Source organism: Pungitius pungitius, chromosome 4, assembly GCF_949316345.1.
Source record: "Pungitius pungitius chromosome 4, fPunPun2.1, whole genome shotgun sequence".
In the NCBI taxonomy this organism is placed as follows: Eukaryota; Metazoa; Chordata; class Actinopteri; order Perciformes; family Gasterosteidae; genus Pungitius; species Pungitius pungitius.
Window position 1 is genome coordinate 22,213,626 of NC_084903.1, and position 228,342 is coordinate 22,441,967.

Genomic DNA, 228,342 nt, shown 5'->3' on the forward strand with positions numbered 1-228,342 from the left:
GTTACAGTAGTATTTGGTGTATTATCAGAATACGATTAGGGCTGTCAACAGATTATAGACAATTAACTAGTTAATCACACATTTTGAAAAACATTTATCTTGATTACAATATTTTTTTCTCTTATATTAACTGTTTACAGTTTAGTAATTTGTTGTTTCAACTCCATAATGAGCTTGACGTGTGTATATTATTTCATTGGAATGAGGGGCATATGAATCATATCATTTAATGTTAGATTCATGCTCATTGTGAAGGAAATGAATATATAACATATTGAAAAGCATTGAAGACGCACATTACATTACGTGTCATTTAGCTGACGCTTTTAAACAACAAAGTAGTTAGTTAGCTGCTGCGAGCACGGTTCTACTCAGTGTGTAAATAAAGTGATTCAATCGGGCCAAGTTATTTAGGGCACACGGAAACGTAAACAAAGTGGCGTTAATAGCGTGAAGAGGTGTCTTTTGACGCTGTAAAGCTACCGTAGTTAGCTTAGCTAAAAGACGTATGCTGGGTAAGACTGGAGAACGCACAAGGAAAACGTAATCACTCACCGTCAAAGGCGTTTCCACTTCGTTGAGTACATGTGCACGTAAGCCTCGGTGTGTAGTTAGCAAGCTGGCTGACTGGCTGCTCCATCCGGCAGCCGCTAGCTCCACTCGCTATCCCAGTTAGCTGTCCGTGCCGTCGAGCAGATATAACTAGCCCTTAAACAAAACGTACCTCACTGGCTGCACACATCCAAGAGGGAATGAGAACACTTTACTTCAGGAACTATTACTACTGTGAAAGCTACCTTAAAATGATGATCCCGTTGCTGAGTTTTACCGTAAATTAGGACTTCACACACATGGTGGATCTGTGACATGTGTCCGCGTAAAACATGTCCCCCCCGAAACTAACCACGTAAAATTAGTTCCTACCCAAAAAACGAAACAAATATGTCTGTGCACAAACCACACAACAAATAAACAAGTTCATGAAGATATGATACAAACGACACGAATTACATTCACCTCACCAAGGAAAGTAAACTAAATCCCTTTGTTCGTTAGTTCAGCTGAACACGCAGTTAAAAAGAAGAAGAAAAAAAACACTATGGCTCTAACGGGAAGCGAACCCGGATCAAAATATTGAAAGTCCTGTGTCTAACCAACGGAGCTACGTGTCGAGCCGTGATTACGAAATCGAAAAGTGACCTAAAAAAAGAAGATTCACACACATTGCGTCAGGTCAGGGAGGTCGATCTGTGGAGACAATATTTTGAAGCATTGTTCAATAAACACAATTTAAGTCACATCAGGAGTCTAATTAATTATGTTGGGGCGATGTACAAAGTGCAAGAACTGAATAAAGACCAGTCCGCCACCCGACTGCAAACGCCAGCTCACTGACGTCTCCCAGCAGCTCCACATACGGCAGCTGTGCCAGCCGTATGTGGCTGAAACGAGTGTGACACAGCTGCTCTAACGTGTACAGTTATTTAACCTCAGCAAGGAGAGTTACCTGAATCATTTTGTCCGTTAGATCAGCCGGACACGCGTTTAAAAAAAGAAGTAACAAAAAAAAAAGTATGATTTCGTCGGGACTCGATCTCACGACCATAGGATCGGGGGGCGGTCTCTTACCAGGAGAGCTAAACCCTCTGATGGCTTTGAGAATTCGAAAACTCACTCAAATAGGATTGGTCACTCTCCGCCAAAAATTCAGGTAATATTCACACTAAAAAAATTATAACTGCCTTCCTGTTTGTTTTAGAGAAAATTCCTCAGAGACTTTTTTAAGTCTCCCTTTAATACATTTGGTAAAAAATCAGCGGACTTGTCGGTCAAACAGGGTGCGGGCGGGGCTTCGTCAAAATCTTCCAGGGGGCGCAATGGAGGCAATTTTTCACTTTTGATCCAAAACTGCACATCAGGTCTGTAAAGGTCATCACGTAGGATACTCACAGAGGTTTTCAAGAGTTTTGGAGTGTGCCGAGGCTCAGAAGATGTGCTTGAACTTTCATGCGAATATGGCGACGTCACAGCCACAAAGTTGGTCCAAAACTCCCAATTCTCACTGTGAGCCATCGTCACAGTCTTACGTCTTATATTCCCAGATTTGAAGTTGATCAGATTAAAGGGCTGGGAAATGGACATGTAAATGTACAAACTTTGCATTGACCTAAGCCAATAGGTGGCGCTATACTTTTTCGAAAATCACTGCATGGCATTACTTAAAGGCTTACACAAGCATCATGAATATACATTTATAGCCAGAAATATCAATGTTCCTTGGAGTTATACCATTTTACATTTTGGAAAAAAATCGTCCAAAATTGTCCAAACTGCACGCAAGCTCACGCCCAGGTGGTTTTATGAAAACTCTTGATTTTAATAACTTTTGACCCCAAGGCTGTCAGGAACCAGTTGCCAGATTTTTAAATGGATCGGATTTAAACTCTCGGAGGAGTTCGTTCGTTTGTAAATGCAAAAATTGAAGGAAATGGCCAAAAATACACAGAATCACTACAGCGCCCCCTAATGTTCAAATATTCTGGGAAAATTTGGGGATGTTCTAGGACTCATTGTGAACATGTCCTCAAAATTTGGTGAAAATGGGGGTTGGAAAAAAAAAAGTTATAGGACTTTGAACTTTCAGGACACAAACCTACAAACTTCATTGGTCCATAACTTTATTGAAAAATGAGATATCAACATTCTTTCAATAACTTTTGATCGCATCGAGCCAACGATCATTTTGCCGAAGATTTCGTAAGAATCGGATCAAGCGTCTGGGAGGAGTTCGCAAAAACGTGTTTTTCACAAAATTCAAAATGGCGGCCATAAAACGGTAGGCGCATTTGCATACCATAATTTTTTTTGTGTACAGCACATCCAAGAGCACCTGTGTGAAAAGGTTCCAGGTCGATCGGTAAAAGTAAAAAAATCAATTAACATTGCGGCCACTTTGGGGGGCGCTAGAGAGTTCTTTTTTTTCTCCTCTAATTGCGGGACCCCAATCATACGTCAATTTTGCGCACTTCTGATGCGCGTGCAAAAATTCAAGAGTTTTTGAACATGATGAAGTCCCCAAAAGTGCGTTCGAAGTGGCGAAATAATAATAATAATAATTCTTGCAATTTCAATAGGGCTTTCGCCCGACTTTCAGTCGGCTCAGGCCCTAATTAAAGCTGCAAGCAGCGATGAACGGGCCTTCGCCTATTCTCGCACGTCGGGGTGGGGCGGCGGTCGGCCGGGCTCGCGGGTCAAAAAAGACTAAAGAGACTAAACAAATCATTCTCGGGGCTGCCATTCAAACCCGAATCTGCGGCCTCGCGAACGGAATCCACCGACGCCGGGCTGTTGCCCCGCTGCAAAAGACCTGCAGAGTAATCATTACGGGTCTCGGGCACGATGACCACGATAACAAAAAGATGCATTCCTGTAAAATAAAGGTAGAGTCTGAAGCGCAAGAATCACAGCAAACGCTCGTCTCGTTCTCCAGTTTGCGTCCGTATAATTGATTCAACACACGTACAGTTTACATCCAGTGCATTTTTCTTGTCCTGTATATCTTATAGACGCAGTCTCAATCAAGGTTAATTCACACCTTGGTTTAGTCGAGGTAGAAGGACGACAGCTAACCCCACCTCTTTTGCTCCATCAAGATATGTTAACTTTTTAACCAAACCCGCTGGATGACGAAGTGGCTGTCTTCCTGAAGAGAGCTTTGCTGAATGAAATAATTAATAATACATTGACTAAGATACACTCTTCCTCCAGGGCTTAATATATCGGTAAGTTCAGTTTGAATCAGTTAAGCCATGTAGAAACTTTGCATTGACCCAAGTCATTAAAATTAAAAAAGTTCCAAGCCATCCAGGCCTATATGTCGTCAAGACAATTGAGTAGTTGTCCAACAGAGTTATCCTTTTTTGTTTTAAGATAAAAACCATAGCTGTTATTACTGCCTAATATAGTTCCAATTGACCAACTACATGAGACATTTCCACACCATATTGACCGTGCAATCTCTTCTTCAAACTCCGTTTGAAAGAAGACCACTGGCTGAAAAACAAAAAATAAAAGAAATGGGACCGGACCAGCCACAAATTAACATCAGACAGCAGGTGAAAGACAAGGAAGCGTCGTACACTAGAGGCTTTTCGCGGACATGGTACACTAGGAAGCCGTGGCTAACCGGCTGTGGAGTAACTAACTCGCTGTTTTGCTTCCCTTGTTTGCTTTTTAAAACCGCAGCGACCGATCGAGTCTGGTGTGAAAACGGTGTTCAGGACATGAAACATTTCATCTCATCTGCTACTCCAAGCACTCACCATCTCATCTGCTCCTCCAAGCACTCAGCATCTTATCTGCTCCTCCAAGCACTCAGCATCTCCTCTGCTCCTCCAGGCACTCAGCATCTCCTCTGCTCCTCCAGAGATGCTGTTGTGTCCCTGGAGGAGCAGAGGAGATGCTGTTGTGTCTCTGGAGGAGCAGAGGAGATGCTGTTGTGTCCCTGGAGGAGCAGAGGAGATGCTGTTGTGTCTCTGGAGGAGCAGAGGAGATGCTGTTGTGTCCCTGGAGGTGCAGAGGAGATGCTGTTGTGTCCCTGGAGGAGCAGAGGAGATGCTGTTGTGTCTCTGGAGGAGTTTTATGTTTTTTTTGTGTGTCTGTCTTAGAGGTGGTTTGCTGTACGATTTATGTGAACACTGGAGACAATGTAAATAATTTTTATTGACTTGCTCACCATTACAATTGGTAATGCACAGTCTTCTTCATCTAGTGGTTACTCCATGTAATAACAGCGACTATTTGCCTCTTTGTGTATATTGAATATTGACGCAAATTACAGCAATTATAAGTTCACCTTGTATGACTTGGTTTCCTAATATGATGTGTATGACTTGGTATGACCTTGTCTTTGAAAGAACAATATTTGAAATCTACAAGGACATTCTAAATTCATAATAATTACATTAGATGCTATTTGTTTTTAAGTCGTTACTTTGGTGTTAATGTAATAAATAAACGGCAGAAATCTCCCTCAGCCCCCCCTACTTTTTCCATCACCAGCCGCCACTGCTTAACAGTAACCCGTAATATCACAAAACGTGTTTGCATCTCCACCCGTATGTTGCTTCCCAACGGAGCCACCAGCTCACTGTGATTACGCAATACAAAATGGCGGAGAGTGCGATCTTTGGGGACTATATTTTGCAGCATTGTTCAATAAACACAATTGAAGTCACATCAGGAGTCTAATTAATTAAGAAAGGGCGATGTACAAAGTGCAAAACATGAATAGCGGTTACTTTGAACAGAAATACATTACGTTAGAGCTGGCAAACGCCAGGTCACTCACGTCTCCCCCTCCAGCTCCACACATACGGCAGCTGTGCCCAGCAGCCGTATGTGGCTGAAACGAGTGTGACACAGCTGCTCTAAGTGTACAGTTATTTAAAAACCTCAGCAAGGAGAGTTACCTGAATCATTTTGTCCGTTAGATCAGCCGGACACGCGTTTAAAAAAAGAAGTAACAAAAAAAAAAGTATGATTTCGTCGGGACTCGATCTCACGACCATAGGATCGGGGGGCGGTCTCTTACCAGGAGAGCTAAACCCTCTGATGGCTTTGAGAATTCGAAAACTCACTGAAATAGGATTGGTCACTCTCCGCCAAAAATTCAGGTAATATTCACACTAAAAAAATTATAACTGCCTTCCTGTTTGTTTTAGAGAAAATTCCTCAGAGACTTTTTTAAGTCTCCCTTTAATACATTTGGTAAAAAATCAGCGGACTTGTCGGTCAAACAGGGTGCGGGCGGGGCTTCGTCAAAATCTTCCAGGGGGCGCAATGGAGGCAATTTTTCACTTTTGATCCAAAACTGCACATCAGGTCTGTAAAGGTCATCACGTAGGATACTCACAGAGGTTTTCAAGAGTTTTGGAGTGTGCCGAGGCTCAGAAGATGTGCTTGAACTTTCATGCGAATATGGCGACGTCACAGCCACAAAGTTGGTCCAAAACTCCCAATTCTCACTGTGAGCCATCGTCACAGTCTTACGTCTTATATTCCCAGATTTGAAGTTGATCAGATTAAAGGGCTGGGAAATGGACATGTAAATGTACAAACTTTGCATTGACCTAAGCCAATAGGTGGCGCTATACTTTTTCGAAAATCACTGCATGGCATTACTTAAAGGCCTACACAAGCATCATGAATATACATTTATAGCCAGAAATATCAATGTTCCTTGGAGTTATACCATTTTACATTTTGGAAAAAAATCGTCCAAAATTGTCCAAACTGCACGCAAGCTCACGCCCAGGTGGTTTTATGAAAACTCTTGATTTTAATAACTTTTGACCCCAAGGCTGTCAGGAACCAGTTGCCAAATTTTGAAATGGATCGGATTTAAACTCTCGGAGGAGTTCGTTCGTTTGTAAATGCAAAAATTGAAGGAAATGGCCAAAAATACACAGAATCACCACAGCGCCCCCTAATGTTCAAATATTCTGGGAAAATTTGGGGATGTTCTAGGACTCATTGTGAACATGTCCTCAAAATTTGGTGAAAATGACGGTTAGAAAAAAAAAAAGTTATAGGCCTTTGAACTTTCAGGACACAAACCTACAAACTTCATTGGTCCATAACTTTATTGAAAAATGAGATATCAACATTCTTTCAATAACTTTTGATCGCATCGAGCCAACGATCATTTTGCCGAAGATTTCGTAAGAATCGGACCAAGCGTCTGGGAGGAGTTCGCAAAAACGTGTTTTTCACAAAATTCAAAATGGCGGCCATAAAACGGTAGGCGCATTTGCATACCATAATTTTTTTTGTGTACAGCACATCCAAGAGAACCTGTGTGAAAAGGTTCCAAGTCGATCGGTAAAAGTAAAAAAAAAAATTAACATTGCGGCCACTTTGGGGGGCGCTAGAGAGTTCTTTTTTCTCTCCTCTAATTGCGGGACCCGAATCATACGTCAATTTTGCGCACTTCTGATGCGCGTGCAAAAATTCAAGAGTTTTTGAACATGATGAAGTCCCCGAAAGTGCGTTCGAAGTGGCGAAATAATAATAATAATAATAATAATAATAATTCTTGCAATTTCAATAGGGCTTTCGCCCGACTTTCAGTCGGCTCAGGCCCTAAAAAAGAAAAATTCTTGCAATTTCAATAGGGCTTTCGCCCGACTTGCAGTCGGCTCAGGCCCTAAAAAAGAATTTAAAAGAAAGTGTCTTTACTTTGAAATGCCCATCGTTAAAGTGCACCCAGTTTATATTCCAGTTTCTTTTCATCCCTTCACATCGTCCTGTGCCATCTGCAGAGGCTGAATGATTCCCTGCATGTGTAACGGTGATTGAAGGCCGCTGCATTGATCTCTGAGGCGGACCTCTGACCTCGTGTGTTAATACCACCACGCAGGACCGGTACCCACACAGTTCCTCACTCGTGCCTTTGGGCTAATTGTTTGTTTATTGTGATCATCGAATGTATAAATCCTCAATCATCCAGCCGTGACACCGTAGCCGGTAGTTAAAATGATTTGTACTTGAGAATCGCTGCGGGCTAAGCGCTAACATTAGCATGCCGACGTACTCGCAGTGACGACACCAATGTGGTCACGTGTGTGTGCCTGTGTCTTGAATGTAGAGGTTTGTTTTAAATTACGCTCGTTACCTCGGCTGAACCTGCCGGATTTTCTGCCTCTTCCCACGATCCATTTGCTTCAAGCGATCAAACGGGCCCATTAACCCTGAAGTCTGTGCCATTTACCAATCAAACTCGATTTTGAACAGCAATTTTGGTGTGTCACACACACATCCGCAGTGGTTTTCAGGCTTCGGTTTAATTGGACTGTGTAGCAAGATACAGCTAAAAAGAACTTTCAAGTTCGCAATTAACCGAGTGAACAACACGACTGACCAGACGCAATAACAGCATGTCGTCATTAGTTCTGATTCATCCAGCTTCCCCCTCCTTGACCATCAGTGGACACACGGCCTGGCAGGGAGTGCAAATATGTCTCGAGCAATCCCACAATAGTTGTTTAAAAAAAAGTGTATTCCTTTTATTTTGTCTTTTTTTTCACATCCATCCTTGAAATTTAACCAGATAAAATTAATTAGTACTAATAAGTACTTAACACAGGCTTCGAGAGGCATTTTTATGTTTTGCAGTCAATGCACTAGATTGTTATTTTAATTGAAATCCCAAGAGAATTGTATCTTAAAGTTGACTAGAATAGAGTCCGAAATACAGCTCCTTTCTCCCCTTTGTTATTTTCAATGCGCCCTCACCCTTTGTCGGAGACCGTGGTTTTTGATATATTAGCTCTGACACTTGGGTCATATTTTCATTAATTAAACATGGCTTGGAATAATTTCATACTGATAGAGACCCAGTTCACCCCAGACTTTACGCACACGAGACTTTGCCACGACACTTGATAAAATGATAAAAGCCTCAGTTGTGTGTCCAGACATGTTCTAAAAGGTTAGGGCCTCTTTAGCCTTTACTCATTTTAATCCATCGCGCATATGCAAAGTGTGTATGTCAGTGTGTGTTTTAGGTCCACTAGATTTGTGACATAAGGGGACACAGCCGATCATGTTTGCGTGCATGTTCTCTTTGAAGGCTCCAAACGAATAGGGATCAGCAATTACGCCCCCCTCCCCCAACAAATCTTTTTTTTTTTTTATATCTAATAAAAAAATTCTACCAAGCTGCTGAAACTCGGGGGTCCTAATAATGCCCAGGTGTGCCGGTCTATGTTAGTGAAGGAGGCTGATCCGCCAGGAGGCATCTCTGGGAGACGGACCTTCGGTTAGCAGGGCCACGGCAACTCAAAATCAGCCGCGGTGCCGGGCTTTCGATCCCAGGGGGCCGCCGCTCATCCTTTTAAAGCTCAGGTTTTTAGACCTGGGGGCAGCCGGCTGTGAATCCCAGCGTTGGAGATAGCCCCGAGGAATGTTAGGCGCTGAAGCTAAGCGCTAACCTGGAGGTCCTGTCCTGCTTTCTCTAGGGTTCAGTCGATATCTCTGTGGCACAATAAATACAAATTTTTTACATAACGTCATCATTGTAACCGAGTCCCGTTGTGTGTAGAATACTGGTTTGTATGTTTTTTAAATTGATATCCTGGCCACATCTGTCTCCCAGAGCGCTGTTGTGAAGCTATGTTTCGTTTGGTTGTTAAGACTATAAAGTTACCCCAGGTCACCATTCATTCCAGAATACAAAACTTTGATGTGATGTGCTTTTTTTTTTCCAGTGACATGCTTGTTTGGTGCAAATTAGTTTTACACACTTTCAGGCCTGTTTTAATTTCCTACAGAATGATGGGCAGTGCCCCCATGACCCGCTACACGACTTCTCATTTCCTGCTGATTCAAAAATGTTCAAACCGAAGTCTTGTCCATTCATCAGCTGACCATTGGCAGGTTAGGGCCACAATAATCAAAATAACAAATATATTAATAAAGAAGCATGTTTCACTTTTCTTCTGATGCGCGTCACAATTGATTTAATGGTTTTGATGTGATGGCCATACATTGTGCAGTAGGGCGTTACATTAGGAGACTTCTCAGGAACAAATCAGACCGCAGACTGCTGCCTCCATCTGTTTTTCTCTTTGCGTTTTATTGTGCATAACACAACCAACCTAAAAGTAACTTTAGAAGACGAGGGAATGGTCCAATGAATAACTTGGAAGGCTGCGATAACGACGTCGTTCCGCTGAGAGGCGGCCGAGCAGCAAGCGGTAATATCGATCACTTTTGTGAGGCTCTGACAAACGACCCATTCCCCCCCGTTCGGTTTGGAGCTCGTTGCCCGCGTGGAGACACGGGAAGGTATTCTCAGAGGAAGGGGGGATGGGGGGGGGGGGGTTTATGAACATTGCCTCCCTCCGTCCAATCACCTTTAAGCTTCCTCCGACCCGGTAACCTCTCAAGAGAACACCTGTGCAGCAGTGTTTGCTGAAACACGTCCCTGCAGTCCCTGCAGTCCCTGCACTCATTTCCCCCCCAAACTGATTTTTAAAAAACAGGACTTTTTATCATTTGCCATATTTTTAAATTTCCAGTGAGTCTTTCACCATCATAATATTTCTTGAAAACATATTTCATATCAACGCATCCCCTTCAAGAAATTGTGCAACACGCTCCTGTGGGTTGATAACTGAACTGAAGACTCCCGTGACATCAGAAGGAAGTCTGCTACCTGAAGTTGTAATGGAGCCTTTTCACATTTCTCCGTGGAGACGTTTCTTGCTTGCCGTCGGAAGGCAATTTCCCCGCTTCCCGTTCATTGATTTGTGGCCGCCCACGAGGCCGCTCGTCTTTCGTTCAAAAGGGAACGGCCGCTGGCGATATCACGACGAACTGATACTGTGTTTTTTTATATCAAATATCAACATCAAATGGATATTGGAGAGGGACTGATCTGTTTAACTTCCTAACCAAAGGATTGTATGTTGAAGTACATAATCTATCGATCTACTTTCTACCACGTGGAATAAAATGTGTGTAGTGCACAGAGACAAATCTCTACATCTGGGACCTTTGGGTTTGGGTGTTTAGCTGCAAAAACTACACCATAAAACAATCAGACGGCGTTTGTCCATGAAACCTGGGCATGGCATTTACAAAACCGTGTGAAATGTGTAGGTATAGCGTGAGGTGGGAGTCGGTGCTTTGTGTTCCCGGTGACTCCGAGCCATCCATCACTGTGAGGGAATGTGGTGGCGCATTGACATTTTATACGCTGCGAAAGGGGAGCAAAGCAGGCTGCTGTTCCCCGTGATTCATTCGTGGTGGTTTTTCCCATCGGGATCGAGGAGTTGGAGGAGGCCGGCGCTTTGTTTTGAATGTCAGCAGCTTAGACGGAAAGGGACGGCTGTGCCCACTGAGTTATGTACGGAGCGCCCCCGTGATCATGACGGATTGTCCACTGTGAGTGCACATTTGTGAACGCTAAGAGCACCTTTTAGTCTGAGGGCGTGCACTGAAAGTCGAGGAATTCTGAAAACACTGAAGGGTTTTAGTCTGTTCCATATGGAGGAGATGGATGAGAGACTGACTTTATTACTTTAAAAAACGGCCCAAGGCCACATTAAAGTCTCGTATGAAAGTGTATTCGGGACTTTTAGACAACCTCTCACGAACTCATGTTCTCACTCAGTGCATGCCAGGTAATAGATGATTTTCATTCCTTGCCGTTACGTTGCTGAACCATGACCACGACTTGGTGCAAACCCAGCAACCTTTTCTAAAACAAGAGCGAGTGCCGAATGCCACGAAGCAGATCCACCGGCGATATGTGTCACTGTTTAACAGACTGAACCCCCATGGCTTTGTGTGGATGGGTGATGTTAAACACCGGCATCAACGAACAAAGAAGTCTTCAGGTCCACCAGGCTGTTTCAGCTCAGCGCTGCTATCCGGCTGAAACAACAACAGCACATGTCACGCACTTTGCGCTTCACAAGACATTTTCACACAACATCTCCCTCGTTATGCTGCGTGCTCTCGGGAATGGGATCACGAGAGAGAGAGAGAGAGAGAGAGAGAGAAAACGGCGTCCTGGGCTGGAAAAGCAGTCCTCGTCTTGGAAGAAACTCCAAGGAGGAGTCAGTTCAAAGGCCTTCCTGCTGACTCAGCACAGCAGCGAAGGCTTCAGTGCCGCTTGTGTGCAGTCACTGTCCATTGGCACTTCTCACGTCGTCAAGACGCCCCCCCCCCCCCCCCCCGAGAACTACGACGCGGTCTTTTCAAATCTTCCCGTTTGTCGTCTTCACGGGCGTCTTACAGAACTCCGACAAATGTACCGGGAGCGCCGTGAAATCCTTTTTGATTCAAGTCACAAAAAGGAATGTTTTGTGTTGATTTTGGTGATCCCAAAAAACCCCACTTTATTTGTAGTTGAAAAGGTTTAATTGAATTTTTCCGTTTCAATGTTTTTTTTCTCAATTTGCATAATTATATGTATACGTAAACAGGGCTTCTGATTTGTTTTTGAACCGTTGTGGAGAATCCGATGTTGAAAAGATTTGGTTGAAAATGGATATTTATCATGTAAAGAACTTGCTCATCCTTGACACATTTTATTCAAAAGCTGTGAAAAGTTTACTTTCTTTTAAGAATAACAAAATTGAACATAGAAAACAAAGAGATACCATACTCATTCATTAAACATTTGATGATTTTTCATCTTAAAAACATCATTCCACAGACACGGAGCACATGCTAGTCTTAAATAGATCTACTCAGTGTAATTAAAAACCTGTCAATCATTGTACTTAAATAGAACTCATTTTGTACTGAAACACTGATAACATAGCGGAGGAAGTTCTGCAATCTTGATGGGTTTTAACTTATTGATATAAAACTTAATTAAACCTTGGACTCATGTTTGATATTCCCGTATTCACATCAAATTAATCCGTATATATATGTAACAGAAAACTAAAACACTGCAGTCCTGTCCCATATAACAAACGCCACCGTGCTAACCGCTATCCGCCGCCTCCGTTGTTAGTTTCGGCCATTTTGCTTCAGCTCGCGGGGCCGAAGTACATAAACAGCATCGTGAGAGGAGCAGCCGGAGGCAGTGTGCTGCTGTCAAACAAGCAACGGCCCTGTGGAATTACCCGCCATGGCTCACGCCGCTATCGTCCTCCTTTCAACCTCAGCTCTCAAGTTCTTGTTGTGTTCATTTGGCTTCTGAGTGATTGAGGGGGGGGGGGGCTAACTAATAATTAAGAATGTTGATTACTGTAATTTGTGATCATTACTCCTGTAATTTCGGCAATGTGCAGCAGAGCACAGAGGTCGGTCCACAAACAGAAACAATATCCCAATTTCTTTTGGTTTGGTTTTCCCAAGCTTTGTTTCTTGTGTAACCCATGTACAAAAAACATGCAGTGTTAATAGTTTGACTCAAATAAGTTTATTATAAGGTTAAACTACATACTTAATTTCTGTGATAAAATGTAATGCTCATGGGTAAGAAATGTTAAAAGTGCATCGGTGTTTCCTTTCTGGTAGAAACATGTGGTCTGTATGTGGTCACATGACTGGGCTGACGGGGGCGCGCGAGAGGAGAGAGTGGATGAGCGCGCGGGCGAGAGACAGGGAATTGGTGGGAAAAGGGTTTTGTAAAAAAAAGTGCATAGAAAAGGGTAATATTTCCATAATGTATAAATTATCAGCAAGATAATTTGTGGACTACCTGTGTGCGGAGTAGCCGGGAACTTCAACGCGAGGTTTGACACGCTGTGACTTAACGTTACTTCACTCGTTAATTCAGCGAGTGGCTAAAGTAGTTAGCAGCTAGCTAACCCAGCTACACGCCGTGGCTTCGTCTGGACTGTACGGAAACGCTTTGAGCTACCCGGTAATGATCCGAGTTGATTTGGATAACACCGGATAACCACCTGCTCCGTGAATGGTTGCCCCCGACCCGCATCGTGCCTCTGGACCCGTGGACAGGTCATCTCGGTTGGACTGCGTCATGTCAGAGGAAAGGTACCACCAGGTGTAACGTTACTCTGCATTTTGATCGTTACGTTTTTTGGTTTCTACGAACCCGAGCATCAAACCAGGCCTGCAACGTTTGGTTAATTTGCCTGCTTAGTTAAGTTTATAACTGGGGTGTGTATGTGTGTGCGTGAAAGGAAAAGTTATTTGATCTAATGTTGCATTCTGTTACACAAAGTTAAGAATACATTTATTTTCCTGTTTTTATTTTAATACTTTTCCTTAGATAAAAGAAAATACACTGGTATTTAAATTTAAGAGCTTTCTGGGTGTGTTTATTATTTGCAATGCTTTAAATGTGAGAACCTCCATTGAGAAGGTACATTAGTCTGACAGTCTGTTTAAATATATCTGAGGTACTAAGTTTCTTTATTGATCCAAGAATAATAATATAGAGTTAATTAGGAATAAGAACACAATGTAAAGAACTCTGGGGCCCTATCATACAGTTTGCCTATAGCTATCAAGAGCTGCAGCAGGTCGTCTGAGGAACCAGAAGACCCAGCTGCTAGGTTTTACCATAAGGCTTTGACCTATACTGCTTTCATTCAGGCCTTTTGCTCAACATGATTTGTACTCTCATTAAACAGGTTCATTTGACATCACGGCCTTCCGGTGGAGAGAAACTGAAAAAATGACCTGCGTTAAGATGTCTATTTGCATCTGTCATAGTGCTAGCCACGGTTTAAAGATGCAGGTTGAGTAGAGCTTAATCAGATCACCGGATTACAGTTCCTGGTTCATCTGAAATTATCTTTTTAATAGCTGTTTCTTTCTTGGAAAGCATCCCGTTACATGAGACACATTGCAGTAGTTGGGTTTAAAAATCTCCAAACGTTATTGATTTGATAGTCTTCTGTATTTACAGGCTTTCTTTAAGCATTAACCCTCCACACAGACACAAACCATGGAAGTGCCGTTTCTGCGACAGCTCAATAACGAGGTTTGTTCTAATGGAATCTATGCATGATCAGCAAACTGCAGGACATACAAAGCACAGATAGATACATCTTTTGACACCTGAAGCTTTGACATGTAGTTGTTGTTGTTAAGCCTTCTGTAGTTTTAGCGCTGGGACGAGCAATTGGCAGTAAATATGGCTACCGGTCTAACTCATTGTGGTGAAAGCACCACCTGTCATTCATCAGCTCGGAAACGGTGTGGTTGAACCAATCACACGGTGACTGAGTGTTGCACACAGTGTCATGTAAATCATTGTAACTCACCTTGCCGAACTGGAAGCAGTCAGCATTGCATCTGAAGCTTCATGACCACGATTCACACTCATTTTAATTTTATTTATGTCATTTGGCAGAGCCATGTAAATCTGGATAAACTATATTTACGAAGAGAACTACAGCTATCCACGGATATGCCGGGATTGCAACCAATCCTCATGATTACCTCATTAACCAGCCTTTAACCAACGGCTTTCCAACGTAAAACGGTTACCAGCCACCAAGTAAAATGCTAGTTGGAAACACATCACTTGGGGAAATAGTAAACTGCCCAATGAGATGATGAACGTAAATGACTTAATTTCACCATGTTTCAAACTCAAAAGAAGGCAAGAGACACCCTGCCACTTTGAATCCGTGTGAACAAGGCGTTTTTTTTTTTGCCATCTAGTCATGAGGTTGCAGATTGACACCAACTAAACACCCCCTCCGCTCACCCCTCTCGTTTTAAAACCATGGTAACGCCGTTCGCATCGTTCAATAGCGCGTCTGCACCACAATAACACTTCAGGAGCAAAGGAGTACTGGTGTGTGTGTGTGTGTGTGTGTGTGTGTGTGTGTGTGTGTGTAAGGAAAAGTTATTTGATCTAATGTTGCATTCTGTAACACAAAGTTAGAAGGAATCGCACTCACCTTATCGCCATTTCACAAGCCCGTGTGAAAGCTACAGCGTAGAAATGCGGCGTTGCAACACATGAGAAAAGATTACTTTAAGATAACGACGACTCGGCAACAACATGTGTTGTTATGATAATTATTCACTGAACTATATAAAATATGAATTCCATTTCTGCTATTGGAGCCACCGAAATCCCTCACGCTGTGAAAAAAACGCTATTTCTAATATTCAACATTAAATAAGGCATGACATTTTTTTTCACATTTCAGAAATTGACTATCAATGATAGTTTGAAGAAATGTACAATTGTAAAATCCCCCCTCACTCTACCCTGAAGGGTGTAGAAATGCTCACTTGGAGCCAGAGTCGACCAGCTCACAGACAGACCAGCTGTGTCTGTTTGCTGTGATGGAAGAGCGGCGCTCCCGAGCAGGCCGGTGTGCACTCCCGGCGCCGCGGACCCTGAATGGGAGGAACCAGCGGCCGCTCGCCCGCGAGGTGCCGACCCGGCAAGCCTGCACAGGCCGATAAGGCAGAGCCGCACAATACGAATGCTAATGTCAAACTGTAGGCTAGTACCAGGACGGGCGCCCCTGAGATTTGATTGAATTCCACCTGGAGATCCGACATGGCCAAATCAGATCCCTCACTGCTTATCTGTGAGAGCCTCGCCGCCGGCTACAATAGGAAGTGTGAAGCACAGGGTCCGAGTGCATGTGTCCTTCTTGGTCCACACGGAGGAACGGGCTGGTCCTCAGGGCCATTACTGGCCGTCCTCTATCTGTTCTTAATGCTTCTTTTGTGTCCCTCAAAGAGGAATGTCATTCTCTAAATGTTGTCCCTGCCGTCTGACTTTGCAAACATTTTGAAGGTCGCCTGAAGGTCAATGTGAATCAGTGTGGAGCCAAACAGATTCATCCTTGGGCTGATTTTATCGGCAGGTATTCAACACCAATTTTCAAGTAACGTTAAAATATGTTCAGAAATGACATTCTGAAAATGACATTCAAAATTTTTTATCCAGAAGAGAGAACTCGTTATAATAATAATACGGCGACTGAAAAGCAGGACGGGGATGTCTGCACTGGATTTAGGAGATCGAACCAATTACAGCAGAGTACATTTGTGTCATGGAGTTCATCCCATTGAAATGATGGACTTAATAACATCTGCTGTTCGAAAGTTCTGCCATTACTTTTTTTTGCTTGAACAGTAGAGGAAATTGTCAGCCATGTGACATGGGATGCGTGCCATTCATCAAAGATTATATATTTTTTTTTTGCAACAGACAGCAGGGAAATTGCAAGGAACAGAGATTGGAGATTAAAATGCCCCTCGGTTACTGTTTGAGGGAGGAGTAATCTATCTTAGAACTCCTGGTGGAATCCCTGTCCCGTACAATATTAGGTTCCCAAACAACTTAACTGTGTTTGTCAATTACGTTTCGAGGGAAAGGTATTTTATTCCTTACGGTTGCAGTTTTGAATTCTGCTACTCCATCATAGATATTGGGTGAGGTTTAGTAAAACATGGATTGATGGAATTAAAATAACTTGCTCCTGGGTGAAGTGCTGTGTTTGTTTGGTACATCAAAAAAAAAAAGCTTATGCGGGTGACTTTCCCTCAACACCAGTTCCGTAATGTCTTATGTGTTAGGAGGGTTATTATGACCAAAAAGGAGAGTTAAATTCCAAGTATCATATCGGGTATGAATAGATTTGGTACAACGTTCTGTGCAGGCACAGATGAGAGAGCACATGCAGTATAAAAGTTTGTGTCCAGATACCAAATGCTGCATCCTTTACAGCTGTCCTTAGAGTAACGCTAATGACTTGTCCTCACTCTCTGCTGCCTCAGGCTGAAGAATGTCACTTTCTTCTTGCATCTAGAAGAAAGTCGTGCTCTCATAACTCTTGCAAAAAGATTGACATTTGTGCCCAATATTAACATAAATACATTCATTTGTGTCTTGTTTGTATTAGCTGTAATGCGAAAGGTTAATGTTTATTGCTATAGTCTTAATCTTTAGTGTGCATCACTCTACGAATGGTGTGATTTCCTGTCAAGCAACGTGAACTTTTGTATCTTTGTCTTTGGATTGATAAAGTTTAAGTTTCTGTAATGTGAGTGGAAGAAGAGCAAGGGAGAATGTGCTATGAACAAAATATTACGTACATGAAGGTAGATCTCCACCTGTTTTAAAGCATTTAAAAGTGAAGTTGAAGACACTTTAAGACGGATCCTTTTACATATTATATGTAGCTATGTGAGAAAACTATGGACTAAAGACTACTGATAAGTAACAGAATCATTCTGCCACAGATATTCTGCCAGTTTGCCAAAACCGGAAGCATTTATTTGTGCTTTATTTGTGCTTCTGATACACACACAGACCAAAGGGCCGATGTCTCAGAGGCCTCGAAGCAGATTACAAGACAGTTAACACGTCCTGACGGCAAAGGGTCGGCTAATTTGTTTTGGCGGCCCCTGTGCGGTGCGCTCTCAGGTTATCAAAACAAAACGCTCGGTGTAGAAGATATTTCCTGGCCGACTGCTGCAGCCTCTGCAATCAGCCGAAGTGCAATTCATAACAATCAGCCCTTTATTACTATCGAAAGGGAAGGGAGAGCGTCGGCCTGTGTCTGCGCTAGTTTCCTGTGGTCGGCTCGCCAGGACCTCGTGTCACTGAGAGGTCGAGACGTTCTCATTAAAAGGGTTTGTTGTCTGGTCTCGCTGCAGCGTACGGACGGCGATGATGATGATGATGATGATCCGCACACGAGTTACTTTTAATGATGTCTTTCCCATTCGAACGCGGTATAATTTCAAGCTTTCATCCACTTTACCTTTTTTTTTGTTGTCCTTTTTGCAGAGTGTGACCACAGACTAGACGGTGCAACATATTGCTGCAGATATCAAAGGAGACGTGTATTCTCTCTTCCCAAATGTCCCGGGTTATTACGGCGTAATGCACAGAGTTTTTGCTCCCATGGTTGTTGCACCGTGTTGCAGCTTGTTTGTTTCGTACATCATTACTGCACACAGCCTGTACTTTGGCTCTGCTCAGTGGGAACCCTCGGGGGCGGTGGGTTTTAAACCCAACTTCTCCCTGTATGGATAATTATGCCCTCTGGTTGTTGTGCTTCAAGCCTCAATCACAGGGGCAGCTGAAATGGAAGAGAGACACATTTTGCCTCACAACGTCAACATAAATCCGCTTGTGTGTCCAGCGTGTCATGGTTCATCTTTCACTGAACAATTGAGGAATGAACACAAATATTTTGGGTGGTTTAAAGACGTTGTTATTAGTGCATGTAGTTGCTTGTTGCACGTTAATAAGTATTGTTTTGTCAGATTAATCTATTTGCGAACTGGTTGGCGATTCATTTACTACTAATAGCTACTAATCCATAAGGCAACTATTTGTGTTGCGGCTTGATTGTTTTGAATTCATTTTATTTTGTATAGCCCAAAATTGCAAATTCCAAATTGGCCTCAGAGGGTTTTACAGTCTGTACACATGCAACATCCTCTGTCCCAAAACCCTCACATCGGCACAGGAAAAACTCCCCTTGATGTGTAATGAGAATCAAATGCAAACAATCGTCCACACTAGAGCTGCAACTAACGATTATTTTAATAATCGATTCATCTGTCGATTATTTGTTCGATTAATCGATGAATCGGATAAAAAAATAAAAAATGTAAAAACATTAATTACCAACCCTTTATTGAAAAATAGAACTGACTGTGCACTTTCTAAATATGTTTTGTTTTAAACAGATTGCTCCTTGAACATCCCTAAGTAAGCAAATAAAATGGACTAACACAAAAAACATACACACATCGCATGATGTATACTTTACAGCCGCCAAATTAAATATATTAGGCACAAAATCATGAATCATTGCCGTGGTGCTCCCATGCCAGGTCATGTCGCTTTTGCATATCTTACAATCAGACATGTCAACCCTCCCGAATTTCAAAGCCCCTCCCGAAAATATCCCGGACCGACCTTTCTCCTGATTTCCACCCGGACAACAATATTGCTGCACCACCCGTCACTGGGCGCGCTGTTTCAGACCGAACAATAATAAAGGTTACACCTTGAAGTCGAGCGCGGCGATTAGAACCTAAAACTACTGGCGCTGCAACGCTCTGCTGGGCGGAGCTTTTCTTCTGTTCTGCTGCGCGAGCGCTCAACTTTTTTTTTCTCAGCTCTGCGCGGCGCGCGCAACTTTCTTTTAATATTTAAGCATAATAGTCGCGCGACACAACGAATTGATAATGAAATTCGTTGCCACCGCTTTTAATAATCGATTTTAATCGATTTCATCGATTCGTTGTTGCAGCCCTAGTCCACACAAATCATACTGCTGCCCCTCATCCCAACGGATTACAGATAACAGCCAATTCCCATTCAAATGTTTTCATGTGAGTCAATGTTTGCATTGAAGTGCAGCTGAATGTATGGAAACTGCGTCAGATACTTCACTGATACACGGTAGACCTCGACTGAACATGTAGATGGAATAAACTAATATCTACTATTAGACAAAACAAGAGCTTACCAAAACCTTCATCAGATAGACTGAAGCAATGTTGTGAAGATGGTCACAAACCCTACGCTATAATTCAGTTTTTGCATTGAAACCCCTCTTTCACAGTGAAGGTACTTTATGCTGAGACACTGAAATACACATCGGCTTTTCAAGGCCATAAAACTTCTTCTCGGGTTTCCGCCTCCGTGCACATGCGTCTTCCCACCTGCAGGCCGCTGTGAATCAGCCCTCCCCAGATCACTAATCCCAATGTAACCCTTGGCAATAAGGATGCCTTTTATTGCTCCATACCACAAAATGACCACAGTACATCAACGGGAGTTCAAAGGATTTTTGATCGATCCCAGTGAATCCGAGCTCACTCGGTCTAAGGCAAAGCTTACTGGTTTGTTTTTCCTTCCTGAAAAGAATGCTTTGACTCAGCAATTGGAGGACAGTGAGAAATAGACAATTCTTTTCAAGTCTTCAAAGGACAAGAGTGTTATTTTGACAATAAAAGTAGACTTGAAACTCATAACTCTTACTATTGTCAATGCTGGATTTTTTTCTTCTTCTTCTGGAAAGAATCAAACTGAAAAAGACAAAGTGGGGGCTTTATTCAGGCTGAATAAATGTAGGTACACAGTATTAATGTGTATTAATCACGGCATTGACTCAAAATGTGGATCCTTGAGTGCATTCATTCAGAAATTCAGAATGAGATCTGACTATGTCGCTGCAGTTGATTATTAATGTTTACCATGCACAGTGGCACGCTCACACTGATGACACAGGGAATCTCTCCATGCAATGACAGTACATATTCATTGGGTGAAAGGTTGTGCTCAGCGCCGCTTGATTGAAAAAAAAAATAAAATACACAATCTTGATGCACTTCAAAATAACAAGGGACATTTGAAATAATTATACGTTTACTCAAATGACAGATGGCTGTCTGAACCATGGACTAATTAAAAGTGACAAACTGATTCCCGTTTTCCAACAGCTACAATGACAACAAGACTTCCGGCTAACTTCTTGAGCTGCAAAAAGCTCCTACGGCAACGTGTTTGATTTGTGTTTGATTCCAGCAGCCCCAAGTTTGTAGTATAATGATTCATTTGTTTTTGTAAACAATTCCCACCTGCAACAAAATACTGACAAACCAAGAAAAAAAGATCAATAATAGCAGTGATCGTATCGGCTTCCCTTTTGCAGCTTTATCTTCTCTTTTTATGGTCCTCAGTTGGAGCTATCTGATAAGATAAAGTGCATCTCCGGCAAAATGATGACACAAATGTTATTTCCTTAAGGTCATCTCCGGCCTGTGGAGACAATGCTCTTTATTGGCTTTTTTTTTTTGGTGTTCTGCTCTCCGAATTGTTTGAACTCAGAATTATGCTGCAAAAAGGGAAATTGTAAGTATTTTGCTTCAACTCCAGTCTGCGTTTTTGGAACAATGAAGCTGGTCATCCCGAGGTCTGACGTATTGTTTACCCTGTAAACATACTCTGGTAAACTGGGGGCATATGGACATAGGAGGGGGGGCTAGCTCGTTATCTGTAAGCACTGTAGCATCACTAGAACAGCACAGCATCTGATGAATCGGTGTGAACGGCTGTCATGTGTATCCATGTGCTTTGCTACGCTGGGACTAGAGTGTGTGGACACAGCCTTCGGCTGTTGAATTATCGTATCTGCCAGCTGGCTAATTGACTAGCTAGCTTTCTCTCTCTCTCTCTCTCTCTCTCTCTTCACTGTGCTTTGAGTCACGGAACTTCGGTGGGATCGCTTTAGTCGTTACCCTTTCTGTTATCTTGCGCTATTTGCGAGAGCTCCTCCCTAATGTCATTCACAAGCTTATAGTTAAGTAAGAGTGCTGTAAAGGCACCTTTTTGCTGCAAAAATAAAAAAATATTTGAAGTCAAAGTGTCAAGATTTGGACCTATCCTTAAACAACACCTACACAGGCATTGGTTTTATTCAGATTGATAAGAACAATGAGCTGTATGGGGCCCTCAAGAGACTTAATTGTCATCAGTACTGTATGTTGGATTCTTAATGGAACAAATGATACCTTTAGAACATTGTGTCAGGGCTGGTGGGTGCAGGCAGAGGCAGGACTCAGACGCTGAGTTCAAGGCGAAAGAGTAACTCTTTGATAGATCCAAAATCCAAGAAATCAAAAAAAAAAAAAAAACATCAAGGGAGAAAACCAAAGACACGATGACGCTCGGCCGTTCAGACACCAACAACATGTAGAACGTGCAATGGCGCCCCAAGGGACAAGGAGCTGACAGGGCTTCAAGACACAGGGGGGGTGCAGGTGTTTGGACACAGGTGGAAACAATCATGGACACTGCAGACAATCACAGGGGAAGACGGGACGAAGCAGGAAGTGAAGTTACCCCAGGGACACACGAGACATGACGTGAACCCAAACCGTGACAATCTGAAAGCAGAATGTGTATGTTTGTATCATCCGGCCCCTCTCAGCCTTCACGGACTCTGAGGTTCGGGACGGGACACCGAATGGATGCCAAGCTTTACAACCCTTATCTCTCTCTGGCTCCGCTCTTCTTTTTAGGTCTCCTTCCAGATGTATTTTCTTTGGTGATCCTCCTGGAGCATTGAAAGGGGGGCAGCTGCAGAATATGATAAAATATTCCTGAATTTCAACAGTTTTTTGGGTTTGCTTGGAGAGGTCAATGCAGTATTTTGCTATAAAAGCACTGCATGCCGGTGGAAAGCGTAATTTACTCATATTTTTGTCTTTTACTGAAACTTGAGAACAACAATTGCAAAAATGTGCCCAGTATTAGGGGACAACGGCGTAACAGCAGACGAGAAACTAGCTCCAAGGGCAATTTTTGCAGCCTCAATGTAACGGTACATTAAGTAAAAGTGCTTGTTTTGTCCGCTGACAGGCTCGGATTGTGCTCATCAAGTGTCTGATATCACGGAAAAGGCCCCTACACAAAGAAATGAAACCTATTTCGTTGCCTTTTGATTGATTTGTTTTTGTCCAGCTCAGGGAGACGTGGCGTTGTGAAAGGTAAACATTGGGCAGCTCTTCACAGCGTTCTCCATCTACAGTCGGATAAGGTCACAACACCCACAGGGACACCAGCTGGTTTTCTCTGCTCTGACTGTTGCATCTCTCTCTCTTTGATTCGTAGAAGACCTTCATCTATATACCCTGGCTCAAATAAATAGCGGGGTGGCCGTCGAATTAAAGAAAAACAAACGCCCACCCCCCTCATCCTCGTTGTCGTCATTATTCAGCCATTACACTAAAACGGAGCGGTTTAGTTGAGATGTCACCTCTTGAGATTCCAGGACACGACTTCTCCTTGAGAACACTCGCCATAACAATCAGAGCCTGTCAGCAGCAAACGAAAGCAATTTCCGTGGACTTAAATGACGGCGTCAGCTCCCCCTGATGGGGTTAGCCAGTGAGCAGCGGCTGTCTACAGCGCTCGCGCCCCCATGCTGAAACCGGTGTCACTATTGGTAAAAAAGAAAGAAAGAAACATGGGAAAATATGGTCCAGGTTTTAAAGTTAGGGTTTAAATAATTGATGCAGGACTGATATGAACCGGCCGAACAAGAGTTATCTTCAGTCAGCAGTGTAAAAAAAATAAAAAGTCAGCTATCCTGACATGTTGTTGGTACAATATCTGTCCGGTGCAGCCTGCCAGAAGCCTTAAACCTGCTGTGTCAGTCAGTCTGAGGCCCAGCTTATGGTCGATCATCGAGCAGCCTTTAAATGACCAAACTGACATTGACGCCTGTCTAGTGTCGACGTTGCTGAGGTGTTGTGGCGTCACCAGTTCTGAATAACCATTCAGATAGATTCCTTGAGGACATCTGTGTAATAGATCAAGAAAACATTGCAACCCTAGATTCAGTCAGCACAATGGTGTGGATTGTCTTGTGTTTGTTTGAATTGAACTGCAGTTGTTGTCAAAATACTTTTTTAAGGTAAGGTGCCTTTCAACTAATTCAATGAGATCAGTTCATTTAGCTAGAATCACGTTAGCCTGGATGAACCCAACTGCATGGGCAGAATCTGAAATTTTTCAGGTTTTCTCGGTGCCAATGTCTCCAAAAAGCAAAGCACGCCAATGCGCGTGAGGCTTGCGTTGGGCCAGACGGTGATGTTGTGCTAACTTCGTTATGATAATATGTTGAACGTTACAGCCAGAACGGCTGCTCAAAGTGTCATAAACGCAAGGGCAGCCAACAGAGAAGCATCTGTACATATTACAAATGATGTCCGTGTGCATGAACCTGGTGCAGCCGGCCACTACATCTTTCTGTGCTGCAAGGACGACCAAATGAACGTCCTACAAAATCCTCACGGACATGGGCAGAAGATATTCGCACCATGCCCGCCTTTGCAGGCACTAATTTAGTGGCAGGACTTTTTCTAAAAGAATTACAACTAAAGAACCAAAGCTGCAGGTGCAGATTCACCTGGCCAATTAGCACAATTAACCCTATTCAACATAGTAGGCGCTAATGGCAGCTTTTATATCACTTTGTGGCGTCCTTTATCTTTTTTCCTTTGGCATACCCATCCAACATCTATGTACAGCTATTCTATTCTCATCCTATTGGCAGCGTCAACGTGTCATCCGAAGAGGGTGATAATGAGAGTAAATTTAAATCCCTCCATAGGTCTTCTAAAGAAAGCCTCGCACGAGCATGTTGAAGTATTCAGCAGCTAAAATGAATCTTACTGATTGAGTTGTTAATCACAGCGGCTCTGTTGCATGTTCAAAGAGATCTGGAAGTCTGCAGAGAGAAGAGCAGCCTTTTCGTATGTGAGTGAGCAGTTCAGTCTTTGTGCTTCAAGATGTACCACAATATAAACATGGCCTGTTTTGTCTTTCCTGTTAACATCCTTTCTTTACCAGCCGCCTGTTTCCGGTACTTTGCCAGTGTTTGTGTCTGTGGATGGGCTTTGACAGTTACAGCCGCCCAAGACGCCTTCACTCTCCAGATGTGTGGAAGGCCGGAGTGTGATTCTGTGTAGCTGAAGAGGGACAAAAACACATTTTGAGAGACCTGGGTAGCAAACGGGCGGAGAGGGCTATGTATGCTTTAGTGGAGTTTGGGCTGGGACAAGAGAGATGCACCAATGGTAGAGAAGTGACCCCTTGAATTTAAATCAAGAAACAAAGAAGGAAAAAGACAGTGAGTGCAAAGATGAGGTATTTCTTGGCTTTTAGTTTAATCAAAAACACCTCATCAGACAGGTTGTAACCAAGACATCATATTGTAGAAATGATCTCACCTATTGCAAAATGCAAAACTCTCCCTGTCAACAATTTAAATTATTTCACGGTGAAACAAAAGAAAGAAAAGCCACATTTTAATGCAGATGCTGTTTCAAATATATTTTTCATTTCCAAAAAGAGGACGACAATCTCCGCTGATGTCTGCATTTGAGTGGCGGCAAATCAGCGGCGTGACAGATGTCACCGTTGGGATGAATGCCCTCATGGCAGAGAGAGACATGCAGGGCTGGATGCCATGGCAACGCAGACAGAGCACTGTATGTGTGTGTGTGTGTGACCTGCTCACCAACCAAAACTCTCCCCAGATTAATTTAACCTCGTTTGGGCTCAGTTGATCTTCCCATCTGCACGGTCATCTCTTCACTGCATAAAGAGAACTGCAAAATAACTTTACACCTTGAATTTGGCCTACATTCTGGACTTTTTTCGCAATCCCCTCAACTGCCCCCCTCATATATCCTTATTTATTGGAAGTACACATGTGGTAGCTGCCTTTAGACATTTCCACATAGCCTGCACATTTTAGGATTTAATCTACAGTTCAATAATACGTTATGAAACTAATTACGACATCTCAAACAATTGGTTGAATATTGTCACTGTCCGACATCAGGACAGTCCTGTGACAAGGATCCCAGATATCTTCAATAAACAACTGCAACTCGTGTTGAAGGATTGGTTGAGCGACTCATTAACATTAAGGAGGGAGACCTGACAGAATAACATGCAGTTAAAATTTTGGTTTCTGGCTACAATCACATACTCCCCTGCGTCTAGTTGTCCACTCAAGTGACGTGCTCTTGGTGTCAGGACTTGGGTAGGCAGAGGCAGGCCTCAAATACAGTTTTAACAAAAAATTCTTTTTAATAAATTAAAAATCCAAAATTCCAATTCCAATCACAGGGGGAGACAGGACAAAGCAGGAAGTGAAGTTACCCCAGGGACACGAGAGGCATGAAACCTCAAAATACGACAAGACATGAACCCAAACCGTGACCCTTGGTTGTGGGTCACCAGTTAGTATTTTACAGTTTGTCAAGCGGTCCAAACACCTTCGGTCCTCGTCCTCTTAGTTTTGGATCAAGTCTCTTCATGCGAGCTGGGTTCTTTTTGAGTGTTAAACTTGAGCTTTTAGGCTCAGCAGGTTTTCACTCACCTCCGGTGAGAAGGTGGCGAATGCAATCCGGTATTTTTTAAAGTAGCTTTAACTGACTGAATCTTTGTTTTCGGGAGGACAAAGCTCTTTCTCTGCTGTCACGGCCAACGTGTTGAATACCTCTTATCTTCTTTTGTCCACAAAAGCAGCCGCCTGCTCTTTCTCGGGCTTCTCATCTGCGAGTAGCCACCATGAGGATAACCCACCCGACTCCCACAGAATCCACCGGGCATTTATCTTATTCCAATGTGGCCGTGCTTTTCTTTGTGTCCTGTGTGCTGCAATAATAAGTCCACAAAGGAGGGATTTGAGGTGCAGTGGATGGGTAACGTTATCTTGTTAACAACCCACCCCCCCCTCCCCCCCCCTCTTACTTTGCACTTTTTCAAGTGTGATATGAACGTTATTCACACCGCATTTTTCTTTCAGAAACATGCATCACATGTTTTCCAGAAATGTCCAGCTGCAGTGAGAGGGGTGCGACCCTCTGAGGATGAGCGGTATAGAAGATTAGTGACAGTGGCGTCGTGGTTGACCCCCGACACGCTCTAATGTTCCACAACTAAAAAAAAAAAGCTGTTTTTACATGCATTCATGTTGCTTTATCTCCGCCGTAATGCCTCACCTACGCCACTTCAGTGGTGTCCTACTAACACCAAAGTAGATGTTTCTGTGCCATCTGCTGCTACCAGCTGTAGGGCACAGGTTTTGATAAGGGACAAAACACCTCTCTGTTGGGAAATAACAAAGGGACATGATGGAGAAAGAGAGTGGAGGTGGACAGAGGGAGGACGCAGTCATCCTGAGAAATGAATTAGCCTCCTGCGAGTTTACAGCTCTGTGGCCTCTGGAGCACAATGACTCTCTCTCAGACACACGCTATTTATAAATAGGATGCATATTCAAAGGGAAAACAATAGGACATTTTAGGTTTTATTAAGGCGGTGTGTGCCTGTAAACCCTTTAAATCAAACCGTGATTCTACACGTATTTCAGCACAGCTTCGTTTCAGCGTTTCAAAGAAGTCCCCATTAAACACATCCACACATTGACAGCCGTTACTATTGCATCCATATGTATTCACAACAGGAGAAATGTGACAGGAAATCCTATTTCCCTCCGAGGATGATCATCTGCATCTGGTTCGCCTCGGGACCCAGAGAGGGACGTTTCCGAGGGAGGAGTGCATGATAAAATGTGATTGATGCTAAGATAAGGTCTTCTGTCGGTGTCTGATCACAGCGCTTATTATTCTGACTTTTAGCTGTCGTGCCTCTTTTAATCCCCAAATTAGGTTGCTGACGGCGCATGCAGTGCAGCCATGTGGCAAAAATATCTCTCTAATGTGCTTGTGCATACTATATTATATTTATTATCACACATATTCTAGACATGGAGCTCTTTGAAATATTATTGAATATGTATTTATAGTTGGTATCAGGTCTGCGTTGCGGTAAATACAAAACCTTTTAGTTTGAGATTGAAACTCAAACGTTCTCCTGCGGTCCTTGATTTTTTGGAATTAAGATGGAAGCACAAGTTGAACAAAATGCAATGAGTAAAACTTTAAGCAGTGCCGGTGGACATGTGCTTACCACTCGGGGCTGTAATATGTTTGGCTTTGTGCTGACATTTTAGAACTTTCAAAAGTACTCGCGAGTGTTGGCGGGATTCATTTGTAAGCTTTCTCCATTCAACAAACTGGAACCAGGTTCCGTTGTCGCTGTCTTGTGCCTATGTCTTATTCATATTTGTGTGGCAGCAAAGCTTTAAATCTTGAACCTCTTCTCAAAAGGGGCCAAAGCTCAGTGGTTTCTAGAGATTTCACTCTAATGGTCTATTAGTGAGACAAAGAGTTCACTTTATCGGTGCGCTTGTATGTGTCGAAACGCAGACCTCGTTTCCATTCTGAAGCTGTGCCCCCCTTTTTTTTTAGGCCGTCAAACCGCGCCCCGGTTTAGTCTGACGAGTATCGAGTAGCCGGCTCTCTTCAGTTCCTGCTCGTCGTGGCAGGAGACCGTCTTGGAGGTCAATTTGTTTACAAGGCGGGATGTAATTGCAAGGCTCGACCTCTCGGCTCAGCCCAGGAAATATCAAGGCTGTTTTTTTTTTTTTTTTTAGAACCACCGAAGGGGGCGGGGACAATTAGCCGCCATTGAAACTAGCAAACCGGCTAACTCCGGTGAGCACAGCGTGCTTCTCCTGCCGCAGATGCTTTTCTCTGATTAGCTCAACAGTGGCAATCAAAGGCATTTGATATATTTCTCGACTGCGTTCGTGTGATTCATTAAGGGTGTGAAAACAATTCACCGTGTGTTCACTTTACGTTCATTTGTCCCAGATTGCACAGACGTCTCGGCGCTTTGATCACCAAAGCATTTCATGAACCACACGATGAGCGTTGTGCTGAGAGTGGAAAATGGATCTAGCTCAACTGGGAGCAGCTTCTCCAATGTCGCTCATTGCTTCTCAAGAAGCAATTCTACCGATGGTTCATTGGTTCAAGGGTAAAAAGGGAAACGCAGCAACTGATGAATGGAGTATATCAAAGAGTTTGTTGCATTTTTGACCCATTTATACACTATCAGTTTACATTAGTTTTAATGGGTAGATCAAAATGATAAAATGTAGTACAATTCGTTGATCTGGGATGAAAAGTCAATTCCTTTTTTTTTTTTTTTTTAGATAATGCAAAACAAAAGACTTTCAGAACAAACTTCTCCTTCGCTCCTAAAATGAGCATGGCGGCTGAAAAAAAGCCACATTTTGTATTTAAATGATATTGCAATTGTTATTTGGTTTGCATCTCGTCCATTTGTACTTGATCAGCGAAAGCTAGTGTCTTCTGACAATAACATTGATATGGCCTCAGCCAGCATTCCACGAAAACCCTCCAGCGCCTTTTAGTCGCGTGCCGATACTTTGTCGGGGGAGTTAAGAGTTGGAAAGCTGCCGCAGCGTCAGGCTAAAGGGGTGTGTGAAGTATAGATGGCCTCTTTGGCTCTCTCTGACCCCTTTGTATGAATCAAAGTCATTATTTTCCATTCATCAGTAGATGTGAGGAGCCACGGCTGAATACTGGTGGCCTTGCAGTTGTGTAAATTATGAATACAGGCTAACTAATACATTTAAACTCCTCTGCATATTTCAAAAGCTTCCTTCATGTATTTAAAGTCCAATTAACATTCATGAGTCTACATGCAAAATAGTCCCTTTTTTGTGCAATAAGAACCAAACCAAAGCCATAAAATGGCCTTTTATAACATGAAGTAACAAAGTCGATGTTGTTGCATTTCATGTTCATTGTTGTTCGAAAACAGTCTCTCTGTTAATTGATTGTGTCCCCTGGTCGTTGTACTGTCTCACGTAGCAACCTCAGCTTTTAGATCTACCTGCTCCCGTTGTGTTGCTCCTGTCTGTTTATCCGAACTGCAGCCTCACACACAAACCTGAGAAATCAATGGACCCATGCAGCCACTCCGTGCCCTGGCTGCAGCAGGGAACCTGCCGCTCAAACATATTTTGCAGCAGTGGGCCATGTTCCTCCACTGATCTGATAGAACTGTACATTCCCTGGGCAAAGGGCAATGACAGGCAGCCAATAGCGGGCAGCAACAATTTATCCTTGCAACCCGGCGATTGATCAGCGAGGCTGGACCTGCGTCCGTTTCACATAATTAACCCGACGGTGGGATCTCTGGGCCGTCGAATCAGCGACACAAACTCTCTCAACTCGTAGAGCGTTCCATTGACGGCGGGTGGAGAAAGACGTTTTTGTTTGAGGAATTGACAACTTTCGTTTTATTCAATTGCCCACTCAATGAGGACACTTTTATCCAAACAACTTGGTAGGAGTTAATCACTTCATCCTCCGTATGGTTCACTTTACCCTAGAGTAAATAAGAATGTGTTTTAGATACAAATTTAAAACTTAATTTTAACTTAAACACCTCCTGAGCTTCACTGAGGTAACACATGTGTCCTTGAAAAATCACCATGTTCACAATCATCTGCTTTGATTTAATAGTGTCTCTGCAGATTGTCTATGCATCACCTTTTCTTCCATAATTGATTTACTTGTAAACAGCTTATTAGCGCAAAGATTGCTTTAGGACTCAATAAACTCATTAAAATGAAGCATGAATACTGATGAGGATTTTCCCTTTCACCTGCAAACTCTCATAACCCTCCTTTTATATCAGAGACAAACGAAAACAAAAACATTTTCAGCCTGCGTGGGGGCATGCCAAAGCATGTTAGCATCCATCTCAGTTGTTCAGCCCGTCTCTGGGCCCCTCTTTGTCCCCAAGCCCCACACACACACACACACACACACACACACCGCAGTATGCCAGTGGGCAGCGCCGGTGTGAGAATGCCATCTGTACTCACACCATCGGATCCACCCTGGCGGCCGTCCACGCCGTGCCCCGCTGCTTATTTATCACCGACTGGCACATGGCAACGATGGTAATTGATTTTTATTGAGGGCCCAGCCTTTCCGCCCCCACCACGCGGCAGCGCCCCCACCGCCTCACAACCACGGGATTCTTTCTTTTTCTCGGTGCGTCGAGGGGGGGGGACGGGCAGATGGCGTTGTAGATGACGGGGTGCGGGGAGAGTGCATCTACGCATCGCAGTGTCTGTTGTGTTGTGTGTTCAGTGTGCTGTGCATAGGGAGGGATTGTGTATAGCTGAAGGAGAAGAAGAAGAAGAAAGAGGGGGGGGTGATGGAGGAGCACAACCTGTTTATCGGCATCGCTGGTCGAGGCCGGAGGAACCTGGACTGTCAATAACACTCGATGCCTGCCGCCGGGGCCTCGCAGGGCTCGAGGACACTCAATCGGAGTCAGGTACACCGAGTGAAAGAGCGGCTCATCTGGCAATTAACTCTGAAACAAACTCCACTTTATTGGGACTTTATAAAAAACACTTACCCCAACAACAGTGGTCACGTTGAAAATAGCAGCCGTGAAGGCCTGGTGTCTTCCTCTCCGATGTACACTGCAGCAAAATCAACAGGTTCACATGTGTGATAGTCCAACCGAAGGAGACATAAGCATGCAATATGTCAAAACCGCAGGTAAAAAATGCAACATGTCGGAACAACCTTTAAATGATTTCACACTTAACTTTTTACCCCCCCCTCCCCCCCGCCCCAAGAAAAACTGTGACTGACAGTGACTTCACTTGAACTTAAAAAAAAAAAAATGGTGAGTGGGACGAGAAAATTTAAATTCCTGCACCTGTATCTGTCAAAGTTGCAGGCGCGAGAGGGCGCGAGCTAACGTGAACAAGATGCTAACTGCTATCTGAATGTCATCGCACTCGAGGAATAGATGGATCAGATCCGTAGCAGAACGTTTAATTGCTGGGGGGACTTTGGGGGATCTCTGCTGGTGTGCCACCGCTCGGATCTGACAGCAGATACCATCCTTTAAAGGCCACTTGAGCTGGGGGGGTTTGAGACAGAAAGGCGTTTTTATTAAAATAGTACACTGAAAAGACTCACATTTTAGTACAATATCACAAACGGGGCCTCAGAGGGCTGCACAGCATTCAGCATTCAATTCATTGTTTTGGATAAAGAAAAACTCCCCAAAAGATGTCGTCTCTTATAGAATAGACCAGCTTAATAAAATTACAATATAGTTTCATTTCTGTGACACTTGAAATGGGAAGCTGTGTCAAAGATGTCAAACCGCTTTCTACCATGTGACCTGAAGAAGGACGAACAGAAAAGCACGTATTCATCTACAGAAATGTACAACAATGTACACAATGTTTCCTAAACGTGTGTTGGAGTAGATTTGGTGGACAATAACACCAAAATGGTAGTTTTATCTTCTAACTTTAAAATAGAAGCTATTCAGATGCAGGAACATGTCTTAGCATACGTGCACAGTGTTTGCACAGGTTTTTGTATGCATGTGCGTATTCCCCCGCTTATTTATTTATTTATTTTGCAGTGGCATGTCGGTGCACAGCGAGCCGCGCGTGAGGGCGGGCCTGCAGGTGGGAGAGATCGATGAATATTTGCAAAGTGCCTGCCACACCGCTTCAGTCTTGGATTGTCTCCAGCAGCAAGAGCGAGAGAGGTCGTGACCCGACTTAGCATCGGCAAAACTTTAGCCCTTTCTTTTTTTTTTTTTCAACCCTCACGTCCAGCGAATGACATGATGGACGGAGAGAAAATGTGCAATCTGTTTGTACGCCTCGACTTGTTGTACAGACACAACCCTCGATCGACACCATGGCGCGTGTTCCACTTTACACTTCAGACGGTAAACGATTGCTGCGCGGTAGCTTTGTCCTCTCTTAACCTGCACAAGCAACGACTGCAGAGATGCCTGGTGCCGCGTCTTCATCCAACGTGACTCTTAATGGAGAAAAGCCTGCAGGTTTTTTCTTGCTCAGTAAAAGTTAATGTGCATTCAGCCAGTGGCTTATGTTGTATCAATGATCATTGTTTCCTTGAAATAGTTTGTTTTTCCCGCTGGTGATGAGTCTTTAGCTCAAATTCCCCATTGGGAAGAGACTATATTATTTTTGATTGCTCTGTGATTTCATTATCTCAAACTGCAATCCTTTAATTCCTTTAACAACATACAGTTGGCGATGGAGTCCAAGTCCCGTAACTCAATTAATTACGTGATATTTTCAAGACATATGGGGACAAGGCAGATATTTCTGGGACCAGTGTGATTGAGTTTGCATGAGACTTTGCAGGGGTAGCACTTGATTTCTCAATCTAATAGAAGCGCCGGGTCCTCGGGATATTTCTAGGTCAAGGACAGGAACCATTGGGGCATCCCCACCTCCCCAGTCCGTGGCTGGATCTTTGCCCCCCCAGATCTGTAGGGACCGAAGCCGCACGCAGACTCTAAAATAAGTCTGACGGGCTCGATCTGCGGCTGGTCCTCAGCTGGCCCACTTTAGGGGACACACACACACACACACGCACACGCACACACACAGACCCGCGATCAGCAGACAGCATCTAAACGCATTCGGAAGCCTTGCAGTGGTCGTTTATTTCTCTCCATCTTTAGGTCACTGTGACAAACACTGTTTGGGAATAGTTTCCTTCATTCATTTCGTTCATTTAAAATTTTTCTCAAGGTTTATTATTTGATTTCGGTTTTGACATTCTGATGCATACTTGCAATTACTTTTGGCTATTTGAAATGGGAAGGAACTCTATATTCTGATTATTTTTGCACACTTTATTAATACATTAAAAGAATAATTTAACAAGGCTACTTTGAAACAGGAGGCAGCTTCTTAGAATATGAAATATCCTCACAGGATTAAGTGTTCATTTCATTTCTATTTAATTCGATGGTTCTTTTCTATAAATAGGGCAAAGCTCGGGATTTGTTCTTAAAGTGCTTACGCCCCAAAAAATGTTAGGACTGTATTGGAATTATTTTACATTTTGAACATTTTACACTTTAAACAGTCAGAATATTAAAAAAGCATAAATACTCTGACAGGCAAGAGCAAGGTATCCAAGGAAAATGTATTTGTACAGTTTAACAACAAGGCAATTCAAACTGCTTCACATTTCCAACACAATGATACTATTTTCAAAATAAAAGTCCCAGACATACATAACCTTTGGCTTTGGCTACACCACAAAATACTCCCCCCCCCCCCCCCCCCCCCCAATCAGGTGATCGATGCATATGGCACCGTGAGCCCTATTGTTAGCAGGAGCCTCTGCAACAGCTCACGCTGGAAGTAATAAAGTATGTTCAGATTGAGATTCTCCGGGTTGGAAACTGAACAATGAGTGGTTTGCCTGAGAGGAAATCTGCTGCGGCTTTTCATCCTGTGAAGAAATTGATGAGAGAGAGAAAGACGGGAGGCGACTGTTAGATTGGAAAACTTTTTTTTTTTTTATTTCCTTTGTCATCTGTCGTATTGTTTCACATACACAGCATCTCACTCCCCACATCTAATAGAATGATGTTGAATGGTGTACGCCAAAAGATGGAATCCAAGTCACTGAATCTCACAAATGTTCTACATACACACTGCACCAGTAAAAAGTTTGGACTCACTTTCTCATTGAATGGAATGACAGAAGGTGCAGTATAAACCTTATACATGTGTGTGCATATACTCTTAACATGTCATACTACACGCATACACAAGAACAGCTGCTTGGGCCTTCTTGAATTTACAAAAGTATCACGTGGAAATCGACACACTTGAATCCTTCTGTTGTATTTACTTCTGAGCGTAACCACATTTTATTCTTCTGAACGCAGGGCCGTCTAAGTTCTGTCTAAGGTTAGCTCACTACTGCTTCTCTCTCTCTCTCTCTCTCTCTCTCTCTCTCTCTCTCTCTCGTTTGTGTGCGTTTTTCCTCTATTGAAAAGCCCTGCCGTAGTAACACGAGTCAATAAAAAGGCCGGGGAGGAGGTTTCGCCCGATGAAGAAGGATGGGCCAGTGTGCAGCGATTGTGTGACGATGGAGATGAGCTGGGAGAGTCCTCAGGGGACCACGCATATTTGTGCAGGCACGGTCTGCAAGCTAGATGTTTATTAAAAAATGTAATTAAGGTAAAACTTTTTTTGTCATGCATTTGTTGAAAAAAATAAATAAAATGAAACCTTGAAGGATGCATTCCCCCCCCCCCCCCCAAATCCATACACTTTCAAGGTTTTTCGAGGCCAGGGGGATTGAACAGCAGTCTTGAGCTTAGTAAGTGAGCAAAATTGTATTCGTATTGATGTGTTACTCTCACTATATGGGCTGAGGGGCGCTTTCAATAAGAGAGCGAGAGCATAAGGGAGAGTAAGGGAGAGGTGCATGACTGGCAGCCATGAGAATGTCATTAGGATTAGCTGTAAAAATGTAGGCCATCCTCCATTTTCCTGCTATGGACCAGCGAGCCGCACGGAGCACCTTATGTCTGCTGTAAAGGAAATATGCCACACAGAGAGAAGGAAACATCAAGCAGTTAACTGTTTTTTAAGAGGAATCCCTTTAAAAGTTTATTGCTTTCAGTGTGTTTTTATAGATTTTAATCATCATACATCTTTTAGAGGAAGACCGCTAAGGAAATAACCCGGATATGTGTCCTTGGTCTTTTAAGAGGTTCTTCATTCAATTCCAGGTTAACTGAACAATGATATAAAACATTTGCACTGCACTTTGGCAAGAAAAGTACCACAATAAGCCATAGAAGGCTGTGATTTATATTAATTTATTTATAATCATTGAACAACAGCTAACAGAGCCTCGAGCGTCTCATTGCTGTTAGAAAACTATGGTTTCATGGAATAGTCACCGCAAGGTGATTTGATGACAAACAATCACTTTTTTCACCACGCTATTTAAATCTCCAGCGACATTTAGCCTCAGAGTTGCCGGGCAACACACGGGGGCCTCTGAGATGGGGGGGAGGGCATTAATGGAGCACTTGTTGAACGTTCAATCTCGTTTGGACTCTTTTCTGCTGGCGCCGGTGCTTTTTAAAGAAAGAAAGAAAAACTGCTCGTTGCCAGAAGCAAGGTGAAGGCTCCGGCGTCTTCTCCTCTCGCTGTAGCTCTGGTGCCAGGAAGGCAGCTCACATTTAGGCCCCGCCCCCTGACATGGTTTCACCCGCCTCCCAGCAAGCGTTACAAGCTTTTAGTAAGGTTGGGCTTTGCAAATATTCTGTGCACATGTACCCCCATCGCTTTTTATTTTATTAATATACACTGATAAAATGATGGAAAAGGAAGTTGCTTTCTCAACAGCTAAGTCACCATATTTACCACTAGATCAGAGCCCTGAACCTCCTGCTGAAGGGTCTGTTTTTATGAGACAATGACAGAGACCACGAGCAAGTTCTTATTTACATCAAAAGCATGTGTTGCATTGCCTCCGATAATGTATTCAATGACGCAAACCTCTTTCAAGAAGTAAGCGATTGTTCTTCGTTCAGCTGCAGGCGTCGACCTTCTCGCAGCAGGGTGCCAACGACTCAAACCCCTCCCCCCCCGATGCCCATGTCACTCGCACGTGTTCCCGAATCAATTTCTGACTCTGAGCCCCAGAGACTGCTTCGCTGGAACGGCGTGTTACATAATGCTCCTCCGAGCGTTTCGGGGTGGAGCTCAGCGTTTTGTTTTCGTTCCATGATCAGTAACAGAGGCACAAGACTGGAGTAAAAAAAACAAAAAACGCCACTGCACGTGTTTCTTGTGCGGAGGCCGAGCGAATCCATCAAACTTTGGTAGACCCCAGCACTGTGTGACGCGGTGGGAGACACTGAAGTACAATATTGTGTGAGGCACAGACTACTGAGAGGAGCATTAGGATAAGTGGAAACAGTTGATGATAAGCCAACGGTATTCGTGTCTTAGGGGATACAAAGCATGATGCATCTTTAATCCCCCCCCCCCCCCCCCCCTCCAGTCCCCTGGGTAATTTGGGGACACCACTGACCCCTTACGTGACTTCGTTCTGTTTATATTCAGACTGCATTTCACAGTTTGCCGTAGGATGAGCTGGTCTCACTTTGTCCTCCACGCGGCTCTCAGACGGAGCTGCAGGGTTGCTGCCACATTTTGCATGTTATCCATTGAGATAACAGCACAAACGTGTGAGCATCTGTTAATCATCATGTGTGTTTTTGGCTGTCTGTGCTGCACGCGGCAGACAGTAATGCTCCGGGATTTTCCGTATGCTGGAGGAAGACGGCTTGAAAGAATCCAATTACATTTTTCACAATGGTTTCAGGAAAAGGCATAAGCCTGAAATGTTTCATCCGCCAGGAGGTCGCTTTGCGGCTTCATTGTGAAATCCGGCTCATTGAAGTGACCGCAACTGTGATGCACTTCACCAGTGGAGTCCTTCTGATTCGGAAGAATGGGACTAAGGTGTACATAGAGCAACGGTTCCAGTAAAGTCTGCCATTAAATAATCTGCAAGGAACCATCATTTGCACTCTTACTTTGTGATTACTGTATCTATAACTCAAATTATTATCATTATTATTATGACGTTAGTGTTGGTATAAAATGACTGATGTGGGCGGGATTCACTTTGCTCAGTTTGTAGCCTCTAACTGACAAACTTTCCTGCTCAAAAAGAGCCTGTTGGACACGGCAAATAAACTGCAATGGCTTTCTCATTTTCCAGCACTCTGCGTGAATGTTTTAAAAGTTTAAATGGCCCCCGGTGTGTAGATGTCTGTCCTAAACAAGCTAATATAAGCAAAGAAACTGCATTCGGTCGCCTCTCTTTTACACTGTTAACTGTAGTCCACGTTAAATCCTCCGCACTAGTTTTATTTGTTGGACAGGACTGTAATCTGACCACATGGTATCCGTACAGGCAGTCTGCATGCAGGTACACGCATGCATGTACCTGCAGCCCTACTGCCCTCAGACAGACGGCACAGCGGCCTTACGTGGCTCTGAATCCCTTTTGAGGGGTGGCCAGTGTTCTGGTGTCGTTCATGGTGACTCACACAGACACGTGGTGTCACGCCCTGCAGCGTATTTACACCTGTGCTCAGCGTACTGTGAGATGTCCACATGGTTACAGTGACACTCTGACGCTGCACACTGGACGCTCCACTGCCCGTGACCATCGGCTCAACCCGGTCACCACAGACGCTGGATCCGTTTGGATGTGTCGCATTACGTCAAAGAATTGGGTCTGCTTTAATGACGGGCTTTACATCTGTCGGATACTTACGCACATGGCATTTATTTTAATGGACATAGCAAAGATTTAAGGACACGTCCTCCTGATGTGTGATTTGATGGATTACACTGATTACATATTTGTGTCCCGTCGTTTGTGACATGCCCGGGTTCCTCCTTTACGGGTCCACTTACATGTGCATTACGTGCATATTCCTGGGGTTCATTTCAGTTATTTAGAATAGAGAAGGATTCCGTATCCTCCACGCCTTCCTGTCTTCTATCGTGGACCATTGGGACCGCAGCAGTTCAGTCCACATTCTGCCCTTTCTGTGGCGACTAGGCTGGTGTTGCAGTTAATTAAAAGTCTATTAAAATACCGCTAAGGGACCACTAGTTAAGTGCGTCTTCATTGTTTTCAAACAGCAGGCCAAACCTTCAAGAATCATGGACAAAGAGTTGCTAAACTACAGCGGTAGTTAGATTTTTTGGGGCCCATTAACTTAATAAAATGCTATCATTTTGTTTTTTCTTAACATGCGAATACAAGTTAACAATAAAATAAATAGGAACAAGTTTCTTGTTGCGAAACACTGCGGCTGTCTCCGCTATTTCAGAAATGGAATCAATGTAATTACTGGAATAATAGCAAGTGCAGCAAGACCAGCTGAGAGCACTTAGCATTGGCACCAAACCATAAATGACATTAAAAAATAATCACGCCTCCCTCTGCTGGAACCATTACAAACTGATGGGCAAATGGAGGTATTTCCCCAGAACGTGTTTTCAAGCATTCTTTTCTTGCCTAAGGACATATTCCAAGGGTCCCTGGGATGCTTTGTTTCTGCTCTTAACGGGGGAATCCCTGTCGTTTCCTGACTGCGTCGTACAGTGTGGAACCAGCTCTCCGATTTGTTACTAGGAGTGTGTAGGCTGAGGAGGAAGAAGGTCCCCGTCAGTCCTTTGTGATTCACAACCCTTCACCCGCTCGCCACAATACGGCTGCTTCATTTTGGCTTCTGCAAAAATGCAGGTCGGCAAAGAAAACCCATTTTAAGAAAAACCGATTAGTGGAAGCATGTTCTGCCTATTTCAAAGATATGTCACATTAAATGTACAACGATAATAATTGCTTTCTGCAAAGTACAGAAATCTCACTTTCCCTTATTTCTGCTTCTTTTCCTTTGATGATTTTAAACTGTAGAACTTGTTCTCATTCCAAAGGGCCTTTTATAGTAAGATGAAGAGGGGGGGAAAAGGCCCAGCTTGCTCACATGAAGGAGTGGTGTGGCTGCATAGTGCCATCAGAGGTCATTTAGTTTCAGACGGCTCTGTGGCCCCTGGGACCAGCTATCTGAGTCCTCCATTAATCTTTAACTCTAACGGAGGTCTCTCCCTCCCGCTGGTTGTACAGAGGAGGCTTTATCTGAAGAAAGCTCGACTCGTTCATCCTGCTGTGAAGAAGCGCTCGCTGCTCGGCCTTTTTAATTGTTGTATTGTTTGTTCGACGTCGCTCACCGTCAGGCTGTCGTTTGGTTTGTGGCGTTATTATGGTAATTTTGGGGGTTAAAAGTTTACAGATTACAGGAAATGGAGCCGGAGTCTGAGAGGCTATCCATCGATTCGCCTCAGTGCGTCTCTAATCCAAGCCACAAGGTTCCAGGAAAGTGCTGTCCGTGTCATTTACGGGCTCATTAGTAGTCAAGGCCGCTCACATTACCAGGAGCCAGGGGCCAGGATCGAATTGATCTCCAAAAACATTTTAAAATGATTCTTCGGGAAGGATGTCAACCTATATGTACAGTGACATGCATTTTATTCTGTGGGGGTAAGAGGTACGGTCGGTGGGGCCTGATAGCCAAGCTCTTTATTTATCCTTCACCTGTACGTTCCACTCCTCAGATGTGTGGATGGTTGAGTAAGATAAAAATATCCAGCTTAATCTATATTTAGACGATTAAAGCAAATTTTTTACATCAGATTATTAAATACCTCAAGCATCAAGCATATTTTCTTACAATGATTTTATTGGCTTTTGTTACTGGAGAAGATAATGTAAACCACACCGTTGATTGGATAATTGATTTGATCCACTTTCTCAAACTAAAGCCAAATTTAGGTTTAAACACAATAAGAAACGGAGATTTGCTGGAATTAAATGCATCAGTTATGAAAACTCACCCAACAACATCTTGGGATTTGAAGTACACTTTTTGTCCATGGTTTAATTAGCCTGAACTACATTGACCTCCACTCAGGTTTCTTATATAATACATCCACATTTTTTGTATTTGTAGGACATCTGTGTTCGCTTATTGGACAGGTTAGAAGCTGCTCCACCTTTTTTGTAATGGAACGGACACGCTTCACTTGGATTGGACATGGATGCCTCCATAAGGATTACAAATTTGTAATATCTGATTTTGCGCTAAACAAAATAAATTGAATTAAATAAGGAGGTATTCTAAATGGATCCAACTGGGAAGAGGCCCTGGGGCACACTCAAAATAATATCATCATTTATATATAGTGTCAGGCCTGATAATGCCTCAGGATACCCAAAATGAGCTGGAAGATGAGACTTTCTGCCATTGCCTTTCTGGATGGATGGATCTTTCCCTGCTAATACCCAGTAGGAAATAGATGGATGGATGGAGCCGTAGGCAGGAGTCAATACCGTCTTTCTCTCTGGCGAACTGCACGCAGATTGAGAGAAGGAAGCCAAATGGTAGATCTATATCTCGGTGTGAAGCAGAGTTTCCGCGTCGGGCCTCCCAACCGGACGAGTCCTAAATACCCAAATAATGAAATATGCTGTTTCTAAGAGCGTCGGCCAGACTGGTGGCAGGAATGAAGTCTCATCAGTGCACCGGTAGCTCGACCACATACCGTCTTCTCAATTGATTCATTACACTACATCACATGTCACTCAGCCGACGCTTTTATCCATAGCGACTTACATTGCATTATCACCCCCGCGTCACACGGTTGCACGTTTTGCTTGTACTCCATTGAGAAGCAATGTACTTTTCTTTCATCAGTCGGCTAATTGAAGCTCGAGCGCAAATCATTTCCTCGCTCATTATTATATTATTATTCACAGCTGTCAATCAGGATGTCCGCTGTTTAGATTAGCCATGGTGTTTTCTACCCAATGAGCACAACGAAACCCGCACACCGCTGGCCTATCAACTGTCTCTATTAATATGGTTGTCAATGAAGAGACCTTCAGTACATTCATGCTGCTAATTCATCAACACCATTCTCACGTTCTAATTCTGGGTCTGACCCGGTGGGGGGGGATTTATCTCCAAGCCATGGTGATAATTAGTAACTGGTAACTCTGTAACTCTGACGGGTCTGTCTTGTCTTGACGATGCTGTGTGACAACAAGGTAGTAAGAGTGCCAGCACCCTTGGGTATGATATTTTCCTCACACTATTTCCAAGTTTCTCAGTGTCCTTTACCTTCTCTAAAAAGTGATGTCGCGTCATAATGACCGACTGCATCAACTTTATTTTTGTCGCAGAGAGTGAACACAATGAAAAATCAGTCCGTATGTACAGAGATGGTAAAAATACAACCTGCAGTTAACCCTAAAATAGCATTCAACCTTGGCTTAAAAACATGACATATCACCCTTTGAGGCACCGCCGGGACAGAGGAAGGTGATGCTGAACTGTGGGTTAAAAAATAATTGTGCAGTTCTTTTCTTGTGTGCATCCAGGTTGTTCTTGTCTCAAATGCTGTTATTGTTTCAAATCCCCTCCGCCGTGGCAGCTTAATGCCACTTTCACTCCTTGCTAACTAGTTTTGAATCGTACATTATCCTAAAATATGTATGTCTTACTGTAGTTGTCTTACTTATCAACGGTGATTGGGTTAAAATGTCAGATCCTTGCTCGCCGCTGTTGTATATGATGAGCAGTGCTACACAAAGGTCCCATTTCTCTACGTGTTTCACTTCATTTCCACATCTCAGCAGCCTCTGCAAGGTGTGCGCTGTCTGATCTGAGGGGGGTTGGGGGGTCCATATGGCCCTCAGTGCCACTCACATGATCTAATGAGAGCAATTTTAGCATTCGGCACCCTGTAGCTAATTTGAGTCCATGGAAATGAAATGTCTGCACTGGGTATTTACTGTAAAGCACTTCTCCGTTTGTACTCTAATACCTCAGACCATCGAGACTCAATTAGCTTTAGCTGAGCTGCACTCGGGAGACGATAATCAGAACTCCATTCCAGTGCCTTCAAGTTATAGCTTTATAACAATATTTAAAACTGTGAGCCAAACATCCTGCTGGGTGCGTCTCGCTCTTCGCTGATCTCGTTAGCTTTGGCACCCAAATGATGAGCTCCAGCAGTGATGCAACTACGCTCAAGGAAGCTCAGCAGCGAGTGCGAGTTCTGGAAACCAGGGGTTTGGACCGGGATCCCCCCCCCCCCCCCCGGTTTGTTACACTGTGAGACGTGTTGGCGTGTGTGACTCAACACACATCCAAAAGCAGATCTCAAAAGGCGGAACGGTTTCGACGCAAAAAGGTGGAAGTGGAGTTTTCTTATGTTGACGTATTGAGTGTGATAATAAAGCATATGCTGCGTCGTCCCAGCTTCAGTTAAAGGTTACGAATGTGACGTTTCTAAACGTTGTCATGTGGCCCCCGAGCTGATTATACTCAAGTGGGAGGGAAAAGTTACCTACTGCTCAGAGCAATCTTCAAAGTCCTTTTCACGATAATGTCAAGATACAATATGTTGAACTGTGTGACTGTATCCAAGCCTCTTACTCAAGAGCCTCACGCCGTGGTTTGGAGTCATTCAGCACGTATGTATCCCTCTTTCTTCTTTGAAGCCACATGGCCGTCGTGCACGAAGGATGGATTCAACTAGTTGGGAAGTCCTGGGCCTTTTATGAGGATGATTGTTAACTTCACCACTGAAAACTACACTCTTTTTGTGTAAAAAGTAAAAAAAAAGCATATTTAATTTGTTTTCAAAGTCTTTGTTAGAAGTTTAATGGTATTATTTAGTACCCACATGGGCACATGGTATTAGCGAATAGCCGAATATAAGTACTTAGATTTATATGATGCAGAAAAATGCTGCATAAAAAGCAATCATCAACGGGTCTTCTGTCGATCCGACAGGGAAATCAAAGGCTTTCAACTCATTCTTTGCCTAAATAAAAGGACCATGTCTCTATTCATTCAATAAAGACTGCGTTTTACTGAGAGCATTCGATAAAGCAGAGAAATTTGTACCAACAATCAATACAGCTGTCCAGGCACGGTACAATAAAGTGGATTCTCTCCCTCTGACTTTGGATAGTTCATACGACTAAAACTAAAATGTTTCCAATAAATGAATTGTACCGAAAGACAATGTGCAATGAAAGAAAACGTTTCATCAATGTAACACTTCATTAGTGTCTTCACTGCAGATACATCCCAGGAGAGGCCCACATAACTGAATCTGAGTCAGGAGCAGCAGGACCACAATGCAATGGGCTTTTTCTTGCAATGTTCAGCAACTCTTGAAATCTGGAAGAAGAAATCTGCTTTTTTTTTTTTCCAGGTCGATCGCTCAGGCGGCTGAGAAGACATTTGGATGTTCAGGGAATGCTCGTGAAGACAAGAATGGTGAATCGCAGGTAATCTCAGGCTGCACAATCAAGGAAGGAGGGGAGACACCAACAAAATGCTATTCATTGCAGCACCAGCTGTGACTTCTATCAATCACTTATGTTATTCCTTATTTCTCTGCAATAGGGTCAAATGCTTTGACTTTTACCCACAAAACCCCAGTTAATGTATTGGTCGTCATTGTTGCCTTATTTTGATTGTCGACACTTTGTTAAAACTATTGTTCCTTCTAAGCCTAACCCGAGGAATTTTGCGGGCATCTTTACCACTTGTTTTAACTTACGTTAATCACATGTTTGATCACATGTTTAATCACATGTTTGAATTGTGTTTCCTTCTATTCACAATGGAGAAAGGGGTTTAGCTGTATCTGAACTATTTGCATTGAACGTCTTAACAATACAAAAGCAGAATGACCGAGGTTTACGGGACGTCAACACATGCCTTGACTATGGATCGCTGATATAATGCATTGTTGTTCTCGTCGTTGTTCGTTTTGGGTCTTTGGATCTTATATAAGGGTCCTTGTGCAGTTTGAGAGATCTGATATGAGTGATGCAGCCTCTCGTTGTCATTCCGGTCACACACACGCCGCCTTCTGTTTTCTCCGGGCGTGTTTACCTCTGCCTGAAGAATAAGTGTTGCTTCGTAAAGAGGAATCAAACTTTCAGGGACAGTTCATCATGTCCAGAGTGAAAAGCACGTCCTGGCCACAGCTTTTGTGAACGATGGTGCCCGTTTAATCCAATTCTTCAGATTGTAGCTGAAACGGAAAGGAAAGTCACCATTTCCTCTCCTGTTATTGAATGAAAACAGACACTTTTTAAAATGGTAGTGCAGAATATACACACAAGGACAAAAATGATCTTTTTTTTGTGCAAGAGTTGCAGCTCAATTGTTTTCATATGGAATCATATTCACTACTTTGCAGTTTGTGGTTTTTTTCCCCTTTTCCCTCCGAGGAAACACACGACATAAATCATGTTCCTGATAAAGCGACATTCGACGGGTCTCCAATGTGCAAACCAAACAAATCTAAAGCATTGATTCCCCCCAAGTACCATTAAAATGTCCCTCTGCATCTGCCCCCGTCTGTATAAGTGTCCCGCGGTGCGGAGTCATGACCTTCTCATAGTTTCCAGCCTTTTCCATTCGACCTATAAGAGCCAGACTGGACCTTAAACTCTGAAAGGAACAACACGAGCCGTTTACCGAAGCGGCGCCTGCATTGTATGCGACGTGGGGCGGGTTGTGAAAGGATGAAACCCCTCAGTCTGTGCAGGTGAACCATCACTTTGTACTTTTAGTAAATACGGACCTTACAAAGTACACACTGTAATGCATTACCCGTTCAACTTGGACTTGCTGTTGTGACATAAAGTGCAACTTTGGCCTTTCGCCACTCCCTCATGGCCTTGGATAAATACTTCACCAATCATTTCTAAAACCATGACCAAAAAAAACCTCCTGAGAAGATGGAGCTAGAGTTGGCGTGCTCTTTGTTTGTTCACGTGGATTCACCCCAGCATCTAGGATTTTGACTACTTCCTGTTCTGCAGGTTCCTGATGTCCAATAGAAAGAGAACCCTGTCCTCTTGTGCCATACCCTGTCTCGTTCAGCCGATTAGCCGACAAAGCTGCACAAGTGTCACTGACAAGTACAGAGCTGTGATTTTACTCAGGGGTGAATATTTAGTAACAGGTTCTCACAAACTGGTTTATTACACAGAACCATCAAGACAAGCCCTGATTGAAAAAATACCGTGTGATAGGATGCGCCGTCTTTGAAATCAACACTTTTAGCCGAAGCGGGTTGAGGGATGAGCAAAGACATGAATGCGGTTCTTTCTATAAATAAATCTGCATCGTTTCTGTGATAAAAGATAACACTGCTGCCTCTGCCCCCCCCCCCCCCCTGACGGTTGTTCAGAGCAAAGAGGCGCCTCTGCCACCACAACGGTGGCCGTCAGTCACTCTTCGCAGGATGCTGATGGGTTAGGACGCCGATGGTCTGGAAACAAACGCATTACTTTGAGCCTTTCCAGATGGATTTTCGTGTGGTCTCGTGCTCCTGTGAATGCGTTGGGAGAAAAATAGCAGGTGCTAGGAATTGAAAACAGGTCATCAAGTCTTACGCTTCTATTTAGACTACGTATCAGTCAGAAGCTGCATGGAGGTATATTTACACATGTACACGAACAACACAAGTGGTTCATCTTACTGGGTATCAGGCTGAGGTCTGTCAGCTTTTGGGTGGGACTCCTTTAACATGCACAGTAGATGTTTACATCAGCTGTAGCTTCCCTTTATGTGTACTTAACTGTATCAGACCCTTTTTTGTAATGCTGCTTCCTACCTGCCTGATTTCCTAATAATGTAGATTCTACCTAAACCCAAACCCTAAAATCCCCTTTCACAGACCAAATGGAGTGCACGTATTTTAGGAAACTTAGGCTTGTTTTTCCAAGAAAACGTCACTTACAGCGACTGAATCTTCATTGGAAACGAAATCCATCCTGTTTTCAACATCAAAAGTGCTTGGACCGTTTAACTGCTTTCATTGGTTAATCCATATTTTGCATCCTTCATCCCTATTTCTACATATTCAACTATTCTTACTTCTTCACTTGATTTTTCATACATTTTCAACTCCTGTCTAATTCCTGCTTGGTTTACACAGCAAAAATATTCCACATTTTTCAGATATTATTGCTTTTTGTTCAATTCTTAAAGCCACCAACGCAGTGTCGGCTTTTCAAAATTCCAGCAGTCACACCACAATTTTCCTCAGAGATGTCCTCTTCCAGTTCCTTGTAATCCCACTGTAATAAAAAAAAAAACACGTTAATACCAGGCTGTCGGGCAAATACGAACCAATGTAGTTAGGCATGAACATAAAGGTGTCCAACATGTACAACAGAAGCGCTGCCCCGAGAAACCCGAAACGTCGGCTCCCGTCTCCAGGCAGGACGTAAAGACCCTGCAGCAAACGAGCTCTCTGGGTGCTGTTTTGCGAGGTTGCATCTGTTTGTGTCCCGCGCGCCATTCTCAACCCCCCCCCCCCCACGATAAAAGCTGTGCTGTCTGCACCACTTCTGGTGACCTCGCGGCGCGTGAATGCGGGGCGACGGCTGCCATTGTAATATGTTGACAAGCGCAAATTGAAAAACAGCAGGGCCACACTGGAACCCTGCTATCTGGAGAACGGGTCTAAATTATAGAGCAGATCGGGGCTGGCATTCACGTTTCTGTGCTCTCCTCCGTGTTGCTCCTCTGTGCAGACGGCGTTACGTGTCAACAAATGTCCAATCAGTCCAACGCGGAGTCCAGGCAGCTCTGATTTCGTTGGTTTTCTCTCGTGTTTTTCCCCCCGTTCAATTTTAAGAGCTTGGTGAACACGGGGTGTGTGTGGAACTAGTATTTCTCCCAGGGTCCCTCGACCGTCATAGCGAAGCTCCTTGATGGGTTTTCTAGACGTTTTTGGAGCCGTCAGTTGAGGATGAGAAGGTTGTGACCCTGTAAGCGGAACCACAACAAACTCGGAAACTTAATATCGCAGCATCACGCTTCCTTTCCCCATTCGCCACAGGTCGTCCTCTGCAAAAAAGAAGAAGAAAGAAAACGCTCCTCAAACTCTTTAAAATTGACACCTAATGTTTTAATGTTCAGGCGGGAATAGTCTCGCTACTAGAGGCGGTCACATCAATGAAATGACACATGACAGAGGAAGAAGGAAGGAACGTTTTTAGAATCTGGCAGCAACAAGATTACGGCGAGTGCCAGATGGGTTCAGGTGAGCAGGGAACACAACTTCAGGTCCCTGAAATGTCTTCAATGCAGGAAAGAAACGGCATTAATGGACTCGGGGAGAAAATTAAACAGAGTTCTCCCGACAGATTTCCCCAGAGCTTCTTCAGAATTTTAGGTGAAGGTGGAGGAAGTTTCAGTTGTGCAAAGTTAATGTCTTTCAGATATCCAGTTGACAAATAAACATGATTTCGATCATCCTCATTAGTTCAGGCTACTTTTAACACCAGAAGCATGAAACGGTCTAAACTATGCGTAGATAAATATGCAACATAGAAAAATGCTGACACCTTTTTGTGTTACTCAACTTTTTCAAATTATTTTAACATCTATAGAGGTAATCCGATTTTATATTCATTATTTCTTTAGCAAGCACAATCGGTATCATGGGAGGCCTAAATCCGAGAAAATGTTTAATTCAGCCATTCCCACTTGCCTCCCATTCCTCTTTCACATGTAGGATTATTTAAATTGGCCACCCTGTATCTAAGTACATGTCTTCTTTAAAGGTTCATTTCAATCTGGCTGAGTCATATCTGCTGTGCTTTAGTAGATGACTCCACCGGTGACCTCGAAGGGACACACAATGCAGATGAACTAGACAACTGGAGGCTTAATTGGCTCCTCTTGCTTGATAATAGGCCCCCAAAGCAAGGAATTGTGTGGCCTCGCCGCTTCAATGATTCCGGGGCAGTGGTTTGAGAATGCTGCTACGGGTCTAATTTTAGAGCACGAAGCGGCGACGCCGGCGTATCGCCATCCATGGGCGTAGCGCGCGCTCGTAAAGGCGGAGCAGGCGGTGCTGTAACCCCGCCGGAGTCACTGAGCAGACGCTGCTTGTTGTCTCCCTTCGCCGCTTTGTGTTGTTAAAGCTGGGTAACCCAGACAACCTGACAACGTACACAAATTAGAGGCAGGCGGGAGCCCGTGATTAATGGATCTCAATAAGGACGCGGCCCCCGGAGGAGAGGGGGCCGGAGCATCCGTGCTTATAAATCCCAGGGATGCTCGGAGGAGGAGGGAGGAAGGGAGGGAGGTCCAATCACTGGTACGCCAGGTGAATGTCGGGGGAGGGCAAATAAATATTACTGTGAAACTTGATTACATCAAGACGTCATCACGTATTGTATTGCAAATGTGTCATTGTAAGAAAATGTGATTTTATTCTTGACTCATTATTTATGCAACTTTGTTGAATCAAAGATACATTTTTCAAGCTAAAATCGACAAAGTAATGAAATAAACACCTAAATGTCCTTGTCTTTGTTTTTACATCAAGTATCCTGACACGTTATTGAAGCAAAATGTCTTAATGCCTCAGAGGTGACATTGCATTTCCCCTGAGAAACAAAGAGAAGAACGTTGTCGTTACAGTAGTCCTGCAGACTACAGTGTCTCCATGCAGATCATATAATTGGTGTTGTACTTTGTCAGCTGCTGTGTTGTTAATAAAACCCCTGGGACTGAACATCCTTTAAATAATCTGTGACAAGTGAGAGCAGCCCACCTATCATCCCCCCAACATCCACTCAGACTGTCCTCCACAGAAAAGCCTTTTTTTCTCACCTCCGAAATTGAAAGTTTCTGCATCCTGAGCCAGGGGGGGGGGGGGGACCTCACAGACTGGTGGGTGAAGGCATTCTCAAATGTTCAGTCAGAAGTCCAGTTTAAAATACATCACCAACTAGCGTGGACGCGTCCTCCACTTGATGCCACGCGGGGACCAATTGGACGCATTCAGACAATGTAAACCGAGAAACCCCCCCCGCTATAGCGATGTGGACCGTTCCTCCCTCCCTCCCTCCGCATCCAGGCGAGGCGGGAGCGGCGCGCACAGCGCCAGACGGACCGGAGCGGGTGAACAGCGCGGTTACGCAGCGGAGCGCACGCCGGAGGAATCTGTACAGCGCAACTCTTACACAAATGGATATTTACGTGGCTTTGTTACACCTCTTCTTTTTTACCAAACCAGGTAGGAACACGCCGCGCGGCGGTCTGTTGGAACGATGTTATTCAGTGTTTTACCCCCAAAAGAGGACTTCTGCTGCGTGGGGACGCGCGCGCCTCTCTTTGCGTATTCACCGCTTCCTCAGTTTGCACCTTGCGTCGTTTGTTGAGTATCTCCGGACTGCGGTTAATTGCGTTGTTTCCAAACACACACACACACACACACACACGTTTAGTTGAGTTGATATTTGAGAAAAAAAAACACCGGCATACCGATGCGCTAAAAGAGAGGACACCTTTTTTTTCGTACAATATTGCGAATATTGCGCACGTTGGCCCCACACAGGTGTCGGCTGCGGGCAGATAAATAAACTACGCTACTATTACTCTGTGCAGGCTGTTAACATGTGTAACTTCCCTCATGATCTTCGATTTCTCCTCCGCAGCTCTGGCTTTCGGATCAGATCCGGACTACCAGATCGATATCATCAATGAACTTGACCTGGCAAATGCCACCTATGGAATTACCCAAGTGGCGGGGCTCCACAACGGCACCAAAGCCTTCCTGTTTCGAGGTAACGCACGCACGCGCCCACGCACGCACGCACGACAGTCTCTGCCCCTCGCTACAGTCGCGCCGCTCAAGTTCCCGAAAAGGTCTTTGTCTCCACTGTCGCGCGCTCCGCGTATAGTTGCCACGCGGCGCCACACCTTTTTTTTTGGCGTCACAGCGGCACTCCGGGGAGCCTCCTCTCATAATTAACTCCGCGTTTGATTGGCACCGAGCAGCAGATGCTCTTCTCCTTTGGACACACTCGAGCGCCCTCGTCCGTGGTCGGTGTTTTCCCCCAAACCACCGCTTCCAACGGCGTCCGATCCCAACAACCGGTGTTTAACGGGACATCGGGCGCGAGGAGGCCGACGGCCGCACAGCAGCAAATGGCTGGTTTCAGTCCATCAAAGCAACACAACAACAAACTCTGTGATCGTTGTAGGGCTGCGTGTAGGAACGGTTGAGGGTGTGTGTGTGTGTGTGTCAGAAGACAACTCGCTATTCGGATAGGACACTTTATTGGAGGAGTCACTTTAAGCAGAGGATGAGTGGCTAGAAAGAAGGAAGACTGATTATTTTATTGATTCGATTCTTGCTGTTGGGTTCTGTACTTTGTTTCCTGCAGCAACAGAACCCCTCCCCGGAAAATGGGAAATTATCATCATATTCCAAAGTTTTTCTGTAAGAAAAAATCTGTTAGTTTAATGTTCACATTAAATTGGAGAAATATGATCTCATCCTGACTTTTCCAACCCCGACGGAGATGCAGTGTTTGAGTCTTTTTTACTTTTCCGGCATGGAAATATTCAAATTCAAAAGATTCTGGCACAAACACCAGCAGCTTAAATCCCAAATAAGCAGCACAGGGTGCTGAATACAACCGGGATGATTGTGTGTGTGTGTGTGTGTGTGTGTGTGTGGATGTGGTTTTATTCCCCTGAGTGCTTGGCTCGATGCGCCACTGGCTCCGTGTGAATCAAGTTTAGGTAGCCTGGCCGACTGTCGATTTGAGGCTGTCCAAGATTCAGTGCTGGAGGCCTTGAGGGAGACACAGCCTCTCTTTTTACTTGACTCACTCACACACACACACACACAGCTGGTGTCCCCGTGGTTTCAAGACTCCCAAGGGCCGATGTGCAACAGCAGCCAGATAGTGTTGAAACGGGACTCTTAATCCTGCAGGAAACCCGGACCTGTGGGTGTTGGATCGGGGGGGGGGGGGCGTGTTGTGACCTATTTAACACTGCGCCCACCCTCATGATGCATTTCTGGCCTGTGACACAGAGCACCTGCAGCCAAAGCCGCAGCAAGTAGCGAGTTTTTTTAATTTTCTATTTGGACCCAACAATCAGTCCGTGATCACCGGCCCGAGTTGAAGCTGCGCTCGATTGGGTCAGTGATTATTCAAGAGGATTTGTGTGTGCTGTGCGCAATCACGTTGTGCGCCGAACTCAATGCCATATTTCGTCCGTGTTGATTGCAGACATTGTGGTGGAACATATTGTAATGTTGATCAAATGGCTTGGGGGGGGGGGGGAAATAAAGGGCCAGTGTTGTAATTAGTGCCCACCGCAATGGGAGGGAAAGAGAGGGATCTGGCGGCGCGTTGGTCTGGACTCTGGTGCCGGTCTCTCTCTCTCTCTCCGGTCTCGGGCAGATGGTTTGCTCTTCTCCTTCATTTGGACTTGGGGTAATGCACCAGCGCCATTAACGAAGGGTCCTTATCGGCACGTGTGCGACTTGAAAAGAAAGCGAGAAAACACTATAATCCCCACAGTGCGATTGCGGGGTAACAAAGCTCAGCTAATTGATACGACATATGTCGTAGTAGCCTGATTTTTGCTTTTTTGTTGTTGTCGTCGTGATGGCTTTAGATTGTGGGAATGCCTGTGATGTATTGTATGACGTTTATCTTTGTCTGGGAGCGGGCTGACCTAGTTTTTCATCCTGCGTTTGAACCCAGATTGTAAACCTCATTATTCCAAAACCCCCTCTGTTCCAACGGTGCTTTGGATTTCAAGCGATCCCGATATCGATGATTGGTTTGTAATTCGGTACCCCACTAGAGTGGGGGGGTGGGGGGGGGGGGTCACTTGGACCTGTTGATCGTCTTGTTTGGTCCAGAGTGAAATAACTTCGCAAAGAGGCAATGATCATACTTGGCTTTCCTCAGCCGACCGCTAGAATGATGCCCAGTTCTTTGGAATATTATTATTTCGTCAAATACCCCAAAAAACATAAACTGGCTTAGCATGAAATACAGAACTCTTAATTTATATTCAGTCAAACTGGATCAGAAAGGGGCACCCGTGCATTCGATGTGAGTCTTTTAGCCAATGCCAGGTTGAGGCAAAGGTTAAAAAGCGAGTGTTTGGTAGATCTGAAGGGGATTGTTGTTGTTATTGAATCTACAAAGGACAGTAGAGTTGATGTAGGAGTGATGTTGAAGTGCATGAGATCCATGTTTTTATCTTTGACCTTGCTTCTCAAATTGGTTATTGGGAGTTGAGAGATGTCAGCGGCATCGGCTGCAATCTGCAAGATTCAGTAATTGTGACATCGCTCTGTCTAAGACTCTAAGTGGGTCAGCTCTGATCATCTGGTCCATCCCCCCCCCCCCTTTAACAGGGGGCAATGTGTTTTTGGAGTGTAATGCGAAACGTGTGAAGTCCTTTGAACTGGGGTTGCTTGTTAATTGGTGCCACTACATGCTGCAACCAGTTTGGGTGTTTCATTTTCTATTTGGATGTGTTGGGGTTGACTTAATTTGAAATATTTTCTAAAAATTGTGTTTATGTACTGTGTGACGAACAAGGGTTTCTATGGTCTGGTGTTTTAGACCAAGCTGTAGTTGGAGCCGAGCCTAAAATGACCACTTTACATTGGATAAATCCTTTCCTTTTTAGGTATTTTTCCTTAAAGCCAATTCGGACAAATTTGACATTTTTATTTTATACCACTGTATGTATTTTCGGTTGGAGCATTTAATTTATCTATAGGTTTCAACTAGATAGCCATAAACTTTTGATGAACTTTCTTTGGCTAATTGTCACATGACCTTCTAATTGATTTTCACGTGGTATCGCCTAATTTATTTTGCATCGATTTGTCAGTTGAGATTACTACAATTTTATTTGACCATAAGATTCATATAGACCACAACATCTATTATAAAGGTTTATAATTTCCAGGTTATTTAAATCCTCTGAAGACTTCCAATAGATTGACAAACTGGTCTGTATAAATCCCACTGATCTTCACTGAATCTTTTAAACAGTGGAAATCAACACACCTCTTATCGGCCCAAATACCTTAACACACAACAACTCTGCAGTCTTCAGGTCTGGAATGGTCCTTAATTAACGTTTAATCGACATTCCTGTTGATTCCAGTCAAAACCTTTTCCCCCCGCTCATTTGAAGTGGAAATCCACACTTAAACGCCTCACTACAGCTGGTGCACGTTGCGTTTCTGAGTCCTTCTTTTGTATCTGTTGTCACCCCTGTGATGGGAACTGGCCATTGGGAAGCGTGTAAGAGTTAAACCAAGATGTATCCCAAAAATCTACAAGGGACTTTAATTGCATTTCCGCAATGCAACACGTCGACTGCACATGTCCAGATGTTTTGGTATCAGCCCTTTACAGCGAGAGATACTCTTAAAAACCACAGAGGGAGAAATGAGCTGTAAGAGTGAAACACAGAGGGAAAAGGCTCCAGAATGTAGTGTTCAGTTTAAAGAAGGGGGTGTCCATCCTTATCCATCCTTTATTCTCCCCTGATTGCTGTCACATTTGATCTCTTTACATACAAGAATCAGTTGAAAGTAAAAGCTTCACGTTCTCAAAAGCCATCCTAGGAAATCTAGATTTAAAGATGTACAGTAAGTAAATCCGTACATTTAGACTGTAAATACGGACACTTCACTAAATACATCAATGTTGCTTTCTTGTGATCCCGGTGTCATGTTAGACTCAAAAGACGTCTGGTTTGTTTACTCAATACACAGGAACCCAAATGTTTTACAGGAATATGTGTGTAAACCACAATTTGTTGTTATCACATTTAGGTTTTTGTGCTGATTAAACAAACGAGTCTTAACGTGTTGATTTAATAAGTGAGCGTAGGAAGTTATTTTATGGAGATTTATCCAAATTGTAATTAGCGCTGTTTGGATTTCTCTCACAAAATGTATAATGATGGTGCACAGCGAAAAAAAAGCACTGCAGACGTGTTCCAATCACATTGCCTATTAACTTAAATTTGTTTGAGTAGGATTAAACTACTGAATGCTGACTCTAAACTTTTTGCGCGTTTGTGCTCCCCTAGAAAATTTGGATTAGTTCCCCAGCTTGCCTTATTGTCACAATCAAAATGCAGTATTAGTTCATGTAATCTGTTTCCTATTCCACTGACTTTCTCTAACTCAAATATAATGTTTCCAATTATCATTTTAATTGACCCTTAGGAAATCTAAGCCCCCTGCTGCTCTGATTTTGAAGAATACTCTGATTGGAGAAGGATCTACAATATGTTCGGGGGGGGGGGGATTTATCCATGATGTTAAAAAGATAAAGATAGAGGCTGAAGCCTGCCGATCCCAATTTAAAAGTCAACCATCGTCAGCTGGCTACGGTAAAAAAGACAATTAAACGAAGGCCACACTGTTTCTACGAATACGCATTATATGTCATTATTCACTGCTACAATCATTAACACTGAAAACGGCATGTGCATATATTCAGTAGCCATTAGTAGCTAAAGGGATAACGGTAGATGAAATGTGCTAAATCCACAACACCAGGCTGACGAATGAAGAAAACCTGAAACAAAGTACAGGAGAGTCCTCGGATGAGCGGATGAAGCACGGCCTCCGTTGTGTCCACCTGGACCGCGGCGCTCTGATGCTGCCGCTGTGATTGGCCAGTCGGCAATCAGGAGACGGGAAAAGCCACGCGGTCCAGATTCCCGAGTCTAACACCCCGTCCCTGAACGCTGCTTTCATTAGGGACGCCATCCATGGAACTGTGACATGGAGCCGCCTCTGCAGACGGGTGACTCTACAGCTAGCTGCCCCGAAGGTGTTCCCTTCAAATCTGAAGTCCGGTTGATTTGGGAGCCTTTGGGATTTTCCATTACGCCACACTGAGCAGACTTGTAATCGCAGAGCTACAGATCAGTCTTAAAAATCATTTCAGCTGCCTTTTTCATTGGGCTATTTTAGAACACTTGATGTTGTAAGTGGGGGAAAAATAAAACGTCTTGTGTCAATCTAAAATAAGTGTCTGAATCACCGACTCTGAAATCACTCAATTTCTGCAATCGCTCACGGTTGAATAGAAAGAAAAAAAAAGACTGCTGGCACTTTATCAAAACAAACAAACACACATAGCGATCATCTAAAACCAGGACCAACAACTCAAAAAAATGTGAACTTAATTCAATTATTTCAAAATTACCTGCACAGTTATGATCACTTTAAAGTTCGAATGCAACAATAATGCAACGATAGCGTTATTACCGACAAACCTATTTTTTTCTCAGCTCGCTCTGGTACTGGGCTTTGTGGTAAAATTAGTTTAATTCTAGAGAGAAAATCATGGTTTTGACTTGAATTTATTAATTGAAATGTTGACTCATAAAGGACATTTTAATACATCCAAAACAGCTTATAAATTTAAGAATGACCACATTTTGACTAAAAGAAATTATCAATATTGATAGTAAAATAAAAAAAAATTCCGGGAGATTTAATGACTTAAATGGAATTTAAACTAATACGCATTTTTTTGTATAAAGGCACAGCATAAAGAATAGCTGCCAAAATCACAATTTTTGTCATTCCATCTTTTTACGTAAGAAGCAAACTCGATACTTATCAGCCAAAAAGTGTGTGAACTACCAGTCTGTTCTGTTATTTATACAAAAAAACGGTTTTCACCACCATCGATACATGCGGATATTAAAATTAATTGTGACGACCCGTCCTTCTGGACAACAGAAGTGTTTTCAATGCGCAGAAACGGTAACAAAGATTGGCTCTAATTGCAGATGCGGGAAAAAAAACGATTGACGCCTGAATCGATTGATTACAATGATTATCCTCCCTGAATCCACTGAAAAGAAGAGCTCCCAATCATCTGTAATGGTGTACGTTTCTCGTCTCTGTCGTCTCCCAACAATCGGAGCTCGGATCTGATGACTCGCTTCCATGTGTTATCGGGCTATGTCACCATCATTATCTATGATAATTGGCTTATGCATTCGAATTGTCAATTCTCAATCAACAGGTTCCCGATGAGTCAAATAAAAAAAAAAACAGGCTCCACTGTCTGCATGTGACTCCTCTTCAACCCCAACAGGCACTTAATCCATCACTGCCGATGGAGTTCACCATTCAGTTATATCGGCCCCCACATAGATTTCCTGACCGCTAATCAAAAGACAGCCGCCTTCCAAGTGTTTCAGCCTTTTTTAGCATTGCAGATTTACCGAGGAGGGAAGGAGGAGGTGTTACCGGCACAGGCCGATGACTGCGTGCAGGTTTCCTTCCCTCCTGCCATATCAGCGCTGCGCATGTTAACTCCTGTTTTCTTTGAAAAGTCCCAAAAAAAAAAAAAAAAAAAAATGGCAACCTTTTTGATGTGCTCCAGCGAAATGTTATCATGCTTGTGTCAGGCGATTGGGCAGGCGGAAAGCGTTTGACTCCACTCGAACGGATCTGCCTGCTCCCCTCCCCCCCCCCCCCCGCGGTGGGGAACGAGACCCTGAGCTGCGTGCGACGGACAAATGGGGGGGGGGGGGGGGGAAAGGAACGTGGCGAATTAAAGAGCCAGATCGGGCTCGCCGTTGCAGATGCTGCAGAGGAATTGGACGCTAGGTGGCTTAAGAGGGTTAAATGGGTCACCGAGCCTTTTGAAATCTTGATTGAGCACCAACGGAGCAGCCGCCCAGCGTGAGCCAAACACCGGGCTCCGCTTGTGGCTGCGAGTGGACCGGCTGGGGAAAACGGAGAAGGTCTCCATTGAAGTTGCGTTTTCTCTCTCTCTCTCTCTCCTGCGTCCATCTTATTATCCCTATTCATCCCTGCCCTTCCGACTGCGACCGAGTATTTGTCTGTCACAGATTTTTTTTCGCAGAGCGAGCCGGGGGCCCGAGAGGCTGTGGGCATTTCACGAGCCGCGCGCTTGACTCCTGAAGTCGACCTGCGCACGGTCCCGGCCCGCCGGGTCCAACGGAGGCCATCGGGCCTTTTTTTAAAATATTTTATGTATGAGCTCCCTTGCTGTCCTACTGCTGGAGGAGGCGAGACACTGGTCCCGCCTCACAGGAATTATTCCACCTGAATTATTCATCGCACATGAGGGCGATATCTTTTTAAAGGGACAGCCGTGGTCCCCGTTGCCCCCCCCCCCCCCCCCGACTGCTGTTTAATTAACGGCCTTGTAGAGGAACAAGTGCCGTCAGTTGGATGTGGGAAACACGATCTCACCTGGCACACCTGGACCTAAAATCCATATAATTGGCGCGGGGTATCACACTCTCCTGAGAGCGTGATTGATCGCAGGGACTTGCAGCAAAGGGTCTGTTTCTGCCGTTGAATCCCTACAGCGAAGCTGCCTTCTTCAGTTTCTGATCCAAACTGTGAGACTCACTCCCTCTTTTACCATCTGTTGAGATTTGTTTTTTTTGGGGGGGGGCATTATTAAGATGACTTCACACGCAGAGAAATGTCATCTGCAGTACGACGCGCTCGCTCTCCATGACTGGAAACCGGCACGCTAACCTCAGCGCGGGGCAATTAAACTCTGTCTATTTATCGCTGCCCAAAACTGTTTGTGGAAGGCACACAAGAATGGGCCTCCAGCACCTTCCTATCTCCATCAGAAGCCCGGTATAATTAGCCGAGCTTTGTCCTGCCTGGAGCCATTGTCTTTGTTTTGATGCTATCATAGTCGCGCTGTAATTGCATTCGCTCTCACTCCGATGGCTTTACAACCTATCAGAGATTGGAATTGAAATTTGCGCCGTAACGACTAATTATAGCTAATGGCGCCTTGGTAGCACTGGGATGTGGTGTAGGATGCGTTCTATGCTAGCAGCCACCACTTCACTACCTACAAAAACATTTATTTTTAGCTCGCAGCTAGCCATTTGGAGCTCGTTGCCGTGCCTCATGACAGAGAAGCAGCTTCTGGAAGGTACATTGTGTGCTGCTCACAACATAAAATATATATTGATATTAAATGGATCGTTAAGCCACTTAACGCACCGCTATGCTAAGCTAGCTGCTAGGCTGAGCTAGCTGGAAGAGCTGGAAGAGTTGCAGGTTGCAGGCAAGAGTTTGGTGTTTAAAATAACATTACGAATTAAAGAACCGTGTCTAAAATAAACGCTTTCAAAAGTGATTACTCATTACTTGTATGACGTAGTCCTCGGAAGAAAAGAAAACTTAAAAACAACATCGTAACAACAACGACAAGCTTCATTAATCGGCATTAAGGGATTTCAAATTGTGCGATTAATTAGTTCTTTAATTAGTTACGTCTTTTAATCTGTTGACAGCCCTAGTTAAGGATTAAGCAGCACTGGGCCCATCTCCCACAAAGTGGTCAAAGAATTTAAGAGATGAACCGTCGGCAACAACAAAATGGTTACCGGGACAACGCGGACTCTGCGCGGTTGCACTTTTCAGGTAATTCGGCATAGACGCAGCCGTGGGAGCTTCAAGGCAGCCGGTGTCACGGGCAACCTTTTTTAAACTGGAGCTAAAGCCGGAGACGTCCCGCAGGAAGAAAAAAAAAAAACCGCAGAGCGGCTGGCTGTTGCCATGTGAACGCCTCGCAAAAACCAAATCAAGCAGCTTCTCCTCTTTTCAAGTGCAAATTGAACTTCACATATCTCCGGAAGGCTGGGGAAAGTTTCAGCTAACGGTTACAAACGGGGGAGAAGGGGGAGGGGGGGGGCACCACTCGTACCTCTGCTGGCTTCCATTAGGCTGACGGGGAACACATTTGTTAGACGCTAGCTAACATTTGCTGCTTGTCAGACTGACGCCACAGCCTGCTGTTTAGAGTGGAGGGCTCCTCTGTGGGTTGGTGACTGGGTAAGAGTCGGTATTTGGTCCTGATATTGGTGTGAGATAATCGCTTGAGGTGTGGCCAATAAGGAAAAGGTTTTGAATGTCTGTAGTGTCATCGAGAAATAACCCAATATCCCTCTTAGGATCATTTAAATATTTTTGATGAACTAGTGCTTCATTGAAAGACTGACTTGTGGATGGTTCATTAACTGACTTGGCTTATGCTCATTTTTAAGTGGTAGGAACAAGGAACTAAGACCAGAAGGCAAGTTTCCATATTTGTTGGGCCTTTCTATTTGAACTCATGCAACTTGTGCTTCTGCATACTACTTTTTTTCCTTATTTATTGACCTACCAATAATACAAATACATTCTTAAAATCGTTTTAGCCATCCCAATGTATTGCTCAATGTTGAGCCTGTTATGGAAAATCTACATACTAGTTTCAAATCATTTGTGTGTAGAATTGGATAAACATCTTTCAGTTTTTTTTCAGTTTATCACAGTGACACAATCTGTTGTAACTCTTTGACAACGCGAGCCTTGATTCCTCTCTTCGAACGGCGGGGCAGATTTTTCCTTCTACGGCTCGTACATTTTGCTGCTCTCAAACGTTTATGTAAGTGTATATATATGTATGTGTGTATAGGGAGATCCATTGGGTGATAATGGAGTTGCAACTTTTGTGTTCAGTCATTACGGTGTCTTTTTGCTAATTAGAGGGAGAGAGAAAGGATGAGAAATGATTTTAATATATAAGTGTATTGTTCCCACCTGAACTTTGCAGCCCTCACTGGTGCAACCAAATAATTATTTTCACGCACACACTAGTATTCACTTGGATACACAGCGACATGGTGACGCTGTGGGTCATTATGAGCGCAGCACTAACAAAAAACTGCCACGTAGAGTAAAGAAACAGATTTGAAAAGCTTTGTGTTAAAAGTCCAAATCAAAATCATTTGGACTTTTTGCAGACTTTTCTCAGCAGTCTGCCGTCTACGGGTCATTTTCTTGGAAATTCATTCTCAGGACAAACAGTGAACACGGGATGAACAGATGTAAGTTATGACTATCTGTGGGGGGGGGTAAATACCCATATTGACGTTACATACACATATATAGATAATACATATCCGTAAATATACTGTATATTGTCCAATGAGAAGAATTCTTAGTTTCCAAAAAGGAAAATTGGTTTTCATCCTCAATCCATTCACTTTTTATTTATTATTATACCTTATTTTATATCCATAATATTTTGAACTAACCTCTATCAATCTGCAGAACATCAGGAACACGGCTCTCATTTTGGCATTTCGGCATATTTTGAATTATGAAAACTGATTCATAATGTAGATTTAATTTTGCTTGTAAAACATTTTTATTTTTACTAATGTTTCAGAAGTACTGTACGGACACTGTCATCAGTTTCAACCTCTTTTTACTTCCGATTTGTGTGACTTAAATGGAAGTTGGGTGGATGAAACGCATGAAATGGCAAATTAAATCTCCAATCATGTACATTTGTGGCTGAGTGCTCAGTTTTTGAGCACTTGTGGAGGACAAAGTGTTTGCTGTGTGCCTGGTTAGTAACGTGTGAAAGAAGGTCTGAGGCGCTATTAGCTGTTCAAAACCAACATAATTTGCTTTTTCTGTACCAGCGTGGACACGGCACTCTTACCCATTAGCTTTTGAATCTGTAGCACTAGTGAGGAGCAAAAGGAAAAAATAAAACCTCTCAAGGAAAGGATTAAAGGACGCCGCATTTATAAAATATGAAACGCTGACTGCGGCGCAGGGCGAGCCGTCATTTTGTTTTAGTCGAGGCAGAGCAAAGCGCAGTGAGAGACGTCCCGACACAAAGCTTTTCATGTCTCTCAGCTTCGTCTCTGAGAAGAGACCCGAGATGCTGGAAAAAAAAGGCAGAGGGGCTTCGACGGTAGCAGAGGAGGCGTATTCGGTCCTTTCATCCCTTAAAAATCAAAAAAATAAATAAAGAAGGGCTACTTGCGATGCAATATGAAAAGACACAGACACACACAATTGAAAATGTTTGGTTGTTTTCCTTCACTGTTCCGTGTCGCGTGATCAAAGTGGGACTCCCACTGATGACAGCATGAGATCTGCTGCATCTAAGCGTCCTCCCAAACCCACAGATGCTCACACGCCTTTCCCCCCCCCCCCTGCACATCAGACTGAAGTCTCAAGTTACAAAGGGGCAAGTATTTCAGCATTTTATTTATTTAAAAAAAAAAAAAAAAAAAATGTTTGCAGTCGTCAGCGGTGCATGAGCCCAGCAGGCAGGACGCCAATAATACTAATTTATTAATGGAACTCAGGCAAAAGATGGACGATGAAAACACACACATGTGGGAGCACTGTGGATGCGGCTCTTAGTCCGTACGTGCAATGCAGAGATATTCACACTACGTTGGGCTGACTTTGATAAGTCGGGTGTATCCAGGAGAGCTCATCATTCTAAAAGTCCTCCGTGGGACTAAAACATCTCTCAGACTGGTTTCATTTCTTTCTAATTCTAGGACCTCCTACGGGTCAGTGCGAAGAGGCAGAAAAGCCTTTTGCCAACATGATGGATGCTGGCGCGTAACCACCCCCGACGTGTGTTCATTATTATCGACTCGCGGTCCTTTTCTTACAGTAGCTCTGCATTGTGTGGATCTCCATTCCAGACGTTTAGATCGACTTGCAGTGATTTTAGCATATTGCTTTTATTAAACAGTACCGTCTCTCGGAGGGGGGGGGGGGGGGAATCCCACTTCGCCAGACCTCCTAATGTGGTCCGAGACTAGTTTTGCCCTGTTACCGCGGTCTTGAGTCCGTGAAAATAAATAAAAGAACGTGAAAACAAAAGGTCAGAGAGACTCTCAGATCTAGAACTATGAATAAAATATCATCTGCATATTTATAAAGCGCCGTGACATTTTTTTTTTTTGTCCAAACAACAGTTCGAGGCCAAACATTTGCATCGCGGTCACCAACTTGCCCCTATGGTTACACTTCTGGTATTTTAAACATAGGAATTACAAAATATGATATATACTATTGTACCTACTTCTCATGTTCCAAGTCTAGTTAGTTAAAAGGAAAAAACAACTAGAAAACAACTCAAATCTGACGGATAATGCATCAAATTCTGAAAATGTGACAAGCTACAGATGCTTTACATTTCCTGCCCAGCAACCGACCGAATGACTATCTGTCTGTCGATCAGCTGTTGATAAATCTCCTTCATTTTTTCAGCATTAGAACCCAAGTTAGTAAGTTTTAATACCTCCACGGAACACCAAACGCCGGCGGAGACGCGCGCGGAGGGGGAGAAACGTTTGTTTTAATAATTCATCGCTTCAGACTTCGTAATCAACACCGACACTGTTTTTTTTTGTTTGTTTTTTTGTCGCTTCGAACTCCCCTCCCACCCCCCCGGTAGCTGCCTGTCCTAATGCAGTCCCGTGTGAATAATCCCTCGCTGACACGTGTCGGGAACACACACACACACGCGGAGGCTGGTTTTGCATTTTCGTTGTGCGATGAGTTGCCTCCCTCCTGCTCTGCCGCCGCGTGGATTGATGCGCCGTTTGCTGGGATGAGGGGGGGCCGAGGGAACTGTTTGTTTGTTTGTTTGTTTCGCTCCTCTGTGTGGAGAAGCGCTGCGTTTTCTCCCCTGCAGGGCCCTAATGTTTTCAGATACCGGCTCACAGGGCTGCGCGGTAGCTAGCGCGCTACCTCAGGTTTAGATATCGTTCCACTTCCACAGTGTTGAGCGCTGCAAATTAGACCCTAAATATTTATCTTCAGAGATGTCTACGGATTTAAATATGCACCACTGTAATTCCACCTTTTTCCACTTTTGACCTGTTTGTGTTGCCAATTCATTTAGCGTTTGTTTCCACATTTCCGAATGGTTCCCTCAATTATTCAAATTTTAATCTCCATTTTTTTTCTATTTTCTTTCTGTTGTTTTCATTCAATTTAACTGATCATATTTCTATGATTATTGTACCGTGTTTCAGGATAGAGCAACTGAAACATTACAGGCTACTTCCTGTTTGCTTCAAAGTAAAAGCCTTCTAAAGTCACGTTGGCACCGAAACATGGCAAAGAAGGAATGGCCTTCATTGCAGCTCTGATTAACCACAGAGGATGGTTATGAGTTGTATTTCTTGGTGTTGGAGACACACACACACACACACGTAACACGTAGTATGTCATTGTTGAGTTTGCTGTGTTTCCACTGCTCGGCGTTGAGTTGTTTTCTGGGAGAGAAGCGCCCTTGGGTGACCTTTGGCTGTATAATCTCTCCGTGCGTCTCGTCCCTGTATCTCCCGGCTCCGCTCTGCATGCTGCCCACGCTGCGCCACTTTGTTTGCTCCGCCCCCCCCCACCCCCCACCTCTCTCTCTCTCTCTCTTTTTTTAAATTTTTTTTTTAAAAAGAGAAATAAATGCAGCAGGGCTCACGCCGAGGGAAGCGATGTGGCCGGGGCTGTCAGCTTGTGGCTGTGAGAGAATGATCAAGCAGGCCTGCGGTGAACATGACAACGTGATGATGAGGTTATTCGCAGATTTGTTTCCTTTTTTTTTTTTTCCCCCCACATTTAACAACGCGGCGGTTTAGAACCCTCAGCGGATGATTTATCACGAGTGTAAGGAGGGCCGAGCTAATGGACGCCGTTATCCTCACACTGGCATTGCATTTTTCAAGTATGCAGAGCGTGGCTAATTGAGATAAATCGGCGTGTGAGCAGAGCTCACGACTGGGCGCGGGGGGGGGGGGGGGGGCGCCGCCCCTCCCTCCCTCCCTCCCTCCCTCAGACCCAGCGATCGGCTGCTCGTCAGGCGGAGCGCTACGGGGGGGGGGGGCGGAGGTAATTAAGCTCGGGCCAAGTTGCCGTGGGCACAGCCCTTTCCTGGATCCCTGCAGGGGGGGGGGGGGGGGGGGGCCCGGGCCGCACAGTATCGCGCGGTCCCTCGGCGCGAGCCACGCTCCCAGCGCCGGGCCTGACCGGAGGCCTGACGGGTACTGATACCAGCACCGCAAAGCACTCTGCTAAATGAGCTCGCATCTCAATTCCACCTGTTTCCCTTGTGCGAGTGCGCCTTCTTTTATGTGGGGGTGTGCTTCAGCTCTAATGTGCACAAGCGCGAGTGGTTTGAGGCACAGATTAAGCCTGCAGTGTGCAACCTGCCCACAGCAGAGGAGGACTGTGTGGAGCGGTGGAGCGGTGGAGGGGGGGGGCAGATCTCAGAACACACACAAAAAATCCCTCGCAATATGAAAGGAGATTTCTAGTTGAGAAGCATACATTTTAGTTTGGACCAAATCTCTGTTTTATTTAAATGGTTTAAATGTGTTATTTTAATATCAATTTCAGCTGGAACTCAAAAATTGAAACCACAAACCAGATGCGGTTTGCACAGAAAGGCCTTTGTTATCTATATACTGTACATACAAGAGCATAATGTGTCTCAGTGCCGGCCGCCCTTTAGGTGTGATTAAACAGGAAATGTCATCTCAGTACGCTCTCTAGAAACTCTACCTGATGTTCTCCACATGTTGCTTGACAAACGGATGCAATGCATGTAGCTGGAGCCGGATTTTGTCTCTGGCGATGGTGGCGCGTGGAGCAGCGTGATGAGCCGCAAAGGTTGGCGGTTCGAAGCCCGGCTGCCCCATGTGTCCCTGAGCAAGACCCCTAACTCCCAATCGCTCCCCAGGCAGAATGTGAGCCATGGGTTAAAATGCAATGTAAGTCGCTTTGGATAAAAGCAGCTAGATGACATGTGATGTAATGTTTCTGGCTTAATATCGGATTGCCAGAGTTAGTCAGTAGCAATCCTCTCGAAGCCCCTCGGGATGCTGAACACAAGGCCTCGGGTTCGCCCATCTTGGCCAGTGATCACAAGTAACCATATTGCGCAAGAGTCATGAAGAGCAGTGAACTCCTGCTTTATGGATGAAGACTCTTCTGCATTGGCTTCACTCGGCCCACAATGATCACGTTTTGAAAGAGAGCAAATGCATTTATTTCCCAAAATATCTTCTTAAACAACGATATGATCATATTCTAACACCTAGCATTTTTCAGTTGTTTATTTAAATTTAAAACATCCTTCCTCCATTTCATACAGCAGCTCAAAATGAGCACGACAAATCCAGATTCAGTCCGCCCAAATTCCATCCCCTTTTGGTGCTAACCTCGTTTCATACCTCACACACACATGCTCTAGTTCATAACCGGCTTCACAGGATGACATGCATGTTTGTGTGTGTGTGTGTGTGTGTGTGTGTTAGAAACATTCAAATGATTGTGCCCATGCAGAAAATCAAATGGGAAGTTTATTACTCTGATCTAATATTCCTCCGGCTGGATTTTGTGTTGAGGCTTTTGCGTTATTGTTCTTCAACTGACAGCCAAAAGCTCCCCCCCCCCCCCCCCCCCCCCACAGATGGATGAGCTTCATTTCTTTGCATTCCGTCCTCATTCGCCGTAATCAAAGCGCACTCAGCCTGATGGCTTGTGATGGAGAGCTTTCCGCGCTGTTGAGCCCACGCGAGGCGAGCGATCCCTCTCAGCACGCGTCCTCGGCCTGGTTACACATGTGACGCGTCACACCAACAGCCTGGTTATTACCAGATGGAAGTAGCCGTTTTTTTAATGCATGTATACCTTTTTGGTTATCTACTTGCAAAAGGGAAGGGAAAAGTTGAACGGAACCATCAATGTTTTATCAATCCGCGTCCATGAATTTTTCAGCAGGCGGGGAGTTCTTCAAATGCGAGCCGAGTCAACTTGAGGGAGGCTCGCAGAGAGCTTGTCTGTGTTTGTGTGCTGCTTGACATGCACTCAAAGACTGCCTCACGTGCACGGAACTCTCTCCATCCTTTGTCTTTTTTTTTTTCTTTGAGCGCTTTTCACTTTCTGTGGCTTTTGCCAGTTTCTAAAGCGTATTGAACACTTCTTGCCATTTCGTTGCACTTTTCGTTTCGTTGTACTGATTTTCCTCGAACTACATTCTGCAGTATTTATATATATACCGTATTTTCGCGACTATAAGGCGCACTTAAAATCCTTTTATTTCTAAAAAAACGGCGCGTGCGCCTTGTAATCCGGAGCGCCGTATATATGGCTCAATTGGTTTATTCCATACTGGTTAACGAGGATCCATTGGAGGGAAAGTCTGGTGCCAGCAGCCGCGGTAATTCCAGCTCCAACAGCGTATTGTAACGGACTGTGTTTTCATGTTCTGGAGCGGCCTTGCACTTTACAGAGTTTTGGGATGGTCAGTGAAGGGCGCACAATGTGACGTCACTCATCTTAGTGCCACCTATGGGGACGCGGGAATTGTTGTTGTGTTGGAGAGCGATGGTGTGTTTTTGTTCGGCGTAGGCTACGGCCGACAGTAGCCTGTTTCTCGACAATAAAACCAGAAGATAAGCACATTGTCCAGAGATTCATTAGCGAGAGTCGCTACAGTATATTAAAGCTGGTAGTTGGATGTCGGGATCGCGCTGACGGTCCGCCGCGAGGCGCCACCGTCTGTTCCAGCGCTGCCTCTCGGTGCAAGATGCACCAAAGCATTTGCCAAGAATGTTTTCATTAACCAATAACGAAAGATATTGTTAATATCCACATTAACGTTTGATCAACGTTTCCATGGGAGTGAAGAGTTTTCAGAACGCTTAATAACGTTTGATTTAGCACAGCCCGATCTAGTGGATGCATAACGCAGCCCCAGTCAAACGTTTCACTGCAGTTACTTCTATGCGCCTTGTGATCCGGGGCGCTCTATATATGAAAATAGTTCTAAAATTGGCGATTTATTGAAGGTGCGCCTTGTAATTCAGTGCGCCGTATAGTCGCGAAAATACGGTAATATATATATAAATATTATATATAAAAAAAGTTATATATATATATATATAACTTTTTTTAGCATCTGTGCTTCTGGATTTCTTTGTCTGTTCCTGTTTGCATTTAGAATTTGAAGCGTTTCGTGTGGGTTTGGCTTCCGTCTCCACTCATGGCCTCCCGTCCTTTTATCTCCAGCCCAGCTGGACTGTTCTGCACTCCGGTCCCCCCGCTTTTTTTCAGTCTTCACTGCCGACCCGCCTTGAGCAGTGGAAAGGAGGCTAGCTCCTCAGGGACATGTCTGGATGTGTACTGGATGGATGGCTAGCTTCATGTGTGGATATTCAGATGACTTGGGGGCGGGGGGGGGGCTGCAAGAGGGGAAGTAAAGATGACCTTCTTGCAGGATCAGAGAGAGAACGTCATGAAAGCTCATACCATGCAATGGATGGAAATTAGGGAGGGTCTGGCATTTGTGTATTTTTTGTTGCGTTGCCAAGTAACCGTGCGTGATTGCCACTGCTCTGCATGAGCCACCATGCAGGGTGGAACATTTGCTCCCAACTCGTGGTGTTCATCTTCATTTAAAGAATGAATAACTGATAAGTAGGTCTACTGGCTGGACTTCTACCAGTTTTAGCAGTTTGAAGTGAGCGCCCTGGAGACTAATATGCAATGTGGCTATAATGATAACTGGTTCAGAGTGGTATTTTTGTAGGGACTTCGTGGTACAGCAGTGGGTTTGTTTGGCAAGAGACTTTTCACTACAGAGTTTTGACCCCTACTGAACGGCATGACACGGATTGGCGTGTCAGGGTTCATCACCAAATTAGCATAGCCTACTTAGCCGCCATATTAAGGCTAAAATGCCTTCTGAGGGACCCGAACACATCTGAAAATGGCTTTTTTTTTTACGGCGTTTAAATATATTTTAGTTAAGTTTAAGTTTTTATTGTGTTATTTTGTTTTTTAAAATCCAATCCTATTGTATATTTCAGAATTTTCTGATTTATTCATTTTTCCATGTGCTTTGTGCTTTACAGTGGATTTTATTATTATGTGTCTCAAACTATGGGCCATTAGATGGGGTGTAGTGTAGGTACTTGCTTCAACATATCAGGGCAGATGTACATATTACTGCATTATAATGAAGACGAGGCAAATGGGGAAAAGATGGCACCAGTTTGGGTTGGCGGGGGGGGGGGGCTTGATGGATCTGTCGGCGTCAGCACTCCCACTGACGGAAGAACCGCGGAGCTCGAGGGGGTTTGTGACGACCAATGAGAAGCAGCTTTTATCTCGTTATCAGTCCGTCTTTGTGCTTTAGTCAATTGTCTGCAGCCGATGCCAGAACACTTGGACCTTTTTAATGGTGTTCCCTGCCACCTCTGATCCGCTGCCAGTGGTGCTGAATGTGTCTTCATGCGGGGACCGTAACAATGTGACTACTGTCCAACAGGAACATCCTTTTTGATCGGGCGCCCGAGTCGGGTTGGTGTGTTTGTGTACCCGCTAAAGGCTCGCCGCGCCATTCGCTTTATCCAGATCAAGGCCCGTAAACTACACATCAACTGATTCTGATGGTATTTAAAGACTCCAACCCCAGGATTTCACTGCTTTGTTGCTTTACTTCTTTTAAACTACATTAAAAATAACAACTGTTGGATGCAGCCCAATTTCTTTTCTCTTTATATTCAAAATGTTGTGGTCTTTTTTGGTCCATCCTCAAAGGGGTTGTAGTAAAAAAAAAAAAAAAAAACAGAGCTTAGCAGTACCTTTTAGCCCTGCATGCTGCAGGGATCTCATGAACAGACCTGCCGTCCTCAGGACGATGTAGTTACTGATGCGCTCCGCCGGCTGTGACACGGGTCGTCCACGCCACGCCGGGCCGGGCCGGGCCGCGGCGCACGAGCCCGCGCGGCCTTTGGCGGGCTGCGTCCGCCGTGAGCGAAGTCTCTGCGGGCCGAGCTCCTCTTCTTCACTGCCAGTTAGAGCGGCCATCTGTGACGCTCGTCTGCTCGGGGTGGGGGGGGGGTGGGGGGGTTCTGATTAAAGTGATGAGCTGTAAAATCAAAGGGCGAGGGGCTCTGACAGCTGGCTTCTGCCTGCTGCAGTGATCTTCATCTTGTCTGCCGGGAGACAAACTTTCCTGCTCTACCTGGTTCCCCCTCCCACTGCTAGTAGGTCTCGTATCGTTATTGGTGGTGGTTCGGGTCCTTTGTGCTAAACTGACAGTCGGCACGCTGTAATCTTGGCCACGGCGTGTGTGAGGGAGCGTCTCATTTAATGATGTACGTTTTGGGTCGAAGCCCCTTTTGTCAAACAGCATTTTGGTCCTTTAGCTCCTGTTCCAGACGTCTGCGCTCAAGCAGACTGCACTTAAAGCCCGATTATGTTTGGAATATAAAATACTACTTATTTTCAAATGTCAAGTGAAATATTTGACTTTGCTCGACTAAGCATTGCATTTCGTCAGTGCTTAATGTGATCATGTGACGCCTGCACTTTGTGGAAACGAGCCGATGCAGATAAGCTGATTCAAGAAGTCACAATAGTTGCCCGTACAATTCCATGGCATTAATACCCAATGTGATAACATGGTAATAGACAATAAACCATTATATCAATACCAACACATACAAGTGTTTGCAGACAGTTCTTTTGTGAATATTTTATTAAGTATTTTGCCAAAATGCATTTGAATCATACTTTTACCAAGTTATTTTACCTCTTTAAAGTGATGAGGGTCTTGGCCTTGTTAATGTTAATGTGGTGTGATGTTGGGGGATCAGAAAACACCATACATTGGTTCGTGCATTGTGCAGAAATGAACAATATCTCTTTATTTAAGCCAGTTGATCCATTGATCCTCCAGCCCCTTGTTTACTCTGTTGTGCCGTTAATCGCTGCAGATGAAATGCAGTTCCACTCCTGTTCTCATTTGTGTCCTAATTCGCATGCACGTCTTTTAGTTTGTTTTCTGCCTGTTTGCAGACTCCTTACAGCGATTAGTTTGTATTGATAACAGCTGTGAAGGCCGTGAACTAGAGGAGAGAAACCTGCAGTTTAAATGGGATTGAGTTAATGTCGAAACAATGTGTTGACCTTGAAGCGAAACCACACAGCTATTTGTTTTCAGGTGGTTTAAAAAAAAAAAAACCCCCCCAAAAAACGGATTCCAAATCACATCATGAAAACAGCGTCTCTTTAAATGCAGCCGGCATGTTGGACACCGGAGGAAGAGGCGCTGCGTGGAATAGGCTCTGACAGCAGGGAGGCTTAGTGTGGAGGCGGGCGGGGGTCGCGGGGGGGTGGGGGGGTGTGCACCGTCTCCCTGGGGACTTTTAAAAGCCCTTCGCTGAGACGGGCTCCTCTCCACTTGACTGTCTGTCACGTACGGCCCGGCTGTGTGGATCCACACACAGACACGTGGTCGCTGTCAACGCCATCGCCTCCTCCTCCTCCTCCTCCCCCTCCTCCTCCGCACAGGAGGGCCGGCTCCCGTTGACAATCGTTTTTTTTCTTTCCACTATGGGGGTGGTTGTGGCGAGCTAGTTAGCGAGCTGCCGCGGTGCTGGAGTGAAAATGGAGGCTTTCTGTTTGTTCTTCAATAGCACCAACTGAATAAATGTGTGCTATTGTTGATGCAATAAAGGTATTAATTTCATAAAGGTTGCGGACCTGCACTAAAGGAAACCAAACCAGTGAGCGATGCTACTGCAGGTGTAAAGTCACGAATTGCCAATGAAGATGTGGACTTATTGTTGGTGCTGGATAAAGAGTAAAGTGACCTCCAAAATGTTCAAATATTTGTACTGAATGAATGCCACTACATTGCTTATGATTAAAATAATTAAAATAATTAATTACAAAAAATAAATACATTGTATATACACTTATTGTTTCTAGTGTTACTCTTTTAAAGCAGTCTGACCACATTATATGGATTAACTAAGGGCAAACGCTTTAGAGCGACATAATGTTCTTCCCCGTGTAAACACGCACACATGTTTTAAAATGAAATGTCTAAATATAAATTTGCATCAGCACAGCGAGTTGGCATCCAGAGATCACTTCTACCCCGAACACTTTCAAAGTGTGAAGGTGAGCGACCACGTGCGGTTAGATGGCCTAATGCGATGTGATGGTGCACTCGGCACCACGTCGCCTGTGAAAAGCTCTGCACAAGCTCATGATTTCCTTCAATTTGACTTTATTCCTTCAGATGCCGGGAGAGCAGTTCACGCCCCGGCTCACATCACGGAGAGAGTGGTGCAGCTGTTCAGGAGGAGAAGTGAGTTTACCTTCTTGGCCTCCATCCAGCAGAAGTCCTCCACGTCAGGAGTCATATTCTCCATCCACGAGTCAGAACACAGGTAATCCGTCTGTAATCCTCTGCATTTTTGGCCTGCGGCTCCTTTTTTTTCTCTCTCTCCAGTACGACCATACATCCTTACCACGCTCACTGCACGCTCCGATTTCAAAAAAATTAAAATCCCATCTCACTCACGAAGCCGTTTGCGGATGGCTGCTGATGAGGTGGAGTGGAGCAAAGATCGGCGTGAGATTACTTCACCGCCGCTTTAAGTCGGCTCCGGCTGGAATAATGCGGCGTATCCTCCTGCACGCTCGGGGGTAGCAAGATAACCTTCCACGCGTTGTGTGTGTCAGACGAGTGCGAGAGAACTGAGCAATGAGAGTTTTATCTCAAAGCGCTTCGCCAACAGGCATCCCTGATACCTCGACCCCCCCCCCCCCCCCCGTAACCGAGCTGCAACCAGAGCTGCACCTCTTATTCCTCTTCTCCCTGTGAGGAACAATTTGAACGTTGGTTATCTCTCCTTGGCGGGTTTTCCAGGAGCCTTATTGGATGTGTTGCATCGGGAGGCTGCAGAATGTGATGGCTGCAGGACATGAGCTCACCCCTGGACCCCCCCCCCCTGCAACTGTGAATTGTTTTTAGACGGCGGGCAGCATTGATTTTTCTCCACTCGGCTGAAAGTAGAGGCCTCCGGTTCTGTGGAACACCCGTTTCGGAGGGAGCCGCCTTGGTGGGCAGTCGAGAGAAAGCAAAGTCATGCACGGTGGCAGTGATGGAGGTGGTCGGGAAGGGAAAGTTTAGACCTCCAGGTTCCAAACCTGGTAAAAGGCTTATTCTAAGGGCTCGACAGACATTAACTTAAAATCTGTCTTCCTGTCTGGTATTCTTGTGAAATACAGGATTCCATCTAGTCCGACCTCATCAGAAAAAGAGAGACCCTGTAAAGTCCAATGATAGAATTATCCGTCAATATTGCTTGAATTGTAAGGGGCACAAGATCAAAAAGGATGAATCCACTGCTCTAAAATGTGTTTAAAAGAAGCATCTGGTTACTCAAAAGCTTTGTTATAATAAATGGAAGTCCCATTGGAACAGAAGTTAGAGATTCTTTAGCTTCCTTACTGAGTATTTCCAGTTAAACCGAATATTTGAGCAGTGTTCAAGATGGATTTAAATCCAACCTTTTGAAAACACAACATATATATTATATGTATTTTTCTGTATGTATAAGTCTTCATGCTTCGAAGTGCATTTGGCAGACAATGCATGCTTTTATTTTCTTGTCTGCTGCATACGAGGTGGACTGGTGGAGTGTTTTTGTTCTCGCTGCTTTCATCCAGGCAAAGAATCTTTTCTACACCTGTGTGCACGGGCTCATTCCTCTTCGAGAGCCTCCTGTCTAATCCACTCCTGAAGAGAAATGTGTTGGCCCCTGCTGTGCTTTTAAGGTGACCCCGTGTTGCCTTTCACTCCCCCTTTCTCCCTCCATCCCTCCCACAGTCCCTCTCGTATTACCCGCACACATAATTGCCAGGGCGGCCCGAACGGAGCAGACTGGCTGCACGCTCCTCGTCCCTCAGGCCCAATGACACGCACTGCGTAGCATACGTAGCTCAGAAGAGTGCTCTGGCTAAGCAAATATTGCATGGCGGGGCACTTGGGCCGGCTCAAACACACTGGGCTGTCGTGACGCTGTGCTGAAGTCATTCTGCGATCTGCGCGGTGTTCAGAGGGCTCCTGTGTGCTGTTGATTGATCCGATTCCCCAAATGATGAGGCCCGTTTCTGCACTTAATGTAGGTACTACTTAATGTGACACGTTAAAACAAAGAGGGGCCTGGTGAATTGGGATTCCGTGAGTACCGAGCCCAATTTTAGGACATGCGATCCAATTTTTGCATTTGGGAGAATTGTCCTAACTGGCCAAACGCCGTGCAGTTAACTTTTGTTGGATTTTTTCTCATTTGTCCTTTTCTAGTTTTCTATTAATTCCCGTCGCTCGTTTACCAAATTCACACAACGCAAGATTGCTAATTTATGAGGTGGAAATGAGGAGTAATCTTCATGATTGACTGTTTATTACACGCTCACACTTACAGGTGATTTAGACAGAATATTATTATTTAACTACTAGGGGGTGTTCCCAGAAGAATAATTCTTGTCGATCCAGATTTGCTGAGAAATTTAAATGAGCGCGTGCTGGATCCTGTCAGTATATGCAACATAATTGTGAATGACTACAATGTGATTGTAGTGAAGGACAATTACTGGTCACATCACATGATCACCCCGGCCCGGTGGTGTGTAAACATGCACACGGGCTTTTAATGTCCGCTGTGGGTGAGCTTGGCACAGGAAGGGGCCATCACAGGCACGCTTTAAAATGAATGAATCCATTTAAAAAGGTCATGTTTTGTTGTCGTTGAGGTGGCAGATGTTTCAAATGTGGATATCTCAACATCTCTATGAGCCTGAAGCAGGCTCATTACTCAAACTAAAATAGAATAAATCAAGTCTGACACTTGATTCTCAAAGGTCTTCGTCCATTTCTTTCAACTATTGAATATTTTTGTTGATGAAGTAGTTACTGGGATGCACTTCTAAGCTGAGCTAAGCCAATCCGAAGTTGTTCTTAGACGAGCTGTTGTGCGAGTCCCAACACTGCGGGTGTAATTAAATTTGTCCAGATGGAGCCTCGACAGCAGACCCGCCGCCCCATTGTGACCGAGGGTTTGTTCTGAACCTCTCAATCCCCTCCGAAAGCCTTTGTTAGAGCTCTGCCGGTCCTTTCCTATTATGACACAGCCCCCCCCCCCCCCCCCGGCTCCACCACTCCGCTACATCCAATCATACATTCCTTCTCTCCCTTTTTAACTTCGCCCCGTCTCTCTCGGCGACAATCAAACCGTCCTCCCTTCCCTCCCACCTCCTCTGCCGCCGCTGCTTTTCGCGATCCGATAATATCCTTCCTCCTCTCATCCTGCGCTCTCCTCATCCTCAAAGTGAAAACATCTTGAATGAAAGCATTTCTGGGTACCCGCGGAAAGGAAAATGTTCTTTCTCCTCCTTGTGCCTGGGCACCGGGGAGCGGGGGGGGGGGGGGGGGGGGGGTTTATTGATGCTCCAGTAAGCTGAATAGAACAAAAGAAGCCTTTTTCTACCTACGCGGCATTTCTTCTTCTTCTTTGTGGGTCCTGGTGACGCTCTCATTGTCAGCAGCTTGCAGTTGCTCTGTGATGAACTAACTCAAAGGTCTCTCTCTCTCTCCCGCCCTCCCTCTCTCTCCCTCCATCCCCGCCGCTCTTCCCACCTGAACGCCTCAGAGGCTCCGGCCTCCAGGTTCCCCTCTTTCACGGAAACGTGCCGAGCTGAAGTCAACAGACGTTGCGAGCTGCCGACACAAAGAGGCCGAGGAGAGGGACTTGTTAAACTAGACTAGAAAAGTTTGTGGATGCGATACAAGTGTATCTTCAGCGCCAGGCGTGTCTGCAACAAAGACTGATTTAACGTGCATTCAAACGATGGATGCAAACACTCAAAGTAGTCTTGTCACTTTTTTCATCATTTTGCCCAAAAAACTAAATCCAAAGCGGCTAAAATGCGTCAGCGGTGCGTGTACTTGTCGTTCCGTCAGCTGTGAGACAACAAAACGCAGCGGAGCAAACTGTGAGGTTCAATTAAATAATATCTTAATAAAAGTTATTTTTTGCTTTTAAATAGAACTGGATGAATCTAATCTAATACATTTTTGTTTTGAAATGTAAATGACTGTATTCAAATTCTAAACATATTGAGTAGTTGGTCTTATTTCTGTTCCCTTAATATAAATGTGAGTTGCTACGTTAGCCGAAACATTGTTTTTGTGCTTCGCCACGGTCTCAGGACATGATGTCATCACTGGTTCAAAGCATTTAAGAGTCCAAATTTAAAGGCTCTGGTCTCTGGTAGCACCACAAAATAGAAAAATAATATTCTGAATTCATCCAGACGTCTGGGTCCCTCTACGAGTTTATCATTTTGTAGGGCTTTCAAATTACGTGTTGTCATTTGTTTGTTGACGTGAAACGTATCGATTCACGAGAGCTTTGAGAAAGGACATTGACATTCCGTGTGTCGGCTGATTCATTTGAAGTCTACAAAATGAGTAAAAAGAAACCCTCCCCCGGGCCACAGAAGCTGTGCGGTAGACGCCCGTAGGAAGGATCCCTCAAGGAAAAATAACTCACACACACAGCCCCACCAAGGCTCAAAAAGCCACTCACCGTGCCTCACACCCCCAGGACGCCCGCACCGTTTGTTGTTGGTTTGAATGACAGGACCCTCCTGAGCCCGCCCCCTCCTGGGAGGCCGACAGAATTCAGACAGCCTCGGCTGCCCTGTTCCCCCACGAAGGATGAAACGGCAAAGCATCGTCCAGCATTGGGATCAGTAAACACCACTGGCTGTCGGATACCTCGAGTATAAGAAAATGATGAGGAACCACTTGTCACCTGTGCAGCTTCTTCTTGGGCCGCTCTCCGTGTGGGCGGTGGACGACGGGACCCTTTGACCCCGGTGGTCACGCCGCTCGAGCTTTCAGCGGCGATTTCAATCAAAACTGGAACGATTTTCAAAAGGGGAAGATAGGTTGGAAAAAATACCAGCGTTACCTCTTTGTAGAGAGCATTCCTTTTCAAAGTAGCTTTTCCATCGGTTCAAGAGCCTCTTATCAGGAAAGTTATTTCTCCAGTAAACCTTTTTTTTTTTTTTGTTAGGTTCCTCTTCAAAGGAATGGACAAAATTGGCAAGACATCTATTTGAACCTTTTAGGCGCCATGTTGCTAGTAGCTTTTCCAGCTTGACCCATCATATTAAGGTGTGTCTGTCTACATTCGCCTCATGCTATGATGCAGAACCCAGGGCAGATGAATGACAGTGAAGTTTAATATGAAGACTTGACCTTAGAAAATAAAAAAAGTCTTTCCTTGCGCTCGCTTTTCTTTGAAGATGGTTGTTTGGTTTTAGTAGAAACAAGACTGAGATGAAGCTGCGTTGCAGGTCAGGGGCCCTCTCCTCTGAAGTCCACCTTCTCACCCCAATTGCAACGTAATGGACCATCAAAGCCCCAAAGGCTCCTCGCGGGGCCGCGGTTCTTGGTCCGAAATGTGGAGGGCGCGAGCGGCGTGTCCTCCTCAGCCCTCGGCGTCCCATCATCCACCGTCTGCTGCACACTGTTTACTCGCAATCATTTGGTTAAATGATCCATTACATTCGGAGTCTTCTTCTGTCGCTGAACCCATTTTAATCACGCAGGAGTCTCCCCGCAACTCTGCCAGCCCATATTTTCACTTTGCCTGGAGGTGCTGACTTGATTTCCAGCTTTCTGTGGCCCTCGTGCTCACGTTCCAACGGTCTGTTGGATCCACGCAATAGGAAAAAAAATAAAAGAGCTTTGCAAAAAGCCGGCGATAAAAGCATCCGCAATGATAAGAAAGCCTTTAAAATAGTGATAAAGTTAATTGTTTTTACAGAGACACTAAAGGTTACATAACTCTTTCTATCAGGCAACACAGTTACAAACGGACTGCCTGCCAATACATTCCCCTTCATTAAAAATGTTGGGGGGGGGGGGGGGGGTCAATAGCTACCACTAAGTGCTTCATAAAGTAACCGCTCCTGTAAAGTGGACTGAATGCTTTCTAGGATTATTTCAGTCAAATGAGGATGACTGTGTGTCCCCCCCCCCCCCCCCCCCCCAAGGAGTCTAATCTGGAGAGCTCTCGCGTTCACTTCCCTCCTCGCTCGATGGAAATGACTCCTCTCCAGCTGTCTTTGTCTCCTTTAGACGAGGGGGGGGGGTGCTGTAGGAGTGTCTCTCTCTCTCTCTCTCTCTCTCTCTCTCTCTCTGTCACAAGTGCGAGTCTGCTCGAAGCAATGAAATCGCAATTTAACGTCGTAGAAAAACACTTCTCTGTGTTGCTTGTTAATGTGGTGTGTGATAATTGTTTTCGGGATAACTAAGCCCTCTCTGCGCGGGGGGCTGATGGGCATTAGTCATTAGCTCCGTGGAGAGGTTTGAACCTCACTTCCCAAAAATTCTTCCTCTCTCATTCTCTTGGTTACAGCAGTTGGTTTCTAGATATTTGAGCAAGATGATGATGTTCGAGAAGCCTTAACATCTATCTATATATCTATATATCATATATATACATATATATATATACATATATATGTATATATATATTATATATTCATTCTAAGATATTGATATGCATGGAGGCGACAGCAGCGTGTAGCAAAGAGGCGGCGTATAATAATTCAAACAACAAAGGGGAAATGCTGTCCCCTCAATGCTAATGTAAACCCTGGTTGGATAAGGATTCACAATTGGATATGAAGATGAAATCTGATGCGTAGCTTCAGTGTTAAAACTGATAAAATAATTGCTGTCTGTGGTTCTGGGCTGTGGCAATCATTTAGAAAAATAATAGCTCGCAGCAACGTATGGAAAAAAAGAACTGTGAACTTAGTTCAAATATTTTGAAGTTTGATCTATGAACTGAACTAGTTCATTTTAAAATTTGTGAACTGAACTTTGAACTAGTTCATGGAGAAAGTGAACTTTCCCAACACTGGGTGGAACCTTCCTCCCCGGACTCGCCTCATGTCGTTGAGCTGCAAGGCAAAGAGAGGCCTGCACTTCCACTGTGCATGCGGTATTATATCTGAAGTGTGTTGTTTTTGTGCCCATTATGGGGGATAAATGGCCCCAGAAGAACTGTCTGGGAGGGTAGAAAGGAGTAGCAGCTACTCTGGAGAAGAGGAAGCAGAAGTGCTGCTGCTGCGTAACCAGCGAGGAGCACGAACGTCTTTATTCGCTTCCCTTCGGTTGGACAAGCTGTCGGGCATCTTCTCACACACGGCTGTTTGATGAAACATCGACTCACTGTCATTTGTGCCCACTGTGCTGTGGTTTGATTTAGCTGTTTTTAGGGGTCAGGATGAGAGCGGCCTTTTTAATAAATGTCGAATCATCGCTGTGTTCGGCTACAAAAGGATTCTTTGTTGATTCAATTATATTTTCATTTTTATTTTGGGACAAAATGTTTTCGTCCTACAACCGTGAAGTCTGAAATTTGGGCTTTATAGTCCATCCATTTGGCTCCAATTTAGGTAAAATGTGTTAATAGCATAGTATTAACAATCATAATGGTTTTAATGTGGATAAAAATGGACCTTTTCTAGCGCAACTGTGTGTCTAAATATATCACTTTACCCATTGTGTCCTTCAGAGGATGAAACATTTCAGAGACTTTAGTGCCAGTCTGACACTAGTCTATAAGACGAGCTGATTGGTTGTAAGGTAACACTTTGTCTTTAGCAGAAGGCGTGTTACAGGTCGAATGATGAATTTCCTTTCTCCATGTGAATAACTAATTATTAACTGTAAATGAAAATACTAGAATGAGCCGTTTCCGAGTCAGCAGATTTTCATTTTCATTTTTTCTCCATTTCTCAATGAAACTGTTCTTTCCAAGATCACAGTCAGTATTGTGCTCCTTTTAGATAGATATCATTTCTAGTCAGGACTTTGAGCACGGCTTTGCACCCGATCTGATTTCCTCCCATAAACAAGACTTTATGCTGAAACATGTTCTACGTCAACCATTTCCCTCTCCCGCTGACCTCCTCCTCCTCCTCCTCCTCCTCCCCCCCAGTTACTTCGAGCTGGAGAGCAGCGGCGTGAGGGAGGAGATCCGCTACCACTACCGCTTCAAAGGCAAGCCGCGCTCCGAGTCCTTCCCCTACCGCCTCGCCGACGGCCAGTGGCACAAGATCGCCCTCACCATCAGCGCCACGCACCTGCTGCTGCACGTCGACTGCAACAGGTAACACACACACACACACACACACCTGGCAATGTAGCAGAAGCAGAAAAGACCCCGAGGGGGCCGCGGGCCGAGCTCACGCTGTTTCCCCAATCAAGTGGAAGGTAACGATGACATAATCGCCCCCGGGTCGATCGGGCAGTTGAAGGGGCCTTTTTGAAGGGATCGCTCGGTCACTGCTGATCCATATAAAACCTGCACTTGAGCTGTGGCGATTGCTCTTGACCCCCCCCCCCCCCCGAGAGCCAGGGAGCCGTCGCTTGTTGTTGTCGGCGCGCGTGAAACCAGCAGAGTAGAGACAGAGATAGAGCTGTATTATTCATAGAGACGGGGGGGGGCGCATTGTGTCGTATTGATTCTTCCCAGACGCCCATTATTCCCATCAGGCTGCTGGTTTGTCGATTAATTACCGTTGCAGTGACTGCAGCAAAGATAAAAGAGAGCATCTGGGAGAGAAGATCAAGACGTAATTGTACTGAAATTAGAATCAAAAACTTTTGACTCGCTTACAGTGCTTGGGGGGGGGGGGGGGGCAGAGATAATTAAGACCTGGTTAGATGGGATGGGTTTTGGTCACATGAAATCAGGCTGATGGTAAACGGGAGATCATTTCAGGGGGCGGGAGCCGGAGTTTCAGATGAGGCGGAGAAAAGATGCATACGTTTGCATTGAAACTGCTTTTACAAACATTCTTACAACAGTAATTACATGAAATGGAACACCGTTTCCACGGCAACATACCGCCATGATTGTGTCGTCCTGGAGGCCCTGGTATTTGTTTTTCCCGCGCCCCCCCAGAAGGGGTCCAGGGTCTACCGTCTCTCCATCATCTCCCTGTGAGCCAAACTGAAGTGGAGATGATTTTAGACCGCTATAAAACACATTATTATTGTTTTGTAAAGATGAATCTAAAGAAGATCTTCATGCAGAGCCACCCCCCGTGAAGCTGTTTTTAGTCCGAAGCTCAAAGCGCGTCGGGTAAACGAACACGTCACCGTGGTTACCGGGCGCCTCCCGCGGCGGATGCAAAAAAAGCTCCACCGGCTCATCTGCAGCAGCTCTCAGCTCTAATCACATGTTCCCCCCCCCCCCCCCCCCCTCCCGGTGCGTGTCACCTTGACCTGCAGCAGCGCCAGCCTGACACGCCTGCCTTCAAAGTAGCAATCACGGCTCATGATACCCGCCACCCGGGGAAACCACACGGCACTCTAAGGCGGCCGCGACCCCTCCTGCTCCCGGGCGTTATCTCCCAACCCGCGGCGAGGCTCTCCAGTGGGGGGGGGGGGAAACTGTTGTGTTTGTTCGAGCAAAAAACTCATTTAAATTCTAGCCGCAGCAGTGAGTCAGGGTCTGGTATTTTGAGAAGGAGGAAGAAGAAGAAGATGAAAGGGGAGAAAGACAATGACAGAGGGGAGACAAATCAGAAGCACAATGGAGCTGTCTGGACCGTAGTCATCGTTAAACCTCTAATCCACGCAGCACAATAACAAGTCACCCTCTGACAGCTTTATCTTTATTTGAGTGCAAAGGCTTACAAAGGGATATGATTCAAAACACTGCCGAATGTATTTTTTTTTTTTTCCTTTTTGTTGTGCAATTATGAAACTCACCAGACAACAGCTACCATGGCAACGCCGTTTGACCTTTCATAGACGGAGAATTAGCATTAGAGCCGCGCGGCGCTGCTAACACCGCGTTGCTTTCATGCACCCGGGGCTCAACTTCTGGGGAAAAAAAAATCACTCGCTCGCAAAGTCACCAGAGGAAGTTTGACTGGGACCCGTGTGGAAAGTTTGATTTGTTTTCACTCACAGGGAGAAAGAATTTTGTCCGAATGACGATAATAATCATGATATTAATATTGGCATCAAAAACTCTGGACCTGCAGAGCAACAGAAGACGGAAGAAAAACATTGTTTTCATCATTTGATCGTTCACTACAAGGGCAGCGATCTCTGCAACCTCTCGACTCAGTGTTTGTTGTTTACAGGAACCACCCCCCAAGCATTAAAGCAAACTATATCTACTCTCATATTGACTTTTCAAGTATAACAGAAGAAAATGTGTGTGTTTTTCATCATTAGTTCTCAAGCGATAAATCCTGAAAAAACAACACAATGAGCGGAATTTGTCCAGAATTAGCAATTAGATTTAGGATCCTGATGATTATAGAAGGATTAGTTACAAAGGCAGCTGCATGTTTTCCCTACTTTAATGTCTCTCCAACAAATTTAGACAACATCAGTCTACTTTTTTCCCTTCGATGATCTCCTACCAGGTAAATTCGGCTTCATTGACAACTGTAGGACGAAGCTTAAAAAAAAAAAAGTCTTTATCCCACCCGTTCATCGCGCTCCTCTTTCTCAAAGAAAATTGATGGCTCCATTATCGTTTACATTTGCAGCAGTTCAATTTTTGCACTAAACAGCACTTCATTGATTTCAAGGCTCATTAAATAGCTGTAGCTGTGGAAGGTGCAGCGCACCCTCACGTCTCCGTGTGGACTTTCAGCGCCTTCCTTCGGCCTTGGCAGCTCTTGCTTTATTTCAATGCTCACGTCACACTGAATCTGTGAAATAAATAAAAAAATAAATGCCGCAGGCTACATGCTCGAGTCAGAGTTGGGGAGTGGGTTTAGGGGTAAACAGGCGTCCTTCCTCAATGGCATGAAAACAGAACGCAGTGAGCAATCCCGACCCGACTACTCAAGGTCGATGCCAAAACGATCATCTCCACCTCCCCGCGAAAATGCAGTGGGAGTCATCATTAACGCTTTTTTTGGAGACCAATCAATCAAATGCTCAGTTTGTATTTTACACCACGCGGCCTTCGAGGAAACCGAATTGCTCGTCTCTTCACTATTCTTTACTGCCCATGTATTAAATCCAATTGATCTTTGGGAAGTTTTTTTTCTATATTCTTCATAAAGTGAGAATGTTTTTGTCATCAAATATATGTGGCAAAGAGTGATAAACGGATTTTTCTAAGCAATTTGACACACTAATTGAAATAGTCAAAAGTTTTTTCTTTCTTCCCCATTTTGATAAATCGTTAAAGGAAGCATTTCCATTTTTCCCCCTTGAAGCTACAAACAGGAATTGGCAACGTTATCCTCTCTTTGGCTGATGTGATCCATTTCTCACAAGAAAGCAAGTGGCCCGGCTTTCTGCAGGGCATCGGTTTAGAAGTTATCTGCCACTGGGTCTGACAGCACCACGCGAGTCTCTGAGTGAAGGACTCTCACCGCTCTCCTCCTCCTCCCGGGATCCATCGCAGGGACACGCCAGAGGCGAAGCCGTGTGGGACAAATGGACGCGGTTACTTTGTACAGAGGAAAGGCCGGTCGCAGTGTAGCAAAGGGACAATAAACCCAACAAGCAGCGTATTGATCCTGTTTAAAGATACATATCTGTTATGTGGTTGGTTTGCTCTCTCTGACTTTTCAGAGACATGTTGATTACTAAGTAAAATAAATAGTAATCAATAGATTTCATGAAAGCAAATGTTCTTTTGTATTGTGAAATAGCAAAGACAAACTGGGGGAAGGATATTTGCTTTTATTCGTTAGCAACAATCAACAATAAAAAAGTTCTACACTTTTAGCATAGAATTGACTCAATGCAACTACAACTACTGTCACCTGATTCATTTACTCTTGGATACCTCATTTGAATTTAGTTTAATTCTTTAACTTTTATGTATGTCTTTGATTGCTTTAACATCCACATTTGGCCCCTTAAGGTTCGGTTAAGGTTTAATGAAAATAATAGTGAAATCAGTTCTGCTCACATGCTGCTACCTGGAGGTCAAGGGTCAGAGGTGTAACGTCTAAATGTTTTAGATCCCATCGTCCTGTCAGGTGACAAGGGTGCAGGTTGAAGGGAGGCAGGACTCAAGCGCAGGATCTTCCAAAACAAGTGCTCTTTATTCTAGAAAACCAAAACCGAGGAAAAACGTGCACCAACGAGAACTTGACATCAGACAATGACGCGACAAGGGACAACAGGCACACGGGGCTTAAATACACAAGGGAGGTGCAGGTGATTGGACACAGGTGGAAACACTCAGGCAATCACAGGACAAGGCAGGAAGTGAAGTTAACCCAAGACCACAAGGAACATGAAACTTCAGACTAAAACAGGAAGAGAGACCAAACCGTGACACGTCCTTCCTCTCAGTTTTAGAAAATCTCCCGATTCTCCTTGCAGAGATGTTCGAGATGAGGTCAAAGCGTGTTGCCATCTCGTCCTTTAAGTCACAGAAGTCACCAAAGCCTCCGCTGCGTCCTGTTAACGACTAAGTGAAAGCCTCCGGTGCCCCGATCCGCCGCTACATGCTTTTGCACTTTGTGTGCTGTGTTAAGTGGATCTTGTGGATCTTGTGGAAACCTGTAGCTTTCTCTAAAGGACAGCCTCACGAGGCTGTGTTTATCACACTGCCATCAAATCAAATGTCTGCACTGGGCGTTGTCACCGAAAATGTTCACAAAAGGGACAAAATGAAGCCAAAACCAGAGACTGTAAAACCTGGATCCAAACCAACAAAATAGTTGTGGATTAATTTATTCATAGTTTCAACTATTTTGTGAGTATTCTCTAACTCACTGACTGTGTATCTGACTCGAGATGAGGACCCTTAGGACAAACTGGAGATCTGCATTCTTCATAGTCACAGAGATTTAGTGGAGCTCCAACACTCGAATAAACCCAGCTCTTTCCTGGAAAGACACCCACAGAGGTGATGATTCAACACATTAGTTTATACATTCCATTGAGTGGAGCCCCCCCCCCCCCCTCCATCCTGACGACGTAACTCTCCTTCTGTCGTCCCACTGTTCTTCCTCTTGACCTTCACCAGCCTCCTCGATCTGGTGTGTTGATGCTAGACGAACTGGCTCAGTCTGGTCAGCTGACCCCGTCTCGCTGGCCCTCCCGTTCTCTCCTCCTGACGTCCACACACACACACACACACACACACACACACACACGAGGCCTTTGTCCCACAGCTGGTGTCTTCACACTATCTTGTCCCAAACCTTTTTGCCATCCACCGTGTCACGTTGACTCCTGTCTTCCCACATCCTGCCTAGATGGCGTCTCACTGTATCATCTATCCTGTTAGCTTCTCCCTTTCCTCTGTTGAACTGAAACCCATCTACATGGCTATATTAATATAGCTACACCCCTACTTAACAGATTTTTCTAAAACTGAATTTAACAGGAATATATGTTGGACAATAATGTTCCATTTTGTTGGATTACGCAAGTGATGCGGAGGCAGAGTGGAAGCCATCGATGTTTACTACGATCGCTTGCATACATATATTTACATACACTTCCCGTGATGCAATGCGGCCTCCCACTACAGGGGTTCGCGAGGGACATAATACATAACAAATAAGAAACATTTTCCCTCAACAAAAATCGACTTGCTTGAGAGTTGCCTCTTTTGGGGACTAGAACGATCTGTGTGCCACACACTGTCTGCTATTGGAGACCTTATGCAGTCGACTTGTATTGTGACACTTGACTTATCTCCACTCACTTGAGACTCGGCTCTTGACCCGTCTCCCCCCCCCCCTCAAAAAAAAGGAGAAAAAAGACCTCTGCCCACCTAATGCAGAAAGATGAAATCAATACAAACTGGAGCACGTTCATGTACACCCGTGTCCCGTTATTCAGTGGTGACCCGTAGAGGGAACGTTGCACTGATGAGTCCAGATGTTAGCGCTGCCTGACCGCAGTCCCTCAGCTTCTGCTCTTCTCGTCCTGGCCTCCCACAACACGGCTCATCCAATGATCATCCAAAAATACTCCCATTAGTCGATAGAATTAAAATCAAATTATTCAAAAGTAACTCGCCGCACATTTAGAAATACATTCATTGCGATTAATCACAATTATAAGCGGCCCTTTTGTTTTCTGGGGTCTTTGTTTGTTTTCTTCCGACACACTGGAAGACACAAAGTTGCGTTAACTGCGTTTAATTGTTTTACTGCATTAATCACGGTCACATTAATCTTATAGATTAACGCGTTAATGTTGACAGCCCTAATAATTACGTTTGTTCCTTATTGATAAATGCGTTTTGCCTCATCAGCTCTGCTGCGATTATTCTTGTGTACAAAGTTTTTATTCTTTCTAATTAATTACATCACTGTTGATATGAACAAATGTATCTGGATCATACGTCTCGCACAGCCATCTTCCCTGTTTCTGGTCCTTAACATTATTAAATCAGGAGTCCATGGGATGGTGGAGAAACACCTTGAAAAAAGGTCGCCAGCTGAAGGAGATGTTTTATGTGGGGACACATAATTGGCCTTAAATTTAATTGATCCATCTTGCCGTGAGGTGACAGCGGTATTAATTAAGTCGGGTGAGGAAGGAACATTAAGCTTGAAAGCTCTTTAAAGTCAACCAACTACGTAATGTAATTACTATATTAGATATATTAGGAATTTTAATTATTAACTAAAGCCAAAAATATCACCCAGCCAGTGAGCCACACAGGACTCTGGTGAGTTCCTCATGGGGAGCGCTACTTGTCTCTGAGAACTTCCAGAATGACAAACTCCATTCTTGGTACATTTACTTCTCCACCTTGAATCCATAAATCCACCTTTTAGGATTAGTTTTTTTTTTTTGCTTGAGTTGTGTGGACCTGAAAAGATGAATTTTCTTCTTTGCTTCCACGGCATTTTGATTAAGCAAACATTAAGCAATATGTATGGAATACAAAATGTCATTGCATTCCGATGTGTGGAGCGGCAGAAACGTGACTTTCTCAGCCCTGTACCCCCACCTACTATTTTCCAATGCGTTTCATTGGAACCACCTGATAAAGTCCTTTGTCTTCAACGTGCACACACACGCACACACACGCACACACACACACACACACACAACACACACACACACACACACGCGCGCGCACACATGGGATTTCACCCACAGTGCTGCCACGTTCCACCCCGGACAAGGTCGCACGCTGGCGTACCTGTAGTATGTCATTTCAATCTCCAAATGTTCCTAATTGAATTAGTGGCAGAGGCCCAGAACACCTCGTCCACCACCCCGAGTCAGCTCTTTGTCTCGGACCTGAATAGCTAATCGCACTAATGACATTGGCTCCGCCTGTCACCTGCCCCCACGTGAAGGTCATTCCACGCGCAGGCCCGGCTGGCGTTTCCCCTCGAGGGGCTACTCGCCCTCGGCGCCTCCTCAGCCCCCCCCAGGTGTGATCTTGAGACGCACTCATGAAAGTCAACCTTCACGCAGGGTTAGGTTGAAAGTAACCGGTTCCCTATCGTTGCCTCGAAATGGGGCCGGAGACAAAAGCAACCCCCCCCCCGCGCAGCCGCCCTTATTCCCCCCCTTTCAGTTCTCTGCCTGCCAGGCTTCTCTCTCCCCCCCCCCAGAGGACTACCAGGAATATGTTTTTCACCGAGACCTCAAATCTGCAGCCCCGAGAGCACCCACAGTACAGAAATAGCTCCCGTCAGTGCCTCGGCATGGCAGTGGGTCTGGAATAGATGTATTTTGTCCTGGGGGGGGGGGTTAATGCTGGAGGAAAGGTTACAGGGTCATTACAATAAAATCCTCTTCCTGGGCTTTTTAAATGTGCTCAGCAAGCTGTGAAATGTGCTAATTAGAAGCTGCATGAAGGGCCACTGTCCTGACAGTCCATAAAACATACATGCAATGAAAAGGGCTCATCCTCTGGGGACATTGTAAATCTGTGAGACGTTTCTCGCTTTTTTTTCTAGTCCGGGTCGTCATGGAGACGGCGGCATCCAGTCGCTCGGCTCATCCACAGGTCATGCTTTTAGACGGATTAGTCCACAGCCACGTTACCTGTGACAGAAATATCCAGCAGGGATGATGCATTCATACAAAAAACGTATTACATGCAGTTACTGAACCACAGAAGGCATATGGGGGGGGGTTATTGTCTCTAACAAGCTAAGTGTTTGCTCAGGTCTACAGCTAAATGCTAAATGTTGCTATTAATCCGCCCCCCCCCCCCCCATCGCTGACCCGCTGTTTGGTTACAACTATTGCAAGTGAGCTCAATTCAAATTCAGTACACGAGAGGGTCTTGGTAATTCGACGCTGCCTGTTGCACGATGACTGATGGAGGCCAGCGGACACTTGATTCATTTCACCCGTAATCGAGGAGCAGATGCTCGGACAGCATGAGGACGCAGTGATAAAGGTGTGTTTCCGTGGCCCGCATTAAACAGATGCCCGATGTCTGATCTACATTATTCATCCGCTTTGGCCCATAAATCCATACAGGGATATCAAATGTACTTTCTCTGCATCAACGAGAGGCTTTTGCGGCTGAAAGATGGAGCACTTATGGGTTTCTTTAGGAATTAACTGCCACAAGTCATCCTTTTTTTGTTATTCTTATTTTCTTTTGAGCCTCAACATTTTTACAAATCACATTTCATTCGGTCTGTGTTACAGTTGTTGCATTAAAAACCTCTTTTAAACATTTCATCTCTTGCCTCTTTCGCCGTTTCTCTTTCTCTGTCTCACGGTGGTTGCGTTGACTAATGTCCCGATTAAGTTCCAAACTGCTGACTATTAGTGTTGATTGTAAAATGTTGTGAAATGGACACAAACGGGGAGTCAAGTTTTCCTGAACGCCTTCTGTGTGAAGATGTTATTCCGGATCTTTTACCTTTCTTGGTTCGCTGGGAGCAGCTCACATTGCGGGTGGATTACTGAACAATGAGGGAAAACGTGCACACACAAACAATAACTCAGAAAAGACAACATAACAACACCTGCAAAGAGACACAAAATGATCGCAAACGAGTGCAGAAAAGGTCAAAGAAGCCCTCGAGCACTGCTGAAATGTTACCATGTTTATTCAATTATTCAATTTCATTCTCCCTGTTTCTGACTTGGATTGTGTTTCCCTTTTCATTCATGCTGCACTTTATGAATTATTCTCTCCCCTTGTGCTCATTTTTTTTTTTTTTTTTACAGTTGTACAACGCTGTTAATGCCAGGTAGTGGACTGATGACTCAATGAGACATGCACTCATCTGAAATACATTAGCCCCCCCCCCCCCCCCCCCCCACTTTAAAGCCCCTGCATTATGAAGATCAACATTATGTATTCTAAATGATGTCTCGTGCGTGCTGACGTCTCACAGTGGAAACGCTGCCGGTTTAATAACACACTTGGCTAATGAAGGAGGGGAGCCATCGGGGGCCCCGCCGCCGCCTCAAAGATCTCCTAATGATGAGGCTCCCACTGCTTCTGTGTCCAGCAGCCATGAAATGACATCCTGCTTGGCTCATTAGTGAGGCCAGCGAGGTGGAGGGAACGTTCCTTTTCACTTCTCTCACCTGCCGCAGCAGCTCCCACGGCCCGGTCGACAACTATCATAAAGACGAGAACAGGGCGGTTGCACTTGAGTGGAACGCTGAAGCAGCTAAACCCACTGCACTTTTGTGTCCTTTTTTCCTACTCGATGGACGACGCTTCATAGCGGGGCGGGGCTTTTCGCGGCAGAAAAAGCGCCCGCGTCCCCTTTCATGTGTTTCATTTCAGACGATGGCGGTATGCGTGGGGGCGGGTTTGAGTCACGGCGGGAAGGAATAGAAACGCTGGGACCAACGGAGCAGTTCAGGTGCGGGCGTTTTGTTAATTTCCTGTGAAGTGTTCAGCGTTGTTCAGGCGAGCGGCGAGCGGCCATCATTTCATCAGAGAGGAGCGCGCCGCACGCGCCGTGATAAATAGGGTCGAGATCAGGTTAATAATGCCGCATTATGCTCCATGTCACCCCCCCCCCCCCCCCGACACCTTCAACTCTGTCCTTGGCGAGCGTTTGGCCCGAGCGGCGGTCGGTGTTCTCTGACCAGAGGGGGTCTTTTGTCACATGTGCACAATGAAAATGTCTCTTATCTCTGGCGGAAATAACCGCGTCGGTGGCTGCGGTTCCCGGTTTCAGCAGCTCATTCAGGTCCCTCCGTGTAATTAGTCTTCCTGCCTCAGCCGGGCCTAATGAAGGGACATTTTAAATGTCAATGGAAGTGGTGGAGCCTTTCTTACCCCAATTTATTCTCTGTAAGTGCTCCAGATGTGAGTTAATCAGCGCACACACACACACACACACACACACACACACACACACACACACACAAGGACCTGACCGTCCGACTCGGCTGCCGCCACAGCGCTGATGGGACTGTTGATTCCCATTATTTTCCGTCAGGTTGCCCTTTCACCCGACATCGATTTTAAAGGGAGAAGTGGTAATTACTATTTGAATGAATCTGGCGCCTGTTAGCTTGGAAATGTTTCCACGGACAGTATGTTCTGATTTTAGTTTGATTCCTTTTGGCGCTGTTGATAGAACGAACGAGATGGGGAGACAGATTGTGGGATGGAACTCTGCGACTAGATGGCGTGTCTGGACTGGCTGATTATGAACTACCAATTCACCTAAATGGACCCTCGATTTGCTGGAAATTGGCCAATTCCATGTGCAGCCCATTGATTTTTTTTCCCCTATCAATCGGCACTACAGATACCCTGTGGTTGTGAGCCTTGTACAAAAGTACAATACACCTGGCTGCAGGATGACCTGCCACAAAGAGCCCCAGCGGTGTCAAAGTGGGGGGGGGGGGGGGGGGGGGGGGGGGGGGCGGGGCAATGACGTTAAGTTCCTGCTCTGCCTTAGCGAGTCGGTAAGAGAAGCTGCTGCCTGAGCCTCCGTCGTCCTGCCGCTCAAGTGTTTGACTTTGGTTTCAGGCTGCTCACTGCAGCCTCGTGTCAGGACACACACACACACACATTCACAAGCTTCTACTACACAACTTCCTTTTATCTGCAGCTACTCTAGTTGTGTCTTATCAGTAAAGGACCTGAAGTTATTACAGGTGTCTGAGTTGGAGAGGAAGCAGGATACAGTTCTTTGGGGAATTGGGTGACGAAAGCCACATCCTCATCTACATGATGTTGGTAGAACCGGTCCTATCCCCTTCACCAAGCTGGGGGTAAAGGAATTTGGGTCATTTTATCCATTAAACATGATAAATCTGCCATCTTATTAGGATGTGCTCTAGTTTCAGGCAATAGTTTCCTCGCCTTTTTCCGTGGAGGTGCTCTAGTTATTCTCCATTAGTTTGACTTTTGGGGGCTTGTTTTGCATCCCGAGGTGCCAAGTGGTTTTGAAACACACATATTTTGGTTTCAATATTGCCCACATTCCATCCAGAAGGGGTTGCATTTCGACTGAGAGGAGACTAAAACCAGATTAAACAACAACTGAGAACCGACTTAAATGGGCGTCCCTCCGTCTCGCAGCACGGAGACGGAGGGACCACTGTGGTTGGCAGAGCTGGAACGGTTCCATTCCTCTGTAGCATGAGACAGACTGACAGATGCCCTTTTGGAAGTAGATGCCGCAGAGGCGCAGTGACAGCTGTCTGAATATACAGCAGTGCTGCCACTGAAGTCAGGCTAAGAAAGAACTCCGGCACAGCACTATCCCCTCAACCAAATATATCCTCCTCATGTTATATAAGGTGACTTCATTTTCATTTGGATATTTTGTTTGGTTATTCACATAGCCTCTGCATCTGTGTAGATCCGATGTAATCTCGTGGTAAAGCTTCATTGATATTTTTGCCGTTTGCATCAGCCTATTTTTGCAAGAACGGGCCCTAATTATATCCTGGAGCTTGAAATGCATGAACTTTTGCTCGGCGTTACATTAGAACGTCAAGAGCGAGCATCCAGCTGTAAATTGGTCTTTGGATCAACCTCCCCAAACGTTTTGAATCTGACAGAAACCTGGCTGTTAAATATAGGCTCCATTGTTATTTTTTGATTCAAACATCTCTGTAACGACAGCGAGGACTTAATGAGCTGAGGGTGAAGATTTTCACAGTTTTAAACCACTTATCGTCTGTATTAAACCTACATTTTTCATGCAGATTAAATGCCCCATTCGAATAAATATTTAACCTCAAAGCACCTTTAAAGGTCCGGGGTGAGGAAAATAAAAAAGACCGAGTGCACTGTGTTTGTCACATGACGAATGCAACTAAAAAGAAATGCAAAAGACTTCCTCATTTTGCGCTGTTTCTCAGAGCTCATGATATTTCAACCAGTCCTCATTGTCACGTGCAGACCTTTTGCTTCGGTTTTTAAAGAAAAACAATGAAAGGCCTCTGGTCGAAGTAAACCGGCTATTGGAGTTGTGAATTTGAACAAAAGCCCTTTATGTTGGTGTGCATGCACAAGAAAAGCTTATTTAGGAATCACATGCTAACATTTGTAATGACATAAGGACAGAGAAATAGTCATACAAAAGGCATATTTCACCTGAAAATCTTGACAACGATCAAAACCCAGAATTGCACTTCCTGGGACTGGCTCTGAGGGTGTGATGTGATCTGATGACTCTATACTGCAGAGAGGTGTCGCCGAGGCAGGTGGTCATGCACCGGCATCCCCGCCAACTAAATGTGAAGGTGGATGGAAGCTGTGGATGGAGCTTTTTTTTTCGGGTCACGCAGCCTAGTTACAGGTTTCTCTTGACTTTATTTATCTACTTTAATTGTAGCTGTATGTGGGTAGGCACATATTTATTGCAGCATAGCAAAAGCAAACACAGTTTGCAATAATTAGGAAAAGTGCTGACCAGCGGCTTGCTCTGTGCAGAGGGCGAAGATTCACATTTAAATGAGCCGAAATGTATAATATCCAATCTCAGTAAACCGGCTGTAGCTGAGCATCGGACCAATTATTATGACCACATAATAATTAGTAAAGCAAAAATCTGTGTTCACAAAGGAAAGAATGTATCATGTTCGTTATAATGCATTCTGTTAACGCTTTATCCACTTTATTTCCGTCCACATTTGAACTAGTTGGCCAAGACCACCAGCCATTTTGTGATGGGACCCGCTGATCAGCACCATGGACAGCAGCCGAATCCCAACAACAGTTCAAAGTTAGACATTCAGAGCCCATGAAACGTTTTCTCATTTTGTTGTAGAAAATATTACGGTAACCGTCAGACCATTAACATGCGTGTATAGACGCGACCAAAATGCATTGTGGGTACTTTGTCATCGGGTGACATTCTGAAACCGGTTTTCTTCCGATCGTTTTATTTTCAGTTCACATAGATGTGCCACCCTTTAAAAAGACTGCCAGCCAGACACAAAGATAAAAAATAAACAAAAGCAAGACGTATTCAGCACAAACATACATCATCATCCTTCACCTTGACCCTTCAGAAAACAAACTCAAATACCGCAGCTTTACCCGTGCTGATGGGCATCAAACGTTCACACTCTCTGTACCGTACAAACAAACATGGCCTACGTGTGTTGACGTCACAAGGAGCCCCGAACAAGCTGCTGTTTTGTACGCGTTGTTGTGCAGGCAGGCTAACAAACGCCACACCATGAGCAGCAGCGGATAGCCGCTTCTGACCTTTCACAATAAAAGCTCTTCGTTCAGTGCTATATCGCATAGCCAATATGTTTTCAATCGGAGTTAAATGTATTCCAGTGGGTTTAATTTAAATTAAGCGCCACGGAACCCAATCCCAGTAACACCAACCTCAACATTTGACACCATGAAGGGCTTTCTTTTTTTTTTTTTTTTTAAACCACCAATAATCTCCATCCCGCCTTCCATGACGTCACAAAAGCTCAGCCTCTGCTTTTGGGACAGGGTAATAAATGATCCAAAAGGGGACATTGTTTTCAGAATTCTGTCTTCCTCTCTCTGGTATTGGACGGACGGAGACGTGACAGGACACGTCTCAAGCTCAACGAGTGGAAAATTGTGGCCGACAGATATTGGCAGAGCAAATAATGGAGGCAGTGATTGAGATTATTTTCTTGAAGGGTCGCCGTGAAGGCTGCCAAAGAGCTAGAAGTTGCGTCTCTCTTTCCAAGACCGAAGCTGTCGGTTTTCGAAACGTTCTGACTCGTAATCCTTAAGTTAGATGGACGTGGCTTTTGATGGCATTAGTGGCTTTCTTCACCGTTTTCTTTAAGTCGTTTTAATATATTTTCTCTTCTCGCTGGCTTAAAGACAAACTTGGGAAAATGGACAGCCAGTAGAGCTTAAAACCCTGACAGCCCACCATTCAATGTAGTCTGTTCAATCCAGTCAGTAAATGAGGTACTGTGGCAGCTTATTGAAGTGGACTGTCAACACAAATATGTGTTGTGTAGTAAGATGTGTAAGAACGTCTCAACTATGAGGTGCTTTCACCGCTCCATCCCTCCGTAATGAAGCAGTTTCCACATCTCGAGGCTCTCTTTTTCTTTTTCGCCGCCGCCTCGATTCACACAAATGATGCACCTGCCTTTCGTCTTTCTTCTGTACCGAGATGCGGGTCTCTCTCTTCTCGCTCAGAGGAGCAGTGTAAAAGTGGAGCGGCGCTGTCCCATTTTACTGGTTAGGGATGAAGTAATGAGCCTGGTTAATGTGCCTCCACCGTACCCTCTCGTATTCCCCCCCTGCAAGACTCTCCATGTCCAACAAGCTTTTACTGATGTTCCTCCTGCTGTGCGGGAGATGGCTGCCGAGGGATTTGGCAAAGCCGAGTGCCGCTGTTAATCCCACTTTAAAGTTATAATCCTCAAGATTTCGGGTTGACTTGGTAAGGCCTTTGGTTACAGGTAGACCGCAGATGTAGTTTAATATGACAGCTGCTGGAAATCTGGGGGCGACTCTGCCTGTTTAAATATGTTGTGTTAATTAGGCATTGTGCCATAACTCATTGCATCAGATCATCGTACAATGATGGACTCTTGCCGAGGATCTTTGATGCCATTTGTTGGGGTGCAAAGGCCTTTTCGGTTTCGCGGCGGCACTAATCCGGGCGAAGCTTCCAAAATAAGATCCAAATGAATGCTTTTAATGTGAACGCGCAGCAGTGGGACATGTTTAGTTTGCACAAGTGGTAAGATAATACAACTCCCAACACGGCGGCGTGGGAGAGTGAAAAGTTAACAGTCCGGCTGATTAAATGACGGCTGAATGCAGGCGGGCGCATCCCTGAGAATGCAATGTGTGCTGTGCTCTTGTGTTGTAAACTGTAGCTGCTGCTCCAACCGAATCCTGCACCTCGGCAATGGAGGAGCTCTGTTAATCGTTGCGTACGACGTGTTGACTGGTGAATGTCCTCAGTAATTAGTCGGTGTCACTCCCCCCCCCCCCCCCCCCCCCCGCCCCGATGTTCCCCGTGTGAAACTCCCACACAGGTCCTCCTCACCGCTGCTGACAAGTGGGGGGAAGGTGAGGGAAGCAAAGACAGCGAGGTAAGGGGGGGGGGTTAGACAAAATAGAGTATAATCACATGACCTCTGCATAGTCTACCGCAGTGACAGCTAGCACCGCAGGTGGGGAGTCAGACAGCCACAGCGGGAGCAGCGTGCTGCACTGCAGCACGGAACGAACACATGGCGACATTTTAAGAAGGAAGAAAACGCTGCCATTTAGATCACGTAGATTGTAGCAATAAAAGAACGTTGTTTTGAACGCCCGTGCGTCTTAATGACAGATCTGTGGTTAGTTATGAGTGGCTGAGGCCTTGTTCATTTCTTCTCTAATAAACTTATAAATAGACTCCCTGAGACGATGAATGCTGCTGCGGTTTTGTACTCGATTCATTCTGCGACTGCAGGAAAGTTTCTTTTTTTAATATTATTAAAGGTAGAAGCTCAGTGCATATTGATTGTATCTCAGGTCTCCAATTGCCATTTGTGAAACTGTTAAATAAAACTGCATGCCAGGAGCCCTTTCTATGCCATTCCCCTTTAGAGCTTTCATATTAGTTATTCTTGACATGTACACAAAGTCGGATTATTTCCAAACCCTGCAGGTTGACCAGAAACTCCTCAAGGTGTCCCAGGTGTGGCTTCGCTGTGGCCTTTGACCTGTGGCCTTGGCCGGAGAAGAGCTCCTTTCACTAGCTGAAATGTAGCTCATGCAGCACAAGGGCTGTCAAGGTCTCCCAATGGAGTCCATTTTCTTGCCAAGTGTCCAACGTAAAGCAGTCGTTATAGTCATAATTCAATAAATGTCTCTCCTCCAGTTTGAGCTGCACAACGTTTTATGGCGATTGGGGGGGATTTCCCCCTGCTGCTTGACCATGAAGCCACCTGAGAAATCAGCCTGCTCCTCCAGTAGCTCTAATGCCGCGAGACGCAGGAGGACGACTCGTCTCCGACCTTCTGCCGCCGACGCGAGGGGTGGGAGGAGAAACCCCCCCCGCCATCCTCACAGAGCTCACAGCACCAGTCGGGCCCACCACATTGGGGAAAATAATCGAATTCTCCCGAATAACGCAGAGGCCAAAAGCCTGTTTTGTGTCCTTCTGGAGTCGGGGGGGCGCGCTAATCCAGCTCGCTTCCCGGCTCCAGAGAGGGCCGCGGGGCGAGTCCGCCTGTCACGCTCGAGGGGAGCAGGCCGAGGGAGGGAGGGGGAGGGCGGGCTGGATCAGTGGTACCGCCGGACCGAGACGCACTGAGCGAGAGAAGCGCCGTCCTAACCCGAGCGCTCCCTTCTGATTTGTCGTTGGCAGGATTTACGAGCGGGTTATAGACCCCCCCCAGATGGAGCTCACGGCGGGCAGCGGCGTGTGGCTGGGCCAGCACGGCCACAAGCACGGGCTGTTCAAGGTAAGACTGACACACACACACAGTAGTGGGGGCAGGGGGGGCCCAGCAAACGGGGGTGGCGCCGATTAAAAGATAAAACAGATGATAAACATTATGAAGTGTGAAGAAGAAACATTTTTTATGTCAATGTATCGTTTTTTTGTTTCTACCCTTTGGATTTAATCCAAGTTGAAAACACACTCTATATGTATATATATATATGTATGGATGATTTTTTTTTTTTTATTCATCTAATTACCGGCAATTTTGATGTTATGGAGGTTATTTGGATGGTTGGAAGTTGGGGGGGGTCACACCGAGCTTTGCAACCACCTTGAGAGTAAATGACACCTTTTATCTCGTAAACAGAAGCAAAAATAACAAGTCGTGGCTTGATGAGTTGTGTGCCGCGACTATTTTCGGTCATATTGTGCAGCGACCTGAGGATCACACACACACAAAGAGAAAACCGATATGGACAGAGACAAAACCTTGTTAAACCTCCTCCTCTATTCCCATGAGTCCTTCCCACCTGCTTCCCGTCTACCTGCTGAAGACGAGGCGATAAGTGGAGACTCCTTCGCCGTGACAAAAGCCCGAGAAGAGTGCGCGGCGCGTTGGATAATGAGATGAAAGAATAAAGAGGCGAAAGAAGTACCACTGCAGATGGAGATAGGAGCTGTAATCCATCCCATTCAGGCCTCGGGAGTGCGGGTAATGCTACAATGCGCTAACTAGGCCTTTAAATAAAACACATTGAGCCTTCGCAGTGGCTTGAGACGCCCCTCGCCCTCGTCCCGGGAGCCTCTCTCCGCCTTGAGGAGCCGCCGTAATGAATTATCACCATTCTAGGATCCATTGTGCCGAGGACGCGGACTCCTCGGGGGGGTTAGGGGGGGGTTGCCTGAGCTTTTGTTTCCTGCGCCGTGGGATGGTAATGAATCTACTGCGGACAATGAAGGAAGAGCTCCGATGCGTTACGTAAGGCGGCGTGATGAACGGCGAGCCCGACGTGCACGTGAGCCACTTCGCGGCTCGGATCTCTTGCTCAATCTGCCTCTCTGCGGACGACCCTTTTTGTTTCCCCCCGACCGTCTGAATCCGTTGTAATTTAGTTTCCACTTCAGAGTGGTTCCATCCTCCACATCTCCTCCAAACCTTCATCAGCAGCGATACTCTGCAGTGGGGATAATAACCTCATTTCTAAAAGCAGAAGTAGGGAGAACGCCGTCTGAACGGGGGAAAAAAAGGAGACATCTGCATATTAAAGCATTCATTTCAAATGATGTGTTGATGTGTGAGAGGCTTTTTTATAGTGGTACTCAGCTATGATTTAATACATCAACCAGACGGAGAAGGGCTGTTAGCTCTTAGTCGTATTAAATATATGTTTGTTGTTTGAATCTGGATTTATCAATTAAATACGACTAAATGATTCTTTGGTTCCTTCAGAACAACGTCGGCCATCATTAGCTGGTTGATTGTAGTCTGAATTGATCTCATTGCTTTAAGTCTCTATCCTTGTTCACTTAGGGAGTATTGTGTAGTAGTGCATTTTCTACCCAACAGGCACAGCAATATGTCCACTGGAGTAAGAGTGTGTAGCTTGTGGGTGCGTTTGTGTATTTGGACACTGTGGTGAGTGGGTGAGAACTGACTTGGACTTTTGTAGAAGTCCGACGTCTGCTCGGCTTCAGCGCCGAAGAAAACATACAAAATATGCTAAATAAAGCCCACTAAAATATTGATGCAAAGGAAAACGTCAAAGTCCTGCATCCCCTGCACAGAACTGGCAGCTGTTGAGACAAAAATAATGGGAGAAAAGTTTCCATACGCCGCTTGGCAATTGATTTTTTCTTTTCTTTAGCCTGTTTTAATTTGAACTCATAAAGAATGTACCGAAGGTTCCAACTTCATCCAACTTGGAAAAAAGCTCAACGGCTCATAATGTGCATTATTGATCAGGAAATGTATTTGTTTTCTTTTACTTTGTGCCGACTAACCAATAACAGCTTTAAAAATCAGTGGTCCATTGAAGCCAATACAGTCTGCGTGTTGACTTTTTTTTGTCACCATATTGTGACAATTCCTCCCCAACCAAGTTCCAAGTACGTCGCACGCTGCACGGAATGGCTGTGGATTGCGTGGTAATGGCTCGTCTCCCTCAAATGGCCCACGGAGATGTGAAAAAAGTCAATATTTGATCCCGGTCATCGGAGTGAGAGCGTTGCTGCCGCTGGCTTCTGCTCCCGGGGGAGGAAGCGCAGGTGGAGGTTCAGTCCTCAGATCCGGCTGCACCAGGGAAAGGTCACGTTGTGCATGATCAAATTCCAGAAAATACATAAAGCTTTATGCGAGATAATGAACTTTTGTCAATGTTGCCTGAAGGCAAAGCAAAGCAAACCAAATAAACCGACCAAATAAGCCCGGCCCATTATTAGTGTAATCGACAAGCTGAGAGGGAACTATGACTGAGATTCACACTTGTGTGAGGAGCCTATTTGGATGGATTCATCCCCTCGTCCCACCTCAAGTCTTTATTTCAGAATGAAAACACATATGTCCACACATCCATTTGGAATTGAACTTGAACTATCTTGACACACACACACACACACATCAGGTGAACAGCGTGGGGGCCCCTCAACAGGCTGCTGCGTGTCTGAGTGAAGGAAACTCACACCTTGGACGGACAATAAAAAAAAAAGCAAGAGACAGTTGAGACCATTTCATAACCAGTTAAAAGTTAAACTTTAAACAATACATCAATGAGCGAAAGATCATTAGCATTCTTCTGAAGTCGTTCTAATGAAAGTACATATATAATGTCGTTTAGCTCTTGTCTCTTTGGGGTGCGCAGCAGGCAGTGAGGACACACTGGATTCATCCTAATCAATGCGGCGAGGCTGAACTAACCAGCAAATCCCCGAGCTGAGGTAAAACGGGCCTTCATCATCTCTGCGGAGCTGCACAAGCGTCATCCCTTCTAGGGACTACCTTCGGATTAATTGTGGCCCATTCATCTCATTGTTGCTATAAAATTATTGATTAGTCCAGATTTAAAGCTGAAAGTCAGCACTTTTTTTCTCCTTCATCTCAAACCCAATGTACAAAGAAACATAACAATAGAACATGCGTCACTGTGCCGACTGTGCTGTGCAGGGCTGGACATTTATTCCGGAAAAAAAGTGCCGTGTGTGTGTGTGTGTGTGTGTGTGTGAGAGAGTGAGAGACAGAGGTCTTCAGATCGAAATAACCTACTGATCACTGCCGGGGTTGTGTGTGGAGCCCTGTGACAGGCATCTGTGTTCTACACCCTCATTTTCATTCTGAGTGACACTGGCAATCTCTTCTTCACCATCCAACCACTCTGTGTGTGTGTGTGTGTGTGTGTGTGTGTGTGCCTGTTTGTTCTCAATCTGTGCTCCAAGCCTGTTCTGTTCAAGCCCACCCCCACCACCCCCCCCCCATGCCTCTGTTTGAAATGGAGGCAGGTGTTGCTTGCATCCAGACCAGCCAGATGCACTGTAAATGGATTTTGTGCAGACGGAGGAGTTGGGGAGCTGTGCTTTTGGTGGTGAATTCTAATGTCCTCCCAGCAGGAGCCACTTTGAAGGACTGGTGAAATGATCTCGCCCCCCCCCCCCCCCCCCTCACCCTTTCTCCATGTTTTTTCTGAGATTGTTGTCTGTGGTCACGATGAAGGCCTCTATTTAGCAGCGCAGCACCGTGGAGGCTGTCACTCAGAGTGATTGATGAAGGAGGCGACTCGGCACGCTAAAGGCCAGTCTGTGTGCGCTATGCACATTTTCTCCAGTGCCAATTGCTTTTCATTTCCAACCTTTGCAGATTTTAAAGGATTTAATTGTTACTTGCGTTTATATGCTCTCCTAAAACAAAGCCCATGGTACCACATCCCACTTGGCGAAGCTTGCGTTTGAAACTTTAATATTTGGTCGCTGTATGCTGACTGCATTACAAGTGGTGTGCCCGAAGAAAAACAACCAGTCAGAGCCCAAGAGACTCTCGGAGCAGCTGTCAATCACCGCTTATTATGCTTTTCCAATTAGACAAATTGGAACACACCTTCCTGTGCCGTAGAACTAAAGATTTTGTGACCTGTTGTGCTCTGTTTACGTTACAAAACCCCTTTGAAAACATTTGAAGTGGGAAATACAGTCAAATATGGTTGACACCTTTTAGATCAGCACCGTGTGACATTTTCATTAGCAGTGTTTGTCAGCTCCACTGTAATTGGTTGTTTCCCTTACAGAGATTGAAGAATCTTTGAGATGGAAACCCAAAAGGAACCTGCTGCTGTCTCACACAATGCTGTCAAAATATAATGACAGTGTGAGCCAATATGATTTTCTTTGACATCCTGTGGTATGTAACTCTTCCCTCTCTCTGTCGTTTCAGGGCGTCATCCAAGACGTGAGGTTGATTTTTGCTCCGAACGGCTACATTTCACAGTGTCCTAACCTCAACCGCAGTGAGTACCCTGATTACACGGTAGTGCACAACACAACACCTCCCATTCCTGTGTGCTGTTATTAAATTGGACTGCAAAGAGCTGCTGCGTGTCAGCTGGTGGTGACCTCCTCCCCTTGCTGATCACAGACAAAGCCCCCCCCCCCCCACCCACCCCCTTTGTTTTATCATCCTCTATTCCAGTTATCTTTATTTGGCCGATTCCGCGAGGCCTCCCGTGTCCCTGCCTGTGTTTCTCCATCTGTTTACTGTCAAACAGATCGAGGGCCCCGCCGTCTCTGTTGCCAATCAATAAGGGCTGTGATCACACCGTGTCTCTTTATTATTGATTCCAACGCCAGCCACACGCCTAAGACAAAGGGTAAACCCGCGTTTGTGAGGGTTCCCTTTGGTCAGCTGGTGGCTGACGTGAGCCGTTTCCAGCTACGCGTAGCGAGGCCGGTACTGTACTTCATTTGCTTATCTCCTCTCTAAATGCTTCCCTCTTGCTCTTCCTCCTCTCTGTCATCCCTGTTTTGGTGCTTTTCCTTTCCCCCCCCCGGAGCCTGTCCGACCTGCAGCGATTTCCTGAGCCTGGTGCAAGGCATCATGGACCTGCAGGAGCTACTGGCCAAGATGACCCTGAAGGTAAGAACAAGGAATGACCACCAGCAGCAGCAGCTCCGCAGACTCGGCACAATCCATGAGACTTATCGTCACAAATGTTCACAGATAAGAAATAAAAATAAACTCCCTAATGAATGTATCTTGTTGAAAGATCCATTAACTTTCCAAATTGTAGCTGACAAGCAAATATATAAATAAAAGATAACGTCCTTCTCCGCCGTGGTTGCAGGCAACTGCATCCTTAAATTTAATTGATGTCTTCATTGTAGTGCATTGTTCTTTTTCCTCAGTACCTCATTTAATTTCAACAAAAGGGCGCCTAAGAAACATTATTGTTATCGTTGGAAAACAAAAGCAAAATGAACACTTTAACCAGTCAAAAAATGATTATCCTGTCTGTTGTTATTGTGAGCGCGAAAAAGGGGATAAAAAAGAACCCTGGAAAAGGAGAAAAAATATCGATGTGCACGTAAGAGGGAATCAACAAACAGACAATTACAGGGTCCCAGAAGTCTTCTTCTTATTTTTTTCACGTGGTTTTGTTTATGCGATCCCTCAGGATTAGAGTGGGGAAAACCGCTTCCACTCAGCATCGTAACACACGTCGAGATGAATGAATCGCAGCTCCTTGAGATTGACAGCTGAGGGGGGGAGCGGAGCTCGGAAACGGCTGTGGAGGCTCCGCCGCGCGCGCATCCGGCTTCGCGGCGCCAGTGACCTAAAACCATATTTTGTATTTTTTGCAATGGAGTCGCCTGCACCGTCTGTAGTTAAGCCCTCCGAGCGTGACGTGATGAAACGCACTCAAAGTTAGTTTCTTACGTTGGTACAGAACAGAAATGGTCATTAACTCGGTGCGTTGCAGGCAGCCACAAGCCGGTTGAAGCTGCTGCGTTCTGCAAGAGGACAGAGCTCCGTCCACCCAGAAGCTTTTCTCCTCATCACTCCGTCCCGGTCAGCAGCTTGAGTTTCCTCAGTTGCAATTGTTTAAAAAAGGCCTTGAGTGTTTTGCTGTTTGGAGGTTTGGGAGATTTGGGAGATTTCTGTGTAAGAAAGGAAAGAAGCATTGAGGGAAGGATGGGAGATTATACGCTTAATGAGCTTGTGTCGTTTGAAGTACAAACCTTGCTTGAGTTTGAAGGTCATTCGCTCTTCAACGATGACGAGATGATCCACACAGTGATTTAGGAGAAACAGCTGGAACCTTTGCACAGAACATTGTGATTTTGGCATATTGTGCAAGTTCTGTTCTTGCTGTTTTTACTAAATATCGATTGCCATTTACCGATGCATTGAGCTGCTCGTACGCGTCAACTATCAGCGGAGCTGCACTTCTGTTTGCCTTTCCATTAGTGTGACTGTTATTGCTGCAGTAAGCGCCTGCTACGATGCTGCCTGCTCTAATAAACATCTAATCCTGGTCTTGTGATTACGCGTCGACGCCATTCAACATTTGATCACATCGGATACGGGATGAAGACGTTTTATTTATTGAGATGCGCCTACATAAAGGTCATCCATTCCAAATGATTGTGTTGCAAAGCAGCGATGTCTTCATTACTGCCAGGCCAAGCGAATCAGCATGTTCTCCATAACGTGCCCCCCCCCCTTGGTGCTCCAAAGTGGAAAGGTGTCAGTAAATGGCGACTGCATGGGCACAACAGGAGGCTAACAGGTGGCGTGCTTTCGGCGGGGGGAGCCACGGGGGACGCAACATCTGCATAACCGCGTGTGTGATTGACTGCGCGCATGAGTGACTGCCATCCGGGGGGAGCGAGAGTGGAGCAAGGACACCTTGGCGGGCGGGCGGGCCGTAGAATAACTTTGGGTTTAAATAAGGGTGAAATGAAGAACATTACCCCACCGCTGTGTCCATGCATTCCTCCTGCACCTGAACACACCTCCCACCTGACCTCATTCTGTCCTCCCCCCCCCCCCCGCTGCGTCCCGTATGAGCGGTCATCTCCAGGGTCACGCTCCACAGAGATTTTAAAAGGTTGGATCACCAAAATTACAGAACGAATCTCACTTAACCCCTTACTGCCGGGTAGCCGTCTCTTAAACGATGTCGCGAGAGATCCGTCAATATTATGGGTCAACTGAACGCCTGTATACCATCATGTCATCATCATCATCATCTTCATATACTGTGGATTTATTTAAGCACCTTATTCATACTAGAAATCTTGGGCCCCGTGAAAACAAATCTCGCCAACAAAGTAAACTCCCAAGTCCTGTTCCCGGCTCCCTGTTTATCCTTAAGCTATAAGCCATTTGCTTAGAATGGCTTGTTGCTCGGTAAAAGATTCTGCTCCATTGTTGCTGTGCTGGATTTTCCCTGTGTGTGAGCCATGAAAATCAGGTTTTCAGTCCATCCAGTAATAGCACTGCGTGTGTGCTGTTTAAATGTTATGTTAAATGGTTATTGTTGCAGAAGAGCTGGTTTTTACTTCCTGGCGTGTCGAATCCAAAGCAGCTCCCCCGCAGAGAGGCCCGGTTCTGTGTGTACTGTGTTTGAGGTTTCGAACAACTGCAGTTAGTTTGGATAGTTTAGTTTTGTGCCGTTTTACCCGGATATACAGTACGTTGCTTTAACAGAATTAACAAAGCTATCAAAATAAATTAGATCCATGGTTCTGCGTGGGCCACTTGAATTTAGGGTATAAAGTGTATATAAAACTTACTGTAAATCAATCTCTTATGGAATCCAATCCTAAAATTGAACAAAAATCCCATTTCCATCGAGAAACACTTGCCTCTCTTTAATGAAGAAACGCTCTTCTGCTCTGAAACAAGCAGAGTCTCCTGGGACCTGCTGACATGGAGACAATCGGATCTGCAGCCTCACTCCTGGAGGCCTCCAGACCCTGCCCACTGTCCCTTCAAGTGCCCCCGGCACATCTTCACAGCACACGTGCATGGCTGCAGCACCCTGCCTCAAAGACTGCACTATCTACTATTAACTAACTACAAAGTAAAGCCGGCAGATTTTCGTCCCCAGAGTGCCGTTAACCCCACGTGCAAAGAGAAGAGAGGTGCAGGTTGCAACATAATTCACACGCTCACCGTCACGCTGCATGTAGAAAAGATGGATTGATCTGCAGGATGGAGCCTTGAGAAGCACAGTCAGGACACAGAGGTGTCAGCGTGCTTTCGTTTTCATTGTCCTCAATAAAGCCACGTGGGACACTTCCTCCAGACATGCATGCAAACAAAGCGCACATTAAAAAGGTGAATCCTCCACCTCCTTCCTTTTCTTGGTATTGCTCTCGTGTCTCTCTGGCCCATTAGCCGCCGCCGACTCCTCCGCTGCGTGATAGCGTCGTGCCAATTGATGCTCGCGTTGCACGGGAGTCGCATTCTCCTCCGTGGTGCCTCCAGGCAGCCTCTCAGCCTTTTGGAAGTGCATTTCAAACATTTTGTTTTAGGGGGTGGGGGGGATTTGACAGGACACATCTCTACCACTCACAGCTCACGCAGATCTCCAGAAACCAGCAGCTTCACATGCAGTTAAAAGCCGGAGTGACATCCAGCAATTTTCTTTTTTTTATCATTGTTGTTTTTTCTGTACTGAAAAGCCTCAATCATTTCTTGGAGTCGGCTACTCCTGACTCCGTGGGCCCGGTGCAGGTCTCCGAGGGAGGGTGGAGAAAGAGCGGCAGAGCAAACCTCGAGTGTCTCGAGTGGACTTGCAATTTCAGACTTGACCCGCGCTGCTCAGATCAATTGGACCTTCGAATTCCCCCGACCCGATTGTATATATAGAGAGATTAGCTTACATGTGAACTGTGTAGGAACGTGCACTCAAGGCCAAGAAAGAAGGAGCAGAAGAAGAAGCTTTAGCTTTAGTGGTCGGTTCTGCACGTTAAAACAGGAGCTATTTTTAGCACCTGTAACAGACGCTGATGATTTTAAACAGGAATAAAACAAATATCATATTTTATATATTTTTAATAAGTTTATGTGGTTATAATGAATGAATGTTGAACTGAATGTAAAAATGAACCTTTGCATGTTGGATCATTAAAATGCCATTAAAATGTATCTCCTTTGATCAATGGACTCCTCTAGGTTGAGTTAAACATTTGGAGAAACAGGGCGACCCACCCAGGCCTTCTTCTCCTAGAAATGACTAGAAGAAGGACTCGACACACTGAATAGTATAGGAACAGAATTTTTTGGAAATACGGTTGTTAAATCCTTATTTGAGATGTGCGGCCCTGCCTGTGACACTTTAGTCAGTCAAGGACGCGTCACATTTCGGTCCAAATGACAACCGCGCAGAGTGTTGGGCATGAAGTAAGAAATAAAGAGACGGAGGGGCGGATCCGTGTGTGAATAAAAGGGGAGTGAGGCATGATCGTGTCTGTCATTTCTCAGTACATTACAGCCTGAGGGCTGCAGCGTGAGCTGCATGATGATCACTTCTCTTTCTGTGCCCGTTTAATGAGCAACTCCCAGCGGAGCGGCCCTCGCTGAAAACCGACCTGAGTAGATTGGGGGGGGGGGGGTGGGTTAGGGTTTAACCTGCACGCACACTGAGACTTTTGATTTGGGTTTTTGTGACTTCCCGATTCCGTCCCCGTCTTCAGCTGAACTACGCGGAGTCTCGGCTGACCCAGTTGGAGGGCTGTCACTGCGAGAGGACCTGCAGCGCCAACAGCGTGGTCTACCGGGACAAGGAGCTGTGGGCCGAGCCGCAGAACTGCAGGAACTGCGCGTGCAAGGTGAGTGTCACCTTCAACCCCCGGCAATCGAAGAGAGCGAAACGCCTGCTTTTCAAAATAATCTCCCGTCATAGGTCGGGTCAAGTTGATTCTTTTAGTCAAGTTGATTCTCAGGGCCGTCTTTGTAACCTGAGCGCCATATGACGCCCTCGACCCCTCGATTAAAAAAACAAGACTAGACAAAAAAACGTTTTCATCAAGAAAAATCGAACAAACCGACAGGAAGGAGGAGGAAGGGACATGTCATTATTCATCGCTGTTGGAGAATGGCTCATTTGCTTCTTGGAACTCTTACCTTACTATTAACAGTAGATGGACCACAGGAAATCAGGCAAAAACAATAACCCAATTGTATCAGACTTCAGAGCCCTGGTTTTTTAGTTTTCTAGAAGAAGTCACATTTATTTTTATTCAACAAAGGTTGGTATAATCTCCTCAAAAGCAAGGCTGATAACAAACATGCCGACTGTCGTATGAAACCAAGAGAAACAGAGGACAGGGTTCAGAACCACACAAGGTACTTTCAGCATCACAGATTGTTAGCACATCACATCGGGATCTTCTTTCCTTTTGGAAAGTCCCTTAAAGTCTCTCAGCACTTGCTGAACTTGTCATCTCGTCCGACCTCCCTCGCTGCCAGCCCCAGCACCGTGTCTCCCTGCGTCCTGCCCGCCCACTAACAAGCAACCCCCTCCCCCCTCCATACATACACACACAAACACACACAAACGGCCTAATAAGCCTCCTTGCCTGCACTCATACATACTGCAGGAGCCAGAGTTTGAAATGCGTTGAATCAGGCCATCCCCGGCTCGGGGGAATTAGACTTGCTGCATCATTGCCCATCAAGCACAGGGTGGCGTTTAGTCGGTCCGGTTTCCTCCCGTGGACATGCCATTAACTGATAACCGCGGCGTGCGGGGGGGGGAGGGAGCGTTTTTGATGAGGAGGGCCGGAATAAGTACCCGCTATCTGCAGAGCGCCCGGATCCAGCATCCGCCATCCAGCGCTCGACGACTTGCCAACTGATTCTTTTCACGTTACGATCTTTAAAAAACGATAGCATTCTTGAAGGTGGGCTTTTAAACAGTTTGGGGCTATTTTGCATGCCTCTTGATCCAAAAGCCTCTCGGGGGTTGAGCTGTAATGTGACTGGTGTTGATTAGCGCACACACCTATTGCACCTCATGTGTTATATATGTTAACTTCTGCCGCCAGGTAGAAAGTGTTATCGTGTGTCGGTGAATCGAGACATGAAAAGAGCCGCGTGCGAGGTGTTGATTATTTTTTCTTGGTTCATGCTGAGCGTTGGGTTTGTGCATCCGGTGTCTCCCTTTACAGAACGGTGTGGTGGAGTGTCGCAGGATCTTCTGTCCGCCAGCGAACTGCTCGGAGGACTGGCTGCCCGTGCACGTCGACGGGACCTGCTGCAAGAAATGCCGACGTGAGTAGCGACGCCGCTCGGATCGAGCGGGGGGGGGGGGGCCAAAGCGTTCACGACCGAACCTGTGAAAAGGCACAAAAATACACAATCAATCGAATAGTCAAATCGACAACTTCTCATTGGTTTTTCTCCCAAGCAGTGAAAATTAAACACTGCTCTTTTGTTCACATTTTCTATCCAAAACCAGCAAACAGCTTTTGCGTTAAATTAATCTCTATCATCATCTTTCACCAACACAATGTCTGATGCTTAACATATCAATCTATAATTGGCAACAACCAGAACTTTTAGTGGATAATCGGGCCAGTTGTCACTTCCTTCATGTTTTTTGATAGAAGACGAAACAATATTTGTACACCCACAAATGTTTGAGGACAGCGATCAATGGATATTAAGATAAAGGCAGGTTGTTTGCATAGCTTGTTTCCTTTCTGCCATTTCAAAGTTTCCACTGCAACCAGAGCCACAGTAGATACAAAGAATAAAAGCAAAATAAACCATCTGTGGGAGCAGAGATCACAAGTTGGCTTTCATGGAAGCTGAAATGGAAGCTCTATTTCCAGTAGAAGGCACACAGAGGTCTGGCAGCGGCTCACAGACCCAAAGAGAACCGCTTCTCTCTCTTTCCATACTGCAAAAACACTGAATCCCTCAAGGATAGTTCATCTTTTGAATAATTCCAGCCCCTCCTCGCTCCGTCTTCCTCCTCTTCCTCCCTCACGAACATCAGAGCTTTGGCGCAGACGGATGAGCGAGCGGCGGTCCACAACGGCGGCCGGGCGCTCTGCGGGGCGGCCCTGCACCCTGGGGGTGTGAAGGAAAGCGGGACTTCCTATACCGCCCGCTACGTTTCCTATTCCTGCTCCATCGCCGCGCAGATATGCAGAGGGCTCTCCTCTGTTGTATTCGTAATGCGCTGTCGCGTCTCCTCTGTTGTATTCTTAACGCGCTGTTACGTCTCCTCAGTTTTATTCTTAATGCGCTGTTACGTCTCCTCTGTTGTATTTCTAATGCGCTGTTACGTCTCCTCTGTTGTATTTCTAATGCGCTGTTACGTCTCCTCTGTTGTATTTCTAATGCGCTGTTACGTCTCCTCTGTTGTATTTCTAATGCGCTGTTACGTCTCCTCTGTTGTATTCTTAACGCGCTGTTACGTCTCCTCTGTTGTATTTCTAATGCGCTGTTACGTCTCCTCTGTTGTATTCTTAACGCGCTGTTACGTCTCCTCTGTTGTATTTCTAATGCGCTGTTACGTCTCCTCTGTTGTATTCTTAAAGCGCTGTCACGTCTCCTCTGTTGTATTCTTAATGCGCTGTTGCGTCTCCTCTGTTGTATTCTTAACGCGCTGTTACGTCTCCTCTGTTGTATTCCTAATGCGCTGTTACGTCTCCTCTGTTGTATTCTTAACGCGCTGTTACGTCTCCTCTGTTGTATTCTTAACGCGCTGTTACGTCTCCTCTGTTGTATTCCTAATGCGCTGTTACGTCTCCTCTGTTGTATTCTTAACGCGCTGTTACGTCTCCTCTGTTGTATTCTTAACGCGCTGTTACGTCTCCTCTGTTGTATTCTTAACGCGCTGTTACGTCTCCTCTGTTGTATTTCTAATGCGCTGTTACGTCTCCTCTGTTGTATTCTTAACGCGCTGTTACGTCTCCTCTGTTGTATTCTTAACGCGCTGTTACGTCTCCTCTGTTGTATTCCTAATGCGCTGTTACGTCTCCTCTGTTGTATTCTTAAAGCGCTGTTACGTCTCCTCTGTTGTATTCTTAAAGCGCTGTTACGTCTCCTCTGTTGTATTCTTAATGCGCTGTTACGTCTCCTGCGCTTGTGCACGCGAGCCACGGGCCAACTTTTTTTTCTGACAGAAGGAACGTTGAGCTGACTATCGTCTCAGTGGTTATTATCTTTGTAGGTACCATACTTACCTATGTTGCTAAGGCGGTTATGTTCTTTTTTTTCCGCAGCAAAATGCACCTACAGGGGGCATACCTTTTCTGAAGGCCAGCGCTTTTTATCCCGGAGCTGCAGGGAATGCAAGGTAAGGTTTGACATCGAAGGCCGGGTATTTGGCCTGCACCCTGCAATCAGACGCACCACGCAGCACTTCCCTTTCATCGTAAATGTGTAGTGATTATTTGTGGCGGACCGCTCTGTGTGTTATTCAATTCGCCAGCGGGCCGAAATGAGTTTTTCCTCCGTCCCCCAATCTGCTCAATCTACCACCCCCCCCCCCCCCCCCCCCCCCTAGCCAGGTAATTAGGACGTAGAATATGAAACACACCAACACAAAGGCCTGATTTGAGCAGAAGCTTCATTAACGTGTGGCTCATAATTAGAGTCGTTATTCCAATTCACCATTGAGCGGAGGTTTAGCTTTCCCACTGGGGAGGCATTTATCTTTAAGGGAGACAATTTGTATGTAATTGTTTACCAAGATTCACCCTTTTTACGAGCCCACAGGCAATTCAAAACATCAGTAATTTGAGCAAATACAGCCAACCTCCAGTCTTTGAAGCCAGCTCCGTGACCGGAGGGGAAGTCAGGGGTCTCTCTGGTCGCAGCTTTGATGGTATTTATCAGCATGTGTGTATTTCCATGTCATTTCTTCAGGATGTAGTGGGGAAAACATCAACGAATATACGCTTTGACGTATGGAGGGAATAGGAGAGAGGAATGAGATTTTGATTATATAGCCTAACAAATCCTAAAGGGGCTCCGTCATCTGTACAACACACAACGCACAATATGCTGTGCCATGTGGACGGATTAGTGGCACCCAGTAGCTCAAATTGTCACTAGAAGCAATGCTGGGCTGCCTGACATGATAGAATATGAATGTTCATGAATATGAAAGTTGGTAAATATTTCATTTTGAAAAAATGTGTTTGTAAAGGCAAGTTGACAAGTTGACAGCATGTTGTTTTCGGTTCATCCGTCCGTACTTTGTTCACTCCTCAACATCCTCGCCACAAATGTAATGGACTCAAGGTTGACCATTGAGTCCATTTGATGGTGAAAGGTCAAGTTTACTGTGACCTCACGTCCATCACATTATTGTGAAGTTCATATTGTGGGAACTGCAGAGAATGAAAAAACGTAAAACTGACGCGAACACTAAGAAAATGTTATCTCCAAGTTATCAAACCTCCTTGTGACTTCACAAATTGAGTCATTCTTAAAATGTCACACAATTGCTAGGATGAATTGATGAGGATGAGGTCAAGACCTTTTGTACAGACACAGGTGTAAACTCAATTTGGTCCGGTTGGTGGAGGTGAATAACTGTGGGAAAGTTAATTACAGTAGGTTTTAAATCATTATCAATAGAATAACCTTGAACAGTGATGGGCATTTTTAAGTATATTTCTTTTCCGTTCTTTGGTCGCCCCATGTCTCATCTGTCTGCTGTTTGGTGCAGGACATCTAGCGCACGTTGGGTTTAATGAAGAAAGAAGGTGTTAAAACTGCAGAAATCGTCCTCGATCATAGTCGATCTTGAAGTCTTTCAAACCAAATCAATGAGTTAGTTGTTCTTTCTTATAAAAGGCTCCCAGTGCAAGGTTGAACAAATGAAAAGATGACACACGGAAACGGATCACATGGTTCCTAGAATAGCCCGGCATTGAAGGAGGGTTTGAGTCAATATTTCCCGACCTTGAGATGACTGATCCAACAGAGCAGAAAGACTGCCTGCTATTTGTTTTAAAGGCAGCAGGGGAAGAGGACACAGTGTTCCATCTCTCTTTGTTTTCCAACCTTCAGTGGGGCCTCTCCTCATCTCACCTGCTATCTGTATTCATGCCCTCCTTTTGAGTGCAAAGCCTTCGCATCCCACCGGCAGCCTCATACAGATATCTCACACTGTTCTCTTTGTTTCACATCTGAAAGCATCTTTTTAATTTCCCGTGATGGTTCGATACATTTCAAAATGCGTCTCCCTCTTTTGTTATCTTAAAGGGGTCGTTTTATAAAAATTCCACTTCGATAGTTAATGTGGCTGTCTGGCATGTCTACCATCCGCCAAACGCTGGCAAAAAAACTGCGTGCATGTCTTAAAATCTTAAGGTTATATAATATCGAAACTGGCATTATATAGCTGTATCCGCAGGCCTCCATGAGAAGTCAGAGAGCTGAATATAAGAGGAGAAAACCTACATCAGCAAAACATTTGAAAAGAACCCTTTTAAATATCTAGGATTAAAAATATCATTTGTATTATGAATCATAATTATTACATTAATCGTATAGTTTATGAGTTATGAGCTGTACAATTATTGCCTCCTGTAAGCAATAATAGCATATAGCAAAATGTTAACTTAGTCCCTCTCAAAACTTTAACCGTTATGTATCCAAAGAGGTTATTATTCTTGGGAAATTGACCGAGGGCACAAGGAGATCTGCTGCTGTGTCCTTCACAATGACACCCTAAAGTCAATTCGGATTACATCCAACATGAGCGCCCGGACCCCCGGGGGCGGAACATTATTTATTTTTTTAAAAAGGATACCAGAATAAATAGGTTATATCAATGAGCTGTGGAGAGAAGTTTTTATTGTGTCATTTCTGTGTGATTGTTGTTGTTTAATGCACACACACCGTCACCCATTCCACCCCCAGTAATCGCAATGCTTTGCTTCCGCCTTGTCCTTCCAGAGCGGCCTGACGGTGAAAGTCACAGAGACCTGCCCCGAGCTCAACTGCACCGCCGCCGAGCAGATCTTACCGGACGGCCGCTGCTGCAACGTGTGCAGAGGTTTGTCTTCCTTCTGTCTTTTGGACGGGGCACCAATCCTGCTGCCGATAGAAAGCACAACTCACTCACTCACCGGGTTAAAGGTCGTGAAAGGAACCCGGGTTCTCATTTAGGTGATAAAGGTGAGGAGCGAGCCCTCAGACCCGCTGTCTTTGGAGGAGAGGAGAGAAGGTAAGGAGGGTGTAGGACACGACAGGAGAGGAAGACGACGACGAGGAGAGAGAGGATACGACTAAAAGCTCACATGTTGACAGGTGAGGAGAAGCAATGAGAAAGAGAAGAGAGCGGAGCGAGAATTAGACTGCTGGATGATGTATAGAGGAGAGGAGCAGTTACAGTGTCTCTTCCATACGGCCCCCCCTCTCTGTGTCACATGTACACAGCAAATTTCAGAGATTCGAATTGAATTTTAACTCTAAGCTGGTGTTTATATTGTCCCAATCTTGTCAGTGTTAAATCAACACTCAACGAAGTGTTAACAATTTAACTCATAATAAGTGTCAAAATAAATCTGCTCAGTGTTGAATACAACGTCATTTAGCTGATGCTTTTAGCAAAAGAAATTTATGTTACATTTTTAACACATGGTGTTTATATTTTAGCCCACGGAGCCATTCAGGGTTTGGTGTATTGCTCAGGGACACTTTGACATGGAACATGGGGAAGCAGGGGATTGAACCAACAACTCTGGTTCCTGGCGCACCCTCACCAATCCATGCACCGTATTACATGGAGTTGAGCCTGATGCCAAGAAGTGTGACACTGTACAGTTAGATTTCAATCCTATCAAAGAGTTCATTTAACTCTACTAAGTGTTGCAAATGAAGCTGATCTTGACACTGGAAAATGACTCCAGCTCTTTCCTACAATTGACCCTGTAAGACTTGAATCTTTTTGCAATGTGATTTCAACTCTGCACTTCAACACTTTTGCACACACTCAGAGCGGGTCATTATTTCCATCATCTCATCTCAAGGCCTCTCCAGCACTCTGATATTTACTTGTGCGTCTCTGTCCTCGGGTCAACTGGCAAACGGATCTCCACACGGTTGTTTATGCCCTTCGGTTTTCACTGAAATGTGGAAAAAAAAACAAAATATTTGACAGAATTTTCCAGTGTTTCCTCGTCCTGCTGCATGTGCACCCGGTGGGGCGGGGGCGATGCTGCAGGTGGTGGAGGAAGCAGAAAACAGACACAGCTGCTCCCCCCCCCCCTTCTCAGGGCGCGTCCATGTGTGTCTTTGATTACAGGACACGGCGGGCTCGTCCTTACAGAGCAGCAGACATTGGCCTCTTCCGCCTGCTCCGGCTACCGCACAGACGGCTTGTCCATCTGCCGCGTCACATGTCTGCACATGTGCAGACACAAAAGCGTTTAACACCGGGTTAAAGTGTCAATCCCTCGCCGCAGCTGATTAGGGTTCTATTCCCAGCAGCGCCATGTGCTCGGATAGATAATAATGTTAACGGGGGGGGGAGGGGGGGCAGTGAGGGATTGTGATCTTGTCGCTGCCATAGTGTCTCCTTCACTGCTGATTCCCGTCAAAAGAAAACGCTTTCCCGTGTGACCTTGAAATTGCGGCTTTGGAAAAGCCCGGTGTGGGGGGGGGGGCGGCTCGCTTTATTTTGGCGGGTGGCAGCTGTGCTCATCCTGGATTCCAAATGGCCACGGTTAACCTCTCAAACCACGAGAGTGAATTAGCTCCATCGCACTCACACCAAGTAGCTAACTAAGCAATTTATTTGTCTCAAGATGGTTGTCCTCTAACAGGAAGCGGGTTTTTTTTGGGGGGGGGGGGGGGGGTGTCCGTCTGTGAGTCCTCTTCAGGGAGCTGACGGAGCCGCGTTGGGAACGTCGCGTATGTTCCCTTACGGAAGCGGAGTTTCTACAAGCACCGCTGCAGAGTTGCGTTGGCTGGATTGATGTTTTGTGCGTGCTTTTATTTTGTATTGTTAGTGTGCGTACATGCTGTCCTGAGAGGCGGTCCGTTTTTTTCATTTTTTTTTTTTTTTTTTCACTATTGCACCAAAAATGCACTGCAGTCATAAACCTCTCCTCGTACAGTCCATAGCAAACAGAGGCCTTCTTTTTGCCTTCTCTTTCAGGTTACGACTTCTGCGAAGAGGGACTCGTTTGTGGCGAAAACTCTGACTGTAAAAACCGGAATACCAAAGCGGAGTGTGAATGCAAGGCCGGCTACGCCTCCATCCACGGGGACTCGACTTACTGCGAAGGTAGGGCCGGCGTTCTATGACCCAAAACATAATATCCAGTAACTCAGGATGTGGCTTCAGGGACGGCTGCCGTGAGGATTTCACCGAGGCCGTCGTTCTTATTCATTTTCTTTACTGGTTTGGCTCTTTATTGATCATTTGAATCTTGTATCTAAACAATTATCTAAGTGATTAAGCTTTCATTCTTATAATCAAACTCTGCACGGCGTTACGCGCAGCAGGCGATGATGGACGGCCGCTGTCCAATAGTCCAAAACCGAGCCTTTCTGCAGATCGATGTTGTGCTTGTTGGCTTGTATGTTTTGATAAATCGTTGGTGCGACCTCCCTTACTTGTCACGGGGGTTGGGGCTCAGCATCTAATGGAGTCAAATGAAGCCACTCCTCTGAGCTTTTTCTTCCTTCTGCCATGGGGCGTGTCTCAAGCTGTACTGAGGGGGAGTCGGGATGTGTGTGTGTGTGTGTGTGTTCTTCAGAGGAAAGCGTCCCCCCAGCTTGCATTGTGTCAGCTTTTAATGCGTTCTTTTCTTTCAAGAGCACGTCCGTATTGGTCGTGGTCCACAGACTGAGATCTCTAATGACCTGACATCGACACACAACAAAGCGTACGGCCGTGATGGTGACTGATGAGGGAGAGCGAGGTTGGGCAATTTTAAGAAAAGATCTTTTGAACACCGATGTTGCAGATGTAAACATTTGACCAATTCTTCAGGTTGATTGAGAGCCCTGAAAGGGCCAAAGGATCTCTGGAAAATCTATAAGAAATGATTTGACACTTGTTGCAATGTTGCAAAGATCTCTCTTAAATGCGTAGTTAGTGTCAATCAGTGGCTGATTCATTGCTTAAACTGCACATCAGTGTTTAAAGACAGAGACAGACAGGCGCTGTTGCAAATGGTCTGCGATGCAGATGTTGCATAGTTGCCCTGTACAACCTGAAAAGCATTGAGCATTTACATGGTGATACACAATATATGCATTGAAAATGCGTTGTCCGGGTGGACTGTGCTGCAGGGCGCCGTTATTGCATGGGGGGGGGGGGTGGTTGGGCTGCTTATTAACGGTCGCAGCAGCTTGAATCCATGAAATCTTTTCTGTCTATATTGCACATTGAGTCTTTAAGACATGAGAAGGAGCACCATGGGGGGGGGTGTCCAGCGGGGGTAATTTGCACACTGAGGTAAGGGTAAAGGGTAACTTCCATTTCAGCAACTTAAATTTGTTCATTAAATTACCCTCGAACCTCTGGTTCAAGGAGCTTTGCATTTTTTGTCCATTTAACTTTCCTCTTGGCAATTTTCCAAAGGCTGCCATTGACTTTTAGATTCCAGGCCATTCATTTCAGTTAATTATTTAGAGACTTGTCAGTAATTCAGTTTCATCTAATAATAATGCGGTTGTGAGTTTTCTTGTTCAGCTCTCGCCTCTGATAGCTGATGAACATATTTAAGCATAACCTTTACCAATAAAGACAACGTTGTTGTTGTTGTTGTTGGGAAATAAAACCCAAAAGACAATCAATGACTACGCAACAATACAAATGTGAATCATTCGCTGAGGCTTCAGTCAAACTTTAGCTTTCATTTCATATAGATCAGCCACTGTTACTAGCAGCGTCTTATTTCACAAATCTGCAGGGTCACTTTTACCAAGTAGCTATGACTGGAAGGCCCCAACAAGGATCATCATTTGTTTTAAGCACAATGAATTCATGGTTTGGCCTTTAATCATGTTGCACAAACTTTGCCATTTATTTAATTCTCTTAGCATAATTTTCACACAAAACTTTGAACTAGATTACGTTGAATTCTGTCATACCAAAACTCCAAAAGATGATAAAAGATAAGTAAATGAGAGTTCATCTTCTAAGCCATCCCGCGTGCTTTTTCAGCTAGCTAGCTAGCTAGTTAGCCTGTTAGCCAGCAAACAATAATAGGCACATTTTAAATAGCAATAGAACGCCGTAATATAAAGAACAGCCAAAGGTCTGCCACCACTTCCTATAGCAAATATACACTAATGTTCACATGCTCACATTTTAATCAATGAACTTGCATTGATGACATAGACATTCACTCGACAGAGCTCCACTGTATTTTAAGTCTTAAGTTCGGATCAAAACCTGTCCTGGTGCGTGTTGGTGTCTGCGTGCTGACTGCTGACTGCTCGGTGCTCCATGTCTTTGGGACGCAGCCTAAACTCACTAAACGCTCCCGAGAGCCGGGTAGTCACAAGCCATCCAGCCTGGCTGCCTGCGTGTTTGATCTGAACACTAAAGAGGTTTATCCATAGATCCACTCCATTCTCTCCCCCCCCCCCCCCCCCCCCCCCCCCCCCACCGTACGAGCCGGGGCCGGGACGAGCTGATTGTTAGAACAACTATGTAAATTGGGGAGCCACGGCTCGACTGGCTGTGGAGGCATTATCCATGTTTGGAGGTGGCTCCCTTAAGGCAGCTCTAACTTCTATTGTGATTGGATTAGCTGTAATCCTGCTGTACAGTACGGTGATATTCAATATAACACGTCTTACGTAGCACGCTCCTTTGTTTTTATTTGAGTAATAGACAAAGCCCGTCAGTCTGTGATGCATGTGTTACAGAACAATTGAATTGCTCCTCTTGCACTTTATAAACAGGAGATTATGTCTGGCTGTGGCTCTAAACCGCCACTAAACGTGAGCATTAGATCCACATAAATGTGCTTATGTGCAGCTGAATGATGGAGGATGAGATTGTTTACTTGTGATCAGAGAGGTGTTTGAGGAGGGACCATGAGGTTTAAAGAGAGACTTTTTAGTTCACTCATTCACTCTTTTCATGGGGCTCTCCTTTTCTTTTTTTATGACTAAGTCAAAAAGGTTGTTGGACTAATGTTTAATTCCCTGAAGGCCCATTTTGCTCATTCTTACAGCATGTCTTAGCTCTTTGGATGATGCAGCAAGTGTAATGTTTGTTCAGGTCAAGCTGCAGACTTCACCTGAGCTTCACCTTTTACTAAATCTGCACAATAGATAGTATTTCAAAAAAACACTGACTAACAAACATCCATCGAATGGATTCCTTTTTTTTTATTTCATGAAGATTTGGCCATTTATCCACTAGTGAGGAGAGTTGCTTCCTGCGGCACGTGGACGGTGCTGCAGCATATTCCCCCCCCCCCGTCTGCTGCACGCCTGGTTTGTACACCCAGAGAGAAAATGTTAATATTTAAAGCCATCTGCCTAATTTCCGAAAAAAAGGGGAAAGGGGCCCGCGTGGGCAGAATTATGCACACATGTAGAATCCGAAACGTAAGCACACACTAATGATGTTCTTTGCCTCACCAGCATGCCCGGGAAGGCCTTGTTGTTATTTACTCCATTAAAGACGAATCACTGCATAAGAGCTGACGTCTTTCTCGAGGGGTCCTAGGAGATCGGTCCGCCAATGAATCCTCACCTCGCATACTCGACGTTACGGGAGTACTGGTTCTACGGCGCATTGGTCTTGTCGGCACTCAGTCGCTCAAACGGGGCCCACCACTGGCCTGCTGGCTCTGCAAAAGCACAAAACTACGTGAGACTATTGCGTGTCTCTGTTTGCGCTGAAGGCACTCAGCAGGTTCAAAGGCCGTCCGTGCAGTGGCTCACAAAGTACTGCACAAATTTACAAAAAAGAACCTTCAGCTTTTCCTCCTTACTGTATTCTCTTGATTCAGATATTTCTGTAAATCAATACATAGTATTATACCTGCATAAGGCTTTTTGCCCAGCTGACACAACGGGAAACATCCTTGTAGAGATTAGATCATAATGTTTTTTCCTTTCCATCGTGTTGGAATTTGGGAGAGATGTGTTGCGTCTACCCGAGTGCCATGTTTCCATCCCCTGTGACATTTACCAATAAAGACAAATGCCAGATATTTGTGTGCATTAGTGGTGGGGGGGGGGTGGTCCATTGGGGCTATTCATAAACTTAGGTTCTCTCGTACACTGAAATTAGACCCTAACCTTTTTAACCTGCATGCACAAGAGATTGTTTAACTTCCAATAATATTACAGCATCTTTGATGCTGTTTGAAAGTTCATCTATTAGTACTTATTTAAAGAGGACTATCAATAGCTTGGGGATCAAGTATGAGCAATCGTAAAAGTCCACTGAGACCGGAATGCTGTGAAAGCGCTGGTGTCGCACAGGAAGTCAGGCGCTCCTCCCAAACCTAGTGTCAAAGCTCCAATTACCGCTGATGGAAACAACTGACATTCTCCGACGGGTTCTTCAGCTCGACGTGTCACACCAGCTGACGTTGCTGTTACTTCTCACATTCGTGCTAATGGTCGTTTAACTTCGGCTTATTATCCTCAGCTTGGGCTGACACTGTCAGTGACACTGTCAGGGTCCCCGAAAGATCTACTGTGTCACCTGGCACCAGAAGACACACACACACGCACACACACACACACACAATAGAAGTGCTGTTGTTGTTTCGGCTGACATCAGGTTGAGCAACAAAGCCGAGGCAGTTGACGTTGAGTCGTTGCATCAGCATCAGGACAAACAACATAATCCCCGGTTTCCTAGCTGAGTGCTACAGGGAGCGACCCTCCTCCTCCCAAATGGCCGTTGTTACCATAGAGGCTGCTCTTTGTATCTCTTTGCATGGCGGGTAAAACCCCAGTGTGGGTCTAAAGTGCATCTCGGTGGTGCATATCTTTCTTTCATTGCACACGTTCTTTCCTCTCAAAAAGACTAAAATGATCTCCCACTCTGCCCAAAAGCTTTCTTTTTTTTTTCTTTTCCTCTCACAGCCTCTCCAGAGCTTCTTCGGTGCACTCCTTTTTCTCCTCGGTGTCTCAAATTAACGGCTCCGCCACCGCGGCGCGTCTTTGGAGATGTTTATAGGCGAGCGCATTAGGGAGAAGTCCCAGCAGTTAAAGAGGACGGCTCGGGTCGAGTCAAGTATTTTGCAGTGATGAAGCGCGTTTCCATAGAAATAGTTCTCAGGAGGTTGTTGTGGAGAATTCTCCTGCCTTTGAGGGACCCTCTTGGGTCAACTCCACCGTCATTAACGGCAGCGTCAGCTCCCGCTGCGCTCGTTAATTCTTCTCCGACTCAAACACTGACTCCACCTCGTTTGACATGTAAAGGTGGAGGTTTTTGCGCGTAATGAACTTTCATTTTGACTCCTGTCACAGTTCCCATTGCCGTCGAGCACCGCTTAGGGCCGCGTTCTTCTGCAGTTTTATTTATCCCCCAGAACAGATTTTTTTTTTTTTTTTTTTTCCTGCTATGGGTAACAAGATTAGTACCCAGTGTGAGGCTGACACATGAGACCTAAGGAGCTATTTCTGTTTGTTCAGCTCGCTTTTATTTAGCTCCGGAGCAGCCGAATTCCCTGGTTTGAGGGACTGACCCTCTGATGTGTCCCCTTGGCTAACAGGCTCTCGGGAGGCCCTTCATAATGTCACTGATCTCCAGTCTATCTCCACTGACAACACAGCAGTTTCCATTTTTTCTTTCACTTCTCTCTCTCTCTCTCTCTCTCTCTCGTTCTTCCCGCTCACTGCTGTTACGCGATGACTTTGGTGCAAACGCTACAGAAGTAAAGTGTGTTTGCAGCCAGCGATGAAGCGATTAGTTCATTTCATTCTCTCTAGCAGCGGGGGTGATGCCAGCGGACCGTTACACCCAGAGGACATCGTCCCAATTTGCAGCACATTTTCTAGCTGACTAGCCAGCCCTCTGCTAACGCTCTAGCTAGCTTCGCTAATTCCAGCTAGCTTTTAATCGTACATCTGGGGATAGGGAGGGAAAAAAAACTGTGTATATACCGCCATGGATGATGGTATTTGGGAAGAAATGACCCTTTTAATGAGGCTTGGTACTGTACTTGTTTTGGTTTTCCTTTCAGTTATTCCTTTACTTCCGATCGGATGCTTCAGTTGCCGGTTCAGTGAAAGCCTCCCATCCCGTTTTGTCCCAAGCTGAGATGTTCCTGGCCGATAACGTGGTATCCATAACCCATACACCCCAGTGCCTGATGAACTGGGATTAAGCAGGTTATTTGTGGGGGGATTTTACGCTGTCTGTGTTGCTGTGACAGAAGGGGGGTCTTGCAGGGTGTGTTTAAAGATGAGAAGATATGCGCTGGGCCTTCCGGCTCCTGGCGATGCAGCCCGGTGCACGGACTGACCGACAGACACGCCCGGTGCTGGTGGTTGGCTGCAGCTACAAAGAGACAGACAGACAGATTCCTGGGATTGCAAGCTTGCAGGAATCATGTCCTCGGAGGTTGGAACTGAGCTAATCGTGGGCAGAGCCACCCATGCAGGTCTTCCACAGCAGGATGGAAGGCCTACGTGCGTGCGTGTGTGTGTGTGTGTGTGTGTGTGTGTGTGTGTGTGTGTGTGAGAGTGTGTTGTCCTGGGTTTTTTAGATAAGCTCAGGGCGGCACAATGTGTCTCCACCTAGGGTGCAGCACCTACGCCAATGCTACAGCTAATCCGCTGAAGCCAAATGCTTCTGCTTACTTCTCCCTGCTGCGTCTGGTCACAAATAACACCTCCAGGATTCAGGGAAACACACACACACACACACAATTTGTGGCAACGGTTTTGCTCATTTTGTATCAGAGGTCACCTCAATGTCAAGTCACTACTGAATGTTCTCATGCTGCACCAATGCGAGATCATATTGCGCGCGCTTAAATGAAAGTGACACATTGATTGGGAGCAGGTGAGATGATCCTCGTTTGTCCTGATTCAACCTGGACCTCCGTCTCTTACGGCCCCAAACGTCTCCCTCACACGGTGGCTTTAAAGATTAATAGGCTGCGTTTTGTACTTTGTGTTCAAACAAGACCTCATCGCTCCGGCCCAGTTCTGCAGGGAGGGGGGGGGGGGGGGGGGGGATCAGCGGACAGGCAGCGGGTAAGGTATATAAAGAGCTAAACCTCTGCCATCAACCTGCTGTACGCTGCTAACCCTCCTTCAAAGTGTCTTCTTTCTGTTACAAAGACAGCAGGAACGGGCTAAAAATAACAACAACCCTGATAATGGAAGAGAGAACAGTGCTGGAAAGTAGAAGCTGTTGTGCCGCTCTGTGAGGAGAGCCGCGCTGTGTGCGGCGGGGGGGTGGGGGGGGGGATTGAATGGGCCCACAGTGTAACACTGGCAGAGGGCTGCCGGAGTCACAGTGGGTGAGCACTCTGGTAAAAGGTCAGCGAGAGAACTGTAATGAATCGCAGTCACTTGGCTGAGTGACAGCCTGTGTGTGTGTGTGTGTGGTTGTGTGTGTACTGTCGCACGGCTGTGTCCTCACAGTGCCCCCCCCCCACGTCCCACTTCCCATCTGCGCCGCACTGACTGCGAGCGTTCCCACGCGGCCAACGCTGTCCCCCTCGCCATCGCTCCGTTACCTCGCCTCATTCCTCATACCGTTTTTTTTTATTTATTCATTTCATTTTCATCCCCCCCCCCGATTATTCCCCATTCAACATCGCGAACATCTTCTAAGCTGCTGGATTGCTGCTCGGCGCCGTCTATGGGCTCAAACATTCGGCCCCCACTGGAATCCAGGCTGAAAGCTCCCGAGCCCTAAAAGATAAAGGACCGATTTCCTCCAAGCGGCCCAACGGGAGGGAATGCAGATTACCTGAAGGCGCCGCTTCATTCAAGACGTTTTTGCTATTCAGTATTTGTCCTCGGATCTGGCTGTCCACGTTAACATTTTCTCAATCGGATCGCACAACTCCGTTGTACCGTGACGGTTATTGAAGAACAGCTTTCGGGGTGCTCATTGAAAGCACAATAGTGTGGTGTTTCTGTGGCTCGGTGGTTTTAGCGGCTCGTCCTCTGGTGATTTCTTCATTTTAGCTGCGTTGGCAGCTCCCGTCTCGACCGGTGATGGGATTCCTTTGACAGATTTCACGGACACGCATGGTCTCTGTCCCTCGTCACCTCCTTTTTAATGACCCGGCCCGTGAGGGCGTTAACTTTTCGAGGACTGAAGTAAAGTGCACTTCCTCTCCCTGATGAGACGTTTCGATACTCTGTGTGTGCGCGCTGTTATTCCAACGGTGGATTTGTAGGATCATCGTGCACCTGTACGGTCTGCCTGGAGGATGTTGCACTTAAATGACCAACAGCAACGTAGATGTGTGCGGCGAGATCACTGGCATTTTACTCATACACAATCGGGCACCAATGGGACCAAGAAGTCCACCCGTTCTACATTATTTCGACCTTGTAGGAGCTTCTGCATGGGCCCGGTCTTGCATTTCAACCAGTGACAGATTATCTCATCAAAACAAACACTGGGTAGATTTTTGGATTTTGGGCCTCTGACATCTCCCAAGCAAACTTTAGAAAAAAAATTACAATTTGGCTGCGTTGAACCAGTTACAAGGAGATAACCCCCCCCCCCCCCCCCCCCCAATCTGAGACACAGGAACCAATGAACTTCGATAATCAAAAGAAAACATCACTTAGGGTCTTCTGCTGTGGTTTTCTGGGTTTCTAGTGAGGAGACGTCCCCGATCTGTTCATTACACATTACAGCAGACACAGCAGGGACTAATGATCGTGTTCACCGGGGTGGTAACGACACCATTAGAACTGCGAGGACATCAGTCATATCCACTTAGTTCACACGGTGTCCTTTCACAGGCACACACACACACACACACACACACACCGAAGTGAATGAGACAGAACTAAATTAGTAGAGTTCCTGAAAAGGATCCACTTCTCCTGTAACCGAATTTGGAGGATGTGATTAAAACGTATCTACGGCTTGAAGTGGAAACGAGGGTTTTGTTCTGCCAGTGGACCCGAGTGACGAATGGACCCATGTTTTTGCTTCCGTCGGCCCGTTTTACTGGAGGAGCGACGAGGTGGTTTGTACACCGACGCTCATAAATTCACCCCGAAGTCTAGCTTTGTTCGCTGGATTGATTTTGGCCGTCAGAGTGCCGTCAAGGATGTTCTTCCCCCCCCCCCCCCCCGCTCGCTGCGCTCCACAAAGCGCCACAGCGCAGAGTGGTTTATGACCCGAAAAAGCGCTCTGCCAGGCCGCCTCGCCGTCGCACCGCATTCTAACCCGCTGACAATTAAAGCCGCCAACACCCCTCCGTGGTTACTGTGACGGCTCTAATTTAACGGCCCATTGGAACCACGATGAGCTGTGACTTGGTTGAGGAAGCAGCCGCGGCGCCGTCCACACGCGGATAGACTCCATCTAATTGAGTGTAATTGCAGCCAGCGTCCCCTTTATCCCTCACGAAGCCTCAATCTCAACGCAACACCAGTGCAGAGATTTTTTTTTTTAAGTGACTCCCATCAATTCACACGAGTAGAACATCTGAAAAATGTGTGGATTTTTGAAGGTGTTTTTTTTGGGGGGCGGGGGGGGGGGTTCAGTTTCAGTTTGCATTGCAGCCGTCTTTCCAGCTACTGGAGCTGCAAAATTACATTTTTTTGTAAAGAGATGAGACCTGAGGTAACTGAGGCGTGGCGGACTGTGAAAGCATGATACACTCCACCTGTCAATCACGCAAACGTACCTCAGAAGGCTCCTATGGATCTTATGGGGGTCTGAGGGTCTTTTTGAAGTGTGCAGCTCTCTCCACGGCATGTTAATGTCCTCATTTCAATGTGGAGCATTACACACCAGCTGGAAGTGCACTCGCTGAAATGCTACTGAACTAAAGTTTCTCCAGCGTTTAGATGTCTGAAGAAAAAACATTTTTCTTTTCAAAGTTGTATAACATTATTCAATGAACAGCGTTTCTAATTCACACTCAAGTGAAGTTCACAGAATGAATGTTTGGTTGACCTCGTCAGATATTATGTTTTTTGCGTCCTTTGCCATCATCAGCAGCTTAGGAAAATAAAAAATATGTCATTCACATTCCCTTTTGAAACATTGCAAACATTACGGCCTCAATGTCATCGCTGACTTCAGCTTATTTCACCTGCGTCACACTTTAAAGGAGGGTTCAACAGCAACAGAGGGGGGGGGGGGGGGGGGCTTCATTTAGGGCTTTGCTCCCAGCTGTATTAGGGATGCTGGAAGTACAAAAAGCACCGGGACTCTCTGTTATCTGCTTGTGCAAAAGAAAAGAAAAACAAATTTCAATTTGAGAGGTGAAAAGCATGTTGTGCACCAGGCCAAAGTTAGGCGTATAATCCCTATTTTCTGATATGTGCACACATAAAATGGGTTCATCACTTGTAATTGTTTCAGCACGGGTTTGTTTGTTTTGTAGCTCAGTAATAAACCTTTGAGAAGCTGTAAAAAAAAAGTCATTCAAATAATGTTCTGCTACTATTGGAAAAAGAGTATCTTGACTAAAATCTCTTCATGAACACTTATCATCATAAAAACGCATACTTAATAGCATATTTTATGGGGAGGAAAGCTTTAAGGGATAGAATTCAGTTTAAATGCGATGCCTGTTTATTGTCATATTTGGACATCAGGTTCCTACCAGAATGTTTTTTTTTCTCATTCAATGTACAATGTATGTATGGTTAATTAATGCTGCTTAATTATGCTCATCTTTACTTTTTTTTTTTCTTTGAAAATCATGATGTAAAGAAGACATGATGGTCTATTTATGTGAATGCAGCGGAGAACATTGGACTGCTAATCTTAAAACTCAGTTGTTACCAAGCTGTCTTCATGCATTTCTAACCTTTCCGGTTGCCTAGCGAGGGATGGCAGAGGAATGGAAAGCACCACAAGCGCTTTTTCAACTCTTGTTTACCACCGTGGGACAAATTAATGAACAAATGTGCTCCCCCGGTCTTCAGCTGGTTTTGATAGTGAGTCCAAAATGAGCCCGGTGTAAAGAGAGGTTAATCGTTTAATGGGAGGAGAAGAAACCGTGTGTCTACAATTAGCTGGCTTGAAATGTCTTCTTTGGGGAGACGCCCAGTACATTTGATCACATGATTGGCAGATACTTTTTCATACAAAGAGTTGTCTGGGGGTCCGATCAGTAACCTAGGTGTGACTGGGGATTGAACCGGCAACCGTTCGCCCCTTTTTCTGAACTCGACTGTCATTTTGGCGGCTGAACGACCTAAAGTTTCGCCCCTTTCCTCGATGCCAGAGGGGGTCGCAGCGGGGGGTGGACAGGAACCGTTTATCTGATCTTCTTCGCACTCGGCGTGCGGGAAACCCCAAAGTGAGTGCTTTGTGGAATTTGGTGCAATTTGGGCACTTTCAATTAATGAACTTTCAATAAACAAGGAGCGGGCCTCCGGGGGGGGTTTAGCAGACAGCTGCTCATTGATCGCTGGTCACTTTCCTGCAGTCAACACGAGCGAATAGAACAACCACTCGGTTTGGTTTTCATCACAAAACTCTAATAGGACGTAAATGGCTCCTGCAGGCTTAATACTTTTAATCCGTGCCGGGCTCAATGGTTGCGTGCGTGTGATAAAACAAGCAACCATTAGGACTGTGGCAAAGGTTCCTTCACTCATTAAAAGCTTTAGAGGCATTTTCTTTAGTATGTTTCATCCTTTCCTAGGAAAAATACAGACAGCATAAAAAGTGACGACTAAATAATATGATTATATACACGTATAGTATACTGAAAGTCCTGCATTATAAAGTTTCATTTGAAGTACGAGATAAGCATTGACACAATGTAATCTAATCGTATTTACATTGTTAAGCTGGTGCTTTTATTTTGAATAGAATTCTGGATAGTTTAATGAATACTCTTTATTTTTCTGACTAAGATGAATCTGGAACCAAACCAGTAAACAGCTCTCTGTGATCAGCAGGGAGTTGACTCCAAGCACCATTAGCATAAGGAGTGGGCACGTGGGGTTGTCGGGGCATGTGCTTCCTGTCTGAAGGGGGGGGTCAGTGAGCGGTGGGGTCAGTGCGCGGGGCTGACACACCGCGAATAACGGGGCGAAAGGATCGGGCCTCATTTTGATCTACTGTGAGGCTCCACAGTACAATGTGCCAAGACAATTTCCATGTATGTACAACATATTATGGCAATAAACGTTTCCTGATTCCTGATTCCCACATGTTGGGACTTCAGGTTTTGTAGGTCAAACAGTAAGGTTACAACCTGGGTTAGGGATTAATTTATTTATTTAGCTTAAGGAGCTAATACATATATACAGATACATGAATTTATTTATAATTGAATGGGACACAATTGACATCTGTGTGTCAGTCATTTGTATACGTATATCTATATATTTATATTTATATATACCGTCCTGTTCCTCATCAAGAAGTTTGGAGGGTGGTTGGGAGAACGCAGCATATCCCAGCATGCACTGGGCAGAAGAAAGCGATCAAACTCTTTGAACCATTAACGGCTGTGTGAGAACACCCTGCGGTATTGGAAATGAATCCCTGTATTTTTAAAATGCAGTGAATGGATGGATATCTACACTCCAGCAGAGACATCCCGGGTTGTCTCACCTTCCTGGAAATAATTAATCTCCCGTGAAATGGAAAGTAAAGTTTGCCTTCGCTTTATGGACTGAGGTGTGAGATGTAGCGCGGCGGCACAATTGCTCCCAATTTAACGTTCGGCGGGAAACCAAACAACGCGTGCGGTTGTGATTGGCAGCGGGTTAAACGGTCCATTATCAGCAGTCACAGGATATGTAATCACAGAGGGAACCAGCCCCCCCCCCCCCCCCCCCCCCCCTCCCTTCGCTCTGTCCGCTAAGCCCCTTGTGAAGGGATGCTATCGCGCTCTCCCATCACGGGCCCACGCGGCGCCCTAGCTGTCACTGGGCCGTCCGACGCGCCCGCTCACCCTGGCGTTTTCCTCTTTTCGTGCATCGGCTTCTCACTCGCTCTTATTTTTTCGGTGTTGTTGAAGGGGAAATACCTTCTGGAGGCTCGGGTTCATGCACCGGGGGTCGATGTGTGCGTCCTGGCTCTGGCTCAGATTGTGAGAAGCTCTGCTTATACGTGATTCATCATCATAATCACATCACCTCTTCAACCTTTAGCTGCCGTTTCCTGCTAAATAATGCAGCTGTTGCACCTGACCCGTGGTCCGTCTCAAAATATTCCATCATGGTCCCGATGCTCACTACTGGGGCCATTTTTTTTCTAGTCAATTGTTTAAAAGGGGTCACATTTAGAAAAGGGCTGTTTTTCAATGCCGTCCTTGCAGCAAGCCGCTCTCGTTAAAGCTTTGATGTTTGAGTGAATGAGGCTTGTGTCTCCAAGCTGCCCATTGGTCAGCCGCGTGGGCAGGAGCTCTCGCTCTGATAAAAGCAGGTGTGATCAGACGGCTGCTGAGTGACCATCCCCACTGAAGACCAGAGACGGCGGCGTTGGCCACTGCGAGGAGGCTCCCAATCGCTTTAATAGCCCCGGTCCCTCGGCGTGGGCGAGATGAAAGGAGGAGGAGCCCAAAGCATGCGGCAAATGTTCATCACGTGAGGCGATTCAGCAAAGGGTTTTGTTGGCTTTCATCGCACTCAATTTGTGACAAAGTTGTTAACGCGGGTAAAGGACCAGTTCACCTTGTAAAAGTAAAAAAACCGCAGAGAGAGATTCACTCATGGAAAAAGGGGTCCCTGATGACATCAATGCGGTGATTAAAGTTGAGTTCATAAGATGTTCTATGATACAAAATCTTAAAGGAATTAAGCCACTGCCGGGAAAAAAAGCAGCCTCTGCCTTTGTTTACAGCCTCTGTCACAAACTGGTCATGCATTATTCAGCCTGTCGCAGCCGGGATTTCAAATTCAGACAAGTTTAAGGTCCCGTTTCACTGGCGCCGTGTCCCAAGTTACCGCAAGTGGGCCTCATTGTTTATTCATACTTAAAATCGCTGGCAATCCCGGTGTCCTCCGGGCCAGGAGAAAGAAGTGGACGCTAGTCTTAGTCAACGTGGGTCGAGTGTTTCACCAAAGGTTAACCCAATAATGGTATTAAGGGTTAAACAATGCTTCCTGCTGCAAAGAAAGTCCTTTGAGTGGTGGTCTGAATCATGCATGTTGTGGAAGTCTCCCCGTGTGCTGCTCTTTGAAGCCTGTTGACCCGTGTGTGTGTGTGTGTGTGTGTGTGTGTGTGTGTGTGTGTGTGTGTGTGTGTGTGTGCGCGCACGCCTGTCAGAGAGGTTGATGATTGAACACAATTGTCACCTGTCATCTTTGGGGAGTCCCGTGGGGGGTCTGAGCTGTGGATGGAATCTCTGTTCATGTTTAATAGAGTGGTTGAATGATTCTGGCCGTCCAGCTTCTCGGGGGGGAGGGGGTGAAAATCCTTTTCGTTTTATAAAGGTCATGTGACTTGGATGAAACGCTCCAGATTGAGTCGGCAGTGTTGAAGATTGTGCCGGGGAGAGATTCATTTGATTAAAACGTTCATACGGGTGAGCATGAACATGTTGGATGAGACAAACCATTCTGGTTCAGAACATCCAATCCAATGTGATAATGTCCTCTGGTCCTACTTCTTCATATCAATGAGAGATGAGGCTAATGAATACTGTACATGAGGTATTTACTAGTGTACCAGGAGACCTTTGTGTTGTGTCAGGGGAACATTGAGGTTATCAGTATCATTATTCAAAATTAAATCAACGTTGGCAAAATGTAACTGAAGCACTCCATGGAAGACCCGCCAAGTGTGAAGTGAAGATCGGACGGACGAGAGCGTCTTCAGACCAGCAAAGAACACTCGGCCACACAGACGGAGATTCCTCGCTGCATATAAAAGGAATCCTTTGTGGTCGGGCCAATCGGGACCAGAGGGAATTAGAGCATGTGGGAGTTAGACTTTGAAGAGAGCCGGGTTGGATTCTGTATTACGGGTTGGCCATTAGCAGGTGCCATAGCAACCAGCAAATCTTCATGGGTTTCTATGAGGCCACATTTATATTCCATCATTAATGTAAAAATTCAAAAGGTGCTAAAAGCGAAATTGACAGCGTTTCTTCCGCCTTTAAACGGCTCCCCGCATGGCATCGGCGTAACGGAACTAACAGAGACTGCTGTCAAGGGGCAGCGGGAATATGGAGGTCCATTCTTCTGCGATGACGCCACTGGCTGGCGAGACACTATAACAATGAGAGCAAGGCGGGACATCCTGCTGTGAGCCAGTGGGGCTACGCGATGCTTAATCGTTGCACCCGAATTCACCCAACAGATTGGTTTTAGAACCTCAAAGCGAATGGAGGGACAGGTGGACTGGGATTGTTGCCCTCTTCTTTTTTCGACCACTGTGTAAACACCTGACAGGAAGCGGTCCACCTGGACCTAAGGAATGAGGCGCCCAAAGAGCTGTTCTTCAGCACCCCTTCACATCCTCTCCTCCCCCCCACCCCCCAACCCCCCTCCCTGCACAGCGCACGGCCGATGTTTACTGAGATGAATGAATGATTCAGACCACTGCAGCAGAGTGTGCAGCAGCCGGCGCCCTCTGAGCCCTCGCCGCCGGCCCGCCTCCCTGCGCCTTCCGTCGGATTCCCCCCATTCGCTACTCACCTAAAGCGAGGAGGCCGTCGCGCCTCCTCCTCTGATCCCGCTGTGCCTCCCCCGTCCTGTCCTGACGCCTACCAGCCCCGTCCTGTTATTAACAAGGTAACTCATTTAGCGTTTAATTATTTAGGTGTTTATACTGTTTCGGCCCTGCTGCATCACTAATTGACGTTCCGGGGATACATGGAAGTTTTATTTGGATCATTATCGGTTCTCGCTGTTTCACTTTTCACTACGTTAGGGACAAACCAAGAGAAGTTGTTGCTCTTTTGTCTGCTGGAGAGCCCGATTACTTGGCCACGTGCTACTTTAGCTTGTTCAAGGTCATGAGCACAGTAAATACAAAAGACGCACAATGAATTCAAATCTCATTCCTCCCCTCTCGTCCCAGGAGCGGATGGATGCTTGACGGATCCCCTGGTTTGCATGTTTGTTTTGTCGGGTGGAGCCATTTGAACCTCACCTGCTGCGCGCGAGCGTTCTCACGTCGCCGCCGAACACCTCACCGAACACCTCGCTGAAAATATCGAGTGTGAGAAGCCGGCGGCGAAGTAGGGCGAGAGTGTTGGTTTCACATCTCTCCACGACGCTGGTTTGACAGCATGAGCTCAAGAGCTCCCCGCCTCTGATTGGCTGTGTTTCTAGCTGCTTGCTGGTTGGTTCAGGTGCATGACCATGTGTCAGGGTGAACCCTCAAATGCGGCTTTTTGATTTAACTGTAAATGTGGCATTTAAGTTACACCGAAACCAGCCATACATTAAATTACACATTCTGACTGGATGACATATAGCCAGCGGGGGGGTCATCAGAGGAATCGTAAGAAAAGCAACATCTCATTTCATGCCTTGATTTGATTGCTGACCATAATCTTTTCTTTTTTGTACGAGCATGAAAGCGTTCAGTTTCCTTCTACCCCATCGGTTTTGTAAAAATGTAAAAATGTCACCTCGCAGTGGGAGCGAGAGAGCGATAGAGACGCTGCCCGTCCCCCCCCCCCTCCCCCTCGCAGACACGCAGCTCATTTAAATGTCCAGGCCCACTCCTTTTCTTATTTCCCTACGTCCTCCAGGCCCAAATGGAGATTCAAACTCAAGCGAGAACCTGGCGGCGCTCAGTCGCACCGAGAAGCTTCCCCCCTCGACACGCCGATGTAGCTGATGACGCCTTGAGCCTTTCAAGCCTTCAAGGTTTTACCTACACAAAGAGAGGCGACTTTTACATGCGGATGACCTTCTGGTGACCTTTTTCTTTCTTTCATACGTCCTCGGGCAATGTGGATGACATGTCAGGTGGTTCTGAGGGACACAAGTAGCTTTTCACAGGTAAAGCTACACGTGCCCCCAAAACGGACGAGGAGACAGCGAGGCCTAAAAAAAAAAAAAAAAAAAAACCCGGCTCGTTATGTTTGGTTTCTCCAGGAACTCCCAATTTAATTACTGCAACCCAGAACATCTTTACGACCTTTAATTATGAAGATGTTTTGATTACTGTAAGACGACAGCGGAGAAGACACCAATAATAATTTACCGGGATTATTGTGATGGGTTTGTTGTATACTGATTGGTGCTTAGAGTAAGTATGTCTGGGCTTCACCGGGCACATTGTTGGCAGCAAAAGAAGCACATTGGTGAGCAGAGAGCGTTGAGTCAATGGTCTTTAAATAGCGGTAATCACTAATGTTACTCACATGGAGCCATTTTACAAAGCTGCTTGAGCTTTTCCTACATCGTCGCTTACACCTGAGAAATGTCCGACGGTGATAATGAGGTAGGAAGTACTTTCTGTATGAAACACTCGAGGTTGTATTGCGCACTATTCTCCTGTTGCAGTGAAATACCAATCGCTCCCGTGGAAACTCTGGTTTCACATCCCTTTCGTAACGAGTGGCCATCTTTCTCTTGTGAGGCACGTACTGCAGTTTCTGTTTTGTACGATTCTGACGTTGGGTCCGTCGATAAAGGTGAGCTGAGCCACATATTTCACATGCATTTCCAGGCTAAAACGCTGTCCTGGAAGTGGAGGATAATCAGTACCAGCACTATTTGTCGTTTTCTGTAAACTGGAAGTTGTGAGGGATGTGAGTGGCACACTGCAGCGGTGCCCCAGGCGCAGCCAGGGGACGGCATACATTTATCTTTGCCCCCCCACCCCCCCCCCCCCCATACGTGCATGTCATTGTCTTCAGTTAAAAGAAGGAACAAATGTGGTCTGTCCTTGTTATTCATGCATCACATCACAGCGTTTGTTTGCTCTCTCCCTTTAGTTTTTGGTTCTGTTCTGTTGTTCCCTCTACAGACTGCGTGCTGTTACCTCCGTGTCATTATCCTCGCAACGACAACGTGAAGTTACAGTTGTTGGCTGAGGTTGTTGTTGTTGTTGTTTTGGCCGGGCAGAAGGCTGCAGGTAAAAGCAGAAGCAACGTCTTTGAAAGGAGTTTGTCTTTGATCCTCTTGGATGTTCTGGTGCTCTGACTCGCTCGGAGGGCTCGACGTGGGACGGGTGCCAGTTTCGTGACCCACTAACGGCATGCGGAATCATCATCCGCGGGAAGGATACAGATGGTGGAGGGGAACCCTCTCTGTTCGGCTGAGGGGGGGCACACGCTGCTATTTCAATTAGCGACTTTTATCAGTGAGCTACATGACAAATGTTCACCTGCACCTGATTGTATGAAGTTAATGATAAAAATTACGTGATTGAGGTCAAAGTCCCCGCTTCCCTCTCACAGCGCTCTGAGCGGTGGCGACCCAAACAACTACGACCCGACTGATTGGCCCCCCGAATATTTCCAGTAAAATCAGCAAAGCCAATTGGATCACAGAAGGACACCAGCGGTCTTCATCTTCGCTGCATTTAGCGTTTGAGCATTTTCACGCGACGCAGTGACAAAGGAGCCAAACAGACGTCCAAACGCCGTCGTGTCCGCGGTGCTTGGCAGGACGTGTTGACAAGTCCGTCCCCCCCACCCCTGCATAATGGGCCGTTAAGAGGGTTAAGGTAATTTCCTGTATTTCTGTGGGAGGCGGCTGTGACGGCACACGGCCCCTTTTATGAAATTCCTATTAATGTAATCGGAGTTTAGCAGCTTGTTTACTCCACTGCTCTTCTGTGGGAAGGATGCGCGGCTCTGAGAGGCAGCGGGGAGTTAAAACGAGACCCCGGACACGGTGGTGACTGGTGGGGGGGGGGGGGGCTTTGAGGGAGGATGGAGAGATTGATGAGATTGCGTAACCTCGAGAGGAGAGGAGTCGAGGGCGGTGCGGTCTAAAGGTGGCGGCATCCATTAGAGTCAGTCGGCGGGAGGCTGCCGTCGGAGCGTTTCATCTGGAAACAATGGAGCTGCTCCAAATGAGGAACCCTCTGTGATCAATAATGTGTCTGCTTGGCTTGGGCCTCGCAGGGGAGGGCTCCCCCTCAACTGGGAGGTGGATATTCCCCTGAGATATTGCAACCAAAAAAAACCCTGTTCTATTATGGTAAGAGACACGCTCACTAAATGTAGAGGCTGGACCCGTTTCAGGGAAAAGACCTGAAAGGGTTAGTACGCTAAAGCTAAAGCTATGGGTTAGTAAGTTAGAGGAGATGAGATAAAATTAGAAATAAAAATAAAGTGCACCAGCTAAACAAAGTTACGAGTGACAAGTGAAAGTGACAAAGTTTATATTTGTTAAATAAATAAGCCCTGCTAATTAGTGTGTTTTTTTATTAACATCAAATGGGAAGATTGTAACTTTTGGATTGAAATGACATCAAGTTCACAAACTTTCCCTCCCGTGATTTGCAAAGTGCAATCAAACTTCCATCTTTTATTGACACATCTGGGGTTTACTTGGATTACCTCGGATTGCTGGGTCTGTCTTCAGACATAAACCACTGCATGCCGGTCACCTCGTTTCCGCCTAGCGGGTCCCCAGAGACTTTCCCTCCCGTCCTCCGAGGCCTCGCTAGGTTTGTGTTGTACATCACTTAAAGAATGGGTGTTCGCATGTGAGCCTTATCGTGATATCTGACCCGGGGCTTTCTTCTGCAGGAGAGACTCTGCAGAAGGTTTTATTCTCCCGACGCCAGGAGGAAGAGGGATTTAACTCAGGAACTGTACTATTTCTTTTTACTCGTACTCTGCTCCAGTCTGTTCGGTCGCACACACACACACACACACACACACAATGCACGACGCTCATCCCTCGTCTTCATCCACGTGGGTCGCGTGATGTCTGCAGCGGGTTCCCGGGGCCCTTCCCTCCCCTCCCCCCCTCCCCTCCCCCTCTCTCTCCCCCCTGACCGCGTGCCTTTCTCAGTTGCTCTATAAGATATTTATAAGCATTTTGATAGTTTTCTTCCACTCCCCTGTCATCCGAGGTGAACGCCGTCGTGTCGGATCAGTCCAGCGGGCCGCGGCGTCCCCTCTGACGCTGTTTGGAGCCACGCGGGGTTCGCTCTGAATTAATAACGGGACTCGTGGCGATTAAACCCAAAGCCTCTCGCATAGCCTCCCTGTGGCCGTAGCTGGGCGTGGGATGGGAACAGCGAGGCACTAATTGGTTCCTCGGCAGCTGTAGCTGAAACCCTGTGCGCACCGCGAAGGATAAATAAACACAAACATGAATGAATTAATAAATACATTTGAAACAACAAAATAACATGTTGGAGATGTGGCTTGAAACTACAGAAATGGGTGCTGTAGTACACGTAATAACCCATTATGTAAGAGGGATGACAGTGTGATGAGATTATACCTCATCCTTTTTGGGGGATAATGACTGAGTATATAATGTATATTTAATGGAACCATGTGAGAGTTGCTATTCTTCTAGCTGTAGCCTTTACACTATTGAAGCAGTGAAGCAAATCTAAAGGGTTTTAATTTATATGCACTCACATCTATTTAATAAGGGTTCAATGCAAACCTCAGAATCCCATCTGTCAACTGTTTTAACTTCACAAGAACTTTCATCAAAGCAGCTGAACTCCAGCTGGGCGAAAACTTTAAGATCACCGACCAAGCATTTCCACCTAAATATTTTTATTTTGTATTGTTAATGAGAATAGAGTGTATATATTCAGCCATTGGCCATTTTACTGTGAAAAGGGGAATATAATCCATCAGTTTGCAATTTAAGTAATCAGTTATTATTATTAAAAAGCTTTTCAAACATGCAATCCGTAACGAGAACATCTGGGTGAAAGGAAAGTTGTGCGTGAAAATGAACCCTCAGCTGCTGAGGAGATAGTGTAAGAAACAAATTTAAGAAAGAAAAAGGAAAAAATCCCAATATGTTGCTTGGAACTGTCATGGAAAGTTAAAATAAAGGTCAAAATGTTAGATATTATGTTAATTATATTTATATTTATTATGTTAAATATTAGGTTGAGGAATGTACTGAAAAATGGCCAAATATGTTATGTCGAAAAAATATTACGGGAAAAAATAGTCCGAAAATATAAGAACAAAAAAGGTTTTGGGGAAACAATTTCTTGGGAAAAAAAGTTGAAAAATATTACGAAAAATATCTTTGTGAATCTCAATAAGATGATGGCTGAATTCTCTGTAACGCGTTACGAGCCTTACAGAAATGATGGTGGCCAGCTACCTCGCAAAATTATTCATTTTCATTGATAGACTTAACGTGACACATGTATTTTTAGTTGTAATGCAGTCCCTCTAGACTACAGTGAGAGACGCATCACATCCTTTTGGAAAAGGCCAAAGAAAGAAGGAAAAAGCACCTTGATGAGACGTCTGAAGGGGAGATGAGGGAAACCTGCATTAGGGGGCAGTTCTCATCAAATGATGGACTCCGTGATGCACTTCTTACTTTTTGACTAGACGCAGATTGAAAACATCACAGCTTTTCTCATTTCTGAATGTGAACCAGCAGTCTGCTGAAAATAAACGACATAACAATAAAATCCCACGCTGCAAGTTTGTAAAGATGTCAACACTTTGCACTTCAGTTTCATCAAGCAACTGTTCATGTACCAACACAACTGCATGTTGTGAACCCTCTGCTTTTCTCCATTTTCCTGTGACTGTCACACACAGACACAAACACACACACACACACACACACACACACACAGAGCTGGTGAAGATAGAAAATGGGTTTTGCCGGTGACAATAAGAGATGAATGGAGATGTGCTCAGAGTAAATGAGGTGATTTCCATGATGAAATAGAGCGATAAAAAGGAAGAGGAAAAATCCTCTCTGTCTCTCTCAGGCCCTCCTCCGCTTTGTTGGAAGCCCATTCATCATGACATCATAGTGATGGAGAACACACACACACACACACACACACGAGAGAGAGACAAAGAGGAAAGCAGGTTGAAGTTCTGCCCGGTGTTGTTGAAGTCAAGTGGGTGGTGTCCCTCTGGAGTGTTGATCACCCTCAGGGGGGAGACCTCTGATCTGCTGAGGATTGAAAGTAAGCCAGCGAGGAGCGACGTAGTGGGCGAAGTAGTCGGAAGCAAGAGGCAAAGCCGGCGGTGCTGTCTGAAGGTCATCTTTTCCCCATGCGGGAGAGCGGGGGGCGGGAGGCCGGAGAGCTCCGGGCTCGGTGGGCGGAGCGGGGGCCACGGGTTTTCCTCGATGGCTGCTGGCCGGGTCGGTAGATAGTCGCTGTCCGACGGGTTTGAAAGATGTTCGACCTCACAGAGTCATAAATTACACAACGTCAGACCAAAACATCGGGTCAAACCAAATGAGCAACTTCTAGGCGCCCCCTTCTCTCTGTAATGGATCTTTTTAGCACCGCTAGGCTAAGCTAAGCTAGCTGCTAGGCTACTTCAAAGCGAGCAACACTCCATAATGTGTGGACCGCAGATCCTACGAGGCATGAGCCGCCGCCGCCCGGCACAGGGACACGCTGTTAGTTGTGTAAGACATATGTGTCCCCCCCCCCCCCCCCCCCCCCCCCCATGTCGTCGCTTCTCGAGCCTGTGGCTGGTTATTTCTCTACCATCAGCGCATCGATGGGTTCGGGGTATCGCAGAGGCCCCGGTGCTCGAGGGGGGAGCCTGGAGACGTCGGGCCGTTTAAATTGCCGGTGGTTGTTTCCTGCCGAGCGACGCTGGCATGTGGTTAGCGGCGTTTGGCAGGTTTGTGGAGATGGATGTCACACAGCTGTCGCGCTCTTCCTCTGATCGAGCACGACTCGGTGAAGAGACGCTGGCGTCGTGTGGACGTTTTTTTATTTCTTAAAGAATTTCAACAGCTTGTGTTTTACCTGCGGGGTATTTGCCCGCATTGATGTGATTTTCTCTTTCATGATGTGGTCCTTGTCCCCCACATCACTAAACATCTTGTTCAGTTGACATTAGATTGTAAGAAAACTTGAAATTTGTTTTTTAGATGCCACAGATTAGGGCTTAAAGAGGAAATGGCAATAGGGCGGGGGGGGGTTTAAATCACACATTTACTACTTTGACAAAACTACTGCGGCATAACGACATCGTTGACAAGCAGTTGAGTTACTTTTCACTGTCTAATGTCTCCCATAAATCTCCTTTTTGTTCTCCATGACTTGTTGCCCATGACATGTAACGTGTCCCGAGCCGGTGCTGCAGTGGACGTGACTCTTTGTTTCAAAGACGAGAGTCAAGAGTGGACGCCCCCCCCCCCCCCCCCCCCCCCCCCCCCCCCCTCCGTGAATACTGGAGGTGAAAGAGATGAACAACAACAGCGGGACGATGACACTTTAAGTTAATCACTGCATTTTAGGGATCAGAGACTCCTGGAAAAGGTCATTCTGCTGCTGCTCCTCGGGTCCTCTCTCACTCCCCCCCCCTCTCTCTCGTCTGTGTCTTCCTGCGTCCCCTTCACGCTGCCCTCCCCTCCCCCCCGCTGTCCACACACCGACGGCACTTCCTTCCCTTAATATTAAAAGAGACTTGTCAAGTCCTATCATTAATCTCTGTCTGCCCCCCTGAGCTCGGTGCCCTTGTGGAAAGGTCTTTGAATACACAGTCTTGTGCACACGCACACACACGCACACACCCCCCCCCCCCCACCCCCTCTCTCTCTCTTGCTCTCAGGTAAAATCCTACAGTGTACAACTTGTGGAACATAAAAAAAAGATTAGGGAAAAAGCTGACCTGGTGTCTGCTGCTCGGCTGAGTGCCCCCACCCCCCCCCCCCCGGCACAGAGACCAGCCCCTCCCATCGGGGGGCGACAAGAGTTCAGCGGTGGGGCGGAGGACAGAGGACAGCGAGAGGACAGGCGCAGCTGAAATAAGGAGTTTACAGGACAGAAGAAGGGAGGACGGTGTTCACACGTTTTAATAATAATAGTAATAACACTTTTAATACAATAATACAGTAGTCTATTCAAAATGAATTATTATTGAAATATCCTTTATGAATAGTTAATTCAACTTTAATGGACAAACTAACTATAGAATGGTAATTATTGATGTATTAGTAATGCAAATGTACATCTTATATAATAGACAACAAAAGAAGTTCTGAAAATATATTTGACGACCCGAACAAAATGTCCTGCGTCCCACATGAGGGTCCCGGGCCGGTCTTTGGGAATGATTGTGCTATTATGTGGACCACGGGGGGGGGGGGGTCAGCTATGATTTGGGCTGGACGATGGACGTGACGGGGATCCACTTTGCAACCTTGGAGACGACCCGTGACGCTCCGTGTCCTCAAAATGTCCCCCCCCCACCCCTCCACCTCCCGGGTTTGTCCTCATTTCACAACCTCTGGGCCTACGCCGGCGTATTGGACGCCGCTGCCGATCGGGAGGCAAATCGGTTTTTTCCGGAGCGCCTCCAAGCCGCCGCCGTCCCCGGCGCGTTTAAACTGCACTTGGTATTTAAGCGCCGGCGCAGATCACATTACAAGTGGCTCTTCCTTCTGTTCGGTGCTGGCGGCGTGTTCCATTATGCGCTCCTCCATTTCCCAAGCTGCCCTTCAGACTGCGTTGAATGTCAGCTGCTGGGGGGCATCGAGATTCTTTATCAATTATAACAGCCGAGGCGGCAAAAAGTGAATCAGGAGACGATAGCATCAGCGCGAGGGAGTGGAGGAGGGGGGGCTCAGTGCAGGTGGATGGAGCCGGAGGGGAAGGAGGATACCAGAGATTAATTAGAGATGTTAGAAGAAAGGGGAGGCTGAGAGTAGTCTCCCAGTCGCGCTGCTCGTGTGTTCGATGTTTTGTCGGCAAAATGGTGAACCCGCTGCTCACGGAGCTGCTCACGACGCGGCAGCTCCGTGAGCAGCGGGTTCACATCCTTTCAGTCAGTGAAGCCTCACAGGCGCCGAAGCACCACGGAGAGTGCACCTTCAGCAGAATCTTTTTTTTTTTTTTTTTTTTTTTTTTTCACGTGGGCTTTTTTTGTTGAAAAAAGGAACAATTTCCAACCGCCGCTCTATTTTGTCGCGCCAGCCACCAATTTCTTGCAACAGAGGCAATCTGCTATGTGGCTCTCTTCAAAGGCACCCGACCGCATTCATAAAAGCAGAAAACGGAAGCATACAAACAACCCCATTTAAAGGAAATTTTGACTTCGATTTTCTTTTTTTTAAACGTTTTTCCAAACCTTCACTCTTTCAAAGTCAAACCTTTGGCAATGACTGTCCACCACCTGGGCTAAGACTCGGCCTGGTGTCTCCATGCTCTATAGGACAGGTGGTTCTGTGTGTTTGTATTGATTCATTTCTTCACCAGTCACAAACAGATTTTTACACACAGAAAACAAATTGTCCACATACACAAAGGAGAAACAGGGTCTATACACTTTTCAGTGGGCCATTTTCTGAACAATGGACCTGGCCGCAAAGGAGTTTTGTTACAATGCAGCGTGTTTCTTTTTTTTTTCAAAGGCTCCAGAACACCTTCAAATGTAATCCTTTTGAAAACGTAGCGCCCAAAGAGAAATCTATAGAAAGCCAAATTAATTCCAGTCACATGTAATGCAGAGTACCATATAGGACGCATGGAATACCGTGAGATTAATTAAAATTAATCTGCTTTTATCTGAAAAAAAAAACAAAAAAAGCCCACTGTGTAAAACATAATAATCCTTCACGATGGACTGAGCTCTTTGATGCGTCTCCCTGCATCTGTCGCACAACATGTTGTTCACACACACGGGTCGTCACTTCCCTTGACTAATTATGATGCATGCTTCGCTGTGTGGTTGTGCGAGTGGGCCGTCTCGCAGCTGGCGGAGCAGACGACGTGTGGGTGTTGTCAGAAACAGATGTTGCCCCGCCCCCCCTCTTCCTAAGGTAGTTGTCGACGTCTTAAAGAGAAGACCTGCGATGTGGACGTGTGTCTTATCTGCGTATGTATGTAAGTCCTGTGATCTGTGACTTTGATTGAAGTCGACGCGAGTTTTGACGAGACATCGCAAAAAGTGTAGCTTTGACCAGGAAGGTGACCGTCCTTCAACAAACTATAAATGTGTGACCTACCAAGCATAGATCTGAACACTGTTCAAAAGCTGCCTAGATGTCGAGGTCAACATTGGGACAAATTTAGTAGCCAACAAAACGCACAGAGGTCAATAGCACTAGATGAAGATTGACCACTTTAACATGATGCCTTTCGTCACGTCACAAACATCTCCACGTGACCAAAGGGGGCGGGTCTCTATGCTGCCGACGCCCTCCTCAGAGGGGGAGGGGGGGCAGGAGCTGTGTGTGTGTGTGTGTGTGTGTGTGTGTGTGTGTGTGTGTGTGAGAAAGCTGCTTCTTCTCGCCTCCTCGTCAGCTGCTTCGCCGTCACTTCGCTGTCAGTTCCCTGCCTCCCTCCCCCCCCCCCCCCCCCCCTCCCGCTGAGCCCCCCCACCGCTGCCACGTCTAGCTTTCAGGATAAACGGGGCACGGCAGCAGCGGGACACGTTCGAATATTTACACACGTAATTAAGATGTGGTGTCTCAAGAAAAAAGAAAAAAATCCTCAGGCTTGGATTAGTTTTTTGTTGTTGCTTTTAGCAAAACCTGAAGTAAGTAATAATAAGATGCATGGTGTTAATTAATGAGGTTTTTTAAATGAATTAGTATGAATATTTTGAAAAGGGATTTTATCAGATTCTACTTCTTCCTGCAAATAATGAGGTGAGAAATGAAAATAATAACAAAGCGACAAAATAACAAAATCTTCTGAACAGCTGACTTGACTTTTTAGAAGGAGCTAAAGTGTGAAGCGACGGGTTCACAAAGTGTCAAAGCTGCGTTTTCCCCACGAGAATCACATTTTAGTAGCTTTGCTGTTTTTTTCTCAGACGTGAACTGAAAATGTCTTTATATTTTCTCACTATCAAGCCTAGTGCACATAAAACACATACACTATTGTAGAATAGTTAGAATAGCTGTAGAAACGGTCCACTGTGTTCACTCATAGACGCTTAATATCAGTTCATCAGTTCTATTCTCATTATTCATTTAATTATTTTCTGTTGTCACACTTTCTGGGGGTTTTGAACCATTGGTATTGATTGATTTTCATCTCATGTGGATGTAGCACGGGTAGTAGAAAGTTTCCCTTCCAGCGTCCAGCACACGGCGTTACTTTCCTAATTTATAATCCCTGAAGCAAAAAGTAGTCCTCGCGTTTTCCTCCCACACCTCAAACTGAATTAATCTCCACCGCCCCCCCCTCCAGATGGAAACTCAAAACAACAAATCAATATCAACCTAAAGCGTAATGTGATTTACACGTTTACACCTGGACTCGCACGCCGTCAGCAACGGAGAGCAGCTGCCTCGGGATGGGAATAATTATGAAGCTAATTAAGCGCTCCTACGCCGCATTGTCAAATATTTATACCCCAATATTGTCTCTCCTGTCAAATGATTACCACATGTCATCCACGGAGTCACAACAAGTGCAGTACTGTTACTTTGAGGTCTCGCAGGTACTTTTTTTTTTTTTTTTTTTTTGCACCTTCATCGCTCTGATTTCCTGCCTCTTTCAGTTCCTGTAAGTAATTGTTCCTTTTTCGGTTCTCAGGTTGTGTTCCCCGTGTCTACCATTGCGTGTCCGCTTTCTCTCTTTTCGTCCTCCTCCATCATTTTCCACCATCTGCAGCGAGTTTGAAAAATGCGGATCTACCCGAAAAACATGGCTGTAATTGGCTGGATAATAGCATCTCCTCGCCCAGCCCTCTATTGGTTTATTTCCCTATTAGCCGCACAAGCTATTACTAGGTGACTGATGGGACGTCAATTAGATCGTTCAGGTTGTTAGCTCCGAGGCATCGCAACTGGTTGCCTAGCAACTGGTTACTAATGGTTGAATATTGCCAATGATCTGATACAAGTTCTCATCCGAACATGCGTTATACACATGTACTATGTAGATCACCTTCCTGATAGGTGTGTGTGTGTGTGTGTGTGTCAGCAGCCTGACACAGTGAGAGCTAAATTCAACCATCTGCTGCTATGTCTGTCACACAGTCTTGGCATCAGGGTCAACCAAGGGCGTGTGTCCTTGTGGGTGTGGTGCAGCTCATGGAATAGCAATGCATGCTGGTTTTTCCTGGAGGGAGATGGGAGGTGGGGGGGGGGGGGCACAGTACAAAACCTGGGCAGTTTTTATTTTATTAGCATCTTGTGATTGTTTTGTCAAATCCGAGGAGATCCGTATTGTGTCTGTGTCTCCTGTGTCTCGGCTGGTCTCTGTTCTCGATGTGCACGGCCTCGTCACTAGCGTCACTAGCGTCACTAGCGTCACTAGCGTCACTAGCGTCACTAGCGTCACTAGCGCTGTGTGTTGGCGGGACCTGTCCTCACTCCCCACTCGACGAACCCTGGCTCTTGGTCAGTTTGCCTTCAGCGTCCCTTATGACAACGTCGGAGCTCAATCGGCTCCACTTCAGAATCCTTCTCGGCGCCAACGGTCGGAGCCACTGGCAGAGTATGAAGAGAGGGGAAGTCCACGGAGGGAGGGGGCTGCGGTGGGTGGTTGTTGACTTTCACCTCTCCGGGGACAGTGCGTCCAGCCGTATGGTTCAAAGAGTGTTGGGTAGGGGAGGGAGCAGGTGTTGGTCCACAGCACAAGTTCAGCTTGGAAGATCCGGTAGGCACAGATTATTGGGAACACCCACAGTCTGTATCAGGGGAGCCCAATAGGTCGATAGCCCGAAAGGAGCCAATAGATCGCCTGCCGTTGGGGAAAAAAAGAAAAAAAACGTCAGAAAAACTAATGCTAACTAGCGGCAGAAGCCTGGCTTTACACATCTCAAGCCTTTGGTATGAACCTTACTCGGTCAGTTGGTAGATGCAATGGTTGTTTTGACCGATATACATGTGTATATATATATATACACACACTGATGACATCACATGTTGTGCTTATGTGATGTTATAGATTCACAGCTTTCGGGTAGTATAAACATCTGGGGGAAAAAAAAGGAAAGTGGCATTACATCATCCTCACCAGCAGTTAATGTCGGCTCGTGTACAGGTAGTATGTTTGGAATGCACCAAAAAAGAACCTATCACAGTTTGTGGCGTCCAAGGTAACTTGGTGCCTGGTTCGAGCGTAACATGTCATTCAGCTTCTTTGTGAGGGCTGGGTGTAAAGTTTCACATGGTTGAAAATGATTTAGACCCAGTGGGAACATTGGCTAATCAAAAAGGTTTATTTGGAAATCAAGCTTTGGTCCAAAGGGGGACTGCAGTGTTCCTGAAGACCAAGAAAAAAGAGACAAATGAATCATGAGCAACAACAGCGCTCATTCTATCAGCTTTTGTTACTTCCTGTGGCAGCGTCCCTGTTTACTTCTCAGCTTCTCACCCCTGTGTTCACACACAACAACATCTGCAACACCTCCCCGGAGCCGCTTCAAGCGTGGCCGCGGCACCGAACGCATTAACCCTCACAGCTACGACACACAACAAAAAATACATTTACATTTGACCCTGCTTGAGGAAAAAGCTACCCATTGACACACAGGAGCCACAGGTAGCCCTGATGCTGCACAAATGGGATTTGACGGCACCTTCAAAGTAGCAGTAGTACTTAAACTGTACTTTGTTTTGAAACTGCTTATTTGACGAAATTGTACTTTCTTGTTACTTGTTCTTCTGAGTTTGTATCGCTGTGGAAATGCACTTATTGTAAGTGGCTTTGGAGAAAAGTGTCGGCTAAATGACACGTGATGTAATGTAATGTCACAACGTGAGAAAAGGGCATTCTGGCTTCATGAAAGGCACATGGCGGTGGAGGAAAAGGTAGCCACCACGCCACGTCTTCAACAGGAAGACCTTCTGACGTTCCATTGTAAAACACCAGCGACCGCTCCGGTGGATTTTAACCCAACGATAAACATCTCCCCGCCTCGACGAAGGATTTCACTCGCAACAATGCGGACGCGCAGTAATCCGTTAAAAGACTGCGGCGCCTTCTTCGCCGCCCGATGTATGGGCTTGCTTCAGTTGGCCTGGAATGCTTTGCTAATCTCACACTCACTCACACACACGAAGCCCGTCATCCAGGTAAGCGGTTCCTCTCCGTCTGATAGGAGGACTCCTGTCAGAGTGTCTGTCAGCGGCGCCGCTCTGGGGATGGCAGCCCCTCGTTGGAGTGGCAGCTGCTTCCTTCTCTGCTTCTTTTTTCTCCGCGGCATTCTTCCTCTGCATGTTGATTGCTGTTGTCTTTTTTTTTGTGTGTTTGATTTGTTAACAGCACGGCTACACGAGTTCAGCCGCTTGAGGCCTTTGTGCGACCTTTTTTTGTGAATATGAAACCCCCGTCGCCCAGTAGGATTTAGTCCATAATGAACCGTATTTTAGTTTTGTACCCAGTCGGTAGGGAGAATGGGGCTGATTTTTAGGCTCACTTTCCTTCTACCCAGGTGAAAGTTGTCGAGTGAAGCGCCGTGTATGACGCTGAATTATCACAGCATGTGCTGTAATTGCCCGGATGATATTAATTTCAGGCCATTTTCCTGCATTCACTACAATGAAACTCCATTCACACAGGACTGAAAGGACTTTTGAAAGGTCTTTCATATCACGTCGCCGTCGCGTTTCACTGCGTTGGCTGTCGATCAAATAAAACCACTTCAAAGGTTTCTAAACCAATGTGCTCAAGCAGAACAACGCGGCGTCCCAGCAGAATCTAAAAAAAATGGAACTCCAAAAATGACACGATTTTAGCCTTTCGCTGCATTTGGACCAGAGAGACGGAGCTAATGTTTTTCCCTTTACCTCCTTTACCCCCCCCCCCCCCCCCCCCCCCCCCCCCGCTTGTACATATCTCATCCAACACTATTGAATACCACGTGCAGACGTTCGTTTTGTTATTTGATCACGTTGCTGTGACACACACACACACACACAGTCTTCTTATTTCTGATGGCAGTCGGTGACAGTTGATGCTCTGGCTGCAGTTTGCCCTGCGCTTCACGGCTGAAGTTGCACCGTTGGGGTTGTAAAAACTGTTATAATAAACTGTAAAATACTAAAAACTGTTAGTCTCACCAAATTTCATCACTGAACACTGTTTGTTTCTGGAATAACTCATGAGACAATGAGACAATCCCAAAATAGGGAGACAAAAAGCATTTGCATGCAGAGCTCCTCCTTCAGTGAGTTAATGTTGTCATTTCATATATTATCATATCACCAACTAATAACTTGCATACAGACTAATCATTTTCTCCATTTTCGTCATAATAATCTCAGTGTTCTGGCTTATTTATTGTGTTTCACTAAAGTCAAATGAAACAAAAAGCTAAATTGCCTTTTAAACTAAAGGCATTAGAGAAAATAAATGAAGTAGTCTGTCACCATGGCCTGTGTGTGTGTGTGTGTGTGTGTGTTAGCACCAATTTCCATTGTGTGCAGCTGCTGAGTAAAACCAACTTCTGTGTGCACAAAGGGACGGACAGAGCGATCAAGAGAGCGGTCAAAGAAGAAGAAGGGAGCGCTGATTGCGAGGGGCAAATCAAATTGAAATTGCTCTGTTTTGTGTCTGCTAAGTGAGGGATGAGACATCAGCAGGGGCGATGACTTTCCAGACTCCGGTCGAGCCTTTTTTTTGAAAAGGGCTCCTTTTAAAAGGCTCTTCAATTCCACTCTTTAGTCTCTGTACGGTGGTCTGTTCTGGAGAAGCATCGTTTTAAACGTGTAGTGGATTAGTGAAGCCTTCTGCTTTATGTTCACAGACTAGAAGAAGGTAGAAGGTTGTGAAGGTCAATCATCTCAACCCCGACGCAGATGTTTGGTTGGTATAAAAGCACACATAAGAGGGCAACACAAAATGCTCCTCGCTGTGGTCATTTTCCGTAGACACATTTTTAAAAAGGTTTATCATATTATGGGATTCAAATCGTAACCACAATCCAAACAGTCAAACTCTCAAACCAACTTCCACAAGAGTCTGTTCACGACTGCTTGAAACCCCTCCACCGCCCTGCTGAGTGAGAGACGGGATGACAGCTGGAGATGACGTTCCCTTTGTGCGGCTGTTGAGTGGGAAAACGTTAAAGAAAAGTACGAATGCACAGACTCGCACGCGTATGCGTCCGTCTCTTTGCCGCAGTCGCAGCCTTCTGGAAGGAGAGAATCACTTCTAACCTGTTAAAGCCAGCAGAGATGTTTATCTGCTCATTTGGGTTCAGTCTCTCTCTCATTCTGAAGCAGCCGCCTCTTACGTTTGGCTTCAAACTGACCAACAAATGAGCTGCCCAAAGAGCCTGATCAATTGCAATGATTGAGGTCCAGGACCGAATGTGTGGGTAGACACACACACACGAACACACACTGCCACGCACACACCATCTGGGTTGATTAGAGTAAACTATATTAAGGAGTTTCTTCAGACTGGCACAACATTGCGATTGGAAGCTGTTTCCATTAACCTCTGCATAGTATGGCAGGATGCAGACCCTAGTTTGCACATGCACTACCTTGCACCATACACACACATACGCACACACACACACACACACACACACACACACACACACACTCACAAGCACAAAATCATATGAAGAGTCTTCTCTCTTTCCGCCTCAAAGCATCCAAAGATCCAGACACATTCTTTGTGTCTCCAACACACTAAAATACGCACGAGGGGACGAGCTACAACACTACAACAATGCACTGACACACACTCGTGCCACACGCATGCCTCACTCCCTCCTCGCATCCCTGACCTACATCACAGCATGAATAAAGCAGCAGTGATGAAGAAACTGAGCTCAGAGGTGGGAGGAGGAGGAGGAGGAGGAGGAGAAAGAGGTGGTGGGGGGGGGGCACACGTTAAGACACACCAACACACACAGTGTCACAGGACCCCGCCTTCGACGAGCGCTCTCCACTCTGAACCACCGGGGGCCACGTCTCACAGCAGAGGGTACGTAAACAAGGGGCACCCGGGGGCGAGGTGGCACCTCGGAAGGCGCCGCAGGTTGGATTCGGCTGGTGGTTCGCCGCCTGGAAGCAGTTCCCTATTTTTTTGATGTGGGCAGATCAATGGTTTTCCCGCTGAAGGCCAGCGAGGCTTTTGTTCGCCTGAATACTCGATGCGTCTCTCTTTGATTGTGCAATTCAACACTCCCACCGTCCGCTCTCCTCTGAGGGGGGAAAAAAAAAAGAAAACCTGCTGGGTGTTGCATGCAAGTCAATTACATACTTCATACAAATTTATTCTGTTGTAAGGGAGAAGTGTGAGCTCGAAAAAAACCTCAAAGCCGGAATGTATTTATCCAAAGAGAGGATATGGAAATACTCTCCTCACTCTCTCCTCCCCTTAAGTGTAGCATACAAAGTCCCTTAAGTGGTGGAAAGGCCCGTTAGCCTCAGGAAACGGGTTCTGTGCTGCTCACATCCACATAAATACTGTACACACACACACACACACACACATTTAGCCTCCTCTGCATAACACCTCCCTTGTGTGTTTGCGATCCCTTTTCATCAGCAGTCATCCAGCTCGGTTAATGCCCCCCCCCTCCCCCCCGTGAGCTGCGTGTTTCAATGCTCACACGATGCCTTTCAAGCTACATTAGAGAGAGGGAGAGGGAGAGAGAGACAATGAAGCGCGTTCGCCCGGACGTTGTGGACGCCAGGACCGTGAGCTCATGTCCGTCCCGTCCTCTTAATGTCGTACGTACCTCAAAACACCTGCAGTTAGTTGATTCAAACGCACCAAAGTTTACTGACCTCGCAGAACTATTTTCTTTGGCCTCCCACGGTCTGCTGCTCCTATTTCTTTAATATCCCACTAATTTCCTTTTCTCTCTCCTTGCTTCCCGTCTCTTAGTCATTCTGCGTCTTTTACGGGGCATTTTGGGTATTTTATTGGATTGTTGCTAGTGAAGTGTGCGACCGTAAACGAGCTTGAGTAAAGACATGCCTCAAAGATCCTCGGTTATGTGGAATGCATCCTAACCGCTCTTAAGGGGGGGGGGGGGCAGACATTCTTTGAAAAAGTAGTCTTGTCCATCCTCTGACGGATGAGGCAGGGCGGGTTTCGGATGGAGACGCCGCCTCGAGTGAGTAACCGTAAGCAACAAGGTGACACGCGGGGAGACCCGGCGTCTGAGCCCCATCTCGCTTTATTACTCGCATGAGGAATCGCTGCTCCCCCCCCCCCCCCCCCCCCCGTGTGTCTCTGCAGAGCCGTGCGCGGTTAGTTATTAATCCACTCTCTCTCTCTCTCTCTGCTCCGTTTGTCCCCCAGATATCGACGAGTGTGCGACCCAGATGCATTACTGCCAGTCCGACGCGGTGTGCGTCAACCTGCCCGGCAGCCATCGCTGCGACTGTCCGCCCGGCTTCATCCGAGTGGACGAATACTCCTGCACTGGTACGTCCCCATGCAACGCTCATCGCTGCCACGTCGTCGCGCTTTAAAGGAGGCCCGTTACCATAGTTACGCCATCAACACATCATGCAACATGTAAACACGATGCATTTTCATGCCGACAATCCTTTTCATGAAATCGCCAATATATTATTATTATTATTATTATCATATAGTCCTTTAAAGCTGGTCCCAAAAGTCTTAGTTCCATTGATTGGTCGAGCGTTGACTGATCACATGATCTCGTCCTGTGGGTGGTGGTCGGTCCTTTGCTGTGTGGTCTGAATGTTCTCCCCTGGCTCCCTTGTCGCTTGTCTTATGAACATCGGCGAGTGAGGGTACGCATTCGCCGCAGTTGGCGCTAAAAGTGCGATAAAACATTCATTTTTCTGATATCAAAGCATGTGATGAAATCATGCCGTGATAAAGGTTGCGAGAATCGGCGCGTGTGAGTATTGCCGCCATTCAGCGCGTATTTCCTGGTCGGCGCGGTGAATAGTCGAGGTCTGAAGTGTCCTGCTACAGCCACGGCCCTGAGCTCCTCCTGGCCGAGTGTCGGGCCAAAGTACGCAAACCAATTCACCAATTGGCTTACTTTCAAACAGCACGGTGCAGCTGCTGCGTGCAAAGTGTACCTGCGGCGACGCTTTTTCTGCGCGTGCTCGGCTGCGCGGCCACACGAGTGTTCTTTAATTAGCTCTCAGTTGGCAGCCACACGGGGACACGGATCCATAGACAATCAATCTATTTTTCCGGCTTGTAAACTGTCCCGGCTGCTGACTGGGAGCCCTGCTCTACATCTGCTGGGAGAGATAAATCCACCCCCCCCTTTTCAGCTTGTCCTTCAGCTTCTTCTTAAGGGGTTTCAGATTGTAACACGGAGGGAGGAGCCTGCTCTTCTTTTCTTTTTTTCCACATCGCTAACACGATTGCGCATTAGCTCCTGTAATTGGTGCGCTCTGCAGGAATCCGCTTTGTTATTCTCCATTGTGTCTGGATATCGCAGCGGTTTCTGGTGATGATATTGTTTTCCCCGCATTTAGAGCGGGACGCACACGCACAGACACACACACGCACAGACCCCGGCGGGAATCCAGTTTCTGATCTCTCCGTTTTCTTGATCCGTAAAGCCGCTAGCGAGGGGGGGGGGGGGGGGAGGAGGAGAGTTAAATCAGTATGACCGGCAGCTGCTGAGCTTTTATCATTAATACGCTCCCATCGAGAATGAAAGACACACTAATGCCCAGTTATCCATAGGTAGCGCCGTACGGTTCAGGCCAATACTGTGGTGGCCTGATGCTATTATAGCCCTTTGACACCCACCCACTTCTACAGAGTAGGAAGAAACATTACAATTAACTTAATAAATATAAAGGCAAAGAGCCAGAAAAATGACTGCGGGAGACATGTGTTGGATGACGATCACTGACTGCAGTGTTTGTCTCTGTTCCTGTCTTTTAGCTTCAGGTTTGTGTGTGAGGGGGGGGGGGGGGGAGTTAAAGTGTGTCTCCATGGACGTCTCTCCGCTCTTGGCTTTTGTCCCCCCCCCACAAATGCGCCTCACATGCCGCTGTGGGCGCCGCGCGGATCCGCGGTCGATATTACCAGCTGCGCGGCTCCTTCCTCGGAGGAGTGAAATGTCACCTGTTGCGGTGTTTTACACGACACGTTGCGTGTCGGCTTTAGCACCGGGCCTCATCGCTGCCGGGCCGGGGGGCCTGAACCGCTCCCTGTAACCAACGCGGGACGCTGCGCGGCTTTTGACGCCGATGCAAGCAGCCGAGCGCATAGATGTATATAAAGGCTAGATGTCTAGTGGTAGGGGCAGCTCGCTCACCCATAACATTGTGTTGGTAGTGGTACATGCAGTTTAAATTACCATAACTTAAACCCATAAACCCGAAAGGTTTGGTTTGTTATGAACATCAGACATTTTTTTGTATGGAAACCCATGATTATAATTATTATGTTTTAATATATATGTATATATATATATATTAGGGCCGGGACTTTAGCGCGTTAATTACGATTAATTAATTACAATGTGAATTAATTACACAAAAAATAACGCATTAAACATTTTTTACGCATTTTTACACTTATTTTTTGCACCGCGGAACGTTTCTCACTGGATGAGTTTCGGAGGACCGATTATACTGGAGCACCAAGTAGCGTTCATGACTTCAGACAACAACAAACCACAGTGAACATGAACGAAGAAGCTGACGAGACCGTGTCGGTTGGCCCCGTGAATGGGAAATCTTATTATAATAAACACACGGATGGAAGCGTCGATAAGAGCGTGGTTGTGTGCAAGCTGTGCAACAAGGAATTCACATCGAGCCTCAAGTATCACCTCAACGCTAAACAATTAGCAGCTAGCCTGGACGTTAGCCACACTCCGGGTACAAGGACCCACACCCAACCCACACTGCACCAGATGACTGGTTTAAGGACCAGGGTAACTAAGTCCACGTCTGAAAAAATAACCAATGTTCTGAATGTACTTGAAAGTATTGGTCTACTTAAAAAAAACATAGTTTATAGAAGGTCTACTTACCTATAGGCTACCTGAATTTCTGAAAGTACTATATTTCTAAATATGCTATTGCTACACTTGTCTGCTGGAATTGGTTGAACAAAAATAAAAATCCATGTGAAAAAAATTACTTCTCACTGTTCTCAGGTCAAATATTTATGCAATTAAAATGCGATTAATTTCGATTAATTAATTACAAAGCCTCTAATTAATTAGATTAATATTTTTAATCGAGTCCCAGCCCTAATATATATATACACAGTGTCATAAATACATCTCTCTGCCGGGTGGGAATTTCAACATGCAGCATTTCTTGACGTATATTTGTAAAGGGAAATCTTTTTTGGAAGACAACATAATTATTCATGGTATGTATGCAGTGTCATAACTGCATCTCCCACGGGTTGAAAATTGAGCAAGCTATGGTTATTTAAAAAGTACAACACAATGTTACGGGTGAGCGGCCCTTACCAAGATGGCCGCCATGTGCGGACATTCGACTCCGTTGGCCGGCGACGCGGGCGAGACACCAAGCCTTTATGTCCATCTATGGCTCGCACGGGGAGACAGACACATTTTTCAATCAATCGTGTTTTTTTTTATGTGTCGAGCTGTTTGCACCCGGTCTTTGCCCTCACTGTCTACTGGTGCAGTGTGAGCAGAATCTAGTGGTCCAACGCTGCCGCTCTGCAAAGGAATTCTTCACCTCGGGTGAAGACATTGAAACTCTGTAATAAAGTGACGGCGTGCAGATGTTATGAGCTGCTGCATTGCTTTGGCTGATAATAGTCAGCCAGTTGGCAGACATTCAAACAGAGGTTTAAGTAGATTACATTAATACTTTCTATGGCACCTGTGTCTGTATCACATTATGAACATGCTTACACTGCATTATGTTAGGTGAAATAGATGTGACTTTTTTGCATGGATTTAATGTTTTCACTTTACTTAAAGCTGCAATGACCACCAAAAGTGATTACAGATAGTACAGATTATAATAAATTGACTATTATAAGAAGGATCCTTCCAATTAAAAAAAGATATTAAAGACACCATTACTACATATGATTATAATGTGTAATGAATGCTGTCTTAAAGTTTTGCATTTTCGTGCTTGTGATAATAATTATACTTTGTTATAAGCAGGTTATGACGCATAATAAGTCATGTATTATAGACAAAGTCTTAACAAAGGTTTTAGGCGGAAAATATCTTTTCTTGAATTCAAATAAGATTTCTATGTTTTTTTTTAGCTTTGAAGATGTTTCTGTATTAAATGATTATGTAATTAAAACGTGAACTGTGTTTAGAATCAAAGACTTTGCAGGAAGCACGGAGGGGGAGCCGAGGGCAACCAGATGAAGACTTTTTATGGAGCTGTAAAAAACAACACGTAACATCGCTTTTATTATTATTAAAAAGATCTCATATGTGGAGCTCAAACAGCTGCTGCCTTTAATCCAGTGATGTATGTTTCACTTCTTCCATCCTCATCTGCACCCTGCTGATCAATACTTAAACTTTTTTACTTTTAGAGGGTGCCCTTGATTTCACGCCTCGGTTGCCACACATATTCCAGTTAAGCACTGGCACACGCTGCATCTCCCTGAAGACACATCCTATGTTAAATGCAACTTTAATCAAATCCAATTCCAATTATACACGTAATGAACGTGGAGCTCAGGTGTGATGAGCCTTGAAACCTTGGCGCGCCTCCCTGTTTACATTAAGTCCTTAAAAATGGAGGTCAGGCGGCTCGAGGAGCCCGTCACACGCGGTTTGGGGGAAGGAGGCAGAGAAGTTTTCCTCAGTCCTCACCTTCATCCATTCGTAATGGGCCCTGAGAAGAAGCTGGTGTTTATATTTAGCCCCCCCCCCCCCCCCCCCCCCCCCCTCCTGCGTAAAGGAGTGTTTCTTCCCGCTCCTCAGTGCGACCTTTCCTCCTCGTCTTCTCCCGTTCTCCTGGTTGAATGCGCCTCCGTGTCTCTGGGATGGATGTTCCCCCGACTAGGACACATTAATGAAACATGCTTTCATTAATGGGAAATGCAGCCCAAGCATCGTTATTGCCTCCAGTTGTGTATTTCATTCGGGGTATTGAATGAATTGATGCCGCTGCATCGGTACGAGTTGGGGCGGCGCCGGCCCTTTAAATCACGCCAGGCAAACGCCGCTAAAAGATGTGCCAGTAATCCCTGACGTAAATGGGAACATTTTCAGCGCAGTGACAAGCACGTGTGTTTCAAATTGCCACGTCTCTGGCGTTTTAATATTGGAAGCGCCTCGCTAGCCGTGCTTAGTTCTCTCCCACATTTGTTGCGAGACGTGCTTATTTAACGCGCCAATCCTCGGGAATAATGCTGCGTTACCTGTAAATGTGTGTGCTGTGATCTGTTGTGCAAAGCGAAGCAGCAGTTGTTCTTGTTGTTGAACACGGAGCGAGGGAAAATATTCCCAAAAAAAATAAGTTGTCACTCCAGCCATGAAGTAATGAGTACAAAAAAAAAAAAGAAAGATCTTAGCCCGGTGGCATGAGAGATCAGGACAGACGGGCCCAGAGATGAACACCAGGTGTGACTCTAATCCCGAAGGGGATGCAAGCAGGGGGAATTAAACAAAGACACGTGACTGCATGAAGGTCCACGGGACACGGAGCCCGTTAAGCCGGCTTTGTCTCCGTCGGGTCTCCATGCGCTGGTAAAAACTGCCGTTTTTAGGTGGAATAAATGGAAATATAGAAACTCATTTTATGGAAGTCCATGTCCCTCCGGGCTAAACGCTATGACAAGGCGATCAATGCGCGACACGGGACGGACGTCCGCTGAGCTCACGAGAACACGACCCCCAAAGACAAAAGAAGAATTCCTCGGTTCTTCTTCATGGGCCCGTCGCTGCTCATTAAACTTCGCATTACTGAAACGTTCCGTTTGACGTCACTGAACGAGACGGCTTTGAAAGCTAAAGAGACGAGGACATGTTTTACCAATCTATTATGCAAAGGTGTTGCTTCAGCTCGCAGCCCCTGATGCGCAGACTTTGTCTCGTTTATTCGCTTTCACGGACCGTCCTGATTTAAAATAGTTGTGAGCGCTGAGGAAAAAGAACAGAAGAGTACCTACTGCTTGAGTTTGAGTGTAATTTGTGTAATGGGAGAACATGCAGCCGGAAACCAAAAGACGAGAATAAATAGGAACCAAACAAAACCGGGTATAACAACCCGGGGGCCAATGCTGCTGCAGCATTTATTTGTTGGAAGAGAGAGGGTTATTGTGGAGAGAGAGAGAGATGACCGCACCTCGCTCTCAGCAGTTAATAGTTGCTGCACCCTCTACAAAAGATGCTTTCAGCTTTCAACGTATCCTCGTGCAACACTTTTCTGCTTTAAAAAGTTCTCCAATCGGGAGCTAATGTAGCTCTAATTAGCGGCTATATTTCTAAGCACGTACCTTTTAGACTGTAGCTGAGTCCCGTACTTACCGAGACCGGACAGGAAGTGCATTTCACCGGCGCCGTAATTTACCCAAAGTGCCGAGAGAAGTGGACGCGGTGCATCACTGCACCTGTAGACACTGCCGATGGAGGCCGGCGGTGCGTTTTGGTTGAAACGTTTCAGCTCGAGCGGATGATTAGCATTCAGCCCGAGGCTTCGTGACACATGGAAACAAAGTGCAAAGAAGATCCACTGCGGGGAAAAAAAATTACCCCACGATTCAAAGCAGTAGAATTTAAAGACAAGAAGCCATTTTGGGTTCAATCCAAAGCCCTTTGTGTATCGCAAGTATACAATTCTGCACTAAAGGGGAGTCACTGTTCTCCCAGTTATCTTCCCTACGGGGAACTGGAGATCTGTTCGCTCTCCTCATTGGTCCAGATCATTTAGATCATTAGTTTGTGATGGTTTACATACTTTGTTTTATATTCATACGATATACTGGAGCCTTGGAGGAGAGGAGCAGTGAAATGCAGATAGTCTGAAGGCCGGTGGCTTAGAAGAAGGAAACAACCAGAGATACACTCACCGGCCACTTTATTAGGTACACCTGTCCAACTGCTCGTTAACACTTAATTTCTAAGCAGCCAATCACATGGCGGCAACTCAGTACATTTAGGCATGTAGACATTGTCAAGACAATCTCCTGCAGTTCAAACCGAGCATCAGTATGGGGAAGAAAGGTGATTTGAGTGACTTTGAACGTGGCATGATTGTTGGTGCCAGAAGGGCTGGTCTGAGTATTTCAGAAACTGCTAATCTACTGGGATTTTCACGCACAACCATCTCTAGGGTTTACAGAGAATGGTCCGAAAAAGAAAAAACATCCAGTGAGCGGCAGTTCTGTGGGCGGAAATGCCTTGTTGATGCCAGAGGTCAGAGGAGAATGGCCAGACTGGTTCGAGCTGATAGAAGGGCAACAGTGACTCAAATAACCACCCGTTACAACCAAGGTGGGCATAAGAGCATCTCTGAACGCACAGTACGTCGAACTTTGAGGCAGATGGGCTACAGCAGCAGAAGACCACACCGGGTGCCACTCCTTTCAGCTAAGAACAGGAAACTGAGGCTACAATTTGCACAAGCTCATCGAAATTGGACAATAGAAGATTGGAAAAACGTTGCCTGGTCTGATGAGTCTCGATTTCTGCTGCGACATTCGGATGGTAGGGTCAGAATTTGGCGTCTACAACATGAAAGCATGGATCCATCCTGCCTTGTATCAACGGTTCAGGCTGGTGGTGGTGGTGTCATGGTGTGGGGAATATTTTCTTGGCACTCTTTGGGCCCCTTGGTACCAATTGAGCATCGTTGCAACGCCACAGCCTACCTGAGTATTGTTGCTGACCATGTCCATCCCTTTATGACCACAATGTACCCAACTTCTGATGGCTACTTTCAGCAGGATAAAGCGCCATGTCATAAAGCTGGAATCATCTCAGACTGGTTTCTTGAACATGACAATGAGTTCGCTGTACTCAAATGGCCTCCACAATCACCAGATCTCAATCCAATAGAGCATCTTTGGGATGTGGTGGAACGGGAGATTCGCATCATGGATGTGCAGCCGACAAATCTGCGGCAACTGTGTGATGCCATCATGTCAATATGGACCAAACTCCCTGAGGAATGCTTCCAGCACCTTGTTGAATCTATGCCACGAAGAATTGAGGCAGTTCTGAAGGCAAAAGGGGGTCCAACCCGTTACTAGCATGGGGTACCTAATAAAGTGAGTGTATATGAAGCACTGCTTCTTAAACGGGAAAACATCTCATGAAATCAGAACTCAATGAGTAAATCAGAAGCGACGTTCCTGTCTGAGGGTTTTATTGCCTGTTCACGTTGGCACTTTTTCACCTTCACAATTTTCCCATCAATTCGTCCGCCGCATCCGTCCGTTAATGCTTCCACCTCCATGATTTCCAATCTGCCTGCGGACATTAAACGGCATTAATAAGCAGCCGCGGCCGTCGGTGTTTTGACTGCTGCTCCCCCCCCCCTCCATCGGCTCGGAGGCACATTAACACGCTGAATATTTGATGGCGTTACTCCTCCGCCAATCATTCTGCCCACACGTCACGCCGCTCTCTCTCTGGCGCGTCCCGCCGGCGCCGCGCCGACGTTCACCTCCGCTTTTATAAATCGGGTTGTGGGGAGGAAATCCTTGGGATGGGAAAAGCCAAATCGCTTCTGCCTTCGGGGCTGTGGGGGGGGGCTTCACGAGCTCCGCTCATTAATTACGGGCAATGTATTAGTCATGACTCCCACCAAAAGCTTTTTGCATTTCAATGAGGAGCGCACGTCCCGAGCCCTTGGGAGGTGGGGGGGGGTGGCTGCCACTTAGAGACGCAGGTCACGGCTTGGTGAGACGATGCTGCAGCAGTGCAGCGCCAGATTTCTAGTGCTCCTCGGGATATTGTTTGCAATCATCTAAAATCATGTTAGATTCTAATTGAAGACGCGTCGGCTGCAGCTCGATCGGTTTGACGAGCTCTGCAGTGAGCGTTGAATCAATCAAAAAAAAATCTGTTAATCTCATATTTATAAGCAACATAATTATTGTTTAATGTTGTTATAATTGTGTTCCCTCTCATCCGGTTCCCTTTTTTTTTCTCTTCCTTTAGTCGTGCAGCGTTGTCTCGGCCTCGGGTGACATCCGCCGCCACCGCCGCCGCGTTAGCGCCTGGCAGCGCGGCGCTCGTTAGTGGGACGCGCAGTCGGCGGTTTGGTGGGGCGTGTTGGTTTTGGCACATTTCTTGACACATTTTTCCCCCCCTGCACCCTCGAAATATCGCGTGATAACCCGGCGTTTTAGTCCCCCCCCCGGTGGCACCTGCAGAACAGGAAACCAGTGGGGAGACGGGAGGTCAGTCAGCGACATCCACGCGCGTCGCTTAGTTTGTGGTCATCACCTCGGGAATATGCATATTTATGGTGCGTTGGGCCTGAGAGATGAAAACTGAAACTTCCAAGAGGACGTACTTTCACAACTAAAAATGGTTCATATATTCTAGTCACACTGCTCTTGCAGCATAATCCCTTTATATTTTGTGGCAACTATGAACCCAATACATTTCAGTCAAATGTTCCCAACACACGAGGGCCGGCTGTGTCCAGTGTGTTTTAATTCACTCTAATTTCTGGACTCAAATGTTTCTGAAACTTGTTCCGTTCAGTTTTGGTGAAGCTTTAGTAGAAAACCCCCTAGAAACAATTTAAGTGAATTTAAGGTTGTTCAGCAAACAGCTTGAATCCCACCGCTTATTCCCCGTTGCCTCCAGCCAAAAACATGGGGGGGGGGGGTCTTGAATTTTAAACAATGACCCACAGTCCGCACAGCACTGAGTTATGTATCACTGAGTTATTGGTGAGTCAGCAGTTGAGCAGTGAAATAAATGTATGCCAAAGATGTTCATACTGCTGCTAATGCACGGTTGGCTATAACGCAGCAGTCCTAGAAGCTCATTTGACGCTCTTATCACTGCAGCTACATGCGTCATCTCACACGGGTCTCAAAAACCCCACATTTAATCTGTTCATTTAGTCGCTTTGTTGCCTCGTGCCTCCTCTTACAGACGCTGTTTCCACACGAGTCACACGAGGTCGTCCGTGAAACTTTGATCTTTTTTTCGGTAAAAGAACTGCAGGTGAACATCGTCGCTGCCATGTGTTTCCCTGCAGCCGCCTCGCAGTCCGTATTTAAAGGTTTCCCTCCGTCAGGTGCTCTGGATGCGCTGCTGCTCCTGTCTGACTCGTCCCCGCTACCTCAGCCAACATCATTAGGCTAATTGCTGCTGATACTAAACAGTCAGTCAACCACACCTGGCTTGTATCTACCGCAGCTGCTTCCTTCATCTCCCCCCCCCACGGTGGTTTTAAAGTAAAGCCAAGCTAGAAAAAGCAGCTGTGCCTTTGGCGGTAGTTTTGAGATGACTTTCATGGGACCACACGTTTTTTTTTTTTCACAAACCCCCCCTTGTGAGCGTGACCGGCTTCCCTCGACGTGCAGAAAAGCTGCTGGCTGCTGACGGGGGAGAAGCTCAGCTGCGTCCTCCCCTGTTCTCAGCCAACTAGCTGGTCCCCCCCCCTCTCCATCTTCAACAGAGGTCTATTCCGACTGCCTTTTTTTCTCTCCCCCCCCCTCAGAGCACGACGAGTGCGCCAGCGGGCAGAACGTGTGCGACGAGAACGCCATCTGCACCAACACCATCCGAGGACACCTGTGCACCTGCAAGCCGGGCTACGTGGGCAACGGCACCATCTGCAGGGGTAAGTTCTCGGCCCTGGAGCAGCCTCCCCCCCCCCCCTCATGACTCTGCATCCATGCACATTTAAAAAAGGAAGCCCCGTCTTCCATTAGGCCCCGCCGCGTGGACCCCAGAGCTCTCTGCAGCACTCGGGCCTAATGTGGAAAGCACTTGTTGTCAGCTTCTGAAAATGAAAACAGGCAGCCAGTGATTAAATTAAAGTGGAAAAGTGCCTCAATAACCCGAGAAAAATGAATACATTCTGACACGGATACTTATCTCAATGTGGCGCAGCAGGGATTAATTCGACAACATTAATTTAGACATCTATGAAAGATCTCCTCTCCTGTGCTAACAAGCTTCCTTTCGTTTAATCACCCAAATACTTTTATTTTTCAGTTTTCATCAGTATGAGGCTACAACAAGACCGATTCACAACTTTCTTGCACAATCAACAAATCGGTCAGCGCTCGTAAGCTCAGGAAAACGACCTCCAGCTGCACAGGAAGCTCTGGACGTGACATATGACATTATATAGTGTCCTCAAGATGAAACAAATGTGGTTTCTCAGAGGGAGCTCCTCCTGCTGGACTGAAGTGCGTTTGAAAACGGCCTTTTCTCTTGTTACCTGGTGACAGATTTTGAAACCAGAGGTTTTTTTTTAACTGCTTTTATTAAAACTGAACAATACAATGCGATTGGAAAGTAAAACAAAGCCTTAAATGAAAATGATTGTTAACCAGTAACGCAAAATGAGCTTGCGTTGATTGTGTATCTGACATGTAGGTGCGTGCGCCTAACCGCGTGTTAGCTGGCGTGTTTACTGAGGAGTGGGGGGGGGGGGGACAGTGTGTTTATTACAGCTCCTTCTTAGAAACCAGACAGTCTGAGGTACATGAAAAAATGGCACAATAAGAAAACAGGGAGGGTTTCATTTGTGTTCTGATGGTTTGTTTCATCTTGGATCCAGTTGCACATTGAATTTTGATTGAGAAATTTGACAGGTTGAATATTTGATCAGTGAATTTGATGCGATTCACACTCCTCAAAACATATGAATAATAATGACATGGATGAAGCCACAGCCTTGCATTTTTTAACATTTTCTTTCCTCGTGGGGGAGTTTTATTCATAGTCTCTAAATGCAGGATTCAAGACTTTCTCTTGGATCAAATATCTCCCGTTGCTCCGTACACTCACTACAAGCCAAACGGCTCCTGTGCACAATGTAAACTGCTGGACGGATTTTTGCTTTATTAAAATGAGTTGATTCTTTTATTTTTATTACATTTCAGTCTGCACTGCTTGATCTTTATAATTAAAGAGATCCCACGAGCTTGCAAAAAGCCCTTTTAATGTCATTTCCATGACCGTGTGCTAATGTGCTCGCTGTCCAAGAGATGGCAGGGTAACATTAAGCTTTGCTATTCCACACATGATCTAGAAACAATATGTCCAGCCGGATCACAAAGCTGCAGCCCTCACACTCGGTTCTAATTCTGCTCCTACACTGCTCTTACATATTTTTGATCATCTCGCAGGTTGTTAAACACAGGTGAAAACACAGTTACTCTTGACCCCGCCATGTTTCACAGTGATTTCTCACTCATTAACTCCTGTTCTCAATCCGCACTGCTGCTCATCGCCGTGACGACTGATAATCTCATGATTAAAAGGAGAGGGCAGGGGGAAGCATGTCAGTCGTACCGATGATGAGCGAAGGAAGTGTGTGTGTGTGTGTGTGTGTGCGTGTATGTGTGTGTAAAGGGATGAATGGAAGGTGGGTGTGTGAGGGAGGGAGATTAAAAAAAAAGGAAAGTATGAGAAAGAAAGTGAAACAGATGGTAAATGCTGATAGAGCACAGATGCACAAAACAAGTGCATCAGATAAAAGAAGCAGTTGTGCCCCCCCCCCCCACCAGCGCCCCCCTTCTACGCCTCTGCAAGACATGCAGGTGGGAGGCAGGTCTAAAGAGAGATCAATGCAATTTGCAAAGTGCCTTGCACACAATTTCTACCATTGGGTTAAGCTACACAAACACACTCAAACACACACACACACACAACACACGTAGCACCACCTCCACATTTTTCCAATCACAGTTAATATGCAAATCATGGAACTGAGAGGCAGATGTCTCATTATATCACATGACATGGTGAAAAGACTCCATTTATGTCCATGAAAGAATATGAAATGCACCATATGATGGACAGCAGAGCAAAGTGTGTGCGCGCCCATATGTGATGTCATCCTGGATGACATCACATATGCTAAACCAGCCTCTCCTCAAGGAAATGGACTGTTGGAAGTTATTCCACAACAAATAAGGAAAGGGTTATTTTGTCTATGGCTGTATATTTTTCGTGGATTCATATACTACACTTTTTGGGGGATAAATTACTGCCGTTTACTGTAAAATTGAGTGCAAAAGAGCGGCGTGGCCTAAACCATGAAAGTCAGCCCACGACAAAAATGACTGATGATGTTTGTCAGGGGCAGGTGAGGAAATTGTATACTTTTTAATAACGTCATTAAACAATCCTACCTCCTACCGATCCCATTCTGGCCAATTAGTGTTATGTGAAGCCGGGAGTTGGAGGAATCCGCCTCTATTTCCCCCCCTCCGCCCCCCCCCCCCCCCTCCTGAGATCTCATTACCGCGCGGCAGTGTCGTCCAAACCGAGCCGGGCCTCCCGTCTCGTTCCCCCCCTCATACATCAGCGCCAAAGGAGGGAATTAGTGCGACTCCACAAACCGAGCGTTAATAAGGTCGCAGAAGTGTCGGCTGGGGCCGCCGTCGAGCGATGACTCCGTACGGGCCGAGCCCAAACCGGGCCTTCTGAGCCCAAAGAGGGACGAAAGACGACGCATGATTTAGTTCAGCCAGCCCAAAACGCTGTTGTGTTTGTTTCGACCCCCGAGGACTTCACCTATCTTCAGGTGAGGGGGGGGGGGCACGCTAGCGAACTGACGCTGCTGAGACTCTCACACGTGTCGCTTCCCGCCTGCTAATGGAAGGGCCGCCTAAAGAGGGGCCTCCTCTTTAGGCGGCCCCGCCTCATCCATGGTTTTTTTCTTACACTTTCTCCTTCCCCTTCCTCTCTAAAAAAAATAAAAAATAATAATAATTATTGCAGTTCTCTTGTGGAAAAAAAAAAAAAAACGGCTTCCATTATGTCAAAGCAAGGCATAAGATTATAGATCAGCATTGTTCCCGCCGCCAGCCTAATGATCAGCGGCCCAGGGGAGAGCTTTTATTGGGCAGCAGAATGAGTGAGATAATCTTGGTAATGGTCCGTTTCGTTCCCCTGGACTGGTTTGTATGGACAAAGGGGCTTTAAACAGAGCGGGTTTGAGTGACGAGTCCAAACAGCGGGGCGGGGAGGACAAAGGCATCGACGCTTCTCGCCTCGCTATCGGAGCTAATCGCAGAGGAGCCGCGTTGCAACCGGCTAACAGCGAGCAGTGGAGCCAGAGGCTAATGCTTTGTAGCTTGGGGGAGGGGGGTGGGGGGGGCTGCTGCTGCTGCTTAAGTGAGAACAGAAGTGGGTGTGTTGGATTTAGCCTCCGTTTCCCCTACAAGTCTGAGGCATTTAATTTTCTTTTTTGCATAATTATTCCCCCCCCGTTCATTCCCCTTCCTGATAGCAGCGACACGTTAAGCTGCTGCTCCGCTGCGCGGTTCCGTGCTGGGGGGGCGGCGTGTTTTACAGCATTAAATTGTGCGAGCGCCACAGTATCCGAAGCCACAGTTTAATTGCAAATGTGACAACAACAAAAAAAACATTACTTTTATTTTTGAAGCAATTATCATTTAAGGCAATTATTATTAGTCTGTTTCCTGCTGTTGAATGTGACTGCTGTGAATGTCCTCCATCAGCGCCACACGTAACTAACACTGTAATTTAATACAGCAGGCTGCTGTCCTCATTCTATCGGAGCCCTGGAGGTTTTTTTTTACTCTTCAATCAGTCTTGCCTCAGTATTAAATCTGTGAAAAGACAAGTCTTTGTTTGGTATATATACATTTATATATATATATATATTCAGCAAGAAGACACAATATTTTCTTCAAGGCTAAACATCAGTAGGTTTTGTGTAGGCTTTATTTATAGATGAAGAGATGTGTCCATGTGCTCGTCATAATGAGCTTCAGAGTATTAATAAGGCCACTTCCTCCCTCAGCTTTGCGGGTAAGATGAAAATAGGTTGTTTGTTATTGTTTATCAGCAAACTTATGCCTTTTAAAAATGAGAAAGAGCACACGCTAACAAATATGATTTGACTTGACAAACGCACGAAGGAAAACATGAATTAGTTAACACCGTAACGTCACCTTAAATGTTGCAATTACACCATAAAACACCCAAAAAATACTAATATATAAATTCTGCTCTCCGTTCTCAAGAAATGCAATAAGTTTAAGAGTGAATGAAGTGACAATCAGAACGACTGCGTGTGTGTTTGTGTAGAAGTTGTCATACCGTCTCTCCTGACCAATCGGCTGTAAACTCAGAGTGTTCCCTGCGTCGTTCTCTGATTTAAAGTGCATTTTATTTGCAGCCTGTGCTAATAATAACGTACAGAAATGCAACTGATACATACACACAAAAAAAAAAAACACGACAACTGGGAGCGAAGAACACAAAGCCCGAAGGCTGCAGGCTCCAGAACACACACACACACACACACACGCTCAAAAACAACAGAGACAAAAGTAGAGGAAAAACACCTTAAAACTTAAGCTTACCCATTATTTATATTCCTATCCATTAGTAAGTGTAACTGCATGAAAACATGATTCCGCTTTGTAAGAATAAGTTCTTTGAAACTAGACTCGGTGGCCTGAAGACTTAAATCTTCAAATCAGGAGCATTTGAGTCTCAAGATGTGAAAAAGTGAGCCCCGATTAGTGTGAAAAGTAACTCAATGCCGACAACGTGTCACAGTGACAGCTGTACGTTCATCGACTCTCCCAAAATGTACCTGGATGCATCCGAGGCGGTCACAGTCCATTCCAGGTTCGGGCTTCTTCTCCTGCCTCAAAGCGCCGCTGCTGGGATCAGACTTTGAAAAGTTCCGCATTCAAAGGACACGATTTCTCTGCGCCCCGTTCTAAAGAGTTTATGCTAATGAGGCACAAGGACTCGCCGATGTACGATCAATCAATGTGTATCATCAACACCCTTTCCCAGTGTCATCGGGGGGAAGTAATGAATCATATTATTTAATAATCCCGGCACTGATGGACACGGATGTGGATCATATTTCATAAATCACTTACAGAAGCACGGACAAATTTCTACTCAAACATCATCAGAAACAGCCCCGGAAACTCCAAACACCTGTTCTCCACCATAAACCATCTACTCAAACCACAAACCCCCTCACTCACAGAAGCCACAGAAGAACACTGTAACCATTTCCTGGCCTTTTTCAAAACAAAATTAAACACAATTCGTTCATCCTTTGCTGGATCGTCACCACTGCCCACCCCGAATGTCAACCCACATCCTACAATCTCAGAGCCCCTACACTGCTTCCCAGAAATCTCACAGCAAGAGGTTGAGAAGATAATTAAAAGGATGAAACCCACCACCTGTGCCCTCGACCCTTTTCCTACAGCACTAGTAAAAGCAAACATCTCTGTGCTAAGTCCTTTGATTAGCACTATAATAAATCACTCTCTCCAGTCTGGCAATGTTCCATCTGCCCTAAAAACAGCCATAATCAGGCCCCTTCTCAAAAAACCAACCCTTGATCCAGATGCATTTGAAAACTACAGGCCCATTTCAAATCTCCCGTTCCTCTCCAAAATACTGGAAAAGGTTGTTGCCGCTCACCTCCATGAACACCTCGATCAGAACAACCTCTTCGAAAAATTCCAGTCTGGCTTCCGTTTAGCCCACAGTACGGAGACAGCCCTGGTTAGAGTCACAAATGACCTACGAATGGCAGCTGATGCTGGTTCGCCTTCTCTCCTCATACTTCTCGATCTGTCTGCTGCTTTTGACACTGTGGATCATGGCTTACTCCTCAACCGCCTACATCAAACCACCGGACTCACCGACACTGCTCTTACCTGGTTTAAGTCATACCTTACTGACAGATCAGAGTACATCTCACTTGGAAGTGCAAGGTCCCGTCAACACACAGTCACTTGCGGGGTTCCCCAGGGGTCAGTCCTTGGTCCCATCCTCTTTATCACTTACATCCACCCCCGTGGTCATGTCATTAGCCGCTATGGAGTCTCGTTCCACTGCTATGCTGATGACACACAATTGTACATGAAAACGGAAACACAGGCGGCTTCATCAACATCATCATCCCTGTCTTCAAAACTTATTGCCTGTCTGGAGGAGATAAAGGTGTGGATGAAACACAACTTCCTCCAGTTAAACAGCTCCAAAACTGAGGCAATTCTTGTTGGCACCTCTCATCAAATCCAGTCTTCTTCCATAACCGGTATGAATACCTCTAGCCACGACATTCCCCTCTCCAAACTTGTCAACAATCTTGGTGTAAGATTTGACTCACAACTCACCTTCGACGCCCATATCAAAAATCTCTGCAAGATCTCATTCTACCATCTCAGAAATATTGCAAAACTCCGTTCCATACTCAACTCAGCAGACGCTGAAAAGCTGGTCCATGCTTTTGTCTCCTCCAGACTGGACTACTGCAATGCAATTCTCATCGGGATCCCTAACAAAAGCCTGCAGAGACTGCAATATATCCAGAATAGTGCTGCTAGGATCCTGATGAGAGTGCGAAAATACGACCATATCACTCCCATCCTTCATTCACTTCACTGGCTCCCCGTTTCCGCAAGGATTGAATTCAAGATCTCCCTTCTTACCCATCAGTGCATCTATGGAAATGCCCCACCGTATTTGAAAGAACTACTCACCCCCCTAACTACAACTAGATCCCTCCGTTCAACGACCTCAAACCGCCTCCTCCTCCCCAGGACTAAACTCAGCACCATGGGCGATCGGGCCTTCTGTTCCGCCGCTCCGCGGATTTGGAATGCCCTCCCCGACCATCTAAGGGCTCCACAAAATACTGAGACTTTTAAAAAACAACTAAAAACACATCTCTTCAATAGAACGTATCAGTTTTAATTAAGCTTTTATGCATCATTTGTTTTATATTGATGTTTTTTCTTTCTTTTTTTTTTAAATGTTTTTATTTTATGACCGTAACTGTAGCACTTTGGGATTTGTTTCAAATGTAAAGTGCATTACAAATAAAATCAATTATTATTATTATTATTATATTTCGGTTTTAATGCTGTTCATCGTCACTTTGTCCGAGGTGATATTTCACCCTCTGGATCTGATCTTTGACTTCATTATATTTTCATAACGAACACATGGAGAAAGATACAGAGAGAACGACAGGTAGAACCTAATTACTTTGTGTGTTTACTGGGGATCTGATATCCAGGTTCATCCGGCTAATTAGGGCCATATTTCCGCCAGGCAGGAAATTTGAAGAGCCAAGCACACACACAGGCAGGCAAATCAGATATCATCAAAGGACGACTCGGGAAAATATCAATTTGCCTCCAAGAAAGCGAACTGGAAAGAAGAAGGCACTAAAAACGATGAAATACGAGTGTTTGTTATAAAGTGAATCGAACCCAACGTTGGACGTCTGCAGTGAGTTCTGCTGCAGCTGTTTCCAGCAGTGCGCTGCTGGTGAAAATAAGTCCCAGAAGTTGAATGTGTTTGTGAGGAAGAACAACCTGTGTGCAGCATGCACAGAGATCATTTCACCTCCTTCTTCTGCTTCTGGGTCCAAATCATTTGTAAATTTGCAATCATCCCGTGTAAAAAGAAGGAAAAGGAAGAAGCCGAAACGCTAACAAACAGCAGGGCAAATATTCAAAAGATTTCTGCTACGCAACCTCACACTGCTGTAAACAACGCCGTGGTATTTGTATGAACGGGTGAACATTGAGGTTCAAGCAAATTTGCAAAAGAAAATCTTATATTGCGTAGCGTGCCACAGTAATTACATTTTAAAAATGACCATGAAGAGATTATAGAAACACAAAAAAACACTTTAGAATCACGCTCTTCAAAGCCTCAAAAGAATCTGTTCATCTCCATTAGAATTCTCTGGAGGCAGATATCTCATTAGAGGGTATTTTTGTTTCTTCGTTGGCTGCTTTGCAAGTAAATCTCCTTTTCATTGATTGGAAATAAAAGCATCACTCTCCATCAACATTTGACATCTTTTTTCATCACGGCTGATATCAAATATCCCTCCATGTGGTGAGGACGCGTACTTCTGCGGGCCCCGGTTTTCCCCAGCGTGCACCACCACGGGGTCATCTCCACCGCCACGCCGTCCCGCCTCTCATCAGTGAGCGCCATCTTATCGGCGTCGGAGCAGAGGTCGGAAAGAGAGGAAGAAACGCCGCCGTCAGCTGCCGACTGGGTAATGGTTTTCGGGGCGAAGGGAGCTGCGCCACCCTTCGCTTTATGAAGGCCCCTCACATCCGGCTGCCAAGGGCGTCCCCCCCCTCCTCCAGTCCCCCCCCCCGTCTGTCCTCGCGGCTCTGATGGGTTCATGCCCCCCGCGACTCGTCCGCCGATGGAAATAGATAAAATCAGCCAGTTAAGGTTTGGCCCACGCTGATTCATTCAGAAAAGGGTGAGAGGTCATTCTCTCATTTCCTGTTACCTTGTTATTCAGCCATAGATATCTTTCGCTCGTTTTTTTTAAACAGGTCTTATTTTTTTTCTCATTCCACACAGCGACACACAAGCTGTGATGCATTCGGTGTGGTTCCTTTTTACGGTGAATGTGTTGAACAACAAAGAGATCAAAGAACAACATTGAATTTGGAGCAGTTTAAATGACTTAATAATCAATAACCAAACATATCTCCTCTGAGCTCGTCACTACTTTCCTCTAACTGCTTCCACAAAGACTCCAAAACGATTATCGCTAAGACTGTCAAAGTCAAAGTGTTTTTTATGTGGCAACTAACTGGAAAAAAAAACCCCAATAAGATGAATAACCTTTTACCTCTTCAAGAGGTTTGGTGACATCATAGCATCATATTTTATTGTGCTTTTCTTAAGCTGTTCTTTTTAAATGATGTGTCATTACTTTACTGAGCATTTATACTGTCATGATCCATACAAATGTCAATGATACACATTGAAAACAGGCATTAAAATCCAAATAAGTAGCAGGTGGCAAGTTCCTTTTTTCAAATGTTGTGCAATTCCGCTCTGGCTTTCACATTAAAAACGAAAGGCTTTTACTCGTGGATATTCATAAAAGTGAGATTTCGTTTTTTAGGGATTAAAGAAAAGGCTTTTAGGATAAGTATCTTTTGAGTCGGAGTTACACTGATTTCAAAGTGACATTAAGCAGCGACGTTCAAAAGAAATGAGGAGCATTAGAGCGCCGACAGCTGTTTTCCATCTGGAAAAATGTAACCCCCCCCCAACAACAACAAAAAAATAAAAAATTAGTTGTCAATTTTCCACATGTTTTCCATTCTCTCCGCCTAACGTAAACTAACCTTGATGTCAGCTCAGTCTTTCCGTTGCCATCTGGATCGAAAAGGAACCATTTTCAAACTGTCAAACCAGAAGACAACCGGCGGGGCTCTAATTTACCACAACATCACATGACCGCCATCGCCACCCCCCTCCGCCCCCCCCCTGCGTAACCCGGCAACCGATTGCGGCTGAGTTAAGAGTGGTGGATAACGGCCGTCAGAGCGCCATTTAGCGATAACGGCGCGCTCTGAAAATCTCACGTCGTACTTGGGACCACGGCGCCGGGCCAATTTGAAACGTGCGAGAAAAGCCTCTCGAAAGCACCCGCGTGGAATGAATCGCCGCGTCGGCGCCATTGATCAAGCACTCCTTTAAAAAACCCTCTGCTTGGCCCGAGTCCACTCGGCACAGACCTCAGATCAGTGGTATTCTGTTATGTGTCGTTTATTCTCGCACTGGTTGTGATGTGATACTCGTTACTGGGAGATGGATTGCTTTTTTTTTGGCAACTAATGGGCGAATAAACCTGCAAAGACAAGCCTAATAAGGGTTCGAGGTGTAGCATTTTGTTGACTCATCGATCAACTAGAAAAAATACTCAACTCGATGGTTGGTTGATCAAATTCATTTGTCTTGTAAATATAGGCCTGCAGATTAATAATAAATCGTTACTTGCATCCTCATTTTTTTTCGTGTCGTTTACGACACACATTCAACACACTGGTAACGTCACATCAAAGACATTTAAAACATGTTTTGTGTCCTAAATCCACGCGCTGTCCATTGTGTAAATACTCTGAGCAGGAGAGTAACTTCCTGTTAGTTCATCTCTATTATGAGTGATGTTACTTCACTAAAGTGTTCGCTCAAAGACCGTTCCGACCATCTGGTGGGAAAAATGCTTCCATCTGCTGCATGATCAACTTTTTTTTTTTTTTTACCCAATTAGTTTCCTAATACTCCATCGGGGTTTAGTGTGGCCCCGTACCGCACAAAACGTCTCTAATCAATGTTTAAAAAAAACTGTTGAAGTCTGCAGTTTAAACTTGGAGGTGGGATCGGCGTCTTAATGCCGCTCATCGCCGAGCAGGCCGCTTTCTGTAGGAATTCAGAGCATTCTGGCCAAAGCGCACACAGTGGGGGGAGGGGGGGCGATTCCTCTCTCACCACCCACTGGAAAGCAATCTAGGCCCGTAATGGGAAACCTGTGCATATGAGCACGTCTTGGGGGAAGGCACGAGTCAGCAAACAGGCTCGGTTGAGCAGTGGAATAGTTTAGCTGGAGGTCACAGGCTCTACAATGAGGGGGCGGGGGGGGGGGAGGAAAGGTTTGATCGGAGGGAGGCTCTGTGTTTGGGATTCATTGATTCATTCTTCCAGCAACAGAAGAGCGCGATGGCGATCTGTGGAATCAATGGCGTCGCATTTTTTGATGCCGTGAGAGGATACACGAGAAAAATCCATTTCTGCAACCACAGGGCGAGGGAAATAGAGGAGAACACGTAGTGGCCCTCTAGAGTTTGTTCTCCACTGGATAGGATGTGAATTACCACTTCAGCGAGACGCCCCCCCCCCCCCCCCCCCCCCCCCCACCGCTTGAGCGGCACCTCCATATTTTTATTCTCTGCTCAATCTTATTCGGGAATGGAAAAGCATCGCATTGTCAGGGCAGCAGGAAAAAAATGTATATTTTACATTCAATGCTTTTTCATGTCTGGAAACGTCTTGTCTTTTGTGCGTTTTGAGTGGCTTGAGTTCACAACTTCTCCAATCGGGAAAGTAAATGTTAAATCTAAATATTTAGTGAAGATGCAAAATGAAGATGCAAAATTGGGGAAAAATACATCTCAAAATTGAGTAGTTACAGAGTTATAACACAGGGTATTGGGGAAAAACTATAGCAGTGAGGTGCCTGACCTCACCTGCAGATATACGTAACATTTAAATGAATTATTCATCAATATTTCCTTTTGAAATCTATACAAATATAATCATTTTAAATTGAGCTCATTTGAATCCAAATTGACTGCACTGTTATTATTACTGACACTATGAAGTTTATTATCATTGTTAGTGTAGTTTTTCTATGCCGATGGCTTTTTTTTATTCACTTTCACAACAATAAAGAAAATACTGGAGGCAAGGTTGTCTCTGGGCAAGAAAAGTGGTTGGAGCTTTGATTGGAAAACGTAGGTCTATAAATGCTTACAACAACCCTGTCCCCAGAGCAGCCCCCCCCACCCCCTCACACACACACCCCCCACCACCATCTTTGCAGGTCATTACTTGTGAACAGACAGGCGGCATAATGCTGATGGTGGTGAAATGATAATTAGAGCTGGAGATGGATTGAGTCAATGTAAGTGTAATTAATTTTAACGTGTGAGGTTTATTAGTACAGAGGCAATCAGGCTCCTAATGAGGGCCTGATAGAACTTCTTAAATAGTGGAACCAGTCACATTAATAGCTTCAACAGCTTCTGGCAAGGAGCTCTGTTATTATTTATTGGTGTGTAGGCTAAGCTCTCGTTTTCCTAAACAGAAGAGATGACCCTTTACAGGGATGGATTGCGTTACTTCGGTTTCATAAACTAAAGGGAGACAAGCGGACGCACATTACACACACACACACACCCATGCATGTGGCCATGAATAGATTGTTTTTTAGCCCATTAAGGCTCATCTTTCACATGGTGTCATTAATTAAGCCTTGAAATACCCACGTCATTTGTCTTTAATGATCTCGCCCTCTTTTTGTTCCATTCCTCCTCGCTTTGAGTATTCCGATCGCTTCCCTCCGTCACTCGCGCTGCCTTTTGTGTGCATGTTGGTGCATCGCACCGCGCGCCATCACAACTGTCTGCACAGTTGCACACTGTCTGGGGAGGGGGCTGCACACGTGCTCGCACATTGATGGTCCTGAAACATGGACGTGTGAAATTACACCGCATTAAAAGATGCACGCAGCCTTGTCAATAGCACCGTGCGTACTGTATATCTTCATCATATTAAAGTGTGACTGGTGGTGCATACAGACACAACGTCGCAAGTCGAGCTCCATTCAAAGGATTCAAGGTGTTTTATTCCGCAGCTACTTAGAGTGAGGAAAGAATCGTGTAGGTAGATCCCAAAGTGGTGCTGCGTGACAAAGACACAAAAGCTCGGGTGGTGGAGCAGGGAGTCCTTGACACAGAACTCCAGACGTGCTCCTGAGGGCAGCTCGTCGCATGGAAGCTCTACTACTAATGCGTGTTTGTGTGTGTGTGTGTGTGTGTGTGGGGGGGGGGGGGGTTGATTGTGTGTGGTTTTGTGCTTGCACTCGTCACATATGTGTGAATATGTGCCGTACAAAAGCGATCCATTTAACCTTTGGGAAGCTTGAATATCTGCCCTTGAATCTTTTTCCATCCTCACGCTGTCCTGCAGAACCCACGCTAATGAGAATAATCCCAGCAAGGAACTGATATATTTTTCCGAGAAGGTTCGATGAAATTAAATTAAATTTTGTGTGGATAAATTGGATATTGTACAAAATAAAAATAAACGCTATTGGAGGTAAATGGAGCATTGATCTGATTGAGGGATTCGCTTCACACGGCAACAGCTGAGCTAGCGGCTAGCAGATAGTAATGCTAACAGCGCTAACAATACGAGGAACGGAAACCATTGTGATGGAGCGGTGTTAACCGGGGGGCGAAGAGTTTACACAACAAGCCCAAAGATAAAAAACAACACTATAATTAATAAAGAATTCTGTTCACCTCATGATGAATGTTGGTAATTGAGAATAAAAGAGGGAACGGGAAGTTTCTTCCTCTTAACTAATAAGCTTTCCTCTTCCTCTTCTCAGCTTTCTGCGAGGAGGGATGCCGGAGCGGTGGAACCTGTGTGTCTCCCAACAACTGCGTCTGTCCCTCTGGATTCACAGGACGCCGCTGTGAGACAGGTGAGACCCGCGGACCCCCCCCCGCCTCGTCCAGCCTGTTCAGGTGTCCCCCTTAATTAAAGCTCAGCTGGAGAGTGGCGTCGTTTCTATCGAGTTTCACAGTGACATCAAGAGGGCGGTCATTAGGTCGGTCAGAGGGCTCAGCAGACGCCCCTCGCCTCCCACTCAGTCCCCCTTACACACACACTCCATCCCTGTAACACACACACACACACACACTCCATCCCTGTAACACACACACACACACTCAATCCCTGTGACACACACACACACACTCCATCCCTGTAACACACACACACATACACACACACACACTCCATCCCTGTAACACACACACACACACACACTCCATCCCTGTAACACACACACACACACACTCCATCCCTGTAACACACACACACACTCCATCCCTGTAACACACACACACACTCCATCCCTGTAACACACACACACACTCAATCCCTGTAACACACACACACACACACTCCATCCCTGTAACACACACACACACTCCATCCCTGTAACACACACACACACACACTCAATCCCTGTAACACACACACACACACACTCCATCCCTGTAACACACACACACACACACTCCATCCCTGTAACACACACACACACACACACACTCCATCCCTGTAACACACACACACACACACTCAATCCCTGTAACACACACACACATACTCCATCCCTGTAACACACACACACACACACTCCATCCCTGTAACACACACACATACTCCATCCCTGTAACACACACACACATACTCCATCCCTGTAACACACACACACACTCCATCCCTGTAACACACACACATACTCCATCCCTGTAACACACACACACACTCCATCCCTGTAACACACACACACACTCCATCCCTGTAACACACACACACACACACACACACACACTCACACACACTTTAACTCTGGAGCCATGTGTTTAAATGAACTCTGGAGAAAAGGACAGCCATTTTTTCTTCTCTTATTCTCTCATCTGTCCCTTCTCTTCCTTTAATTGGTTCACCTCTCCTCCTTCCTGCATCTTTCTCTCTCTTTCTTCCTTCCCTCTCTGTTTATTGTCTCCTCGTGTGCTCTTTCCCTTCCGTTCCCGGTCCCTTCTCGTCTTTCCTTTCCACTCCCATCCGTCCTTTCCTAATCTCCTTCTCATTCCTTTAACCTCCTCTCCCGCGTTGTCCGTCCCGTTCTCTCTACTTTCCCTCCTTCCCGTCGCTGCCTCTCGCCTTCGTCATTGCTCCTCGCCATCACCTCGCCATCTCTCCCCTGCTCGCTCTTCTTGATGGTTTTCTCTCATTTCGCTCCATCCTCTCCTCTCCTCTCCCCCTAAGCCCGTCTGCCTCTGCGGCCTCTTCTTACCGAGGTGATAGACCAGCTCTCGCGAAGCACCACAATTACAGGTCAGCCATTCACAGCGGGTTACCATGGTTTTCCTTTTACCAGGTAACACTTTTGGTTGGTGCGCGTTGCTGCAGAAGTGCCGGAGTCGGCAGGTGCGCCTGTCAGACTTCTAGCCTGTGTGAGCAGCGCTGTGGTCCCTCTGGGACACGTCTGCTCTTTGTGTTGGTGGTGGATAACGCGCTGTCGCACCTGTCAACGCGCGCCGCACATCGCAGTTGTGGGTAATATACGCGAATCGCTTATTGGTCGACAGTTGTTGTGCAGTGTACAGGGAAACTTTTTTTGCAAACATCGGGCCCCCAAATCAACAAACACAGTATTAGTTCATTGCTAATTAGCACAGCAATGAAGGGCTTTCTGAAGGGAGGCGTTCTCGTAGAACGCAGCTAGTTTTGATTTTGCAGATGATCCTTCAGCAACCCGAGCGGGAGAAAAGCGTCTCCAATGACGCTGCGTTTGTGTGTCCAACTCCTCAGTGTTAAAAAAAAAAAAAAAAGAGGACATTTCACTTCCAAAGGAAATACTTTGCCCTTTGAACTCGGCGCAGACCTCACATTTGCGAATGTCCGCTGAATACTGACGACGAGCTTAAATGCAGGGTCGCAACGAAAAGAGCAGCGCCGTGGCGTCTGCAGAATGGCCGAGGTGCTTCTCTTTGAACCCGCTTTAGAGAGGCTGAGCGGAGGAAGCACACTACGCCGAAGAAGATGTGCAGAAAAGCGAGGCAGATGGTCCGTGCCGAATGCAGGGAGTGTGAAATGTGGACTCGTCCTCCCGCTAATGAGGCTCCGCCCCGAAGGCCCTGTGGCCGCTGCACTTGTCCCTTTTCATGTCCGCGTCCGTCCCAAGTTGTCCACAGCACTTATCTACGCATGCTTACAGAAGACCGGGGGGATTGGATACTCTATATTCGCTGCGTGCTCACACCTGAGCGAGATCAAGCCGTCATTTAGAAGACAAAGGGACGCCTTTTTGTTCCCGCCGGACAAAAATAGCAGCTTTAAATGCCTTCAAACGCTGTTGGGAAGATGCTCCTGGAGCCTGTTTGTGTGAAAACACAATCTTCCTAAATGAAGATGGCACAAGCTGAAACTCTGAAGTCTGAAGAAGAGACGCATCAACAAAGCATCAAGATCAACAATACGCTGTTTATCGCAGCCTCTCTTTCCATTTCAGGTGAGCGGAGCGAAGATAATTGTGCATCACAGCAGCTGAAATAATTACCTGTTGACAGAAAGTCAGGTTTAACTATGGATTCTAGACATCGTTTGCATTAACTGTCGGTCTACTTTGATGTTTCCTGTCAGCCTGTCTCTGCATCTTCCATCATTCCGCTGCGCTTCCTCCCCTGCGTAAAAAAGCACTGCAGCTCAGTGGGAGGTTAAGAGCATCTAAATATAAAGTGGATTCTTTTCACTGATCTTTTTATCCTCCATTTGAACCGGATCCACCGCGGGATCCTCGAGGTTTTATTTCATGAAAGGATTAATAAAAGCTAAGCAGCTATGAAGGCCCCCGTTTCACACAATGTGAAAAACCTGATTCTTCTTTGTCAACAAGTCACTGCGATGAACGCACCACCCTGCTCTACACATCTGGAATGTGGAACATGCATGCATTTCACTGAGATTTAACTCGGATAGATCCCTACTAGAAATGTCAACCTTTCAAAAAACACACACACACACACTCCTAAGCTCCTTCCTGCTCTTAGATGCTCTTTCATCTCTGTGTCAGATGTTTGATGTGAGGCAGATGTGGACAGGTGAAGATGTCGGCCGTTGTACACTCTTGCATTCATTCGTTCGTTCATTCATTCGTTCATTCATTCGTTGCAGCTGGTCTGTGGTCACTTTGATGCAGCAGGCTGCTCATTTAATGCACACGGTGGTTGTTTCTGTCCTGAAACACATCGCTGTTGATGCCCTTTGTGACATCTTCGGTTGTTTCATTGGTTTTCGGGGTAATTGTGCGACGCTCGGCAGGGTGGAGGATACTCCCCAGGGTTCGGGGGGATTATCTGAACTGGATTTACTCCCATTCCAATAAAACTCTTGAGTTCTTCACAGGGCTGTCTCAAAGTCTTGATGTGTGCCTTTTTGGCAAAATCCCTAAATTGGTCAGAAGGGAAGCACAAAGCAGAAATAATAATAAAAGTAAACAGAGGGAAATGTGCTGCTCTGCTCTCCTTCCTGTGGCTGTAACACGGATAGATGGTAGTATATAAAGTCCCTTTTTTCAACATACTATTGCATGACTTTATTAGATTACTAATATGAAACCATTTGTACATGTTTGTGAACAGCCCTATATTATCCCTTCCTGTGGTATAAATATATATACACGTATATACATATATATATTTATTTAATTTGTTTTTTGTCAACGTATTCTCCTGTGAAGATGAAAGAATGATGGCAGGACTGAAGGTAATTATGATGCACTTTGTTGTAGCGGTGCCAAAGCCTCTTAGTCAGGATGAGTCCTGAATTATGGACAGAATATTTAGGATGAAAGGTGAAATGATTGTCGTTTCCTGCCTTCTTTAACACAACAGAGTTGTGTTAAAGAAGGCAGGAAACGACAATCATTCAAAGGAACATCTTCATTTGTTCATGCAAGCCGAGGCCGTAATAAAGGTACAACATTGGGAGTAACTATAATGTTTTTATTACATTTACAACGCATAGATTCATTAATAAACTAATCTAATTTTTTATTCATGATGATTTCTTCCGTGATCCAAAGCTGCACAAAGCCTTGTGCATCGTTTGCAGTGAGAGCAACGGATCTCAATAGTTGTTTTTGTTCTCTGAACCTCTTCATTCTATTATCCTAGAAACCTTTTAATGTAAATGTTGAATTTCATAAAAAACGAGAAAAAAAAGGTCCAATACTAAACCACGTGTTTCTGCTCCTTTTGTCCGCCGCTCTGACCTCTGACCTCGGAGCGTTTCGGTAGGACGTCACAGAGGGAATCTTCATGTAACAAGAAACGAAAGAAGTGGAATTTGGTTAAAAAGCCTTTTCTCCAATACGCCGAGACTCGTATTCACAAGAAATGCAGGAAATGCCAATAGTGTGAATCCCAAAGCGCTTTGACCGTTTTTTGTCCCCAGGACAATCACCTGATGTCTTGTGTCCTCCAGATATCGACGAGTGTGCCGAGGGCCTGATCGAGTGCCACAACCGCTCCCGCTGTGTCAACCTGCCCGGCTGGTACCACTGCGAGTGCAGGAGCGGTTTCCATGACAACGGCTCCTTCCTGCTCGACGGGAGCTCCTGCATCGGTGAGCCAGCGTGGAATTTGAAAAACATCATTAGAGCAGCGAGATACCTGCGCCTCGCGTTCGCTCGTCTGCATCACCGCCACTCGATGGTCCTGCTTTGTCTCATTTGTCCTTCCTTTGAGGAGAGAATGTAGACACGACCCCCCCCCCCCCCCGCCCCGGAGGATTGAGCTCACGGGGTTGCACGTGCGCCAATCGGGTCTTCTCGCCTTCACAGCTCGAGATGGATCCGCGGCGCGCGAACCCACCACACGTGCGACGCGTGGATGAAATATTCATGAGGAACACGCATCAGGCCGGCTGCTCGCCCACAAAGCCACAGACGCACCGTTAGAGGCGTGAAAGATCGTAACCGGCTCACCCACACATTCCACTCAATAATTAGCCATATCTTCTGGTTTGATGGCATTTACCATTACATTACATTTTTTTCACAATAGTAACGCTTTTAAAATATTTAATTGAAAGAATGAAAGTACCAAATGTGCTCTTATGCAGAAAGCCAAATATGATAGCATAGGATCATAATTATTAATTGTACATTATTTGAATACTAATTTGGGGCTGAATTGGGATTTAATGTGGTCTTAATCGGGGGGGGGGGTTGATGTTGTCTGATAATTTAACAAAAGTATAAATATCATACTGTAAAACTACACATGTTTAAGTAAAAGTACTGAAACATGAGCAATAGTTAATGTATCCTCTTAATTCAAATGTTGAGTTTTCAAAAAAGTTTTGTTTGAGGAACCTTTCAGCCCTGAAACATGATTTTTAACTTCCACTCAAGAAAAGCACAGATATGAGATGTTTTCTTGTGAGCCTGAGAGGGGGGGGGGGGCACCTCCACCAGTGGGCAGCTTGAACGAGTGGAAGTGGAACATCAGCGTTTCCCCTTCGACCCCTTTGCTTTTTTTCGGGGGGGCAAACGCGCTCAAACTCGACCGTGTTTTATCCGGCAGGTATTAAATCCAAAGATGTTTTACTAGTGACACAAAAGGAGAAGAGCGGGAGCGTCTCGCAGGTGAAACACAACAACAAAACGTGTGAAGTGACAAAGCGAAGGCGTCGAGTAGGTTTTGCATGAAGCGCTTCGGTTGGTTCTCAGTCCCTCAGAGTCGGGTGGGGGGGTGGGGAGGGGGGTTTTCACAAGGAAGTTCTTTGTTTATTTCTGGCAGAAATAAAGTTAACAGGAACACAAACTCAAATCATCTCATCAACAGGAGCTTGGGAGCAAGTAAGCCACACTGTTGATTAGGTTTTCTTGGTGTGATCAATCACTGTTTATCAGTGGATTCAAGTTTCAAAGTTCTCACTGTGTGAAAACGTCCATCCAGATGTTGCACAAATTCTAGCTGACCGGCTCATTGCTAATTTGCCTTGTAACCAACAGGCATCAAAAACGATAACGATTTACATTTCATTTGAGGAATGTTTCATATTTCACAACTCGAAATGACCGGGCTAAAAGTAGCATCACGCCTCCTCTGGGTCGGTCGCATTTTTCCAAGAAGGAGGCGAGAAGCCGGCTGGGGAAATAAGTACGAATGAGAGTTTAACAGGATTTTTCTATCCCGCAGAGCACCCCCCCTCCCCACCCCCCCCCCCCCCCCCCCCCTACACCCCCCTCCCTCACGCGCTCACCTCGCTGTCGTGAGTCGACCAGACACCAAGAAGCATTTCTGAAAATAAGAGTCTCATCAGATCCGAGTACGTCACGGCGCGGCGTCCGTGAAGGAAGGCGCCACGATGCCTCCGAGGTCACATGGTCTCTTTGTGGCTGTTTGGTGTGAAGGGTCCGAGCAGCTGACGCATGGGCCGCGTCCCCGAAAGCCCATTGACTCTGCCTCGCGCCTTGGGTGGGGGGGACGGGTGGCTTTATCAAACAGTCTGTGCATAGAGAGGAGGACGCCATGCACTCCACTGACGGAGTGAACCTTCCCATCTGCGCCGCCGCCGCCGAGACGCACCCAAGAAATATGATGTAAATACTGCGATGCTGAGCTTTTTCTGATGCGTCCTAATTGCCCACATCTGTCAGAGGGATTCTTCTTCTTCTTCTTGTTGTGTGTGTGTTGTGATGCACACGCACCGCAGGGTTAGGGCTTTTTATTTTGTAACGACACAAACAGGTGTAGTAAATCTTTATTTTGTATTTTTTTTTACCCAGTTGGATGTGCTCGGCTGGCTCCTCCGCCTGCGAGCGGCAGCTTGTGGTTTAATGCGGCGTGAAGAGCGTCAATCCTTCGCCAGCGGAGGTACGGCGTGTCCCACTGGCTGATGGGGGGGGGGGGGGGGGGGGGGGGCGGGTTCAATTTAGTGTACGTCGCAAAGAGCGATGCATTCTGGGCTCTGAGCGGTTCTCCCCCCATTTCTCTCCCCCCCCCCCGTTTCTCTCCGCGTGCCGCCGGACTCTATGCCAATTAGTGCATAGTCAAAGTGCATTGTGGGCCGCCGCGTCTCCATCTTTTTAAAACCTGCAGGTCGTCCACAGCTTCCCTCTCGCTCCGCTGTGCACGAGATGAATGAATGAACGCCTTTGGTAAGGCCGGCTGTCGGTGTGTGGCGTGGCGGGGGGGGGGGGGGGGGGGGGGGGCGGGGCCAATGTCAGCGTGCAAGAGAGAGACCATCGGACTCTTTTCCCCTCACATTCGGGAAGGGGGGGGGTTTGAGAAAGTTTGTGCTTGTGTCTTCCAGACATTGACGAGTGCGGTTTGCAGACACACACCTGCTGGAACGACAGCGTGTGCGTGAACCTGCCGGGGGGCTACGACTGCGTGTGCACATCTGGTCCGGGTTGCGATGGCGACTGCCCCCAGGAAGAGGAGGTCCGACGCAACGGAGAGGACTGGAGACCCGGCTTCGACCGCTGCGCCATATGTTCCTGCAAGGTAGGGAGGACGCGCTCTCATTTATTGATTATGGAAACAAACAAACAAAAGAAATGTGATGAGCCGGAGGCAGTCCGACGGCGGTTCAAGCCGATCACGCCCCACTCTGAAGGAGAGTGGTCCAAGCTGGAGTCACGGGGAGGAGGTATTGATCCGATTGGTCTTTGGAGAGTCGCGGCTCGGCGGGGGTCGGATCAATGGACGACTCCGGGGGTTATTTGCAGCGAAATGACAGCTGAGGGCCGCAGTAAATCCTACCATCACTGGGGATCGTGAGTCGTGTCACATGTGGAGATAAATGTCATGCTTAGCAATTTGTGGCATTCCAAAAATTAGCTTTGCTACAAACATCTTAATCATGTTTTTTTTTTTTTTATATTACCTTGCAATTTGGTATAAATATTTATTTACAACAATTCACAAGTTGTTGTGTGCAGAAATTGTCGAGTGCGGCATTAAAACCTTGATGCTCTGCTAACGATGACTCGAGGATCCACGACCTTTCGTGTGGTTTCATTCAGGTGCAACCTTTGATCGGTTGGTTTGTTGAAATGTGATTTGAAATCATGTGGACGTCAGCCGTGGAAAAAGATGAAGAGGTGCGCGACAGGGTGACGACAGTCAGAGCAAGAAGGGCTCTGTCCCCCGACACGTGACATAAAAAAAAGGTAGAAACTTAAGAACAAAGATGTTCTCGTCTCTCAACTTCCAACCAACGTTTTATTGGAAGGGAAATGAAAGGCAATGTTGAATTAAAGAATTAGATTTCACACTTTGACATCAATGATTAAAAAAAAAACTACCCTGGAGAGGAATCCCTCATCCAAAGAAGCAGGTCACAGCTTTGGATTTAAATAGAATGTCATCATAAAAACGAGAGAATGAGGCATCGGGTATTCATGCCGGGTCTTGTTCCCGCCATTAAAACCAACAGTCCTGCCTGCACTGTAGTGCTTCCCCATCAAGTCAAGGGCCATAAGTGTTAGGACCTTCGGTACTGGCACCCTGGGACCCTGGAGCAGGGACAATGTGCATCGATAGAACGCGGGCCTCCGCATGGCCCTTTTAATGGTGCCCGGGAAACATTTTATGGCGGACCATTGGTTTTGTAACAGCGATTCTACGCAGCCGTTTTTACATCTCCAACGCCAAGGCGTGGCCGTGCCAAACCACGCCGCCCGCGGCGAGCAGATGAGCCATGAGGCCAGCGCCGGGGACATTGTTTTTTCACCCCGCCAAAGTCCTTCTGCCGTCATTCATGGCGCTAATTAATTGATAATATAATATTGTTACTAAGATGCAACATTCAAATCCTCAAAGGGCATGCCTTCAATTATCTGCCTGAATTACCCAAGATGCAATTGTGAATCACATTTCTTTTTTTTTTTGCAATCGCAACACCTTCATAACAGGTGTTGCAGGATTGTACTTTTTTTGTACTGCGTGAGATGAAACGGCTCTGAAACAGAATCAGGAGGAGAACATGTGCTCCGGAGGACTACTGTGGGGACTTGACCCTGTGACCTTTGCCCTTCGCAGGATGGGCAGACGTACTGCAGGAGGAGACCCTGCGACTGCGCCGACCCGGACGAGGATCTGTTCTGCTGCCCCGGCTGCGACAACAGGCCCAGCAGCCAGTGCCTGGACCAGAGCGGACGCACGCTGTACCGCAGCGGGGCCTCGTGGCTCTACGGCTGCCAGCAGTGCCGCTGCATGGTCCGCACACGCACACACACACACACACACACACACACACACACACACACACACACACACACACACACACACACACACACACACACAGGGAGCTCAGAGCTCGGCGGCTCCGTGTGCGGAAGCCTCAGATAATTATCGCCTCACTTAATTAGAGACGTGGCAACAATTCAGCGTGCGAGCTGTGACTTCTCTCTCTCTCACACACACACACACACACACACACGCACACACACATGCGCCACAAACTCACCTTCCTTTGTTTTCCCCCCCCACCGCGCTCAGGAGGGCGAGGTGGACTGCTGGCCCCTGGTCTGCCCGGCGTTGGCGTGCGAGTACACGGCGGTGGCGGAGGCCGAGTGCTGCCCGCGCTGCGTCGCGGACCCCTGCCTCGCCGACGACCCCACCACGTACGACGTGCGGCAGACGTGTCAGGACCCGGCGGGCGCCGTCCGCCTCAGCGGGGACACGTGGCGTACGCCCAACTCGCCCTGCACCAGCTGCAAGTGCAAGGTAAGCCCCAAGCGGCGACCGCTCTGCAGCCATGTTTGTTTCTAACACGAAGTTCCGCGACAAATTTGTGAATTTGTACGGAATGAGTTGAGAATAACGTACGCTCAGCTCAATTTATGTGGCGAGTCTGACGTGTGATGAGGACGTGCAACCTCCGCGATGACTACAAAGTAATCTGTTAGTCACAGATGATGTAAGGTGTATTTATATTTACCGGAAAAGAGCTAAATATGCAGATCACTGTGTCGGGAACATGTCCCCACGGCTCGTTTCATCTTCACACACCGAAAGTGATCCGTGCCGCAGTTCTGTTTTTAAGCGGCGAGGCACAAAATACCTGAATATACGGACTGTTAATTAGTGGTAGTTACATTCCTGCCTTCAGGTCGGCTGGTGTGATCACCGCACACGGCTAAAGCAAAAGCTTCAGGTCACTCTAAACTATTTACATATACAAATAAGGCATTCCATGTTTCAATTATGTGCTAAATTGAATACATGTATTTTTCAATCAAGTCAAAGGTTTTTATGGAGGGAATGTTAAGATAACTCTTGGTAGCACTCAACAAAACAAAAGGTACCTATAAAAGTCGGGGTAGGAATGATATAAAAAGCTCCTCTGGATGTAGAATTCAACTGAAGGTTCATGTAAGTCATGCATCACAATGAAGAAACTACCAGTAAATAGGGAATAAACTTGTACCGATGGATACAGGCTGCTTACATTAAGGAAACATGACGTCGTCTCTCCTGTCTCCTGTCTCCTCTCTCCTCTCTCCTCTCTCCTGTCTCCTGTCTCCTGTCTCCTCCTGCTCAGAACGGGAGTGTCTGCTGCTCGGTGGATCTCGACTGCCTTCAGAACAACTAAAGCTCCCCCTCGTCTCGCCGTGGGACCGCCACGCCCCCCCCTTCCCCTCCTCCTCCTCCTCCTCCTCCTCCTCCCTCCGACAACCCCCCCACCCCCCCCTTCAGATTCATCAAACAGACTCACGGACACATGTGCACGCCAGTGTGTGCGCACAGAAAACACGGACACGCACTGGACGGACCGGAGCCCCCGAGGCTGTGCTTTTAGGCCGCAAGTCGACAAACCACGAGGTGTGTGTGTGTGTGTGTGTGTGTGTGTGTGTGTGTGTCTCAGGCAGAGTCGCTCTCACCACAGTCACTTTGTTGTGCACGTGTCCCTGTGTTGTTCTCATTTGCCTGAATGTCTTGAGGAGGACTTTTTAACATCACGTCCCCAACACGCAGCTGAAACGGGTCCCTAGCTGATGGTAAAGTGGCTGAAGGCGCCCTGGTGTTTCACCACGTTCGGTTGTGACCACGACGTCTCTCGTGGGAGCGTCGTACGAAGGGGGAAGGCGTAGTCGACGTGACCTCACCCATCCGTTTGTCCACTGACGCTTTAAAGGGTTCCGTATTTTTCGCCATCTCTAGTCTTTGCAACCAGAAGTGACACAAGAGGGCGGAGCTGAGCACGGCAGAAGGTTGACTTGGATATGAAGACACACTGTGAAAAGGACAGAAACACAGACAACTCCTAGACTGCATCATGTTGTTACAACGTTCCAAAGCGCTTCTTCTTTAAGGTCCTTTTTGCTGTAGAAATGAGCGAGACTTTACTTAATAGACGTCATGTTGAACTGAAAAAGACTTACAAAATCCAATTAAAGCCCATACATTGATTTTTGTTTTACTTGAGGTAATACATCAAGTGAGAAGTAGGCAAATGTTCTATATAACCTGGCCAATACAGACAGGGGGAAGAAGAAGAAGAGCATTTTTATTAAACCTTAATCCTAATCAGCGTTCCTGCATCCACATCAAGCGGCTGGCACCTCCCCCCCCCTCCCCTAAGGAGCTGGATACAGCGATGCGACACACATGCGTCTGATACGTCACGAGGCCTGTTCAATCTACAAACGACCCCCCCCCCCCAAACGTAACCATGAAATTCAAAATTTTGGGCAACAGAACAAGCGATTTCCCTGCAGCCCTGAGCCTCGACAGTAATAAGCAGCACAGCGATTATAGACTTTAAAAAGTACAGGTTGTCATGATGCTTCCACCAGGCTCCAGGCCACACTCTGAAATGAGTTGCTTTTCATAATTAGGTTTCTCTCACTTCTACAGCTGTTTCTGGAGCTTTTAGCCTTTTCGACAAGCGGCGCCTGAACGCACCGTTGGTTTTGGGCTCCGCGAGGCCAGACGGTGACATTTGAAAATTAGCAAAAAATCCACCCTCTGAAAAAGCACGCGGTACCTGCAGGGCCAGGACAAGGTGGGTCCGACTCCTCTTTGCCGCCTCAGACAGTGGCAGATGAAGGAGAGGGGGGGGGGGGGGGGGCGTAATTAAAGCCGCGTCATGAAGGACGTGAACATGCCAGGAGGTCGCCATGTCTCAACAAGGCGTCTCCTCCTCACCTCTCTCCATCCCCCTCTGGCTCTACTCATCGTTATCACCCTGTCCGTCCATCACTGTCTGTCTTCACTTTCTCATTTCACCTTCTAAAAGTGAGATGAGCACGATACAAAGGAAATGCAATGAAGTTCAACCGGGAAATTATAGCTTCAATGCACACCAGGGGAAGCCTTTGGTTGAAATTGTTTTTTTTTTTAAGGAAGCTTTTGTCACACATTTCTTGATGTTTAAATCATTTTAGAGGAAGGAACTGTTTTCAAAGCTGGAACCAACGTCCGAAGGTCCTCTTCCTCGGGGGGGGGGGGGGACTAAACGCTCATTTGTTCTCATCAAAGCTCCTTTTTCGCCGCAATGTTGCCATGGAATCCACGCTGGTACCACGTGACCCCCGTCCTGTCACGTGAGAACGCCTTGGGTAGCTCCACTGTCCCCAGGAGGATGATCCAAACGGCTTCCTCTTTTCTTTTGGGCCCGGGAGATAAAAGTGAACGCTGACCTTCGCCCATCCAGTGTAGGAGCAGCTTTGAGGACTTTGGTGCACACACACAGCGCCGTTTGGACCATGTCATTGGGCCTTTTCGTGAAGGTCGATCCTCGTTAGTTCTCGTGTCTCATTCGAGCGTCGTCCTGTAACAGCGAAGCAGTACGTGCACACCCAGAAGAGGAAGAAGAAGAAGAAGGCGTGTGAGCGGTATCTGCACCCATCAGAGTTTAATACAGCAATCGAAAGCCGACATTTGTACAAAGGATCACTGAAAACAATGTTTTAAGGTCGCTAACGTCTGGTTTGATATGAATTACAATGATACCGTTCGACACTATTTGCAAGTCTGTGTGTAAATGTTTTTACATGCCGATGATATACCGTTTTTTTTTTTTTTTTTCAATAATCATTGTGTTCATTTGAGTGGACTGAGTTCCTTTTGTGTTTTGCTGTAAATAGTGTGTAAAGTGACGGGTTGTGACGGGGACGACTTTGTGAATAATTGTCACTTAGCACAGCTTCGTAGCATCTGCAAGTCCACGATGACAGAGAAGCAGCATTTCTATTTCTTTATTTTTCTATTCTTGCCTTAACCCTTTTAGTATTGGTCATAGCTGTGCGTCTCTTCACTGTTTTAGGACTTTTTTTTGTGTAAGAACAGTTCTCAGACCAGTGTCCCTCACTAAAAGCAGGGGTTTGGTTTTGGGATCGGATTGAAGCAGCGAGGAGCCGGACGGACTTTCACCTCAAACACCTTCTCTCTCTTTTTTCTTTATTTTCCCAACACACGTCTTTTTGAACTGAACTGAAAAGACCTTCACGAGAAAACAGACAAAAGTAGAACTATGAACTGTACACATGTAAAAAGAAAAGAAAAAAAAAGAAGAAAAAGAAAATCTGATGACAATGTGGTTCTTGATTCAGTTGCTACGACAACGAAAAAAAAAACAACAAGTCCTTGTGTTGCTCCTTAATTGTCTGACTTTGTTTCCCCAGAAGCAGTTTGGGATCTTCTCGATCGCGATGTGCTTCTTCATGTTTTTAATGAATCCTCCAGGTCTGTTCACTGTTTCTTCTCCCGATCAGAGAGGGCCGACCTAATTGTACTCAAAGGGTTAAGTGTCATTTGACTTGAAGACTGTGTCGTGATTTACTGTAAAAAAAAAAAAATGAAGAAAAAAAAAAAAAAGTTATTCGGTTAATAAATATTTTAGTTGTTTACTTTATTTGCCGTTTGCCTTCAAAGTGTGATGATGATGATGAAGATGATGATGATGACTGGCAGCCGGGTTCACAGGTTGGCGCTATGTGGGTCACAGCTCCAGAGTAATTATAGAAATACACTCCCCACTAAATGCTTTGCAGTCGTTCGATAGATAGCCGTGGAAAAGTCTATCATGTTTTCCACTTCCATCAGTGCTTCTGTTTGGGGGGGGGGGGGGGGGGGCGTGAAAGGCCGCACACTGCAGTGAGCATTAGCGCGCTCCTGTGATGCTTTAAACGGCGCGCCGCTAACAAACAGGCTGATGATGTCGGGGGAAACAAAGAAGCGAGAGCTTCACAACGTGAGGCGTTCTGTTTGTGTCATTTCCTGCAGCGCAGCAATCGGTGAACAATGCACACACACGCACACACACACACACACTATGCGAAGCACACGCGTGTGCACGCCGGGATTCCCGGGATTTACTCTTTATAGTTTATAAAACCTTCACGTTGCAACGTATCCACATTCAGGTTTTTCTGGTTAGAATTAAAGACGAAGACTCAGACACCAACTACTGCATCAGATGTCCATCTTCATCTTGGATGGTGGATTGAGGGGGGGGGGGGGGGGGCGGCTAGTACAGATGGGCCCCGGGGTCCTACATTTTACCCAGGGAGCATTTAGGGGTCGGGTGTCTTTCTCAGGGACACTTCAACATGGGACATGTTTAGCTTTTAGAGATGTCTAACTTTTGAGGTAAACCCCCCCGGCCACCAGCAGCCAAATCGATCAATCTCTCGTCTGTCTATCGACGTTTGATGGAACCCCCCCCCCCCACCCCCCCGTCTATTGAGATGCAACAAACGCGAGTGCTCCACCTCAGGCTGCGAGTGAATACATAAAACTACACGTTAATACAACAAGGCTTAAGCTGCTTAAATGCTTTATCGACGTCCCGGCCGAGTCAAGGCGGTATAATTAAAGAGCGGCACTGAGCCAGTGACGAGGCGGGGGGGGGGGGGGGGGGGCGGCGAAGTGTTTGTTTAACCCCGTGTCACGCTGTGTGTGTGTGTGTGTGTGTGAGAGAATTCAACACATCTGCTTGACCTGCAGATTGATTTCATTCAACTTGCGGTACTATTTTTTGGGGATCCTACACCACCCAGAGTGAAATGAGTCAACAATCACCATGGTGCCGTTGTGTGGTTCCACGCCGAAGCAGCGTTGTTGTTGTTGTTCTCTACTCGGGGCAGAGCGGTAGTTGGCGTAGCCTCGAGGTGTCGAGTGTTCAGCAGGAGAAGCCTCTTCCAGCGTGGGAATATTCTGCCAATTTGGACCTTTTCGATGCACCTAGATGTGAAAATAAATGATTTCTTTTAAATAAGGCTGGACACACACACACACACACACACACACACACCATCCCAGAGTATGAATTTTTTCATAAAGCTTCCAGAAGGAGGAATAAGGTGAAGCAGGCTGAGATGGAGCTGTGGGAGATCTAATAAAGGCACCTACAGAACTGGAATGCAGCGTATGCATTAACGGGGGGGGGCTGTAGGAGCATGTTTGCTGTGGACCTCCATGAATAAATAAATACATAAATCCACAAAATGCCTGCCAGATTGTCACTGTGCCATCGAACTGTGTGGTACTTAAAAAGTTTAACAAGGTCTCATGTAGCAATTCAAAATAAACGAAATGTTATATTTATGAGACAAAAATCAAAAGAGTCAAAAAGATGCATGAGATTAAAGCCCATCTTTAGAAGGGGGACTGTGGTCTCTCTTTTTTTTTTATTTCCCTGATTTTGCAGATGCAGCCAAACCTTTACAAAGTTGAAGGCCTTTGTTCTCCGTCAGCTGTTCAAATGAAATCAAAACCACCAAGTGAGAAGTACAACATCTGTGCCAAACCCTCCTTGGTCCTCTGGTCTGCCTTCAGTCTCTAAACATGAAGATCTTAATGTGAAAAATCAATTACATAAATATTAGTTCAAGGCATTCTGGGTCATGCAGGAAATGAATTGATATTGACAAATCTTTGACTGCAGCGACCACATACAAACACAAATACTTTAATCTTTAAAAGAGTCGATCCATGGGCAGTGGGACAGTGTTTTGGGTAATTCTTGAATTGGCCATCTGGGTGGCTTTCGGGTGCCGCGCCTTCACGGCCCAGAATAAAACCAATTAAACCATCAACCGCCAGCCTCCGCCATGACCTTCACATGCCCGCCCTGACCGGAGCCATTAATTGTCTGTCACAAGTTATTAAGCGATACCATTTATCAATTAGGCGCACGGATTTAAATTGGAGAGGGGATACAGCCCAGAGGCAGAACCATACACAAGTGGCACGCCCATTTAGAAAAGAAATACCAGCCCTAGATGAATTCTTGAAAGGACCTTGTGTATCGGGAGGTGTCAGCAGATGTGCTGGTCTCTAATGTGCTTGTTTATCACTGCGTAGAGACTGCTGATAATCAGTCGAGCGGGCAGATGGCATTTATTAAAAAAACATGCATTCGCAATCAGCTGTTCAACAGCTCCAGGCTCCGTAATCCCCTCAGAGGCTGCTTATGAGAGGAAATAAGGTTCTAACAGAAAGATCCCACCGGCATCCGTGTTTGTTTCCCACTTCACCGGCAAAGAGGTTTGAAAACAACACGTCTGACATCTCCCACCAGTAATAGAGACGTCTCCCACCAGTAATAGAGACGTCTCCCACCACTAACATAGACATCTTCCACCAGCAACACAGACATCTTCCACCAGTAATAGAGACGTCTCCCACCACTAACATAGACATCTTCCACCAGCAACACAGACGTCTCCCACCAGTAACGCAGATGTCTCCCACCAGTAACGCAGACGTCTCCCACCACTAACACAGACGTCATCCACCAGTAACACGGACCATAGAGCATAAATCTAAATTCCTAGTTGCTGAGTTGAAATATCTGTTATTATGTAAACATGGTTTTACACGAGTGTGACACAGCTCTGTGAAATGTCAAACAAGATTGCGTAACATCTAATTATAGATTCCCGGTGCCCCTCTGTGTTTTTTGCCATTCTTTTTCCTTGGTGAAATCTTCAATCTGGGGGGGGGGGAACTGGGCCAGACGTGGATGATCAATAGACTCTGTGTGATCACCTGACAGATCCTCATGAAGCCCTCAGACCCGCCGGCGCCTTCCTCCGCTCGCACCGACCGAACAAAGCAGAGCGCGACAGCGCGAGGCCTCGGACGCTCTTCATTTCCCGAAGAGAGCCGCGTTCCTCCCCATGCGTCGCCATGGCAACGAGGAGAGGCTCAAAAAAAAAAGGAAACAAGCTACAACTTTTGCAATGTTCTGGTTGCTCAAGATGCAATTAAAGATGATTAGAGATCATGAGCATATTTAATTCTTACTACCAACATAGTATGTGTGAGCTCTAATGATTAAACACTAAGTGATTATTCATTACACGCCCTGATATCAGGATTACACAGCTAACAAACACGGAAACTCTGTTTGCAGGTGTGTGTGTGTGCTTCCATGAAGGCAAAAGGTCTGCACGGTAAATATGACTGGACTAGATAACAGGACACTCACTGGGTAATGAGACAGGAAGAAATGTTAAGGGAGCCCTGGGAGGGACATGTAATGAAGCATTGTTTGCAGGACGAGCACGCACACACACACACACACACACACACACACACACAGGTAATGAAGCATTGTAGGTGGCGGAGCCTGGCTGCAGCTGATAACATCCCGTTGTGCCTGATGGAGGACAATGGGCCGTAGAAAGGGAACTACACATGTGCCAAGTGTGACCCCCCGCCCTCACACACACACACACACGGCCCTCTGGTGCAGCATTGATCACTTCCCCCTCAGCACGGACGCCTCCCACCAACTTGTTCACTTAAGAGAAGAGGCTTCTTCCCCCCCCCCCCCGATCCTGTGACTCCTTTTGATCTGCACGGCGTCTCCGGAAACACTTGGCAGTGCTTCTCTGAGTGGTTTAATTATCCGGCGAGCGGGTTTTGCAGAGTCACACCGGTGAAAACTCCCACCGTGGCTTTTGTCTCCAACCCCCCCTCTTGTCTTTCGCTCCCGTAGTCGAACTGCGATTTCACGTTTTATCTGGGGCGAGAACAGAGAAAAAGCCGTCCTGGACACCGCCGTCTGGCCGGGGTTGGTACCGGCGTGGGGGAATCACCACGGCGGGTCCGTTCCGTTCGGAGCGGCTGTTGTTGTCGTCGTTGTTGTTGTCGTCGTTGTTGTTTGCCAGAATAATGAAGCGATATCGACGCGGCTACAGAGAGACGCCGGAGTGCTGCAGATTGATTCTGAGAGTCATTTAACCCGGACTGATGGGGGCTCGCGTCTGGCGTCTGGGATCCGACGGCAGAGGACGAGCGCCGTCCGTTCCCCTGATTTAATTTCAATTATATGGAATAAGCGGGGGGAGATTTTGGAATTAACGAAGCCCCTCGATTATGGCGGGGGGGGGGGGGAGGGGGTTAAAAGTATAAATTGCAACAGGTAGGTAGAGAAAGTACATTGTGCTGCAACCTGACAGAGCCGCCTGCTCCATTTCAAGGACATTATTCAACAATCCTTTTTTTTGCAGTGGGGGGGGGGGGGGCACCTTTGTGTCTTTGTGTTATTTTGTTCCTCTCCTTTGTTCCTAATGAGACATGTGGGTCGACACTGTAACTCCTCTGAATGCGTGGCGCTGTTCGGCATCCTGTCTGCGATGGTATCGCTGGCATCTCAACCCCTTTTCTCAATGTTCACTGGCTGTGTTGCATGGCGCGTGTGAGCTGGTGGGAGGGGGGGGGGGGTCGTGATGGTTCAGTCAGCGGGGAAACCTTCAAAGGTCGGATGCGGGACAGGAGTGAGGAGAGAGGGTCAGTGTGCGTTTACTGGCCTTTGATTTCATCGTCTCCCACTCAGCAGGAGCCTCGGCCAAAGACAGAAACGTGCAGGAAAGGTTTTAAAGAGCTTTTGCAAAGGAGCACGTTTGCAACACATTTCCGTCACAAAGAATTAAGGCTGGAATTTGGTTTTAGGCCGTTGTCACTTTTGCTTCAGGAGCAACCTGTCAATCACAAAGAAAGTCGCCCCGCCTTAAAGCATAATATGCATTATGGTCGATTTTAAACTGAACTAAACACAACTAAATGAACATTTAGAACACAAGTACAATTGCCCCCCCCCCCCCCGCTGAGCACAAGTCAGCGGTAAATATAAAGGGCCCAAGTGTGAATGTAGCTGCTGCACGCCGCCATGTTCGCTCCACGTTAACCTGCTTCAGGAAGGGCTAAAAAATAGACAGCGGCGTGGTGACCGATTTAGAGAAAGCTGTCACAAAGCGAAGGCCCCAATTGTCGAATGAGCACCTGAGACTGTTGGATGTCTGTTACACTCTGCACCGCATCCACCCACCACATCACACCTGAGCACCACGACCGTCTACACAACGCCGTGAAAACCACAACGTGAAGAATTATCGACGTACGACAGGACGAGCAGAAAAGAAAAAGAGAATTGCATTGACTTCATTCTGGAAGGACTCAAATTCACAAACTTGCTTTGCAATCTCTGCACGTCGAGAACAAATTCTCAACTGTTCTGGTTTTTTTTAACATCCGCAAATGACAAAGTAAAAAGGGGAAAATGAAGCGGAAAAAAACAAGCAACCGGGTGAAAGAGCATCAGTCACTGCTGAATCCGCCTGGAGGGGGCGACATGACGATGACATTTCAGCCTGTAAGATCACACAGCTTTTGTGCAAAGTCAATGTCTGACAGCGTTTCCTCAATGTTTACCCTCCACGGAAAGGAGCTCTGAGCTCATACATCTAAACGCCTGTACATAGAGTGCAACTCCCAGGATGCATTGCTCTGTGAGACCCGTCCCTTCAGCGCCGACCCTCGCTGAGAACGCACATCGTGCGTGTGCGGCAGGCCGAGAGGAGGAGGGAACGACGAGAAGCCGTGAGACAGAAAGCGGGAGGAGGACGGACCGTTCGGGCGACGGTTCGGTCGGGAAAATTGAAAAGGTGAAACGTCCGAAGCCCTCGTAGCAGCGAGGAGTAACAGAGACAGCCAAAGCCCACATCTTCATCTCAGATCAATTCCTTCTAATCCAGGACACAAGTACGCATTAATGATCCCGGGACCTCTTGCACCTCGTTTCCCCCCCCCCTCAATCACTGACCCACTCTTTGAGGACACAACTTTCCTAAAAATAAAATAAAAAAAAGGTTCAAGATGATCATAAACAGCGGGAAAGTGAGAGGTGCAACGAGGTGCTCGTGGAGGCCCATTTGCATGCCTGTGGAGAGCAGAACTTATAAAGAACCTGGTGCTGCTCAAACAACATTACTTCAAAAGTCGAGATGTTCCACGAAGAAAGCACGAGTGAGTAAGAGTGTCCTGTTGTTCCTGCTGGTTTCTCTCCTCTGACTCTTCCCCCCGGGCCCAGTTTGTTCTGTAAACAAGAGCAACCGTACGGTTTCTTTTGTGCACCCGGAGAGCCCCGAGCTGAGGGAGACTGAAATGGAAGGGGATCCACCTCCCTCCGTCGCTCCTGAGGGGGTTTTTGTTGGTACTCGGAGTTCCTCGCGTTTCCCACGCAGCAGAAGCGCAGCGGATCCTCGGCAATTTCCACTTTGTGTTTTATAATCCCATCCACGGGGGCTGCATCGGAGGCAGAGTGCCGAAGATATTCGCGTTCATTTGATGGTCAGATCAGCATGTTGTGATAAATATGCCAAAGTCTTACTTTGCAGAGGAGCTCTTGATGTAGAACATTTCTGTGCTTGGATTACATCGCGACTGAAACATTTCCAAACTGGCTTTGTTATATAAATAAAAATGGTATCCACTAAGAAGCCTTCAAAAAATACCTTATTTCAAGGGTGGTAGGATGGAAAAGGAACGTGGACTTAAAAGCACTTTACAACTTAAGAAAAGAGGAAGAGAGAAAAGAGCTTTCACATAAACACTAGAGGTCAAGGCCGAGACAGACCTTCTGCGTGAAACAAATCGACCAATCGGGGTAGAGGAAGCGTTATCAGGACGCCTCCCACTTGTATTTCCTGTGATATGCCGTTTCGAGGCTGGATGGATCCGTTTGATGGATCTTCTCACTTGTGCTCCCCACCTGTCGGCGTGATGTCACTGCTCGTCATCACTGTCCACAGGACGCTTTTCCAATTCCAATTCAATCAGGGAGAAAATGAAAATCTCACTGGGCTGTATTATTTATACACAAGACACCCTGCTTTCATCACTGCTGCCATCAGCAGCCTGCCCTCATTATGCAGACACACACACACACACACACACACACGTCAAGACAAACTTACACCGTTCTTACATTCAAACGCTGGCTCAGAGGGAGAAGTGGTAACCGGGTGAGGCGGATACTCTGCAAAGCCTCGTTTGTGTGTTTGAGGACGGCGACTAACGCACAGCGACCTTAAGGATCGTTCAATGAGGAGGTTTGTGTTTTTGGCGAGATTTATGAAAATATAAAGCAAAGACAAAAACCATAACAGCAAAGCCAAATGATACGTGTTTGGTTTCACTGACCCTTCACAGGGAAACTGTGTCCCACAAAGCGGACTTCTTCTCTCCTTCCAGGACACACTGAAAGCTCCCTTCACATCCTGTACTGTTGCACACATTATGCCTTTAAGGGGGGCATACTACTTCCCCATAACAGTGTGAAGAAACGTGGGTCAAACTACTCCAGAAAGAATGCAAACTGAACAACGTGACGGGCTGTAGTTTTTTTTTTTGGCACAGTGCATTTAAAACATTTGACCATGTATTGGCACTTTTTATCACATACTAAATAGTGGTAATATGGATATTAGAATGCAGTCTTTTCTATCTACGTTTTTTCAGCTGACATGTATTCCTCCTTTAACGATGTCGGTTTTGTGAGAGGTTACTGTAAATGAACGTGAATTGTCACAGCACTCTGAACTTCACGAATGAGCAGTGAAGAAGAAAGAGGAACAAAAGAAAACAGGTGAACAGGGCCGAGCTCAGAGGACGACGCGTCACCTTCGGCTTGGGTCCTAAATCGTGACGAGGAGCGAGATGTGACGGGGGGGGGGGGGGGGGGGGGGGGGGGGGTTAATCATCTCTCTTGGTTTCACACATCATCGCCCCTCACTCCAGATTAGATAAATCACTCCTTTTAATCCAGTTCCAAGACTTGGTCGCAGGGACCCAGTGATCTACGGTGCCTCAGACTCGTCTACACGAGTGCCTCCCCGATGACGCGCTGCCACGTCACCTGCTCGGCCGCCGAAGGTCACCGCGGCGACGCCCTGCTCTGCGGCCTCATGGTGGCGAGGAGGCCGAGACCACGCGGCCTCCAGAGCTAATTTATGCTTCTTGTGTTTTCGATTTTCAACCTCTTCCCCGCAGCTTGTGCCCCCCCTACCAGGACTGGAAGGTCAATCGAGACCAACTCTCCATTTGGTTCAGCGCTGTCATCTCTCTGGAAGAGTCATTTATTCAAAAGCACTTCAAACAAGAGCCACTGACAATAGCGAGACTGAAAGAACCGCTATATTTCATCGTGTTTGAGCTGAAGGAGGTACATGCTTTCAAGTCTTCAAAGTTCACGTTTAGGTGATAATATAAAAATAAAATGCAGTTAAAAAGTCTGTATCTGTACCCCGAGTTTTCAAATGACAGGTATGCTTCTCTCTGCCTTGATTTGCTAAAAACCACAGCTACATAACCCGCTTTCTCTTTGCTCCACATTCTGTGTACCTGCAGGACCTTTTTTTGGAATTAATGCTGAATGACAAATTTCCAATAAAAGCCTCAACAATTCTTGTGTCCTTCTTCATACAAATATGCATTTTCCATGAGAGGAAACTACCAGCAAAGAGACGGAAGCAACCTGAGATAACACCCTGAGGGGAAGACCGACACGACCGTGTCATGAACAGAGCGCGGCGTATTGGAGGGTTTTATTTCACATCCAAAGTCAAACAGGTCTGCGTCTCAAGCGGAAATGATCCAAAAGGTATTTCACCTATTTTTGTTCAAAAGGAACTAATCAGTAGTCCGTAATCCTTTATCTGCTGAGTAGCCTGATCAGCTACACTGGGATCGATTGCTTTGGTCTTCGTCTGCACTTTCTGGGAATTTTTCATGTTTTTCCTCATTCCAGTAAATACGTTTACTGAAGAAACACCATAAAATCACTCGTGATTATTTCTCCCTATTTGCAGGTATGTCAGCGTTGTTCTACAGTTAAATGATTGGAAGGATTTCCTGATGAGTCCAAGCTGACGAGACAATGTTTAAGTTTTTTTAAAATAAATAAATGAATGTTATACAGAGCAGGATTTAGCTGCACGTGTGCCGTTAGCTTGGTTCAACCTGTAACGTCACAAGTGCAGCTAATTTAGGGATTCACCTGTCAATGACACATGTATGTAAAGATGCTGATTATACGGTTACGCTCCATGTTGTAAATGTATGTAATCTATGCCAGGAAACACAATAAAATCCCTCTTGTGATTACTTTATACCCATTTACTGTTAAATAAAAGTATTTTATAATTTATTTGGTAAGACAATGTTCTTACCAAACTGCATTTTTCCATCACTCACCCACGGGGGGGGGGGGTCGGTCGGTCCAGATGAAGGGGAGCACGGGAGAACAGTTGAGGACGCTCTGTCGTTGGTGGACATGGAGGACCAAACAGATGAGACACTTTGGGCCACAACTGTGCTGCAGAGCCCTTGTTTTCTCGGAGGCGAAGGAGATACAAAAAAAAAAAAAAACTCCTGGTGCTTCACTGTATTTCTTTGCTAAATTAATTAAGCTTCCAGGGGCCTCAGTGGGGCAAGTAAAATGGAGATTTTAATTAAGGGCCAAGGCTGCAGGTTCCTCCGGTCCTAAGATTATTTGGTCTTCTTTCTTAATTCATAGAAAGAAAGAAAAAAAAGTCTGCCTGTTTATATTAAGGTTGTAATGGGAAAAAAAGGTCATTTGAATAAGTTTAAAATGCACCGTTTCTCTGAAAATAAGTCAGCGATTTTTTTTTTTTATAGCCACGATGGATAAAATAACTTTTGGTCGAATCCCCATCGGCCATAAAGATGGACTTAGTTTACTTTCCTCACTCCTCGGGAAGGAGGAAAAATGAAACCTCAGGACTCGCTGAACTTGGTGACGGGTGACGGGGGGAGCAGCTAAAACCAGACTGTCTTTATAGATGAAGGTGACACGCGCCCCCCACCCCCCCCCCCCTCTGTCTGAGATCCAGATGAAAGAGGAGCTTAGCCGTGCAGATAGCTCAACAGAGGAAAGCTCGCTGCCACAGTTATCACAGCAGCCAGGAGATGATAGGAGGTCATCTCCGTGACAGGCCTATCCGCCGTCCACCAGGCCATCTTCTGGGGGCCCCTAGTGAGGCCCCTTTGTTTCTTCACAACCCCCCCCACTCACCACCGGTGACTCAGCAAGTGTGAGGACGTGAGATTGGTGAGCGTCAGACTTTCCCCTCCTGCAGTCGTGTCACAGTTTGAGGGTGGCATCTTTGCAGGACGAGGGGCCCCCCCGCTGCCACCAGCTGACCCACTTTCACAGTGTTTAAATATACATGAAAGTAGTATCTGGAGAAAAAAAAGTTCAAATTGTCTACAAGAAGGCAATTTAAAGAGAAAAAAAGTTGAATAGTTGTTGCCTTTGTGCAAAGAAAGGCTCCAAAAGATGCTTTGTGGTAGACGATGTACTGTAAGTTTAATACATACATGATATATAATATTTCATTAACCAAGCATGCAGTTTGCCATTGGACACAAATATTATTGAAGTAAGACTGTATATAAGTTTGTCCCGTGAACTGAAGTAAAATGAAAGGCACTGATGTCGGACCCCACACACACACACACACACACACACACACACACACACACACACACACACACACACACACACACACACACACACACACACACACACACACACACACACACACACACACACACACACACACACACACACACACACACGGACACACACACACACACACGGACCAGTTAAGTGTTCCCACTGCTGCTTCTTGTGGATGTATTTGTTAAAAGTAAAAAGCTTTGGTTGCGATCACAGCGGCGGGGGACAAACTGAATACCTTCTTTAATCTATGAAGGGATTTGAAGTTCATCACAGAGAGGAGAAAGTTTCCTCAAACTGCACAGATGTGAAACATCGTCTCCTTTTGATACGGTCCGAGCAGACGAAGTGAAGAAAGTGCCCAAATGTGACCTCAATCAGCACTGTCCCCTCCCCGTGCCTCCGCAGGTTGTGAAAAGCAACCCCCCCGTGAAGCCGGATCGAGGGAAAAAAAGTGAAGTTTGCGAGTCGGCTGTTTGAGGGAGCGTCACCGGAGAGAATGTTTCTCATTCATTTTCCATAAGACGAAATCCGGTTCTTTTATTACCTGGAAAACACTGTAGAAGCCTGAAAAGCAACGAGGCCGAGTGACTGTTCCCAGCTGTCAAAGGTCAAGTCGGGATGACCGACCTGCAGCAGCACGTCTGGTTTGTCTTTGTCCGATTTGCCGACTGGTCTCACGCCGGGTGGGGGGGGGACTCAGAGGCCGTTCTTACAAAAGTTATACAAGGTCAGCAGAAATGACAACGCGGCGACCGAAGAGCCGTCCCGCCCCCCCCCCCCCCCCCCCCCAGGAGTCTCACAATGGCCGCTTTCAAACACGCCACTTACTCAGTCTTTCATCCTTCGGTCCTGCGCGGCGGCCGCCGCTGGCTTGAAATAAGACCCCACAGCGTTATAAAAATGAACACACTGCATTGTGTCAAAGTGAAACACCTCATCTAGATTTGACTTTGGTCCTGAAAATCCCCCCCCCCCCCCTCCCCTTTTGTTCTCTCACAATGGCCCCGTGAAGGTGTGATATTAGCAGGGTGGGTGACTCGCCATCAAGTGATGATTCATCTGAAGGTGTGTGTGTGTGTGGGGGGGGGGATTTAAAGGAGAGACTGGTCACCGCGGGATTTCAAACACACTGCGTCCTGATCGCCCCCCCGTCTGCTTCTCCAAAAAGGAATAAAGAGAATCACTTATTCAAGGACGACGAGGAGCGCTGCTTCGGTAGAGTATTTCCACATCATGGACCCCCCCCCACCCCCCACCTCCTCATTGTCCACTTCCAGTGATGGCCGACACAGACTTCCTTGATATTTCAAATCCAAGAAAATGCCACTTAAACGGCGCCATGTTTGCAGCCCGTGAGGATCGAGAGGCGAGTGCAGGACACAAGTCTAAACAAGTCCTTGGAGTGAATTTACTTCATTTAAAAGCACCTGGAGCTTTTCTCCCTGCTGTCGAGGAAAGGCCTTTTTCATCCGTAAAGCACACAGAGGTCACAGCTGGATTGAGAGGTTTTTCTTCTTATTCCATTCTGAAGGGGCGAAGATGGGATATTTATCGTTGAATCTGTCACTTTGTGGCGTTCATCTGGCCCGACGGTCGTCTGCTGCAGCAGACAGACACGTGTTCGTGGCTGCGGTTCAGGTTTAATTAGACTGGAAGATGTGAGAGTAGATTGGAGTGTCCAGTCATCTGAATCTGTGCTTTAGGCCGATGAGCCGATGACTTCCCAGTGGAGCTCAAAGTCAGAGCAGCAGCATCTTTGCTGCAGGTAGTTAGTTTTGTCAATGGCTTAACAATATTACATTGATGTTTTTTTGGGCTTCCCGGATAGCACCTCCAAGGAAGACGGGACGAAGGACAGCAGGAGAGCGCAGAGCGAGAGGTCGCGGTGGTACGTCGGGTCGAGGAGTTGAGGAGCTCGATTGCCGATTTGATGCAGTTTAGTGAAGGAGGTGATGGAGGAGGAGGAGATGGCTGTTCATTCCCTTCAATAGTCATGAACACAATTCAGGGATGGGACAGAGACCCTGAATCAAGTCCCACTCGAGTGGACCCAATGGCTGCGGCTCAAAGACATGGGACTCTGGGATGCAGACGGGGGTGCAGGAACAGATCCGATCCGGATGCTTCCGTGCTCAACGGATGTGTTGAATCAGTCCAACGCAACAGTTCCTCCGTCTCCACATCCCTCCTCACACGGCGCAGTGCAGCGTCTGGATGAAGGCACCACAGGGGGAGCAGGAGGCTGAGGAGGCCGAGTCGAGAGGGGCAGCGAGGGGGACAGCGGGGGGGGGGGGGGGGGGGAGGTTAACGTCGGCCCGGCTGCTGCACGAGGCCGCCAGGTCGCATTGCAACACATTCCGGCTGAATATTCTGTCCAAACGGTGCCGTGCGGATTTCCTCCTTCTATTAAAATGAGATGAATTTCCTTTCATCTTTCTACAAATAAACAGGCCATTAGTTGTACTTTCGCAGCGTTCTGACAGCAGAAAGGCGGAGGCGAACACGCAGTGCCGTTATGCAACATTTTCTCATATCCGAGCCCCCAGTGAGGGTTTGTGAGGGTTGCTTCATAAAGACAACATCCCCAACCTATCCACAGGTTCTCTGCATTTGCAGAAACCCCCCCCCCCCACTAAAGGGTGCATTTATACAGCAGTTGCTTTGTAAATATTCAGTAAATAAATGTAGTGGCGATAACAAAAGGCCTCCACTCTTGTATTTGGCATCTTTTACTACTTTGATGGACATAATCAGATCTCTCGTGCCATGCAATAAATATTTTGGTAGGTTCACATCTCCTGCGTGTGCACCCTGTTGCATATTGCATGTGACACGAGGCTGCTCAGAATTGAACATGTCGGGGGCCGACAGTGAGATGTGAGCGCTGCAGAGAGGACAATGAAATAATCATCTGCTTTGCTACGCCCACATTGGCGGGGGACACATTTGTAGAAAATGCTCGACTTATAACATCACAGCCGGCGCCGGCTCCATCACCTTTCTGCCTCCACTGGTGCACAGGACACAGAGACGTTGTGATGCGTGCATGAGCTCCAAATAAATATGAGAATATATATAATCGACAGGGCTTCAGACAATAATGCGTGACATTATTTCAGAGAAAAGAGGTGTTTACACATATTTCCACAAGCCTACTTTGTGATATCTGGTCATTTGTATTCGCCCAAAGACACAAAACCTGATGAAAATGTCTTTAACCCGCAATCACCGTACTGCACGCCTGCCTGATTTAGTCGCATTTCTTGCGAGGCGACGTAAACAAAACATTATTCACTCCGCGGTGCTTTCTTTTGAACACCTACGCCGCCACGGAGCTGCAACGCAACTTCAGCCAACGGCACTCGCCTCCCCAATTCTGAAGAAGCCCCAGTGCCAACGCGGTACCCACGATGCACCTTCAGGACTCGCGTGTCTGAACGAAAGGGCGCCCTCTCAGGAAGAGAGACTAAAAATAAATGAGGATGGAGCCAAGCTGGGAGGCTCTGGAACCACAGGTCACGAGCTCCAAACCCGCTCTCGGCTCCGGGTTACACTCGACGCGCTGCTCGGTTGCGATATTCTCCGAAACGTTTTAAATCAACCGTGGAGAAAGAAGAAGACACAAAGCCACCCCCACAATGCCGAGGGAGGGATTCCAATCAGCTGCAAACTCATGTAGAGAAATTCAACGCATTATAAAAGAGAAGGTTGAATATCCCGTGTGGAATGAAAATATTCACTCGTATGCAGATTTTTTACTAGAATCCTCTTCATGAAGTATCTTATAATGATTTGGCCTTCATCGTATAATCCCTCGACCTGTAAATATTTTACTTTTCCTGCCCAAAACCTGGATGCAGGAGACCACCGAAGAGCTTGTACTGTACCTGTTGACATACTGCTGTTCTTGTCAGTGAGTATTGTGGTGATATAAATGCTTTAAAATGCACCTTATTGACTGCAGAATACTCAGCAGATCTCAGGACCACGAGGAGGGGGGGGGGGGGGGGGGGCGCCGTCATTTCACAGCAACTTGAAAAGGCGTGAAAAGCTTCCAGCAGGAGGACCAAACGTGATGAAAAGATCGGGTCGACCGAGCGAGCCGAAATGGTTAAAGGCCGCACAACATGTTTATAAACCAACCTTTTTTGGAGCTAATGTAGGATCTTTCGACTCATCAGTCGTTTCCCGGGGAGCAGGAAGGCGCTTTTGGGCCTTTGATCGCAGTTTGCGACCTGCGCGAGTGTGTGTTCAGAGCGCCGCTCCCCCCGGACCCGCACAACATCCTCCTCGGGCTAAACAGACGGGTTTATCTCAGCATCTCCCTCCCGCTCAGGTGTTGGACACGTTTGTACTCGACGATACTCAGGAAAACATCTGTGAGTCGCTAGATTTCTTCTCTCTCTCCCCGACTCCCGGGCGAGTTCAGATAAAAGCAAAACTAAAAGCTGCCTGCGGTCACAAAAAAGCTCAAATAAATTCTAAACATTGCTGAAAATACAGAAATAAGAAAAGCTGAAATTCATTTGAAAGAATTGATTTGCTAAAAGATGGTTGGAAAAAGCTAAAATGAAAAATTGCTGAAAATACATGGAACATACAAGAAAGTGAAGTTTTATTTAATTTTATAAATACAGAAATAAAAGCTGAGAATTACAAAATGTATTTTTTGTAGTAATATAAGTAGTAGCAGTAGAAGAGGTAATAGTTTTAGTATTAATAGCATTAGAAAAACTAATTAGTACAGTTTACAAAACAAGTTTTTTTTTAAATGTTAGAATTGTATTGGAGACTGTGGGGCTTGAGAAAGACTTTGTGTGACTCTCAGGCTCCTCAGGCAAAAAGTAAATAACTGGGGTTCTATACCCATGAGTCCGACCAGCAGAAAGAAGCATGTGGCAATAAGTGCATTTCAACCGTAGATAAACGGAAAAGAACCAGAAACGAGTGCAAATAAGCAATTTTACAACTTATCGATAAGAGCCATATGTACAGTTTAAATGAAACAATTTCAAAGTGTTTTTAGTCACTTCAACGCTTTCCAACAATGAAATGAAATTAGATGGTTGTGGCCTGACAATGAACTGGAGGTCAGCTCCCTCCAACATGTAAACTTGAGTAATTACATCAAATACAGGCAGCTATTGGGGAGAATGGTTCTTGTTGAACTCTAACCAGTCAAAGATTTCATGGGAAATGTTCTGCTTTTTGTGTAAAAAAAATTACAGTTGTAATATTAACTAGACACATTTAGTGTGCGTGAACCTTCTCAGTGCACACATCATCTCCAACGTACCAAAGAATCTTGTTCACAGAAAATAAATTCCTTAGAAATGGGCTTTAAACGGAAAAGCCTCTAAACTTTCATAATGCAAATGTGACAGATTTTTTATCTCTTATTAAATTAATTTCAGCATCAACAAAACCCACAAGATGAAGCAGTGTCGTATTTACAGCTTCACCAGACTCCTCTCTGTGGGAGTTGGTCCTGTTTCGGTGACAGAATGAAGGCAGGGAAACTTTCTGACACACTTGTGACTGAGTGGAGGAACGCTGCTGCCACCTGGTGGAGGACAGCAGCGCCTCCCTCCGAATTCATTAATAAACACATGACGGAAACCAGATTTTAAAAAGTTTAATCAACTGGTTATTTAATTTAGAATCCTCACATCATAGAAAAGGCTCAGCGGTGAAAGACGCCACGTTGATATGAAATTGGATTTAGCACTTTTTAACCAAACAGCCGCTGCTGACTGATGAAGGCAACGGCGATCGCTTTAGGAGGAAACCGCGGGCGCTGACGAGGCGTTAGTCGCCTCAGAGGAGGCCGTTACTGTGAGATCATACACTCACTCATTCACCACCCCCACAGGGTGTGGGCACGTTTACTACCCTGTGCGTCTTATAGTTAAATGTCAGGATTAACGGAGCCCTCCCCTGTGTTGCTCACCAGCGATAAGCCCACAGTGCAACAGGAGAGCTATTCCAAGGAACACACTGGTCATCAGGCTGTGGGCATGACACGTCCATCTGTCACAGAAAAAAAAAGAAGTTTCAGCAGTTCAGTATGATGAATACCTCACAGCTCCGTGTGTGGCAGATGGACTCTGGGATGTGGCACAGTAGAAGGCGGCTATTGAAGAATTGAAAGATTAAGTATGCTCATTATCTTTAATGGTTACTTTCAGTTGGACTATCTAACATCTCTTTGTACCCTTTTCACAGAGTATAAAGTCCTCCTGCCATGAAGGGCCGTAGAACGACATTGAGCCACCAAACTACCAAAGAAGGTCAGACTGATATTGGTATAAAATGCCTCCTAACTGAACCTTCCTATGCCCACATTATTTCTTAATCTATATCAAATGCTGTAGACAGGCGCACACACCAGGAACGTACTCACCCATATCGGGTCAATGCTGCAGCAGCTCAGGCATCAAGGAGATGCCACAGCAGCGGGTGGGGTTTTCCTAGTCTGCCTGCAGGGACATGACATAAAAAGGACAGTAAGTAAAATAAAGAGGACAAGCTAACATGAGCACATGTTGGCTATGAGATTTAACAGAGTCACCAACAGAGCTACGCAACGATGTATAGAGAAATGTATCAAGTTATCAACACGGTACGAAAAGGTTAAAGCTGCGCCGCAGTGGAAACACTTGCATACCGTACCCTCAGGTCTACATTTCTTAAACAGAAGGATTAAAGTTATTTGAAAATGAACATCTGGGAAATATGAAAGCTGCGTCAATAAATTAATGGAATAATCCTCCGTAGCAGCAAGAGTGAAGCGGTGACTTTAAATAGGGGTAGAACACTGGAACAAACGTGTAAAAAGATTTACCCTCAATAAAAACCTCATCTCTGTGGGTGGAGTTCCTCCGCCCATAATGAAGAGTCAACTACTGCAGCAGGTTAGTGGGAACGTGCAGACAACTCAAGAGTCAGAAACACCAGGGAAGGCTAAATATGTGGTGATGACCTGCTAGTTTTCATGGTCTGGCTGAGCAGCACCAGGACTTAACATTAAGCGTTGCCAGTGGCAACCGTTTTGATGAATTGCCCCTGTAAAGCAATACAGAGAGCAAATCACCTAAAATATTTGCAGTGGATATTCTGATCCATTGAGATAAGACTCATTAAGACGCACCATTAACACTGTGGGTGAAATGCTGATCCTATAGTTAGGCATCGAGCAGTAGCAGAGCACTGACCTTCAGGTCAGCGTGCTGATGGTGGCCTCGGGGAAGGAGAAGCCTGAGAAAATCCACAGGACGACATCCTCCCAACGTGGGTTAGTGGACTTTTCTCAAAAAGAAAAAAAAAGGACAGGCAGTATTAGAACAGATTTTAGAAACTACAAATCTTTGAACAGAAATCAGGGCTTGGTTGTCTTTTTAAATCCCTCCAAACTAATAATAAACGGAATTATACAAATTGCAGTCTTCTCAAATGCAACAGTGGGCAAAAAACTATTGCTAATATAGGCTATATAATCCTACAATGACTTAAACAAAATGCGCGTTGCGTTACGTTCATAACGCACACATCCATTAAGAGTGGGAGGGTTGAGTCAGATGGCCCCTGTGCACACAGTGTGTCCTCAGGTCGGGTCGGATCGGGGCATCGATGCCACTGCATCAAACGCCCCGACTGATTCGTGCAACTCATCACTCTCAGCCCCCCGCTGGCTTCCTGGATGTGTTGGAGGACACTACCTCCCGTCTTTACCTTGCTTTTCCAGTTCCGACTGTGAGGCAGCTCCATCAGCTCTCATCTCTGAGATGTGTGGATTTCACGGCAATTAGCCAGAATTCCCGCATGAGAAGAAGAAAACCCCATTGGAACCATTCTCTACACAAGAAACCCACAATATCCAAGTTACTTGTGTTTCTTAACTTAAAATATAAGAATACAAATAAAAACACACATCAGTATTCTAGTACACATATCTATAAAGGGTGGGAGGGTTGAGTCAGATGGCCCCTGTGCACACAGTGTGTCCTCAGGTCGGGTCGGATCGGGGCATCGATGCAACTGCATCAAACGCCCCGACTGATTCGTGCAACTCATCACTCTCACGCCCATCCTGCCACGCTGACTATTGGGATGTGATGGGAGACACCGCTGTGCCTGCTGCGTTTGAGTTTACCTAGTGCTTCATGTTTGACCTGCAGGCAAATCCATCCAATCACATCTTGCTGCAACGTGTGGGTCTCGGAACTGTCGGCAGGACCCGCTATGGACACAAAACCATACAAACCAAGGAGGTCAGCTTCAGCCATGCACAAAACGGAATCTGAATATATGAACAGAACACTTTTAAATGCTTGGGAAAAGAGCGGAAGGGTTGAGTCAGATGGCCCCTGTGCACACAGTGTGTCCTCAGGTCGGGTCCGATCGGGGCATCGATGCAACTGCATCAAACGCCCCGACTGATTCGTGCAACTCATCACTCTCACACCTTCATATTTAATCAACATGCAACGCTGACCTTCCGGATGTGTTGGGGATACATTTACAGTGTTTCCCGATAGCATTAGCTCAAACCGGTCTCGACTTACCGCAATGTGAGGACTTCATTGCAGTGGCACCAGTGCCCGCGTGCGACAAAAACATTCGAGGCAAGCTAAGTTAGCTTTAGCCATCCACAAAACGTGGTTCATCGCAGCTACACAACCCGTCGTGTTAAACTCAAACCGTTCCGGGAAGCTGTAACTTTAGGATACCAATGCTTTTTGTATCTTAAAAAGTATCAATGTACTGTAACGCTGGTTGGATCAAAAGCAAACATTGACTGACTTAAGGTTAGTTAGCTGTTCCGTTAGCTTAAGAGCTAACGCTAGCTGGTCGGCTATTACGTTGGTTAGAACGTAATAGCTTTAGTAGCTCAAAAAGGACAGTTCTTCCTAAAACAAGAGGGTCAAACAAAGGGACCTTGTACCAACCAACAAAACGCAGACAAGGGAAGTTCTCTCGGCTCTTCCTTTGTTCGATGTGCATTGTGAAGGCTTTAGCCGTAGCCCAGTCGTCTCCTTCTGAATCAAGTTAAAAGAGTGCGTACAGTAAAGCTTATCACTGATTGGCTCAAATGCCGGAACATGGTGAACGGTTATTGGACAGTTGCAACCTTGCTTCCTTTGGACGACCAATGACAAGTAGTATATCCGTCACATGCACACACGCGCGTCACGAGACCTGTGCTCGGCGTTGTATTTAGCGGCATAGCATGTGCTAATGAGGTAATGAAGAATTAATAGTGGCTTAATGTGGGATCCCATATAATTAGCCCGTAGATCCGTATGGTTTTACTCCATGACTTTTAAGGATTTTAGTGGATTTTGAACATTTTATTACAGTCGGAACACCCGATACACAATTAGATGGAAGTTTCCGAGGTTTTATGGGGCTCATTAAAGCTTGTTTAGACGAGCTAACAGGCATATTTTGTGATTTTTACAGATCCTGAAACATGCCGCCCCCCCCCCACCCTTTACAATGCAGTGCATTTTGTCTGCTATCAACTGCTCCATCTGCTTTCAGCACCTTGTCCCTTTTACCTCTGTGCAAATGCCATCTCTGTGTTTTGTCTTTGTGAAGTCCTTCCTCTATCCGGGCCTTTGTGGTCCAGTTTAGGGTTCGCTGTTCCGGTCAACGCTTTGCTTGACCAGGAAGTCCACCTGAAAATCCTTACCTTATTACAATTTAAATATAAAGTGAATGGATGTATGTACCTCACGTATTTCATAACTGTATTGTCATCTACTAAAGCTACGCAACATTTTAGAACGAACTTCTAAATTTCTATTTTGTATTGTTTTACCAACACAGGATGGAACCTTTCTGCAGGCAAAGTCCGATCACTTGAATCTCTGATTACATCTTTGCAATAGAATAACAATGGGAGCAATTATGTGCAGGATCAGACATCTGCTTTCCCTTTCCCGCTGTATGTGGACTGTGTTCTGACTGGAGAGGCATTGGTCTCTGGTGCATAGATGAGTGAGCCAAAGGTTTCATTGAAATGGAAATGCCATTTTATATTAAAAGATAGCAAAGGGATCATTCACTATATCACACAACACAGCTTGTTAGTACTGCCATGGAAATACATATACAGTCTTTTCATATTTACACATCAAGTGACAACCAAACAAAAATCATAAATACCTCTTATTGTTAACTTTACAACAGCTATAAGCAACCAGTATTTCATAAGATAAAAGGGCACTATTAAATAGCTGGCATCTTCCCTAACATTTACAAGGCTTGGAAACACAGTGGTTAAAATAATCCAGCGGAAAAAAAAAAGTTCTTCTCCAGTGAGTAAAATTAGTCTAAAAACGGTCAAGAAATCCCTTTGTACAAAAGGCTATACAACTTAATCGACACAACAGAAATGCTTGCTTGTATCCGCGTGGTAAAATCTGTACAGTTCTAGCCTTCACGCAGCAGAGGTGGAGGGACTGTGAGCGGGTTACTGGGTCATGTGACGCTCTGCGGAGGCCCCCCCCCCCCCCTGCCAGAGACCGTAGGTATGTAGCTGCCAAAAGCCTCTTTCATTGGCCTCAGTGCTTCGTCTAGCAGCGGATCAGCACCTTGCTGAGCTTGTAGCAGATACTTTAAAAATACACGGTTCTATAAAGTCTCACTGATATATTTGTCGATATAGCAATATAGTATTTCCTCGTACCACTCCTCCACGACGGACAGGGAGGTACTCTATAAAGTCAAAGCAATGCATAATATCTTTAATTGTATTAAATTGGTTTTTCAGTAAGTTGTCAGTGATACATTTCTAAGCTATAACCCTCACTGTCTGATGGGGTCAGACATGCAGTGTTCCTAAGTCATCCATCTGTTATACTGAACTGTGGCAGATACGCTAGAGTTAATGGATCCAAACCCATATTACAAAAAAAGAAAAGAAAAGGTAAAATTGTTCTTGTTTCCCTCGTGCAATGTTTCACATTGCGGGGACTTTTGGTTCTATTTGCCGGGCTTTTCAAATGCTCACCTCTGAAACTTCAATCCTACCTCAGAACAATCCCACAATGTTGTGATGAAGATCGAGCTTTAAGGAAATCTAATTACAAATCATTTGTAGTGACACACACATCTTAAAAAGGTCCAACAATATAATGTTTCTCGACAATTAGGTCAATCTGTTAAAGCCGGGATGTTTTTTCCTCAAAAAAGAAATGTCATATTCTTGTCTATTAACTAATTAATTGTTGTTGACATTAATGTTTTTAAAATTCTACTGATATTCATTCATCATATTTAACTTAAAAAATAAAAAAAGACCAAACTGAATGACAGAGTGCATTAAGACTCCCAGAGACACATGTCATCACCTGGGTGAATAAAAGCAGAAACATCTGCATGGCTTCGTGGGCCTGGTGGGACACGTTGGACAAAATATGCATTTTTGCGATTTGGGTGACGAAAAGGAGGGAAAAGAACGCTATGTTTGGCACTTAGGGCTGTTACTTCATCGTGGCTTCCTCAGCTGGGCCCGAGGACCAGCGATGGGTTCAGTTACAAGATAAAAAAAAAGAAAAGAAAAAAGGCTCCTTAAAGATTGACGGCGTGAACGGCTGCAGGCTGTAAAACAGGGAATCAGAAGCGGCTGGCGTCAAACAGTTAACATACGTTGCTATAGAAGTGTAAATGCTGAAAGAAGCACGGGGACTGTGGGAAGCCCCCTCCCCCTCCTCCTCCTCCTCCTCCCCCCTTTGGCACTGTCATAAATACAACTCGTGAATACCCAGGTCCGGTTCTAACGCAACTCGCTCAAAAGTCAGTAAACCCACATCCAAAAGTACAAAAACAGACGTTCATAAATAGAGTTCACGGAGACGCGAGTGGCGTTTGGAGAGAGCGTCGCGGTCGCCTCGTCCAGGGAGAACGTCCTTCTGGCATCGTCCAAAAAAACAAAAAAAAACGAAGGAAAGAGAAAAAGAGTGAAGCCGCACGCCGGCCGCGTTGAGAGTCTGCGTCTTCTGAAAAGGCTCCAGGTGACGTTGGCGTCTCTCTGTTCACTTCCTGCCGCGTGCTCACTAGTTCATCCTGTTGGCCTGAAGGCAGTAGCTCTGAGGGGACTGTTGGAGGACTCTGTGCGTGTGTGTGTGTGTGCGTTTCAGTACACAGCAGTTGTGTTTCTGGAAAACATATTTGAGTCTAACCAGGTTAATTTGTACCGTTCCTACCAAAGCGACTGCGGCTCTGTTTGTACCATTTTTTAAATATTTGCATGTTTGTACCAGCTATAAATACAGGTGTGTGTGTTAGGTAACAGAGGGCAGTGGGAGAGAGGGGGGGGGGGGGGGGACACACGTTACACTTCGCTCTCGGTGGAGGGCTTGCGGGCGGAGGCCCAGCCGGTGTCGGGCAGGCTGTGCTCGGCGTGGCGCTGGGGGGTGACGGCCGAGGGGGTCAAGGTGCTGATGGAGGAGCACTCGGACGCCTCCTCCTGGAGCAGCTGCTCCGTCTCGCCGTCGTCCAGCGAGGCGCTGCTGGTCTGCAGGGACACGGTGTCCGTGCGCATGCAGGCGTGCAGGCCGCCGCCGCCGCGGGACGGCTTGATCTGTTTTAGGTCGTCCCAGTAAAGCTCCTCGCTGGACAGCAGGCACACGCCCTCCACGATGCGGATCTTCTCCTTGGTGTAGCCTCCGTCCACCCCGCCCTGGACAGCGAGAGACCGGCAGTTAGCGGGCCGACGGGACATTCGAGTTCATTCTATTAACTTACGTGCCTTAAAACACACTCGCGGTCATTATTAAGGTTGAAGTTATGCAGCGCAAACATTAGAAAAACATGTTAAAGGTGGAATTCCCTTCAAGGATTAACGAGTAAGTCACTGCAGGCCAAGAGGTCCCTTTCAAACCCAACCCATGCACAGCTAAGTGGCTTCCTCTGCTGTCAGCTTCTCTCATCTTCAGATACAATCATCAATGGCTACTAGAAGGACTGCGCGGCGGTGTCTTTTATGAAGACACCAAATTTTTAAAAAAAGAAGCATTTAACACATGTGACAATAAACATCTTGAACCTTCCAACAGTTATAACCATGTCTCTCCATTTTGACCCGCGGTGGGAGCGGTTGATGGGAAACGTTGCTGCGCTACACGTAGCCCTTTGACACCGTTCACAACCAATGTTATTCTGAACAGCAGGCCGCATGCGGTGTGAAGGCAGAAGGGGACAAAGATGCGACCGAGGACGCCACTCCTTCATGCCGTGTAACTACCTCTCCGCGGGACAAGTGGGTCAAAAGATAAAGGGAGAGAGGGAGTTGTAGGGATGAGAGAGCTGCAGTGAGGAGAGAGGGAGGGGGGGTGGGAGGAGGAGGAGAAAATGTGAGCGATGCCTGCCCCCTGGAAAACCTGCTCACAATATTTCAACACGAGTCACGAGTCACTGGTCTCCGTGGTTACCCACCGCACGCCTCCACGGCGTGAGAGCATCCTGTGAAATTCATTAACATGGATTCCCCTTTAAATCCCTTCACATATCGATAAAACAAACGCTCCTCTCCCCTTCCCGGGCTGTCCGTTACCTCTTTCTTATATCGGAGCTGGTTGTATATCGGGGGCTTTTGCGACGCCTCGATCTTGACCTCTTGGGTGGACGTCCGATACGAGGGGTTACTGTAGGTCAGGTTGCTCACTCCCGGGTCGGCAAACTTTGACTTCTTGTGCCTGCCGATCGGGAAGAAAAGTCGCACACGAGGCTGTAACACAACACGCTTGAAAAAAAAGACATAGAGGTGGCAAGGGGTGTGGGGGTGTGGGGGGGGGACTGACCTGTAAATAATCAAAGCAGCAATGAGGATCAGGATGGCCAGGATGGTCAGAACTCCCCCGATCACGTAGCTGATGTGAAGTCCTTCCCCTGCAAGGCACGGCGGGGACGTTAAAGACACCACGGACTCTTTAAGAAGATGCAGTTGTCTTTGCCCAATTTTAATTTGATCACAGTAGAGCCAACGTCTCATCTCTGTACTTGACACACACATGCATCAAGTGAATATATTGCTTTTTACGGCGCGCGCGTGATCGAGTGCGTTCGAGTTTCCCCCCCAAACGTTCCTTTGAGACTCCACGCGGCGGACAAACTGCTTCTCGTACTGACCGTGAGGAGCCGTCACCACGTTGCTCAGGCAGCCCTCCACGTTTGGGTTCTTGTCAGTGCAGCTGTAACAATAAGACACAAAGCCAGCTTGAGAAAGGTATTCTGCTTAATAGATCCTAGAATCAGCTGTGTGTATATATATACGCCTCTGTTGCATTCCTGATTATTTAAAACCCCTGGGTGAATTCTGTTAAGGATGGACAATTTCATGACATCTGTGTGATTTGGAAACACTCAATTCAATGACCCCAATTACAGCTCATTCTTAGACCTGCGTGTTAGATGGACAAAGTCATTAAAAGTACTCAAAACAAAAGGATCTTCAGCAGGCCAACATGCTGCTTTCTGAATCCCGCTTTGAAGAAATTCAGGGGAAAGGACGCCATCGTGTGGGGAAATATGGTTCGAATCACATTTTGTATCACACAAGATATCACACGGAGAAGCAGACCTACTTGACCAGTGAGGGTCCACCGTGTGGAGTGTCTGTCGGAGCGTGGGGCATCCTGTTGGGCACAGGTGTGCTGCTGGTCCCTCTAGCAGGAGAGGTGGGGATGTAACCTGAAACTGGTAAACACAAACCGATCACAACCCGAGTGTGCTGTGGGTTTGTGAACCCCACTTGCCTCTCTGAGCTTAAGTCCACCATGAAATGTTCTAATGGCCAAAGGCCTGTTCCATGCAAACAAGCTGCTCAGTTGAATTGTGCCGAGTCAGCGGAACGAGCACAGCGGTCACTCACTGGTGGAGCAGTGGCGCCCGTCGGGTTCATCGGGGCAGGCGCACACGAAGCTGTTGGTCTTGGCGAAGCAAAGGTGAGTGCAGCCGCCGTTATTCACCCCACAGAGGTTGGTACCTAGAAGAGAGGAGAGCGCATGTTCACCACCTTTTGGCATTCTGATGAGACTGTGAGAGATATTAATGAAATCTGATGCTGCTTTTTTTGTTTTTTTGTTTGTTTGTGGTGCTATTATGAAAAGAGCCTGCAATTACCGTAGACCGTATGTAAGACGTTTTTATATATATGAGGTAAACAACGTGTTTTGAAAGGGTCACATGAGGAGTCCCAGGTGTGACCCAGCAAACAACTCGGGGCGGCCCTCCACCAAATGAATGATGCGCCGCCTCAAGTGATTTAGTCGACTTTCATTATGTTTGTTTTATCGAACAGATCAGTTAAACAAAGTTTCTGGTGGACCAAGATAGCGCAGTGTGAGGTTATCGTCTTCTCCCGTCTTGGTTATCCGTTTCCATGGTAACCTCCGCTGACCAAAACAGCACCTAGGCCCGACCCGCTCTGCATTGCCCGCCGTATTTCAACCTCACACATGCGAATCCGCTACCTGCTCCGGCAGCACTTCACCAGCCGAACACCAGGGAACAAACGCGCCCTTGTGGGGGGGGGGAGGGGGGGTCTCCCGTGTCGAGCTGGAGGAGAGGAGCGTCCTTACCCGTCTGCCTGTGAGGCGATACCACTATAATGTCCATGAGGCCCTCCACGTTGGCCAGCACGGTTTCCTTGTTGCGGCCCGTGTGTTTGTCCACCCGCTGGATGGACTTAGTCTGCCAGTCCGTCCAGTAGATCCAGCGGTCTTGCTGCGAGAGTCGGGAGAAATGGGTTAGAGGGGAGGACACCGGCTTCAACTGGGGAGACGAGGGAGAAGAAGAAGGAGAAGAAGAGAAGAGGGGGGGGGGGGGGGGCACAGACAAGGAGAAAGGGGGCAGGAGGAAGAAAAAGGGGGAAGGGAGGGAGGAGGAAGAAAAATGATGGTCAGAGTGGAAGAGAAGTAGGAGAAATGGTTAAGTCGAATGGCTTCAGCATGAGTTGGAGGACGGAGACAACCGGTGGGAGTGGGAGGGAGGGCGGGGGGGCGTTCAAAGGAGGAGCTGATAAATGTGAGAGCAGGTGAGTGGAGGAGGCAGCCCGGAGGAGGAGGAGTCACCCCAGTGATTGACAGCTGAGAGTGCGGGGTCGGGAAGGGAAGGGGGGGGGGGGGTACCTGTGTGAGGGCGAAGGGGTGGGACACCGGGCTGACGAGGACCTGCCGCAGTTTCCCGTTCAGGTCCGAACTCTCGATCCTGTCCAAGTGCGCGTCCACCCAGAAGATCCTGCAGGAAGCAATTAGGGGTCCAAGAACACACGTCAGTAATAATAATAATAATAATAATAATAATAATAATAATAATAATATACCCACAAGGAAACAAACTGTTGGATCAATGGAAAGTTGAGACAAAACCATCCTTTTTTCACACAAGATTGTGTTATTATCTAATCCCAAAAGTCGTATCCTCTTGCTCTACGCCTGTGGTTCCCCAGCCCACGTGTGACGATGTAGGAACATTGAAGGTCCCCCGACGCCCTCTGTAGCCACTCCTCTACATGACCTCCTATAGATTACATTCTCCTGTATGACCTTCAGGACTCTCTACGTGTCTTGTGGATCCACCTTCTCAGATAATTGATTGGTTAAACACAGCCCCCCCCCCCCCCCCCCCCCTAACCTTCTGGTGTCGTAGTCCAGCGTGAGGCCGTTGGGCCAGCCCAGGTCGGTGTTGATTAGAACCTTCCGGTCCGAGCCGTCCAGGTGGGAGCGCTCGATCTTTGCAATGTGACCCCAGTCGGTCCAGAACAGGAAGCTGCAGGAGACGAAGCCAACAGAGTTCAAGACGACACTCGTTCCCCCCCCCCCCCACCCCCCCCCTTTTCATTCTGTTGATCTCCGCCGCGTCGCTTCGAGTCCCCGAAAGCATCTCATCTCACCCTTTGCTGGGGAACACGGCGATGGCCCGGGGCTCATCCAGGCTGTTGTTGACCAGGACCTTGCGGCTGGTCCCGTCCAGGCGGGCCACCTCGATGGTGTTGCGCCCGGTGTCGGTCCAGTACATGTTCCTGGACACCCAGTCGATAGCCAGCCCGTCCGTGGTCTTCAGGCCCTGGCTGATCACCGTCTCCATGCCGCTGCCGTCCAGGTTCGCACGCCTGCAGAAGAAAAAAATGAATAAAGTTGTAACATTGTAACTGACACTTGTTTGATTGATACACGCCATGCGGTCAGAAGCTCAAAGCCCGCACCGTATCACGTCCAGGGTAACGTCGGTGTAGTAGAGCTTGGCGTCCACGCTGTCGTAATCCAGGGAGATGACGTTGTGCAGCTCGGGCACGTGCACGTGCACGTCGGTGTGGTCGTCGGTGTCCAGGGAGATCCTGCGCACGCTGACGCGGTTGGAGAAGAGCAGGTACGACTCGGGGGAGTCCTCGCACGACCTGCCGTCCCCCTTGAGCAGGATGCCGGTGGGGCAGGCGCAGGACGTGCCGTTGGGACGGGGCAGGCACAGGTGGGTGCAGCCCCCGTTCCCACGGCCGCACCTGTTGAAGCCTGAGGAGGAGAGAGAGAGAGAGAGACAGAGGGAATGACGCAGGAGGGACGGAGGAGGACTTCAAACAACTGCCTGCACTCAAAGCCGATTTTCGATTACACGAAGAATATAAATCAGCCATATTTAGAATCATCAAGTGAGGATACCAAAAATAGAGACTGAGTAAAAACGACAAAAAAAAAACAACCAACGACCACATGGGTTGCGATGGTGAGAGTGTGACCAAGGTCGCTGTTTGATCAGCTGTAGGAAATGAGCAGGATAAATAGACATAATAAACGTTTTTTTACCGTGAGGCATCGTTAGTAGACGTCACACAGCCAACAATAGGATCCAGCTGCCTCTCTCACAGCAGAAGTGTGACAAAATAGTGGATCATTTGTGGCTCAAAGTGTTTTCATTTGATACTATTATTTCTTTTTTCCTCAGACTAAATGATGGCATGTAGCCTATTAAGGTTTAATAAACAACAGCCCAACTACACGATTCTTTGTAGCGAGATCTGATTTAAATCTTGGTTAACGACAGACGAGACCCGCCCCCTCAGAACGGAATGAGCGCGTTTGTTGAGGAGGACGAGGACGTCGGCGTCGGCAGCGCGGTGGCCGCGGGGGGGGCCTCGGACTCACCGAGGGGCCGCTCCCGGTCCACGGCCTGGATGTCCATCAGGCCCGGCAGGTTGGCTCGCACCGTGATGGCGTTGGTCCCGGTGCTCTTGTCGGCCCGCTGGATGCTGCGGCTCTGCCAGTCGGTCCAGTAGATGTGGGGTCCCAGCAGGGTCAGGCCGTACGGGTGCTGGACCGGGGTCACCAGGGTGCGGCGGTTCTGCCCGTTCAGGTCGGCCGCCTCGATGCGCTGGGGAAGGTGATGAGAGGTGATCACCACCGTGGCTCCTCTACGTTTGACTACTCTTTCATTTGCTACAGAAAAAATGTTTTTCCTCTAAAACTGCCACGCGAATAAACATCATTCTTCCCGGGTCGCGGCTGACCTCGGTGTGGGCGTCGGCCCACAGCAGCTGCGAGCCGGCCATGTCGATGGCCAGCCCGTTGGGCCAGCCCAGGTTGTTGCTGATGAGGACCGTGCGGTCCGAACCGTCCATCGCCGAGCGCTCCAGCTTGGCGTGCTCTCCCCAGTCCGACCAGTACATGTAACTAGAGCGGAGGGAGCAACGCGGAGGTCAGAAAGGTCGGGCTTTAAACTTTTGACCGTGTAATCGGAGCTTCTGAACCCGTCCCGCAGCAGCAGCCTCACCCCATCTCGTTGTAGAGGGCGATGGCTCGAGGGCTGTCCAGGTTTTGCCACACGAGGACTTTCCTCATGGATCCGTCCAGGTTGGCCACCTCGATGCGGTTGGTGCCCGTGTCCGTCCAGTAGATCTTCCTGCCGACAGCATCCACCGCCAGGCCGTCGGTCGTCACCAACCCTGCAGAGGGATGGGAGATGGAGTCAAGGAGGCTCTGACAGGGTGGAGCTAAACACCGTCAAACCCACGGGCCATCCTCCTCACCTGTAGATACGATTTCTTCTTGCGCTTTCCCGTTGATGTTGGATCTGCTGATTTTCTTCAGCGTGCTGTCGGACCAGTACACTTTTCCTGCGGGAGGCGCCACATGCATGTGTAAGGAGTGCGTCGGCTCTCGTGAAAGCACAAAGGGAACGAGCGCAAACCTTCTTTAGGGTCGACCCCGATGGCGATGGTGTTCTTCATGGAGTTGTTGACGGCCAGAACCACATCGGCAAAATAGGGGATGTCCAAAGAAACCATCCTGATGTCGGTCCTCCGTGCGAAGATGAGAAAGCTGCTCATTCCTGCGCGCACACACACACACACACACACACACACAACAAAGTTAATTCCAGTCTCACTAAAAAAAGGGCCGCCGTGCTTCCATCTTCCCGAAGAAGATTTCGACCTTAATAATTCGATTATTCTACAGATTCAAAATATATTTTCCAAAGATTTTGTTACTGCTGTTATTTCCCTTTTAAGATTTATAGAATAATAATGGAGGTCAATAAGTAATGTGGGTTTGAAGCTTTGCAAAATTTATCTTTAACATTATCATGGTCTTGGGCCTTTTCTGTCAACATATAACAAAGACATTCTGATCTACCATCAACAATCAATAGTTGCATGATACTTTCACTTCAGATTGATATTACACATCCCCAAGGTGTCACCCAGAGAGAACCAGGACATTCTGATCTACCATTCAAAAATTAAAGCCTCTCAAAATACCATACATGAGCCAACTTCCTTCAATGCATTTTCAATGATTAACTGCAGCGCCCCCTAATCTTCAAACATTAGGGTGTGTTTAGGTGTTCAATGTTAACCCATGCTACAATTTTGGTGAGGGCGGGCCAAGCCATTTGGAAGTTATACATCTTGCCAGAATAAGCCACACCCCTTGCAAAGTTCATTAACCGTAATATCTTCTTAATACCATAAGACAGTTTATAAATTATCATATAGATGTCTACAAGGTGAGAAGTTCACGCTATTTGAGAAATATGGAGCAGATTAGATAAAGTATGCTCAAGTTAAAACAACTTCAATATTCGTGGCCAATGGTGATTCTTTGAAAATGCTCCCTACACACATAGTTTGGAACTTCTTCCGGCAAAATGCAGTTTTTAGAGCCAAAGGTCTCAGGATCACACTGTGCGAATTTGAAAAGAATCGGGTTTAATCCCTGGGAGGAGTTCGGTCTTTTACAACTGTAAGAAATCATGAAAATAGTTCCAAAAACAGGGCAAAAAGCAAGATGTTCAACCATTAATTACAGCGCCCCCCATTCTTCTAATGGCCTAGTGGGGTACTTTTATTCCTTTCTAGGGGACATTTCTTTATACCTATACGAATTTTTGAGGCCGTCAAAAAGGAGAATATTCCTTAGAGAAAAGAATAATAATAATAGCTTGAAATACAAAAGGTTCCTCTCCGACTAGTCGTAGCGAGGACCCTAATGATTTTGGTACCGGGCGTGCAGGTCTTCCCATCCGTCTGCAGGTTGATCCCGGTGGGACAGGCACAGCTGGAGGCTTTGGGAGCAGGAGCCAGGAGACAGAGGTGGCTGCAGCCTCCATTATTCAGAGCACACGGGTTACGCACTACAGAGGAGACACGCAAAGCGACACGGCTCAGTCAGCCTCGCGCTTTCATGGTCAGCTACGAGGCGAAATAAATTCTACCAGCTTTTTGTGCTTCAAAAATGTGATACTTGACCCCTAAAAGTCCAAATGCTTTAATTTATTGTAATTATTGTTGTAAAACATTATAAATGTATGCATGTATGCACACACACACACACACACACACACACACACACACACACACACACACACACACCTGTCTGGCGGTGGCGGTGGAACATGTGAATGTCCATGAGGTTCTCCAGGTTTTCGGCGAGCGTGCGTCGCCCCAAGCCGGTGAGCTTGTCGGCGCTCTGGATGCTCTTGGACTGCCAGTCCGTCCAGTACAGCTTGTCCTCGTGCACGGTCAGGCCGAAGGGGTGCGGCAGCTGGCTGCCAATCAAAACCTGGGAGGCAGAAAAAAAAGAACAGCGACCCGAAGTCCACGATGATTGAAAATGTACCAAAACTCCAACTCCAGCTCATCAAAATACATTCATCGTTAAAAAAAAAAAACATCCATCCTTCACCTGTCGGTCGGAGCCATCAAAGTTGCCAAATTCGATGGTCTTCATGCCGGCGTCGGCCCAGTACAGGCGCTTGGTCTCGTAGTCGATGGCGAGCCCGTTGGGCCACGTCAGGTTGGACGAGATGATGACGATTCGACTGGAGGCGTCCATTCCCGCGCGCTCGATCTTTGGGTTGGCGCCCCAGTCGGTCCAGTACATGAAACTTAGAAACGCTTAAATCAAACCAAAGGGAAAGAACCTGAAGCTCCGCTTCGCGCCTTTTTTTCGATCTTTGTAAATCGTCTCACCCTCCGATCGGGTCCACGACGATGTCCCTGGGCCGGTCCAGGTTCTCCCAGATCAGGACCGTCCGCATGCTCCCGTCGGCGTTGGAGACCTCGATGCGATCCGTGCCTGAGAAACCCGGGACATGAACATCAACGGGTCATTGCGTCTGGGAGGGGAGGGGGGGACGTGACTGCGCGGGGGGGGGGGCGGCGAGAGCGCAAGCGTCAGGCTTCTCACCGGCATCGGTCCAGTACAGCTTGCTGGTCAGCCAGTCAATCGCCAAACCGGCTGGGCTCTCCAGACTGGTGTCCACCACCACCTGCAGGGACGGAGACAACCAGGACGTCAAGCCTACGTCACTCTCTGCGGGGGCCCGGGGGGCGTGCGTTGCGACAGCGCCAGCAGATGGCAGTATTGGATAAACTTAAATGCTGCAACACAGCCCCCCCCCCCCTTCTCCCCTCTCTCGGGTAATGAGACAGTGATGAATGATGGGATTTCTGCGTGACTGACCTCCTGCCCGGTGCCGTTCCACAGCGCCCTGTTGATGGAGTCGGTGGTGACGTCCGTCCAGTAGATGTAGCCGTCCTTGGCGTCCCAGTCCAGCGCCAAGGCGTTGCGCACGTCGGCCAGAGGGATGACATCATCGGACATGTCCTCTGTATCGAAGCTGACTCGTCGGATGTCCGTCCTTCGGGCAAAAAGCAGGAACTTGTCAAGACCTGATTAAAGACCAAAGGTCTTCTGTCAGTCTTCTAGGTTTAACAGGGGGGGGGGGGGGGGGGGGTGGAGGGGGGTCAACAGTGAACACAGCAAAACAGCACCGACAACTCTCAACTGAATCTGATCCCCTTTCTCTAACATTACCTTTGACATAGATAACAGAATGCTGAGGTTTTTATTGTAACGGGGTGCATGAATATTTAAAACTCGAGAAGAGATTAATTAAACATTAGCTGCATAGAAGCTGGTTTAACGCCCCATTAGTGGACGTCTCGTCACTGACTGTATAACAATCCATTTAACTTAACCTAGGATTTGTCTTTCTTTAAGACTACAGATGACAGTTAAAACTAATTATTACAGATTTCATAAAACTCACCCCCCAGAACACATAAAAACTACATGAGCACGACTCCGTTTATAATTTATGTATCAATTGCTAAATGATTACTGGCTTAAGCAACTTGTTGTTCCATAAACCGATTAAAATGTCACATCCGCTCAGTTATGACAACAACGACCCAGATGTTGAGAGACTCACCGCTGGCACAGTTGGAGTGGTCCACCTTCTTGAAGCCGGTGGGACAGGCGCAGGTGTGCGTCTTGTTGCTGGGGAGACACAGGTGGCTGCAGCCCCCGTTGTTGGCGCCACAGCGGTTCCTGCCGCCTGCAGGGGGAGAGACGGAGACGCGCATGAGAAAAAATAAAAAATAAAAAAAAGGGGGGGGGAAAACGCTTGAACCGGACGGTTCAGCGCAGTCTGACACAAGAGCAGAAAATAATATTTATTTCTTTCTTATTATCTCTAGATGTAGGGGAAAAGGTGGCTACGTAATGAGGGCTGAGCTTTGTGTTTGATGTCGGGCATGTTCTCCTGCTGCATGACTACACGCTGTACTGCTCACTGGCTGCAGACAAACGGATCCATTGTTCCCCCCCCCCCCCACACACACACACACACACACACACACACACACACACACAATGCCAGACGGATGTGGAGAAGATGTGGGTGAACGAGGGTCCACAAGAGGAGCCTCTAAGCCTCACACAGTTGTGTGCGGTAGGGTTTCTCTGCACAGCCCTTTGTGCACACTGTGTGGGGAGTAATTGTCAACGCTTTCGTCCTTTCATCCCAATCTCTGGAACCTCACTCTTTCCAGAGGCAGAGGAGACAAACGGATGTTCTCACTCAACACCGCTTCAGGAGGATCATTTGAGATCAATGGAAATGTTAAATATCAACTTTTCCTTTGTGCGATAATGTAGATTCAACCATCTGGTTATATTTAGCTTTTTCACTGTTTGATAATCCATCATAGGCCTAGCCTTTTTGTAACTAATGCTCCTTGGGATAAGAATGGTCATTGCATTCGCTACATTCGCTTCTTGTGGTCAAACAACGCGGGGAACCGAAGGGGGCGCAGTGCACCGAACCTGCGGGCTGCCTCTGCGGGTGCAGGGTGTGGATGTCCATGGGGAAGTGCAGCTTGTTGCGGATGATCTCCTGGTTCTTGCCGGTGAACTTGTTGGCGCTGTTGATGCTCTTGGTGTGCCAGTCGGTCCAGTAGAGGCTGTCCTCGAACACGGTGATGGCGAATGGGTGGGGAAGGCCTACGGATTGAGAGGGGGGGGGGGGGGGGGGGGGAAGAGGTCTCAGAAAGGCCGAGTTTGATAAAAAAAAAACGTAAAAAACAGTCATGTGACACTGTGACCCTATGAACTGACCAAAGACCTCTTATAATAAACAAAATGTTCCTTCAACATCCTCCCTTTCAGCGCAAGGGGTTCTGCTGATGTCATGACGCCCCCGTTTTTGGGCTGCTTTCACTTCCCCTCATTGGCCCATTGGCCGGTCGCTGGTTGAGTTGTGGCCACGGAGGCCTCCATCGACCCCCTGCTGGAGGGCAGCCCTCCTCAATCACGGAGAGATTTAAACATGTTCTTAGTCTGCACTTAAATATGATTTACCAGAGAGTCACATCCTTTTAATGGGTGATTTGAAAGAATTTATAAAGTGTGTGTGTGTGTGTGTGTGTGTGTGTGTGCGCTTTAATGCCACAAAACATCTCACTAATGATGCTTTTATTGGGGAGGTCTGTTGATGGTCCTAAAGCTCACCAGGAATCCTTAGATAGTGAAATATCTTAGGTACACGATATTTAATGGAAGGCCTCGCTGTGCCCGGGTGAAACCCCACCGCTCGAAGGTGGAGCTGTGGATGGAGCCTCTGACCACCTTCGCATGGCCTAATAACTAACACGTGTTTAAAAGCAGCGTTATTAAACGGGGATTGTGAGTGTTGAGTTGCTTAATGATACCAAACGTTTAACCGCTTCAATCTAATCTAATTGTGCGTTTTATGAGCAGTAGACTATTTGGGTACAGCCTCTTTGGTCCGTGCCAACATTAGAATGGATTTAACGCCTCGTTTGCCTCCCGGAAGGTTAAATAAATACAAGTTGTTTGATAAATTAGAATCTATTAGGTCTGTTGATACTAAACAAGAATTATATTAGTGCACTAATGCCAAAAACAGAGAAGTTAATAAGGGGTTTGTATTTGTAGATTTGTAGAGGATTAAGAAAAACTTTGTTCTGTTCTTTTTGTATCAAGTAATCAGGGTCAGGGTAGTGCGTTGACCAAGAGGCGACACGGTGCATTGACGTCATCAAAAGTACCATTGGATTGACACTGAGTTGCAAAAAAGCGTGCATGTTCTTAAAAGAATGATGATCCTAAAGATGATCTTTAATGATGGAGGTTACAATACTGTATAAGGCTTTTAACTGTTGTTAAAAAGATTGTTACTTTATTCCAGATGCTACTTGCACGGCAGTGAGCGCTAGGATTCCTGTCATGGAGACTAAATCCATGATTCTCAGGAATCTTGTATAAAGTTATTATCTTCTATTAAAAGAAGTTGTAATTGAGAAACATTTTCCCTTTACCCCCCCCCCCCCCCCCTTAAATAGGACCAGGTGTGTGTGTGTGCGAGGTGATCCTGGCTGAATGAGTGTGTTCACTGATCTTATCCTAACATGAGGGAGACAACAGTCTCCTCCCCCCCCCCCCCCCCCCCGAGCCTTGGACATCTCCAAAGGCGCCTGCTTCCGACACGGTCACCTCCCCCCCCCCCCCCCCCCTCGCCTCTCCCCCCTCATACTCCTGTTTTCCGGGACAGCTGCAGGAGCAGCTGCGGGCCGACAGGGCATCAAACGTCCCACCGCCCCCCCCCCCCCCCCCAGTAATGTCCCCTTTAACCTACACGCGGATCCTCGCGGTCCTTTCACGCCTCGCCAGGATCTGTCACACAGGTCATCGGAGACACGACGGTGCCTCCAGCCCCCCCCCCACTGCGCGATGGCTTGGAGCGTGGGGGACCTTTAGGGGACATCTTCGGGGGGGGTTTTGCCTCCTCGAATCGCAAAAAATGATCAGACCCGAGTGACGGCGGGTGGCAAGGTCGCATCGCAGAGCGCCCCCCCCCCCTCGGTGGTCCGTCACACGTGATGCGTTATAAAACAAAGTGTAAAACAGGGCTATTGTGTGTGTGTGTGTGTGTGTGTGGAAGTGGAACACAACCCCCAGCCCCGCCTCACCCCACCCGCGCAGGTGCGTGGACTGGATGGTGGCGTTATCCATCACACCCTCGCCCGCTGCCCGCCTCCAATGACAGAGGAGCTGGCACGCTTCCAGCTAACACACACACACACACACACACACCTATAGGTGAAGGGAGATAGACACTCGTTAACATTCCAGGGCACAATGGCTCAGAATGTCTCTATGCAGATACACACACACACACACACACACACACACACACACACACACACACACACACACACACAAAATCCAGTAAGATGAAAAAAAAATCTATATAATTACCATCACTTTAATTTGTTAAAATTCAGAACTTTTTTTCTCTTGCTAGTTTTTTTGTCACTTTGTGGGGTTCTGTTTCTAACATTCAAAACTTGCGAGTCCCTCTTTCACACACACATACACAATCCTAGTTTTAATATCTTAGCAAGACAACCATTTCTAGACTTTGTATCTTCGCAAGACACAATGTCTTCTGATGGAAATAACATGTTTACATATTTTTTGTTGCTTATCAAAGACATTGTAGGGCTCGATGTCATTGTAACCAAAGATCATCATAAGGTATATGGGGCATTAAATTTCATTAATATAATGAACTCCAGCTCAACACTACTCAACGCTTTCCTAGTACCATTTCTCAAACGACATTGCATAAAATAAACTCCTTAACACATAATATGTTCTCTTGTCTTTATTAACTTAGTAAAGTAAAAGCTAAAATCTCCCCATGCGGGCGTTTGATTGTGGGGGCGCGGAATAGTTTCAGTTACTCATTGGACAATTGTTCAGTGTTCAGAAATAAAAGTCACTGGGACAAGATTAACTTTATCATTGCCTACAAAGAGGCCTCACAAGAAGAGACTGTTAACACTGTCAATATGACGGTGCATCAGCAAGTTCACACTTATACTTTCGTCTCAAAGTAGTGATTCTATATGCCTTCCAGTCTCGCATTCGGAGAGCTTCAGGGTCTGCATTAATGCACTGTTGACACTCCTCTTTGCCTGGAACACTGTTCATGGTAATGCATCTCCGTAGATGCCGGTTCACCGCTGCCGCTTCCTCGGGTGTCCAGGTTCTTTTGATAGCAGTTTGTTTACCTAAGTAGACATAAAAGGAGCACAGAATTGACTTGTTTAAGAATTGTACATTTTAATTGCCACTGAAACACTATTGCATCGATCATCAATTGCAGTAATGAATTAGTTGGAATTTGGATAGATTGTAGTTCAGATTACTGTATGCTTTCAGACTAGGGCGCAATTAGTCATTATAAGAAATGACTCCAAAATACATATTGATCTATGTTTAATAAAACAATTTCATCCTTGGAGCTCCTTAGTGCGCCATAGCATCGTCTCCCTACTGTACTGATTGACTATAGAACCTGAGGTTAGATCCTGAAATGTGTTGTTAAAAGTATTAAAAGTTACTTATAGTTTGGACAAAACGGAGAGCCCCATAAGGAGTGGACTAGAAACATGTGTGTGTAAAGTTGGAACCCTTCAACAACATTTTTGGGGCTGCAGTGCATCATGTTTAAAATACCCCTTTTAAACATGCATCAGCTCAGGAAGTGGACAATTACCCCTGTAAAAACCTGAGGTTAGATCCTGAAATGTGTTGTTAAAAGTATTAAAAGTTACTTATAGTTTGGACAAAACGGAGGGCCCCATAAAGGGTGGACTAGAAACATGTGGGTGTAAAGTTGGAACCCCTCAACAACATTTTTGGGGCTGCAGTGCATCATGTTTAAAATACCCCTTTTAAACATGCATCAGCTCAGGAAGTGGACAATTACCCCTGTAAAAACCTGAGGTTAGATCCTGAAATGTGTTGTTAAAAGTATTAAAAGTTACTTATAGTTTGGACAAAACGGAGGGCCCCATAAAGGGTGGACTAGAAACATGTGGGTGTAAAGTTGGAACCCCTCAACAACATTTTTGGGGCTGCAGTGCATCATGTTTAAAATACCCCTTTTAAACATGCATCAGCTCAGGAAGTGGACAATTACACATGTAAAAACCTGAGGTTAGATCCTGAAATGTGTTGTTAAAAGTATTTAAAAATACTTATAGTTTGGATAAAACGGAGGGCCCCATAAAGGGTGGACTAGAAACATTGGTGTGTGTGTGCGAGGTTAACTTTAAATTATTTAGAAGGAGATAAAGACAGGAGGACCCCATAAAGGACAGACTAGAAACAAAATGTGTAGGGTTGTTATCGGTCTGTTCCTTCAATTTAAAGTCTACAGAATAACCCAATGATGGTTTCTGACGGAAAGCTATAACACAAAAGCCATTTTGACACCATCATACCGTGATAATAGAATTGCATCGTGCAGAATTGCAGTGTGTACATTACATATTTACCTGGGCTATGGCTTCCTCTCCATTGGATTCCTCATGGGAAGACAGATTTGAAAGGGTGTCTTCTGTCTCTATAGCCACAGCAGGGGCCTCATAGTTTGTCACCTATAATTGAGATATTAAAAAAAGAACAGACTTAGAACTTCCCAATAGTATAGTTATCTCAACAACTCTGTCAAGAAAAGTGTCTGATTTACTCTTAACTATTGTACTGGCAACATTTATGTTTAATTTAATGATGTAAATGCAACATCCTTGTCTTTACTGACACAACCAAACCCTGATGGTTTCTCACCTGATATTAAAATAAAAAGCAATAACTAATATATATCAGCTATTATAGATCTGAGACTACACCATCAGTATCAGATACACTAGCTGAATTAATGAGCCAATTCAAACAGATTTCAAACTTTATAATCTCCCAGATTAACAAACCGATGAATCAGTAAACCTATAACCAACACACCTTTTGACGCGATGGCCATTGTGAATCACCACCATAGTTGTAATCAATTTTCCGATCACCAACTCTGAATCCCAGCTTTAAATCGAAAACCCAGACAAGTATGCTGTCAGCCAAGCGACACATATAAATGTACAACTATAATATTTGACAAAAGTGGAGAGGCTTAAAACATATATTCAGCCTGAAAGTAACTGCGTGCACACACACACACACGTCGTTTTAGCCAACCTTATCGGGATCTAGATGAAGCAGTGATATAATGAATCTATAAATTGACACACATTAGCACAGACAGTGATTTGTTGCCAGAAGTCTGTTTTTAAATCTGTTTAAACTGTGTTCCTTGGTCAGGATTTTGACTTTGACTACTTAGTATTTGTGTAATATTAACTACCGAACAAGAAAGCTCCACTTACTGATAAATGCTGTGAGTTGATCTCTTATTTCTAACATCACATTCTCTAGAGGAGGTTTTAAGTTCAGCATAAATGATCTTAGCAATTTACTGGGTAATAAGAGAATATCAGAAACCCAGAGTGAAACTGTTAGCCGTTACCCTGAATCCTGCTATATAGTACAGGGCCCTGGTTTCCTTAACACTTGTTATTGCAGAACCAAGTCTACAAACTAGATGAAAGCAAATAACAACACTATCAAAATGCACAAAGGAGAACATACACATTATTATCTACATGCTGGGATCAATTACCAAGGCTGAGTGTCTGACCAGTGCAATCCTTATATTATTCGGTCTGCATGGTTGGCATCGTAACTTCTGGCCCCATGAAAACCCCCCAAAACACAGCTATCTGCTTATTGAGCCCTTCTAGAAAATCCTCTAAATGATCACATTGTAACGTCTGCACACAACCCCACACTATTATATACACTGCAAATTATCCTTTAAAAAATCCTTTAACATCTTTTGAATGACTTCACACATCAAATCAAGTTTTACAGCACTGTTATCACGTCACGTCAGCTGTTTGAGATAGTTTGTTTACTCTCAGCGCTGCAACGCCAACAGACGTACACGTAAAACCCACGGGACAAACGGCGCAGATGTATACAGACACCGTCTGTTTCACGGAGGTTATCAGTTATGCATGTTTCCGGGCCTCCGGTTGAATTACATAGCCGCGAACGGAGTCGTAACTCTCCGTATGAAACAAACGTGTCCACCATCCTTTGCCGTCCTCAGTCAAACAACAAACCCAACTCATCAAAGCAGATGTATATAGACACCGACCCCCGTGTTTTAAGAAGTGACTCACGCTGCTAAAAAAACGCCGATTTCCGTGTTTCACGGAGGTTATCAGTTATACATGTTTCCGGGCCACCGGTTGAATTACGTAGCAGCGAACGGAGTCGTAACTCTCCGTATGAAACAAACGTGTCCACCATCCTTTTAGCAGTCATTTGCAGTCAGTCCATAACAATCCTTACTCACCAGCGCTGCACTCGTTATTCTAAGCCTTTGCAGTCAGTCAGACAGCCTAACTCATCAACATTGCATGCGTTCGTCTAAGCCACACTAACATGCTGTTGGACCCGCCCCACAGACATAAACAAAGCCTCCGATTGGCCGAAAGTGACGATCGCGGGAAAATCCTGTGATTGACAGTCACCCAAAGCGGCACACTTTTGCCGTTCAGAGTAACAAGATTACGGTTTTTGTGACTAAATAATGCGGCAGTAATCGCGTTGTCATAACAAATGTTAATATTATACTTATTCATCAGAAAAAATATCTTAAGTATAACAATGCTGTAGCTAACAGTTAGCATTTTCTGATCTAAAACTAACAGTAGAAGCTAGCAATATATAGCTAGCTAGCAGCTAGCAGCACCAAGAAATTGTAATTTACAGAATAAAGTGCTACTTTATTAATCCATTAATATACTGTGGGTACAGATTGAGAAACAGATAAAAAAAAAGTCATACTTTAATACAAAAACCTACCTTATTCTCTGCAAAGTTCCCAGTTGAGCAGCCAACACTGCATGGCTTTGGTATGCTGAGACATGAGATATCGCTAATGACTTCACGAAAAATCTCGCGAGATTTCATAGTGGCCCCTCATTGGCTGAACCCTTACACACACCAGGAAGTGTGTGTGTGTGATGTTATACCACCTTTCCAACACTTGGGGCACTAGTGAGTAAAAAATCCACACACACATCACACACACTTTTCCATACTTTCTGACTTTGTGAGACATGTGCTAAAAAAGCGACAGGCATGTCAGGGGAGGCTTGTGAGCCCATATATGATGATCATTCTAGTGGGGTCCCTCATTTTGGGCCCCACAAGGTTGCTGGGCCCCACAAGATTGGTGTTCTCCCTGTTACATGGCCCCACAAACTAACAACTGCAAGTGCACACACACACACACACACACACACACACACACACACACACACACACGTCCTATTTGTCCTGCGTGTACACACATGAACACACACACACACACACACACACACATGAACACACACACACACACACACTCACACACACACACACACACACACTCACACACACACACACACACACATGAACTTACACACACGCACACACACACACACACACACACACACATGAACACACACACACACACACATGAACACACACACACACACACACACACACTCACACACACACACACACACACACACTCACACACACACACACACACACACATGAACTTACACACACACACGCACACACACACACACACACACACACATGAACACACACACACACACACACACACACATGAACACACACAC

At 46.1% G+C, this 228,342-nt stretch overlaps 2 protein-coding genes, 2 long non-coding RNA genes and 3 other non-coding genes across 11 annotated transcripts; 1 reads left to right on the plus strand and 6 right to left on the minus strand.

The window, feature by feature from the left end:
• The first annotated feature begins 49,186 nt into the window (after positions 1-49,186).
• Positions 49,187-182,803, plus strand: LOC119197536 (protein kinase C-binding protein NELL1-like). Its single transcript, XM_037453942.2, has 20 exons — positions 49,187-49,466; positions 49,888-50,016; positions 71,173-71,323; positions 78,965-79,135; positions 95,718-95,814; positions 100,213-100,285; positions 100,829-100,911; positions 105,483-105,617; positions 106,959-107,061; positions 109,026-109,099; positions 111,715-111,814; positions 113,921-114,049; positions 148,166-148,291; positions 158,464-158,586; positions 171,946-172,041; positions 176,619-176,759; positions 179,457-179,650; positions 181,190-181,366; positions 181,649-181,876; positions 182,694-182,803. Exons 1-20 carry the CDS (start codon positions 49,271-49,273, stop codon positions 182,742-182,744), a joined length of 2,577 nt encoding a protein of 858 aa, XP_037309839.2. The 5' UTR covers positions 49,187-49,270; the 3' UTR covers positions 182,745-182,803.
• A 1,951-nt stretch (positions 182,804-184,754) lies between these two features.
• On the minus strand, positions 184,755-204,752 carry LOC119197548 (uncharacterized). Of its 5 annotated transcripts, none has more exons than XR_009956041.1 (7): positions 204,663-204,752; positions 204,146-204,234; positions 203,335-203,410; positions 202,882-202,961; positions 189,149-189,306; positions 187,178-187,339; positions 184,755-184,925 (listed from the first exon to the last, which is right to left on the minus strand). It is a non-coding gene; the product is annotated as an uncharacterized LOC119197548 (long non-coding RNA). The 5 variants fall into 5 exon arrangements; XR_009956040.1 differs by lacking the exon at positions 184,755-184,925 and adding an exon at positions 185,800-185,935; XR_009956042.1 differs by lacking the exons at positions 184,755-184,925; positions 189,149-189,306 and having other exon boundaries at positions 187,123-187,339.
• LOC119199785 (small nucleolar RNA SNORD67) lies at positions 204,499-204,612 on the minus strand. Its single transcript, XR_005114956.2, has one exon. It is a non-coding gene; the product is annotated as a small nucleolar RNA SNORD67 (small nucleolar RNA).
• Positions 204,753-204,900: 148 nt separating the features above from the next.
• LOC119199763 (small nucleolar RNA SNORD67) lies at positions 204,901-205,014 on the minus strand. The gene has a single exon (XR_005114936.2). It is a non-coding gene; the product is annotated as a small nucleolar RNA SNORD67 (small nucleolar RNA).
• Positions 205,015-205,280: 266 nt separating this feature from the next.
• LOC119199752 (small nucleolar RNA SNORD67) lies at positions 205,281-205,394 on the minus strand. Its single transcript, XR_005114925.1, has one exon. It is a non-coding gene; the product is annotated as a small nucleolar RNA SNORD67 (small nucleolar RNA).
• Positions 205,395-209,478: 4,084 nt separating this feature from the next.
• Positions 209,479-220,715, minus strand: lrp4 (low density lipoprotein receptor-related protein 4). Its single transcript, XM_062561862.1, has 25 exons — positions 220,544-220,715; positions 219,648-219,773; positions 218,897-219,105; positions 218,621-218,702; positions 218,404-218,509; positions 218,117-218,318; positions 217,804-217,993; positions 217,434-217,565; positions 216,120-216,260; positions 215,959-216,045; positions 215,703-215,874; positions 215,440-215,602; positions 215,078-215,303; positions 214,144-214,447; positions 213,832-214,050; positions 213,573-213,707; positions 213,068-213,176; positions 212,519-212,711; positions 211,810-211,923; positions 211,523-211,634; positions 211,068-211,129; positions 210,740-210,827; positions 210,493-210,634; positions 210,184-210,245; positions 209,479-209,619 (listed from the first exon to the last, which is right to left on the minus strand). Exons 1-24 carry the CDS (start codon positions 220,581-220,583, stop codon positions 210,204-210,206), a joined length of 3,396 nt encoding a protein of 1,131 aa, XP_062417846.1. The 5' UTR covers positions 220,584-220,715; the 3' UTR covers positions 209,479-209,619; positions 210,184-210,203.
• A 2,276-nt stretch (positions 220,716-222,991) lies between these two features.
• Positions 222,992-227,932, minus strand: LOC134127311 (uncharacterized). Its single transcript, XR_009956043.1, has 3 exons — positions 227,516-227,932; positions 225,088-225,189; positions 222,992-223,815 (listed from the first exon to the last, which is right to left on the minus strand). It is a non-coding gene; the product is annotated as an uncharacterized LOC134127311 (long non-coding RNA).
• Positions 227,933-228,342: the final 410 nt, after the last annotated feature.

Bases quoted from the DNA above. Each gene is read 5' to 3' on its own strand.
- lrp4 (XM_062561862.1), bottom strand. From the start codon at position 220,583: ATGGACATCCACACCCTGCACCCGCAGAGGCAGCCCGCAG. The intron at 217,566-217,803 runs GTGTGTGTGTGT...TCTCCTCTGTAG, and splicing joins CCACCGCCACCGCCAGACAG to TGCGTAACCCGTGTGCTCTG. The intron at 210,828-211,067 runs GTCAGTACGAGA...CGTGCCTTGCAG, and splicing joins CGTGGTGACGGCTCCTCACG to GGGAAGGACTTCACATCAGC.
- LOC119197536 (XM_037453942.2), top strand. From the start codon at position 49,271: ATGTGGACCGTTCCTCCCTCCCTCCCTCCGCATCCAGGCGAGGCGGGA. The intron at 105,618-106,958 runs GTGAGTGTCACC...CTCCCTTTACAG, and splicing joins GCAGGAACTGCGCGTGCAAG to AACGGTGTGGTGGAGTGTCG. The intron at 111,815-113,920 runs GTTTGTCTTCCT...CTTCTCTTTCAG, and splicing joins CTGCTGCAACGTGTGCAGAG to GTTACGACTTCTGCGAAGAG.